The sequence below is a fragment of the Callorhinchus milii genome, unplaced genomic scaffold (assembly GCF_018977255.1).
Source record: "Callorhinchus milii isolate IMCB2004 unplaced genomic scaffold, IMCB_Cmil_1.0 Scaffold3, whole genome shotgun sequence".
NCBI classification, from domain to species: Eukaryota; Metazoa; Chordata; class Chondrichthyes; order Chimaeriformes; family Callorhinchidae; genus Callorhinchus; species Callorhinchus milii.
Window position 1 is genome coordinate 51,520,972 of NW_024704744.1, and position 224,788 is coordinate 51,745,759.

The 224,788-nt window shown below is 41.3% G+C and overlaps 4 protein-coding genes across 8 annotated transcripts; 3 read left to right on the forward strand and 1 right to left on the reverse strand.

Moving 5' to 3' along the window:
• Positions 1–16,967: 16,967 nt before the first annotated feature.
• foxo3b (forkhead box O3b) lies at positions 16,968–31,400 on the forward strand. Its single transcript, XM_042333784.1, has 3 exons — positions 16,968–17,196; positions 18,933–20,377; positions 28,115–31,400. The coding sequence occupies exons 1-2, from the start codon at positions 17,155–17,157 to the stop codon at positions 20,340–20,342; spliced, it is 1,452 nt and encodes a 483-aa protein (XP_042189718.1). The 5' UTR covers positions 16,968–17,154; the 3' UTR covers positions 20,343–20,377; positions 28,115–31,400.
• Positions 31,401–50,653: 19,253 nt separating this feature from the next.
• On the forward strand, positions 50,654–99,213 carry armc2 (armadillo repeat containing 2). The gene is made up of 18 exons (XM_007892890.2): positions 50,654–50,680; positions 52,687–52,964; positions 53,889–53,961; positions 58,361–58,526; positions 61,157–61,325; positions 66,181–66,257; positions 71,330–71,437; positions 72,910–73,085; positions 73,996–74,098; positions 75,844–76,067; positions 83,592–83,737; positions 88,913–89,012; positions 89,502–89,832; positions 91,231–91,353; positions 92,099–92,215; positions 94,963–95,095; positions 96,835–96,995; positions 98,556–99,213. Exons 2-18 carry the CDS (start codon positions 52,738–52,740, stop codon positions 98,720–98,722), a joined length of 2,601 nt encoding a protein of 866 aa, XP_007891081.2. The 5' UTR covers positions 50,654–50,680; positions 52,687–52,737; the 3' UTR covers positions 98,723–99,213.
• Positions 99,214–99,909: 696 nt separating this feature from the next.
• Positions 99,910–170,109, reverse strand: sesn1 (sestrin 1). 4 transcript variants are annotated; one of them, XM_042333753.1, is made up of 10 exons: positions 169,468–170,109; positions 108,043–108,108; positions 106,680–106,880; positions 105,535–105,717; positions 104,782–105,021; positions 104,194–104,341; positions 103,381–103,493; positions 101,867–102,057; positions 101,642–101,786; positions 99,910–101,191 (listed from the first exon to the last, which is right to left on the reverse strand). In XM_042333753.1, exons 1-10 carry the CDS (start codon positions 169,786–169,788, stop codon positions 101,105–101,107), a joined length of 1,695 nt encoding a protein of 564 aa, XP_042189687.1. In that variant the 5' UTR covers positions 169,789–170,109; the 3' UTR covers positions 99,910–101,104. The 4 variants fall into 4 exon arrangements, with proteins under 4 accessions (XP_042189687.1, XP_042189686.1, XP_007891075.1 ...); XM_042333752.1 differs by having other exon boundaries at positions 103,381–103,496; XM_007892884.2 differs by having other exon boundaries at positions 103,381–103,496; positions 169,675–169,819.
• Positions 170,110–195,014: 24,905 nt separating this feature from the next.
• Positions 195,015–218,708, forward strand: cep57l1 (centrosomal protein 57, like 1). 2 transcript variants are annotated; one of them, XM_007892883.2, is made up of 11 exons: positions 195,021–195,121; positions 196,593–196,773; positions 198,314–198,484; positions 199,449–199,570; positions 202,458–202,574; positions 203,901–203,978; positions 209,745–209,837; positions 211,680–211,757; positions 212,748–213,010; positions 215,249–215,393; positions 217,601–218,708. In XM_007892883.2, exons 2-11 carry the CDS (start codon positions 196,596–196,598, stop codon positions 217,835–217,837), a joined length of 1,482 nt encoding a protein of 493 aa, XP_007891074.2. In that variant the 5' UTR covers positions 195,021–195,121; positions 196,593–196,595; the 3' UTR covers positions 217,838–218,708. The 2 variants fall into 2 exon arrangements, with proteins under 2 accessions (XP_042189501.1, XP_007891074.2); XM_042333567.1 differs by lacking the exon at positions 215,249–215,393 and having other exon boundaries at positions 195,015–195,121; positions 217,601–217,669.
• The last annotated feature ends 6,080 nt before the right edge of the window (positions 218,709–224,788 follow it).

Consider the following 224,788-nt stretch of genomic DNA (forward strand, 5'->3'; position numbering starts at 1 on the left):
AAACTTCCAGTTGAACTTAGTTTCAGCCACAAGGACATAACCTTGAATAGTATGATACTTGTGTGCTCCCAAGCTGTACAAATGAAATGAGCTGGTATGTGACAGCACTTGTGTACTTCCAAGCTATAGCAAGTGCAACAGTAAGGGTAGAAGTATCTCATTACAAATGCAAACTCCCATAAACACACACGTATTAGTCATTTGCCCATATTCTTAAACTTTTTAAAAACAGAGTGATTTACCAGGCCTATTGGGTTAAACCTATTTGCATTTTGAGCAGATAAGTCCATTACTTCCAAGGTTTCTAGCAATAGTATTTATTGTTTCCCCACCACCACCACCACGTGGACCACAGGAATCTGTCCATGGATTAGAGATGAGGTCTGAACAGTAATGACTTTGTGCTTCTCCTTAATAGTTGCAAGTGGGATTATTTTTAAATCTCTCAGGGAAAGATCTTTTCAATAAGTATTCTGAGATCAAATTGGAAAGTTTTGGGAATCTTAAGAAAATGTAGTTGATCACTGGTTTGGCTACGTGGATATGCTTGCTTTGCTCAGATTTGGTTAGACCAAATATTTATATTTTGAGGTAATAATAATAATCCTAGCATTTGTTATAGCGCCTTATCATGCCTTCGAGAAGTCTCAAAGCGCTTCACAGAATATACTGTAAAGTGTAGTGACTGTATTTTGCGGGCAAAAGTTCTTGAAATCGATCCGTTTGATAATTGGGAGCCAATGGAGCCTGGCAGGGATGGTGTGATGGGGTTTCATGAAGGGCAACTCAGTGTTATGGTGTAAAGAACTTGATAACACGTCCACATTTGAAGTGATGTAATTGGTTAATGACTACTTATCTAAAGGCTGTATAATTAGGACATGTGGGTTCATTGTCCCATGCCCTTGCCTGGGTTGATGTTTGCTTGTGTTTGAGTTTGTGTCAGGAGTAGGATATAACGATGAATTCTGTTTTAAAGTACAATTTGGGAAAATAAAATGTGGTTGAACTTATTTTTAAAACTTTAGATTGTGGAGTATTTGCAATGTTGTGCGTTTCACAATCCAGTCTGGACGTTTTCTGATTACGTGTGCACATGAGAGTGCAGCACAGTGATTAACTTAACTGTTGCAAATCGTTGGTAATCTAGAACACCTAAACTATTAAACCATTGTTATAGCCTCGAGATGAAAAGATTGTAGGTTCAAGGCCCACATCAGGACTTTAGCTTGTAGTCTTGACTCTCCAGTGCTTGACTGGTGAAGTGTTGCATTGTTGGAGGTTCTGGTTCTTTGGATGAGACATTTAACCTCGGCCGCCTCTGCCACCACACCATTCTGAACGATGCTTATTCATGTAGCTTACCTCGCAGCCATTTTGCTGTCGCACCAATTGTGTGGTCAACTTGCAAATCTGGCCATTTTCTAGTATTCTTTTTCATTTCAACATGATGTACACTCAGTTAGGCAGCCAAGTCTTATCCTGGACAAACTTTCATTGATTTTCAGTCAACACTGCTGTTCATGACTTGCTAATCAGGTCAGAACAGTAGGCATGCAGGCTTTTGATACATGTGATTAAAATCTGAATTCTGATCGGATGAGGCACTGGACAAATGCTCGTACCAATGAGCTGGAAAAAAATAGATTTGACAATTTATAGTTCAGAACTGTAAAACAATTTAATCTAAAAACATGCCTCGAAAGTCTGGATGTGCAGCCAATAACTGTTCATGCATAGAACCTATAGACATGTTGGCATTAAACATGCCATATTTACAGTAGCTTTCCATAGTTTAAGTCATGACTCACTGGTGAGATCAACTGCCAATGTAGTCAGTCAGTTTGCTGACTTTTATCAGTTAATTTCCACCCTATCTTGCTGTCTTAATTGGCTGCCATATTTACCAACTGTTGGATCATAATTGCTGTAAAGCATTTTGAGACACTTCAACATAAGGTGCTGTCAAAAGTTTTTTTTTCCTTTTGCAATGTGTATAGTTAAGTAAAAATGGTTGGTTCCAGGAATTGAGGTCGCCATTCATGGTTTTGAAGAAAATACATTTTGAGCAAATTTTGTAATAGTGGTCTTGGTTTGGTCTGAAAAAATATATCGTTTCACAACTTATGAGTATTGATTTGTGTTAAGAGAATGCATAACCCAACCTTTATTTTACACAAGTACACTGGAATCCTGATATAACACACCATTATTACAGATTTTCTTCTAGCACAATTGGGGTTGCACCCTAACATTTACCTAATTTACTCAGCATTGAATTGGAGTGTCAACCAAGACCAGTACCAGCCAAACTATGACCTGTCAGGCAGGCGAGAAGCAGCCCCCCCCCACCCCCCACCGATTATTCACACTAGTGTAGGTAAGTCTCTGTTTGATCGCTAGGGTTTCCAGGTTTTCCTTGATTGAAAATTTCAAACAAAAAAATGTATTTTGTTGGCCACCACTGACCTAGACTATGACCTTTAAGTTCCAATGTGGCAATTCGCTCCACAGCCTTCTGACTCCAAGGCAAGAGTGCTATCAATTGGGTTAGGCTGATGCCAAGTAGAGCGGAAGGCTCTATATAGGGGAACTTGCAACCTTCTAGCTACCTTTATGATCTAGAGGTACAGCACCAATGTTGCAGCAGCCTTCCATGTTCCCAACTACTTAATCCAAGTTCTCCTTGAGGGACCCTGGTAAAGAGAAGTTCTGAACCAACCTCTGATGCTGAGCGACAAGTTGGAGGAGCCCTCCATACAGCTCCTTACCACAGATCCAGCTAGCAAATAGGCTTTAGGAATTCCATGTGTTGCATGTATTAAGAGCTCCAACATCAGCACCTGTGCAAATATTCTTAAATAACTCTTTGCAGGAACTCCATTCAAATCTAGAAGAATGTTAGGTTATCTACCTCATTCTGATAGACACTGAGGTGTCTTAGCTGGAGATGTTTCAAGCAGAGCATTTTAGGGGCTTGTTTTGAGTATCCATGTGTTGAAACGTCTGTAATCTTTAAGTGGAGAACTAATGAACTTCAAGGATTAATGGTTGATAAGTATCATCTTATTTGTCATCAAGTTTGTTTTATGAGAAGTGCCAAAGTAACCTGGTGTTATGCTACACTGTTGGAAGGGTCTAACTGAAATATCCACACACTCCAAGGGAACAAGGTGGTATCTTGGCATGTGAGGAACTGCTAGTGTTGATCCATTAGCTTAATACAGTTGACTGCTGCTGCATTTCGCCCACAAAATAGTCAATTCACTTTACAGTATATTTCGTGAAGCACTTTGAGACATCTTAAAGATGTGAGGCACTATATCAAATGCAAGGATTATTATTAAGTGCCACTGATCTAGATGAAATCTTTGGACTCTGCTGACTTTCTGTTATTATGCAGTTGCAATTTGCCTCCCCCACTACTCTGAGCTTTATGAAAGGCATTTTATTTTAGTGCTGTGGGTTGAGTAGCATTTTTATATTCATCTGTTGTTATTCCTAAAGCAATAGAATGAACATTACACAGAACCCTTGGGGTTTTTCTCACTAAAAGCACCTCTAGAGGATTTCTTCAACTTGGAAGTTAGTCAGGCTATGTTAGTAGGGTCATGTGTTTAAAAAAAAATCTAGTGTGCATGGTATCTTGGGACACTGTTGTAATTTTATGGGTGTTCGGCCACTTTCAAAGTAATCTGCTTTTTCTCTTGAGTATTTTCTGACCTTTTTGGAACTTCCCCAATTATTTATTCATCGTTGCCTTGATTTTTGTTTGTTTGATCGGCCTGTGCATCTGCTGTAGTAAATCAGATAAGCTCAGTAGGTGGTTTCTATGATTAGGATTGGCCCTGCCAAATGAACCATTTACTGTACTTGCTATTTTTTGTTACAGAAAGGAACAAAGTAGTACAATAGAGAGAAAATTTGAAAAGACCTTGCATTCAATTTTTTTAATATGTAACCGATAATTTAGAATCCTGGCAACTGTACAACAACTGTAGCAGTTTTATGACTAGTTTAAGCTGGATAAAATTAAAACATGTAGCACGTTAATGTAGAGGTTTCTGATATCCCATTCACTTTGCTTTTTTGTAGGTAATGACAATTAAGGGTCTTTTCCTGTTAAGCAATTGATTTATGAGCAGATGTTTTCATCGGGGTACGTGAGCAGATGTACTCTTAATACAAGTTTGACTTTTGGTGGCTGCGCTTTCATCCACTATGTCCCAAAGGTTTGGAATTCTCTCTTGCCTTTCTCCCATCTTCCCTAATTTTTGAACATGACTGAAGACCTTGAAGCGCTCTGAGACGCGGTCCGGCGTGGAGCGCGCTATATAAATCTAAGTTGTTGTTTTCGACTGTACTTACAGTCAACACCTCCTCCCTCCCCATGGCTCGGTGTCAGACTCTACCACTGTTAATCGCTGTGAGATACTGCCCTCATGAAGGGTGCTATATAAATGCTAGTTGTAGTGGTGACCTATAATTAGGTGCGTGTGTGAGAGAGTTGAAGCATCATGTATACACACAAATTGTATTTATCATTAAATTGTATTCCCACATAAAGATCTGTATTGGCTGTAACACTGAGCAGATCTGCAGCAGCTATACATCTATACATTTGCTGAAGAGGAGATAAGTGGCCACATTATCAAACAGTGTTTTTAAAATTTGCCACATTTTGCTCAAAAAACTTGATAAAACATTCTCCTCATTCTCTATGGAATGATGAAACTAGTCTACGGTGTCCACTTTTTTGAGAATGTTTTCAGCTTCTGCAAGCAGACTTGTGATGTATCTAAATTACTGACTTTTATGAGATCACTATAGATACGGTCTTTAAGATGATATTATCTTTAATGAATATGTTGTATATCCTTATCCAGCTTACTTAATAAAGCTGAAAACCTGCCTAATTAGATGGCTCAGAGGCCATTTGTAGCACCCTACCTGCTGCTCCAGCTCGCATCAACTAACAGCACTGAGATACAAACCTGCAGCTGTGGGCTGTACAGTTCAGTGTTGCACCTGGTTACCCAGACGACCACTAGGGAGTTTGAATTAGTGAGAGTAACTCACAATTGGCAAAACATTAAACCATTTTTTAAAAAAAAACTACAGCATGTTGCACTTTCCTTCCCACACCTTCACTCTTACAGATCCTAGCTTTGATGTGAAATTTTCCACTGTAAGCTGTGAAATGTTCAACCAACAGCAATAGCTATTCTTCTGTTACCTTTTGGATTTTCAGATTAATTTGTGAGGTTTTCATTAATTACTAACACATTTTGGCTATATGTATTATACAATGATTAAACCAAGGGAAATAATGTAGGGTTATTAAGAATTTTGTCTGCCTCTGATGCAAGACATTCTTGAGTTGCATGGCAGAAAGAGTTGAGAAATTTCACCTCCAGTGGATACTTCTGTGCATTTGTTTGAAGAAATCCTTTAATTTGTTAAAGCCAGTTGAAATCCACTAAGATTATGTACAAGTGGTGAATTCCCTCACATATGAATCAACCAATTTGTGGTAAAGGTAATAACCTTTAACAGAATTGCACCAGATATCCGTAATTTTTTAGTTCTGTGTAATCTGTCTGAATCTAATTTATGTTCAACTTAATTCTCTTGTACATAGTTGTGTGCACATTGTTAAGAGATGTAAGATATATTAATTGTTTTGCAGTCCAGTGACCTTGCTCATGTGTTTCTAGCAAATACGAAATAACATGAAATAAAACAACATTTAAAACTGGGGGAATTATAGAAACACGGGAAGACAGGTCTGGCAGGTCCATCAGCCATTCTGAGGGGTGAATGCCCTGACAAGCAGTCTGCCAGAACCTCTGTTGAGTTGGGATAGGGGCAAGCGGGCTCCTCAGAGGACTGGCTGAGATCCTCATTTGGTGCTTTTCCTTTCCATCCAGGACATGTTAAAGGGAAAAGACACTAAGGTAAATAGAATGGAAGCATATAATTTTTTTAAAAAAATAGATAATTTGACAAAATTTATATGCTGTCATTTTTTTCCCATCCCACCCCCATCTTGTGTGCAAACCATTGACTGTTCAATGCTTTAGGATGTCCTCCTGACATGAAAGGCGCTACATAAATGCAAGTTGTTGGTTGTAGTTGAATTCTGGATAGGGCAGAATAGGCCATCCGGCCCTCAGCAGCCAGGCCTCAGGTTCGACCACCCTGATCTAGTTATAATATTAATCCTTGCATTTAATATAGCGCCTTGAGACTTCTTGAGCGCTTCACAGGATATACTGTAAATTGGATTGACTGTATTTTGTGGGTGAAACATTTACGTACTATAGTGTCTCACAAACAGCCATAGAGGTAGTGACCAATTTTATTTGAGGGACTGTTGGCCAGGAGACTGGGAAGAACTCCATTTTTTTTGTTGAATAGTGCCATGAGATCTTTAACTTCCACCTGAACAGTCAGAAGGGACCTCAGTTTAACATTTGACGATGAGCCCAGCACTGCATTGGAATGTCAGCTTAGACTGGGATTCCAAGTACCGACAACCTTGAACCCACAAACGTCGGACTTGGAGGCATTTTCATTTCATTGTTCCATTTTTGTCTCTGTTTCCAAAAATTTGGAAAATGATACATTATTGAATGTAATGAATTGTGACATTTAGTTTTAGTTTATTGGGATTTGACTGCACTATCATTTTTTTCTCTTCATCTTGCTAAACTCTATGTTGAGTGATTGGCTTTCCTTGAATTCACAGACTGTTGCAAGAGACAACATGGCTGGTAGCAATGTTTGAGAGAGCAAGTGATGATAGTAAAATAAAATGTTGGATCCAGTGGTTCATGGAGTTTTTTTTTAAACTAACCAAAGAATCATTTAGTCTGAAATGGAAAGGAGTGTCAAAACATTAAAGTGTCCGTATCTGTACTTTCAGTTTAAAACTTCTGTTTTGCCTTAATAAGGATATGGAGTCCTGTAGCTCAGTGGTTAGAGCACTCGCTTTGCAAGTGAGAGACCTGAGTTCAATTCCAGGCAGAGGGCGAAACCTTGGGCAAGTTTCCTTACTCCACACGCCTAATAATAATCCCTCCAAAACCAAAAACAATAATAAATTGGTCATTTTCAATCTACGACTGTTTGTGGGACACTGCTGTGCGCAATTGGCTGCCGCGTTCGCCCACGAATATACAGTCAATTCACTTTACAGTGTGTTCTGTGAAGCGCTTTGGGACGTCCTCCCGACGTGAAAAGCGCTATATCAAATGCAAGGATTATTATTATTATTATTATTATTATTATTATTATTATTATTATATGTGTGATGAATTGTTTGTCACTGCTGTGTGGAATATCTTCAAGGTGTTTCAACTTGCCTGGTATCTTCCTGAACTGCTTATATGTTTCACTTCAATAGTTGTGTTTAGATCCTTTTTTAAACATGCTCTCACGTCATGGTAGCTTTCATAAGTGATGAGTGAGGAATATATATCAGAGGTTGAGTGCCTACAGTGGGGCTTTTATTTAATGATGAGCTCAAGTGCTGTTTAATGGTGAGTTCAAGTGTAGTAAGTGAGGATAAATCAAAGCAGTGAGTTGCAACATCCTAGCAAAAATTGCATATCGTGCAAGAGATATATCTTTGATAGGGTGAGCCAAAGCACATCGGAACTGAAGATTAAACTGCACTGTGCAGATTCAGAGCGGCTGGTGAATGCCTTTAAGTAGAACATATACTTTTCACTTATACCTCCTAAACTGATATTTCCACTGTTTCTACACCCATCCCCTCCACTCCACCAAGTTGCACCTGTCACACATTATCTGCCACATCCTGGCTACTGTGACTTGCATTCTCCTTCTGTTTCTAAAACGCTTCTTAAAAAGTTATTTCTTTAACCGCATTTTTGGTTATCTTCCCCCTTCCTCGTGTTTCCATTTGAGTGTCGAGGGCATTGAGATGGTCTGCATAAAAGGCACCATATAAGTTGTTTATATGGGGAGTACTGAATCTATGTATGACTCATCAGTTCATAGGTTTGGTTCTTCCAATATGGTTAAGTGAACCATAAACATTCTTGCTAAGGCTTTGTCATTCTGCATGGGCTGTTGCAGCCACTTTGTGGCTACTGTAAAAGTAATTTTTGAGAGTTTGGATTTAGCTATCAAACATGATTTTACAGTTCTATTTCTGTATTTAATTACAAAGTTTGATTATAAGAAAGTTCATATTTTATGGAAACCTCGAGGTCAGTGCATGAGCCAGTAGACTGGGCTGGCACTTCAATACAGCATTTGAGGACTGTTGCTTTTTCTGAAGTGCTGTGTTTTGGTTGAGATGTTAAATCTAAGTTACTATCTGTCAGCATTAAAGATCCAATGACATTATGTAATGAGAAGGAAGTTTCTCCCAGTGTCCTGGCCAACATTCCTCCAATTAAATTGGTCATTCGCTGTGTGGTTGGTTGTGGACTTTGCACTTTGTGCAAAATTGTTACCTCTTGTAAAGCACTTTTAAAAGTTTTTTTTTTGAAGATTGGAAGAGAACTTGTAAAGTGTTTTTTTTATTGAGTTCCAGACAAAAGAGCTTTTTCTTTTGGTCAGTCGGGTGTCAAAATAGCTCTAATAGCATGGTTAGCAAGAGAAGGATATTCACCTGCAGTGATTGGCTAATCTCTGGCACCTGCTGCTGTTCAAATAACTATTACACAAACTACCACAAGAACCACAGTTTCTAAATTCTCAACGTCTCACAACAACCGCTGTGCTGTTTGTATTAATTCAATGAATTGCCTTTGTAATTATCGGCTGACCAAGACAAATTGCACACCGGCCTTTACAAGTACTGGTTGTTGTGGAATGTCGAATTTACAACCTACGGTTCTTAGGGTAGGTGTCCCTGTTCACCGTTAGCATGCCGTATAGCACAAGTGGCATTCATTTATTTAGAAATGCTAATCGCATACATTTTCAAAATCTGTTCACAACCCTTTGGCACATTCTGGCAATACAATTTTGGGTCACGATTCACGGGTTGAGAAACCCTGCTCGACAGGGTGTTCAAAGTCTGGTTGCCCGCCATGCTTTTTTTTCCTTCAGTGTACTGACCAACAACTGAAACGTGTGGAAGAGTGCTGATATTTGTATTTAGAAGGACTTATTTGTACTCAGTACTACTGTTTAACTGGATCAGTGTGAGCATTGTCATTTTCATGGCAGATAATGATCTGTCACCGTATTTGGTGCGATATCTTCCGTAACATGGATGGAGTGATGAAGAAGTTACTGGTATCAGACATCCTTACACTTGACTCATCTGCAGCAAAAAATAAAAATTAATTGTAGAAAAAAAATAAGAAGGTAGCAGGACTTTGTGAACGCACCCACTAGATCTTGGTGAGGAAGTGTAATGGATGTCCGAAGCCTTGTATTAGAGAGCACTCCAGCTGTTGATGTCTGGCCATGTTGGAATTTATGGTAAATCAGTAATTGTGGCAGAGAGATAGAGTTGAGCATCATCAGTCTACATATTGAAGCTAACCCCATGTTCGTGCATGATATTGCCAAAGGCCATCATGCAGATGAGAAAAGGAAAATCTGCGTACACTAGAGGTGACCAGGTGAGCACAAGGCAAGAAACCATTGCAGGCGAATAGTGTTATAGAAATGGGACTATTTCATGGTGAGGGAAGTAACTAGGTTGCAACATATATTTTCATTCTACAAGCAGACAAGTTCTGAAGTATAACAGAACCCTGTCATCACATAAAGATTTTGGTCCACAGAATTCCAATTTGCCTTTTAATTACGTATTATCATCAGTAAACACATCTGCATTGACATCACTAATTGTGTATCTGACGTCATGGTACGGGAGTGCAGAAAATCAATTGCCTTTTCGTGAGCTAATGCGGGATAGACTTCAGACCATTGTTTCACTGCCAACATCACTTCCTGCAAGTGCAACACTTCTAAGTGATGTTGGCAATCTGAACTTGACCTCAACGTTGGCCTTTTTTTAGTATGCAGGGACTGGCTGTTGGTCCATAAGGCCTTGTAGGCATCTTACATTATAATTAAGGATGTTCAAACAGATTCTACTGTAATTGTATACAGTTTTTTGAGAATGACACTAGACAGCTTGGCTTTGGACAATCTCGACCCAATTCCTAGTATGTATTTCTGTGGTTGACCATTTAAGAATCTACTGCATTTTGACTTGAGTTATTCATCCTTCGTGCTGATACTGGGTGTACAAATGTCAATTTCCTTGGTTCCATGTTTCCCAAAAAGTTGTAAGAGGCAAAAAGATGTTCACAAATTTAAGTTTACCATTGTCTTGTATTGGGATGAAAATCAAATACTCCCACTGAAATCCAATGCAAACTGTTAAGAGTTTTAAATTGACACATTTAAATTTCAGGTTTATATGTATTGTATCAATATTAATTCTAAATCCTTTGATGTCTTTTTCACTAAATTACACACACACATAGCTCTCTCCCTTTCATATTTCCTGTTAATTCACATTTCCTGTTGCTATCAGCAAAGAGGGTGAATCTGGTTGCTTTTACAACCAGTGAGCTGCAGAATACGTTTATTTTCTGACCCGGTGTGTACCGAAGCAAGAACTCAATGGTGTGATGAAGGCATGCTGTCAAAAGTTGAGGTTATGGAACAAAAGTACAGAGTCTTCAAAAGTGAATCGGAAACGTACATTTGGTCATGTGGAATGGAATGTTCATTTTTGTCCAAATACATGAACACAACAGCTGGGATTGAAGCAACAGAGAGAGGTTATTGTGCTGGAATTTCACTAGTCCATAGGAACTTAGCAGTTTTGTTCATTTTGATTTGTGGTACTTTACAGAATTGTGAGGCGTGTCCTAATTTTAGTATATTAGACAGTTTTAATTTGCTGCAGATTGAATGAAAGTCTTACTCGTATTTTGTTTTGGTAATACAGTGTTACGACATAGAATACTGACTGATTTATTGTGCACATTTAAGCATGACTGGATGACATTTATTTGTTGACATTTAACTGGTTGATTCTTCAATGGATGAGGTTCACCATGTTTTAAGGAGAATTAGTTGCGTCTGAACTGAAATACAAGCCCTAAGTTGAATCCAGCTGATTTGAACAATGTTCTTAACTTCAGATCTGCTTTTTTTCTCCACAAACCAAATGCATTCCCATCTCTCTCTCTCTAAAGGTAACCACTGTCCTGTTTAATTAAGCTCTAATCTCACAGCATTTTGAAGCTGGAAATCTAAATCCAATATTTTGCTCTATTGCTGGAAGTATTGCCCAGTCCCTCTTGTAGTGTAAAAGAGGAATTAGATTTTTGTAAGCCGTATTCTCTTGTTGAGGGTGAAATGCTTTTTGTGCTGTCTAAATAAGTTTCTTAAATATTATGTCAGTGTTCTGACACTCCTACCCAAAATAGGCATGGTTGGCCCTTTTAGTGCGCAATAAGGAGGACTTGAGTTACATTAACCAAACTTGATTTTACTCCTCTTCATTGTATTTGTGAGCAATGTGAGCATTGTTACAAGTTTTTATAAATTTTCTACTGTCACCAAATTTAGTGAAGACAAATTGTTCCGAACCTTTTTTTTATATATGGGTTTAAGATCTCCTTGTGACCTCAGATAACTAATAAGGATTTATTATATGAAGGGCACCTGTCACATATGTTTATACATGGTGCATAATGCAACTCAATGTGTGGTTTATACATTTACTAGCTGTACCCATTTCAGCTTCGCTTGCAACCAAAGAATCCAATATGGAATGTAGATTGACACACAGACGGACTTTATCTTTACTCATCTTGGAGGATTCAGTGGGAGGACTCGCAGCTTTAAAAATGTCATTTTGTTGTTGCGGAACTGTGTTCTTTATTTTGTTCCCTCCGCTTGGCTACATGCGTGCTCTGTGAGTGAGCGTGTTATGGCTTTGGTCTGAGCTAATGCTCTTGTGTAAAATGTAGATCGGTGCTCATGTACTATAGTATCAGTATGTAGGTAGGTTGTATGAAAACAGTTGTTTCCCCTTGATTCAAAAATGTATTTTGTTACAATGTAGTAAATCATTTTGAACAAGGCTGACCCAAATGTAGAATGTACACCTGTTGCATTACAATAATTCAATCTTTCACACAAGTGAAATCTATGTCAAGTTGGTAGTAAAAGTCTTTTTTCCAAATTGCATTCCATTCAAGAGCTAGTATGTCAGTTACATCTGTCCTTTCATTCACAGATTGCAGAGTATTAACAGCTGGGTTATTACCCTTAACTCAGTGAACAGAACAAAATCTATAGTATAGAGAGACTGGTGAGTCTAATCTAATGGAGATGTTTATTAGAGCATTGTCTCTTCACTGAAAATACACAAAATATCTTTGATTTTAAAAATATAATAATGGATGAGTTTAAAAAACGCTTGCATTTTGAAATACTCCAGAAAAAACACATGACTATTATTGCTACTACTATAACTAATCCCAGCAGCATTCTTGTTTTGGAAAAGTTTATAATTCCCAGAAACTATAAAGCTTTGTGTTACACAACTTGCTTTATTTTTACAGTGAGTAGTTTCCTTGTTAAATTGCAAAATGATAAATTAATGCCATATGTTTTGTTCAGACAAAAAAGCTTCTGTTTCCAGTTGAAGCATTTGCAGCTGGTGTCTGCATTTAAGGTCTGTTCCTGCAATGTAAAGAACACTTTGGACTAGTCCCAAGTAGACAGAGCAAAAATTGTCTTTCAAATACAAACTCAAGAATCTGTCATCTAAACCCAATGTACACATTGCAGGAAAAACATCAATTTTGCCAGTTTTTTTGTATTTTTAATGGCGAGATTCTGGAATAGTTTTTTAAGGAAAGTTTTGTTTTGTCAACTTCTGTGTGGACTTTTAGTAAACCTGCCCAGGAAATGTATTTAAGGAACAAAATGCATCTCAAAAGTCCCCAAACTTGAGAGAATACCATTTCCTTTTAATAACTTGCATTTATATAGTACCATTCATGTGGGGTCGTTAAACGTCAGAATGTTCAAGCACTGGGTTTCAACAGCAACTTGCAGCTGTAGCATCTCTTGTAGAGAGAGGTGCTTTACAAAAACTGAGTGGGAACCTGAGATAGGAGGGATAGGGGGAAGTAGCAGAAGGTGTAGGCAGAGATGAATGTTAAGATGGGTTTTCAAAGCAAGGAGGGGATGAGGCTGAAGGATCTCACAAGCATTCTGGAGCGTTGGTGGCAGGTGGCTAACAACGTACCTGCCAATTGTGTGTGGGTGGAGGAGGAGGAGCACAGTGTTCAACAATGCGTCTTGTCAGTGGTTAGTAAGATGCCCAGTCCATCATTTAAACCAGTTCAATACCAACAGATTTCAGATTGGTCCTTAGATGACTGGACATTGGTTGGTAGGGAGGGTCAAAAAAGCCTGCCCCTCTGGAGTTGCTATCCTAATTATTTTATACATATAGCTACAACTCTTGAATGTACTAACTTCTCCAATGTAAAGCTACCAGCAGTTCATGGCCAATTGGAAGAGCTCTGTTGCACATACTCAGTTCAAGGAGGTGGTGGAAAGGGGCTAACTTTTATTAAATCCAGATTCCCCCACATAATGGAAATCAGCTCAGATTACAAAGAGTTCCTCTCTCAACTTTGTAGCTGCCAAACTGGACAGCTTTCTGTATTTTTGAGAGCTATGAAGGAAGTTCTAGGGAAACTTAAAAGTCAATTCAGACTGGTTTGTTGGGAGGCTTACAATATATTTTTGAGTCTATGCTTGTTAATTGCCAAAAAAATAAATGTTCAAATAGATGTGATATTACAAATCTTTGTCCCTGGGAGTTTGTCCAGGATGACCTAAAAATGCCCACTTCCATGTGGCAATATGCCCACAACATTAGAATTTTGAGGTCTCAAGTTAAGCAAACTAATTACCAGTAAAGATGTTTCCTTTTGGCTTTGTCTGCCACAAAATGATTCATGATGTGCATATCAATCACTGTGGTTATGTACTTCCTTATTTGACAGTTAACTTGTTAGAGAATCTTGTCAGTAGATTGTTCCCGTGCAGCAATTTAACAGGGCTCAACAGTTTAAAGGCTGCTGTTTCTTCATCAATTAAATTTGTTGAAACTAAGATCAGTCTTCCTGTTAATTGGAAGTTTCTGTGCTGCTCCAGAGTTTGGTGTTCAATCCCCAAACAACCCAACGTAGTGTATTTTGATGTGTGCCGCACTTACTGAATATTCTGACCAATAGTAGGTAGCCATTTTTATGACTAGTGCAATTTATAAGGTCTCTGGAAGTTAGATAATAATAGTAATCCTTGAATTTGATATAGCACCTTATATCACGTCTTTGAGATGTCTCAAAATGCTTCACAGAATATACTGTAAAGTGAAACTCCATATTCAATGGTCTTTAAATAGGAATCAACTTTGTATCCCCATTGTGCACTAAAATTGCATGTTCTCTCAGGTTCCAGTGTTCTCTATCATTTGACATTGACCGATTCATCCTTGACAAGTTGGAATACCCATATACAGGGCATTAGGGTTTAGACTTGAATTGAAATTTCATCTATTGCAATACAATTTACATTTATATAGCACACTTCACGTCGGGAGGATGTCTCAAAGCACTTCATATTGCTGGCTGGGCACACAAGGGGTGGAAGCAGAAGAGGGTGAAGATGACTGAAAGCATGGTCAGAGGTGAGTTTTGAGGCAGGCTTTTGATTGTAGGCAGGGAATGGAGGGACTTCAGGCGTTGGAGATAGCAGGGGTAGAATGGCTGAGAACTCACCTGCCAATGGTAGGGCAGTTGGGATGGGGGACATGACACAGGCAGGGTTTCGCTGAAGGGAATCACCAGGTAGGATTGTATGGTAAGTTATTTAGGTAGAGTGGGGTGGGGTGAGGCTGTGGAAGGATTTAAAGATGAGAATGAGGATCTTGAATTCATTCTGTTGCACAATAGGGAGCCAATGGAGTAGAGCAAGGAAGGGAATGATAGATTTGTGGAGCCTGTTAGAAGAGAGAGTAATGGCTAGAGTTCTGGATAGCCTGCAGCTTGTGTAGGAAGAGTTAGGGAATCTGACGAGCGTACTCGAGCGTGGAAGTGATGAAAGCCTACCTGGAGTCCCTTGGCACCCTGGGGGTGGGTGGGGGAAGTAATATTCTGCAGATAACCAAATATCAGCTCTGTAATTTAAGTTGGAAAATATTGTTTGTTGGTCAAGTGAAATCTGTCTTGGGATGTATAATGCCAGAGAATTGTAATAGAAGAGAGAGGATATACGTGAGAATATTGCCAGAATTTATGTGTAGTGGGAGAGCACACTATATTTCTCATCTTTCAGTGGCTTCTGCCCAGGACCTTGCTAAATAAAGCTTTGAAAGATCATTGACTAATAGGAAAATCTAAGGGAAGGGCATATGTGTAATGGCTCTTAAATATACAAAATATCTTGTAGGTAGCAATAGTGTTTATTAGTAAGTATTTACCAGCATGGCATAATTAGATTGGGCTGTTCTCCTCCCTTGATTGTTGTGTTTGGTAACATGCACCAGTGGATTGAGTGACTTGGTGACCTTATCTATAATGATCCTTGCATCTGGTATTGTGCTTTTCATGTCGAGAGGATATCCCAAAGTGTTTCACAGGGTTTACTGTGAAGTGTTGTGTCTGTATTTGTAAGTGAATGCGGCAGTCCAATAGCACACTATGATGTCCCACAAACAGGCATGAAACAAATGACCAATTGTATTTGGGGGTTGTTGACCATGAGACTGGGAGAAACTCCCTTCTCTTTGATTGGTGCCATGAGATCTGTAACATCCACCTGACTGAGCAGATGGGACCTAGGTTTAATGTCCTATTTTGGAGTTGTCACCTCCGACTATGCAACACTTCCCCAGCGCTGCATTGGAGTGTCAGTTTAGTCTGAGTTCAAGTCCTGATGAACCCACAACCCTTTAATTTAAAGGTAAAAGTGCTTCCAACTGAACAAGGCTGATGCATATATCTGTTTTACTTTAAAAGTGTTGAATATTTCAAATTGTTTAACCTGCTGCTTTACAACCCTGAATTAAAAATGGGAAAATTGCCAAAATAGGTCAGTATACATTTTAAGGAAACTTTCTGTGATCAAGGTTCAAATCTTAAATCGAATCCGACTAGCTTGCTGCCTCAGGCACTCTGGCAACCCTAGCAATCGCTGGATTGTCTTCAGTGGCTCTAAGATTCTCATTTCCATTACAGTACTATAATGCAAACAATTTACTCCACTCCTAACTCATACTTTACCTAACCTGAGAATGCTTGATACTGAACACTGAACACAAAAAGTGAGGAAATTGTGCAAATTTTCTAGCATTACCAAAATGTTTAAATGCAAAGAAAAAAATTGCTCCAAAACAACTTATTGTGCCAGAAATCTTCAGGGTGAGATTTGGGGAAGGAATCTTTGAGAAAGGAATGTAAAATTTAGAGTGGGGGGCGGAGAACAGAAGAGTAAAGGAAAATTCTATTCACTGGAAATAGATTCCTTCTTGTATTGATGATCCATTTAATACATCACCTATAACATCAACCATTTCAAAGCTCTTCAGAGTTTCTGTGAAGTGTAGTGGCTTTACAGATATAAAGGTGATTACGGTTGATGTCACAGAATAGTAGTAATAATATGTCACAGAATACAAATGAGTAAATGTTTAATGGATCACTCATTGAAACTATTCTAACACAGTATACATAATCCTTTGGTCAGAATTTAATCCTTGAATAACAGCATTAAATCATTTTTTTTTCATCCTTTCATTAACTATCAATGGGATAAATCCTCTTTTGAGTGGTCTATTTATGATCAATGTGTAGTGAATATTGTTTAGTTATATTTTTGGAGGAGTAGCTAAAGCTACCTAGTGTGTGCAAAACCAAGATTGTTTTGTTTGTTGTCAACTTTTGTCTCTACCTCCCTTCCTTTTTCTTCTCTAGACCATGCTCCCATTATACCCAAGAGCCTGCTCCCATGCCCTGCATGTCTTGCTGTTGAAACGATTTGCACAAGAACATCCCTCTTGATGAGGAATTCCTCAGATTCTCTTGGCCTCTCCACTTCTACTCCATCTACTTGATGTTCCAATGCACTGCACTGATCCAGAGTTTTCAATCTTGTGTAAAGAGTGATATTTTGCATTCTTTCCTTGCCAAATTGTTGAAAATCAAATGTGTTTAAAACTATAACTGGCCTTGTAGATTTACCTTTTTCTGCCACTACCATTGGTAGCACACATACTATAATCTATACAGTATATACTTTACCCTACCAACATTACTTTTAAATTAGCATGTAGATTGCTCTAAGGAAAAAACATTGGGATTTTTTTGTTTATTTTCTCTTTTTTGTACCTGCATATGCTTTAAGAGGTTTTATGTGTAACCACCTGCATGCTGTGGTAGCGGATGATATTATAACCACTGTATTTAGACATCTTGTCTGCATTAGAAATAAAACCATTTGCATAATGGTTTGTTTGGATTGGTGCCCATATTATTTTCAGCTTAATAAATTCTGTATAATTAAGAATTGAGATGAATTCGGATTGAATTCAAGTCTATAATGATTTTCAGAAGGCAATTATTTCACATTTCTAAATATATGATGTTTATTAATCTATGCATAACACCTGCTCTAGGAGCAGGTTTGAAATTAACATTTTATTGTGTGCGTAACCGTCTTCTGAAATATAAAAATAATCTTATTTTATAAATGACTGTATACCTAGAAAATTCAAGTTTTAAATATTGAGATGAAATAGCATTGAAGATTTTTAGATGGCTCAGTGGAAATTTGTATGAATAAAAACTGAGCTACTGTGGAGCTAGCATTGAACAGGGTATTAACTGTGCCAAATATCAACTGGTGAAGCAGTGGGGTTCAATAGTTAACTTTAAAAAGCTTGGAGTAGAAGGCAGGAAAAAGCTGTTATGAAAAAACTCTAGTGACTCCTACTGGAGGTGTGTATGTGTTGACAGATTCTCAACTATAATGAGATTGTTTTCTTTCCTCTATCCCTCCTCTCCCATTGCAGTTTAGATATGGGAAGAATGGCACTTGATCTGCTGTTGCCGGTGGAGATGTAGGAGTTGTAATATTGGCCTGCAAGTTGGATGCTATACAGCAGGACTGGCTGATGTCACGGGTAGTTGCTATCAAGAGCGGGTACATGGACTGGCCAATCAGTTTGAGGCACAGTGCCTCTAGTGGTTAGATTCCCTCACATGATTAACCTGGGAGAATGGATTGTGTGCGTGTGTATTACGAAGAACATTCACGAACACACACATATGCGCCAACAAGACGCCAAGTTGCGCACTCTCTGGGTCTCAAGATTGTAGGGCCCACCTAGACATAGGCCTCATGGTTAGCAAGGCAGTTAAAGATAACATGGTTAAGTATAGGCAGAGATTGGCAGAGGGCATGAATCCTGAACACTGGGATGTAAGAGATTACAGTTTTTTTTTGAAGGATTGTGGATCCCTGATCCAGATGCCTGCACCCCTCCAGGACTATTTGCAGCAGTTATATCACTATTGGGTTCACTTGAAGACTGCTGCATGGGTTGGGTGTGAGCTGTGGATGTGTGTGCGTGTCGTGTGTCAGTATCTGTCTGACTTAGTGCAACTAATGTGCTTCATTAGATATTTGTTAAGGTCACTTTTTTGAATACGCAATTTATATTTTAAATATAGTAATTAGGATGTTGGATTTGTTTAAGAAACTGTTTGATGCTATAATGGGAGGATATTAGGATGGGTATTTCTGGAAGTATGAGATCAAATGGGGTGAAAGGGCCTTCTTCCCATCTTATTGTATTCAAATAGAATAAATGTTTTTTTCTTTTCTTTCAGAATTCAATTCGGCACAACCTTTCACTACACAGTAGATTTGTCAGAGTACAGAATGAAGGTACAGGTAAAAGTTCATGGTGGATGATCAACCCTGATGGTGGAAAAGGTGGCAAGTCTCCAAGAAGACGTGCAGTTTCTATGGACAATAGTAACAAATATGCAAAAAGCAGGGGAAGGGCAGCCAAAAAAAAGGCTGCTTTGCAAGTTGCACAAGAAACTACTGCTGAAAGCCCTTTGCAACACACAAAATGGCCCGGGAGCCCAACATCCCGCAGTAGCGATGAATTTGATGCATGGACAGACTTCCGTTCTCGTACAAACTCCAATGCCAGCACTTTGAGTGGTCGGTTGTCTCCTATTTTAGCCAATCCTGAGTTAGACAATGTTCAGGATGATGACACTGCTCCGTTGTCTCCCATGTTGTACTCTAGTCCATCTAACATGTCCCCAACTGTAAGTAAACCAAGCGCTGTTGAACTGCCCAGGTTGACTGACATGGCTGGAACCATGAATCTGAATGACGGATTAGCAGATAATCTTATGGAAGACTTCCTGGACAATATTAACCTTCCATCTCCTTCCCAGCAGTCATCATCTGGAGGTCTCATGCAAAGAAGCTCAAGTTTTACGTATGGTTCAAAGAGTTCTGGTTTAGGTTCGCCATCCAGCAGTTTCAGCAATTCTATATTCGGGCAGCCTGCTTTGAATGGCTTGCGTCAAGCTCCCATGCAAACCATTCAAGAAAACAAACCAGCTACTTTTTCTTCAATTTCTCGTTTTGGCAACCAAACTTTACAAGATCTTCTTGCATCTGATTCACTAACCCACAGTGATGTCATGATGACTCAGACTGATCCTCTGATGTCTCAGGCGAGTGCAGCAGTCTCTCTACAGAATTCACATAGAAATCTGATGCTTCATAATGATCCAATGATGTCATCCATCACTGCCCAGTCTAATCTGGCAAACCATAATCTGCTACGTCGCCAGTCTCCACCTCAGAGTTCTGAACTTAGTGGTGATAGTGCCTTGTCAAACTCTTTGAATCACTTGGCATTACCAACAGACTCAAATAACACAACCTCCTCAAAGCACCAGCTTCACTCATCTGCCAATCAATCTATGCAAATAGGGTTGTCTGATTCACTGTCTGGCTCTTCCTTGTATACTGGAAGCATGACTCTTCCCACTATGGGCCAGGATAAATTCCCCAGTGATCTGGATTTGGATATGTTCAATGGGAGTTTGGACTGCGATGTGGAATCGATCATCCGCAGTGAACTTATGGATGCAGATGGGTTAGACTTCAACTTTGATTCACTCATTTCAGCTCAGAATGTTGTCAACTTGAATGTGGGACCCTTCACTGGTGCTAAACAAACCTCAACACAGAGCTGGGTTCCGGGTTGAAACCAGCTTTTCAGTGGTGGAAGCAGGCAAAGCAGGTCAGTTGAGTCTAGCACCAGTTTGGGGAAAATTCCATCCCAGGCATTCAGTAGTTTGGATCAGAAATGGTTCCATACCATAATGTGTGTATAAGAGCAATGCATACATTGTATTGTATTTACGTGCTATGCAGCAGACTAGATGTCAATAAAGAGCAGCCTTTATACCAGATAATGGTGAGGCTGAGATTGTTTCATCAAACTCTTTGAATCACATGGCATTACCAACAGACTTGAATTACACAACCTGTTGGTTTAGCCAAACAATTTTTGCTCAGCAACTGTCTCCTCTGTACCTCTGGACATGTTGATTCACTTTGCCATTCGATTTGTTTTTTGGTTAATTCTTTCTAAATATATGCTGGGATTAGGAACCAGTACAAGACTGCTTCTAAAATATATTGGCAGGAAACTAAACTTGTCTCCCTAGAGAGCCATTAAAACAGATGGTTTAGGTTAATTGAATGCTAATTTCCTTTGAAAGTCAGCTCAATAATTCTTCCAAACTCAATCATGTTCTAGTCAGCAATTGCTGAAAGATACAAAGGATGCAGTTTTTATCAATGCCTACAATTTCTAACATTTGTTAAAAAATAGACTTCAGGAACCCTGTGTGTTAGCATCCTGAACATTCACATCCTAGTGTTTTTTTGAGCAGGAAAGCATTAAGTGAAAGCTTTGGCAGTATCTCCAGTTTGAAAGCGAAGTCATACGTATAACAGTGACTTTGTCCTTTTGGTGATTGGTTACTGGGACACTGGGAAACATGCTGCAATACACCCCTCGGATCTATATATCCGGTTATACAGATGCTTAGAGAATAAAAAGAGAACTGGATAGATACAAGTTAATTTGTTTTTATAGTACATTGTTGTCACTTTTGCCTGATTCTATGGGGTATCCCATCTGTAAATATTTTAATTTCTAAGTACTATATATGGAAAGCAGAAATCCGTTATAGGTTTGTCAGATGACTGGATTTGGTTGGCATCTATTGATCCTGGACAATATTTAATATTTTCATAGTCTTAACGAACATCTGGTTGAACTGCCCTGATTGATACCTTTTGTTTGAATCCCATTTGTTGCTCGCATGCATTCTGGCTTTCTTCTAATACTCCTTTCTGAAATACTTCCAGGCCTCTCACTTATTTTGCTATTTTTAAAAAAAACACAAGTTTTGTAATTGAGAATGGACAATTGACCATATTCCATGGCCTTAGCCAATTTCACTCTATAATAATCCTTGCATTTGATATGGGTCTTTCAAGTCAGGATGTCTCAATGTGCTTCACAGGATCTGCTGTAAAGTGTTTAATGACCTGGACCAATAGAAAAGTGTGGAAATACTTGCAAAAGTTGTGAGGCATTTGCCTGATGCTGCGGATACATTTGTTGCATTTTGCAGGAAATTGCAGTGGGTTGATCGGTGGGATTAAGAGACACATTTTTTTAAACAACCCGGATTAAAACTATAGGCATATATTTCTTGAACTAACACCCCATCTCCAACCTCCCTTTCCTCTCCAAGGTCCTGGAACAAGTGATTGCTTTCCAGCTTTGCTCCTTCCACTCCCGCCACTCCCTTCACGAACCACCCCAAATCGGGTTTTGGTGCCGCCCACAGCATAAAAACAGCCCTGGTCAAAGTGACAAATGGCATTCTGTCCCTCTGCGACCAGGGCTCCCTCTGCCTCCTCATCCTCCTTGACCTCTCTGCTGCCTTCAACACCATCAACCACTCTATTCTCATCCACCGCCTCTCTCCTCACCTCAACTTTGAGTTCTGTCCTTGAATGGTTCAGATCGTACCTCTTACACTGCTTCTACTTCATCTCCACAGAAGGTTTCTCCTCCAGTCCCCGCACCATTTTGTGTGGCGTTCCTCTGTCCTTGGTCCCCTCCTCTTCAACATCTATATGCTCCCTCTTGGTGACATCATCCACAGACATGGGGTCAACTTCCACATGTATGCGGATGACACCCAACTCTATCTCTCTGCCTCCACCCTCGACTCCAGGACCACTGCTGTCCTGACAGAATGTCTGTCAGACATCAAGTCCTGGATGAGAGCTAACTTTCATCAGTTGAACGTCAACAAGACTGAGGCTCTCCTGATTGGTTCCCGACAGCGCCTCCACACCTCAGGCACTGATGGCATCACTATCCAAGGATGCACACTCCATCTTACTAAACCAGTCCGGAACCTTGGCGTCTCGTTTGACCCTCAACTATCTTTTCTACACCACATCCGTGCCATAACCCGCTCTGCCTTCTCCAACTTCCGCAACATCGCCCGGCTCTGCCACTGCCTCACACCACAGGCCACCGAAATCTTCATACACACATTCATAACACCGAGGTTTGACTATGCAAACTTCATAATAATAATCCTTGCATTTGATATAGCGCTTTTCACGTCTTCTAGACGTCCCAAAGCGCTTCACAGAATATACTGTAAAGTGAATTGACTGTATATTTGTGGGCGAACGCGGCAGCCAATTGCGCACAGCAATGTCCCACAAACAGTCGTAGATTGAAAATGACCAATTTATTATTGTTTTTTGTTTTGGAGGGATTATTATTAGGTGTGTGGAGTAAGGAAACTTGCCCAAGGTTTCACCCTCTGCCTGGAATTGAACTCAGGTCTCTCGCTTGCAAAGCGAGTGCTCTAACCACTGAGCTACAGGACTCTTCTTGCTGGTCGGCCTCCCCAACTCCTCCCTCTGTAGGTTGCAAATCATCCAGAACTCTGTAGGCGGTGTCTTCTCCCGCACCAGGCTCTGTGACCCTATCACCCCCATCCTTGCCCGAATCCACTGGCTTCCCATCCCACAGAGGATACAGTTTAAGATCCCGGTCCTCACCTTCAAAGCCCTCCATGGCCTTACTTCTCCCTACCTCTGCAACCCCCTACTGTCCTGCCCGCTCCCTCCGCTCAGTAGGCTCTGGCCTACTTCATCTCCCTCGCCTCACCCGCCCCACCATTGGCGGGCGGGCCTTCAGTCACTCTGCCCCACTCACTGAAACTCCATCCCGCAGTCCCTCCTCCTCGCCCCCTCCCTTGCTTCCTTCAAGACTCATCTTAGGCCCTCCTCTTCAACCATGCTTTTGATCATCCTGCTTCACCCCACCCCCCGCCCTCCACCCTCCGCAATCCCGACAGCCCCCCCAGCTTGGGTCTGAAACACTGACTGTCCAGCGCCTTAGGAAGTCCTCCTGACATGAAAGGCGCTATACAAATGTAATGTTGTTGTTGTACATGTAGATATGTTTAGAATACTAAACATGTTGGTTTGAATAGTAAAGTACTTATCAAGAATTGGTCGCAGTAGCTCAGTTTAGGCCGGGTGTCGGCCAAAGCCGATTTCCCGCTCGCGCCACTTCCACCATCCCAACCCATGCCGTGCGTCCACGACCAGAGCCGCTCCGCCCAAGGTAGCAGCGTCAAGCAAACAGCACGCATTGTGTGTACAGGTTTGTAGCGGAGGAGGGCACTTGTAGCGGATTCCGTGAAAAACGTCTGGCCGCACTTCTATTGGCCCAGGTAATGACAGTTTTGTCTGTGAACGCTAACCAGTTGCAGGAATGGTGCAATATTTTGTGATTTAAATATTCCAGTCTTATCTGTGATGGAACCTCTTGCCTCTCCTAAGTGAGGTAAACCTAGTCTTTCAGTATCTCAAATTACCTTCTAATGTACCCACCAACATTTGAAAAAAGTAGCTCAATTTAAACTTTCAATTTGAAATGTAAATTTGCTTTAACTTTTTTTGTAAATTATCAGCCCTATGATATGAATTCTTGTTTTACCAGCTCAAATTCTAAGATAGTACATTCTCACAACTTGATCTGAGTTATGTGCACAGTAGCCCGTTTGAGAACAGAAAAAGATTCTCGTGTTTTGGATAAAATCAAACAATCACACACTGCATGTATAACCTGGCTGAAAAATCTATAACAATGAAACACTGATCCTACTCAGAGGAAAGGTGAATACAGTTTAGATTTAATGACTATATAGTAAGTGGTAAACGTAGACAAAGTGATAAATGTGTGAAATGGACTACTCGTGGAGTTTATGATGATTTTGTCAGTAAATTCAAGAATGATAATCTATTGATTGAGAATTATAGTGTGGTTTTTTAAACTTTGAAGCCTGCCAGTTGGACCGCATAACCTTTGCTAGTACTGTACAATCCCTATGTGACTTGATATCCCTGGGAGACCTGTCAGAGAATGGGGGAAAAAAAACTATTAACCAATTAAAATGTGTGTACTAAAGGACACTGGTAATTCTGTTGAACTACGTATTTCATTTCTTTTAATGAACTAAAAGTTTATGGGGAGATGTTCGTCCTCTTTCTCCCCCTCCCCCCCCGTTCTTAGTGTGTAACATGCTTTCATTGCATAGTTTAATTGCAGCTTCCTATTTGAAACTAAATATAAATACTAAAATAATAATACTTGTATTTCATATAGTGCCTTATCACCTCCTTGAGACACCTCAAAGCGCTTCACACGATATACTGTAAAATGGATTGAGTAGTTTGTGTGCGAAACATGGCAGCCAGTTGCACACAGCAGCGTCACACAAACAGCCAAGGAGTGAATGACCAATTTAATTGGGGAACTATTGGCCAGGACACCAAGAGAAACTCCCTTCTCCTTTCGAATAGTGGCATGGATATTCAACTGAACAGGCAGATGGACTCTTGGTTTAACATCGCATTCAAAGTATAGCACATCCAACACTGCATTGGAGTCAATTTAGTCTATGTGATTCCAAGTCACGATGTGGGGCTTGAACCCACAACCTTCTAACTCGGAAGTCAGTGCTACCACTGCGCCAGATTAACACATAATCTCTCTCTCCTCCCTTCCCCAACCCCACACACACACTATGACTTTCAGCTAAAATACATAAGGGAATAGCTAATCATTAATCTAGATTTTTGACGATTGTTGGTTAAGTTCTGAAGTTAGAACAATTGGATGTGCCACAAAAGTGATTGAGTAAGAAACAATAAATTTATTCAATGCATTTCAACCAGGAAAGTTTTCAAGACGTAATTTGACACCAAACTGATTAGAAAGGGGAGGTAACTATAGGCACAGTAGAAGAGGAAACTCGTCAGGTGTGATTTGAAGACTGGCAAGAGGGGGCAAGGCGGAGGGATTGAGACAGGGAGTTCCAGAGGTTTGGGCTGTAATGACTGAAAGCATAGCCAATAATGGTGGAGCAGAGGGTTGAGGGACACACAGAAGGTAGAGAAGGTAGAAAAGGAGGGTGTGAGCAGGTTGGAGAGAAAGGGAGGATGCTAGGGCATGAAGTGATTTGTTGGTAACTAAGGATCTTGAAATTGTTCTATTCTGCGACGGGCCTCGTAAGGGCAAGGGTGTTAGAGTGTGGAGTTTGGTATGAGTGAGGATACCAGCAACAGAGTTTTGAATCAGTTAGACCTTCTGAAGGGTGGAGCTGGGGGAGACCGGAGAGGAGTGCATTGGAGTAATCGAGGCGGGAGGTGACGAAAGCATGAATCAGGGTTTTAGTAGCTTTGAATGTGAGGTATGAATGTGAGAAATGAAAACCCAGACTTGCACAATTGATATGACCAAATTCTACATTAAATCAGGTAAATATTTGACAACAATCGAGAATTCAATAGGAACCAGTAAACTTGAGTTATCCTCTACCTAAAATTTATCCCACATCAAGTATGTGAAGGGCACTGATTCTTTAGAATTAGCCCTTGCACCCGCAGCTAACATGCAAACGTACCTCAAATTTTAAAAGCAAATTTCCCCAACTCCCCACCGTCGGCGGTCAGTCCTTTAGCCTCTGTCCCCACTTTTTGGAACTCATCCTACATTCCCAATGTCTTGCCCCCTCCCTTGCCTTCTTCAAGGCCCGTCTCGACCTTTTTCAACCGTGCCTTCAGTCACCCTCCTATCTACTCTCCCAACCTCCAGTTTGAGTCCAAATCCTTAACTACCAAATGCCTTGGGACATTCCCTCGATGTGAAAGGTGCCATATGAATGTAATTTGTTGTTTTGCAGTAATAATGCTGTTTTAAGATATTCCAAGGATTTCCTAAACCATGCTGCCAAGCAATAATGGGATGTAGTGGTCTCTGATTTCAGAGGAAATTAGAAAAATGTTTTTACTATTTTTTAATGATATAAATGGGCTCTATAATATTAGCAGCTAAGTTTTTAAATTGTACATTGAATATATTCACATATTATACACTGCATAGTAACAGTTTGCATTGTTAAAACAAATGTATACACTGCATTTCTAATAGGTTGCATTCCATGTTCATACAGGTTGCATTTCCGGTTGGAAAGTAAAACCAACCAAAACTTAAAATAAAAAAAGTTAACTAGATAAGGTTGACCCACAAAATGCAGAGTCACTAGCTCATTGGATAAATGATCTGTATGTTGATTTGCTGACCCATATGGACCAGGATATTTCTACAGATTTCAAAATGGTGAAAATTGCATGTGGTTGAATATTTATTCTACAGTTTAGACATTAGTTCATGCTTGTGACTTTCTCACATGCTTCAGTTTATCTGTGGAAGGTAATGAATTGTTGCTTCACTATTTGGCAGCAAGAATAATCCATCAGCCAGGTCAGCAGTGTGTTCAAACAGCCTATCAGTTGTTTGCCTGTCTGAACTGAATCAGGTAATGTTATGGCACAATGGAAGCAAAAGATAGAAACAAATGAGTATAAAGTTGTAATCTAACAAGTCATTAAACTGTGAATTGATGCTAATGCTTGTAAATCTAGCTGTTACTTATGGTGATTTGTTTTAAAAGCTGATGCGTATCTGAAGAACTGCAAAGACTCTTTCAAAGTTGCATCTCTACAAGCTTTCAGAAGTCCTGAAGGAAGATGAATTGCTGTTTCCAATCTGATTATAACATGGGATTGTACTTTAGTAGAAAAGATATTACAATCCATCTGGCTGATCACAAAAGCAATGTGGTGCCAGAAGTAGATTATGGTGAAAGAATTGTTCAGTCCTGCTCATTTTCAGATGCACTAGGTACTATGATCAATTGTAAGACTGTATGATGGGTATTCTTGAAGAGTGAGATCAAATGCACCAAAGGGCCTTCTTCATCCGAACCGACCTTGTGAACAATGCAGCTTCAGCAGTTTATCACCTCCATGGTAGTATCTGTTGTCAAAGATTGCAGTCTTGTTGTTAGCAGAAAGAGCACAGCAGCTTGAACTGTATATTAGCAGCATTCTCAAACTATTTATATCTAAGTTTTATGTACCTTCAATGGTAAAATATTGCATTTTTTGTTTTCTACAATTCTATTTCTAGCTTTTATTCTGCAGTTTCATTTAATTTTACTAAGATGATATTTAGGTTCCAATGGCATAAATCATATAGAACAGGTTTTTGTGGTGCTTCAGGGTGTGTCCACTGGCTTGTTCTTATCATTTGTGTACATTCCTGATAAGCCATGATTTAAGTAATTTGGGAGAATGGGAGTTTCAAATAAGTACGTATCTGAGGATCCCTTAAGTATCTTAGGCAAAAACATGAATAGTAAGCCATCTGTCTAACCTTTGGGAAAATTGCTGGGTTCTGCTGGGGATCTTAAGGTCGGTTTGCACGCATGCATCTTTAAACATTGAAAGGGTTGGAAGAAGAAGGGGCTAAAGAGGATTTTTAAAAAGATGTTCTAACACTACTTATGTTTTTCAGGTCAGTGACTCAACATCTGACTCACCTTTGCCAAATCTGCTTTTGCCAAGAAACAATGAATTGGATTGTAGTCAGTTTATTTGACTGTTGTGAATCTGACACTTTCATCTGAAGGGCTGCAATGGGGACAGTCCTTGGAATTGCATTTCAACCTATGTGAAAGACATCAATGAAGTATACAAGCTGCATTTGAAATGGATCTTGAAGTATATTGTTAAACAAATCTCCAATTTGTAAGCTTCGTAGTATCCCCGTAGTTCATGTAAAACAGAATCTTTAGTCCTATATGAACCATTGGTTGATACGGGTAGGTGCAGATTTTAATTTTTAGTGTACATTCAATATCAGCATCTGCCCATGGACTCATTTTATAGCTGTTGTTGAAGTGTCAATGGAACGGGACTAATTGACTGTGCCACCAAAGGCATGAATTTTAATGTTGAAACAACTATACTGACCGAATGATGCAGGACACAGATTTGTGTCAGAATGCCAGGAAACTTATACATATGAAGGTTTTATTCTTTTTAATCTGCTAATATATGACTAATTAACTGGTATTTTAAGTAATTTGAAACTGCATGAACTTATTTACATAAGTTTTGAAGGGCAACTAGGAATGAACCTTTCCCGTTTATTTGGTCTTCTCTAATCAAGAGTTGTAGAGGTTGTCTGTTGGAGATGAATGGATGACTGCTTTGGCATGTTGATAAGTTGCATTGAGCTGGCAAGAACATTGCTTGCAAAAGCTTGCATAACTTTATCGATCACTTGTGAACAAATTTCATTATCTTGAGCCAAGCAGGAGGAGGGAACAGGAAAAAAAGTGTTCATGTGTGGGCAAATTAATATTTTATAGGAAACCCAGAGCCAAATCAAGTTACTCCTTTCTGAAAGTTTTTTTTCTGCATGAATTGAGATATAAATGTATTTAAAGGATTCCAGAATACTTCCTATGTATCCATTCATCATTTTAGTGAACAACCTTCCCAAAGTTTTCTTAAAAGAAAAAAAAACCTTTTTTGTTCCTTTTTTCTTCCCATATTAGTACAGGTTGTTGTAAAGATAATCATATCACCAGGTTTAAAAACAAACTGCCTCCCTTCTGAAGTGAATCATCATTAATCTGCTTTAATGTGGTGATCAACTTTCTGTAGGTACATTCATACATGGTAAATTGTTTTGCATACTGCTTTTCTGTATGACATTTGTACATTTATTGAAAGTTTTACTGTACTGTTTGTACCCTTACTAGCCACCTTTTGAAGTTTCTATATAAGGCTACCAGTGGTATGCCAGAAATCAATACAGAGCAGCTCAAATTGCAAAAAATTATGCATTTCTTCAAATTTAACACGTAAGCTTTCCTTTTTATACAATAGGGTAATGCACATTTATATTTTATTATGGGGCAGAGATGAATCATTATGCATGACTATTTAGTAACTCGAATAGTTTGTCCCAAAGTTCATCGCATGAAATTCCCTGCAGTCACACTCATTGATATAAGTGCTCCTGGGGGAACTAGCAGTGAAATAAAATGTGATGGAAAGTTGTTGTATAATTGACCTGTTTCATGCTTGTATATGGGGCCCTTGTCTTTTCATCATACATCAAAATTCATCACAAATTGTGAATTATGTGTTGTATTTGTGGAACGATAGCATATCAATTAAGGCAACTAAATTGTTTTTCATCAAAGCAAATGAAGGTTAAGGTGGTATAATCATCACTGCCATTCATTGATATTTTTGTTGAATTTTCCACCAAAATTGTATTTAAATGACTTGTAAGGATTCTGGGGCATTTCTGCACTCAGTTTTGTTAAAAGCAGCATGGTAGCATAGCAATTGACATTTATTTCACTGTGGTTTCTGGTCTGAGCATTATTGGTATAATTGATTGCATCATACAGTCACTTTTCAGCGAGGTCAGGACATAGGACAATCTCAGGCTAGAAGAAAAGGGGGGAAAGGGCTTTGTATTGAGCCAGAGCAAATGTACATTCAGGTGCCCTTATGAAGTCAGAAGTCTAATGAGGATTAAAAACCAAATATAAATAATCGTTTTTTCTCTAAAATTAGCTTAATTTACTCAACACTAACCCAATGAACTTGAAATGAAAAGTATCTTTTCATGCTATTTTATTGCTGTCCACTGTATGGCTTTTTGGTTTTACGACAAAATAAGTCATTCTCACGAAAAAGTTAACTGATGCCTGATCCTTGTAGGTCAGTCAAATATACTCGGTTTGATGATCACTAGGAAACATCTGGTTAGTTTGCAGAGCAAGCCATGTGATATTTGTTCACGCTCCACAGTACACTTTAGTGTATTGAAATCTTATTTTAACTTTCACACCTCACAAATGCTGTCACGAGTTAAACTGTGAGTGTGCTGTACTGTTTTTTAAATCAGTGCATCTTTTTAAAAACTGACATAAGTATCTCAAATCCCATGGGGTTCATGAGCCACAAGAAGCCACTTTATATTAAGGGAAACGATATTGTATGGCAAGACAGATGAATATGCTAGCTTTATTTACTGGAAATTTGTCAGATAACAATTTTAACAGGGGGTGCGGTCTGTTAAACTGCAGTAGATTTTTAATTACATAAGGAAGCTAATGGTATGTAAGTTCTGTGTATTTCATTTATCTGTGCTCTAGAAGAAAACACAGTGCGCATGTAAAATAAAGCTCGACAGTATATATTGAAGTGAATTTCTCCCTGTAGCATTCATTGCCACATGCATAAAAATGTACACATTTTCACAGGCAAGTTATGGTAGATTTTAAGCTTCTATAAAACTTTCTGAGATTTTGGTCTATTCTTTACATGACTATTATTAAAAAAAAGTCATTGTTGTGTTAAGATGAGGATTGGTTACTTAAAACTAAATGGGTTTAGTACAATAAAAGAACAATTAAGTACATGTCCATCAATTTACCTTTAGACTTTGGTGAAAATGTCGGTATTCAGAGAGATTGCTTCAGTTTACTTTTCTGGATGTCAGTGGAGGTGGGTGATTTATACATGTACTGTATCGGCAGCAAAAGCAATCTTATAACCACCTGTCTTAAACAACATTGCCATTTATTCTAATGCAAGTAGAGAGAGAATTCAAATTTTCAGCATATGCTATTTCACACATTTGTACATGGATATGGTTACAAACTATTATCTATTCTATATTGGAATAACTTGAAGTGGTTGTAACTATTGTTTACTGATGCATACCTTGGGACAAAATAAAATGTATTGCTTCTGACTGAAGTTAGTGTAAATAAATGCCCCATTCACTATTCTTTAAAAGTGTAATCACTCACATTTTTCAATATTCACATTTGAAAACATAATTTTGAAGTGGTGAATAATAATCCCAAACTGACTTACTGGTAGATATTAATTATAGAGCAAACGTCTAGTTGCTGAGTAAAGGGTTAAAAAGTTGAGAGCATTTAAAAAGTTACATTGATGCATTACACAACAACAACAACATTTATAGTGCCCTTCATGGCTGTGTTTGAGTGCTTAAAATCGGAATGATGTTTAACCAGCTAAAACTGCATAGCTTTCCATTGTCTGGCAACCTTTGCTTGTCTTGCCCTAAAGGGCTTTGGCTTGCAGAATTGACTGGACCTGAGTGGGAAGAATTCCTGCTTTAAGTATCTGCCCAAGTCCTACTGATGAGATAGGCTGTGCTGGCCTGCAGTACTTAAGACCTGACTGCATCAGGAATCAGACCTCAGATTTCAGTTTAATAGACTTCTGTTTAACAACCAATATCTGTTTTATGGACTACAATTTTCATTTAAAGTCATCCCATCTTTCACCTCTTCCCCCTTTGGGTTTGATACTGCATTTGGAATAGACTATGGGAATAAAATAATTTTAAAAACTAAAACCCTGGCGAGCTGGACTAATGGGGGGGAAGAAATTCAGTCTAGCAAGTTGGAATTTCTGGCCAAGTGTAATTGCAATGCTTGTACTGCCATTTTTCACTGAAGGCTTTTTTCAGTGCCAAAATGGTTTGAATCAGAAGATACCAAATATGGAATCTTCTGTTTGTGGGATTCAAACTGAGTCAAAGTTCGTCTCCTTGCCTGGCCACTGTGAAGACAACAACAAAACTAGATTTGTATAGCGCCTTTCTCGTCAGGAGGACATCCCAAGGCGTTGGACAATCACAGTGTTTCGGATCCAAGCTGGGGGTCGGGGATGGTGGAGGGCTAGCGGAGAGGGAGGGTGACCGAAGGCATGGCTGAAGGAGGGTCTTGAGATGGGTCTTGAAGCAGGCAAGCGAGGCAGCCAGGCAGAGCGACTGCAGCTTGCAGTTCCAGAAGGTGAGGTGAAGAGTGGCTGAAGGCCCGGCCACCAATGGTGGGGCAGGCGAGGTGGGGGATATGAAGCAGGCAGGAGCCCGCTGAGCGGAGGGAGCAGTCAGGTTGGTAGGGGGATAGGAGGTCACAGAGGTAGGTGGGGGCAAGACCATAGAGGGCTTTGAAAGTGAGGACCAGGATCTTGAACTGTATCCTCTGTGATGGAAAACCAGTGGAGTCGGGCGAGGATGGGGGTGATAGGGCCATGGAGCCTAGTGCGGGAGAGGACATGGGCTCAGAGTTCTCGATGATCTGCAACCTACGGAGGGAGGTGTTGGGGAGGCCGACAAGCAGGGAGTTTGCGTAGTCGAGTCTGGATGTTATGAATGTGTGTATGAGGGTCTCGGTGGCCTGTGGTGTGAGACAGTGGCAGAGCCGGGCGATATTGCGGAGGTGGGGGAAGGCAAAGCGGGTCATGGAATGGATGTGGGGAAGAAAGGACAGTTGAAGGTCGAACAAGACACCAGCAAGCACAGTGAGGCTACATGATACCAAGATAGTGCCAGGGCTAAAGACCCATAATTCCACACCCAGAGAAAGAAGCAATAGAAAAAGGTTATTTTTAAAGAAAAAACTTTTACCATGCAATTCATAATTATATAGTGTTTTTTCTCTAGATGACAAAACTCTGTACTTATACCTGGAGTTGTGGTTCATATCTCCAGGGCTTGAAATCCACTTCATCGTGCGCTAGCAACAGGAGTCTACACGCATACAAACCATGGACATTTTTATAATCTATTTATAATTGGAGTGGAGTCCTGCAGTTCAGTGGTTAGAGCACTCGCTTTGCAAGCGAGACACCTGGGTTCAATTCCAGGCACAGGGCGAAACCTTGGGCAAGTTTCCTTACTCCACACAGAGCCTAATAATAATCCCTCCAAAACCAAAAACAATAATAAATTGGTCGTTTTCAATCCACGGCTGTTTGTGGGACATTGCTGTGCGTAATTGGCTGCCGCGTTCGCTCACAAATATACAGTCAATTCACTTTACAGTATATTCTGTGAAGCGCTTTGGGACGTCTAGAAGACGTGAAAAGCGCTATATCAAATGCAAGGATTATTATTATAATTATCTATTTGGGCCTGTTCCAGCATTCTGGGTACCCGGGGTGGCAGGACTAACGTAAGCCCGAGGTTTACTGTATATCTATCTACCTGAACACCAGATATATATTCTCTTTGACTGAGCTTTCAATTATCTTTCCCTTTGCTGCCCCCCCTCAGCTGCCACCCCACCTCACCATCAGTACTTTGAACCATCCACCCAAAGTGAAAGGCACTATAAAAATGTATAATGTATTGTAAAAGTCTTTTATTAAAAGACCTTTTTACATTGCTTCCTTCTGTGGGTGTGGAATCAGAGAGTCTTTAGTCCTGGCACTATCCTGGTATCATGTTGTTTGGGAGATAATGAAGCTCCTCACAACCTGCTGCTATGCCAGGGTGTTGGGGCTGGTATGTTGCTGCTCACTGCAGCAGATATAAAAATTGCAGATTGTGCCACATATGACATCATCCCTGGCAGCTTCTTTGCAGCAAAGCCTTTAAAAGGAAGGCTGCAGCACCTGTTGATTTGGTCAAAGCCTGGTTTGGTGGTGACCCTAACAGTAAGCAGTGTGACACTATTAACCAGCCAGAAAAGGCTGCTGACTGTTTCTATCCTGCAGTGCAGTGCATCTCCCTGTAAGTGAAAAACATTCACTTTAAAAACATGCTGTCTGTCTTATGTGAAACTTTACGATCGTCATCCTCGTCTTCAAATGGCTGCACCGCCTAGGCCCAACCTACCCCTGTGCTACCCTATTTCCCTGCACATCCTTTGCTTCATTTTCCCACCCATTCAGACACTTCTCCACTTTCTAGCCTTCTCTTCCGAAATGGCTCCCTCCTCTGTTTTCAAACCCTGTCTCATTGACCATGGTTTTCAAAAACCTATCTTGATAACTGTGGGTTAAATTACCTCTCCCTCCTCCCTCCCTATTAACTTGTACCCCCACTCCACTTTTGCAAAAAGCTTTGGCACATTGTCCTGTGTGAAAGGTGTTCTACTGTATAAATACAAACTTGTCATTGATATGAATTAGCTCACTGCAAGAAAAAAATTTGGAACAAACATCCGAACTGTGAATTCAAAACAACATTTCTACATTGATGAAATGACGATTGTAATTGCAGTTGGATTATTTACAAATTAACCTTTCGTCTGCTCATGCTAAAATGGATTAACCTGACATTGACCCTCCTTGCTACTGGTTATGAAGCGGAAATTGATTAACAGAAGTCCTGGAAAATAATTAATCTGAACCGTGATACGATCGGGTAGTGCTCAAACTGCTTTTCCTGAATTTATTAAATTGTAGTTGCGTAATGGCCAAAATAAATCTAAAGCATAACTTCATACCTTGAGAGATAAAAATGGGTTGCAATAGTACAACATACACAAACCTTTGTTTGGTTTCTGACTGAGTGTTAAATACTAACTGGTTTGTAAAACAGAAAATAGAGAAAGTGGATGGTGTCCTATTTAAATATTCTGAGCATCCGGGATTTTTAAGAGGGAGCCGCGCCCTCAGAAACCCTTTTAAAAGCAGCTCCTTCTGCCAAGAATTCTGATTAAAATGAACATTTTCTTGCTTTGTCTGATTTTTTTCAAAGAACAATTGATAATCACATAATCGGGCTTACTGTTTTGTAGGGTTCTGGATCTGAGACTGATGGGGAAGTCATGTTTGATATTAATCATTGTGGGCCCTATTTTCAAGTGTTAATAATTATTTTACCAATTTACCTGTCTGCTCCCTCCTGCTTCCCCGCCCCGCCTCGCCCGCCCTACCATTGGCGGGAGGGCCTTCAGTCTCTCTGTCCCCACCCTCTGGAACTCCATCCCATAGTTTCACCCCCTCCCTTTGTTTCACCCCCTCCCTTGTCTTCTTCAACAACAAAATTACATTTGTAAAGCACCTTTCACGTCAGGAGGACATCCTAAAGGTGGTGAACAATCAAAGATCAGGACACGAGCATGTGGACCAGGGTTGGGATGAGGGAGGGCAGAGAGGGAGAAGGACGGCTGAAAGCACAGTCAAAAATAAGGGTCTTGAGTCTTCGGGAGTTTTTTGCCTTGAAGGAGGCAAGGGAGAGGACGAGGTGAAGGGTTTGCGGGATGGAGTTCTAAAGAGTGGGGGCAGAGAGGCTGAAAGCCCGACCGCTGATGGTTGGGCAGGTCGGGTGGAGACATGGAGCAGGCCAGACCCTGCTGAACGGCAGGAGCGGACAGGTTGATAGGGAGTCAGAGGGTCATAGATGTAGGAGGGGCCAAGTCCATGGGGGGCCTCGACAGTGAGAATGAGGATTTGAATTCTATCCTCTGAGGGATGGGGAGCCAGTGGAGCTGGGTGAGGGTGGGGTTGATGGGGTCACGGAGCTTGGTGCAGGAGAGGACACGAGCTGCAGAGTTCTGGATGATCTGCAGCTTGTGCAGGGAAGAGTTGGCCAGGCCAACGAGGAGGGAGTTTCCGTAGTCGAGCCTTGAGGTGCCATATGTGTGTATGAGGGTTTCGGCAGCCTGAAGGGTGAATGAGTGGTTGAGTCCAGCAATGTTGCAGAGGTGGGGGAAGGCAGAGCAGATCATGGCACAGATATATGAGGGAGAAAGGACACTTGAAGGTCGAACAAGACTCCCAGGTTCCTGACTGGCGTGTGCCAATCAGGAGAGACTCGATTTTGCTGACGTTCAACTAGAAAGTTGTCTCTCATCCAGGACTTGATTTCAGACAGACAGTCTGTCAGGTCGTCAGCTGTCCTGGAATCGAGGGTGGAGGCAGAGAGATAGAGTTGGGTATCATCCGCATACATGTGGAAGTTGACCCCACATCTGTGGATGATGTCACCAAGAGGGAGCATGTAGAGGTTGGAAAGGAGGGGTCCGAGGACAGAGCCCTGAGGTACACTGCACAAGTCTGTGAAGGGGCTGGAAGAGAAACCGTTGGCGTCTCAAAATCTATCTCAAGACCCTCCTCTTCAATCGTGCCTTCGGTCACCCTCCTACCCCTAGCCTTCCCACCCTCCACCCCTCCTGATCCCAACCACCACTCGGGTGCAGATTCCTAACTGTCCAGGGCCTTGGGACATCCTCCTAACATGAAAGTCACTATACAAATGTAATTTGTTGTTGTTTGTGTTTTGCCAATTTAGCGCCAGTCCAGAATACAGTGCTTGGCATTAATTAATGACCACTTAGGCAGGATTGTACTACATTTCAATTTCCAATATAAGTTTATCTGATTGTAAGCATTTACTATTTACTTCCAATCAACAAAAAGCAGCAACTGGGTCAATTATTAGGAAAATCCATTGACAATATCATTGAAACTAGGGTAATCCTGATCAGACCACAACATTTCTTTGGTTTAAGATATGTCACACACTGGCACACAAATAGTTTCATAATCATTGCCATTGATATAATACCTTATCATATTACTGGTATAATTCAAAACACTTTAGAGGATTTTACTGTAAAGTGTAATTAATGATTGGGTATTTGTAGACAATATGTGGAGTCCTGTAGCTCAGTGGTTAGACCACTCGCTTTGCAAGCGAGAGACCTGAGTTCAATTCCAGGCACAGGGCGAAACCTTGGGCAAGTTTCCTTACTCCACACAGAGCCTAATAATAATCCCTCCAAAACAAAAAACAATAATAAATTGGTCATTTTCAATCTACGACTGTTTGTGGGACATTGCTGTGCGCAATTGGCTGCCGCGTTCGCCCACAAATATACAGTCAATTCAATTCACAGTCTACTCTGTGAAGCGCTTTGGGACGTCCTCCCGACATGAAAAGCGCTATATCAAAATGCAAGGATTATTATTATTATTATTATTAATATGGCAGCAAATTTACACACAGCAATGTCCCAGAAACAGTCATGAAGAGAATAACCAATTTAATCTGGGGGATTGCCAGGGCACTGGGAGAAACTCCCTTATCTTTTCAAATCGTGGCATGGGATACTTAACATTCACCTGAACAGGCAGTCAGGGCCTCAGTGTAATGTATCCTTTGAAGGAATGGCATCTGACAATGCAGCGTTCCGCCCTGCGCTTCATTCAAGGGTCATCTTCGAACTGGACATCATTGAAGTTGAATACTTTGTAATACTGATGAGCACAGTTCTTTGAATCTGATCTTTCATATTGTGGAGCAACAACAACCTGCACTTTTATACTGCCATTCATGTCGTGCAGGATAATGTCTCGTTTGAGTCACTTGCCGCAGGCGAAAAGGGGAAAGTACTGTAACGTACCAGTTAGAGCACTCACTTCGCAAGCGAGAGCACCCAGGTTCAATTCCCAGGGTTTACTAAGGGCGAAACTTAGTAACGTTTCCTTACTCCTCGCGCCTCTGTTTACCTAGCAGTAAATAGGAACCCAGTTGTTAGTCGATTGGTGGATTGCTCTCCGGGGGTAATAATCCCTTCAAAAAATAATAATAATAATTTGGTCACTCAATCCATAACTGTTTGTGGGACACCTCTGTACATAATTGGCTGCCATGTCTCATCCACAAATTATACAGTCAATTCACTTTACAGAATATTCTGTGGAGTTCTATGAGATGTCAATAATATGATAAGACCACCTACATTGATGGCAAGGATTATTATTAAAGGGAAGAAAATTAGAAGTGAATAGAATTTAACCGTACAATTCAAAAGTGATTGTTAATGTTCATCTCTGTAAATAAACAAGATATACAAAATTTGCCTATGGTGCAGCAGTGAAAGAGAAATCGGAAATCCAGGATTCAGCAGGTCCAGTATATACAAGATTGACAGCAAAATATTTATTGTGAAACTGTAAAGCATAGAACTTATTTCCTCCTTTTTACTCTCTTGCTCACCTCAGGTCATGTATCATTCCCAAGCGCCTAGTAACCTGTTCCTCAATCTTTGTAAATGTCTAAACCACCGCGTGGAGGAGCTCCGAAAGCCCTTGATAGTCTTCTCTGTGATTTTATTGCCATTCTCCTATTCCTGTGAGGAATGTTCCTGATCCCTGCCTAGCACCCTCCAACAACAGGACAGCTGTAATCGGGAATCATGCCATGGTGAAGGAATTGAATGTCACAATGCATTAGAGAGGCAAAGGGTCACGTGACTACACCACCGCTTCGGGCTGGTTTTCTAATGCACTGGCAAATCCTCAGAACCATTTACAGAAAGCATAGCTGAAGGAAAGAGTGCTTTACTTACTTCATCTTCACTCCCACTCACAGCCATATTTACTTTCTTTTGTATCCAAGTCACGGTCTAGAGAATATTGCAGACAATGTAATTGCCACCTACAGAAGATAACGATGGCACATTTATCTTAGATAAATGGCAGCTATTCCATAACTTAACATGAGTATTCTCTTAACATTGTCAAACTGTACTAAAATTTATTTTGTTCTACAATCCATTGTTGTTGTGTAAACATCATTAAAGCACATACAATGCCATCTAGTGGATAGTTAATGGAATGGGAAAGGTCAAGGAATATTTGTCAAGGAGGAGTGGGTGGTTTAGCTTTTCTTTGACCCCCTCATTTTTGAGACTCTGATCACTAGTTCCACCCCTTTATTCTTTTGCCTATTTACCATTGTCCATGTTCGTTGAGGTCAGTCACCTCTATGTCATGTGCAATATAAATAACCTAAACAGATCAGGGGCTGTTCCTGTGCGCTCTCTTTCTCTCACACACATTATTGCAGGACGTACTATTTACAATACAATACACATATTCCTATAGGATATAAATTATGATTCTAGCTGTATCTTAATAATTTTGTATTTGAAAATGTTGTAGCCAGTGTTATCGAGGACAAGCTGGAGCTCTGTAGCACAGCCTGTTGATGTAGCTGTGCACTATGGTAGGAGGTGAGTTTGTATCCGTAATTTCCCATATGTTGAGTGCTCAATCCCTGTGAGCTTGTCAGGTGAAGGTACTTCCCCACAGGCAAAATTGGTGGGTGGCCAGATTCATGTATTTGCCAGCAACTAATTGGCACAGGCACAAAAGCTGAGTGTTGTGCCTTCTTCCCTTTGGATGCGTATGGGTCTGCTGTTAACAAAAGAGGCAAACACACTCAAAAATCTTTTTGCATGCAACAAAACAATTAAATTGAACAAACACTTGTAGTATTACTCACGCTATTGCTTGCTTGACTTTATGAGTAAAATAATTTTTGGCTGGTTCCTTTGAAAATAAAATGCTTTACTCATCTCATTTTGAACAAGCATTTTGAAACAGATCTCCCCGCAATCCCTCTCCGCTGCCCTGGAGTCCTCTGAACTCCTCCCCCTCGGCCCACCTCACGCACCAACCCATCCTCTGCGATTACTCTCCTCCACAGCACACTCTCCACCACACTCGACGCCCTTGCCCCCCTCACCTCTCGAACTGCCTCCTATTCCCAATGCTCACCCTGGTTCACCAGCCACTTCCGCTTGCTCAAGGGCCAGGTGTGGGCTGCCGAACGTACTTGGCTCAAATCCGGCCTAATGGTCCACCAGCACATCTAGCTGGACCTCATCAAAACCTACTCCACTCTTACTTCAGCTAAATGGTCCTTCTACTCCAGGTTAAGCCTGGAGACGAAGGGCAACCCCAGGCTCTTGTTCTCCACCACCAACCGGCACCTCCGCCCTCCCCGCCATGCCTCGCAGATTCTTTCCTCCAACTCCCACTGCGAATAAATGCTGGACTTACTTGACTCCAAAATCGAGGAAATCTGCTCAGCTGCCACTGCCCTCCCAACTTCAACCCCTCCCTACCACCCCCCACACTCCGAACACTACCCATCCCTCCTTCCACACCTTTGAACCTGTCACCCTCTTCTCTATCATCACCACTATATCCTCCTTGAAGCTCACCAATTGCTCCCTAGTCCCCAAACCCATCCCTCTCCTTAAATCCCAACTCCACCTCCTTGCCCCACTACTCGCTGACATCATCAACCTCACCCTGTTTCTGTGCTGTCTGGTCAAGGTCACAAGTGACATCCTGACCATGTGTGACCAGGGCTCCCTCTGCCTCCTCGTCCTCTCCGCCGCCTTTGACACTGTGGACCATTCAATCCTCCTCCACCGACTCTCCTCCCACCTCAACCTCCAAGGTTCTGTTCTTGACTGGTTCAGGTCCTACTTTTCACACCGCCTCCACTTGGTCTCTGCAAACAGCTTCTCCTCCAGCCCCCGCACAGTCTCATGCGGTGTTCCTCAGGGCTCTGTCCTCGGTCCCCTCCTCTTCACCCTCTACGTGCTCCCCCTTAGTGACATCATCCGCAGACATGGGGTAAATTTCCACACGTATGCGGATGACACCCAACTTTATCTCTCTGCCTCCATCCTCGACTCCAGGATCACTGGTGTCCTGACCGACTGCCTGTCCGATATCAAGTCCTGGACGAGGGACAACTTTCTCCAACTCAACGTCAGCAAGACCGAGGCCCTCCTGATTGGCTCTCACCAGCGCCTCCGCACCTTGCCTTGCCCCCTCCTACCTCTCTGACCTGCTGATTCCCTACCAACCTGCCCGCTCCCTCCGTTCAGCGGGCTTCAGACTGTTCCATGTCTCCTGCCCGACCTGCCCTACCTCACTTCCTCCCTTGCCTCCTTCAAGGACGGTCTCAAGACCCTCCTCTTCGGTCGCCCTCCCACCTCTCTGCCTTCCCTCACCTCTACCCCACCCCTCCCCCTGCTCAGGTCCTGACCCCTGACTGTCCAGCACCTTGGGACGTCCTCCCGACGTGGAAGCTGCTCTATAAATGTAATTTTCTTGTTGTTGTTGAATTGACCCTAACTGATGTATAACATTACCAGGTATGCACAGTAACACAAACTATTATGATGAAACCCAGAACTCGGTTCTAATAAAACACAGAATTGCTCATGAATCGTGCATTTTCTGGAGCTTGTTGGTTGCAGACGGTGTCTTAAAAAAAACAAATAATGTTTTTTATTTTGCAATGGCTGTCCCCCGCCTCGCTTGCCCCACTATTGGCAGGCGGGCCTTCTGTCACTCTGCCCCCACCCTCTGGAACTCCATCCTGCAGTCCCTCCGCCTCACCCCCTCCCTTACCTCCTTCAAGACCCATCTCAAGACCCTCCCCTTTGACCGCACTTTTCATCACCCTGCTTCCCCCCCGCCCTCCACCCTCCCCAATCCAGACCCCGAGCTTGGGTCAGAAACTTTGATGGTCCGGAACCTTGGGACGTCCTCCTGACATGAAAGCGCTATACAAATGTAATTTTGTTGCTGTTGTTAACATGTTAAAAAATCTGTGGACCCCACAGAAAACAGCACTCATAAGCACACTCATAATTTAAAACTTGGATGTACCATAAACTGGAACAATAGCCTTCACCTATAAATTCCTTCATGCTCGAGCACATCGTCTCTGTGATCTCCTACTCCACTGTTCTGCTCAGCTGACCTGCTCAGACCCTGCCCATTTTATCTCATCAGCTTATTATTAGAACAATATTTTAAATTGACTTTTTAAAACATCATTTCCAATTTTTGCACTAGAATTTTCTCTTAAATTAAAATAGATGCATCTGAAAACAGGAAGACATACATTTCTGGATGCCATCTGGAATCTTATTATTAATGTTCAATGCAATGTCATGAAGTGGAACAAATACGTGTATTTGTTATATGTTGGTCAGATAGTCTACTTTCCTTCTCCCAGCAACAGACAAGCTATTGGTTTCCTATAGTTGCTGCATGTCTTCATCAATTGGTTGAATTTAGATTGCCAATGCCAAATGTGGACAACAGGATACCAGTGTTATTGGCTGATAATACAGACCTCCACAACAAATCAGAAACCCTGTATCTAGGCGAATGAGTAGTGTGAAGCTATTTTTGCCTGCTCAGAATATAGGAAGTGCAATGCTTGCTTGAGCAGTATGTGAAACAGCTGAAGATGAATAATAATATCATCTAAAAGCACTGTGTCTGTCTGAATTATTCACAGCTCCATGAGCAACTGGAAGAGAAGACCAGAGGCTAACCACCACTGCTCCTGTGGTAATTCAAGGAGGCAAAGCCCTGTATTTAGCACAATGGATCAGTTGGATTAGTGCAACCAATTGCCCCTTTTCTTAATTGAACTACACTATCTACAACATTTGTAGAAACAGCACTCAAGGATAAAGCCTAAAAATGCTCTTATATGGTATACTGCATGAAAATGAAGTAGGATGAAATGCAATTGGCTGAAAGGCAGGCAGTGTGTGACAGGCCTCTTAATCGCGTAGTGATATAAAGCAAAATCCTTACATTAGTTTTGAAGCTTTATATAAGCCTCAGATAACAGCAGCAGTTATCATTAACCTACATAATGGAGATGTGATTTGGCTGATGAAAATCTTCACAGATTACTTTAAAAATAAAATCAGTAATCATATTTTCTGTCCTTACTTGTTTAGATTATTTTAAGCATTTATTACTTGCTATTTTTGTTGCTAACATGTTGGAGTCCTGTAGCTTACTGGTTGGAGGACTCGTCTCGCAAGCGAGAGATCTGGATTTGATTCTCGGCAGGGCGAAACATTGCACAAGTATTATTATTTATATTTGATGATAATAATAATAAATTAATCCTTTCATTTTGATATGAGTGTGAATTCATTTTTATCCTCCACAGATTGTTGCATTTACACTCAAATTCCCTCTTCCAATCTCTCATCTACTTTTTCTCATGACCACTGGTGACTATCCTCCTTGTGAGGAAGGGGAGGGGGAAGCACAGTCTCCTTGGAGTTGAGCTGGCTCAAAGGTAACATGTTTGGCATAGAATATTGGAATCAAGTCAACCTTCTGTGGTGGTCTCTGTAGCCCCAGTTCCTGAGCCAGACGAGTACACAGTACTCGTGGGCACTGCTGATGACAGCCTGGCTCAGCAGGCGGACTGGGCTCTTTCCAACCGTCATCTGATACTCAGCAGAATTAGGTAAGCAGAGTGTGTCCCTACAGAGTGAGTGTGCATTCTATTCCAGACACAGGGAAATTTCCATGTACTGTATATGCAAACATCCTCTTAGTCTAGTTTGGTTACTCTTAATAATAGGTGATGGGTTTTCGCATGTGACACCTTCAATATGCTGACAAGAGAAAAAAGGAATCAATGGGCCTTATTTTACAGTTTGTGAATCCAAATGCTCACTCCTGTTCTCACTAGGTCTGAAATTTCATCTAGAAACAATTTCATTACATTGTAACTTATAGTAGTGAACCAATTTAAACCACCAATGAGGTAGTCCAATACTTTTGCTGATTTTCAGTAACTTACATTTGCTTCATTTTGGTCAGTTTTCATTGAGATGAAAGTCAAAGTCATTTGCCTACATCTTTTCATCCCAGCATTTTAATGAATCCAGCTACATGACGATTTTATACATTAGACTAACATTTGTGGTTTGCTGCACATCGCCAGGCCAAACTATGGAGAATGACGTTTCTCTTTATGATAATATTGGGATTGCGTATAAGAAAAAGTAGATATTGTTCTACTAATGGATGCTTCAATCAGCCCAAAATAATCTGAGAATTCACAAGTGGATAGGACTCGGAGCTTGACAACAGAGTGCTTGACTGCTTCCCAACTCAATGTGCTGGTAGGATATGTATTTAATAATACATTTGCATTTGACATCATCGAAACATAATAATAATAATCCTTGCATCTGATATCACGTCTTCAAGATGTCTTGAAGCTCTTCACAGAATATACTGTAAAGTGTATTGACTGTACACTTTGTGGGCGAAATGCGGCAGCCGATTTCATACAGCAGTGTCCCACAAGCAGTCGTGAATTGAGTGACCAAATTATTATTGTTTAATTTTTTTTTTAAGGGATTATTACCCCTGGAAAAGCGACCAACAACCGGGTTCCTACTTACCTCTAGGTGAATTTTCCTACTAAGGAAATGTGCCTAAGGTTTTGCCCCACCTGAAAATCTGTTCGCTTGCGAGGCAAGTGCTCTAACCAATATGCTACAGGACTCCACAATCTTTGAGACGTTTCAAAGCACTTCACAGGATTTTACTGTAAAGTGTAATGGCTGTAATTGTAAGTGAATGTGGCAACCAATTTGCGCACAGCAATATCCCACAAATAGTCTTGAAGTGAGTGACCAATCTAGGGTATTGTTGGCCAGGGCACTGGGAAAAACTCCTTATTGGTTTGAAAAGTGCGATGGTATCTTTATGTCTCCACAAAGAAACAGAGGGCTTCTTAATTGAATATCTCATCCAAAGGATGGTAGCTCAGAGTTTCCCCAACACTGCAATGGCATATCAGTCGAGCCATAGCCAATGAGTTCAAAGTTCCAATGTGGGGCTTGAACCCACAACCATCTGAATCAAAGATGAGAGACTACCAAAGACGGCCAAGCGGACACATATCCTGGAAGGATGATATTAAATGGGATGAGGGACCTTCTTCATCCGAACCTCTTATGATCTTGTGATAATATTTCACTAGGCCCAAGGTAAGCTATAATTTTTATTGAGGGATAATAATCCCTCAAGNAAAAAAACAATAATAAATTGGTGACTTCATCCACAACTGTTTGTGAGACACCTGCTGTGCGCAATTAGCTGCCGTGTTTCGCCAACAAATGTACAGTCAATTCACTTTACAGTATATTCTATGAAGCGCTTTGAGACATCTAGACGATTTGAAAAGCGCTATATCAAATGCAAGGATTATTATTATTATTATTTTTTATTTGCAAAAGAAAAAGCAAGCTGTCATTTGTGTTTTATTTATCCTCCCAAGACTATAAAAATTTAATTTCCTAAAATAATTAAAAATGATATTCTGAAAAATAGATTACCATTTAACTAGATATATCTGATTTGCCTTTTTTTATAGAATAAGATCATTTTCTATTTTATGTTCAGGGTTAATAGCTACACCTTTACTTTGACGGAAGACATGCATTTCTGTTGCCTGATTGCACAAGATCTACACTATAGTGGGAACAGATAGTCAAGAGCTTTAATCAGCTCAAACTCCTTAGATTAGTAAAGTAACACAATCTGACTGGCTGCTGAGCGAGCCCTAATCCCCGACAGAGTTTACATTCTAACAACTCCATTTAAATATCCGCACTCCAAACATTTTTAAAGGGACTATGCTGTTAAGTACCTACTCATGCTCATAATGCCAGGCACTGTTTGTGCTATGCATTGAAATCCACCCCTTTCATATTGAGAAAAGCATCCGAGTATCAGAAGCAACACTCTTTAAGTATTGCAAATCAACTCTAATCCTATTCATTACATTATACTTATACTTTATGATTCAAGATCACAGACTGGGCTATAGAGACTGAAGATTCCAAAGGGCAGCCACATTTTAGGAAAAGTACAGCCGGGCAATATGATTGCATTCCAATGTAGTCATTACATTGAATTACTCATTCGGTAGTTACTCAATTAATTAATTAATGAATGTCGTAATTATTATTCAAAGTATTTTTTTCTTCCAGTATAAGGGACCAAATTAATGGAAAAAAAGGAACATGGGAAACTGTATGTGTGAAGTAAAATATGTGCTATCCAAAAGTTAATTGAAAATGGCTGCAGGTTCTCAAAAGATTACAGGGGAGGTTGAGATGAAGACGGTCATTCAGTCAATTTGATCTCACCCTTCAAGAATTCCAGCTTTACTGAGTTCCCATTTCAGCATCAAACGTAAATGAATCCAATGCCCCGGCCTCAACCATTCTTCTTGGAAACACAATTCAGCCATTAATTACTCGTTGCTTTCTGCATTACTGCCTCTGGAGCCTCCCTCCCCCTACCTCGTGGAGTGCTACAGCTCAGTGGTTAGAGCACTCACCTTGCAAGCGAGAGACCTGGGTTCATTCCCGGCAGGGCAAAATGTTGGGCAAATTTCCTTACTCCACACACCTCCTTTACCTACCAGTAAGTAGGAATCCGGTGATTAGTCGATTGGCGGATCGCTTTTCTAGGGGGAATAAACCCTTCAAAAAAAATAATAATTTGGTCACTCAATCCACGACTGTTTGTGGGACACTGCTGTGCACAATTGGCTGCTGTGTTTCGACCACAAAATATACAGTCAATTCTCTTTACATTATATTCTGTGAAGCGCTTTGAGACGTCTCGAAGATGTGATAAGGCGCTATATCAAATGCAAGGATTATTATTATTATATTGTGCTAACTGTATGCAAATCCTCCATATCCTTTGACGGGGGTAGGGACAGGAGATAAACTTGCTCCAAGGTGATATGCTTGGCAAGTGAATGTCGTAATTTTGTCAATCCTCTGTGGTGGTAATCAGTAATCCGGTTCATGAGCCAGGTGGATCTGCACTGCAGATGACAGACCAGCTGGCCTGGCTCTTCCGTAGAACTTGGAGGTGCAGGGATTCTTCCCATCTCCTGTTAACTCTAAGTACCAAAACCTCAAAGGGTAGGGTGCTCCTAGCTAGACAAGCAATGAGAAAGCTGCCAGATGGTGCTTTCAACGGCAAGCTATGCAGTTTTAACCGGCTAAATTCAAGCAGTACTCCAACGCAGACTCTGGAGTCCCCATGCCTTGGCTCTTGCCAAATTGCTCCTAATACTCTCCAGAATTAGGTAAGCCGGGTCCCTCCAGGGAAAGAGTGTACATTCGATTCCAGTCATGGAAATTTCCATGTTTACCTCATGCCTGAAATGCTGTACACTGTCCAGGGCCTTGGGACGTCCTCCATACGTGAAAGGTGCTATACAAATGTAATCTTGTTGCTGTTGTTACTTGTCACTGACTTGTCACCGACATCTTAGCCAGGACCACATAGCCTGCGGGCTGATGCTGTCCCGCTGATCGCTCGCTTCTGGTCTCTGCATGCGCGTATTGGCTGCCGCCCCGACCCGAGCCTCCCCCTCCACTCTAAATGTCTCTCCTCCCACCTCCCTCTATCCGCTACTCCCACACTGTCCTTCTCTCCCACCGCCCCCCCCTCCCTTGCCTTCTCTCTCTCCTGGACCCCATCACCACTTCTCTCTGCTCCAGCCTGGGCATCCTCCGCCGGGCATCCTCCACTGGGCCTATCATGGGTCCAGGCACTGGCTGTCCCAGAGCAACAACCCCAAGTGTCCAATCATTCACTCCCTCCGCACAAACCGCCTCCTTAAGGCAAACACAACTTCCCCCTTCCTCATACGTATCCTCCCCAACTCTCCACTCCCCCCACACTCCACAGCCATCTCTTCTGTACACCCAAAAATCATCTCTGTATCACTCTCTCCATCCTCTCCTCCCACCGCATTTCCCTTCAAAATGTCCATTCCCTCACAAACAAAGCCCTCACCATCCATGACCTCATCCTGGATGAGCATCTCGACATTGTTGGGCTTTCAGAATCCTGGCTCTCCCCCAATGACCCCGTCCCGCTAGTTGAAGCCTCCACTCCAGGCTATACCTTCCACCACACCCCCTGTCCAAACCAATGTGGGGGCGGGGTGGCCATCATCTCCAAAGCTTCCCTTGGTCTTTCCCCCCGTTACTCTGGCTGCTTCCCCTCTTTTGAGCACCTCACCCTCTTCCATCCCTCTCTCCCACTGAAAATCATTCTGGTCTACTGCCCCCCCAAGACCCTGGCTCCTTTCTCTCTGACATCTCTACTCTCCTCTCTTCCCTGTCCCTCTGCTCCGAACGCCTGCTCATAATGGGTGATTTCAACCTCCACCTAAACTCCTCTTGCACCGCATCTTCTGACTTCACTGCTCTCCTCTCCTGCCTAAACCTCACCCTTCACATAAATTCACCGACCCACAACCGTGGACATGTCCTCGACCTCGTCATCACCCCCGGCCTTGACATTTCCAACCTGAGCATAATGGACAAAGCCATCTCGGACCACTTCCTCATCTCCTTCTTCTCTCACATCCCTCCCTCCTCCACCAAGGAAAAGGCTACTCCCTGAGACCCTCACAAAGCCCCTCACATCCTCCGATATCCTATCCCTCTGGTCTTCCACCCACAGAGATCCTGAAGTAGCCGTCCAGCTGCTCCATGATCGCCTCTCCTCCACCTTCAACCCTCTCGTCCCCGTATTTCAAACTTGGCCTTCCTTGCCAAAGTCCTAGAACGCGTTGTTGCCCATCAACTCTGCGCACACCTCTCCTCCCACTCCCTCTTCAAACCCCACCAGTCCAGTTTCCACCCAGCCCACAGTACAGAGACTGCACTTGTGAAAGTCTCAAAAGACATCCTCTCTATTTGTGACCAGGGCTCCCTCTGCCTCCTTGTCCTCCTGGACCTCTCCGCCGCTTTCGACACAGTCGATCACATCATCCTCCTCCACCGCCTTTCCTCCGTCATCCACCTCAGTGGGACCGCACTCACCTGGCTCGAGTCCTACCTTACAAACCGCCAGCAATACATCTGCACAAACAGCTTTTCCTCCCGCTCTGACCCGGTTACCTGCAGGGTACCCCAAGGATCCATCCTTGGCCCCCTCCTCTTTCTGATCTATATGCTCCCTCTTGGGGATGACATCCGCAGACATGGGGTACACTTCCACATGTATGCGGACGACACCCAACTCTATTTTTCCACCTCACTTTGCAACCCCCAGGCCCCTGATGTTCTGTCAGCCTGCCTGTCAGACATCAGGAGCTGGATGAGCGTGAATTTCCTGCAGCTAAATGTTGACAAGATAGAAGGCATACTCTTTGGCTCTCGTCAACGTCTTCAATCGCACGGTTCTCACCTCCTCCACCTACCCAACCTGCCCCTAAAACTCTCCGAACCCGTAGGCAACCTAGGCGTCAGGTTCAAACCCCAATTATCCTCCCCCCCCCCCCCCACATCCGGTCCCTCACCAACACCGCTTTCTTCCACCTCCGACGCATCGCCCGTCTCCGTCAATCTCTCACCCTAATTGCCACCAAAACACTGGTCCATGCCTTTGTCACCTCGCAGCTGAACTATTCAAATGCCCTCCTCGCCGGTCTCCCCTCCACTACCATTCGTAAAAGGTCATACAGAATTCCTCCCCATTCTTACCCGCACCAAACCCCGCTCCCCGATCACCCCAGTCCTTGCCAGACTGCACTGGCTGCCCGTCCCAGAGAGGATCGACTTCAAGATCCTCACTTGTTTTCAAATCCCTCCACTCCTCTGCACCCCCCGACCTCTCTGACCTCCTCTCTCCTCACAACAGTGCCCGTTGCCTTCAGCCACTACGCCCCGAGGCTCTGGAACTCCCTCCCTCACTCCCTTCCCCTCGCCCCCTCTCTTTCTACATTCAGGTCTCGGCTGAAGACCTTTCTTTTCGACTGCACCGTTGGTCACGTTCCTTCCCCTCCCCCGACTCGGCCCCGGGATCCATTACTGTGAAGCGCTCTGAGACGCCGGCCGGCGTGGAGGGCGCTATATAAATCCAAGTTCTCGTCGTTGTTGTTGTTGCTTCCATCGAGATGTCTCAGAGTGGTGTCACTCTGTGTATTTTGTCGGCAATGTGGTTGAGGTATTTAAAAAAGCAGTAGGAAGAGACAGGTTAGATAGTGGACAACTTACTGCCTCTCCCTCTGGTAGGGAACTGCTTTAGAGGAGGATTGTGAAAAGGTACGGTTTCAAAAGCAGAACCCAGAACAGAACTTCCCTCGAGTACTGCGGAGATGTGAAACCAGAGGCAGAATCAACAGATGTTCAACTGAGAGATGAGACAGATACTTGGGCAGCAGATACACAACCGTACGGTCAAGTCACTTTACAGTCTATTCTGTGGAACGCTTTGAGACGTCGAGAAGACGTGAAAAGCGCTATATGAAATGCAAGGATTATTATTATTTACCTGTGGAGCAGATGAATTACGGGTTATGGCAAAAAAGCGGGGCATTCGGGTTGAAAGACCTGACAAGATATAATACACTCCTGGGCTGAACGGACTCCCCTGAGGCTCCGACACCTCCCTCCCTGTCAGAGGTGGCGGCAGATGAAGAGTGACTGCCCCCGAGTCCCTGTGACCTGACCTTTCTAGAACAGTCCTCGCAGCTCTCGCGCCCACTCCTCTCCTCCCCCCCACCCGCAGGCACTCTCACTACGCATGCGCCGCGGGGGACCGGCGAGCACCGTTTGGGGGCAGTGTCTGGTGGCGGGAGCGGGTGAGAGCCGCGCCGGGCCGGGCCGGGCCGGGCCGGGGGGGCCGGGGGGGGATCTGGTGACAGGCCTGGAGCGGGGGAGAGGGGGCCGTGTCCGAGCCTCTCCCACCCCCTCCTCTGGGGGGAAACTTGTGTGTAATTTCTGGATCTTTCACTGTCTCCTGTGTTTGTGTCCCGGGCTGTGTGTCCGTTACCATGGGAACCAGGCGACGCACTGTGGTGCTCACTCTCTGCTCTTATTACTGCCTCTCTCTATATATATATACACATTACTGCCTCTCTCTATATATATATACACATTACTGCCTCTCTCTCTATATATATTACTGCCTCTCTCTCTATATATACACATTACTGCCTCTCTATATACACATTACTGCCTCTCTCTATATATATACACATTACTGCCTCTCTCTATATACACATTACTGCCTCTCTCTCTATATATATATACACATTACTGCCTCTCTCTATATACACATTACTGCCTCTCTCTATATATATACACATTACTGCCTCTCTCTATATACACATTACTGCCTCTCTCTCTATATATATACACATTACTGCCTCTCTCTCTCTCTATATATATACACATTACTGCCTCTCTCTCTCTCTATATATATATACACATTACTGCCTCTCTCTCTCTATATATATATACACATTACTGCCTCTCTCTATATACACATTACTGCCTCTCTCTATATATATACACATTACTGCCTCTCTCTCTCTCTCTATATATATACACATTACTGCCTCTCTCTCTATATATATATACACATTACTGCCTCTCTCTCTATATATATATACACATTACTGCCTCTCTCTATATACACATTACTGCCTCTCTCTCTATATATATATACACATTACTGCCTCTCTCTATATATATATACACATTACTGCCTCTCTCTATATATACATTACTGCCTCTCTATATATATAAATATATATACATTGCCTCTATATATATTTATACATTTAAGCCCCCCTCTATATATATATATATTTTACTGCCTCTCTACATATATTACCGCCTCTATATATTACTGCCTCTCTCTATATATTACTGCTCTCTATATATTACTGCTTCTCTATATATTACTACTCTATGTATATATATTACTGCTGTATATATATTACTCCCCATATAGTACTGTCTATATATTATTGTATCTGCATAGTACTGTCTCTCTATGTTACTGTCTCTACATAGCTCTGTCTCTCCATATTTCACTCGATATTTTACTGGGTCTCTATACACTACTGTCGCTCTCTAAATTATTGTCTTTCTATTTATTACTCTACATAAATTGCTGTCTGTCTCTCTGTTACTTTCTTAATATATCTATTACTGTCTCTACATATTACTATCTCCATATATATTGTATATTATTGTTGCTCTTCCTCTATGTATTATTGTCTCTCCCCATTATTGTAGCTCAGTGGTGAGAGCACTCGCTTTGCAAGTGAGAGACCCGAGTTCAATTCCAGGCAGGTCAGGGCGAAACCTTGGGCAAGTTTCCTTACTCCACACGCCTAATAATAATCCCTCCAAAACCAAAAAAAACAATAATAAATTGGTCATTTTCAATCTATGACTGTTTGTGGGACATTGCTGTGCGCAATTGGCTGCCGCGTACGCCCACAAATATACAGTCAATTCACTTTATAGTGTGTTCTGTGAAGCGCTTTGGGACATCCTCCTGACGTGAAAAGCGCTATATCAAATGCAAGGATTATTATTATTATTATATTATTATACCGTCTTTTTATATTACTTTATCCATTTACTGTTTATTTCTATTACTCTGCTATAATTATAATTTGAGCAGAAGTCCATGTACCACGCTGTTGATAATTTTAGACAAACTCTGGATATTCTAAAAAACTTTCCTGCATTTTATTAAAATTATGTTCCAAAAATGATATAGAATGATCATTGTTGAACTTTTTTTGCTGTGAATTTATTTTTAATGGTATATATTTTTCTCTTTTAATAGTGTATGAGATGTTAAAAGTGCACAGAGAGCTTCCAGAACTACTTGTCTCTTATGGAAAGGATGCAGTCTTCAATGACCAAAAAGCCAATAAAAGCACAAAACGTATTTGGTGGCTCTACATCTCACAGGAAGACAAGTGCTGAGATTATAAGTGAGGCTCGTTCATCACTAAGAATATTAAAGACTCAAAGACCATTTACCCCAAAAGATGACCAGAGGAAACTTTTTGGACCTACTTCTTCTCGTACACCTGAAAATAGACCTCCATCTGCCTTCAGGTAGAACATGATACTATTAATGTTTTACTCTTTTCAATGTGTGTATCAGTCAATATATTTTTGGGGCCACCAGATGTCAGATGCATATGGAAACCCACTGTTAAGTCCTCCAAACCAAACTACTGAATGTTTCATATGAATGACTTCTCTGTCTGGTATGGTGTATACACTCTCTGCTTAGATGCAGCTTAGCTTGGGGTTAAGCACCAAGGGTTGGGGACCCCAAAATGTTACCAGTTAAAACTTCAGCAGAACCCCAATATTCATTATAAACAACAACTTTATGTAGCACCTTTTACATAAGATAATATCTTGATGCACTTCACAACAATGTTGAGGAAAGAGGGAAAGGGTGAGGTGACCATAAGCAAAAAGGTAGATTTTTAAGGCTGGATTTCAAGACAGATAGAGAGAGAACGAGATGGAGGGGTAGACGTTGGGATCATTTTAGATTATGCCTTGTCCACCAATGGTGATGTGAGATGGGTGAGGAATGTGCAGCAGCCCTGAGTGAGCAGAGCCGTGAGCGGGGTAGGAGAAGATAATGGAGATAATGAGGTACTGGGGCGTGAAGGAATTTATAGCTGGGTGAGATCCTTGAGTCAATCTGTTTTGGGAAACGGAGAAATAGTGCACTGGAGTCCTTACTGGACCTCCAGCACCCAAAATGAGATTGGCTACCTCAGATTACAGTGAGTCAACCTAGGACCTTTCTTGGTTCTGTGTTGTTTAGTGTCATGCCACAAATTACATATATGTAGAGAATAACTGAGGATTTCGACCCAGAGGTTTTTCACACTATGATAATATAGCGCAGTTCATTTTCTGATTATTATGTTACTTTATGTATTTAGTTTGAAACCAATACAGTAAAGAAGGTCAGTAGGCATTGTGCAAATAAATCGTATTCTGTTTTCTCTACAGTCTCCATGCTCGTAGTTTTGAAGGAAGTGATTCACGACCTTTATCAGTAACTCGCCTCACCCCACTTGGTCATGTGAGTGAACAATGAGATAAACTGATCATTAATATGCTTTTGGTTCAAATTATTTAAAATAGACACAGAATGAACATCTCAGTAGAAATGATAATGTAGTGGTTCTCACCTGTTGGCATACTTCATTTAATTTTATGTCAATCTATAAGAATTGATTCCGCTTGTGCTGACAGTAATACTTTTATATCCCAATGAGTCGTTAAACTGAGGCCTGTCTGCCTGTTCAGCTCGATGTTAAAGGTTTCATGGCACTATTCAAAAAGAGAAGGGAACTTCACCTAGTGTCCTGGCCAACAACCCACCCAAATAAATTTGGTCATTCACTTCATGGCTGTTTGTGAGATATGCTGTGCGGTCATCAGCTGCTGCATCCACATACAAAACACAGTCACTAAGCTTTACAGTGAATCCTGTGAAGCGCTTGCCCTGAAGGCGGGATTGAATGGAAGAAAAGCAATTTTCATCTCATGCTTTTCACCCCCCCTGCTGGATGGTTAACAGATGACAAAAGAGAAACCTGGGAGCAAACCTGGAATTTGTCACATGGAAAGGAAAACAATTTCAAGAAATGTATATCTATGATCTTACATATATTCGTAACAATTATTTATAAGTACAAATAAGAAGTACAAGACCATTGTTAAGTGCTCTGGGACACTGCCCAGCATGGAGGACACTATATAAATCAAAGTTGTTGTTTTAAATCAACTGGGATTTTTCAATTCTTATTGTGGAGTCCTGTAGCTCAGTGGTTAGAGCACTCACCTCGCAAACGAGAGACTTGGGTTCGATTCCTGGCAGAGCAAAATTTGGGGCAAGTTTCCTTACTCCACGTGCCTATGTTTACCTACCAGTAAGTAGGAACCCGGTTTTTAGACGGTTGGCAGATCACTTTTCCGGGGGTAATAATTCCTTGAAAAAAATAATAATAAATTTGTCATTTCAATCCACGACTGATTGTGGACACTGCTGTGTGCAATCGGATGCCGGATTTCATCCACAAAATATACAGTCAATTCATTTTACTCTGTATATTCTGTGAAGCACTTTGACACATCTCAAAGACGTGATAAGGCGCTATATCAAATGCAAAGGTTATTATTACAAAGTGAACATAGATGAAGAATGTTAATTTTTTCTGGCAGCAGAGAATTCAGTGATACAAAATGTTCTTATTGGTAGAGAAAGGGTTCAAAACCGAGGTAATCCCAATCATATGAGTATTGAATGAGAACAAACTAGAGTTGGAGACCATGGCACACAAGAAAGAAAAGCTGAAAGTCAAAGAACCTACGACACCAAGAAGCGCATGGAGTCTCTGACACCTGAAGCTGGCCATTTCATAAGGATATAAGAAAGCTATTACTCATTGAGTGGGGTAGTGGTTTAAATGTGGTTTCTCTGGTTCATGAGCACTTGCGAAGGGAGAGCAGAGTTGAGACTATTCTTTGGTAGATACCTGATGTTAGGGTTAAATAAATGTGGTGAAGTAAGGACCGACACAAATTCTTCAATCAATTAATATTTATTAATACAAATGAGTTAAATAATGCATATCAAAATTATACGTTTCATCAAATCAAATTAATGCTACCGACAGGAGGGTAAAGTTCACTGCAATGAATTGATCAGATCAAATAAAGTGGCTTTGATGAGGAATCACCTTGTTAATCATTATCGATTCTAGCATGTCCCTCTTTTTCTCGATATTATTTACTGTTAGGTACTCCATTTCCAAAACTCAGGCTTCGCACCTTTTCAAACTCAGCTCCACTCCTTTCCTTTAGACACATCGATCTTGCAAAAACATCAGGCCATCAGCTCCACAAAAACATCTTTTTGCCAATTGTCTCCTGTTACCAGAATCCAATAATCGTCAACATATCCTTGTCTTTATTAAGATTCCAGCAGTTTTAAGGAAGTCTGAAAAAGTCTGAGAAAGTCCATTTTGTAGCCAACAACAATGTCTTATCAACAATGATGAAACTTTGTGTTCTATAAATGTGCTTTCGTGGTTCACAGCTGCAGTTTTTCTGAAGAGAACAAGTCCATGAACCTTTGTGATTTTTTTTTGTTGGTCAACTCAAGGAACCAAGAATTCTGGATTGCTTACAGTCAGTCCCTCCTCTCGTGGGTCAAGCTAACAGCGTAGGCCCACTATCACCATTAGAATCTTCACAACTCCCATTCATATCAGCCACCACATTAATCTTTTCAATTAATTTTAGCATGTGTATTATTATCATAGAAATTTTCATGTTTACATCAGATTTCTTGAATTTTCTTTTAACCCAATGGATGATCTGACAATTAAAACAAAATATTAATTGTTTTTAATAATTTTGATTAAAATGTAATAAAAAATTAGCAAAGTTATACATAAATTGTAAGACCACAAAAATTTATTATTACTTCAGTGGATGATCCCTTTTTATTTTTAAAATTCCCAATGAATGTCTTCGTACTTGATTTGTTATATACATAGTTTTGAGTAAATAGTGGAACAGACAAAGTAAATGATACATAAAATACATCATGATATCCACAAATAATATTAGGTCAGTTGACATTATAACATTTATAAAAATACCTGTTCCAAATATTGTCCCCAATATTCCCCAACCATCAGCTAAAACTCATCTCATAGTAAAACTGTGAACATCTTCAATTTCTTATCTGTTAATAGGATTATCCCCTTGAAGTGAAACCTGATATTATTGATCAAGGTACCCTCCTCTTGTGGACCTGTCATTGACATCTTTAATAGTATCACTTCTCTTTCTTTAATTATGATGGTTGGTCAGTGTTTACTCTACCCCGCACCTCACGCTTGTGTCACATGTCCCGAATTACTTGACCTTATCTTTAATATTTATATTCTTTCTCCTTTAGCTTTTACCTTGCTATTATTCAATACATACAATCTTGGTAAGATCTGGTTTATAATCCGCATCCAGAGCAAAGTCAGACCTATTATGGTCCTTTTTTTATTTTAATACAAATATTGCATAAACACATAGACAAAATACATAAAACATAAAACTCATAACATTATTGGCGGTTTTGTCACTGCAAAATTTCTTTTATAACCCTTTTTTTTCAACAAATTCCCCCAGAAGCTTCTTATTTTTTTTGTGATTTTTTTAAATCAGGTACTGCACTCATCTTAATATTGTGTAACATACTTTCGAGGGTAATTCCTTGCAGTTCTGGTATGGACATTTCATCCAACCATAAGTGCTCAGGTATTCTCATGGGCGTTTAGTCACAACTTCATGTAGGGAAAAACTTTAGCTGAGGAGTATTGTGACTATTCGAGTTGCTCCTTCTCGAAAACAGTTAGGGAGGCATCTGAGTCGACCAATAATAAGCAGAGTGACCTCAGTCTCATGCTGTGAATGTTGGCCTTACCAAAATATCCATCCAAAGGGTTACAACATACCCCACAGAGGCCAGGGAATCTCATTGCAATCCGGGGAGGCCTTGGTGGCCGTCCGGTGCTTTAGTTCCCAGCTGTTAAATGCTAACTGTTAACCCAGCAATAACAACAATAAATTGGATTTATATAGGGCCTTTCATGTTCAGAGGGTGTCCCAAGGCTGCAATAGGTAGGATGGTCCCAGCTGAATAAGCAGCAGCAAAGCTTGCCAAATAGTTCCTGCTCCAGGAAAAGAGTGCTTTCCATTCCAATAAATATCAGGAATTTCCTTGTATAGGTGGATGCTTGGAACAAATTGTTTTAGATACTCTTAAACATGTCACAATGCAGGTGATACGTAAACACCCGGCTAGCCAAAAGAAACCCTTCCAGACTCTCTCACCATTAAGCTGTTTCTTAGGAGTTCAATGCTCTCAATGTAAGGAAATACAGTACACTTGCTTGTTCATCTTAAAATTACCTTCACATCTGTGACTTTTATGCAAAATTTTATGTAAACTTTGGAGCTATCACATTATCACAAAGGATCAATAAAATGGCTAAAATTGGCCTAAAGGTGAAACAGGAAACCATTGTAAAAAAGCCCACAGTACAAAATTGTATGAAAATTGTTATACAATTTATCAAACCCAGTGAGGCCAACCAGAATATGTAGAATGTGTAGGAAATGGACAATCTTAAAACTGGTGCTTTTGGCCTATTTTTCTGAGATTTTGAGATTCTGAGATTAGTTATGTTTACTTGAGCTGATGCTGAAATGGAGTATACAAAACTTTATGAGCACAGAAATATAAACATGTTATAAAACTATGCATGAATTAAGGTCATATTTTGTATTGACACAGTTCATCTAATGTAAAATGCTTTTACCTATTGTTTGTGTGCCAGACTATTTAGATCAGGGTAGGGATTTCATCTTATTAATTTATTGCAAGCTTGTTTTAAATTCTTTTTTAATAGAAATCAAAAATTCTGACACCTTTTCCCAAAGATGAAGGGCCTCCTCTTCCAAAACCACCTTTGGACCCACTGGAGATTAAGAGAGTAAGCAACGCTCGTGCACGATTATTTAAAGCAGCCTCTCAGGGAAGTCTTCCGCTTGATAAGGTGATTCATTCAAAGGAAAGTAAGTGGCTTGTTCCCTATATTTAAAAAAGTTCCTATTGTGAGAAGTATTTTTCAGTTAAATAGAATTATCCTCAGATCTTTATACAAGACTTAATCAGACTTGGTGCATGTGGAACCTCCATTCTGCATAACTGAGCTGAAGTGGCACTGTTACAATATTGTTTTAATTACTTTTACAAAATGAAGTATTTTAACATTAAAATCAATGAAGCACTGATAAGTCCCACTAATTGATGGTTGACTGAGAGTCTAAAAATTGCAGAAATAAGTTGTTGCACATTTTTCACATGTTCACTGGTGCAAATCTTATTCCGGCTTCATGCCAATGCATCTTCAAAGCTAAGCAGTTTTCAAACTAATATTAATGATAGATCAGACTGTGGGTAAAATAATAAATCATGTAAGAAGAATATTTTAAATGTTCTCTTTCCTCTTTTGCTTTGTTGCACAACATCACTCATCTAAAATGTGGGGAGACGATCTGCCCTAGTCTCGAATTACTAATGTGAGGGAAGAGTGCATCAAAATGGTCAACAATGACTCTTCCCCTTTTTGTCTAGAAATGCCTGTTTTTCCTATTTCACCTCCGTATGGCAATATAAATTAATTTGGAATTTTGCTGAATGGAAACATGCATCTTGCACATCTTGGCATCTTAATTTAAATGATTACTAATTCTAAACTGGGCCACTAATTCTAAACTGAGTTACTTTTGCAGTATTTGTTTTTGCTACATCGTCGCTACTGAATATACAAATTTTAATTTACTAGGAGCAATGTTGGTAAGATTAGGCTGGAGCAGAGTTTACCCACTGGACTAGATAAAATGGTTCAAAAATATTATTTCATCTGTATTAATATTTTTGAATGCAATTTTTAATTTATGTATGGAGACAAGTCAGATTACATGCTTATTGAAGCTACTGACTGACTGTCAAAGGCGTGACAATCCAGACCTTTGTCATAAATTAAGTGATAATTTCTGCATTTTGTGATTTCATCTAGGATGAATTGAGTGGGATAATAGTAACAGGATAAGGATACAGTATATATGTTCATTGTGTAAAGTGGAAGGAAAATAACAGAATAACAAAATGAATGTCTTACTATGATTTTTTTCGTCTTTGAAATTTCGAAATGCAGTCAGGTGTTACAGTTCCAAGTGAGTTTGGTGCACCACTGAGTAGGTCAGATTGGAGTGGAGATGGGTGCAACAGAATTGTATTGGAGAATAACTACCTTATAAAAACTGGAATCGGACAAGGTTATTTTCTCTTGACTTAAGAATCTCATATATTCTTTTAATGATCATGTCAGGATTTCTGCACTCTGACGATTGGCAGTGCAGCACAATGTGTTGGAGCTCCAAAGCTATGCAGGATCACACTGCAGAGATGAATTTTAAAATAAACTTATGATGGAAATCTCTAATCTTAAAAAAAGGTCACAACTGCAATAAAAAATAAATGTACTGCAGCGGCATTTCTAGTAGGGGAGAGCAATACTAGATAAGTTATTTATGGTTTGCAGCCTCTGTCCTATCCATGATGTCACCCAGGCACATTTTTTATGAATATTAATAATACAAGAGACTAATTCAACATGATTAATCTGTAGCTGATTTCAGCTAAAAGTAATTCAGCTCTTTGAATACCTATTCATCAACTATACTATGACTTAATCAAATAGGAAATTGAAATGCACTTGTCTGTTGGTTGAGAATCAAATCTACAGTAAAAGTGACGAGTATGTTTGTTAATGTTATAAAGCATTATAAAAGCGAGGGGTCACAAATTCCAGTCACAGTTAAAAATACAACAAAATTCAATAGAATATCCCATTAAAACTATTCAGCCTGCATCACATGACTTTTTTTTCCAGAATGTCATGTGGTGCAGGCTGAATGGTTTTAATGGGATCCTCCCATCCACCCCACCATTGGTGGGGCTATCAGCGAATCTTCTCCCTCTATCTGGAACTCCCATCCCACTCGCTCCATTCCTCACCTCGTTCAAGATCTGTGTCAACACGTACCTCTTTGACTGCACTTTTGGTACAGTCTTTCATCTTTCTCCTCCTCAACCCCTTTGACTTTCACCCCTAACTTGGGTATCCAGTCAGCAGTGTGGACATCCTTCCGATGTGAAAGACACTATGTGAATTTTAATTGTGTTGTATTATAGGAGCGAGTAAATATTACAGGAGGAAGGAAATATATTTATTTCTCAGATAAAGTCTACCAGTACATTTTTAACCCATCAGAATGACAGCAAAGGTTCCTAGATTATGTTTAATTTGTGAATTTTCCATTAACTCTAATACAATCTTTCCCTTTTCCCACCTTCATGGTCCAATATCAGAGAAGGAATTAGTTTAGTTTATTATAAGTGTTCCCAGAGATCAATGTCTGTTTTTACTTAGCAGAGCTGTACTGAGTGCTTCATTATTGTGATTTGCTTACTCTGAGCGTTTCCTTTCTGCATCTTGCACTCACTGAGAAATGAGCACAAATAAAATGGTTCTGTTGTCTTTAAAAATTTTCTCCTAGCAGGGCTCTGATGTAAATGTCTAAGCTTGTGGTGACACATTCCTAGATCAGTCAAATAACACAATATTCTTCATTTGTAGAGGTAAAGAGGTTGAATTCAGAGGTATCCTTGAACGATAAAGATTTTTCTGATGGTGCTGATAAAAACATCTTCGACAATGAGAATACACAATGCAGGGGAGCAGCAAAGATCTTATCTGACAGGATGATTAAGTCAGAGGGCTCACTTACGAGACCTGGCAGTGGAAGGTACATCCATGAACTAAAACATTTCAAGTCAAGTTTTTGGAAGATTTTTTTTCTGATGTTTGATGAGATATTTGAGGACATATTTGTGGGTGAATAAGTCAGAATAGATGGCAATGTTGCAAAGTTTACAGCTTTTGATGATTTAATAAAATCATTCCCTGTACTTTTTAGATCCCTATTTATTATCTATTATTGTTGTATTTCCTCTTTAACTCGTAAAGGTAGGATGATTCAGGCTAGGAGGTGCATTCCAAACATATACTTCTTTTCCATTTTCAAAACACATTCAATGGGGGTTTGAGGCATATGCAGCCTGCCTGGTGCAGTGTGAAAAAAATAATTGACTGGAACAGGAAGCACATGGCAGAGAGCCAATTTAAGTTGAAATTAATTATTGAACTTGGAAATTTGGGACTTTTAATAATTCGCTGCAGGTGATAAACTGCTGCAGCACATCTCTTGGTATTTATCTCATGACAATTTTGGGGAATTTGTTGTGCACAAAATGGCTGCAGTGGTTGCTTAAAAATACAACAATAATAATAGTCCCACAAACAGTCGTGGATTGAGTGACCAAATTATTATTTGAAAAATACAGTCACTACACTTGACAGTAATTAGTGTAAAGCATTTTTAGACATTTGGACACATATATGCTATAAACGTTCAAATTATTTCTCTCTCTGTAGCACTCACCCTTTTACCTGATCATCTTTAGTGATTGCTTTATAGCCAGAAAATTCTATAACAGACTTCAAATGAGATCAACTGTATTTAATTCACAATAGAGCAATGGCAGTGGAAAATAAAATGTGATCTTATTGCATTAAGATGTACTGGTATGTAATTGAAATAATTGCAGTGGTTGGCTGGCCAGCAGGCAATGATTTCACCTGAAGGTATTTGTTAAAGAAGCTATACACCATAATGTGAACTAGTTAACACTCTGGTAAATGAATGCATGTTCTGTGGTGCAATAGTGCACCTTAAGCTGATTGTAGCTCCTAGTTTATCACTACACCATAATCAATTCTCCTATTTTCAGCACAAAGCTTGCATGCTGCTGAGCTATAATCACAGTAGGGGTGCTTTGCTCAGCAATAAAATATTTACCAAATCTCTAATTATATTTTTATGCACTATGGCAATTTGTAATTTTTTTTAGCTAGCTGTTTAGTTAGTAGGATGGTTAATGGAAAACTACTTTAACTGAAACCTGTTTGGCTTCAAGTAACATGGTTAACATTCCACCTACACATTAAAACTATATGGGAACAGAATTTTTAGTTCTCATCAATATCAAATTTATGTCTGTTTACAAAATAGAAAATGAAGACATAGATTTTGCTCACAACAACTATAGTACTAGGAATAATGATTTAAGAAATCTGAATATAAAATATTGTAATAGTAAAATTAAATACTTGATAGTTGTATTGTTTTAACCTCAAAATTTATCCTTTTTTGTTGAATTCAATGAATATTTTTTTAAAATGATGCCTCACATTTTAAATTAAATTGTATTGATTTTCAATTGTATTGATTCTCAATACGATAATGGCAATATAACACCAAGAATAAGGGTGATATATTAAATCTGAATATAGATTTTCCCCACATCTGTGCCTTCTTCATGTCCAGGCTTCACTTTGTCAGTTTTCTGCTTCCTGGATCTCCCAACTCTTCCCTCCACAAGCTGCAGACCATCTAGAACTCTCCACATTAGGCCCCTATTATCTACATACTTGGCTCCACTGGTTCCCCATTTCCCTGAGGATCAGGTTCAAGATCCTCATCCTCACTTTTAAATTCTCTACTGCTGTGATCTTCTAAAACCCTAACAACCTGCCATCTCACTTCACACTGCTGCTGTGACCTTCTAAAACCCTAACAACCTACCATCTCCCTTTACATCACCCACCACCATTAATGGTTAGATTTTCAGCCTTTCTGACCCCGCACTCTGGAACTCCATCTTGGAGTCCCTTCGTCTCATCCCTTCCCTCGCCTCATTCAGGTCTGTCTCAAGACTTTCCTCTTTGACCACACTTTCAGTCATCTTCCCACCTCCCATTTTGCCCCCCCTCCTCCTTGGCCCCCACCTCCCATCTTGCCCCCCTCCTCCCTTGGTACCCACCCCTCATCTGTCCAGTGCACTGGGATGTCCTCCTGATATGAAAGGCTCCTTATAAATGCAATTTGTTGTTGAGTGAAGACCTCTATATAAATGGAAGTTGTTGCTGAAATCACTTCCTGCATTCTGCATAAGCACACTATGTGTAGAAAGCGCCGCTGATGCCACAAGTGCAGGGCACAGAAAATGACATCAGGTGATTTGATAATCAGGAAGTCAGCTATTTGTTTAACATGGGAAGTCAATCAGACAGTGTTGGTTGTGTGGTATACTGTGGTTCTAATGGAGAGCGGATCCACAGTAGGCCTGCATTCAACAAAGGAATGTTCTAACAGGACTGGACTGTATGAGATAACTACAGCGTCCTTATTTCAGATTATACTTGCAGGTTATACCTGCAGTTTTACATTTGTTTCATGGCTGTTTTGGGGACATTCCTGTGTGAAATTGTGTTGCCATATCTGCCTAATTAAAACACAAGTCATTCCATCTCACAGTAAATTCTGTACAGCTTTGAGACATCCGTCTGACGTGATAAGGGGCTATACCAAATACAAGGATTATTATTATTGTAAAATTAAATACTTGATAGTTGCATTGTTTTAACCTCAAAATGAATCCTTTTTTAAGAACGGGACATTCAATAATATCCATCTTGTGACCTAAATAAATAGATAATAAAAACAACTTTCATTTACTCTGACTGGCAGAGACCAACTTTCTCCCATAGTGCTGTGTAGAGGGAGCTCCCTAGAATAGTTTCTCAGCGCAGTGTATTGCGAATCACAATTTTGCTGTGGGAAAGTATGGAGTGAACACCAGTCACTTGCCTGAAGGGAAAAAGAGGAAGAGGAATTTCAGTGTTAAATCATTTCAAGCTGCTTTTGCATCTAATCGATGTGTATGGACAAGAGTTGATAAAAACCAAAGAGCAGATTTCCAGCCTGGTGTGATGTGCACAGTAATAAGGGGAGGCATATAGTGGGGTCGGGGGGTGAGGAAGCTTACCTCAGGAGTCAAAATACTGTAGCATATGTACGCAAATATGTGGTGAACTGTTCTTAATACTTCTACTCATAAGGCCTAAGCTTTTTAGGTTAAGGTTGTTCTGTTAGTTTGTGCCCTTCTAACATATCATTGTTATAGTCTCAAAGCTTTTTAGAAAATTTCAGCTACACTATTTTAATCCCAGATATGGGCATGTAATCATAAATTTAAGTGACAGATGCCCTAAGAATCTCTGCGGGATACCAGTTCAGCATGTTAGACAGAGCACTTCCTTTTTGTGCTGGTTTGATAATGGCATTTCTGCACGCACTTAGCAATAATTAGGCTCGTCGTCAATACATTGCATCAGTTTTATTACCCTGTCCAATATGTGATCCTGGCAATACTCATGATATTTGAAGACATGCCTTTTGTTGATTAAACAAAAAAAACTGTACAATACATTTTTATGAAATTGTCAAATATCTTTGACTTAATTTCTATATGCAATACTCTCACCCCATGTATATTTTGGAGTTTAGTTTCTAAATATTTTTGAACTCAGAAATGTATTTGGGTAATTTTTTATATGAAATTCATCCAATGAGCAAACAGTGTCATTTTTATTCAGTGTAGATGTAGATTATATAAATACTCTATCTTAATGATGAGTGATGTGTTCTGTTTATATTTCATGCCATGTTAACATCCATCATGTTTAGAAATTAAGTTATAAATCCTTGGAGGATTTGTAAAGCCCCAAGTCTATTTAATTTGTAATAGTTTAATTAGCTGAAAGATTGGATATTGCAATGGGTAAGCAAATTTTCCTTAATTTCTGGGACTTGAGTTTGAAATTAGCCACACTGAATGTAGGTTTTAATTCTATCCATAATTAGCTACTTTTGGTGTTGTCGGTCCAATTTCTAATGTTCGAATGACCTCACTGACCAGTGATTCCCCTGCAGTAAATGAGAGGTAGAGAAAGGTATTGGGTTTCTCTGTGATGCTTTCCATGGTCATATATCCTGTCACCAGTCAATATCATAGATAAAAAAATAATATTGGGAAGAGATATCAATGGATTACCAGAGCATGTGGAAGCAAGTGCCTTTAGGAGAATGCACACACATTTTTTTACCATGGAAAGCATCATAGTGAAACCTAATATCTGTTTATTTCTCACTTTGGCAGAAGTTACTGATAGTGATTGTGATGAAAGCCTTCCTGATGGAATTTGTAGTGTCCCTTCTTGTACTCTGGCCAAGGTGAGATAACTTACACCATGGATCAAACCTGAGACCACCCTGGCCTTTATGGTTCAATACAGAATGAAAGGTGTATTTATGAATTAAGAGAGTTATAAAGCAAGTTTTTTTTAGCATTTTTACTTTCTTGCTTTGATGTTGATTAGTTTTCATTTATTGATCAATCTATTCTATAATTTCAAAGTATTATTAATTCAGCACCACCATAGAATGGTAGAACATGTCTTGTTTTGTCATGTTCTTCATGGAGATTTTTCTCTTTATACAAAATGTGCTGTTTTTTGGTTCACTGTAAAGAGTATTTCCCTGCTTCAAAGGACATTATGTTTAATCTCAGAAACTTGTGCAGCACAAGTGTTGGTTATAAGTCACATGATAGATAATTGCCATTGGTGAGTCATATTGTGCACAGATCATATAGCCATCATTCTGCTTTGACTGAAATGCATTTCCTCATTTATTACAGTGAACAGATTGGTCAAAATAGTATGCCTTCCTCCAGCCCTTGCAGCACAGAACCAAGCAATTTGCAAAGCAGATCAGGTAAAGCCTTTTCTGATGATTATTTGTATCATTTTCTTTCTGAACAGCCAAAAATACAGTAGTATGTTTATACTGAATCTGTAACAAGTCTTTTTCTAAAAATATTCATTTTTGTTGAATGTTTGTACTCATTAAAATGTCCAAGTTGGAGATACGTCTGCCACCTTTTGTAATAAATCGGGCCATTCTGGAGGAAGGGAAAGAGCTGTGGCCAGCGGCATGTTCACCTCATAGCAACCACAATTCTTGCTCCTTTGACGATTGCTGGCTTCTTCCTCTTGTCATGCTTGTTAATCTCTTCCTTCCTTTGCTCACTGCAGGTGTTTTTTTTACCAACTAAACATCGAAAAACTGAAGCCACTCTGCTTCAGCCAGTGCCTTATATCTAGCTCTGATTGTATCAACCTCTCCAACTGCTCACCAGCTCATGGAGCTAATGCAAAATCTCAGCATATTGTTTGACTCTCACCGCTCCTTTAGTTGTCACAACCAGTTATTGACAAAGTCCACTTCCCACCATCTGTGCAACATATCTATCCAGATTCTTTCTCCAGTTTCTCCACTTCTGCTGTTACCCTATTTTCTCCCAATTATCTACCATCCTCTCCTACTGAGGCTTCTATCTCCTTTGGGCCACCCCCGATCTTTGTGCTCTTGACCAATTAATGTTTCACTAGATCGCTTCTCAAGAAGTAATTTTAGCTGGTCAGTCAGTCCCACCCTTAATTGTCTGGGAAACTAGTTTAGGCTGCAATGACAGTCCACCCACCAACTGGTTTGCAATGGGCTCAAACTAGGTTTATTTGAAGTTGCAGAGAAGGAAAAATGTGCACTCACCTGTTCCACCAGCCTGCCCGCTCCACTACCAGCAGTTGGATCTTCAGCCGTTTTGCCCCCACCCTCTGGAACTCCATCCCGGAGCCACTTTGCCTTGCACCCTCCCTTGCCTCTTTCAAGGCCCTTCTCTAGACCTTCCTCTGACTGTGTCCCCTTTACATCATCCTATGTCAAATACCATTGCCCAGTGGAAGGTAGCATGTCTCTGGTAACGTGACTCTGTAATAAGCTGCAAGAAATCCCTGAGAGTGGTCTAGATGCCTTGTTCTTTTGTTATGTTGGTCTCTTTTCCTTCGCACCTCCCATATACAGAAGTGCCTAGGAGTTGAACAGTGTCACCTAACTAATATTGCACTTTTATTGGAAGGGGTGGGTAAGGTGTAAATAGAGAATTTTGAGGCTTTGGTTAGTGATAAATTACTGCTGAAATTGAGCTATGATTTTGTTGTCCTCCCAAAGGCCTAGCTTTAAATCTCAAAATCATAAAGATGACTATTAATCTTTGCAATTTATAGGTTTTCAAACATTTCCTGTATAATAAATGGAAGTAGAGCATAAGATTAGTAAACACTGTAGTGGTTGGCTAATACAAATAAATTAGGAGATTAAATATTCAAGTAAAATGGCAACACTGCAGGTTCAGAAATGAAGTGTCCCCCAAAAAAACACATTAAAGAACTTGCCCAGTACCTTAAAGATGCATGACTAATCTGAATGCTTTTGAATGATTATTTCTGTGAAAGACTTGTTTATAATTTGGAGTTTATGTGCAACTATTATGAAATTAATGAGAATAGCTGCAGAATATTGAAACAGTGTTTCATCCTCGCAGGCCTCACTAAAATGAAGTTGGTTGTGGCTCGAGCTAAATGTTAATGCTATAAGATCACTCTTTCGTTTGTTAATTTTCTGTTACAAAAAAAATCTATGTTCAAAGTTCCCTTGGTAATCTTAATGATTAATTACAATTGCTTCAAAATAGAATCTTTCATGTAGCCTTTCAAGTGATGACTTTTTCATAAGATTTAAATGAACACTTCAGAAACCGGATGAAACTTGAAACAAATTCCACCCATTGAATGTTTATATAAATAATCATGTACCCGAGTATCGAGTATCGGAGTAAGGTACTTAAGATTTTCACAAAGAAAGCATGTAACTAGTTCCATGTGCAGCGCAGCCTGAATTGTTAGTGTTGCTAAGGCTCCAACAGTGATGTGCCAAAAAAAGCAGCCAATCAACCAAGACTGATTATTAACAAGCCATTTCCTGAATCAAACATGCAAAAGCAGTGCGAGCGTGAAATTCTGCAACGTCCTAGCAGTGTAGTTCACACCATTTGCCACCTAAATTTAAACTTTATTCTTGGTCAACTTCAAAGCCCTTCATTGTCTTGCTCCCCCCTACCTCTGCAAACTCCTAACCCCCTACATCCTGTTCGCTCCCTCTGCTCAGTGGGCTCCAGCCTGCTTCACGTCCCCCCGCCTCGCTTGCCCCACTATTGGCGGACGGGCCTTCCTCCACTCTGCCTCCACCCGCTGGAACTCCAAACCGCAGTCCCTCCGCCTCGCCACCTCCCTTGCCACCTTTAAGACCTATCTCAAGACCCTCCTCTTCGACCGTGCTTTCCATCTCCCTGCCTCCCCCCTGCCCTCCACCCTCCCCCACCCCAACCCCCAGCTCGGGTCCATAATTCTGTCCAGCGCCTTGGGTCATCCTCCCGACGTGAAAGGCATTTTACAAATATAATTTTATTGTTGTTGTTTATCATTGTGTAAATTTTCAGAAAGCTGTACCTTATTAGATTTTTTTAATTCTTGTGAAAAATTGTGAGTGTATCATAAACATACTACAAACTATTTTATTGCTGGAATCTCCAGTTTGTAAACTTCATAGGTGCTACTGATTCAGATTTACATAGAATGTTACATCACGCAATTGTGCTGGTCAGCCCAACTAATCCATTTATACTCCATATTAGCATCTACCATTCCAAATCCCTTTCCCCATACAACTTTATTCCCTACTCCTATTTACAATAAACAAGGTAAACAGGATGCTGGGCTATATTGCCAAATCAGTGGAGTTCAGATCCCTAAACATCAATAGTCTGGGCAGTCCGCAGTTCCTGTCTCCACGACATAACAGAGTTAAGACATGTGAGAGAGAGTTGGTGGGGTGTGGGGTGGGGGGGGACGGAGGTGCGAGTGAAGGTAGCGTTTCGTGGTTCACTGTCACGACAGACGATTGGAGCCTCCTCGGCCAGCGCAGGAGGTGCTGAGGACACATGCTGTGCAGTTTCCTCACAGAAAACTCCCTCTTTCCCCAGTGAGAAACTCCTCTATGGCCTTCATCTCCCTTCACCACTCTACCTCTGCGATCTCCTGACCCAGCATTCCCTTTGCCTAGCAAGCACCGGCTTGCTTCATATCCTGCCACTCCATCTGCCCTACTATCATCATTTTGTCTCCACTCTCTGGAGCTCCATTCCCGGAGTCCCTCCGACTCACTCCCTTCCTCATTTTTTTCAAGGTATGTCAAGACCTGACCTTTTGACCACATTTTTAGTCATTTTTCCCCCTCCCCACCTCCCTCAGTTCCCATCCCATTTTGGGTGCCCAGCTGGCAATGTCGAGCGCTTTGAGACATCCTTCCAACGTGAAAAAGGCGCTGTATCTATAATAATACTTGCATTTGATATAGCGCTTTTCACTTCTTCTAGACATCTCAAAGCGCTTCACAGAACATACTGTAAAGTGATTGACTGTATATTTGTGGGCAAAACGCGGCAGCCAATTGCGCCTCAGTGTCCCACAAACAGTTGCGGATTGAAAATGACCAATTTATTATTGTTTTGTAGGGATTATTATTAGGTATGTGGAGTAAGGAAACTTTCCCAAGGTTTCGCCCTGCCTGGAATTGAACCCAGGTGTCTCGTTTGCAAGGGGAGTGCTCTCACCACTGAGCTACAGGACTCCATATAGGAACCTGAGGGGCCATTCAGTCCCTTGAACCTGTTCCACCATTCTATAGGGTGACCAAAAAGTCGTGATACCCTATTATCCAAAAACAATTATAATTTCTTTAAGACTTATTAGACATTGTAATGGATCACAACTTTTTTGGCACCCTATAATGGATCATGGCTCAACTCCAACTTAAAATGTAAATAAACTGTAAATATTGCTATTTTTCTGGAAGTCAAACACGAAAATATTGCTAATGTGGTTTGTGGATGTTTCTCAAATAGAGCATCCGCCCCTCAGCAGCTAAAAGGTTGGACCATTCTGGTGTAAATCTTTGGATCTATTGAAATCTAAAAGTAGATCCTACTCCTAAAAAGTTTGTAGACCACTGATATACACTTTGTCTGTCAATGCATTTTGTGGTATAATACTTGTTACAATGTTTTGACATGATAGTGTATTTTGCATATCTCCTCTGAATGTGTAACTTCAATCTAACTTCAACAGCAAATTGCATATATAAAGCACCTTTCATGTCGGGAGGAGGTCCCAAAGCTCTGAAATTATTTTATTAATTATTTATTGAACTGTTATGGAAATCAAGTCAGAGGATACTAGATGGAAACAGAAGAAAATTTTGTGTCAAGCATGATTTTAGCCTCCGTTTATAAGCAGCAACATAGCAGGGAAGTTGGGTCTTCTTCACAGATGTGATAAACAAATGACCACTGTTACAATAAAGGGCACAAGTGGTTTTCCAAACCTGATTTTTTAACAATTTTTTTTTGTTGAAGATGCTTTCAAACAAATAGCAAACAAAAGCCACAGCCTGCAATTATATAGCAACCTTTATGCAAGATAGCATCTAGGAATGCTGTGTACAGTGATGGGGTTGGATGTTGAGCAAGAGAGAAGGGAAGGGGGAAGTGGATATAGGTACAATCGAAGAAGTACGTCTTGAACAAAACCATGAAGTATGTGAATAGTGAATTGCCTACTAATGTAGTGTACTGTGAGGGTGTAAAATAATCAGTTTTTATTGTGGAAAATATTTTCCAAAATATTTTCCCATGATTTGATTATTCATTTTAAACTGTATTTGCAAACTACTTGAAAGTCTTTGGAATGCAGTCAAATTGATGTGTGTTTTTTATTATTCATTATTTATTAATTTGCACTGAAAAGTGCTAAAGGTAAGATAAAATGGAAAATCTAAATTGAATGCTATGAATGAAATTAAATCCCCCTATTCATATGACTTTGGTGTAGGGTCAAGTAGTGGATCAAGGACATGTGAACGAGAAACTGAAGAAGAAACTCTTTACTGGGATACAAAGATTCAGCCTATACTTCGTGAACTCGAGCCATTAAGCAGTGGTGGGTAGATTTTATTTTATCCCTTCAGCTTTTTCATTCAAAGTACTGCATTTTTTATTTGTAAGTCATTAGTCAATGGCTATTAATAGAATAGTTCATGGAATAGTCAGATGCTGTCTCTCTCCAGTGATTTTGCCACATAGTGAATTTTTCTTTGCGTGGAGGCTTAAAATGATGCTCAAATACTTTCCAACAAGTTATTGGCTGCTCTTGCGCATTATACGTATCATGAAAAATAGACCAGTTTGATCGTGTGAGAGAGCCCAGCATTTCACTGTTTCTCTGGATCTGTGCTTCACTGTAAGCACTGTATTATAACAGCATGTATTTTAAGCATGTGGTAGAGGGCTGAGCAGGAACACCTGGAGGTACATGGATTATGTATGAGGTGATTGGGTGGTATATTGGGATGCTTAAAAATGGATTGAAGGTACTTTGGAGAGGCAGGAAAGGGGATTTTGAAGTGTGTGGGGTAAACAAAGGAGGCATAAGGAAAGGAGATCAGAAACATAGTGGATTGATACAATTTTGTCCCCAAAGAGTTCAAATACTGCCACTATACTTAGGAGGCTTCCTAAGAAAGAGATAAAGGAAGCTGCGTTTGAACTTTCAATTTTAATTAGGAAATATCTCAAAATATTGAGATTAATCTCTGTCCAATATTAATCTGGGATGTTAGGCACTTGTTAAGCAGGTGTCAGCCTAGCTCAGTTGGTATAACTCTTGTTTCTGAGTCAAAAGGTTGTGGGTTCAATCCCCATGTAATTGGAGCTTTGAAATCATAGTTTAGGCTGACACTTCAGTGTAGTGTTGTGCTTCTTTGTTGGAGGTGCCATCCTGGTAACTAAGGCACTATATCAAATGCATTGATTAATATTAAATTATTATTAGGATGTATGAAACTTATTCATATCTTGCATGAAAGACAAGTGTTCAAACAGTTAAACCCATGCTCAAGATGCATGTTTAAGGCTGTCAGGTGAGGATAGGATTGGACTTGGTTTTGAAGCTCTCTGCTGTCAGATCGCCTGCTTACACTCCATGTCAAGGCTCACACATGAATAATGACCACATGGCCAAGAGTACTGATTGCGTGTGGAATCATGCCCTAGTAGAAAGGGTAAAATGGGTAATTTATTTCATGAGAGGAGGAAGTAAATTAGGTGGACCAAAATTCATTATCACCTACAGTTGTGTGTTTTTTTTTAAATGTAAAAGTGTTTTAGGGAACCTCTTGTCTTAATTTATTTTATGGCTGCGAGCTTGCGGGATAGTCAATATTTAGTAATTGAATATAGGTGATATTGTCAAATTCACCATGCTAAGTAAAATGATTTTGATATAAAATACAGGTTGCTCTTTGGAATTAAATATTTTCCTTGATTAGCATCAAAACTATAAAGTATGAAGAGTGAAATGAAACAAGAATTGAACACGTGCAAAATGTCAATCGCTTATCTTATTTTGATTAGACATTGATGTAGAACAACTCTGCAAAACGTGCTACTTGCTCCATTGTACTCTGGAGGAGGGAAATATGCTGGGAAAGATGTGTAAGAGGAGAGGGATCCTTCTGAAAACTCTCTACAAACTGGTGGATATTGGCTCAGATCAACTCTCACTTCAACTAGCTAAACTCATACTATCTGTAAGTTGAAAAAGATAAACTGCAAACATGGTAAATCTGAATAGAATAAAAGGCTGGAAATTTCCAGTAGTTCAATTGGCTTCTGCTATAGAAAACTAAGCTAATGTTTTCGGTATGTCTCTTCTTGATGTAATTTTTTTCAGACATTCTGATTATATGGGGGATAAATCTTTCTAATCTTGAGTTTTTTTGGGTCTTGCTCATTTTAAATTTGTCCTTTGTTTAGGTGCTTTCTTATACCTTCATAATTGATACTGCTCAGCAATTGAAAGAACTGGATTATGTTTCACCCCATTTGCTCTTCTCCAGTTTAGCTGTCCAGCACCTTGGGATGTCCTCCCAACGTGAAAGGCGCTATACAAATGTAATCTTCTTGCTGTTGTAAATTTCTCATAATTTGTAGCCCTTACTCTCCGAAACATCCTTGTCACCCTTCTCTGAACCCTCTTCAACATATCATTGTCTTTAAAAACTCTCACAAAAATTGCCTCCTCTTTCCCCATATCTCCTAATTTCACTGTGCTTACATTCTGATGAGATTGAGTTGTGATCAAATTATAAATAAAAATGTTAAAGTTAAATTGCCCTTAAGCTAATAATGAGTGTTCACTCTTTGTTTATAAGGGTTTTGTTATGAACTGAGTTTTAGCAGTCTTAGCTCTGTGTATGCTGAACATGATCCAGGTCTTTAAAATGCTGAAAGACATGAATATTAAAGGAAATGTCGAAACAGGAGTTTAAAGTAGAAAGCTCCAGTTCGAAAAGCATGTATCAACCCTCACACAGTGGGTAAATGATCTCCTCCTGTGCCATAAATACTGATTGCATTAAAATGGTAGATCTGATATGTTATAGTTGGACAATAATGTCATTTTTGTATTATGTCTAATTTTGGTGGTTTGTTTTCTAGCTTAAAGTCAGTGGCAAAAATCTGCTTAATGTCTGTAAATTGATGTTCAAAGTTAGCAGGACTGAAAACAATGACTCGTTGTTCCAAAATGATGGTATTTTGGGTAAGTGGTATTCCTATTTGAATTCCAAAAGCAATCAAAATAGGTGTCTTGAATAACTACACAATATTATGTAATCTCCCAATACTATTACATGTTAGATTAGTAACACGTTTACAAAATCTTGGGTCCTGTTAATTGTGTTGGATTTTGCCTAACAATGTGGGTTCTGGTTTTCTATCCTCCATTTGATATAGCACTTTTCACGTCAGAAGGATGTCTCAAAGTACTTCATAGGATACACTGTAATGTGTAGTGACTGTACATTTTGCAGGCAAACACGGTAGACATTTTGTCCACTGCAGGTGTTAGCCTAGCTTAGTTCATAGCACTCTTGCCTCTGGATCAGAGAGTTGTGGGTTTAAGACCCACTAGGACCTTGTCTTAGTCTAGTCAAGCGAGTCTGGTCAATGCTGGGGCTGCCTGCATTGTCAGAGGTGCCATCTTCAGATAGATATTAAACCAAGCCCAGTCTGCTTGTTCAGGTGAACCTTAAAGATCCCACGACACCATTCAAAAATAGGTAGGTTTCTCCAATGCCTTGGCCAATAATTCCTCACCAACAATTGATTATTTTTGTCCTCGGTCCCCTCCTTGGTGACCTTGGTGACATGATCTGCAAACTTCCACATGTATGCGGATGACACCCAACTCTATCTCTCTGCCTCCACCCTTGATTCCAGGGCAACTGATATCCTGGCAGACTGTCTGTCAGACATCAAGCCCTGGATGAGAACCAACTTTCTACAACTGAATGTCAGCAAGGCCGAGGCTACAGAAACTCCTCGTCGCCCTCTTTTTCGACCGTGCCAACAACCGCTCCTACATCTCTGCTCTCCTTCAACCCAGCCCTGCCTCCCCACGCTTGGGTCCTGAACCCCGACTGTTCAGCACCTTAGGACGTCCTCCCAATGTGAAAGGCGCTTTACAAATTTAATTTTGTTGTTGTTATATTCACTTCATGGCTGTTTGTGTTCAAATTGGCTTCCAGGTTCACCTACAAATTCAGTCACTTCACTGTAACAGCAACTATTTGTACCTTGGCTCTTGAGACATTTCGAATGCAAGGATTATTCATATTAATTATATAATTCACAAGTGCAAAATAGTATTTTGCCATATTGCAATGCCATCTGCTGGTACTAAGAGCAATATGTATCTACGTGTTAAATAGAACACTCACCTAATAATGGATAATTTTCTTCATGTGAGAGATCTCTAACTCCCTCTTGCTTGCAATGGTCCATGTAATCAGTTAATAATATAATGAGATTCTGTGGACTATTACTGGTATTTTCTGTGGATATGTGATATGTATGCTAACAGTCTCATATCATAGAATTGGAGTAGAGGCTTAATTGAAGAGGACTGTGCCGACCAAACATACCACTAGTAGTTGGGGACTAAATTAATGCATCCACAATTGTTGGTTTGTAATCACTGGCAAGATGTTAAGTTCTAATTATAAAGTGGTGCTTTTTAAATGGTCTCACATGCAATATTTTTGTGAGTAGAAATTCTTATAATAAAAATTTTCAGAATAATAAATACATATATACACTTTTTCTAACTACAGAGGTTGCAGATTAGATAGATTTAGAAAATGCAGATACCTGTAGAATGTTTATTGAAACTTTGACAACAAATTAAATATGAATAGGAAGCAGGGATAAGTTATTAAATTCCTAAAATTTGATAATTTTGCTGTTTGAAGTAAATGTCTTTCTAAAAGAGTATATTGTTTGCAGATTGTTTGCTGGATGTCTTCAGTGGCCCAGACCCACTTGGCAACATTGATGCTCTTTTATATTGTATGGGAACAATTAAATTCCTTTCTGGGAATATGGCTTTGCTCAAGAACCTGCTCAATAAAGGTTTAGTTGAGACTTTGGTACAATTGACAAAGCAGATCAATGATGCCAACAAAGAAAGTGACACATATTTCTCCAGCTCAGGACATTTATTGGTCCAGGTTAGTATCATTGTAATAAGCTCATTATTTATATGTATTTTATAGCTAGTACCAATATATTTCATAATATAAATCCGCCACAATCTTTAGCACATGCTTCACACTTCATTTGTTTTATTAAAAATCATCAAAAATATTCCATATCCTCTTATGACATCTATGATCAGTTATTGTCTTAACATTGTCTACTTTCATTTTCTAGGTTGACCCTCTTTTACATTTGAACCATGATGAATGTGTAGTTACTTGTGTTCAAAGCTTTACTAACTTATGGGCATGTGGCACTCGTGAACGCTCGTTTTGTAATGCTTCTAGTAACGTACTGTTGTCTGTTTAACATATTTATGGGATGATTGGAAAAACTGGGTATGCTGCATTTGATAATGTTTAACTAAAGATCGAGACAAGTGTTTGGAATAGTACAGTAAACTACAGTAAAACTTTTCAAACCTGTTTCTTTTTCATATATAGTCAAACAACTCAAGGAACTTGGGCCAAAGTGGCCTTTATACAAGGCTGCCCTCTGAGTAAGGTTTCATTGGTGTTCGAGTAGGCTGTTCCAGTGTGATTATTAACAGGGTGGGGTGACCCGTAGCTGAACAGAGCTGATTACTTGAATAGGTTTGACTATAATTGCTACAAAGAGCATACTGCTAAATGTTCCAGAACAAACTGAGAACATGTTGCAAAGCTCTTGTATAACATTTTTTTTCACTCTTGAGAAAATTACATGAAGGGCCAAAGGAACCTTGAGATAGTGAATCTGCCTGCTAATAGCGTGGCAGTGTAAATGCAGGGAGTGCAAATTGATCACTAAAATCGAAACCCTCAAAAACTACAGTGGACTAGTTCTCTAATAACATTAAAAGAAACTAATGCGGGATTGACACTGGTTTTGCATATGTGCTTAGCTGTACAAACTTAGAACTCTGTTCAGCCCCTGTCACGTGCAGTTTTGGAGTGGGAATTATAAATGGTGTCCTCCAAATCGCTTTACTGTTTAAAACAATTTCAAGTTGCTTCCAGCTATATAATTGAGGCATAATTACATATACTATTAGAACCTTACCTATACTATAGGAGTCCTATAGCTCAGTGGTTAGAGCACTCACAAGTGAGATACCTGGGTTCAATTCCCTGCTGGGCGAAACCTTAGGCAAGTTTCCTTACTCCACATGCCAGATAATAATCCCTCAGGAAAAAAAAACAATAATAATTTGGTCACTCAATCCACGACTGTTTGTGGGACACTGCTGTGCACAATCAGCTGCCGCATTTCGCCCACAAAATATACTATCAATTATTTTACAGTATATTCTGTGAAGCGCTTTGAGAAGTCTAGGAGACGTGAAAAACACTGTATCAAATGCAAGGATTATTATTTTATTTATGTTATGCTATGGGAATTTTTCACATTGTGGCCAACACTGAAAACTGAAAATAGTGTCTGTTTGATTCAGCTATTTTGTTTAAAACAAACTCTTACGTTCAGTTTTCAATTTTGAGCAAGTACTTTTTTGTAGTATTTGACTAATGTCACTCAATCTAAAATTTCAATAAAGGTTAAACAATTACCTATTATTTGGTGCAAGAACATTTAGTTTTGATTCAAAGGTACCTTGGAGAGTTCAATAGTTTTATTATCCAAAATAGAGAAGTGCTGGACATTCACAGCATTGGAAAGAGAAACATAAAATTGGAAACATACTTTGTGGAGCTGGATAGAATTACTAAGAGAGATCATCACTCTATCAATTTGAAATGCTAGTGGTTGGACAGTTGAGGCAAGAATTCACATTCTTTCCATTAGTCCTAATGAATCATCTAAAGTTTACTCATAAGTTCAGTAAAAATTGGCAAAATAGTTTGGCGCTGATATTGCAACACTTACATGTTTCTTTCCAGGTGAGTGTATAGAAAATTATTGGATTTCTAGGTGTCCATTACAAGTCTGTATTTTGTGATGACGCCTCTGTCTTGCTGATTAAATGTTTTTAGTTTAGTACTGCTTGTACTGGTGATGATATTAGTTATTTTTAATGTCTAGGTGAATATGTTGTGTAATATGTTATTGAAATGTTGCTATACTCTTTGTTGTATGCATTCCAATTTTCTTTTTTAATCTTCTGAAACGAATCGGCCGATACCAGATATGAGTGATGTTGCAAATAGTTGATAGATTCATAGTTTCAGTTCATAGTGTCAGCCTAATTCTATTTTAGCTTGTTGGGATCAACAACATTTAAGATGGTCAAAGTAAAGTATTTCTCTTTTTTGCAATCAATAATGCATTGACACCAGTTGCTATTCAACAATATGATAAGGCGATATATCAAATACAAGGATTATTATTATTGTTGTTTACATTAGAATAGTGTTCATTTATACAGGATTTTAATTTGCAGTAAGCTTCTTCTGCCTAAAATGACAGGTTCTATCTTGTATGAAATTATTCCGCAGATTTGTCCTAAATTTACTCCCTTTCAATTGCACTTGTTCTCTTACGATTTCTGCTTCCCAAGTATCTGCTTCTTGAATTCCTTAAATTCTCATCCACATTTTTTTCTGGGGCAGTGCATTCCAAAATGTTATCACTCTGCTAAAATAAATGAATTCTTGCTCCTTCAGTCGAAATCCATAAGTAACTAATATTCACCTACTGAAAAAATACCCAAGAACTTCATCTTTAACAACAACAGCTCGCATTTATATAGCGCCCATCACAATGGGTAGTGTCTGGGAGCCCTATTATGTCCTATGAAACATTTTGAGACATCCTCCCAATGTGAAAGGTGCTGTATATCAAATGTAAGTATATTAAGATAATTAATAATAAACCATGATAATGGCTTCAATGTTATGGTCCAGCTTAGATAAATAAAGATGGTCGAAGAGTTTCAGTTTTGCTTGAAAAAAACAGCAGATGGTGCTCCTGCTGTGTAACAACTCGTTTAAAAACATTTTAAAGTAAAACCTTTGAATCGGCTGCTATAATCCTGCCAATTGCCACCTTTCTATGTGAACTTGCCTGTAACTGCATGTTAATTGCAATCCCATATAATGCTGTTCTTAAAAGGTGTTGATGTTCCGAGTGGGGGAAATGTCAGATGTAAACTTGTAGCATACCATTGTGTGGTGTACCATGTTTATATTTAGTGCAGTCTTTTGCATCTGCAGTCATGTAAACACTTTTCACGCTTTTCAAATGTCATACTTCAGTTTGCCTTTGTTTACTGCAAGTTTTTGGAACACTTTGACTGCGTCAACTGAACGTGGCATCAATTTAAATTTGAGTTTTTTTTTACTTTGGAATTTTTTTGTAAACTGTAATGATAGCCTTAAAAATAAGGACCTTAAAATAAAATCTATATATACACTGAAATAAATACTTGAGATGAGAAGGATTTAGTGTATTTAATAGATGCAATGGGGAGCACTAGGATACCCAGAACTAATATGTAAAACAAATTACCCTTATTTGAGTCAATATTCTTATGATTTCCTTTCCTGTAGAAAGTGCATGATCACAAGCTTGTTATGAATAAAATCACAGGTATAAACTTGTGTCCTGAGACTTAGGTATCACCTTGGTTCAGTTGTTAGCTCTCTTTCCATTGAGTTATAAGATTACATAACTCAATTATATAACCCAAAAGCCGCTGAAACCCTGGTCCATGCCTTTGTCACCTCTCGGCTGGACTATTCAAATGCCCTCCTCGCCGGTCTCCCATCCACTACCATCCATAAAATCCAAATCATTCAAAACTCTACCGCCCGCATTCTCACCCGCACCAAACTCCACTCCCCGATCACCCCAGTCCTCACCAGACTGCACTGACTGCCTGTCCCAGAGAGGATCGATTTCAAGATCCTCACCCTTGTATTCAAGTCCCTGCACTCCTCTGCACCCCCCTACCTCTCTGACCTCCTCTCCCCTCAAAACACTACCCGTTGCCTTTGTTCCTCCGGGTTTGGCCTCCTCCTCATCCCCCAAGTCCTCTGCTCCACCCTCGGTGGCCATGCCTTCAGCCACTATGCCCTGAGGCTCTGGAACTGCTTTCCTCACTCCCTTCATCTCACTCCCTCTCTTCCTATTTTCAGGTGTCTGCTGAAGACTTTTCTTTTCGACGATGCCTTTGATCACCTTCCTACCCCTGGCTCGGTCCTGGGATCCATTACTGTGAAGCGCTCTGAAACGCCATTCTAGAGCACATGTCCACTTATAACATAGTTGTCAACTGGACTCTGTTACCAATTTTGGCCTCCTGCGCAGAGTGGCCAGCTTCCTGTGCACAGCATTGCAGGAAGCCAGCTGGTCGGCCTTGACCGCTCTCGTAAGTGGTTTTAGTGCTAGAAACATTTTTGATAGCAGTTAAGGCTGTTCTGCTGGCTTCCTGCTTGCTGCACACACGCTGCACGCTGGAAGCCAGCCAGGCTACGCAGTGAAACGGAAATAACGTCAGCAGTGGCGTTACTCTCAGAATTAGAGAAACAATCATTTTTTTCACTGACTGTTTATATCAGTAATAATAATAATAATAATCCTTGCATTTGATATAGCGCTTTTCTCGTCGGGAGGAAGTCCCAAAGCGCTTCACAGAACACACTGTAAAGTGAATTGACGGTATATTTGTGGGCGAACGCGGCAGCCAATTGCGCACAGCAATGTCCCACAAACAGTCGTAGATTGAAAATGACCAATTTATTATTGTTTCGTTTTTGGAGGGATTATTATTAGGCTCTGTGTGGAGTAAGGAAACTTGCCCAAGGTTTCGCCCTGTGCCTGGAATTGAATTCAGGTCTCTCGCTTGCAAAGCGAGTGCTCTAACCACTGAGCTACAGGACTTCAAAACCTCTGCATAAACTTTTGCATGCACGCTCTCGCGCAGTCTCTCTCTTTCGCACACTGTCTCTTGCGAACATTCTCTCATGCAGTATTTCTATCTTCAGCGTACTCTCTCTCGAGCTCACACTCTCTCACATGCACACTTTCACGTATTCTCTCTCTTGCGCGCACTCTATCGCGCATAATCTCTCACGTGAACCCTCTAATGCACAGACTCTTGCAAGCACACTCTCGCGCAGTCTTTCTCTATTCGGGGTACACTCTTTCGAGTGTCTCGAGCACACTCTCTCGCAAAAAATCTCTTGTGCAGTCTTTGTCCCTTCGGCGTACTCTCTCTCGAGCTCACGCTCTCTCACGTACACTCTCTCTTCAGCACACTATGTCGCACACAATCTCTCGCACACACTCTCTCACCCAGTCTCTCCTTCTTTAGCGCACCCTCTCTCGCAGACTTTCTCTCTTCTGCACACGCTTTTTCGAGCTCACACTCTCTCATGCGCACACTCTTGTGTGCACCCTCACTCGAACGCTCACTCGGGCGCACACACTCCTGCATGCACAACACTCCTCTTCGGCGTACACACTCTCAAACTCACATTCTCTTGCGTGCACTCTTATCATACGCACTGGGTCACGAACACTGTCTTGTGTGCACACTGTCTTGCACGCTCACTCTCTTGTGCGCATTCTCTTGCACACAAAACTCTCATGCGCACACTCTCACGCAATGACTCATTTGTGCATTTTCTCTCTTGCACGCACATTCTCTTGCGTGCATACTGTTGCGCAGTCTCTCCTTGGGGCACTATTTGTCTCGCGCAGTCTCTTCGGCGCACGGTTTGTAACGCGCAATTTCTCACGTGCACTCTCTCATGCAAGCAATCTCCTACGCGCACACGTTCGCATATGTGCACACTCTCGCGCAGTCTTTTTCTGTTCAGCGTACAAGAGCTCACATTCTCTTGCGTGCACTGTCATGCGGGCACTCTTACACGCACACTCTCACACAGTCTCTGTTCAGCACACACTCTCATGCACACATTCTCACACAGTCTCTCGCGCACACACTCTCGTGAATACTCTCATGCATTCTCTCGCACAAACACTCTCACGCACACACTCTTTTGGCACCCACAAGGTGTCAAGTTGGCTCTCCCCGGCTCGGCATCGGGCTCCACCATTGTTAAGCGCTCTGGGACACCGCCTGGTATGGAGGGCACTGTATAAATACAAGTTGTCGTTGTTAATTGTATGAACCCCAAACACTGTTATATCAGCAATGTTCTGTATATGAAAAGAAAAGGGGATTCTCCCAATGTTCTCGCACACAATCCTCGAGACTTGATTATTCATTCATCTTGTAGATGTTTCACAAGATGGCAACATATTTGCCAACAAAAACAGTCACTGTTGCCATAACCAGTGTAATAATAATCCTGCATTTGCTATAGCACCTTATCACATTATTGAGACATCTCAAAGCTCTTCAGAGGATATATTGTAAAGTGGATTGACTGTATTTTGTGGACAAAACAGCATAAAGCACTTTGGGACAATATGCCATATAAGCTACTATAAAGATGCAATATCTCATTATAGTCTTTTGCTTTAAATAGCATTTTAATGTTACACAAGGAAACTGGTGTAACAACCGGAAAGTGTCTGAGTAATTACTCCTGCAGTTGAGAGAGAGGGTTAATCTGGGCAATGAAGCTTGTGGTGCCTACTGAAGGTGTTGCTTCTTGATCACCTAACACAAGGTTCTGTGTGACAAGTTACTTGTTTACAGTTGCTCACACTAACATGGAGCACTGAAGCTGATGGCATCACTAAAAGTGAGTGAAGTACACCCATTAGGGGCAGTCAGCTCAAGTTTAGTTGTGGTTAGACTTTACGTAGGAGGCAAATATTCAAATATGCATATTTGAAATGAGAAATGAGAATTGGATGGTTTGCAAAGGGCGAGTACTAATACTCTGACCTTATGCTAAACATTGAGAAAATCACTTCATTTCTATTGATCAAGAGAGCTCCAAGTTGATCGGTTTACTATGGAGCTAAATTACTTTCTGGATCGCAGGCTACTGGAACTGAGATGTTGTATTGGCATACTAGTTTGGTAGGTTCCTTAGCATCTTACTTTTGTGTTCTTGAAAAATTGCCTTTAATTTATTTTTAAGGGTTGCCAAAGTTTAAATTTCCTCAATAGTTTTGTGGTATGCTGTAGCCTATCTCCTAGAGATTGTTCTTTTTTTTGGAAGAGAATTATAAGGTATGATTAATCAGTATAAATTATAAAAAGGATAGAGATCATTGACATGAAAACAAATACTATTTTTTTTAAAAATGGTTACAGCAGAGTTTTAGTCTGTATAAGGCTCTATATAAAAGCATATTTCATTCATTAAATATGCCATGTTTAAAGAAAATGTATTGCATAACATACATTAAATGCATATAAATGCATTACACAGATGTATTTAAATGCGCTGCATAAATGCATTATATACTTATTAATAGCATATTTTACAGCATAGTTTTTTTAAATAGTCTACTGAAAATGTACCATTTAAAAAAATTTACAAAAATTTAAATTTGAAAGTATGGTATTTTTTGCAGCTTGACAATTTAGGAAATAATCATCATTTTTTGAATGGTTTGCATTTTCTTTCTTGAAGGTCACTGCTACCCTGCGGAACTTGGCAGATCTACCTCAGTCTCGATCCAGATTCTTGAGCACTGGAGCTTTGCTGGAATTATGTGTGGTACTGGAACAACACATAAATGACAAAGATGTCTGTACAAATGTAGCCAGAATATTCAGGTAAAAGGAAACGAGCAACTGGCAAAAATCTTCAAATAATCAAACTGAAGCATGAAATATTCGGTTCCATTTTCTTCAGTTTTCCTTTATAGTCCAAGGAAAACAGAGCTAACTGTTGTCTACATTAGTAACAACATATTTTATTCTGAGTACAAACATTTAAAAAAAAACGTTTGAGGAACATTCGTAAGCCTGAATCATATTTCAACTGGATCTGAATTGATACTTGAATCAATTTAATAGTATTTAATTTACTAAGGGCCTTGTTTAAAGTATAGAAACTTAATTCTAGCCTCCAAATGAAGTACTTTTCTGTAAAAGAGAATGATAGTTTTCAAATTCCCAAAGGTTTGTAATCTCAAGCATGCTGCTGCAGGGAGACCAGACACTCCAGTGTCTAAATCACCAGTCATTCTTATGGACTGTCACTGGGCATCTATGAAACAGCATTGATGAAAGCATGGTAGCTGGTTTACATCTAATCATTTTGGCCAGGGAACAAGCTGACGGTGTGGCATGGGAAGATTTGAGCAGAGGAAAAGAAAAATACAAAATATTATAAATACATTTTTAGCATAATGTGAGCTTTTACAAAAATGCATGTTGTAATGTTAAATTTGTATAATTTCAGAAAGGGGGTTGCTGAGCACTGTGTACTGTGAGAGTTTAAATCTGTCCCAATGATACTTTCTGCACATGTACTGGAGTAACCAAAATTTACATTCAACTTGGTATTTTTCTGTTTTTCCTTCTTCAGTTAAATGCAAAAATAGATATGTTTGAAATGACCATTCTTTAAACCTCTTCCTTTACAGATTTCAAGATCAATTATTTAGTGCTACTTTACAGTTTTTCTTTGTGAAGCAGAAAGGAAACAACTAACATAATTCAACAATGCTAAAAATTAAATAGTAATACTAAATAGTACTATAGATAAGATTAGAAGTGGGGAGTATAAAGCATGTGTCATGTCATCCTCTTATAAAAGGGAAACTGATATTACTTTAGCAAATCAAAAAAATTGTGTCCAGCTTTTTCAAGGTCTAAATTAGAAAGTCTGATTGTAGTCAGCCCAAAGTGTAGCATCCAGCACATGCAGTACTGTCTATATTCATATCATGATGGGCGTTTTGCCCACAAAATACAGTCAATCCACTTAAAGTATATCCTATGAAGCGCATTGAGGTGCCTCAATGACGTGATAAGATGCTATACCAAATACAAGGTTTCATTTTATGGGCCACTGGCACCAGTATTGGGGGAAAAGGGGTCTATTTCAAAAAGATGGGCTCCACTTAAATCAGGCTGGGACAAATGTCCTAGTAAACCGAATACATAGGGAGGTAAATAAAGCTTTAAACTAGTAAAGTGGGTGGGGGGGATACAACTAGAAATAATCGCAAGCCAGCAATATTAAAAAAACTAAAGGTGGCAGAACAGAATAGCGAGGGAGATAAACAGAATAGGTCAAAGAGGGGTAAGAAGCTCAGTAAAGAAGATAGGGCATCAGACAGTAGGGGAAATGGTAGGAAATTAAAATTGTTATATCTGAATGCACGAAGCATTCGGAATCAGATAGATGAATTAAAGGCACAGATAGATCTAGTAGCCATTACTGAGACATGGTTACATGGAGATCCAGGGTGAGAGTTAAATATTCCAGGGTTTTCAGCTTATAGGAAGGATAGACAATGTGGAAAACGAGGTGGGGGGGTAGCCTTGTTAATAAAGGGTGGAATAAAAACAGAAGAGAGGAAGGATTTCAAATCAGATAACCAAGATGTAGAGACGGTATGGGTAGAATTACGAAATAATAAGGAGCAGAAAACATTAGTGGGAGTAGTTTATAGACCCCCAAACAGTGATCACAGCATAGCGCAGGGTATTAATCAAGAAATTAGAGAAGCAAGTAGCAAAGGTAATACAGTAATAGTGGGTGATTTCAATCTTCACATAGATTGGGAAAACCAAATCGGCAAAAGTAGGGTAGAGGAGGAGTTTATAGAATGTATAAGAGATAGCTTTCTGGAGCAGTAGCTGAGGAACCAACTAGGGACAGGCGTAACGAAACAGGGCTAGTCGGTAATATAGATATTAAGGCTCTAGGGCAGAGTGATCATAACATGGTAGAATTTAGTATTAAGTTAGAGAGCGATGTAGTCAAATCCGAAGCAAGAGTCTTAAATTTAAATAAAGCTAACTTTGCAGGTATGAGCGATGAATTAGCTAAAATAGACCGGGGAATTAGATTAATGGATATGACAATAGACCAACAGTGGCAAACGTTTAAAGATGTAGTGCATAATTCTCAGCGGTCACATATTCCCTTGAGGAATAAGAGTACCACAGGGAAAACAGTTCATCCGAAGCTAACTAGAGCAGTTAGAGAAAGTATAAAACTAAAAACAAAGACCTATAAAACTGCCAAAAAGAGTAGCAAACCTGAGGACTGGGAGTGTTTTAGGGACCAAAAAAGGAAAACCAAAAAGCTCATTAAGAGTGAGAAAATGGATTATGAGGGCAAGCTAGGATCATTACGACAGATTGTAAGAGTTTTTATAAATACAATAAGAGGAATAGGCTAGCAAAAGTAAGTGTGGGTCCATTATAATAATAATAATAATAATAATAATCCTTGCATTTGATATAGCGCTTTTCACGTCGGGAGGACGTCCCAAAGCGCTTCACAGAACACACTGTAAAGTGAATTGACTGTATATTTGTGGGCGAACGCGGCAGCCAATTGCGCACAGCAATGTCCCACAAACAGTCGTAGATTGAAAAGAACCAATTTATTATTGTTTTTGGTTTTGGAGGGATTATTATTAGGCTCCGTGTGGAGTAAGGAAACTCCAAGGTTTCGCCCTCTGCCTGGAATTGAACTCAGGTCTCTCGCTTGCAAAGCGAGTGCTCTAACCACTGAGCTACAGGACTCCATTACAGGCAGAGACAGGAGGAATTATAATGGGGGATAAGGATATGGCAGAATCCCTAAGTAAATACTTTGCTTCTGTCTTCACGTTAGAAGACACAAGATGTTTACCAGAAATAGAGATGAACCAAGGAGCTAATGATAGGGAGCAACTTAGGGAAATTTACATTCGCAAAGAATTCGCGCTAGAGAAATTGTTGGCATTAAAAAGTGACAAGTCCCCTGGACCTGATGGTTTGTATCCTAGGGTTTTAAAAGAGGTAGCTCATGAGACAGTGGAGGCCTTGTGTTTGATCTTCCAAAATTCTTTGGAGTCTGGAACAGTTTCCATTGATTGGAAGATCGCAAACGTCACACCACTATTTAAGAAGGATGGGAGAGAAGCGATGGGGAACTATAGACCATCTGTCTGACATCGGTGGTAGGAAAAATTCTAGAATCCTTAATTAAGGATGTCGTAGTGGGATACTTAGAGGATCACAATATGATTAGACAGAGTCAACATGGCTTTACAAAAGGGAAGTCATGCTTAACAAATCTTTTAGATTTTTTTGAGGCAGGCTAACGGTATGTTGGCATTTGTTACAAAAGGGTTAGAATATAAGAGTAGGGAAGTCTTACTGCAACTGTATAGGGCCCTGGTGAGACCGCACCTAGAGTATTGTGTGCAGTTTTGGTCTTCTTATTTAAGAAAGGATGTACTCGCTTTGGAGGGGGTACAACGTAGATTCACTTGGTTGGTACCAGGGATGAGGGGGATGAATTATGAGGATAAGTTGAGCAATTTAAGCCTATATTCTTTAAAATATAGAAGAATGAGAGGTGATCTTATGGAAACCTATAAGATTATTAAGGGGCACGATAGAATAGATAGTGGGAGACTTTTTTCCCTGTTTGGAGAAACTATAACCAGGGGTCACAGTCGTAAAATTAGGGGTAAGCCCTTTCGCACTGAGTTAAGGAAAAACTTCTTCACTCAGAGGGTAGTGAATTTATGGAATTCTCTACCCCAAAGGGCTGTAGATGCTCAGTCCTTGAACATATTCAAGACTGAGATTGATAGATTTCTTGTAGATAAAGGGATTAAGGGATATGGGAATAAGGCGGGTAGGTGGAGTTAGAATAGATCAGCCATGATCTTAATAAATGGCAGGGCAGGCTAGAGGGGCCGAATGGCCTACTCCTGCTCCTAATTCTTATGTTCTTATGTTCTAAGGATTATTATTACTTTCACAAGAAACCTGAAAATCCACCCAGCCTTAATCTGCAAAACCATTTTGTCTCAAAATGTAAGATTGTACAAAATTGGGCAAAATTCTGAAATTCAGTCTTGATTTCAAAGCTGGTTCTTTTTAAGACCCACAGAAAGTTGGCTTCCAAATTAAGCATAAATTAAATCATTATAAATATGGGAATTTATGAGGGGCTCAGCAATTAAATCTTTAAAATTTCAGCTAGTTTCACAGTTTCTGATAAGATTATGGAATTTAATAATGCTGTGGAAATTAGGAGAACTACGATCCGGTAAGGGTGATTTTATTTTAAAGTAATGTGCTCTTACCTCATTTAAAAAGGTACAAAATACTTTCCCCCATAATTCTGCTGTAGGCCTCTTCACTTGAACCATTTGAGTCAAAAATAAATTAGGTGCAGTGAGACAAGATGTGAGTCACTGCATTACTGGAAATAATTGGTGATGGTTTAATTTTTGTTTTAACTGTTGCCTGCGCTATTTTTGTTTTTCCTCGGTAGATTTAAAGTAATAATTAACTTACATCAGCTATTTAGCAATTTACTGAACAACTGTATGTCCCCATATGGTTGTAACTTTAAGAGGTTTGGTTCTGGTAAGTCCAGTTGCTTTTATTTTGTTTCTGACTAATGAGGAATAAGCATTGAGGCGTTGTTAAGAGTTTGTTGTTGTCATAACAAAGGTTGTTTAGACAAAAGATCAAACCTTTCAAGAACTTGTTCTTTATACAATTCAACTTTTTAATTTTCCTCATTTTCTCTCTCACTGCTACTCTACCAAAGGATACACGTATTTTATTTCTAAATTATTTAGATTATTCTAACTTTTCTGTTAGATCTTCTATGAACAGCCTCGTAGACTTTTACTATCAATTAGGGTCTTTCACTCCGAAAAGATCTATTGTATGTGTAGAGTATTACAGAAAGTGGATGTGAGAAACTCATTGATGTTAGCATCTAAATAATTCACTTTATTTTTCTCTGATTTACAGCAAGCTGTCAGTTTACAATGACTGCTGCTGTGCATTGTCTGAATGCTCCAGCTGTTACCAGTTATTTTTGGTTATTCTTCAGAGGCACCGAAAGAAGCAGGTCAGTTTTACCTGAAAATACTAGAAAAAAAATTACATTTTAAAATGCCTGTTATTAGATTGTAGTAATTTTAAAGTCTTTGTTCAAAAATGGTCTCCTGCCTGCCATTGAACTGCCAGACCAGGAATTTCATGTTGTTACAAACAAAGGCCTTTTCTGTGCTGATGCATTCTATGACGCCATGTAAGCAAGTGATTACAAATTGAAAAGATGAAGTTCATTCTGAATGGATTTTTGAAAAAAGAGCCATTATGTAATTCAGCATATCGCTGAAACCCCAAGAATATTCTGCTGCCATCTTTTCTACTCATAGAAATCTATAATAATAATAAAGTAATAATCTTTACACTTGATATAGCTTCTGCTGCGTCATGTAGACGTCTACGGTTTCATTTAAGATATTTTTCAAAGAATTGTTTGTCAAATTTGAAAATGCTTTAATGCAATCAAAGTTCACAGTTCCACAATATTTTTTTTCTCCATTCTTAGGATATAGTTGTTCGTGTTGTTTTTACTTTGGGAAACATGACTGCAAAGAACAATGTAGCAAGAGAGGAATTTTACAAGCTGGAACACAGTGTGGACACTTTGTTGTCTGTGTTTCAAATATATCACGAGCTAGATATTAAAGCAAAAAGCACCTTACAGAAAATGCAGAGGAAACGTGAAATGGATGAATGCAAGAACCAGAAGCCCTCTGAAGTCGGTGATGTCTTAATAAAGCTGATGAGAGTAATTGCTAATTTATCCATACACACTGAAATAGGCTCTGCACTGGCTTTAAACCAAGACTGCATGGATCTGCTTATTAAAGTATTAGGTTAGTACAGTATGCACTATGCTTCTAACTGGATTAAATTCACAGTTCATTCACATTATGGACATAATGCACTATTTGTAAAAAAAAACAATGTGTGGTTATGTTATACTTTAAATACTTCTTCAAAATAACATTGTGGGATTAATTCTGGTGCACCCATTCCCTCTTGTGAAAGTGAGATGGTTTGTTATACAGTAGAAAGAACATAGTCTCTAATGAGTTACTCTTAAACACTGAGCTTCTGTTCCAAATTATCGTATGTTACAAGGAGAATGAACAATGGCTGCTCATGCATTACAAGGTTGTAACACGCTGAAAAGATTTGGAATGTGTTTACTTGAATGGCTTATAGTCACGTGAACCCTTGAGTTTGATCCAGCTTTGAATACAGCATTGTTAATTTTTATAACGTATACATTTTAGCTTTTGTTGCAATTTCTGAGCTTTCCCTTGGAGTTTGTCTGACTTGGTATCTTTCTTTATTTTCACTAGCCAGCACCATTTTAGTCACTAAGTGTTTCTTTGCAGTTCCATGTAATTTAATCAATAGAGGGGTTGTTCTGCAATAATAGCACAATAAACTAGGGGTACAATGAATCTGCTAGTACAGTTGTGGCAGTTGACTGGGGGGACTGGTTTTCAGAGAGAGCGTTGCTGTGTGTATTATAAACCATTTGTTAGTCATTTAACAAAGAAAATACAAAAAAAAACTATTTTTTCAGTTGCTTCTATTTTTGCCCCTCTAGAAGTTGTAATTTTCTTTCTTTTTAAATAATTCCCATATCATTTGGGCCATCAGGACATAACTTGTTTTAGTCAGGTCGGAGTTTGGCACACATGCTGATCCACTGCTATGCTTAAGAGTATCCTGTTCCAGTTTCTGTTTGGCAATCTGAAGTGTGCGTACCTGAGTGGTTCGGACAACAGAAGTGAGGATTGGCAGAATCCTCCTAGCAATAGGGACCACAAAGTGCCTATTAGGATAGGGCTGGAATTTAAACAGCTACATCTGAAAAACCTACCTATACTCTACAGCTGACTAATTTAAGCCACTGTACCGCTAATCAATGTAAGGCACTGCAGAGCATTAAAATATTATTCCTCATTCACTAACAAAAAGCCCACTTTAGATGCAAGAAGACTTCCTCTTTCCCCACTAAACAACAACAACTTGCATTTATATAGTGCTCTTCACGCAGGGTAGGGTCCCGGAGCGGTTAGACGTGTAAAAGCCCTTTACGCCCATATAGTATTCATCCAGTAGCCTCATTTGGAATAAGTGACATTGACTCAGTTGATATCAAGTGGGATGAGACTTGGTTTGCTTGCTATTAACTTGTCTGAATCTGAATGTCTGCGAAAGCGCATTTGACTTATTTTCTCTATTCATTGAACTAGAATGCACATCAGTCGATGAATGTGAAGAACTGATGATCAATGCTGCAGCAACCATTAACAACCTGTCCTACTATCAAGTGAAGAATTCTGCTGTCGGGGCCAAGCAACTGCATATTGCTGAATGTAAGCTGATTGTTTTCTCAACTGCCATTGTCCAAAGGATCCATATTTCACTCTTTCCTTGTGTGTCTGTCCCAATGCTTGATAAGGCCAGCCAGCATAATAATTGCAATAATCCTTACATTTGATATTGTGACTTTCAACGTTTTAGAAAATTTACGGTAAAGTGTAGTGTTTGTGTATTTTGGAGCGAATGAGGCAGCCGATTTGGGCATGGCAATGTCCCAGGCAGGATGTGAATGACCAATTTTATCTGGAGGATTGTTGATCAGGATAACAAAGGGGGGAAAACCAATAGAAACACTGAGAAATCTATTTTATAACTGTTGCATAGACTGTTGTAGCTATTTCTTTGCTCTATTTACTGAGATATCTGGTGCGATACGTTGAGAAATGGTAGAGCAAAGATTCATTTTTATCATTCCCATTCAGTGAATTTCCAAACATGCCACACTATCTAAGTATTAGAGAAAGCATTGTGCTCTATTTCCTATTTCTATTATTACTGCTAGTTAATCTGTTCAAGTGAGGCTTGTTCACCATTAGATCACGTTTCTTTATCAGATTTTTATCATAGCTTCTATTGTTTGCAGCCACTGATGGATTTATTGGAAATATTAACTAATGCTTGGCTAGGGTTAGCCTTAAAGCCTAAAAACCTTGTTTAATTTACTTTTGTGCTCCTGATATAATAACCAAATAATGGCACTTTTTCTGTTATAGCAAATCTGTATTTATTGTTCTGCAGTGATGATGAAAAAGCTTTTGCTGTGTAACAATATGGATGCGATCTTGGAGGCTGCCCGGGTCTTTGGGAATATTTCCCGGTCTAAGGAGATCCGTGATTTTATTGTACAAAAGAATGGTAATGTGCTTGTACACTACAATCAATATAGATAGCAATAATGTAAATTATTCGCAAAAGTTCATTCCCACTTACATCACAACAATTTCTGTTTGATTTATTTACTGTTTAATTTATTTGATTTATTTACTCATTCTCAACAATGTTTTTAACTATAAATATGGTTATTTCATTTGCCACATTGCTCATTATAGCCCCTCTGCGTTAGATTGTGAAAGTTTAATCCAAATGTGTTTTTTTTATAAAAAACAATGAAGTCTGTTAACACTTTGTAGAGTATTTGAAGTTTGCTTAATTCAGGAAGAGCCAAAGTGATTCGAGAGTACAATATACAATTTGCAAATCATTTCTATGGTGCAAGAGGTAGAGGACACACAACTAACACTGACATCAGGTCAGATATTCTAAACATTTTAAAGGGCCCACCACATCAGTTACCGAGTCGTATCCTCATCAAAGAGAATACAATTCAAGGTCACGATTTGAGCAAAAGTCACAAATGATTTACTTTCTCACTATAGAACAAATGTTGCAATCAAACCTATGTTATGTACTATCAATAGATCAGAACAATACTTTCAGATACACCAAGGTAGCAGACAAACAGGTCACAGATTCAGTGTTGTAAAAGCAATTTCAAACAGACACTAGGAATTATTACTTCAAACAGATATTAATGACTGGATCAGGTTACTGGGAGGGTGGATGAGGCCAGGATGCTGGACACATTTAAGAATCAGCTTGATGTTATCAGGGGTGGATGGCAGAGTAGGTATTTGGACGGATTAGATCAAATGGGCCAAAGGGCCTTCTTCATCCGAACCTCTCTTGTGATTTGCTGTTTTTATGCTCTAGTGTCGTAGTGTTTATTGAGTTCTTAGATCACATTTAATTACAATACAATTGTATTAAGAATACAATTTAAACTTGAATATAACTTTTTGAAAACCTCAGCAAGTACTCTAGTTCTTTAAGAGATTATGTAAAGGACCCACGTTTCAATAGTTTTGAAACACAATAAATAATCAAGCTATTTAACTGGATTTCCGAACACAAAATTCAAAATCAAAGCCACTAATATATTTAGACGTATTTTTCACGTCTAATGCACACAGAGAATGAGTGGCATTCTGTACTGGTTGTGTATTAATAATAATAATAATAATACTTGCATTTGATTTAGTGCCTTATCACGTCTTCAGGACATCTTAAAGCAATTCACAGAATATATAGTAAAGTGTTGAGATTGTCTATTTTGTTTCGGCAGCCAATTGCACACAGCAATGCTCCACTAACAGTCGTGGATTGAGTGACCAAATTATTATTATTTAATTTTATTACATTTTTGAAGGGTTTATTACCCCCCTGGAAAAGTGATCTACCAATCGACAAACAACTGGATTCCTACTTACTGATGGGTAAACAGAGGAAAAATACCTGAAGCAATATACTAATGTGGTTACAAATACGTGGCAGTCACCAGTAGAGCAGGGCTTTCTGTAGTCAATATATAAACTGATGCTAGCGGGAATTTAATAACAAATGTAAAGTTGCAACTTGTTACGACAGCAAGAGAAAGAAACATTTCTTACAAAAGGAAACAGTTGATAGAATTATCTCTTTCCTATAGTTCCTGCACGGTCAAACTCAGGGTTTCATGGTATGTACAGGGTAACCAGACTGTCATATCTATCCTATTATCTATTAAAACATCTATCATCATTTCTTTAAGACTTATTAGCCATGGTATCATGACTTTTTGGTCTCCCTGTATATTGCTTTCATACATCGAGGCTCAACTATGCAAACTCACTGCTTTTCGGCCTCCCCAACTCCTCCCTTCATAGGCTGTCGATCATCCAGAACTCTGCAGCCCATGTCCTCTCCCGCACTAGGCTCTGTGACCCTATCACCCCCATCCTCACCAAACTCCATTGGCTTCCCATCACACAGAGGATACAGTTCAAGATCCTGGTCCCCACCTTCAAAGCCCTCCATGGTCTTGCTCCCCCCTACCTGTGCAACCTCCTAAACCTCTACCATCCTGCTCGCTCCCTCCGCTCAGTGGGCTCCAGCCTGCTTCATGTCCCCGGCTCGCTCGCCCCACTATTGGCAAACGGGCCTTCTACCACTCTGCCACCACCCTCTGAAACTCCATCCCATAGTCCCTCCGCCTCGACCCCTCCCTCACCACCTTCAAGACCCATCTCAAGAGACGCCTCTTCTACCGTGCTTTTGATCTCCCTGCTTTCCCCCTGCCCTTCACCCTACCCAACCCCTACCCCCAGCTTGGGCCTGTAACTCTGTCTGTCCAGCGCCTTTGGATGTCCTCTCGACGTGAAAGGTGCTATACAAATGTAATTTTGTTGTTGTTGAGGAGAAATATAAATATAGTCTCAGTTACAGATGGGAAAGACAAATTTATTCTCAACAAGCAGAAGTATGTGTGTACATCTGTTTGAGGGCTCACTGACTACAGAACAACTTCAGTGCATAATTGCGCAAGTTGAGTCCAGGCCAGTGGTTAGCAAGATTCCGCTGGAAAACTGGTATGGTATTAAAATACACAGATTTTAGGCAGAGCCATCTGTTCAACTAGAAAACACACAATCTAAAAATTAGTGCTTTTCTGCTGCAGGGTGTGTTTTGCTTCACTCCCTCAATTGATTGAGATTTATAATTTTGGTTCAAGGAGGTTGGGGAGGAAGAATCCTCTACTAAAATGATCTTTATTGTGTGTAAATCAGTGGACAGGTTTATGATCACCTTATTGGACGCCAAGCACCAGGATGTCTGTTTCTCCGCCTGTGGAGTTCTTATAAATCTTACAGTTGATAAAAGCAAACGAACCATATTGAAACAGGATGGAGGGATTAAAAAGTAAGTATATAAACGCCTTGATTTTGAGTTCTGGTTAACTAAGAATCTTACTAAACAGCTGATTTCTTGCAGATGTTTTCTGCCATCCTTGATAGTGGACTTTTAATTTATTATTCAAATTGGTTTGAGGAACAAAGCAGAAAAATACTGGTAATTGTTTTGTTTCTTGCCTGTGAACTACTTTCTATACAGAAGATTTATCGTAGAGTTGACTTTTAAGATAGTAGATCTTTCTCTTTATGAGGCATTTGTTAATTGAAGGTGTTGAGAGTAAACTGCTTTGGTTACATATTTTAGGATTCTTTATCCATAGAGGACCTTGAATAAATGAATTGTTCACTTTATTTCTTAATATTAATATCACATCATATCTAGGCTCTACTACGCCAACTCCCTACTTATCACCCTTCCCAACTCTTCCCTCTACAAGCTGCAGATTATCCCGAACGCTGCAGCTTTTGTTCTCTCCTGCACCGGGCTCCGTGACCCCATCACTCCCACCCTCACCCAGCACCACATCCCCCACTGGATAGAGTTCAAAATCCTCATCCTCGCCTTCAAGACCCTCCACGGGCTTGACCCTCCTACCTCTGTGACGTGCTAACTCCTATCAACCTGTCCGCCCCCTCCACTCTGCAGGCTGGGGTCTGCTTCATGTCCCCCACCCGGCCCAACAATAACAATAACTTGGATTTATATAGCGCCCTCCACGCCGGACGGCGTCTCAGAGCACTTCACAGTAACGGATCCCGGGGCCGAGCCAGGGGGAGGGGGAAGAAGATGACCAAAGGCGCGGTCGAAAAGAAAGGTCTTTAGCCGAGACCTGAAAGTAGAAAGAGAGGGGGTGAGGCGAAGGGAGTGAGGAAGGGAGTTCCAGAGGCTTGGGGCGTAGTGACTGAAGGCACGGCCACAGAGGGAGGACCGGAGGATTCGGGGGACGAGGAGGAGGCCAGACCCGGTGGAGCAAAGGCAACAGGCACTGTTGTGAGGAGAGAGGAGGTCAGAGAGGTAGGAGTGTGCAGAGGAGTGCAGGGACTTGAACACAAGGGTGAGGATCTTGAAATCGATCCTCTCTGGGATAGGCAGCCAGTGCAGTCTGGCAAGGACGGGTGATCGGGGAGTGGAGATTCGTGCAGGTGAGAATGTGGGTGGCAGAGTTTTGAATGATTTAGATTTTATGGATGGTAGTGGAGGGGAGACCGGCGAGGAGGGCATATGAATAGTCCAGCCGAGAGGTAACAAAGGGGGTGAGATATTGCGGAGATGGATGATGCGTCGGAGGTGGAAGGAAACGGTGCTGGTGAGGGACCAGATGTGGGGGAGGAAGGATAATTGGGGGTCAAACCTGACGCCTAGGTTGGTACGGGTTCGGAGAGTTTTAGGGGCAGGTCAGGTAGGTGGAGGAGGTGAGAACCATTGGCAGTTAGGCCTTTTGTCCCCACCCTTTGGAACTCCATTCCAATGCCTTCTCCTTGCTCCCTCCCTTGCCTCCTTCAAAGCAGGTCTCAAAACTCTCCTCTTCAACTGCACCTTCAGCCACCCTCCTACCCTCCACGCTCCCTGATCCCAACACCCTGCTCAGATCCCAATCCCTGACTTTCCAGTGCCTTTGGGACATCCTCCCGATGGGAAAGGCATTATACAAATGTAATTTTGTATTATGATAGTGTAACTATTAGCCTAATTCATTAAACATCTTATTTGTTTTAATGTGTTAAAACGTTTCTGTTTGCTTCCAGGTTAATTGATTGCTTGAGAGACTTTGGACCCATAGACTGGCAACTTGCCAGTCTGGTCTGCAAAACACTTTGGAACTACAGTGAAAAAATCACTAGTGCTGTGTTGTGCTTTGGAGAGAAAGAGACCAATGAACTTCTAGAGCTCCTTTCTGCATATTTAGGTATGAAATGAAGCTCAGGTGTGGCACATCTTCTGTGAAAAAAAATTTCAGGACAATATCCTGGTCGCGTATGATGACTGGTTCTTTTACATACACCTGGTTTGCAGGGTCGATTGGATATCAGAACAGAATGAGCATTTCCTGGAATCCATTTTATTGAATAGATTGAGCAATAGTAGTGAGGGCCAGAAAGAAGTCTGACCAGCTACATTCAGTGTTCGTTCAAACATTTAAAAAACATACCCCTCTAGAGCAGGCATATAATAATCCTTGTCCTCCTAAGCCTCTACCAACCTGTCCACTCCCTCCACTCAGTGGGGTCCAGCTTGCTTCACATCCCCCGCCTTGCCTGATCCACCATTGGTGGGCAGACCTTCAGCTTATCTGCCCCCACCCTCTGGAACTCCAACTCCACTTCGCCCCCTCCCTTGCCTCCTTCAAGACTCATCTCAAGTCCCTCCTCTTCAACCGTACCTTTGGTCATCCTTTTAACCCTACCCTCCCCCCGTCCTGATCCCAACCACCAGCTCGGGTGCAGATTCCTGACTATCCAGGGGTTTGGGATGTCCTCCTTACATGAAAGGCACTATACAAATGTAATTATTTGTTGTGTTTGATATAGCACCTAAGTACTTCACAAGATTTACTCTAAAATGTAGTGATTGTGCATTTGTAGGTAAATGTAGCAACAAATTTCCACACAGCAATGTCCCACAAACAACCATGAATGACTCATCTAGGGATTTTTTGGCTAGGAGAAACTATCTCCCTTTTACGAATTGTACCATGAAATCTTTAACATCCCAAATAATAATAAATTGGATGCATCAATCCAAGACTGTTTGTGGGAAACTGCTGTATGCAATTGGCTGCCATGTTTCGCCTAGAAAATATAGACAAATTCACTTCAAGGAATATTCTGCGCAGCGCTTTGAGACGTCTCAAAGACGTGATAAGGCGTTATATCAAATGCAAGGATTATCATTATTATTATCTGACAGGCAGATGGGGCGTTGGTTTAGCTCCTTATCTGAAAGAGACGGCACTTCTGACAATGGAGTGCTCCCCCAACAATACATTGGAGGGCCACCCTAAACTGATTAAGCTCAAAGTCATAATGTGGGCCTTGAACCCACAACCTTTTGACTTAGGTGCAAGAGTGGTACCACTTGAGCCGAGCTGATATGTATATGATTGACATTCCAACTCTTCCAATAAACTGCATGTCAGATGTCAAGTTGTGGAAGAGTCCCAATTTTCTCCACTCAATGCCATCAAAACAGGACCTGCAGCTTAACTGCTTCAAAGGATTTTGCAGAGTGCTCTTGCAGTTCAAAGGGAAGCGCAATCATTTTATTATTCTTACTAATCACCAAAATATTGATTACCGAACTACTACAACAACTTGCATTTATATAGCGACATTCATACTGGATGGCTTGAACTGAATTGGCATCAACTGAATTGATATACAAAATATATCATTTTTATTTACATTCTTTATGCAGCTGCTGGTATTATCTTTGATTCAGATTCAGTATTTTTCTATTTTCTCCTCAGACGAAGAAATTGCACTGGACCCGGCCAAGAGTGGGACAGATGAAGGACTAGTGGAGTTCCACAGAGCATGTTGGGAATCTGAGTTTGTGCCTGTAGCCCAGCAACTACTGCACAGGATTCAGTGTCATCACACTCACCTGGAAGCTCTGCCCTTCCCCACACAGTAACATTCCTTCTCTTAGAAAGGTCTCCATTGTCTTCCTTGTGGATAGAAAAATTGGTACTATTAAATCCACTATTCCTGCAATACTTGTATACACAGACAGACATAGACCTCTATCCATCACAATCATCTGTAATGCTTAACCATAGAATATCACAGAACAATAAGTTATTTTTAAATATTAATAAGACACTGGTGTTTTGAAATGTTCTGCAATTTAAAATATTATTGCAGCTAATTTACGAACACACAATTGATACTGTTTAGAATTCACAAATTTGCAATGCAAAAGGTTTTCTTTGTATGTGTGGAGTGCAAAATACCGTGAGAGACAACTAATGATAATCCAATTTGGACAATTGTAAATATTTTCTTTGTACATTCTAAATATTTTCATTTTGAATTCGCACAAGGTTTCATGATGTGCGTATCTTTAACTGTTTTCTCCAGTTGATTATTTTATAGCAGAGTTTAATTAAAGTTTTATTTATTGCTGATTGTGCACAGCTTTGGAGTTCTGCTTCATCCCAAATGGAATTTCAAACTCCATCTCTCAATACTGCTATCTTCCAACTTCTGAAACATTACACAAATATTGCACCTTTCATGTTGGGAAAGTGTCCCAAGGCGCTGGGCAGTCCAGGGTTTGTACCCAAGCTTGCACTGGGCTGAAGGTGCGGTCAAAGAGAAAGGCCTTGAGACAGACATTCTCCACTTACACCTTCACTCTTACTCAGCTCAACTGCTGAACTCTTTATCCATAGTTACAGCACCAGATAGACAGTAAAAGTTCCATGACATCATTCAAGAAGAGAGGGGAGTTTCTCCTGCGGTTCTGATCAAAAATGCTCCAGATAAATTTTGTGATTTATAGCTGCAAGTTTGAGGGACATGGCTGTGCACCAATTGGTTATCATGTTCACCTACAAAATAGTCACTATGCTTTTACAGTAAATTCTATAAGGTGCAAGATATTGGTGCTATATTGAGTGCAGTTGGCTGAGACATCTTGAGACGCGATAAGGCACTATATCAAATGGAAGGATTATTATTATTTTTTATTTCGCACAACTGATTCAGCTTTTTACAAAATTTACTGATGAGAATTTAAGCTTGTTCAGTATCCATCTGTTAAATATGAACAGTTACATTTTGGTATTTTTGAATAGACATGTTGGAAACATCACAAAATGCAGCACATTCAAATTTTATTCATTTCAACATGTCAATACAGACAATTATTTTGACTAAAAAAAGTAACGTTTTACATTTTAAGAACTTCAAGAAGTTGATCAAAACCCTATAAAAACAAAAGGACATAATGCTGATATTTTAAATCAGGCTCTGTTATTCAGTAAACACAAACATTTTCAGCTGTTCCACATAAGCTGTCAATGGTTAAAAATCACATAAAAAGAGGGTTTGCACTGTAATTCTAGTACAGACAGTCAGTCACTTTTCCACTGAATACAGCTGATAAGTAGGAGAAATCCATTAGTGTACCAGAGGGCAGCTGACCAAACTTTCTTACACAACCAGCAAGTAAAAGGCTAACACATAGCCAAATACTGCAATACAATCGGTGTAAAACGTTACAGTGTGTAATCTGTAAGGAAGTCTAAATAACTCAAATCTACAGTGCTCTTCTTTCAAAAGGACACACACCACTTTGAGTACAACTGAAATTGAACCCAACACTAGGTTCCTCATTTTTAGAAAAAGAAACATACATTTCAAAGTTTGCACAGCATTGTTTTACAGCAGAAATACTCTTTACATTTGAACATCAGGTGTGCTAGAATTCTAAGATATAAAAATTAGAATGACTAAATATTGACTCGCAATATAGTCTGTGCCTTGCTGAAGTCACAGGACAGGCTCAAGCATCTGCAGTGTTCAATTTGATAGTCTTAGCTTAAATTGGGAAGCCAGTCATCACAGCAATTCACCATCAGGAGAAGCAGCTACTCTACTGTCTACAGCTTCAAACAAGGTCCTTGAGGCGCATACAGTTGTTTCCAATTGTCTTTAAATAATGCTCCAACTCCCATTACCTCCTGCATCAACCACGCATTACAACCGCACATGGCAATACTGTGGCTGGTTGCTGCAAGAAAATAAAAATGTTAGGAATTACTGTATGTTGTCAAAACACACAGATGATCAAATGCTGAGTTGCACATTGCTTCTTCACAGTCTTCCATACTTTTTCTTCTGTGCAGGATCCATAACTTGAACGCTTGCCACAGTTCACCAAAAAAACGTCTCTTCTCATGATGTATGGCACAATGAAATTTGAGTAATTTGCGTACTTTGAATCAAATGTGGTTCAAATGGAACAGGCAGGTTCGCCAATAAGAATTGGTGTTATAAATAAGCAGGCTCCTCATGTCCGATAGCGAGTAATGGCCGTCAGAGCATAAAGAAGTTCAGCCTGCATACGAGCTTCCATAAGAAGCAAATTCACATGAATCTGGGGAAGAAACATACATTTTGTAAGAAGTTTTTAAAATTCAAACCATGAAAAAAAAAGTCACTCCTATTTACTTATCAAAACTCTCAACAATGAAGTGCCATAAGTCAAAGAATATTTCACTGGGTTAGATCAAATCAAAGATTTAATGTATTACTTGAGCCTTACGTTTCATACTTCAGATGCTGATAGATATTGTATTAATTGTTTAATCTACTCAGGCTTTGAAGGAGCAGTTTTGAATCCTCAAATTGGTACTGGATATAATTATTTTCTCTTCCAGAGAAGTAGAATTTGGACCCAGTCGAGGCAAGCTGGATAAGGAATTTCCCATCATATTTAAGAATGATAGGTGATGTGTGTCTACCAAGAATGGAAGATATATATTTTCAAATCTCCTGCGCAGTATTTGTGTATGAGGGAATTTTCTCTCATGGAAAGTCTTCATACCTTCTCAGAGTGTTTGAATAGCCTCCAGAAGTTGTCATACATTCTTTTTGTAGTCTTCTCTGGAGAACAGACCACTGTCTTTATATAAACTTTAAAGCTATGTTCCAATAGCTGATTAATTTCACCGTAGTCATAGTCGTCATACCTGGCACAAATAAAATCCATGAGTTTTCTGCAGCCAATGTGCCACATGATCAGAAATATACACAACTGCTGTAAGCTCACCTTATTCCAAACATGCAATGGATGTAGTTCCAGATAGCTCGTCTCAACATTGAGGTATCCACATCCTTGTGCATTGCCATGGTGTTGTAAGTCAGGTTGTAAACGATCTGAAACTTCTCATCCAATAGCTGCCCAACATCTGGGTAAAGACGGTTCACAAGCGAGTACCCATGATCTTCCCAACTATAGTCCTGTGGCAAACGTTAAAGAAACTTGTAGTTGTAATTCTTGGATCAAGTGACAAATAAAAGCATAAATACATCAAGAAATTCAGGGAATCATCACATCCATCCAACTAGCTTAAGTCTTACTGGGTCCAACTCAATTTTATACAACACCAGTTTAGTTCACGTTCCCCTGGCAGTCATGAGGATTAGAATCATAGAATTATGCAGCACCAGAGGAGGCCATTCGGCCCATCGTGTCTGTGCCGGCTCTTTTAAAAGAGCTATCCAAACCAATCCCATTTCCCCGCTCTCTCCCCATAGCCCTGCAAACTTGTCCTCCCCAAATAATTATTTACTCTCTTAAAAGTTGTTATCAAATCGGCCTCCTCCAATCCAAGGCTATAAATATCATACAATGCTTTATTAGTTGTAAAATGTATTCCTTAAAATAAATACCACATTCTGTAGGTTTTTTGGGCACAAACACTTCAACATGGAGTAACAACCACAATTGGTTCATTAAATGCATGGGTTTCAGATCAGCAGCATTATTATATCCAAAAAATACAGTCACTGCACTTTACAGTATATCCTGTGAAGTGCTTTGAGACTGACAACACAATAACGTGCTAAATCAAATGCAAGGATTATTATTCAAATTATATAATTTGAAGCTTTTAACACCAGTACTAGCACAGGTCCAACTACTTGTGTCTTGGCATTAACAAGCTACAGGCTACCTCCGTTCAAGGAACCAACATGGATGGATCGGACAGCAGGTAGGATTGAGAATATTACTCTAAGTCAAACATTCTTTTATTTCAGCTGTTGATGCTTTGAGACAAAAATGTGTCTGCAATGTCTGTGTTGCTAGAAGCAGTTCCTCTCATCAGAGATTTACTTTCAAGATAGCACGGAGACTTCCACTGAGTGACAAACCTTTGCAACGTGGGCAGTACCACCTTGGAACCATGCTCCAAACAACAGCACTGCCCCCAACAAGAGCAGCTTTCAACAGTGGCCATTCAAATGGCTAACCTTCTGTCGAAGTGAGTACAGTAAATGAACAGGTTGGAAGTGGAGGAAGGCACCAGCCAGGATGCAGGAAGTTATGGTGTACAACATGGCATGAGCATTTCTCCTCTTTCTATGGAGTACTATGGGGTAGAAGAGGAGAAAAACCAAGGTTGCACACCTAGTCTGTGCTCAGCACTGCACCTGAATGACATGACTGCAATGCGAACAATGGGCCCAATGATGTACACTACAACTGACGCTTCACCGTGACAAGGCACCAGATCAAAGAAAGCAAAGATTAAGCTGTAGATAAACACTGAAGAATTTTACCTGAGCTCGGAATGTAGGTACACTTTGCTCTCCACATCTGGAAAAGTCTTTATATCCATAGCTTGGGTCTTCAAAATGACGAGCAACATCCCTTGTGTCCACAGATTCATCATCTTCTGGGGGTATAAACAAAAATCTGTAAGACTAGTGATTTTTTTTAGTATTATGGAATCTATCTGAAATGAATGTCACTTTCTCACCTAGTCTTTCACAGCTAGCCACCCACATGAACATTTCTTCAAATGTAGAGATCTTATCACTTGTATTTTCTACACACATTTCTTACAGCATTAATATTATTTGCATACTGCAGCAGTAACTTTCTGCAGTTTTTGTACAGTGGTATTTGTACTTAATCTGAAATGCTGCCTAAGATAAAATCTGAATACGGCATAATCTGAATTTTGTGTTTCAGCGAACAGACAATGGCCGTATTGGCCTTCCAATACGTCGGACATTTTTGTGGTTCTATATGCCTAAACTATGCATTTATAATTTAATTTCCAGAGTTACATTTGGTTTAAATTTCTAGAACAAGTGTAAAAACTATCTGGTAGCAAACTCAATTGGTACCCATTGGTATCTGTCTATCAATATTCTCAAAGCCACAGTGAAAAAAAATCTAAAGGGAATCTTTGTTGTCAAAATAATTCAATTCTAGAACACATTAAAATGTCAAGACAATGGGCTGGATTTCAATGGAATTTCATATCCACTATTTTAAAAACCCAAGGCTCTCTCCGTTTTGGAGGAAATCAAGGCTCCATTGTGCTGCTGACACCACATACAATTATACATGACTTTCACTCTCACCTACTGATGCTACATAAAGGCTCTCAGTCTTTTCTCTTTCAAATCGTGTTGCCATTTCCTCTTGGCTTGCCTCCTCTTCATCTCTGCACTCCTGCAACCATTTCATTTTTTCCATCAGTGCTTCCACCTCACATGAGGCATCTGTTACCTGTTAAAAATAAATAGACTATTGTCATCCTGGATTCTAAACATGTATCTGCAGCATAACATATTTGAACAATAAAGGGAAGTTCTATGCTGTACTACACTAACACACCTATCACCAGAACAATCAGTTTAATTGCTCCAAGTCTTGATTAGTGGAATTTGTACTTCACTTTCCTTTTGTTATTAATAACCTGAACTTACTACATTAAAAGGCACAACAATTTGACCAGTCCAGTGTGTTCTTTTATAACCATGAGAACATTAAATGCAGCATTTCATTTCTCACTCTTCCAAATACGTTTATAACAAGTTTTTAAAAAAAAAGTCTGAAGAAGTAGTTTATAAGGAGTGCCGATGATTTGCATTCAAAGTATATAAGTGATTTTTTAAATTTACGTGACAGCAATTTGAATGTGAGAAAATCAGTAGACATGCACTCACATCACTTCGTCCTTGGCCATTGAGTCCATCTTCCACACAATTATTGCCATTTGCTAAGTCACAAACGCAGTAATTATCCACTGAAGGGAGTCGAAATGTGTGTCCTCCATCACAATGCATCTCAGAATTGATCCCACAGCCGTACGTGAAAGAGGCCAGAGAATGATAGTGAGTGAGCAGGACAACAACATGCACCAATTCAGCCAGCGACCACCCATGCTCTTCAGCTTTCAGGAGTTTCTGTAAAAAGATAGAAAATATGGTTACCAGTGCTGTCACAAACTTTCATCAACGTCATCTCCCCTTTAAGGAATCTCAGATCATCTGACCCATCCATTATTTAATTTTCTTTGTATCCATTGGTCAATTTAAAGTTTTTCTTATAAGAGAAATTGGTTTCAGTTCCCTAAGAAATTATTTTTTTCACACTGGTAAAATTTATAAAAAGGAAAGCAGTTTAAAATCTTTACAATACATTAATAAATCATTTTGAGTTTGATAACATAAAATACACCCTGCTACATTTCTATCATACCCAGAATAGTTCAAAAGTTTAACTACACTAATGCTATTCCAACTTCTATTTGACAATTAACAAAACTGGGTCATAAAACAAGCTTGTTTTTTATGCCTTTACAACATCTTTAGTCTACAGGTTTCAGTACATGCTTAACACCACAGTGCAGGCAATCGTGTTAAATGGGTTTGGAAACCACACTGCACAATCACATCAAACAATTTAGAAAAGCACACCTCAATGTGATCTTTGGTAATAAGCCACGGCCTATGAGCGAGAATCTTGTTCAGTTCGCTCAGATTCTGGAGCTTTTGAGGGGCAGAATCCAATCCAGCCAACCACTTGGGATCTCCTCCAGCTTGGAGGAAATCATTCACATGGAGGTTGACAAGATAGGAACACTGGTGCCGAGCTGTCGCCTGCAGGAACAAAAACATAGGTATGATTTCAACTTTTTCTCAAAAAAAAAGCCCATTCTTTAATTTATCTCATAAACAATGACAAGTGCCCGGATGGTAGCATTCTCGCCTTTGAGTCACATGCTGTGTAAACCCATGTTTTGAATACAACAACAACTTGCACATGGAGTGCCCTCCACTCAGGGTAGCATCTCAGAGCGCTTAACAGTGGTGGAGCCTGACTCAGAGCCGGGGGGGAGGTGACCCATAAGCACAGTCAAAGAGGAAGGTTTTCAGGTGGGGCTTGAAAAAAGGGAGGGGACAAGGCGGAAGGATTGAGGGGGAGTGTTCCAGAGTTTCGGGGCGTAGTGGCTGAAAGCATGGCCTCCGATGGTGAGGGTATGAGGGATGAGTAGGAGGCCGGTGCCAGTCAAGTGGAGGCGCCAGATTGAGGAGCGAGGAGGTCGGAGAGATATGGAGCTGCCAGAGAGTGAAGGGATGTAGATACACAGTCCAGGCTGGCAGTGCAGTGCTGGGGGGTTGGAGAGTGCTACATTGTTGGAGGTGCTGTCATGAAATGTTAAACCTACTTTGCCCAGGTGGACATTAAAGATCTCATGGCATTATTCGAGAAGGGAGTTTCTCAGTGTCCTGGCCAACAATCCTCCAGAAACAAAAACTGGTGTAAATCCTTAACTTCCTGGCTGTTTGCAGGATAATTCTGTGTGCAAAATCAGCTGCCATATTCACCCACAGAACATACAGTCTTTGTACTTTACAGTGCATCCTGTGAAAGACTTTAAGACGTCCTCCTAACGTGAAAAGCATTGCATCAACTGCAACCATGATGCTGGTATACAAATATGAAAAATGCAAGTAATCTGAATACTATACAACAAAGAAAACTTTAAGATTTCAGAAGTGAAGCATTAAATTCCAAACTGCGTTTCATATAGATTTATACTTCTACAAATGAGACTCACCATTATTGCAATGTAGTGTCGGAAATGGTAAGGCAGTGGACCATCCATTTGCATCAGGTAGTGTTGAGTTTTCAGAAAACTGAAAAGATATTGTGGATGGAAGCCCATGACCAAGGTGATATTGTCCAGACGGCCCGTGGTGGTGAATGCTTCAACGAACAGCAAGTGTGTCCCTGCATCTTCTTGTCTCACTTGAACCGTCTGTTCAAAATAATTAACATTTAGCACACCACAGATCTGATATCTATATTTTACTTTGGCACTGGCCAGATGGACCACAAATCTTCTCTAGCCTTATCTGCATATTTCTATGTAAAATGCTAAAATTGGCCACAACACCAGGTCAGAGTGGGGGGGTGAGGAAGAAGCTAATCTATCAGAATTCCTGTTTTTAATCACCATTCAGTAACTTCTGCTACAAAATGTGGTGAACAAGATCGGAAATCTACACACCCAGCATGGACTACCTGTCTAGTCACTCGAAGAATGGGCATGTCCGCAAAGTCCTATAGGACTAGCAGGATTCATGAAAGCTAACGAGTAAAGGAAAAAAGTGAGAATTTCTAAGGTGAATACAAGACAACCCTATGCATATAGGAAGCGCTGCCGATGTCTGTGAAGAAAGGGACGTAAGCAGCACACTGGGAGAACCCAGGAGTCAGACAATTTTAATGCTTCACTTATAACATGGTCTAAGAGATATCAGATCTAGGTAACCGTATTACAACAGGCTGAAAACAATCCAGAGGGGAAAGTGAATCTACGAGAACTGTACATTTCCTAGCAGTCAGTCATAGAGTTACATTGCATAGGTCTGAAAGCTGGTCAGTTTCCTAGCTGGTCTTGTTCAAGGAAAATAATTACACTGACATTCAAATACTTGACATTGTTAATCCCCTACATTGCTTTGCGATCCATTTTGAGAAACAAGTCTACTTGAAATATTGTTTTGAAAGAACAAGGACATTTTAAAAATTGCTAGGCCGTGCAATTGGCAAGAATTAAACAAAAAAAATCACCACAGAAGCAGACATTGCCTTAACACACAACCTCTTCGGCTACGCCCTTTCTTTTCACAGGACAAAAATATTCTGAAGTGTGTCATCCGCAAATTTATATGGGATTCTTTACACAGCATTCTCCCACTTCTAATCCTAGGGAAACAATTTAAGTACCGTAGCTTTAAACAGACTTAAGACTTTTAGGGAAGAGTTCATTGGCATCCAGAATCTTGCCATCAGGCACTACTGCAGTAAACACTCCTCAAATATTTAGCACAGGGCTGCAAGCTGCCAGATTTGATAACTCACTGTAGACCAGAGATTAAAGTGTAAAACCAGACAAATAAGAAAAATACACATACTTCTTTTTCAGGGATGAATGCACTTGGTCCTTGTCCCAAAGGTCGGGGAATTCTCACTCCCATTTCCTGTAAAGAACAGAAGTTTTTTGTTAGGGAAGCACACATCCAAAATACAAAACAAAGCACTTATATTGTGTTCTGTCTTCATCTATTTAGCAAGGGTAGAGAATGGTCAGAATAAACCATGCTGAAATTTCGTGGGGTATCAATTTGTTTTTATCACTCCATAACCTCATTCAAGCAAACATTAATTACATCGGCTACATCCCTAGTCTTACCAAAACATTTGGCCTGCTGCCTGGAGCACATAGTCCAGTATAGCTTCCGAACACAAGGTTAAATTCTATGCAGTAAAGCACCTTTGCAACATTTATTTTCCACATTTCTATCACACACTGAGCCACTGGCAATGATGACAAATAAATCAATGAGACATGGTTAAGTTTATTTTGTATTATATTTCAGTCAGGTTGTGCAGGATTAAAATAAATTCCTCTTTTGACTGGTGAGATTTCACAATACCACTTGGCCCATTGCCCAGAACATATAGTTCAGTACGATCAACACAAAAATAAAGTTTGTTTTGATGTTTAGGTTTTGTTGCTTCTGTCCATCGTTTCAGGCATCTCATTGAGAGACACTGCAACCATTGGGAAATTCTAATAGGATCCAAAACCATACAACGGTTCTACACTCCTGTCAACTGAAAACTGCAGCAGGTAGCTTTGTGCAAATGTTCAATGCACCTGCCATCATTAAAGGAGTAATGTACTGGAAATAGAAGGCTTATAGTTTAGTAACAAACACGGCAATTATGCAATACCTTGTTCAGATTTCAAAGCAACAACGCAGCTGCACATTTACAAAATACTACTGTAACTCAGCTTCAAAACCCTCCATGGCCTCGGTCCCCCCACACCTCTCCAATCTCCAAACCCCCTTCCAACCTGCCCGCTCCCTCCACTAAGTGGGCTCCAGCCTGCCTCATGTCCCCCCGCCTCACCATTGGTGGGCGGACCTTCAGCCTCTGCCCCCACCCTCTGGAACTCCATTCCACAGTCCATCCACCTTGCCCTTCCCTTACCTCCTTCAAAACCCATCTCAAGACCCTCCTCTTCGACCGTGCTTTCAATCACCCTCCTTCCCTCCCTCCGTGCTGCCCATAGCACAGAAACTGCCCTGGTCAAGGTCACCAATGATATCCTGACCATCTGTGACCAGGGCTCCCTCTGCCTCCTCGTCCTCCTCGACCTATCGGCAGCATTCGATACGGTCGACCACGCTATCCTACTCCACCGCTTGTCCTCCCACCTCAACCTTCAAGGCACTGTCCTTGAGTGGTTTAGGTCGTACCTTTCTCACCGTCTTCACTTTGTCTCGACGAATGGCTTCTCCTCCACCCCCCGCACTGTCTCATGTGTGTCCCTCAGGGCTCTGTCCTCGGTCCCCTCCTCTTCACCCTCTATACGCTCCCCCTCGGTGACATCATCCGCAGACATGGAGTTAACTTCCACATGTATGCGGATGACACCCAACTCTACCTTTCCTCCTCTACTCTCAACTCCACGACCACCGATGTCCTGACAGCCGCCTGTCCGACATCGAGTCCTGGACGAGAGACAACTTTCTTCAGCTCAACGTGCGAAAAACCGAGGCCCTCCTGATTGGCTCACGTCAGCGCCTCCGCACCTCAGGCGCCGACACCATCAGCATCCAAGGCTGCACTCTCCACCTCTCAAAGCCAGTCAGGAACCTCGGCGTTTTGTTCGACCCTGAGCTGTCCTTTCTCCCTCACATCCGCACCACAACTGGCACCGCCTTCCATCACCTCCGGAACATCGCCAGACTACGGCACTACCTCACCCCTCACGCTGCTGAAACCCTGGTCCACGCCTTTGTCACCTCAAGGCTGGACTATGGGAACTCTCTCCTCGCCGGCCTTCCCGGCACCTCCCTCCACAAGCTGCAGGTCATTCAGAACTCTGCAGCTCGTGTACTGTCCCGCACCAGGCTTCGCGACCACATCACTCCCACCCTCGCTCGCCTCCACTGGCTCCCCATCCCCCAGAGGATTGATTTCAAGATCCTCATCCTCACCTACAAGGCCATTCACGGCCTTGCTCCCTCCTACCTCTCCAACCTACTATCCCCCTACCTACCTGCCCGTACCCTCCGTTCCTCCGGCTCCGGTCTGCTCCACATCCCCCGCCCCAACCGCCCTACCATCGGTGGTCGGGCCTTCAGCCTCTCAGCCCCCAGGCTCTGGAACTCCATCCCCCAGTGCCTTCGCCGCTTCCTCCCTTTCCTCCTTCAAGGCCGGTCTCAAAACCTTTCTCTTTGACCGTGCCTTCAGCTCCCCTCTCGACTCTCTTCCCCCTCCTCGCTCCCTCCCTTCCCTCCCCTCACCCTGACCATTTCCCCCCTCCTCGCTCCCTCCCTTCCCTCCCCTCACCCTGACCATTTCCCCCCTGCTCGGGTCATGACCCAACTGTGCAGCGCCTTGGGACGTCCTCCTGACGTGAAAGGCGCTTTATAAATGGAATCTTGTTGTTGTTGTTGTTGTTGCCCTCCACCCTCCCCAATCTTGACCCCCAGTTCGGGTCCAAAACACTGCGCTATACAAATGTAATTTTGTTGCTGTTGATTATCGCAGATTGGGGGTGGGGGGGAGGGAGGAGGAGAATCACTATCAACACTGTTTTTGCAAATATTGGAGTGGTGTCATGTGGTTAATAATTTCCCCTATAAAAAATATTTCTGATGGTAAGCGTTAGAAAGTAAAAACATTTTAATTTCACAGAATTAAACCTACAGCATTCCTTTAACACAATAGTAACCAGTTGATTCTTCTCCCACTGTTCAACATGTCATATTAACATCTGATGGGCAATGCACAAAACAGAAAACAAGAGTTTGATTCTTTAATAGAGAAAAACAGTGTTGTTGACAAAGAACACTCTGATGAAGTCATGACCACAGGTCAATTGAGCGTAATGTTTGGTTATATAGTTCTTCAACAGCACCTGGCATCGTAAACAGTATCATTACTGAACAAGCCAAGAAAATCATAGGATCATGGAAAAAACATTCTCAAACCCAACTGCTTGTATAGGACATACATACATACACAGTAACTCAAAGGCAAAATTAAGATACCTCTCCCAAACACTAGATTTGTTCTTTTAATCTGAATGATTGTATTACCAAACCTATACATTCTCTTGTTTTGACTAGTTTTTACATCCAAAAAACCCACATGCTCTATTCTGTTACCTTTCTTTCCTCTCAGCTCCTGAATATACTATAATAGGATTCCACAGGTACCAATATCCCCCCAGTTACTTCCCCAAGAAAATGGTCTCTGCATGTGAGCCTTGACGGGCAAAAAGTGACTATAAACTAAAGGTGCATACAGCTAAATTCAATCCTGATCTCATTCACTATCCATACAGGAGCACCTTCAAATAAACATCACTGAATAGTAACTCAGTAACCTGTCTGAATTTTCATATTGAAATGGATTGAGGCTATGATTAATGATATATTTTCAAAAAAAATTCAACAACAAGCCGTTCAAAGTACTACTAACTGCAAACACACCCAGTTACACAAATGGATATGCATTGCCATGCTTTAGGCTATCCAAATCAAACTACTGAGAGTTCCACATATCCATGAAATTTTGCTTCATCTGTAATAGAGTGCTCACTCTCTCCTACCTTGCTCGGGTAATGCTAGAATATAATAGGCAGAGGTTGGCAAAAGCCAAAGCATGGGAACATCAGAATGTGCAGTAAAGCTCTGCTGGAGTTTAAACATCTAAAACAGCATAGATTGCCATTGCAGAGTGTCTGGACAGATTCCCACTGCTTGTCCAGCTAGGACTATCCTAACAGTAAGGGCTTCGGCTGGTAGGACTAATAGGAACAGATGCTAAATGACCCCTTATCCTAGCAACTCGTCTGTCCTTTCCAAGTCTTGCCGACAAGCTGACTGCCTGGTCTGCTTCAACAGTGCCCTGGAAAACTGTGGTCCTGTTTGACTCAGGAACTGAAATATGTCATCTCCCACAGAGGATGGACCAAATTCAATATTCTATTTTCAGGCAAGTCCCCCGAGACCTTGCTTATCTCCCCCAAGGAGGATAGTAACTAGACGTCTGACAAGTATAGTTTTTTTTAAAAAAACAGGAAGTTATGATTTTGCATCACTCTAAATGGCGATACAGCTGTGTTATCTGCTGCTTCAATCTTATTCTGACCTTTATATAATAGTGTAAGAACTTTATTTAAAAAGGGAATAAATTAGGAACTATCTGAATACATTTGTGAGGTGACTCATGAGTATCACATACTTCATGCATTACTCAAAAGGCAGACTTATTATACCTGTTAACAATGAACTACAGAATATTTACCTTTAATACTAAACAATGACATTTCATTAGAACAAGTGCCAATTTGATGCAATCCTGAGCTCAACTCATTCCAGTCCATAGGCTGCATCAAGGATGCACAAATCTCCTAGGCTGGGGGAGGAAATGACTTAATACAAGAGATCCACAGCTGGTGTGCATCACAGTAACATTATGCTGACATCCAATAATGAGTTTCCTAAACACACTGCTCAGCCCAGCAATGGAAATAAACTTTTGGAACATTCAGGTTTCATAGTGCTGAGAGCTTTGTCAAAGTTCACAGCAGAAAGCTTTTCAAAGCCTTGCACACAACAGATGCGTTTGAGTTTGAGATCTGAATCCAGAGGAGGATCACTAGCAATTTATATTTTGGTTAATTTCATGCACATCTGCTTTATATGGTTATATTTTATCCTGGATAACTATATTTAACACAATTAACAGAACTGCTAAACACCAAAGCTTGTTATGAAATATCACTGAAATAAACTGACATTTTGAACTCACTAGGGAAATGGTTTTAAGCCACAGAAGTAGCAGTCTGAGTAAACCGTTACTTGCTATAACACAAAGCACAATCATACGTAGCAATGTATGTGTATAACACATTTATACTCAGCCACTGCATTTTCTATTTCAAGTGAATTTCTTAATGATAATTGCATTTGATATAGCTGTATCACGTCTTCTAGACATTTCAAAGCATTTCACAGAATACACTATAAAGTGAATTGACTGTATATTTTGTGGGCAATGTTCAAAAGCTGACAAATAACAGGGCAAGTTTGTGCTCTACTAAAACTCTCCATTAAATCCATTAAATATGGACAATGGACATCTTCATGATTACCATCAATGTCACTCAATAAAGACAGATCTCTAAACTATTCAGAACGTTACCGCATATTTTAATCCGTACATTTGAAAGAGAGCCTTTCACATTGCAAGTCAGTAACAAAGCATTTCACAGGTTTTAATAATAATGTGCAGTGACTGTATATTTTTTGCTTTCACCCTAAAATCTTGTGAAGTGTTCAATATGTCCTCCTGATGCAAAAGCACTATCAAATATGAGAATTATTATTAATTCTGAATGCTTAGACAAAACCACAGCTTTAACCCGTGTCCACAGACCAATTGCTGCTTATTTCATCCGTGGTCAGACAAAAATGACAGCTGGTACTACCAGAAACTTCAAGCAACCCTTATTTACTCTCTCTGGTGGGATGAATGGAACGTTCATCAAGGTGGTATTCAGTATCCAAACCGCCAGCTATTTAACAATAACTTAATGTTTTTCATCCCACCATCAAGGCATTGCCCCTTGTATATATACTTAGTGATTTGTCTGAGATATGACAACCAAAAGCCAAGTAAGAAGTCTGAAACTTGTAAGGCAAAAACATATTCTTTCTTTAAAAGATAAAATGCTAGGCTCATTACAATTAATGCTCAGCAAATAAGGACCAATATACTCATTGGCTAGTCCTACCCATTTCCAGCATTATACCAATATATTCTGCTAACATCATTCTCTGAACTACATACAATAGTGCAATTATAGACATTGTTGTTTTTGAATGGTGCAACCAGAAAAATTGCATTTCTGCAGAGAGGTGGGAAATGAAGATTGCGGCCTCGATCGCTTATTTTGATACGCACATCACATTAGCTGCACAGATATTGGTGCGAGCCCAGCTCTTGCCTCTGCTAGTAGTACTGATGGCAGTGGCAGCTCATCAAGTGAGCCACTGCTTCACCTCAAATTTCCATGTCTTGCAGTGAGCATTGCGAGACCGAAGTGGGAGTTGAGCGAATTGGTGCAGGAGGAAGGCCAGCGGGCGAGCAGGACCAACGCAGGAGCAAAGCCAACAGGAGAGAGGCCAAGATACTGCAAGAAGAGCCTGTTGCCATGGTAACAAGACAGTTTGGTTAGGCAAACCCATAGATTGCCCAAGGAAGTGTGCTTCAACTGTCAGAGGTTACACGCCGCCACCAACTGATGGGAATTTTCAATGCTGCATAATTCCTCACGTTTAAAATACACTTTAACAATGCATTATCAAACAAGTGTGTCTTATTGAAATCATTCCATTTGATTTTTTTTATAAATTACATTTGTTACAGTGTCAAAATGTCTCAAAGTGCTTCACAGGTAACTGCTGTTAAGGGTAGTGACCGAATTTGTAGGCAAAGGCAACAACCAATTTGCACATCACAGGCTCCATACAAACAGCCATGAATTGAATGAGTAATTTTACCTGGAGGATTGTTGGGTCCGGATACCCTACACTTTTACTTCGAGAAACTGTTTTGAAGAGTGTAATGGGATCTTTAACATCCACCCAATGAGGTACATGGGATGGCAGTTAATGTCTCATGTTAGGGGTGGCATCTCCAACAATGCAGCAGAAGTTTCCTTCAGCACTGCTCTGGAGTGTCAACTGAACTAAACAAACACCAGATATAAAAGATGAGCAGAATTCCTCAGATTGGCTCTGCTCCAAATCGAAGTATCTGGTTTAAAAGGCACTGAGCGCCACACAAGACTCACAGCTTCATACTGTACCTTTTTATTAAGCAGCTTCTCACAATTGCTGCAGAGGCGAAATTCCCTCATTGACATGCCGTTGGTTTTCGCTCCTGTGTACGTGTTTGCAACTGAAGACAGTCTCATTCTCACGTTACCGAATAGCTTATTACTTGGTTCTCGCAACGGTAAAAGCAGTTAGATTTCCGTTTGGCTGCTGATAGCCAGGAGCCTGTCACCACACTGCCGGCCTGCTGCCTGTCACCACACTGCCAGCCTGCTGCCTGTCACCCTGCTGCCTGTCACCACACTGCCAGCCTGCTGCCTGTCACCCTGCTGCCTGTCACCACACTGCCAGCCTGCTGCCTGTCACCCTGCTGCCTGTCACCACACTGCCAGCCTGCTGCCTGTCACCCTGCTGCCTGTCACCACACTGCCACCCTGCTGCCTGTCACCCTGCTGCCTGTCACCACACTGCCTGTCACTGCCCCGCTCTGCCGTCTGCAGCTGGTGATTAAGTACACGAGCTCTGACAGCAAAGCCGTCATAACCAGACCACACGCCCTGAGTGACAGCCACAATAGCCAATCAGCAGCTCAGTAACATTTGGCTCAGCCACTGGAACGCCATGGTGCTCTGTGATTGGCTCCCAGCCCCGCAGTGCGCGCGGGACAATAGGATGGATCGCGTTGATTAACTTCGCAAGTGACCAATCAGAACAGGCGACAGGCCCGGCTTCGGAGCGAGCCGCGAGCTGCTGCAGCTCAGCTCCTCCAGTGACAAACACAACAGCAACAACAAGTCTGACCTTTGGCAGCACCGCTTCCCAGCTCGCGAGCTCCAAACACAGCCTCGCCTTACTCCCTGTCACAACCAGCTAAACAATTCCCAAAGACCTGTAGTCTGTACCTGTCCACTGAACGACTTTCCTCCACTCTTTGTACATCATCCACCAATCGCAGTTCCAGGGAGAAATGAGAACCTAAAGGGACAACAAAAGGAGCAAAAACATCTTCCAAGTTTTCCCTCTCTCCCAAAAGTTTTACACTATTGTTGGTTCCAACAAAGGCGTAGATGCTGTCTTTCCTTGTGTGATATTGCTGTTTTGTGGATGAATTCCACATTCGTCCACAAAACAGTCACTCCGCTTTACAGTATATCATGTGAAGTGCTTTGAGACATCCTCTCGACTTGGAAGGCGCTATATCAAATACAAGCGTGATTATAATATTCAAGTCTACAGTGGCACCAGTGCTAGTTCTGCTTCATTTATGAGTTTCCTTGCTCAAAATTGCCAGAAATCATTCAGTCAGTGCATCTAACTAGTTGTTTCATTTGAGGGCAGCTTGGAATTAAAATACAACCATTCAAATTAACTGGTACAGAAGAACTTCTGGTCAGATCATCATTCAATTTTGAGAGGTTAAACAGACATTGCTGTTTCAATTACATTTCCTTCAAGTTTAAAAAAAATTAACACCGCCATAAACTCTAACCACAAACAACGATAAATTACTTTTCTTTTGCGCTTTTCATGTCGGGAAGACGTCCCAAGAAGCTGGACAGCAAGGGATTTGGACACGAGCAGGGGGTTGGAATTGGGAGGGTTGGAGGGGAGGGAGAGTAGGGGTAGGAGAGTGACTGAAGGCGAGGTCAAAGAGGAGGCTCTTGAGACATGCCTTGAAGAGGCAACAACAAGAACAACAAAATTACATTTATATAGCGCCTTTCACATTGGGAGGATGTCCCAAGGCACTGGACAGTCAGAATTAGGGACCCGAGCTGAGGGTTGGGTTGCGGGAGGGTGGAGGGCGGGGGGGAAGCAGGGAGATCGAAAGAAAGGTCAAAGAGGAGGGTCTTGAGGTGGGTCTTGAAGGTGGCGAGGGAGGGAGAGAGACTGAGGGACTGTGGGATGGAGTTCCAGAGGGTGGAAGCAGAATGGTAGAAGGCTCGCCCGCTGATAGTGTGGGAAGCACGGCGGGGGACGTGAAGCAGGCCGGAGCCCGCTGAGTGGAGGGAGTGAGCAGGATGGTAGAAGCTTAGGAGGTTGCACAGGTAGGGGGAGCAAGACCATTGAGGGCTTTGTAGGTGAGGACCAGGATCTTGAACTGTTTCCTCTGTGTGATGGGAAGCCAGTGGAGTTGGCAAGGTTGGGGGTGACAGAGTCACGATGCCTAGTGCGGGAGAGGACACGAGCTGCAGAGTTCTGGATGATCTGTAACCTGTGGAGGGAGGAGTTGGGGAGACCGACAAACAGTGAGTTTGCATAGTCAAGCCTCGATGTAGTGAAAGCATGTATGAGGGTTTCGGCAGCCTGCAGTGTGAGACAGTGTCGGAGCTGGGCGATGTTTGCGAGGTGGGGGAAGGCAGAGCAGGAACAAGGCAAAGGGAATGTGGGATGCAGTTCCAAAGGTTGGGGGTAGAGAAGCTGAAGGCTTGACCGTCAATGGTGGGGTGGGCCGGGTGGAAGAAATGGAGCCTGCTGAGCGGAGGGAGCGGACAGGTCGATACAGGTCACAGAGGTAGGAGAGCTTTGAAGGCGAGGACGATAAACAATATACAACTTATAAAAGGTGCCAACATTTTCAAGTCAATGCCTCTGGACTCGATCTCTGATCAAGCTGCTCAAACTTCATTCTCATTTCTGACATGGTTTTATTAAACTTATTTTTTCTAATTTTCTCTCCATTGACATATGCTTCTGCTGCTGGTGATAACTCCTAATATGATACAGAGGATGAGTGGTTTGGCCTATGAGGTAAGACTGAAGGAACTGAGACAACTTCTGTTGAAACAAAGATTGAGGAATGATATAGGGTGAGAAATTATTTCCACCAGTCAGTGAGTTAGTGACGAGAAGGCATCAATTTAAGATAGTTATCCAACAAGCAAATGAGAAGTTTAGGAGAATTTTTTTCACACTGAGTGGTTAGGATATGACCTGCTGGGACTGATGGTTGAAGCAGAATCCATATTACTTTTCTAAAGGTATCTAAAAAGGAATACGTTACAGGGGTATGGGGAAAGAGCTGGTACATGATATTGAAAGGATTGCTCATAAAAGAGCCAGTTTAGATACAATGGACCAAATGGCCTAAATTTCTATGATTCCTCATGCCAGGATGCTGTTCCATAGTTGCTCTGCAGTGCCTCATTGTCTTGAGTATCCATATGTTTTTTTCAAATGTATTGCAATTAGTGCATTTGATTTAAATGTTGAAATATTGAATAGTTGGCTAGGATGTTTACCAATACTTGAAAGATACACCAAAATATTAGCTGTATTTATATATAACAATAAACAGTACCTTTAGAAATCAGTTACAGTGTAATACTCGGATAGAGAAGTGAGAATTTATTTATCTTTCAGAGATACTTCTGATGCAATGAGTCATTACAAGTAGTTTAGCTTTGTGAAATTTCTGGAAGTACACAGAAGTGCCGCTGAAACCTATGGCATAAATATTAGAAGGAACCATTAAGTCAACATATGAAAACAGCAAAACATTACAACCATAAGATTTGCAAAATAAAATTATTTATTTGGAATTATCAGTTTGCAACTTCTGACACTCCAAAGCAGCATTGCGGTGTGCTGCATTATTAGAAGTGCCATCTCCCAGATGAAACATTAAAACAAAGTCCCATCTGCCTGTTTAGGTGGATAGTAAAGATCCCCTGGCACTGTTCCAAAAGATAAATGAGTTTCTCCTGATGTCCTGGCCATCAAACCTTAAAATAAAATTAGTTATTTCATGGCTGTTTGTGGGTCACCTCTGTACGCAAATTGGCTGGCACATTTGCCTACAAATAAACAGTCACTACTTAAGTGTTCGACATTCAACAATGCCAACAACAAGATTATATCCCCTTAAGGGTGGCCAACTTCTTTGGTTGGCCAACAAAATAAAATAAATGTTTCTTGATTGAATATTTCTTGATTTATGGCAAAAATCTATACGATTTTGTTAATCCTATGATTATTTTGTTGGCCAACCAAAAAGGAATATCCCAATCTTTTATTTAAGTACAAGTATAGTGCATTTCTTCACAAAGAACATTTTCTTTGGAGTACCAAAATCACTTGACATTTCCAACAATACACATCACTGAAACGCAATAAGATGCTTTCCGTTCCTCCACCATGCATCCAGAGATCCAGTATTGAACCAATAATAAGTATATTGTCTTAAACTTTGTATTTTCTCTGAAGGAACTATAAATAAACAAATTATATTTGAATTAGTTGCAATGTTTTTCATGTCCACTGGAAGGGGTGTTTTTGTTGCAAAATAGTTTACTGAGGGTTTATTCCAATTCTATATTTACATATGATCTTCCTCTGTTTTTAAAACAATAAGTTTCCAATTTTGCTTCTTTCATAATCAATATTATAAATCAGGGTGATAAACTGCATATCAAGACTCCTCCATAAACCTAATCTCCTGCAAGATTCAGATTTATCAAGTTAGTATTAAAACAGAATGTACTGCAACTTGTTGTTCTGGCAGGGATTGATCAAAAAAAACCTTCATTCTGCTTCTGACCTAAGTTCTGTGAAAACTGACCTTAGCTGCGAAACAGCTCAGTAGGGAAATGGGAGGATTTTCTGCCCCGCAACAGTGATTTGATTAATGTTTACAAAAGTAGGAAATGCTCAGCCAATAGCAAAAGCATCACTTCATACATTTCTGCAAAGACAGATGTGGTATAGTGCCTTACTTTCTGAGCAAACTGTTCCTGCAGTAATCTGTACTCTGCAAACCTCAGTAGGACAAGGAAGTAAAGATCAAGGCCACCTTTTCCTGTAACAGGCTTCGATTTAAAATACTTTTGACATATAAAGAACACAGCCACCTTTTCCTGTACAGATCTAGATTTTAAATACTGTACTTTTGCCACATCATTTAATTTCTGCTTGGATTGTAAAATTTTGTAAAATCAAAACTACAGCATTGTTGAGTGAAAGTCAAATTCCTACAAATGCAAGCATCAGCAATCTTTTCACAATTGCCCAATGAAATGTAACTATGTTCTCAACTCTTTATTTACTGTTAAGACTATTAATTACGATTATGAAGAAGAAAATGTAATATTAAACCATAAAATCAACGCGAACTAATTGAAATGATTCATTTTTGTAAACAGTTACAAATTTGATAATACATTAGCAATGAAAAATGTTTCAGAGATCGGTTATCTATTACTTACAGGACTGCTAATGGGCAAGATCAGTACATAGATAATGTGTACTGATGGGGGAAAAAAACAGGAAGTTGTCAATTCACATCATTGCGGATGTAAATCACCTATTCAATTTTATCATCTTTTATAGTCAAAAATCTATATTCATTAACATCTTGTAAAATATTACTGCTCAATTGGGTGGTTAAAAGAACGTTTAAAACATTCTGGATCAGCAAGATACTAATAGGTTTCAGTCATAAAAGGATTGATTGTGTATGATGCACCAGAAATATTAAATTTTATTAGAACCTGTGATAAGCTGATTATTGAACAGTACAAAGCTGGTTTTAGCATGTGATTCTCTACATAAACCACTAATCTCAGCTGAGTTATGGAGGAAAGATTAGGACATGAAAGGAATGCAATTCCCACACAAGGGTAAACTAATGGTGAGTGTCCTACAATACAGTAGTTAAGTTGAGGTGAAGGGGAAGAAGAAAATACGATTGAAAAACTTAGCAAGGACTGACAAAAAAAACTATGTTTTGTATACGTAACAATTTGTATGCTCTATCTCTGTCTCACAAACATAGATAGACAGAAGAAGTTCAAGGTTTCCAAAATGTTGCTACAGATGATTAGTATAGTTGTCACCCAGCAATCTGTGGGAGAGGTTTAACCATGTAGGCAACGTGCAACAAAGCACATCAACTGAACATTTGTACTTTCCTCTCCACATTCAAGCCACAATGACATCATTACAGCCTTCATTACATCCAGGTGCTAGATCAACTTGTTTTATTTAGTTCTCACAAGTTTACTATCATCTCAATTGAAGACTGGAAGCAGAAAAGACTCACCGTCAGTCCAAATTCTTCTACATAAATTCATCACAAATTCATATTAAACTAACATTTATATGTTGCCCCAATCCAAATTAGTGTCAACAACAATCTTTACACAGCATTTGCTTTACCCTACATTCATTCCTTTTCTTTGGTCAGCCGGATGTCGGACACATGCGAAAACCCATCACCATGTTTAAGAGTATGCAAACCAAACAAAATTCCATGCATCCCATCTACGCATGAAAATTCTAGAGATATTTTTTGGAATGGAATGAGCATTCACTCCCTGGAGGGACACATCCTGCTCACCTAATTCCGGAAAATATTAGGAGCAGGATGGCAAGAGCCAAGACTTGGGGATCCTGGAGGGTGTGTTGAGTTACTGCTGGAGTCTAACCAGCTAAAAATGCATAGCTTGCCATTGAGAGCAAGCTTTCCCGCTGTTTGTCCAGCTAGGACTACCCTACCTTTAGGGCTTTGGTTTGCAGGATCAACGGGAGTTGAGAGTCCCTGCCCTTAGTGACTGGTATGTCCTCCTAGGTCGTGTCAATGAGCCAGACTGGCTTGGCTGTCATCAGCAGTGTCCTGGAGTACTGCGGAAATCTAGTTCTGGCTCAAGAGCTAGTTACCAAGATCACAATATAGAGAAGGCTCAATTCTGACATTCCTTTGCCAAACATGTCACTTTGGAGCCAGGTCGACTCAAACATCCATTTACATGTATATATACAATAATACATTAATTGTGCCTAGAACTTAAAAAAAACTGAAATATTGCTCAAATCATACCACGTTCACTCAGATCTATATTAAATTATATAGCTATCACACCACCACTATCACACAGCTATCACACAGTCCTGTAGCTCAGTGGTTAGAGCACTCACTTTACAAGTGAGAGACCTGAGTTCAATTCCAGGCAGAGGGCGAAACCTTGGGCAAGTTTCCTTACTCCACACAGAGCCTAATAATAATCCCTCCAAAAAACAAAACAATAATGAATTGGTCATTTTCAATCCATGACTGTTTGTGGGACATTGCTGTGCGCAATTGGCTGCCGCGTTCGCCCACAAATATACAGTCAATTCACTTTACAGTATACTCTGTGAAGCGCTTTGGGACGTCTGGAAGACGTGAAAAGCGCTATATCAAATGCAAGGATTATTATTATTATTTCCCCCCCATAGCCACAGAACCATCAATATAAAGCAGCAGCACATTAACAATTAAAACCATGTTTGATTTGTCTGGTTAGGTTATTTCTTCACAGTATTTAGGACCAAGTATAGCGGAACCTGGTTGTTGGGATCCAGAAAACTCCAACCTGTCTTATTCGGGAATCAGATTACAAAATCCGTCACAGAGGCTGATTTTACTCTAAAGTGGCATGACTATTTTTATGGGCGAATACTTCATTCAAGGCAAAGGCCCAGAATCAGGTTTGATAATTGAGCAGATATGAAATGCCTGCAGTATTCAGCCATTACAACTTTAAATTTCAGAAAAGGGGCAACTTCAAAAAATTGAAAACAATGACATTGCAAATGTCACATCTCCCTTATCCAATTCACCAGATAAAGCAAGGCTCCCACACCAGCAGAAGATGAAAGTGTCAGAAAACACTGTTTTCCTCGACAGAAGCAAAATAAATAAAACTTGTGCAAGGATGGCCACAATATTCTCAGAAATAATCTGCTTTATTCCATGCTAAGTGCGGTTCCTGTTATATTATGATTTGGTCCGTGTATAAACCGGGTGCACTGTGGAACTGCAGCAAATCTGTACACTGACTTGCTTCTTCTGCAGAAGGCTTCCCCAAGTCAGCGGCTTCTCTACAACCACTTGAAATGTTTGCGAGAGTAGATAACACTGGGGTACATCAGCGATGTCAGTAACAACTTGATGCCATGTTGTCATCAAGTACTAATTGTTACCCTCTTCATAAAGCAGCCAGTTAGAATGTGGGTTTCATTTAATAATATAATAATAATAATCCTTGTATTTGATAGGGCACCTTATCACGTCTTCAAGACGTCCCAAAGCAATTCACAGAATATACCGTAAAGTGAATTGACTGTATATTTTGTGGGTGAAACACGGCAGCCAATTGCGCAGTGTCCCACAAACAGCTGTGGATTGAGTGACCAATTTTTTTTAAAAAGGAATTACTACCCCCGGAAAAGCGGTCCGCCACTCAACTAATAACCGGGTTCCTACGTATTGCTAGGTAAATAGAGGCGTGTAGAGTAAGGAAACTTGCCCAACGTTTTGTGCTGCTGGGAATCAAACCCAGGTCTCTTGCTTGCGAGTGCTCTGGCAACTGAGCTAAAATGTAATCTGACTACTGCTGAACACTATAGGGTTAAAATCAAAACTAGGTAGTTAGAAAGAATCAGGAAGACAAATACAGAGAATGTTAATGTGAGAGAGAATGATTCAGAGAGCATGGTAGAGAGAGAGAGAGAGAAGGGCTGGCACAATGTAAAAGTACAGCAACAGAAAGAAAATCCTCCAGCTGCCTACAGCTGGAATTCTGTTTTAAAAAACACATTTTCAACCCACATTCGCAAACAGATAAACTAAAAACATTTCCTGGTGATACAAGAAAGCAAGTATTGTGTTAAAAGATTTGAAATAAAAGGAACTTCAGATCCTGCCAACATACACACTTTTGGCTATCCTGGTGCCGAATCTTATCATCCTGCCTACGTCCTATCACAGAGCACTCCCACATCTACTATCCCGACACTTCAATGCTGTCGGCCAGCAGATGCACGTCTTCAGTTACAGTGTTTGCTAATCTCAACAAGAACATCGAAACACGCCATTGCAAATTCTACCTCAGTCAGCTTTTTTTCTTGGCAGCAAGCAGTGTAGAAATATTGCTTACAGTACCAACTATCCAAGGCTAACTTACTTGGAAGAGACATTGCTCCCCAATTTTCTCCATTCACAATGATAGACAAAGTTCAAATTGTGCACATTTCACTCCTCTGAGCATGAGAGGCTTATTGAAACCCACATGCCTATTGATTTTTCAGTGGCAAAAAAAGTTAAATGTAAGGGGAAGATGTTATTCTTTGTAATGCGTTTTACAGGATGTATATATAAACATATCTTTGTTATTCACATCTGATGTTACAAATTGTTTTAATTCTAGTTGGTTTTTATCAGCAGTTATAAATTGAATCTCTTGCAATAAATGCTTCCTGAAGCACCTCAACAAACCAGATTTGGGATGGTCAGCCATTTTGCACACAGATTGATTTAACTTGCCAATTACGAAAATACTTCCAGACACTTCCCTCCCTCCTGTGACCACAAAATGATAAATTAGCATTGGAATTCATTTTATTTCCAACATCAAATCATTGAAGGAAACAAAGCATTTCATTTCAACATTCCATTGCATCAGGTTGTTCTGCCTATACAGATTTTAGAACTTTAAAGTGCAACTAAACTTAATTGGTCTTCTGAGGCAGAACTACCCATTTATAAAATATAATAATCCTTGCATTTGATATAGCACTTTTCATATCTTCTAGACGTCTCAAAGCGCTTCACAGAATATGCTGTAAAGTAAATTGACTGTATACTTGTGGACGAAACGCAGCAGCCAATTGCGCGCACAGCAGTGTCCCACAAACAGCCGTGGATTGAGTGACCAAATTATTATTGGTTTTTTTCCTGAGGGATTATCATCAGGTGTGTGGAGTAAGGAAACTTGCCCAATGGTTTGCCCTGCTGGGAACTGAACCCAGGTCTCTCGCTTGCGAGGCGAGTGCTCTAACCACTGAGCTGCAGGACTCATTTATCCTGAAAGGCACAAACTGGTATTAGAGAAAAGGAAAGATTATAGGATTTTTCCCATTGTTATACAGTAAACACCTGATAACTTGACCCTGTCTTAACTACCATTAAAGTCATTGTGCTGTCAATATCCTGGCCACATTTATTTATGTATTTATAAAGATGCCTAACTTTCCACTCCTGATAACTCATCTCTTAACCCTTTTCTCTTGGATGGACAAGTTATCAGGAGTTTACTGCACTTCCTTTCCCTTAAGATCACCTCAACTTCTTCTTTCCGCCCCCTCACCAAACCTTAGCCAGAAAATCCACTCCCAGGCCATATGTAACCAAACAAACACAATGGACAGTTGAGGGTTTGCATCTGAGCAGGAAGTTGAATTCAGGAGGGGTGGGGGGTTAAGGGGATGGTCAAGCAGGACGGTCTTGAGACAGGCTTTGAAGGATGAGGTGAAGGGACTCTAGGTGGAGTTCCAAAGAGTGAGGAGAGTTAGGCTGATGGAGTGGGGTGGGGGGTGATTCCAAGGGCTGCCATCCACCCTCCTACATGACTCCTGTGTGAGCCTTGAAGGCGAGTATTTAACTATGTTTCGTGGGGGGGGGGGGGGGGGGGGTGAGGGGGGCTGAGGAGGGTAAAGTTGGGGTACCAGAACCCTGGCCTAATAGGCTTGCAGAGTGTAATGGAGAGAAACCAATTTCGAACAGGTCTAAGGACACCTTCCATTCAGCATTAGGTTCTGCATATCATTAAAAAATGCTCCCTCAAAGACTTTTCAACTTCATTGTTGTTTGTGGACATTGTTGTGTACAAATGTGCTGCTGTGTTCACCTATAAATTTGCAGCAACTACTCTTTAGAGTAAAAGTGCTTGAGATGTTTCGATGACATACTATCAGATGCAAGGATTATTAATACGTTTACCTTTAACCTTTTGCTTTGCAAATAAGTAGTGAGCTGATGAAATATTTGACTAATTTATATCAAGGGAAGTGAAGTCATTCATGGTGCTGTTATTTTTCATATAAGCAGCTCTGTAAACAAGAAATTCAGTATGATCTCTCCCAATTAGACATTTAATTGTTCTGATCTTTTTATGTTCAGTATTGTTCGCATTACTGAAATTAAAAAGGGCAAAATTAATTTTGTTCCACAAATTTAGGCAAGAATGATGTGTCATTTTATATGTCAAATTTTATTAAAATATCAAACAGAATGTGTGTTAGAGGCTACATAATATTAGTTCACACAATAATAATAATCCTTGCATTTGATATAGTGCCTTATCACATCAATCAGACATCTCAAAGTGCTTCACAGAATATATTGTAAAGTGAATTGACTGTATATTTTGTGGGCGAAACCTAGTGCGGGTGAAATCAATATAAAATACCGTATTATTATCGTTGCAAGTATAAGGTCTGGGTCAAAGTACAACTTAACAGTAAGAGGATTGTTTGAGTATATGGTTTTATACTTTACTGGTATTTGTCAACAGTTGCGCTCCAAAAAGGTCAAAGCCCAACTATAAAATTTCCATTCTAAATTCAAAACATTCAAGTTCAACTCCCAAACTGCTAAGTTAGCTGATTGCAGCCAGGATAGCATTAAAGGGTACCACTAGAATGTCATGCTCTGGGGGAGGGGAGGGGAGGGTGGACAAGTTTCTCACTCCCAATTACTATTTAACAATCCTATTGGAACGTTCACTGGTGTAGATATTGCGCAAGATCAGGCTTTGGCTACGACTCAGTCTGCCAACATTTGTTGATTAGGTTCACGCATCTAGAAATACCACTTGGGTGAAATACCAGATGGCAGCTAACAATCAAATCATATGCAAGTTGATGTCAATGCCTTCAAGAGAGGAAGGTACAAAATAGAGGGGAAAGGAAATTAGATTCAAAATACTAATTAGAATAATTAGAGAATTCTTAGAGGCTTTATAATTATTGCAAACTTTAAGTGTTAACTATAGCTCAGGATCATACTTCATACCGTTTTGCTTTGCCATATTTTGCAATTAAATATCTCTTTTGGTGACTGGGAGGGTCAGCCTGACCCTGTCAAAACTCAGATGCAGCACTAATGGATCAAACACACTGCTAGCAATTACTTATGAAGAATAGCCTCTTGGAGGATGTACCAAAATGTGCCTGTAGAATTATACCTTTGCATTTGAGTTAATTCAGGTTGGTGGGCATGGGAGAAAATCTCTCCAAACCACATAAAAGCCCTGCATTTTCTCATGAAGGAAATCAAGAAATTCTTATTTTAACAGGAAATAAGTGATTTCATCCGATTCATTCAATTTGTTGTTCCTAAACTGATGATTGGTGCTTGTTGAATCTATAGCACCTACAACACTGAAACATTGCAAAGCGTTTCACAGGAATAACTGTTATGTGTGGTGACTTTTTTTTAAGGCAAACACAGCAGCTATTCTGCAACAAAGACCTACAAACATCAATGAGAATATTGAACATTGTTGGCCAGGACACCAGGCAAAACTCCGTACTCTCCCCACCACACCCATGTAGTGCTTTAATCCCTTAAGATCCTGCACTACCTCTCTGACCTGCTCATACCAACTCCACTGTCCTCCCACATAACTCAGCAGACATAGACTTGCTGATCACTCCGTGCCACTATCGATTCAGGTGATGTTAAAGATCCCAAGACACTAATCAAAAAGGAAACGCAATTTCTCCATTGTCTTCGCCATCAATTCCCCAAATAAAATTGGTCATTCACATCATGGCTGATAATAATAATATTAATAATAATCTGATAATAATCAGAAAAAAACCACAATCATAATTTGGTCACTCAATCCACAACTGTTTGCGGGACACTGCCGTGTGCAATTGGCTGCCGCGTTTCGCCCACAAATATACAGTCAATTCACTTTACAGTATATTCTGTGAAGCACTTTGAGACGTCTAAAAGACGTGAAAAGCTCTATATCAAATGCAAGGATTATTATACTTATGCCCTCTTTTGGGACACTGCTATGAACAAATGTGCTACCATGTTTGCCTACACAAAGTCACTACACTTTACAGTAAATCCAGTGCAGTGCTTTGAGATTTTCTCTTAATGTGAAGGACACCGTGTCAAATGCAAAGATTATTATTATTTATATATTCTGGAGAGAGACTTCAGATTTTTCTATTAGACCAGTGTGAATTAGGATTGGGCAGTTTAAAAGGGAGATGCCTTAATCCCCATTATCATACAGTAGGTGGGATTCATAAAGTACCAAACAGCACTATAATGAGGGGACTTAAACAAAATTCACAGTTTCTGTATTCAAAAACATTGGCTAGTGCCCAAGAAATGTAGATGGCCAACTGATGACACAAAAGCTGACAACATAATTTTCTGTGCAATGTGCAATAATAATAATAATCCTTGCATTTGATATTATGCTTTTCGTGTCTTTCAGACGTCTCAAAGCGCTTCACAGAATATACTGTAAAGTGACTTGACTGTATATTTGTGGGCAACACGCGGCAGCCAATTGCACAGAGCAGTGTCCTAAAAACAGTTATCCATAATTATTATTTATTATTATCATTGTTTTTAATATAATAAATATAATAATCTGCCTTGACCTCATAAAATAGTGGAATATGCCCTAAACTGAAAGGCCATTCCTGATCCTTTGAGGATCATTTGTAGCAGATTCCATTTAACCCTTAATTTAGCCAATCTCATGAAGGTGTAGTGCAGTGGTCAGCCAACTAAATACATTTTCCTGATCGAATATTTCTTGATTTATAAATATCGCCACTCAGTAGCTACTGGAAACAAAACATTGATTCACCTAGACTAGTGCGCAGCCAGCTGTGCACAATAGTGTTCTATAAATAGTCAGGGATTGAGTGACCAAATTTGTTTTTTATATCTTTTGAAGGGATTATTACCCCCAGAAAAATGATCTGCCAATCGCCAATACAACCAGGTTCCTACCTGCTGTTAGGTAGACAGAAGTATGTGGAGTACAGAAACTTGCCTAACGTTTTGCCCTGCCTGGGAACTGAACCCAGATCTTCTCGCTTGGAAGACTATCCAATAAGCTCGTATCCACTCTGGTATGTTAGAGAGTTCTCTTATCACAGACCACAGGATTAGCATTTAGGGCCATCTGAACCCAGTTCTCAGAGTGAGCAAAATTCTGAAAATGCTTCAGAGAACACAAAACATTTACCAATCTTTCTTTTACACATTTTGACTGAACTGTTATGCATCTCAGGAAATTCTTTTTAGTTCAGATTTCCAACAAATAGAGGAGTTCACAACATAAGACAGACCATAATGCAGTCTTATGCAGGAACCCGACAGCGTTGCTTTACTGTGGAAGTGAAATACATTTTAAACTGATCACATGCAGTAGAGAATGCTTTTCTGAGGCAGAATTTCTCAGATAAGATTTTTTCTTTACAACAACAACAAAATTACATTTATAGAGCGCCTTTCACATTGGGAGGACGTCTTTAAAAATGGAGCTGCTAGGCCCCTTGATTGATGGATATCATTGACAAGTTAAGAGTGATTTCTGTGAACTGAAACAGTTTCCTTTCTTTCTAAGAATAGCATGGATGAAAAAGTAATTTTCTGAACAGCTTTGGCAGGAGCCTGAAAAAAAGACTGTCATTGGCCCACTCTTTCACCAGCAAGTGTGGGGCCCAGAAAGGCAAAAAATTAGATGCATTGCATTAAATATGATAGAATAGAAGATTGATACGATCAAAAAAGTACGTTTCTCTGCCCTACAAAGGTTAAGAATCAAAAAGCAAAAACACACAATACGCTGCATCTCTGTACGCCTGTATATGTAAATGCATTATGTATACAGACAGCACTGAAACCACAGACCACAGACTGTTGGAGAAGATAAGAAAGTCCTTATTGGGCTTAACCAGCTTGAAACTGACTTGTGAAAAACAACCAGCCTAGCAACAGCTGTAACCTATCATAACCTGCGCCAATCAGGACTGAGGTAGTAACTGCTAAATGTATTCAAGGATCTGATGAAAGCTAAATTTATACCAAGAAAAAAAAAGCAAAAACCTGTATTCAGCAATTGTGTTAGTGATATGCCTTTCTACAATATAAAGAAATACTTGAGTTAAAGAAGTGAACAAAAAAACTAAAAGCACAGCATTTAAAAAAAAGGTTTGTTTTTTTAGATTTAATCTTCATTCCTCCCCTCATTCAAGTCACGTCTCAAAACATACCTCTTTCAATCACCTTTCCCCTCTCCACCCCCAGTTCCCATCCAGAATTGTCAATGCTTTGAGACATCCTCCTGACGTGAAATGCTTTATAAAATGTATAGTGTATTGTATTATTCAGCATTGTTTGTTGGTGTACAGGTAATATCAGATATTGTTCTGGTTTATAAACGCAGACTGTTACAGTAATCAGGATAAAACTATATGCAAGGATTATTATAATATTATGCTGATGTACAGTATGCTGTTCTTGGTCGTATGCTAATCTTTGTTATTCCTGGTTATAACAATATTGTAAAATTGTTCTTATATGAAAGATCTGCTTTGTCCATTAAATAATAGTTTTGCTCATTTATATTTTTGCTCTGCTCCTGAGTTTATTTTCTTTGTTAGCCTGTCTCAGTGGTAGCACTCTCACCTCAGAGTCAGCAGGTTGTGGGTTCAAGCCTGACATCAGGACTTTGAAACCGGTCTAGGCTAAATCGTCCTTCTATTCCAGGCTCCTGTTCTCCACCACCAATTGACTCCTCCACTGTAGGCCTGTGTATTACTGTACATTAAGAATCTGATTTTACACATGGTTCATCTTTAATGCTCACTGGCTTGTTAAGGAGAACCGTTCCTCCGGCTCCGGTCTGCTCCACGTCCCCCGCCCCAATCGCCCTACCATTGGTGGTCGGGCCTTCAGCCTCTCAGCCCCGAGGCTCTGGAACTCCAACCCCCAGTGCCTTTGCTTTGCTTCCTCCCTTTCCTCCTTCAAGGCCGGTCTCAAAACCTTTCTCTTTGACCGAGCCTTCAGCTCCCCTCTCGACTCTCTTCCCCCTCCTCGCTCCCTCCCTTCCCTCCCCTCACCCTGACCATTTCCCCCCCTGCTCGGGTCATGACCCAACTGTGCAGCGCCTTGGGACGTCCTCCCGACGTGAAAGGCGCTTTATAAATGGAATCTTGTTGTTGTTGTAAGAAGTGGCCTGGGCCTCTGCACTCATTTGGAAGGGAAAAGAATAAAGATGTGGGTGAGTGACTGAGACTTCACTACTATGGCGACCTACTTGAATTACAAAGTACTACTTTTTTGTTGGCTGTTATTTAATGAATAATAGAAATGAATAACTGAAACGCTGTACACTGTCCAGCACCTTGGGACGTCCTCCCGACGTGAAAGGCGCTATACAAATGTAATCATGTTGTTGTTGAATGTGTAGAGTGTGAATGACCTGAGAAAAGGAAGAGACTACGATACAGAGGGTGGGTGTGTACTCACACACACACACATACAGACAAACACAACATACCTCTTTCAATCACCTTCAGGAGGCTTTAGATTTCCCCCCCACGCTGCCCCAATAATTATACATATTGGAATTTCCAGCTCTTCCCCACCCTAAGTTTGTGGAGAATTCCGCAAAACATAGCTGTTTAGACGGTTGTATCAAACATAAGCACAATACATGACCAAGCACATCCATCAACAAGAATATTAAATTCACTCCTCCTGCAAAACATTTCACAATTGTATAAGAGAATATGCCTACTCTGCAGTTATGTTGATATCATTTGGCATGTTTTTACTGAAACCCCCATCCTATGCCCAAATTATCGAAAAGAGGAGGCATTGTGCTGTTCATTTTACTTCACTTGCATTTGAAGAATAAGCTTTAACTGAAAATTTTAAAAATAACTCTCCTACTTCCAAAATAGACAAGGGGTACAGACGGACCAGAAAAAGTCAAGCTTAAAGTTGAAGTTGTGAGTGAGTGGGTGAGTGAGTTGTAAATGTGCAGAGCCCGTTGATCCACAGTAACTCCACAGTCTGAAGGAAATCAAAAATACTGTATACTGTAATGTCCAGCCTGATGGGCACAATTGACTGGATATTGCATGTGATATTTATGTAATTTATCAGTTCTGAGTATTGGATCGACATGGATGTTTGCTCATACAAATACAATCCACCACCACAAAAGTTGTTATATTACAAAGCAAAATGTAATGGTTGCTTGAACACTTTGCCCTCATTAGCATTCCATTGGCTGTTACAAGTCTCTGATCACTACTGCTCTGACCATAACGGAAGTCCCCAGCACCACAAAAATATTCTAACTTATCTTTAAGAAAGTATTTTTCTAATAAAAAAGAGTATTTCAGTTCCCTGAATGGACTTGTGGATAAAAGCACTAGACAAGACATTTTGATAGGTAACAAGATTGAATACTACGCTGAATAAGATGATTTCTGCCAGGGCAGCAATTGACCACATTGCTCTTGAATTAAGCAAGGGATATTCAACAATAACTTGGATTTATGTAACACGCTTCATGTATTCATGTAGATAATGTCTCTGAGCCCTGCAGTGTCAGGACCAAGTAAGGAAGAAGTGGGAGGGGGAGAGGACCATAGGTGCATTTGAAAAGATAGATTTTCAGGTGAGATTTAAAGACAGAGGGAATGAGGCAGAGATTGAGGCCAGGAAATTCGAAGGATTAGGGGCTGAATACATGGCCATCTATGGTGGCTCAAGAGTGTTGGGGAATTTGCAACTGGCAAAAATTCTGGCTCCTGTTCTGCTGGAAGTTGCTTGTGTGGAGATTGAGGGAGGACACAATCAGCTATTTCCCAACACTAAGTAGTTGCTATTACAACTAGTCCACAAAAACAAACAATATATTCTCAATAATTTTCCTCCACCCTAAACACACACAAAAATACAACATCCAAGATTGATCAATCAGCAGCTTTCACTGTTGCTGGTAGGATGCCAACCAGAAAGTCTTAAAGTGACTGCATATTTCTAGGCAAATGTGACAGCCAATTTGCACACAGCAATGCCCCCAAAATGCATTGTTTTTTCAGATCAGATTGATTGACATGCTTTTGGATATGCAAATACAATACTTATTTAAATATTAATTTATGTTATGAAGCCACTTCACAGAATCATAGCAATTTACAGCGCAGAAAGAGACCATCAATTCTGCAATGGCTATCAAAGCAAGCTTTTATTTCAATCCCTACCCTCAAATTCGTTTAAAGCTCTCATTTTCATACATGTGTACTTCCCTCTTGAAACCCACACAAAAGGCCTCTACAACCTCACTTGGTAAGGCGTTCCGCATTCCAACAACTCTGTGTGAAAAATAGTCTCTTAATCTCTTTTCACACTTCTTGTGATTATTTTATATCCATGTCCCCTACTCTCCAACTCCCTTTCCAATGGAAATAGCTTCTCTCCATTTGTTTGTCAAACCTCCACACCATTTGTACACCTCTATCATGTTCCCTCTCAAGCTTCTCTATAAATGGAATCTTGTTGTTGTTGTTGTTCTCCATTTCAATGAAAACAGACTCAACATCTCCAATCTCTCCTCAAATATTGACCCTCAAACCTAGTTTGTTTGTTTGTTTGTTTGTCATATATATTAGTGACTTGGATTCACAGTGTAAGAAACTTAAATTTGCAGTTGACACCAAGTTTGGGGGTGGAAACTGTGGAGTCAAAGGCGTCACTAAAGATCCTACAAAGAGAGCCCTCAATAAGGTATGCATAGGGTATGGGTTTGAACTTGCCAAGGAAGAAGCTGAAAGAGATCTAGGAGTGTAACAACACACAACAAATTACATTTTGATAGCATCTTTCACGTCAAGGAAGACATTGGTTGACTCGTCTCTCACTACATCACTATGTCAAAACAATGTGGGGCAGCAATAAACTAGGCAAACAGGTTGCTGGATTATATTGCTAATCAGTTGAGTTTAGATCCCTAGATGTCATTCTCAGGCTGTACAGTGCTCTGCTCAGACCATAACTTGAATACTGCATATAGTCAGGTCACCGTGATACAAGGGTCCAGGCCTGAGAACAACAAGGATGATCCCCAATGTTAAGAGAAATGAGCTATGAATGACAAGACAAGCTAGGGCTCTTCAGTCTTGAGAGAAGCCGGGGGTGGGGTGGAGGGGGGGGGGTAGAGTGGCTGTTCTACAGAAATGAGATCAGATGGGCTAAAGTGCGTCTTCATCCAGACCGATCTTGTGATCATTCTTATGAATCTCCTCTGCTCTCCATAACCATAAGACCATAAGATGTAGGAGCAGGAGTAGGTCGTTCGGCCCCTCGAGCCTGCCTCGTCATTTAATAAGATCATGGCTGATCTTCTAACCTAATTCCATTTACCTGCCCTAACCCCATATCCCTTAATCCCTCTATCTTTTAGAAATCTATCAACCTCAGTCTTGAATATGTCTCTCAATAATGACATTTGAATAGCAGTGCAGCAAAATACTCACTTGCAAATCTATTAGAAAAATCCTCAAACCAGCTTAATCTAGGCTGTCTGCAGAAGAAATTTCTGGCTGCAAATGAATTATTGTAGATCTATTCATCAGCAGAGAAAACCCAAGCATGTCTTTTTAGTACTTTTTCAGTCCAAGTCATTTAATTTAAAAGCTATAGAGGGAAATTACTGGGCAGTTGAAGCACAATAATGGAAGCTTGTGTGAAGTCCTTTTGTTCTACAATGATATCTGGAATGAAATCAATCTGTAAAAATGATAAACATTAGTCACATGGTTCATCCCTGGTTTCAAAGATCAAATCAGAGACTGAACAACAGTATTCTGCTTCACTGAAGAGACTCCTAACGTATCACTGATCGTGAATTCTAACTCAAAAATAATCGCATTTGCAAAGTGCATTTGATATAGTGCATATAGCTTTAAAACATCATGGAATTGCTATCAAGAATAGCAACTTGAGGTACTTGTAAGAAAATGTGACACCCAGTTTCCACAAATAGCCATGAAATGAAAGAACAAGGTATCTGGAGCATTGGTGACCAGAACAAACTCCCTTTTCTTTTCAATTAAGGTCATTGTATCATTAAACAGGACTTCAACTTAACATCTTATCCAAACAACTGGGTGAGGCCGAAAATCAAGTAATGAACCTGTATGCCTGCCACCACAACAGACCTGGCCTTGTTTTCACTCAAAAGTTAAATCAATCTTCCGGAAAGATCTGGCTTAGATTTGACCAATCACCCCTTTGGCAAACATTTTCTAAGATTGTGGATTTTAAAGTAAATTAATGTAGTTATTTTAACTAAATACTTTTTTTTGGGGGGCAGGGGGTAAGAACAGTTTTACAAAAAAAAACTATTAAATTGTTCCTGCTTAAAATGATTCTTTTTCTTCAGCAGGTCATGATCAGTCATTAATCTTTTAGTTTGATTTATATGAATTTCATGATTAGAAGCTCAATACAAACAAACCATAGCACAATAATAGTACACTCAAATTCCAAGTGAACAAACCCTACTAGGTCCCCAAGGCTGAGCAATGTTTTTCATGTCAGCTCTTTCAATACTTAGTCAGTGAGCCAAGAACAAGAGTCAGGTTTCCAAGATAAAACGTTATCAACACTTTGTACCAAGGACATTTATTGTTTTGTAAGATTGTACTGTCATTTATGTAGTGCAAAAGTTTCATAAAATGTACACATAGCCCCTCTCATGGTTCTGCTTTGTTACATAATCGTTTACTGCTGAGCTTGTTGAGAAAAATAAATGAAACAATCAATTTTGTTTTAGTTCTGCCAAATAAATGCCCATGAATTTAGCATATTCATCAGCATTCCAATTTATTTACAGTGATAGTCTGACAATCCGATTTAAAAACAGATCAAAATGAAACTGTCAAGACTGATGGGACAAAAAGATGATTTTTTTTTGCCAGTTTCCTAATGCGAACGTGATATGACAAAGAGTAGCACTGAATTCATATACAAACATCAAAATGACCAATGATTTAAATATCCAGTCAGAATTCAAATATTTTGCATGTTGCCACAATTGTTCTTCAAGCACTTACTCAAAGATGAGTAGGTAAAAACTAACATTAATAGCTACCTGGCAAATGGTACAAATCGTTCTACTGTCATTTAATAGTCAATTGGTGGCCTCCCTTTAGCCCTCATCTAAAGAAAACAAGACCTATTTGGGAAAATGTTCTAAAGTACTAGATACACCCAAGTTGTGGCAAATGCTGGATAGCCTATTGACCATCCCAAATGAGTTTAATCTTGCTCTATCTGTATGCACACTCTCAGCCAGGGTGTCACCAGAGCACGATTAGAAGCCAAAGCATATCTTGAGTTGGATAGGGGAAATTGGAGGAGCCTGGATGAGAACAGCTCAGCGTGGTCTGAACCTAGAATCTTCCTGATCAGTGAAAAATCCCTGCCATTTTAGCGATCCTCTTGTTCAAATGGTAAAATAATTAATTGCAGGGAAAACATGTTAAATATCAGTCAGGGACATTTCTGAACTCCTTTATACCAGTTATCTAACTGTGCTCATCACAGCACAGAATTAAAATAGCAAGTTGGGTCAAAACATTAATGTATTCATTTTCCTTGAGCGATACCAAGATCCAGAAAAGGGCAGGAAACCTTGAAACAGTAGACAAAGGAAAAGGTCATGCGCTTGACAGGATCAGCACTGGTTCCTTACAAGCTTACACATGTGCAGTTTATCTGTTGCTATGAACTCCACCTTACAATATAAACAGGCTGACTTCTGGAGCATTGACAACCTTAGGATATATTGCAAATTTGCTTAAAAATTGATCTATTATGCAAAGGCACAAGACGCATTAAAAAGGACAACTACATAATGCCAGTTGTTTTGCAGAGTTGTATGAAAGGATTTAGAAGAATCACGATCAACAATACTGTGATGCTTATATTGTGGAAGCGTATATTTTGCCCATAAAACACACAGTCCCTACACTTCATAGCATATTATGTGAAGTGCTTTGAGATGCCTCGACGACGTGATAAGGTGCTATATCAATTGCAAGCATTATTATTATTACGACAAGAAGCATCATGAACCCTTTAAGCGTATCAAAAAATGTGAAATTCACCCCAAGTATTTCCTCTCTACCCAATTCGCTCTACTGCTCACATCCAAGTTTCATGTGAAACATAACAAATAGAACTAAAGAGGGAAGAAATAAAATAAAACTTGGATATAACTAATTAGGTTGTTCATTTGTATTACATATACTGTATATGGATTGTACTGTACAGTACAATAAAAAAGTAAATATTTATATAGTTTCAAGTAGTTAGTTAAAATATTTTATGTTGCTAAGCAGCAGTTTTGTTTTGCAATGCACCAACAAAAAGTCAACCAAGCAAAGGCACTTTGAATTCACGAGTGTAACTTAAATTTAAATTTCCAAACAATTATTAAATAATCCATCAGTGACACTTTCTCAATTGCTACTAAAATAGAGAACCATCACCTTTGCATTAAACTAAGAAGTCTATCATAAAGTCCGTCCTAGACCTTTTCATAATAGAACAATTCTTGAAGCTAATGTTGCCAATATTTTTCAAAATGCAGTTTGAGAAGTTTTATATTTTTATAAATTTGATTGCATAACAGGATGAGGTTACAAAACCACAGAAATAAAGTTGTCTCATAAAACTGACCCTGCTGAAGGCTTGCATTGGAAAATCACTATGGATTTCTTATGTTATCAAAGATGCTGGAAACCATTTTTTCCTCATCTTGCTTCAAGACATAGAACTTCTGCTGAAACACAGTTGCACATGTACCATTATTCTTGTGCGCAATTGGCTGCCACGTTTCGTCCACAAAATATACAGGCAATTCATGTTACAACAACAAAATTACATTTGTATAGTGCCTTTCCGGAGGACATCCCAAGGTGCTGGACAATCAGTGTTTACAGTATATTCTGTGAAGCACTTTCAGATGTCTCAAAGACGTGATATCATGTCTCAAAGACGTGATAAGGTGCTGTATCAAACGCAAAGATTATTATTATTATTATTCAAGTACCTAACTTGAGTCGCTGTTCTCATACCATTTATGTATTACACAATTATCTGAGGTGGAAGATCACCTCTGTATGAATATCAATGAAAGTCACTACATTTTCCAGTGGCTGTGCTTACCTGAAACCTTCTTGGAGTCCAAACTGCATTGCCTCCATAATGGGTTGGTTCGGTTTTCAGAAAGAAGATGCAACATCACACCACACATACATGACAACTTAGACATCAGAGATGTTATTCTCACNAAAAATGTATAATTTATTTTCATAATTGTTATTACTAAGATAATAGTAGCAAAACAGAATATATATGACCTCCTAACCCCCTACTAACCTGTCCACTCCTTCCGCTCAGCAAACTCCGGCCTATCCAGGGCCTTGGGACGTCCTCCTGACGTGAAAGGCGCTATACAAATGTAATTGCTGTTTCCACACAAGAGCAGAATGACACAATCCCTCACTTTGAGAAATGGTAGGGAGGAAACAAAGTCTACAACTCTAAAAGGAGTGGGCAAAGGAAAACAGATGCTTGGAATGTCAATAACTCCACTTTGCAGTCGCAGTCTACGCTATATGAATCGGTGTAAAAGCAGAATTAATACTAAGGGTGCTGGCAGACAATAACACAACAATTTGCTCTTATACAACTCCTTTCATATAGGACAACAACTTTTACTATATATATATATAGCACATTTCATATCGGATGGTTGTATCAAAGCACTTCACATGGAATGGAGCCCAAGAGAAGTGTGGGTGTGTTGGGAGGAAGGTGATCAAAAGTGCAGTCAAAAAAAGGAGTCTTAAGGAGGGTTCGAGGTAAGGCAGAGGGATTCGGAGGGATGGAGTTCCAGAGAGTGGTGGCAGAATGGCTGAAAGCTTGCCTATCAATAATGGGGCAGATCAGGTAGATGATACAAAGTTGGCTGGTGTTTGCTGACAGGGGTAGTAAGCTGCAGAGATAGGGTGGGATGAAGCCATGGGGGGAATCCGAAAGCAAGGTCAAGCATCTTGAATTCAATTCACTGAGCAATGGGGAGTCATTACAGCCATAAAGAGACATAGACGGAGTTGGAATCCGAGCTTGAGGGAGGAAGAAATATGAAGAAGTCTGAACGTGCAGCCAAAATGTTATTATGGAAGGTTTTGAAGTAAAGGGGAAAAGTATGAGATGGAAGGAACTGGTCATCCAATGTTTGTCCACATTTGAATAAAAGCACACTCTCCAGCAGAGATCACTTGATAGCAATGAAGACTAACTAGGCCCTTCTTGACTTATATGGCTCAATGCCACATAGGTGCATTTACCCACTAGAAATGCTTTGGCGAATTCACGTTGCGCTACAATGTACAGTCATGGCCTGTCTTCTGGTACCACATCTTCAGATTCACAGTACAGGCAATAATCAATATAGGAGTCCTGGCCATCAATGGTCCTGATAAAATTGGTCATTCACTTCTTGATTGTTTGTGCGACGATGCTGATTCAAATTACCTGCTGCATTTGTCTGCAAGTTATACAGTCACTCCACTCCACAATAAATCCTGTAAGGATCTTTGAGACGCTTCCCAACATGAAAGGCAACATATTAAATGTAAGTAGTATTATTATGAGTGGTTGGGTATTTTTATATTCTACTGTAACAAGAAGGTAGGATACCATTACAAGGCTGTGACAAGCTCAAAATATCACTAATTAGTTTTATTTATGGCCTCCACATTGACTTTGTATAAGCTGTTCCAGCATAAATAGTCTCCTCCAGTATATACCCAACCACCCTCCATTATTACCATGAACTTCCAATTACCTTCTGTCCAAATGCAGACTATATAAATAGTGCAAAAACAGGAAAGCCGTATCAACTGTCAATGACCTTCTGTAAATGTGGGTTCTTGTGACCAGCTTAAAATGTCACTAATCAATGTTTATTACTTAATTAGTAGCCTAAAGGAAATAAAACTAGATTGAAACCAAACCAATAGACCACAGGAAATGCATTATTGTCCAGATGTTTCGGTTGAAATTTTAGACTTTTGTATGTAATTAAATTGCATTGGAATCAATATTTTAACCATGTGATTAATTCTTGATAGGATAGGACTGTTTAAAGTTGATTTTAATCCACAAAATAAAAACATGGGCATTTTTCTGGTCTAATTTTTCTGTCCAAATTCAAGGGTGGAACAAAGTGATTAAAAAAAGTAAATTCAATGAATATCCATTATAAGGCAGTTGAAATCCATAAAATTGTGTGGAGTCCTGTAGCTCAGTGATTAGAGCACTCATTTCACAGGCAAGAGATCTGGGTTTGATTCCCGTCAGGGTGAAATGTTGGGCAAGTTTTCTTATTCCACACGCCTCTGTTTATCTAGCAGTAAGTAGGAACCCGGTTGTTAGTCTGCTTTACCGGGGGTAATAATCCCTTCAAAAAATAAATAAATTGGTCACTTCAATCTACGACAGAAAGTGAATTGATTGTATATTTTGTGGGCAAAATGCAGGACCCAATTGCTACAAACAATCATGGATTTTTTTTTATTACCCCTGGAAAAGTAATCCGCCAATCAAGTAACAACCGGGTGGCTTCCTTCTTACTGCTCGGTAAACAGAGGCAGGTGGAGCAAGGAAATTTGTCTAAGGTTTCACCTTGCCCGGGAATCAAACCCGGGACCTTTCGTTTGCGAGGCGAGTGCTCTAACCAATATGCTATAGGGGAGACAAGCAGGACTCCTTACCAACTGCAGTCACCCAACCGCTGGCTCCTGACGCTGTCACCTAATGAGCCAACTGACACATGAAGCTGAGAGGGCGGCTGTTATTGTTGCCAGATAATGAGCTGCGAGGCATGCGCAAGTAGGCAGAGGGAAAGTGAGGGCAGCTATTCAAGACTTATCATCAGGACAGACGATGGGAGCCTCGCTCGGCCGCCTCACGGGAGGGACACAGGACAGACAGCGAGCGATATGCTGTGCTGTTTCCTCACAGCAAGCTCGTTTCCAGTGAGAAACTCCTCTACGATCTGCATCCCCCTTCCCCACCTTATCTCTGTGATCTCCTGATCCAGCCATTCCCTTTGCCCAGCAAACATTGGCTTGCTTCATGTCCTATTACCCCATTTAACCCACCATTGCCGTTTTGCCCCCACTTCCCTGTGTTCCATTCCCAGAGTCCCTCTGACTCGCTCCCTCCCTCATTCCATCGCTTACTCTCTCCGCAGCAACCACCTCCAAAAGGCAAACATCCCTTCCCCCTCCCTCAGCTATACCCTCACCAACACTCCTTGCTACTCAAACTATACGGTCATTTCTCCCCCACGATCCTAAATCTCTCCATACCACTCTCTCCTTCGTTCCCCCCCCCCCCCCACCATTAAACCCATCCACGTTTCCCTACAAAATGTCCGTTCCCTCTCCAATAAAGCCCTCACTATCCATGACCTCATTCTCGATGAGCACATGGATATTCTTGGGCTTATGGAAACCCTGCTCTCCCCGTGACTCCGTCCTCCTAGTTGAAGCCTACCCTTCCTGGCTACACCATCCACCACACCCCCCACCCTAACCAACGTGGCGGTGGGGTGGCCCTCATCTCCCAAGCTTCCCTTGGTTGATCCCCTTACTCCTCTAGCTGCTTCTCCTCATTTGAGCACCTCACCGTCTACCATCCCTCCTCTCTCTCACTCAAAATTCTCCTGGTTTACCACCCCCCAAAACCCCCTGGCTCCTTCCTCTGATATCTCAGCTCTTCTTTTCTCCCTGTCCCTCTGCTCAAAACGCCTGCTCATAATGGGCAACTTCAACCTCCACCTAAACTCCCCTTGCACCACCTCCTCGAATTTCACTGCCCTCCTCTCCTCCCTAAACCTCACCCTCCACATCAACTCACCGACCCAAAACCATGGCCACCCCCTGACCTCGTCATCACACATGGCCTCGACATTTCCAACCTGTGCATCACAGACAAGGCTATCTTGGACAACTTCCTCATCTCCTTCTCCTCTTGCATCACTCTCACTTCCATCAAGACCTCAACCATACTTTTCAGCCCATGGAAAAGGTTTCCCTCCGAGACCCTCACAAAGGCCCTCTCATCCTCAGACCTCCTACCCACAGCGACCCTGAAGCAGCCGTCAAGCTGCTCCATGATCGTCTCTCCTCCACCTTCAACTCCCTCGTCCCCCTGAAATCCAGGACCGTCTCCAAAGCTACCCCTTCCCCTGGTAAAACAGCCATCTCCACTCCCTAAAATCCAAAACCCGGTTGTTTGAGCACAGGTGGCAGAAAACCAGCCTCACGGTTCACCACCAGCTGTGGCTTGAGCATCTTCACACCTACCACCATTCCCTGTCGCAAGCAAAAACTGCGCACTACTCAAACATCATACTGGAGGCCAACAATAACTCCCAAATCCTATTCTCCACCACCCACCACCTCCTCCATGCATCCCCTCAAGCACCCTCAATCATCACATCTAACAAGTGTGAAGAGGTCATGGACTTCCTTCCTTACCTCTAAAATTGAAAACATCCGCCTGGCAGCTTCATCCCTCTGTCCCATGCTGCCTACCACCAAACCCATTCCTTCTCCCTCACCCACCCCACCCTCAGCTCCTACCATGGCCCCTATCCTTCATTCATTTGCCCATCTGTCCTTCCTCCCTCTCTTCCACCATCCTACCCCTCCTCTGTCCACTGCTGACAGACACTATTAACCAGTATCTCCTCGGGATCAGTCCCACTCGCCCTCAAAACCGCGGTCATCACCCCACTCCTTAAAAAATCTACCCTCATCCTTCCAACTTTGGCCACTATTGCCCTGTCTCAAACCTACCCTTCCTTGCCAAAGCTCCGGGGGAAGCCAACAAACTTTGCGTGCACCTCTCGCTCCACACCCTACTCGAACCCCTCCAGTCCGGTTTCCGTCCTGCCCACAGTACTGAGACAGCCCTCGTGAAGGTCACAAACGATATCCTCTCTATCTGTGACCAGGGCTCCCTCTGCCTCCTCATCCTCCTGAACCTCTCCGCCGCATTCGGCAGTCGATCACGCCATCCTCCTCCACCGCCTGTCCTCCATCATCCAGCTCAGTGGCACCGCATTCGCTTGGTTCAACTCCTACCTTACAAACCGCCAGCACTACATTTCTGCAAATGTCTTTTCTTCGTGCTTCCACCCAGTCACCTGCGGGGTATCCCAAGGATCCATCCTTGGCTCCTTTCTCTTCCTCATCTATGTGCTCCTTCTCGGTGATGTCATCTGCAAACATGGGGTTAACGTCCACATGAATGCGGATGACACTCAACTCTATTTTTCCATCTCCAGCTGCGACCCTCAGTCCCCTCATGTTCTGTCAGCTTGTCTGTCGGACATCAGGAGCTGGATGAGCACAGATTTCCTGCAACTAAACGTCAACAAGACGCTCGGTCATTTGCGGGGTACCCCAAAGCTCCATCCTTGGTCCCCTTCTTTTCCTTATCTACATGCTTTCTCTCAGCGATGTCATCCACAGACGTGGGGTCAGGTTCAATCCCCAGTTATCCTTCCTCCCCCACATCCAGTCCTTGACCACACTGCTTTCTTCCACCTCCACCACATTGCCCGTCTCTGAAAAAACCTCACCCCAAAAGCTGTCAAAACCCTTGTTCATGCCTTTGCCTGGACTACTCTAACACCCTCCTCGCTGATCTCCCTTCTCCACTATTCACAAAATCCAGCTCATTCAAAACTCTGCCGCTCGCATTCTCACCCACACCAAACTTCATACCCCGATTACTCCAGTCCTTGCCAAACTCCACTGAATCCCTGTCACAGAGCGATCAACTTCAAGATCCTCATGCTAGTGTTTAAATCCTTCCTTTCCTTGGCAACCCCTAGCTCTCTAACCTCCTCTCTCCTCACAGCAGTACTCAGCTGATCACTCACAGAGACAATCACAGAGGGCTAGCTCGATTCTGATACTTCATTGCCAAACACATCATCTTGGAGCCAGTTCAGCTCCAAGGAGACCCCTTGACGGTCGAGGTCCAAGTCCAATGCTGCATACAAAGCTTATTCAGCAACAGCTGCTTCATCCAGATCCTCATGCGAGAGGCCTTGGCAAATAGACATGCTTGTCAATATACTGTAAGAGGCAAACCAAATATCGTCTAAATATTGGAATGTAACTCGATTTTTTTAAAAAAAGTACAAAGCAGAGAAAACGCAATTCATGTTGTGTGAATGTGCGTACAGTTCAATATTAGTAGCATCAATGTCATGGAACATTGATGTTAGCAGATCACTGCATAATAAAAGAACACATCCATTTCCTAATCAGATGGAAATATACAAACTGTAGAAAACAAAATTCATAGTAAGTCAACTCTATATAAACAGATACAAGTACAATTGCATATCAAACTTCTGCATGAGTCCTTATTAAGATAACTATTGATCCAAGTACATTTTAAAAGGCTCAACCTCTAAATATAGTCAAATTCACAGCCATATTTTCCCCCAAATCTGGACACATAGGAAGTCTACACCCTTTATAAATTATGAATAATCTTAACTTGAAAACTGGGGAAGGGCCATTTTCATTCCCCTAAAATGTTGAACAGAGACTCTGGACAGAAGGGTACGTAAACGAGAAAAGTGCACTGAAGGTTAAAAGACTGTTTTAGAAACTTCATGCAGTAAACAAACTTTCTGCTGAGTTGGAGGGAGAGTCGCTGAGTTGGAGCTCCAATTTCCTGTCCGGACAGAAAAAAAAAAGAACTACTTTTGCAAAACAGTTCCTAAGTCAGAAGAAAAACAATGGAGCCAGCTCAACTCCAAAGAGACCCCACTTACCTCTCCCCCCAGATCCCAGGGCTCAGTCCTCTTTTATAAACTAGGTGCTCCCTCCATTCCCATCCTCACCAGGTCCACTGGCACCTCATCTCTCAGAAGAATGACTTCAAGATCCTCATCCTCACTTTAATCCCTTACCAGTCTTACCCCACCCTACCTATGCAACCTTCTAAAACCCTACAAATCCACCTGCACCCTCCGCTTGGCAGCACTGGCCTGTTTCATGTTCCAACAGTATTGGCAGTTGGGCTTTCAGCCTAACTTCTGCCACTCTCTGGATCTCCATCCCAGAAACCGTTCACTTTGCCCCTTGCCTCGCTGCCTTCAATGTCAGTGTCAAGACCTTCTTCTTTGGCCACACCTTTGTTCATTTTTTCCACCCACCCGCTTAGCCACCAGCCCTCTCAAATCCAAACCCCAGCTCGGGTACAAACCCTTGATTGTCCAGCGTCTTGGGACATCCTCCCAACATGAAATAAATGCAATTTTGTAGTTTTATAGATTCATAGATTCATAGAATGTTACGGCACAGAAGGAGGCCATTCGGCCCATCGAGTCTGTGCGGCTCTTTGACAGAGCAGTCACTTTCACTAAACCCCAATCACCAGCTTTCTCCCCATAACCCTGCAAACCCGTCTTCCCCAGATACCTATCCAGTTCTCTCTTAAAAGCTGTTATTGAATCGGACTTCACTACCCTTTCAGGCAGATCATTCCAAATTCAAACAACTCGCTGAGTGAAAAAAAATCTAACCTCCCCTCTGCTTCTTTTGGTAGATATCTTAAGACTGTGACCATGGTTCACAGACACACCTACCAGCGGAAACAGCTTTTCCCTATCTCGCTTGTCTAAACCTTTCATGATCTTGAAGACCTCTATCAGGTCCTCGCGTAACCTTCTCTGCTCTAATGGGAAAAGTCCTAACTTCTCCAGCCTCTCCTCATAGCTAAGGTTCCCCATTCCTGGTATCATTCTTGTGAATCTTCTCTGCACCCTTTCCAGTGCCTTAATGTCCTTCCTGAAGTAAGGTGCCCAGAACTGGACGCAGTACTCCAGCTGAGGCCTAACCAATGTTTTGTATAGATTAACCATAACCTCCCTACTCTTATACTCTATGCCCCTACTAATAAAGCTCAGTACACCAAATGCCTTTTTTACTGCCTTATCTACCTGCCCCGCTACCTTTAATGATTCGCTTACTTGAACACCCAGATCTCTCTGTACATTCACCCCCCTTAAGATTGAGCTACCAAGTCTATATTGCCTCCTATCATTTTTCCTACCTAAGTGTATCACCTCACACTTATCCACATTGAAATCCATCTGCCACATGTCAGCCCATTCCACCATTCTGTGTATGTCTGCTTGCAGTTGGTTACAGTCCTCCTCACTATTTACTACCCTACCTAACCTTGTATCATCTGCAAACTTGGAAATAGTGCTCTCTTTGCCCAAGTCCAGATCATTAATATATATTAGAAAGAGCAGTGGTCCCAACACCGATCCCTGGGGGACACCACTGCACACCTCATTCCATTTGGAGAAACACCCATTAACCACCACCCTCTGCTTTCTGTCACTCAGCCAGTTCTTAATCCAAAATGCCATTGTCCCAATACTGTGGGCCTCTAATTTTTTTATTAATCTCTTATGCGGTACTGTGTCAAAAACCTTTTTGAAATCCATGTAAATAATGTCCACCGCATTTCCCTCATCAACCCTCAGTCACCTCTTCAAAAAATTCTATTAGATTTGTTAGGCAAGATTTGCCTTTAACAAATCCATGTTGGCTGTCTCTGATTAACTCATGTTCCTCTAAGAAGAGACTTATTCTGTCCCGGATTATGGTTTCCAGTAGTTTTCCTATTACCGAAGTTAGGCTGACTGGCCTGTAATTTCCGGGTTTGTCTTTCTGCCCCTTTTTGTAGAGGGGGGTAACATCTCCAGTCTCTTGGCAGCACTCCTGTGTCCAATGAAGATTGAAATATAACGGCCAAAGCCTCCGCTATTTGAACCCGTATTTCCCACAGCAACCTTGGGTGAAACCCATCTGGTCCTGGTGACTTATCAATTTTGAGCCCAGTGAATCTTTTCAGATGACATCACCTGCAGGAATGGGGTCTACTTTCATAAGAACTACCCAACTCTTCTTTTCTGCCTCTCCCCTAGAGTCCAGGAACACCCCTGTTCTGACAGAATCAAATTCTGGATAAGCCATAACTTTAGCTCAACGGTGACTTGAGGCTATCTGAGGGAAGGAAGACCATAAAATGTCAACCAGCTCTATAACATGGTCCATTCTTCAGCATCCACTGTGCGTGACTCAATCCCTCCACCTTGCCACCTCCTTCCCAGTCTTCAGATGGCACCTGAAGACCTTACTACAACTGTGCCTAGTCACCTCCCCACTCCCCTGGCTCGGCATCAAGCTGCGGCATCACTGTTAAGTGTTCCAATATGCTACCGCTGCCTGAAAGGGTGGTGGAAGCCGTTTCGATAACAACTTTTAAGAGAAGTAGATAATTATTTGTGGAGGACAAGTTTGCAGGGCTATGGGGAGAGCGGGGTGGGTTGGGGGGGGCGCGGTGGTATTGATTTGGATAGCTCTTTTCAAAGACACGATGGGCCGAATGGATTCCTTCTGTGCTGTATAACTCTATAACTCTATAACTATATGATTCTATAAGCAAACCTGCATGATAATGATATTCTACATCAGGCAGGTTATTACTTCGAATTTTATCCACCTACTCCTGCTGCAGTACACATATTGGGATATGAACTCACATTTATATAGTTTCATTTGCATAAAGGAATGCCAAAAAGAGAGCAATGATGACTGACGTTGTTGTGAATAATTGCCTTCTGATGCTTACTGTCCAGACTCTCACAAAATATATAATAATCCTTGCATTTGATATAGTGCCTTATCATGAAATACTGGTACTGGAGAGGCTGCAACATTTCTGCTAGTAAAACCTATAGCTCCATTTGAGTCAATATTTGGGATTTCCATGTGTAGGTGGGATGCATGAAATCTCAGCTTGATTTGGATACTCTTATGAATGGAGATGGATTTCTGCATGTGTCAGACACCTGTCTGACCAAAAAAAAAAATTTTGCACAAGGTGAGAGGAAGTATCGTATAATAAAAATAATAATAATCTTTGCATTTAATATAGCAGCTTTCATATCAAGAAGATGCCGCAAATCGGTTCATAGCTGGAGTCCTGTAGCGCAGTGGTTAGAGCACTCGCCTTTCCATTCGATTCCCAGCAGGGCGAAACCTTGAGCAAGTTTCCTTACTCCACATGCCTGATAATAATCCCTCAAGAAAAATAAATAAAAATAATAATTTAGTCACTCAATTCACGACTGTTTGTGGGACACTACTGTGCGCAATTGGCTGCCGTGTTTCGCCCACAAAATATACAGTCAATTCACTTTACAGTATATTCTGTGAAGTGCTTTGAGATGCCTAGAAGAAGCGAAAAGCGCTACATCAAATGCAAGGAATATTATTATTATTAAGTGCAAATTATTGTGACTATTTTGTAGGCAAATACAGCAGCCAATTTGCACAGAGCAATGCCCCGCAAACAGCCAATAAACAAATGCCACTTTTATCTTGAGGATTGTTGGTCGGGACACCAGCCAACAGTAGGGTGCTTTATTGGGAAGTAATTCAATATAGCTCCTCCAGGTCTCATCATCAAAACAGTTAAATCATATTCTACTTTAACTTACACACATTGATATGTATTTAATTGAAATACAAATTCCTAGAAAGTAACCTTTTATATATACTGTATTCCTAACTCTGTTCAGTCAGAAGGTTGTGGCTTTAAGCCACATAGGCTGACATTCCAATGCAGCACTGGGAAAGTACCTCATTACTAATGCGTTTTTCTTTGGAAGAGACATTAAACTGAGGTCCCATCTGTCGGTTCAGATGGACATTAAAGATTCCATGGTATTATTCGAAAAGAGAAGGGAGTTTCTCCTGATGTCGGGCTAACAATCCCCAGGTAAAATTGATCATTCACTTCATGGCTGTCTGGGGCACACTGCTATGTGCAAATTGGCTTCTGCGTTTGCCCACAAAATATACAATTTTACCTTTATATACTGCTTTGCATGCCAAGGACATTCCAAAGGGCTTCACTCTCCTGCCTTGGCACCAGAACTGGGCGAGGGGTGGAGATAACCAAAAGTATAATCAAGGAGCTAGGTCTCAAGATGGACCTTGAATGAGGTAAAGGGGAGAGCGAGTTGGATGGGGCTTAAGGATATATACAACCAAAATCTCTACACTTTGAGTAAATCCTGTGAAGCACTTTGCGGCTCTCCCCTGATGTGAAAGCTGCTTTTCTAGCACCTCCCCACACAACAAATTTATTCTGTCTCAAATTTAAAATACCCAAGATTGAAAACACATATGGTATTTTATGAATGCTGTGTTTGTTTTCAGCTCAAGGAATCCAAAAAATAACACCCATTGCCAAAGGAACATTATGTGCAAAGTGAACACAAGAAAAACAGTCTGCTCAACAAACATGAGCAAGCAACATGACACAAATAAAATACGATCGCCACTATAGTTGTTAAAAGAAACAGAGGGAAGGTGAGGAGAAATTTTTTCACACAGCAAGTTGTTCGGATCTGGAATGCATTACCTGAAAGGGTGGTGGAAGCTGATTCGATGACAACTTTTAAGAGAGAAGTAGATAATTATCAGCGGAGGACACGTTTGAAGGGCTATGGGGAGAGAGCTTTGGATAGCTCTTTTCAAAGACACTATGGGCCGAATGGCCTCCTCCTGTGCTGTATGATTCTGTGATAGCTTGGTGCTACTTAACTGGTCAAACATGAACTGGGACTTTCAAATTACCTGAAATAATTTTTTTATCTTTTGGCTGAGACATTAAACCTCGGCCTCTTGTCATGAAAGGCACTATTTATACCAAAAGTAAGGATTATTATTATATGATGACAAATAAAAAGTTCATGGTCTAAAAACCAAGAACTGGCTAGGATTATGCTTGGTTAAAAAATTATTTCAGGGAGTTTGAAAGATTGACCTATTTGATTTGGCCCACAAAATATAAAGTCAATTGAATTTACAGTATATTCTGTGAAGCACTTTAAAACGTCTCGAAGACGTGATAAAGCGCGATATCAATATTATTATAGTATTATAATTAAGATAATATTATGCTACTGGCAAATCTGTTGATAATATGAATTTTCAACCATGCAAACCATACAAAATTATAGAAATATTAGAGAAGTTTAACTTTGGAGAAATGACAATCTGTACTTGGAGTTAAACTTATTTGGAATAATATTCTTCACCCCATTATTACTTTGAGAGATCTTTTGGCTTTGAATCGATAACGTAATTCTCAGGAAGCAAATACATTCCAGGGGTGTGTGTGTACGATCAGCCAATAGCAAGGTTACTTTCTGCCTGTTCCATATGTAACCCAATTCAGAGGCAGTATTATGTGCGTCTGGTTGTTTTCTCTTAGTGAAATACCAATGATTGATAGCTGCTTTGAGAAAAGCATGTGGAGCCTACTGGGATCCAATCCAGGAATATCGGTTCTTACCCAGAACTTCTGCACATATTATACTAATGTTCTAAGTGTAAAATGGCCAACAACACAGACCATCATTGTTAAATTTCAATAGTGATTTCCTAAAAGTAAAGGAGGTGCAGTCATGTAGACTTAGTTATTTACGGCTGTTACTTATGGTCTAAACTGAGCCGGTGAACAGAGAAACAGAATGTGACTTACGCAAATTTAAATTAAAATATAATGGAATTCAGGTCTATATAGTTTCTGTCTGATTGTACAAATGGAGTAATATTCCCAAATAATTAGTCTCTTATTAAATAAAAAATAGTGAAAGCAAAAAGAACATATTGTACAGAAACAAGGTGAAATATAAACCAATGAAGTTTATTACTATGATTTGACATTTACAGTGAATAGCAAAATAAATGCATTTAGCATTTTGGTGATTAATGAAGTTTACTACTCAGATTTGAATTATTTGAAAGTGCTACTCTGGTAATTACAGTCATATGTAGAGTTACTGATTATTTTTAGGTGAATGTAGCACTTCCACCTCTGGTTTGAAGGTTGTGGGGAAGAAGAGAAAGCTATGGCAGTAGTAAAATAATCAGTGACTCTACATATGACTACAATCCCTGAGTGTCCAGCACCTTGGGCGTCCCCCTGACATGAAAGGCACTATACAAATGTAATTTTGTATTTTGCTGTTTGGTAGAAAACACACGCGAGGATAAATCATGTAGTACTCGGAAAACTAAGCATTTCCAAGTAATGGTGCTGCAGATGTGTTTTAGGAATAGCTGGCACATTAAGCAGCTATAAATCAAATGTGGTAATCTGTTTGAACATTTTGTCAAAAGTACTCCATTCCATTTACAATTAGAAATTTGAATGTATTTGGGTATTTCTGAAATCTACCAAAAGACCATTAAGTATCCAAAAGTGAGACTGAAGACCGTTCAAGAGTGACCCGAACAACTGAGTTGAGGTTATGAATAATTGGAAATTTGGCTTTACAGAAATTCCCAAGGGGATGAATTAGCCTAGTGGTGTCCAACTAGAGTTGCAGATTGTCAGCACAGTCTAATTTTCTGTCAATTTGCTAGAAATATTTGCTTGCATTTGTAAACGGTGTCAACGTGGCTCAGCTGGTAGCATTCTTGTCCCTGAGTCAGAAGGTTGTGGTTTTAAACCCCACACCAGGACTTAGAACTCATAATCTAGGCTGACTCTTGAAAGCAGAGCTCGGGGTGGTGCTTCGTTGTTGAAGGTATCACCCTTTATATGAGACTTTGATCAAAGGTCTAGTCTGGCTTTTCAGGTGGGCATTAATGGCACTATTCAAGAGAAGTGAGGCCAACAATCATAAATAAAATTGTACTCACTTTATGGCTGTTTGTGAGGATTATTATTATCAAATCACACACATATATTATATATATATGTAATAGGAAAAAAAAAGTTGAATAGTGTATGCATTGCGGAGTTATCCTGAAAGGCAAGTTCATTACATCTTTCTTTCAAGTTCTCCAAATTGTAATGGTTGCCACCAATACTAAAAATGGCTTACAAGACAGGCAAGACAAATAAAATCTTGTCAAATGCTTTTACAGTTCTTTCATTAAAAATGTAACCATAGATAATCCTACACAGAATACCAGCATGGTTATCTATTTTTTATTCAATTTCATGATCAGGGTCAACTGAAAATTGCAGAAAAATTTACCAAACATTGGGGGAAATTTGGTGGAACATTGTGGAGAGTTAATTGATTCTAGTCAGTGGCACATTTTATTACTAAGCTACATTTTTTTCACATTATTGGTAAAAACTAAACATTAAGATATAACACATCATAAATTGTTACAAACAAAAAAGCCAGTGCCCCACTTGGGAGGAAAAGCGCAGGCACAAAGGGTCTGTATCCACCCCGCACTACATTTGAAGGGCTGGAGATCTGCCGAACACCAGCATTGCTCGCCAGCGTCCCAGGGGGTCACCATCTCCTGCCTCTCAGGACCCACCACAGTACACAGACACCCAGAGAGAGAGAGAAACACACACACACGCACACAGATACACACACTTAGACAGACAGTGTTGCCTGTGAACAATTTCAACAGCGGTGCATTGGGGCTTAGTGCAGGACCTGTGCCAAGAAGCAGGCTGTCGGCCGTGTCTCAGTCACCAGCAAGCAAAGCCTATTTCCAGTCCACAGTGCTGCTGCGACCCCAACACCACCCGTGCCGTACACAGGATCCAAAGGCCGGGGTTGTTTGCTTTTGCAGATTCTGTAAAAAAAAATTGTAGGCGCGATTTTCTAAGCTCCCGAATCATGAAAACTGAGCAAAACTTCCAACTCTGAAAGCAGGATAAACAAGGTGTTTACTCACAAGTAGCTACTGTGCAATTAATAATAAAGAAATGTCAATACACAACATTGGTTTCGTATTTTGACACATCATTCAGCTAAACTGAATCCAATCAAGGGACTCTTTAGTTGCAGAACTGGCACTTGATATTCACAGTTTATGAACAGAAGTTATGTACACTTCAAAATCATGACACACAGGTGAATTGGTTTTGGTGAATTTTCTATTGTAACATTAGGAAAGTGATCTCCCCCGACTCAGCTGTGTACCCAAGGTTTGCAGCAACATGCAGTATCATGAGTTTATATTGTCTTCCACTAGAAGACAAAATGTCTCATTCTGGGGGTATATTTTTTCTAAACATCGAGAAGTTCAAATAAAATCCTCCTAATGCTAGATTGGACCTCTTAAGTAGCTATATAACCACCAACAGCTTATAATTATATAGTGGCTTTCACGTCAGGACGACGTCCCAAGGTGCTGGACAGTCAAGGATCTGCACCCGAGCTGGTGGTTGGGATCCGGAGGGGTGGAGGGCGAGGAGGGTAGGAGTAGGAGGGTGATTGAAGACACTGTCGAAGAAGAGGCACTAATAGAGAAGTATAGTACTGATCAACACTTCACGAAATTTAATGCATAATGGAATAATCTAGATAGGTCCAATTACTAAATGACACAAATCATTAATTTTTTACCAATTAAATCATAGCCCTTTTAAGGCACTTTTTTTTCTCAATTTCATAGTTTGTTCCCACATATAAATTGGTGTGTAGTGGGAGGGAGGAAACTGAATTAAAAACAAGCAGTGGCTGCCAAAAACAGTTATACTGGCTTCCTGAATTGGGAATATGAACTTTTGGCCCACACTCTTGACTTAAGACTTTTTTCTTGGGGGGAGTAGAGAATTCTTTTCAGGAAAAACAAACCTATTTAAAGGTCTCTCAATTTCCAAAAAAGCATGTCACAATCCATGAATATTTTGAACATACCCTATGGTTCATTTCAAGGTTGTCATTCATACTCTGTTTACTGTACCGTAAGCCGTGTCAAAGAACATTCTGTTCAAAATCAAGCAACTGCCCCCCGTCCGACACCCCCCACCACACTCAAAACATTTAATTTGCTGTTCATAACAAGTAACCACAAAGCTTTTCAATATGTTGAAGCCAAATTAGATCCGCCACAGCATTGCAGCGCTAAATCACCACGGAAAAGGGTAGACAAGCATGTAGTTATATTATAGTACAGTAGAGCAAATAAGCCCACTGAAACTACTTTTCAAATCTGCTAACATTGCAGAATAGCTTCCTAATATGCACTGAAATATATACTCGGATAGAAAAACCGAGAGATCAGAGAACAATGCACGAAGCAAGATCGTTGGCACTTTCAGGAGTAAATAAGTGACAGACCACATAATTATAAATTATTTATTTTGAAAAGTGGAAGAAAAGGGAAAGTTAGTTATTTGATATTTTATTTATGTGTTTCAATCTGTGCTCTGCCCATCCAAGACAGCCGGCAATCAGTTCCCAGGTGTTTGTCAATGGTGAACTGTAACTGGGTTGTTACAAGTTTGCAGATTGGAATAATGTATCTATCCATTCTCTCCTCTAAAGGAAGGCACTTTAACTCTATCCTGCACTTCCCTATATAAAATTAATGAGATTGAGAACTTACTACAGGTATCGAGAGAACATGATCAGTTTCCCTCTAGTCAGTGGTACAATAGGTGGAAGTTCAATTTATTCTCACATATTTGGAATAGTTGTAGAATATGCACAATACATATAATCACTGTAATGAAAGTTAGTCTTGGAATAGAAAATAGATGATCTCAAGTTGGAAAGCAACAAAGTGCACAAGTGGCTTTTGCATAAGGACCTGGTACATAATTTAACACAATTTTGTAAAATAAGTTCATTTCTATTCTGACAAAAGATCAGTCCTGTAGCTCAGTGGTTAGAGCACTCGCTTTGCAAGCGAGAGACCTGAGTACAATTCCAGGCCGAGGGCGAAACCTTGGGCAAGTTTCCTTACTCCACACAGAGCCTAATAATAATAATCCCTCCAAAAACCAAAAACAATAATAAATTGGTCATTTTCAATCCACGACTGTTTGTGGGACATTGCTGTGCGCAATTGGCTGCTGCGTTCGCCCACAAATATACAGTCGATTCACTTTACGGTGTGTTCTGTGAAGCGCTTTGGGACGTCCTCCCGACGTGAAAAGCGCTATATCAAATGCGAGGATTATTATTATTATTATCATCGAACTGAAACATTAACTCACTTTCCTCTCTCCATAGATGCTGTCTGACCTGCTGAATATTCCCAGCGACTTCTGCTTTTATTTCAGTTTCCAGCATCTGCATTTTGCCTTAAGGATTATTATTATTAAGTTAATTTCTCTCTTTGCCTCAAGACATACGCAAGACCTGATAGATATTATAGGTCAGTGGGCTGCTAGTGATGTAAGGTCTAAAATTTTTAAATTTAGAATAAATCAAACAAATTCAAGAAGTCATTGGAAGAGTATCAGTCATGCATAATATAATGCTCCTCAAAAAAACTCACAGATAGGAATGTTAGTCACAGATCAGGAATGTTAAGTGTAGTGACTGTATTGTAGGCAAACACTCAGCTGTTTGTGCCAGCAAGGTCCCATAAGTAATCATGAGGTGCATGCCCAATTTATCTGAAAAATTGATTATAATAATCCTTGCATTTGATATAGAGCTTTTCACGTCTTCTCAACGTCTCAAAGCGCTTCACAGAATAGACTGCAAAGTGAAATTGACCGTGTATTTGTGGGCGAAACACGGCTGCCAATTGCGCACAGCAGTGTCGCACAAACAATCGTGAATTGAAAATGACCAATTTATTATTGTTTAGTTTTGGAGGGATTATTATTAGGCGTGTGGAGTAAGGAAACTTGCCCAAGGTTTCGCCCTGCCTGGAATTGAACCCAGGTGTCTCACTTGCAAGGCAAGTGCTCTAACCACTGAGATACAGGACTCCTGATGTCCAGGACAATGGGAGAAATTCCCTTCTCTTTTTGATTATCATGGAATCTTACATGTTCACGTAAATACACCTACAGCCGCTCCTCCTGCCCCCTCTCCCTTGCCCTACATCCAACTCTCTCTATAAAAAGTTCTGAGATGTTACTCTATCTGCTGGTCACTATATTAAACAATTCATCGTATTACGTTAAAGTATCAGGCAAGATTATGAACCCAAGCTTGAACCGATAACCTTCTGACCGAGGGATAAAAGCACTAATGATGTCGAGCTAACATACTTAGATGATTATCATACAAAAGAACATTAGTTTGATATTTAGTCCCTCCATGATTTCCTTTGATCCTTTCTCTTTCTTCCCGGTTCAGTCTCATCTGGCTAGACATCTCCTGCAGCTGTCTTTCTCCTGATCCTGAGCTAATATATTGCTCTTCAGAGGACTAATTGGAGATGTGCAAAACTAATAACTAGCATTTCAATTTACCATTTATTTGTGGGTAGATGCTGCGTAAAAGACTCATCTGCTTAGTGGAACAAGAAAGATCAGAAACTTGTGAAACATTCTCATACAAAGGGGTAGCTGTGTGAATACATGAGAACTTCAGAACTGTGTAATTTACTGATCTTAAACAGCTAAGGATGGCGATATTCTTTATAGGTACATTCAGAGCACACAAAGAAGATCTTTGAAGTGAAAGGAAAGCTAAACTTTACTTTTGTTAACGTTATATACAAAAATACTATCATGTACTGCTGTTGTAAAGTGACAGTTTCACACTTCAACATCCCATCTTCTTCAGTCACTGTGGCTTTTAAATTTATAAGTCAGATCAGATAACCCAGATTGATAGCTTCAAAAAGCAAAATAAAATACTTATAATTAAATAGAGAACAAAACACAATTACAGATTCAAGAACACCATGGCCATCTTATCTACCAATGACCTTATTCTGTTTTACACAAACATTTTGCCTAGATCAATCTGACCTATAATTCCCTATTGATGAACTAAGTGGTGTTGTAATACTGCATAAGTATTAATACTTGTGCAGTAAGACTTAATACAATACTTACAAGGGTAGGGTAGGAGTTCTGTAGAACAAAAAGCAAACTATAATTTTATCAATCCCCAACGAAAAAAAATCCTTGCCCATATATGTCTCCACCACGAGCTATTTTTAAATTGAACGTCTTTAAAGTATCACGAATAGAATGGTGTCTAACCTCTTATCACTATTTCAGCAAGTGCATCTGTGGTTATTGCAAAGGCCGTTAAAATGTTGCTCAAGCCATACAGACATGTGGTTGCTAACCGTTTAAAGTCTGGTTTACATAGGAAGCTGGTGATTCAAGTGGGTATTGCAAAAAAAAAGGAAATGGAGATTAAAGAATTTTTTCGTTTTCCTATACAGGGTTGCAAATAATATGGAACATGCGAGCCAGATAGATGAATCGGGATGACATGTGGCATTTAATGGGAACAAATGTGAAGCGAAAAGGGCATTTGAAAAGTCCAGTCGGAAGCTGACAAACGCATGGATGAGCATTTTGGCTGCGTCTGGGGTAGGGTACGGTCGGAGGTGGGCAATGTGGCGGTAGAAAGCAGTTCTGGTCAGGGACTGGATGTGGGGAAGAAGAACAGCTGTAGGTTACACACCAGTTCGGTAAATCTGAGGGATAGGCCGGAGAGGTTAAGGAGGTCAGAGCCACAGGAAAGAAGACGTTGCCTGGAGCCAAGGAGTATGGCTTCTGTTTTGTCAACATTTAGTTTTAAGAAGTTTGCGCTCATCCAGGCCGATGTCTGCCAGACAAGCTGACAGAACATTGGCGGACCTGGAGTCAATACTGGAGAAGTAGATTTGTGTGTCATACGCATACATATGGAAGTTTACCCCGTGATGACATCGCCAAGAGTGAGCATATAGCTGAGGAAGAGGATGGAGCCCTGAGGAACCCTGTAAATAACTAGGCAGGAGCAGGAGGAGAAACCGTTTGAAGAGACAAGTGAAGGCTGTTTGTTAGGTACAACTCGAACCATGCAAGTGCAGCCCCACTAAGGTGGATGAGGGAGGAGAGGGTTGAAGGAGGATGGAGTGGTCGACTGTGTCGAACACAGCTGAGAGGTCCAGGAGGCAGAGGGAACCCTGGTCAGAGAGAGAGGATGTTGTTTGTGATCTTGGTAAGTGCCGACTCTGTGCTACAGGGAGGGCGGAAGCCAGATTTCAGGGGCTCGAGGAGGGAGAGGTGTCAGCAAACCTGGTTAGCGACAGTGGGTTCCAGAGCTTTGGCAAAGAATGGAAGGTTGGAATGGGATGATAATTTGTAAAGTCTCAGGGGCTAAGGGTGGATTTTTTGAGGTGGTAGGAACAGAACCTGAAGAGGGCGAATGGTTGACTGTGTCGGCCAGCAGCGGGGAGATGAGAGTTCGCTGACCAGCAACTGGGTGGGGAAGGGATCGAGACAACAGGGGGTGGGCTTCATCTGGGAGATGGTAGTTGAGAGGGAAGGGGCAGTAATCGGTGCAAAGGAGTTCATGGATGGGAGTGGTAGGGGCCGTGACGGAAGGAGGGGATGGCCTTGACAAGCACTCTCTGTGCTTGGTATTATTTAAGTAATGCAGCAAACAACAATTAGATTGATGGCCATTCTTTGCTCCGAAAGTTGTTTGGGGGAAGGGGTAGGGAAGCTTAAGGCAGCTTGGAGAATAATACAACTGCCAGAGATGCAAGAAAGTGAGCATCAAATGGTCAGAGCAGAGATGTTGGGTGAGCTAGCAATTAGTGACCAGTGTGGGGGCGAGAGATCTAGAACAGAGATCGGAAAGACATGCACCAACTACCTTCATAGATGTCAATTGGTTTCCTCAAGGTAGTTTTGGCAGCTGGTAGTGCTGTGAGGAGAGAGGAGGTTGGAGAAATGCTGTATCAAAAGCATGGATTAATTATTATGCAGTCAAACGTACTCCATATCTCAGACACCATGCTGTAAGAAAAAATGGCTGACTTCCAGGTTGCCATCAACGTCACATCTTGCAGGCTGAGCATGCGTGCTATGTACCAGAAGCTCTACAGATCAGCAGTATCCCATAAACAGCAAGAATATCCAATCGAAGGTTTTGGTCAGGACAGTATTGAATCCCAAGACTGAGCAGAGACAATAATATTTTTTTTTGTATTTAAGTGCCTTTCGTATCAGGAGGACATCTGAGTACGTCCTCCTTCTGATATGGAGGACGTACTCATATCAGGAGGACGTACAACATTTTGTACATGGCAGCCAATTTGCGCACAATGGTGTCCCACAAACAGCTATGAAGGAAATAGCCAATTTTATTTGGGTGATTGTTGGCCAGCAGAATGGGAGAAACTCCCTTCTCTTTTTGTCAGCCTAGACTGATTTCAAAGTCCTGATGTCAGGCTTGAACCCACAACCTGCTGACTCTGTGGTGAGAGTGCTACCACTGAGACAGGCTAACAAAGAAAATAAACTCAGGAGCAGAGCAAAAATATAAATGAGCAGAACTATTATTTAATGGACAAAGCAGATCTTTCACATAAGAACAATTTTACAATATCGTCAGGAAGAACAAAGATTAGCATAAGACCAAGAACAGCATACTGTACATCAGCATAATATTATAATCCTTGCATGTAACTTTATCCTGATTACTGTAACAGTCTGCGTTTATAAACCAGAACAATATCTGATATTACATGTACACCAACAAACAATGCTGAATAATACAATACACTATACATTTTATAAAGTACTTACACGTCAGGAGGATGTCTCAAAGCATTGACAATTCTGGATGGGTACTGAAAGTGGAGAGGGGAAAGGTGATTGAAAGAGGTATGTTTTGAGATGTGACTTGAATGAGGGGAGTAATGAAGATTAAATCTAAAAAAACGTGTATTATCAACATATGCTTAGTGTTGTATTTTGTTACAATTTTTGATCCACTGATTCATTTTATGCCTGTTGGAAAGTTATTTCATAAACAAAAAGGTTTTTTCATCGTTTCTGAACAAGCTTTGACATTTTTTAAATGTTGTGCTTTTTAGTTTTTTTTGTTCACTGTTCTTTAACTGCAACGGTTTCTTTATATTGTAGAAAGGCATATCACTGACACAATTGCTGAATACAGGTTTTTGCTTTGTCTCGTTATAAATTTAGTTTTCATCGGATCCTTGAATCGTCCTCCCGACGTGAAAGGCGCTCTATGAATGTAATTTTGTTTTTGTTGTTGTTGGAATACATTTAGCAAATGGTACCTCGGTCCTGATTGGTGCAGGTTGTGGTAGACTATGCTAATTGTCTTTGGGACGTCCTCCTGACATGAAAGGCGCTATACAAATGTAATTTTGTTGTTGTACACGTACAATAAATATTGGTTTGGGCATCAAGTTTCAAAGCTTCTACTCTTAGCTTAGAATGGAAAAATAATCCTTATATTTGATAGAGCATCTTATGTCGTCATAATTTCGCAAAGCACTTCACAGGATACCCTCTAAAGTGATGTGACTATGTGTACTTTATGGGCCTACAAAAACAAAGTCAATTCACTTTACAGTATATTCTGTGAAGCACTTTGAGATGTCGCGAAGACTTGATAAGGTGCTGTATCAAATGCAACAATTATTATTATTATTTATAGGCTGTAGCCAATTTGCATATTGCAATGTCCCACAAATAGCCATGGAGTAAGTGACCAATTTTACTTGGGGGATTGTCGGCCTGAATATCAGTAGAATCTTCCTTCTCTTTTCAAATTGTCCATCTGCGCAAGCATACAGGACCTCAATTTAACATCTCATCTGAAGGATAGTGCCTCCAACAATGCAGCATATGCCCAGATTATAAGTGATCTTTAAACTATGGATTCCAAGTCCTGATGTAGTGTTTGAAACCACTACCTTTACGCAGAGATGAGAGTGCAATCAACTGAAAACTCGGCTGACTGTTATTTTATAACCTACATTATCGCCTCACGTTGCAATCTGTGGCCTGTCACCATATATGTTTAACAAGATGACAAGCATTAAACCATAAAATAAAAACAGATGGAAAGCTGCAAATTATACAAACAATGTCTAACGAGTTACTGTGGCGTTGCCCCCTCAAGTGTTTTTAAACGGTACTGCAAAACGAACATCAGTTCAAGAGTATACATAGAATACACAAGTTTGTTTCTTTCAAATTGGATTTTCCTTTTGCAAAGAGTCAAATCCCAGAATTTGATTGCCTCACAGATTCCTGCCTTTCCATTTTTTTTTATTACCTTTAAATCTTTTTTCCTCATTTGTTTTCTTTAGCTATGACAGACAGAAGTTTTCTAAACATTTCAATTCACAAAACGTTGGTTTAGTTTACATTCTTTGTTGATCAAATCTTTAAAATTTTCAATTTGGTTACACTGTTGACCATCGTCTTTCTCCAGTCTTTCCTCCCTGTTCCACCTATGGACACCACATCTTTATACATCCCAATAATGTCACTATGTCTCTTCTAATAGCTTCTCTTACTACTCTCAGTCATTCGTATTGTTTCTTGGGATTCTATCTATGTCCCCTCCTTTCCTCATTTATATACTTCTCCCTTGGTGATACATTTCACAGGCATAGAGTCGACTGCCACATGTATGCAGATAACACCCAACTAACTGCCTCCAATCTCGACTTCAAGGACACCCACTGTTCTGACATACATGTACTGTCACTTTCATACATGTCTTAACTTTCTTCAAATGAACATCAAGAAAACCAAAGCCATCTCACATCAGGCTATAACTGCATCAACTTCTCTGGTTGCTTAATCCAGCTCTCAGAGCTGGGTAACATTGCCATTTTGTTCAACCATCAGTTCTCTTTTCGAATACCGCCATGGGATTGTTAACAACCACCAACTGATCGTGTTTAACATTTCATCCAAAATATGACACCAAGGATACATTAAATGGCTGACTGGCATTTGTTTTTATTATCAAGACAGTCGAGACCGATCTCAGTGGCATTTCTAATGATAGTAATGGTCAAAAATAAACATGAATTTATTCGCACTCCTATATAATTTACAAACTGAATTCTAGAGTTTTTTTAAAAATGGGGTTGAAGGGGTGAAGAGGACATTCTTTTGCTTTATGACCCTAGGCCTCACAAAGATGTGAATGCCAGGCCCATAGGCAGCCCCCACAGGCAAGTCTCCTTTTTTTCCCGAAAGCATGAAAGGAACATTCTAAATACTAGATCTGGAGTATTATGTGACAGGCCTCATAAAGATGTCAGTTCAATAGTTTTTTTTTATTAATCAGAGTTTTTGAAGATGGTCCTTCAAAGCTTTTGCTTAAATTCTCTTGAATTCTCCAAAGTCATACTGGAATTCTCAAAGAAATACCTAAGACAAAGTTAATTGTTTAAAGAGTTTCTGCTGTGAATCAGCTGACCAAGGAACTCCAGAACAGATCAGCCACTGGGATGCAGAGAAACTCCAAATGTAGGAGCAGATTGCTCCTGGTATTTTGTAAATCTCAGTGCAAAGTTCAATCAACTATTTACTTCTTCATAGTTGTATTAACACTCTTTTAAAATAAGTTATAATGTGTTCAATCAGTATTACTCTACTGCTGTGATTATGTGTTGTCAGTTATTGTAAGTTGCTACCTCCTAACTAAATCAATTTGTGGTTCATTGCTTTTTTTGCCTGTGATACTAAATTAACACTAACTACTTTTAGATGAAGCAATTCATAGCTATACTTTGTCTTATTAATTCACGAACAGTTGACAGTTTAGCCTGGAAAAATTAATAGAGGAGGATTCAAAAACATGGGATATTTGATTGGTGAACTTATGGCAGCACAACACAGAGGCAGACAGAAAGAGACAGACAGACAGACATATGGCCCAGGCAGACGTGTGCCCATGCGTGCACAGACGCGGGTGGGCATGAGCGCAGGTGGACGCAGGTCCGGTTGGGCACAGACACAGGCAAGCACAGGCGGGCACAGGCACGGGGGGCACAGGCGGGCACAGAACTGACAGACACAGACAGACAGACAACAAATTACATTTATAGAGTGCCTTTCACGTCGGGAGGATGTCCCAAAGCACTGGACAGTCAGGGGTCAGGACCCGAACATGGATGAGGGTTGGGGTAGGGGTGAGGGAAGGCAGAGAGGTGGGAGGGCGACTGAAGGGACTATCGAAAAGAAGGGTCTTGAGACAAGCCTTCAAGGAGGCACAGGGAGGAAGTGAGGCGAAGGGACTGTGGGATGGCACTACGGGGGGCACAGGCACAGGTAGGCACAGAACGCACACGCACGCGGGCACAGGCAGGCGCGCGGGCACAGGCAGGCGCGCGGGCACAGGCAGGCGCGCGGGCACACACACAGGCAGGCGCGCGGGCACACACACAGGCAGGCGCGCGGGCACACACACAGGCAGGCGCGCGGGCACAGGCAGGCGCGCGGGCACAGGCAGGCAGACGCGCGGGCGCACACACACAGGCAGACGCGCGCGCGCACACACACAGGCAGACGCGCGCGCGCACTCACACAGGCAGACGCGCGCGCGCACACAGACAAACAGACCGACACGCAGACACAGACTGACCGGCACGCAGACCGACGCGCAGGCGGGCACACCAACGCAGACAGGCAGACAGACGGACGCAGACAGACACAGGCGGACAGACGCACAGACCGACCGACGCACAGGCAGGCAGACAGACAGGCACATGGGCGCAGGCGGGCGGGCACGGGCACAGGCGGGCACGGGCGGTTAATCGATTGGCAGAGCGCTTTCCAGAGGCAATAATTAAAAAATTTGGGTCACTCAATCCACGGATGTTTGTGGGACACTACTGTGCAGAATTGGCTGCCACGTTTCGTCCACAAAATACACACTTTACAATATATTCTGTGAAGTGCTTTGAGACATCTCAACGATGTAATATGTCAAATGGAACGATTATTATTATAAATAACTCAGATCAGGACTTGTAAAAAATAATTTGTCACTTTCTTTGAATACCCTACCTCCACTGTGGATTACATATATTTTCCCGCCTATCATGCACTCCTATATCCACCACCAACAATTGACCAAGCATATTAAAAATACCTATATTTGTTGGAATAATACCCGAAATGGCCAGATTTACTGTAGGTATAGAAGCAATCTATTGAAAGATAAAAAGGAAAACTGTACAGCAGCCAGCAGTTCCAGTCTTTTAAAGGACACTACAGGACAATCTCGTTATGATTTGGTGTTTCAGACCCAAAGAAATTAGGCATTATGTTGATTTGCAAAAAACATCTCTCAGCCCTGCTTCCAGGTTACCAAATCACCACTGGCATCACGAGCTGTATATTACAAGAATGCACACATTGTATCGGAAGTGACATCTCCAGCAACCCAACATCCCAGAAGGCAGCCATTTTTAAGCACAGGAAGCCAGCTGCTCGGCACATCTGATATATATTCTGGTCTATGCAGTAAACCGCTGGGCACGAAATGGAAATACTGAAAAAAAAATTCTGCGGTGCCACATGTAGCCTCCCATCTCACTGTGCTTGTTGGCTTTCAGTGTCCAGGGATACTCATTTGAATCCCACAAGTAGAAGACAGCTTATTCTCCATCTTCTGCTCATGGGATTCAAACAATTACAATGCAAGTAACGGCATTTACTGAAATGTTTTGGCACTGAAGAAAGCTGGCGACGAAAGAAGCCATTAAAGGCTGTTACCGGCATTGTCGGAAACTTACCTGGAAATTCCGGCTTACTGGACCAAATCCCCCCCACCCCCCATTAGTCCAGCTAGCTGGGGTTTTAGTATATACAGTATAGTCCTCAGAAGCCCTAAAGCAACCCCATACTTGACCAAGGCACATTCTAATGGGGTCATCTTACATTACCACACTTTTCACCAGAAGAGCACATGGAAGCATGATAGTTTAAAAAAAAGGAAAATGAGGAGAAGATTGTGCCTCCTATTATCTTACAGTGGAGCAGAATTGGCAGCACATTCAGAGAATAACGTTCTAGACTGTCTCAATGTTATTATATGTAAAGAGAACAGTTTTCACAAGTCTGAACTTTCACACAAATCCTTTGTTTTAGAAGTTTATCCTGTACATCATGTTTTAGTTATTACAATATTGGTCTGATTTGTTTAGTACGCCTTTAAACACCAATGCCTCACTTTTTATAGGCTGCAAGAGCACTCTAAAAAAAATGTTTAAAAACATGAAGCCATTCTTATCTTTAAGTTGTTAAGATGTTAGTACATCTCTAAACATATTCATTACTTTGAGTGCAACTTCTATAGTTCACATTTCTTAACCTCCTAAAGAACAAAAAAGAGGGAAAGATGGAAAATGAATACAGTATCAAAGCATGGTTTTGACCAACCATAAAGAAAAGGCATCTCCCTTCCTGAACAATCCAAAAATGAGGATACAACTAGTCTAATCTCGTCCTTCGAATGGGAAACCAAGATCCCACCTGCTATAGTTTAGGTGAACATGCTACCATTTGAAAGCGAAGGGTTTCTAGTCAGCAATCCCCCAAATAAAATTGGTCATGGCTATTTGTTGGACAGTGCTGTGTGCAAAGTAGCTGCCACATTTTTTTATAAGTTTCAGTCATTACACTTTACACTACATCTTGTGAAGAGATTTGAGATGGCCTACAAACATGAAAAGCGATAAGGATTATTATTATCTATGCTAGAAACGATCTTCTCAAATACCAAAGTTAAATGTGACGAGGCTCTAAGTGCTGCTGCAGAATGGATTGGCTGAAACCCTATTTCCCCCAAACCAGATGTGTGGTGGTTTCACTTGGACTTCAGTACTCTGGGGATCACTAGAATAGAACCTAGCAGTTAAGCTAGACCTCTGCAACAGAAGAGCTCCTGCATTTTGATTTCAATGAAAATCTGACTTTTTGCTCAAAATTCTAACACAAATTTCAAAATCTTTAAGTCGTCCAGTAATTTCTTGCATTTAATTCCAAGTACATTCATCTTTTTTCTAGTGGCTTGTCAAAATTATGATATCAAATATAGAAAACAAGTGGGGAAAAAAGGCATAAAAGTATAAAATGTTACTGCTCATAAAGTTTATAAAAAGTTGTTTACAAAGAGCACAGGTTACAGACAAGCTATACCATTCAATTCAAATTCAGGCACAGCAGCTATGGAGCCAAAAACAAGTTTTATTGTAAGAATAATAATCCTTGCATTAGATATAGCGCTTTTCACGTCTTCTAGACGTCTCAAAGTGTTTCACAGAATAGACTGAAAAGTGAATTGACTGTATCTTTGTGGGCGAAATGTGGCAGCCAATTACGCACAGAGGCGTCCCACAGTCGTGGATTGAAAATGACCAATTTATTATTGTTTTGTTTTTGGAGGGATTATTATTAGACATGTGGAGTAAGGAAACTTGGCCAAGGTTTTGCCCTGTGCCTGGAATTGAATCCAGGTCTCTCACTTGCAAGGCGAGTGCTCTAACCACTGAGCTACAGGACTACACAATATTGAGGAACTGCACAGGATGTCTGTTCAAGCACACTGGGAATACAACTAAGCAAAGCACATTTACATTGCTCAAGATTTAATGAGATATTCATACCTAACAATAACAACAACAACAAAATTACATTTATATAGTGCCTTTCACATCAGGAGGATGTCCCATGGCACTGGACAGTTTCAGACTCGAGCAGGGGGTCAGAATCGGGGAGGGTGGAGGTGGGGAAGCAGCGAGATCAAAAGAACAGTCGAAGAGGAGGGTCTTGAGATGGGTCTTGAAGAAGGCAAGGGAGGGGGTGAGGCAGAGGGACTGCGAGATGGAGTTTCAGAGGGTGGGGCAGAGTGGCAGAAGGCTCGCCCGCCAATAGTGGGGCGAGCGAGGCGGGGGACGTGAAGCAGGCTGAGTGGAGGGAGTGAGCAGGATGGTAGAGGCTTAAGAGGTTGCAGAGGTAAGGGGAGCAAGACCATGGAGGGCTTTGAAGTGAGGACCAGGATTTGAATTGTATCCACTGTGTGATGGGAAGCCAATGGAGTTGGGTAAGAATGGGGTAATAGCCTAGTGAGGGAGAGGACACGGCCTGCAGATTTCTGCATGATCTGCAGCCTGTAAAGGGAGGAGTAGAGGAGGCCACAAGCAGTGAGTTTGCATAGTTGAGCCTCAATGTAATGAAGGCAGAGCGGGTAATGGCACAGATGTGGGGTAAAAATAGTTGAGGGTCAAAGAAGACCCCAAGATTCCGGACTGGCTCAGTGAGGTGGAGTGTGCGACTGTGGATGGTGATGCTATCAGCACCTGAGATGTGGAGGCGCTGACGGGAGCCAATCAGGAGAGCCTCGGTCTTGTTGACGTTCAACTGAAGAAAATTATCTCTCATCCAGGACTTGATGTCTGACAGACATTCTTTCAGGACAGCAGTGGTCCTGGAGTCAAGGGTGGAGGCAGAGAGATACAGTTGGGTGTCATCCGCATACATGTGGAAGTTGATCCCATGTCTGCGGGTGATGTCACGAAAAGGAGGGGACCAAGGACAGAGGCCTGAGGAACGCTGCACGAGACGGTGCAGGAGCTGGAGGAGAAACCATTTGTGGAGATGAAGTGGAGGCGGTGTGAGAGGTACTATCTGAACCAGTCAAGGACAAAGCCGTGAAGGTTGAGGTGAGAGGAGAGGCAGTGGATGAGCATAGAGTGGTCGACGGTGTCGAAGGCAGCAGAGAGGTCAAGGAGGATGAGGAGGCAGAGGGAGCCCTGGTTGCAGATGGACAAAATGTAATTTGTCATTTTGATACTTAAGACAGCTGACCACTGATTAGAATCAAACCTCTGGTCCGGGAAGTACTTGGTACAAGTTGTGATACCAATAACAATGTCAATATAGTTAACTAGAAAGCCTGTTCAATGACAGGAAGAGATGGCATTGCATCAGACCAGAGCAACTGCAGTGAACCATAAATAACTCCATCAACACCTAATGTTTATGACAAATTGCACATTTAATTGAGAATAACTGTCATACTTTAATTCGAATCTGAAATAAATGAATAGAATTGATAAGATTTTCTTTCCTCCATAGGAATGCTTGAAAACCACTGCTCTAGTGGCATAAGTAATAATAATCCAAATAGCAAACCTCCATCCACCACCAAAAAAAAGGCTAATTGTATTCCATGAGCAGCGCAGACCCACATCTTCCGATTTGATGTTTTAGGTTATTTATAGTGCAGAATTTTGTAACCAGAGGAGCAATGGTGGCTCAGTAAACAGATACTTTATTCCCATCTTAACTATTTAAAACTTCACTATTCTAATCATTCTCTGTACTGTATTGTGGTAGTTTCTTTCATACTTACCAGTACGAACTTCTCTTTACCCTACTAGAAACATGAGGGAAGAAAAAAAGCTTTTTTTTAATGTATGCAGCTTGCTTACACATTGGCACATTTGGGCCTGGAGGCTGAAAGCTGAGTTTCAACCAGCCAAACTGGCAGCAGCCAGAACTGTGTTTGCTTTCAGTAATGGAAAAGCAATGCACAGATTGTACAAAACTGTGCCACTGATACTGAGTAAAACTGATATTGATTAATGATACCATTTTTACTAAAGAGCACCCTATATTAACAAATATATTGGTGCACTAGATTCGTGGCCCATGAATACACTCAAAAATTAGTCTCATTATTTATTCTTCACAAAGCACTAAATGCTCTTCAGCTACAATTCAAGGTTTCCCAGGTAACAATCATTACAAATACCAAATATACATTCTCTATCAAATTACTGTATATTACACTAGACATTAGTGAATCATATACTGGAACCAACACTTCAACACTATCAACTCTGAGATCACAAGTACTAATAACACTAAGAATCACAAGTAAATCCTTTTTTTTCAGATCTTCCACAATGAATGGGCCCTATTTAGTTGTACTCGAATAACATATTAGTAGCTAATGAGATGAAGAGGTACCTGGGAGGAGAAAAATACTAAGCTAACCTTCATTAACCATTCATTACGCATAAAAGTCACTCCCAAATCCCAATGAAGTAGAAGTGAGCTCTGGATGTCTGCAGCATTTGAAATCTGAAGATTCACCAAAAGACCTGAAAACACAAAATCTAAGCTTGGATGCTGCAGTTGAACACATACTATTACTCCGCTCAGCAGGTGCTGGCCTGCTCCACGTCCCCCACCCTGCCCGCTCCACCATTGGAGGTCAAGCCTTTAGTGATTCTGCCTCCACCGTCTGGAACTCCATCCCGGAGCCCTTCCCTTGCCTCCTTCAAGGCCTGTCTCAAGATCTTCCTCTTTAACTGCGCCTTCGGGCATCTTCCCATCACCACCACCACCACCACCATTGCCCTCTACCCCTCGACTCCCAGCCCTGCAGCTCGGGTGCACACCTTTGACGGTCCAGCAACTGGGGGGCGTCCTCCCGACATGAGAGGATAAATGCAATTGTTGTTGCTATTGTATACGTAACAGAAATCATAGGGGTCGCAATGATTTGACGAAAAGTGCGGTAATGATTTGATGGGACAAAGATTTGAAGGAAAGTTGGCAGCACTGATTTCGCAAAGGAACAAGAATTTCGGGGGGTGGGGTGGGGGGGTGGGGGATGGAAAGCAATAATCTGCGGGTGGTGGATGGTGAAGGGCAACGATTTGGGGATGAGAGAGGTTTCTTACCTGCACACCCTGCAGGATGGCCAGACACTTATCCCGCACGTCGCTGAAGGGGCATCTCCTGGACAACACGAGGAGTCTCACCAGGTACGTGTTCAAACAGTCCAGAGAGGCGAGAGGAGCGGGCGAGGGGCGGCAGGAGCAGGAGGAGGAGGAGGAGGAGGAGAGGGGGGCAGTAGGAGGCGTCGGTTTACCGTTTCTAAAACCCACCTTCTCCGTCAAGCTCATGACCGCCTGCCTGACGCTCTCCATGGCCACTTCCCGCTGGCTCGCCTCCCTGCTGCACAGCCCGTCCCACCTGCCGGCGCCGTCGCGCTCCTCCATGGCCGCGTACCGGGCGGGGATGGACGGCACCGCTCGCTGCGCCGGTCCACTCTCCCTCCTCCGCCTCCGCCGCCGCTCGAGCTGTTGCGAGGCTCCGGTCTAGTCAACAACTGGAGACAACGGCCACCTCCTCCTCCTCCTCCTCCAACAACATGTAGTCGCCGCTGTCGTTCGGAGAATACGGTTATTAAACTTTTCTTTTCTTATAAAAAAATCTTTTCTTTTTTTCCCTCTGAGGATAAACCGTCAGAATAAATGACCAACGGCCGCTCCGCAGAACCTTCCAGTTCGCTCTCGAGGACACGGTTTGAATGATCTGCTCCCGAGTAACCTAACCTGACTACGGCCCGCCCCCAACCGGGTGGCGAATGATTGGCGTGAGGTACCAGCCAATGAACGGCCTTCTCCTCTCGGCCCACCTCCCGTTGCTCGGCTCACGATGCGGTGATTGGTCCCCTCGGTGGGGTCGGCGGCGACAGCTGGGAACTGTCAAGTTTGGTTTCGCCTCGTTGGTCCGACTCAGCAACAAGTTGTTGGCGGGGGAGAGACAGGGAAGAGGGGAGGGGGAAAGTGGAGGGGTGAAGAGAGGGAAAGTGGAGAAGGGGAAAGAGAGGAAGGGAAGTGGGGGGGGAGTCGGAAAGAGGGGGAAAGACGGAGGGAGAGAAAGGGAAGAGGGGAAGGGAGAAAGGGGGGAGAAAGGAGGGGAGAAAGGGAAGAGGGGAAAGGAGGAGAGAAAGGGAAGAGGGGAAAGGAGGAGAGAAAGGGAAGAGGGGAAAGGAGGAGAGAAAGGGAAGATGGGAACGGTCGGAGGGGGAGAAAGAGAAGATGGAAAAGGGGAGGGGGAGAAAGGGAAGAGGGGAAAGGAGAGAAAGGGAAGACGGGAACGGTCGGAGGGGGAGAAAGGGAAGAGGGGGAGAAAGGAAGATGGAAAAGGGGGGAGGGGGAGAAAGGGAAGAGGGGAAAGGAGAGAAAGGGAAGATGGGAAAGGAGGAGAGAAAGGGAAGATGGGAACGGTTGGAGGGGGAGAAAGGGAAGAGGGGAAATGAGAGAAAGGGAAGATGGGAAAGGAGGAGAGAAAGGGAAGATGGGAACGGTTGGAGGGGGAGAAAGGGGAGAGAAAGGGAAGAGGGGGAGAAAGAGAAGTTGGAAAAGGGGGGAGGGGGAGAAAGGGAAGAGGGGAAAGAAGGTGTGGAGAGAAAAGGGAAGAGGGGAAAGAAGGTGGGGAGAGAAAGGGAATCATAGAATTGTATAGCACAGAAGGAGGCCACTCGGCCCACCCTGCCGGCTTTTTGAAAAGAACTATCCAATTCAATCCCACTTCCCCGCTCTCTCCCCATAGCCCTGCAAACGTGTCCTCCCCAAATAATTATTTACTTCTCTCTTAAAAGTTGTTATTGAATCGGTTTCCACCACCCCTTCAGGCAATGCATTCCAGATCTGAAAAACTCGCTGTGTGGAAAAATTAACTATTTTAAATCGGTGCCCTTGGGTTACCGAACCACCCGTCAGTGGAAATAGTTTCTCCTTGTTCACCCTATCGAATCCCCTCATAACCTTGAAAACTTCTATTAAGTCTCCTCTTAACCTCTGCTCCAATGAGAATAATCCTCGCTTCTCTAACCTCTCCTGATAACTGAAGTCCCTCATTCCTGGTACCATCCGGTAAATCTCCTTTGCACCCTCCCCAATGCCTTGACATCCTTCCTAAAGTGTGGTGTCCAGAACTGAACACAGTCTCTAACCAGTGTTTTATAAAGGTTCATCGTAACTTCCTGATTTTTGTATTCTGTGCCCCTATTTATAAAGCCCAGTATCCCGTATGTTTTTTAACAGCTTTATCTACCTGTACTGCCACCTTCAAAGATTTACTTATATGAACCCCAGGTCTCTCAGTTCCTTCAACCCCTTAAGATTGTACCATCAGCTTATATTGCATCTCCTCATTCTTCCTGCCAAAATGCATCACTTCACATTTATCCATATTAAACTTCATCTGCCACATGTCTGCCCATTTTACCAGTCGGATTATGACCTCTTGCAGGCTGCTTCTATCCTCCTCACTGTCTACTGTTTTTCTTAGCTTAGCATCATCTGCAAACTTGGAAATTATACTCCCTATACCCAAGTCCAGGTCATTTATATAGATCAAAAACAGCAGTGTTCCCAATACCGATCCTTCTGGGGCACCACTGCACACTTACCTCCAGTCAAAAAAAAACGTTTACCACCACTCTCTGCTTTCTGTCTTCCTGCCAGTTCTGTATCCATGCTGCCACTGTCCTTTAATACTGTGGGCTTCTATTTTGCTTATGTCTCTTATGTGGCAATTCATCAAATGTCTTTTGAAAATCCATATAGACTACATCAACTGCACTATCTTCATCCACTCTCTCCATTACTTCATCAAAAAACTCTCTCAGGTTTGTTAGACATGATTTGCCTTTAACAAATCCGTGTTGACTGTCCTTTATTAACCTATATTTTTTGAAGTGAAAATTTATTTTGTCCTGGCTTATAGTCTCCAGAAGTTTCCCCACTACTGACATTAGGCTGATTGGCCTGTAGTTCCCGAGTTTATCCTTCAGCCCCTATTTGTACAGGGGACCAACATTTGCAACCCTCCAGTCCTCTGGCACCACCCCATTGTCCAAGGAGGATTGAAAGATTGTGGCCAGAGCCTCCGTTATGTCCACCCTTACTTTCCTCAGTAACCTAGGATGCATTCCGTCCGGACCAGGTGACGTATCTACCTTGAGCACAGACAACCTTTTTAGTATCTCCTCTTGGTTTATTCTTATCTTATCCAATTTCTCTACCTTCTCCTCCGATACTGTGGCATTGGTTACATCCTCTTCTTTTTCGAAGACAGATGTAAAGTACTCATTCAGTACGCCAGCCATGCCCTCTGCCTTCACAAGAAGATTTCCACTTTGATCCCTAATTGGACCCATCCTACCTTTGACTTACTTTTTCTTTATGTGCTTATAAAATACCTTAAGGTTTCCTTTTATGTTACCCACTAATCTTTTCTCATACAATCTCTTTGCCCCTCTTATTTCCTTTTTCAGTCTGTACTTTCTATATTCTATTTGATTATCTTCTGTATTTTGGACCTGACATTTATCATAAGCCTCCTTCTTTTATTTTATCTTAATCCCAATTTCCTTATCCATCCAGGGAGGTTTGGACTCCCTACCTTTCTCCTTTGTGGAAATGGGAGGGGAAGAGGGGGAATGGGGAAGAGGGGGAATGGAGAAGAGGGGGAATGGGGAAGAGGTGGGAAGAGATGGGAAGAGGGGAAAGGGCAGGGGAGGGGAAAGGTGGGTGAAGTAGGGAAAGGTGGGTGAAGAGGGGAAAGGTGGGTGAAGAGGGGAAAGGTGGGTGAAAATGGGAAAGTGGGGGAAGAGGGGAAAGTGGGGGAAGAGGGGAAAGTGGGGGAAGAGGGGAAAGTGGGGGAAGGGGGGAGGGGGAAGTGGGGGGAAAGAGAAACGGTAAGCAGGGTCTACTCGGTAATGAGCTCTCTGGAACTCCATTCCCAAATCCCTCCAATTCCATCCCCACCACTCCCTTCTTTCAAGTTCCATCTCAAAATGTACCTGGGCTTTCGGTCCCCCAGATCCGGTGTCCAGTCAGAACTGTCAAGCGCTTTTGGATGTCCTCCTGATGACGTGAAAGGTGCTCCATACATTGTATTGTATGAGCTGGCTCCAAGACATGCTTTGCACTGCAAATGTCGAAATCTGGTCAACCCTCTGTGTTGGTTTTGGTAGTCCAGTTCCTGAGCCAGTTGGGTCACCAGTTCCAGACACTGCTGATGACAGACTAGGTTAGTCAACAGGTGGAGCAAACTGGTGAAACAATGGGGACAGAGATTCTTTCCGATTAGTACCTATTAACAAATCGAGTTGAGTCCTACTTTAAAAAATCGCCAATGATACATCTTGACAAATAGTTTTTCCTCCCGACCCTGCTCAGTCACTTGCGGGGTACGCCAAAGCTCCAGCCTTGGTCCCCTTCTTTTCCTTATCTACATGCTTTCTCTCAGCGATGTCATCAACAGACATGGGGTCAACTTCCACATGTATTTCACACGAGCACAAATTTCCTGCAGTTAAACAGCAACAAGATGGAAGCCATACTGTTTGGTTCCCATCGATATCTTCTGTCTCACGGTTCCGACTTCCTCAACCTACCCGACCTGTCCTTAAAACTCTCTGAACCCATGCGTAACTTAGGCGTCAAGTTCGATCCACAGTTATCCTTCCTCCCCCACATCCGCTCCCTGACCACACCGCTTCCTTCCACCTCCGCCACATTGCCCGTCTCCGACAATACCTCACCCCAAAAGCTGCCGATACCCTTGTCCATGCCTTTGTCACCTCTCGGCTGGACGACTCTAACGCTCTCCTCGCTGGTCTCCCCATTCTTCACTATTCACAATATTCAGCTCATTCAAAACTCTGCCGCCCGCATTCTCACCCGTACCAAACTTCATAACCTGATTACCCCAGTCCTTGCCAAACTCCACTGACTCCCTGTCACAGAACGGATCAATTTCAAGATCCTCACTCTAGTGTTTAAATCCCTCCATTCCTTAGCACCCCACTATCTCTCTAACCTCTTCTATCATCTCAGTATTCCCGCTGCCTCTGCTCTACTGGGTCCAACCTCCTCTGTGTCCCCTGAATCCTCCACTCAACCATCGGTGACCGTGCCTTCAGCCACTATGCCCTGAAACTTTGGAACTCCCTCCCTCGATCCCTTCGCCTTGCCGCCGACCTTCCCCATTTTCAGGTCGCACCTGAAGACCTTCCACTTCGACTGTGCTTACAGTCACCTCCCCGTTCCCCTTGGCTTGGCCTTGGGCTCCACCATTGTTAAGTGCTCTGAGACGCCGCCTGGGGTGGAGGGTGCTATACAAATGCAAGTTGTTGTTGTTGTATTTGGATGACACCCAAATCTACTTCTCCTCCTCCAGCTGTGACTCCCAATCTGCTGATGTCCTGTCAGCTTGTTTGACTGACAATATTATTATTATTTTTATGGTCTGGATAATCTGGATATGGTCTGGATAATCGCAAATTTTTTGCAGCTGAATGTTGGCAAGACGGAAGCCATGCTCTTTGGCTCCCATCAACGTTTTCACTCATGCAGGTCTACTCTCCTCAACCTCCCTCAGAATCGCTGAACCCGTGTGCAACTAAGGCATCAAGTTCGATCACCAGCTTTCCTTTACGCCACATCCGTTCCCTGACCAGGAATGCTTTTTTCCATCCCAGTCACATTGCCCGACGCTGGCCGTACCTCACAACCAAAGCAGCCGAAATCCTCGGCCACACCTTTATCACTTCCTGGTTGGACTATTCCAATGCCCTCCTCGCAGGTCTTCCCAGATCCCAATATACAGAAAATTCAACTAATTCAAAACTCCGCTGCCCAGATACTCACCTGCACAAAATTCCGTACCCCCATCAAACCAGTCCTTGCCAGACTCCACTGGCTCCCAATTACCGAACGGATTTCAATATCCTCTCCTCATTTTGAAATCCCTTCATACCCTTTCACCTCCCTACCTATCCGATTTCCTTCCCATCCTGTCCATCACTCACTGCCTCCGCTCAGCTGGCTCAGGCCTCCTGTTCATCCCTTATCCTCTCCACCATTCGTGGCCTTGCCTTCAGCCACTATGCCCTGAAGCTCTGGAACTCTCTTCCTCAATCCTCAATCCCTCCTCCCTCCCCACTTTTGAATCCCACCTAAAGACCTTACTTTTTGATCATACTTATGATCACCTCCCCGCTCCCTCTTCCCCTGGCTTGGGCTCGGACTCCGCCACTGTCAAGCGCTCCAGGATGCCACCCCGCGTGAAGAGCGCTATATAAATGCAACTTGCTGTAGTTATCAGATAATTTCCCAAAGTGCTGTAATTACCTTAACTAAAAAGTCTTTATTCAAGTAAAAGTACTTGTGACATAAATAAATAGTACATAAAATAGTACAATGAACAAGAAAAGAATGCATATGTTTTGATGGACTGATTTCTAAAGTTGTGAGATAGAAGACAATTTTATTGTCATTTGGAGAACCTGCTGCATTCTCTTTGAGAGCTCATCAACTTGCTAACCTATTTATTGAATTTTTATATCAACCTTTTGCACTGCCCCTTTACCGAAAAACACTGCCCCTTTGTTTTCCAAATAGTGTATATATTCAGTTTTGATTCAATAGAAAGCACAATTCTTTTCCAATTTGAAGCAGTAGTCTTTCCAGCTCTTGACAGAATCTATTTCAGCGGGAAAAATACAGAACACATGGTACTGTAATGATCCTGCACAAACTGAATGTTCTATAACAGTCACACATTGAACCATCACACCCACATGTGTGAAAGACAGAAGCATCACTTCTGTCAAGGCATCTGGAATGCCAATGAAGGATGTTGTTTACCTGTACATTACTCTAAACATTTTACTAACATTGAAAGCTCCGGTCTATGACTAACCATTTGGAGGTGTACAAGATCAGCCTGAGATATCTCTCCTTCCAACATTCTTTTGGATCATGAGAATGTGCCACCTCACTATATACCATCCATTTTAGATTTTCATATGATGTGCCATCCAGCCGATAAGCATAATAGGCTTATAGCAATTCTGAAAATATAATAATCAGTGAGGCATAGGAACAGGATGGAAAGTAACCATTGGTTATCTTGGTTTACTTTTTGTACCTATTCTCCATCCTTTCTTGTGAAAATAGTTCGATGTCAACTGAGTACATCAGCCTAAATGCCAAGATGGAAAACTAACCTAATTTGGCCAAAAAGAGAAAAATATGTAGGGATAAGACTACTTCACAGTGTCTGAAATTATTGCAAAATGTGATCCAAGGAACATTTACAAATAATTTTTTTCCCCCAACCATCTATTCGTTCAATAGTTCAACTCCTCTTCGGCCATGCCATCAGTCACCCCCCTTCCCCTCCCCTCCCTTCTCCCTCCCTGACCCCAGGTCAGGTCTGAAATGCTATACGCTGTCCAGTGTCTCCGAACGTGAAAGGCGCTATACAAATGTAATCTTGTTGTTGTTGTTGCTTAGCTTTATTTTCATGGGTTCAGTCAATGCAATAATCCTCAGCAGGAACGCTGGTTGGGATAGCACATGAAAAGCAGGCATTCTGAGTTAAACTTCTCAAACTAATTGGCTCCCCTCAATTTGGGTTGGTTTCCTTTCCTATTGCACATGTCATTGTAAATAATGAAAGTACAAGACAATTTTATTTGGACTATATGTACTATATTTAAAAAAAACTAATGCTGCACGTGTAATTTTCCTGAGAGAAATAGGCTGGTTTCCAGCTTTAATTTCTACAGCTATGCCACATGAATGGCAGAGAGCCATTCCAGCTTCGCATGAACCACGCTTTCTATTGGCTGAGAACAGAGAGAGGTTGATAGCAGTTGTGCAAAAATCTGTGCAGATTGTCTCACCTTCGGTCGCAATAGAAATAATCTGAGGGAAAGCCATTTTTAAATAAATAACTCAGCTAAGCACTTCCATACAAAAGCAGAAAAATAGGTAGCAGAGTTATGCTTGGCCATGCTCTGATATTGGCTAGCAATCAGTTACAGAATAATGGTGGCAAAACTCTAGGACCCCCATTCCTTAGCCAGGGAATAATGCAAGACATGGAGGTATTTACGAGCAGAGAAAATGAATACAAAATTAAAACATGTTTTTAGTTGATTAACTTATTTTTATGTACCCTTTTAGCCTTCTTCATTCCTGCTAAGAAATAATAATTCTCTCCACCCCCTTCTATCAAAACCGTGCAATAGTCTGCAGGTAAATATTCATATTTCTGAGAAGAGGAATGAATGCAGATTGAAAGCCAGCAGAGCAGACATTCACACCTCGAAACACAACTTACCCTAATTTGCCAGCGACATCAAATAATAGTGATTGTAATACAGAATCTACTGGTGACTGGGGTTACTTAAAGATTCAAAACAACAATTGAACAGTTTTTACAGCAGTTTTGTTCAATCAGGTTTGAAAGTGTTTAAATCTGAAAGTGTTTATGCAGTTGTGGCCCACGAAACATTTGTACTGGTCTAGGTGAATCTGCTTAAATCAATGTTTTGTTCCCAGAAGCTACTGAGTGGCAATGTTGATGATGTAGCCATAAATCAAGAAATATTCAATCAAGAAAATGTATTTGGTTGGCCACCACTGGGTTAAAGTGTTGTAACCAAACAATAACAACTTGCGCTCATGATTAAGTAAGCTTTAATGCAACAATTATATTCAAATTTTAAACACTATTTATAAATATCAATAAAGGGGAAAGCATTTGAAGCATAGGTTTGAAATTACTCTTTAAAAAGCATCTAATTTACAAAACAAAAACATTTTGAAAATATACTTCAACATTGCCACATTTGCCTAAAATAATAAACAATAATTTGTAGATATTGTAGTTACACTGTAACCAGAAATATTTCTATCACGCAATGATCCAGAATGATGTCTGTGTGCTGGGGTGTGCATTAGCTTCACACAGTGTAGGGAAGATTGAAATGGCTATTTTATTCCCACTTGTAATCATTTGCAAAAGTGAATCACAACTTGCATTTATATGCGCCTTTCACGTAAAGGAAATGTCTTAAAGAGCTTTACCAAATGAAGTTAATTAGAAATTTAGTAAATAAATGTTACCATATTGTGGAGGCAAACACAGCAGCTAATTTGCATTAGAAACATCCTATAAGCAGCAATGAGATGAGTAGCCAATTAATTAGAATTTTTTGGATTAATTTTGACTAGGAGGGAATATGTAACAGGATACATAGGACGAAATTGCAGTATTATAGTTAATGTCACAACTTGGTATTTCAGGCAAAATTAGTGGCAGAGCTGTTTCTGGAGTACTATTTCGTGCCTCTGACTGATTGAACAATATTGACAGAGGCCTGGGAGTACCTGCCAGCTACCACTCAACTATAAGACCTGCATACATGTGCAGGGAGATAAAACGGCTCACCCGGGACATCAAAGGAAAAAAAACAATCCTTTCAACTTCTCCATACCAGTTTACTGAACATCGTGTGTAAAATCTATTGGAAGGAGAGGAATGTGTCTGAGTGATACATTCATTCAGGCTGTGGACTATTGCACAAAGACAGCTCTGTGCCACTAAAATGATAACTATATAAGGAGCAGTGATGTAATAAGTGCGTCTTTTTACAAAAGAATAAACCATGATATCTATAAAAAGTTTAAAATATTGTAAAAGTTTTCATTACTCCTGCAGCCTAACACTTTACTGACAATTAACTTGTAGCATTTCAGTGAAGTTTTCAGTGAAGGTTGTTGCAGTGACAGTCTGACTGAAAACGCCCTTGTATAATATATAATAAATCCTATAAAATCACGTGTGTGATAGAAAACAAGAAATGAATTGACCTGGTGAAGTGCATTGAAGATCCAGTGAACATGCATCTAAGTCCGGGGTGGGCAAAATATGGCCCACGGTTCTCCTTGGAGGGACGTATCCTGCTTACCTAATTTCGGAAAGTATTAGGTAATTCCATGTGAACTGAATTGTTTATGTGACACTGACAGGTTTGTACATGTGACTGAATACACTACGCAAAGTGCTTAACTCTAAACTCTATAATCATAGTGTTGCCAGTTTATGTAAAGAGGCTATTAGCAACAATGCAAGATACCGGAGCTTTAAGGCTAGAGGTTATACAACAAGCTTACTCTATGTTGCTCTATGTACCTTGTTAATTCTTTATGCTCCTACTGAACTAGCAATGTTATAAACAAAACAGATAACCATTTTAAAAAGTAAAAGTACAGGTACTCATTTGTCAACACACTTTTATTTTACCCATGATCCATGTGATATAATGTACTTGTACAACTCATTAATTTAACTTTATACATGCAGACATGTCATTAATCGATATATGCAACTTGATTTACTGTTTCTGTAAATTTATTGTACCAGCAATCATACAGCCTCTATATATTAGAATACATTAGAATATACAGCACAGAAACAGACTATTCGCCCCAACTGGTCTATGCCAGCGTTTATGCTCCATATGAACCTCCTCCTGCCTTTCCTCAACTAAGCCTTCAAACATAACCTTGTATTCCTTTCTCCCTCATGTACCTATCTAGCTTTCCCTTAAATACATCTGTGCTATTTGCCTCAACAACTCCTTATGGTAGCACGTTCCACATTCCCACTACTCTCTGTGTGAAGAACTGTCTTCTAACTTCCCTATTTGATCTATTTGTGACTATTTTATATTGATGGCCCCTGGTTTTGGTCTCCCACACAAGTGAAAACATCTTCCCTATGTCTACCCTATAAAAACCTTTCATCATTTTAAAGACCTCTATCAGGTTGCCCCTTACCCTCCTCTTTTCAAGAGAAAAGAGTCCAAGCATGTTCAGCCTTTCCTGATAGGTATAACCTCTCAGTTCTGTGATCATCCTTTGAATCTCCTTTGCACGCTCTCCAGTGCCTCTACATCCCTTCTATAATGTGGGGACCAGAACTGCACACAGTAGTCTAAGTGTGGTCTAACCAAGGTTCTATAGAAGTTTACCATAATTTCCCTGCTTTTCATTTCTATCCTTCTAGAAATGAACCCCAATGCCTGGTTCACTTTTTTATGGCCTTATTAACCTGCGTTGCTACTTTTAGTGAATTGTGTATGTATACCCCTAGGTCACTTTGCTCCTCTGCCGCACTTAGGTTTTTATTTTCCAATATGGATGTGCCTTCTTTATTCCTTACACCAAAATGTACCACCTCACACTTTTCTACATTGAAATGCATTTTCCATTTAAATGCCCACTCAGCAAGTTTATTAGTGTCTTGGTGTAATTTGTTGCAGTCCTTCTCTGTATTAACTATGCCCCACAATTTGGTGTTATCTGCAAATTTTGAAATTGTACTGCTAATTCCCAAATCCAAATCATTAATGTGATGTTATGTTTCTCTTCGTCCCTATGTTTGCAACATCATGACACTTAAAAACAGATAGATTCTACTCTGAAATAAAAATTGAAACAAATAAAATTTACAAAAAAATGGACTGGGACCCAACTGAGCCAGGCTGAAACCTTTATGGGACACCCTATGATGTGCCTGCCATTTTGACATTGTAAGTGTCCCATCACAAGATTGAATGAAGACTCAGAGCACATCTCTCGGGACAGAATGTGCATCCCATTGCAGACACATGAAAATTTCCATGTCTAAGTGGCATACATATGTGGAACTTTCGGACTGGTTTGGATACTCTTAAGCATGGTGATGGGTTTCCTCATGTGCCAGACACTCAGCTAACTTAAAAAAAGTAGTATTTGGATGGGGAGTAGGAGAATTGAACAGTGCTGCAATTAATAACAACATAAGGTTTTTAAGCTTTCAGATATTCTGCCACCTCTGTCTGGAATTCCATCCCAGAATCTCTCTGACTCACTCCCTCCCTCACCTCTTCAAGGTCTGGCTCAAGACATATCTCTTTGACTGATCTTTCGATCTTCTTTCCCCTCTCCAACCCCTCATCCCCTTACTACCCCCAGCTCGGCGACCCTTCAGCAATATCAAGCATTTTGAGACATCCTCCTAACATGAAAGGAGCCATAAGAATGTAAATTGTATTACATATTACTTTTTAACAGTCATGATGTTACCACTTTATTCAGCCATCCGAGTGAAAAAAGAATATTTTTTGCAGGGTCTGCTGTTTTTCAAGAACTGGCTACTTTATTATTTTTCAAAACAGGTCCAACTGATCTGTTATTTTTCAGGGTCTTGCTGGTCTATTTTTCAAGGGAGGTCTGGGTACTGATGAGTCTTATTTATTGGACAGCTGGCTTGTCAGTTATTCAAGAGATGGTTGGTCTTTTCTTTAATGGACAGCTGTCTTGTTTGTTATCCAGTGGAGGGCTGGCTGGTCTGGTATTCAAGTGAAAGCTGGCAGGTTTGACACTCTCAAATATCTCGCCACTGTTCCCTTTGCCAAGGAGAATGCAGTAAGTAATATTTTCCACTTCTGCGTTCTTAAAACTGGGAGTTGGTTCTTCCCCATAAAGCTAACCATGCCTTAGATGTAAAACAAAATTATATTGATGTCAGGTTCCAGAGTTTTTTAATGCCCTCAAAAATGCATTTTTGTGCCAAAGACTTTATAGAGATTTCTCATAATATAAGTACTTTTTGGTATAAGTGTGTGCTGGCTTGTTGCATTGATTGCTTTCTAGGATCATCAAGCCCTAGGTTTGAGGTCTCACTCGCTCTCACTTTGTATTATATCTGAATATTCTCCAGCCCTGGTGTAAAATGGAAAAAAATACCCACTTGCAGTAAAATCTTCACCTCATTCAAAAGTGAAACAGTGACGGCAACACGTACATTCCTGGTTGTGCAAGAAGAGATCAAATATGTTGGGAGCCCAGATATTTTTAATCCCAGTGACAGATGGTTGAGCCAGATTTCTATGTAATTATTAAATCTCCAATCTAATACCACATTGTACAACAATGATGGGTTTAATGGAGGTCATAGGCTATGCACAAGGCACCTTAGTGAGTCAGTTTCCCCAAACCATCTCCTATCTGTGAAGTGCATCATGGATTGCCAAAGATTTCCACGTTTCCAAGATTTCCAAATTCCCTCTCAATAATGTTCAACTTTTGTACAGTTAATTACTCTAATATATTTTCAGAGTGTACATATAGTTTTCTGATTGCTAGCAGCTATCCTTCTGTCCTTTTAGAGACCAGACCTTAGGGGCAAAAAAGAGCGAAGGAATGAGAATGTTCTCCAGCTTTAGAGGGGTGTGTTATAGGAGTAATCACCAGATACGTTAGAGCTCTTCAGCCTTGAAAAAGAGAAACTGCAAAAGAGACCTTAGGGAGGTAAATAAAATGGTAAACGAGATAGAGAAAGTAAACTCTAACGTTACTTTTATGTACCACAGGCCAGTAGATCAAAAGGACACAGATTCAAAGTTCTGAAGGGCAAATTTAGTGCAGATACCAGGAAGTATTCATTTACACTCAGGGTAGCAACAGCTGGAATATGTTAGAGGGAATATGAGTGGGTATTGAGGAGTGGGAGAGAGCAACTCCCTTCTCTTTTTCAAAATCTTTCCATGGGATCTTTAACATCCACCTGAACAGATAGATAAGACCTAGGTTTAATGTCTCATAGAAAGGACGGCACTTTCGATAATGCAAACGCAGCCCCCCTTACCCCACTAATACTGAATTAGAATCTCAGCCCGGACTGTGAACAATAATAGGAATGCCCAGTTATCGCATCATCAGATTAACAAAATGCATCACTATGGGCAGTGATTCTCCAGCATAGACTAATTGAAAAATAATATTTGTATTTAAATTGGTGACAGTTATCCAATAGATCGGGCCTGGAATCTGGTCAGCTTTGTTGATGACTCCCAAATGAGACTATCAGAACCTTTTTTCTTTGAGACACGAAGATCATATGAGAATGTCCACAGTTGTAAGAAGCACTGGGAGGAACGTCAATCACGTATGTACAACAAGTTGCATTTATATGGCGCCTTTCATGTGGGGTAGCTTCCCGAAGCACTTAAACTATGTGTTGCATATTATTATGTTTTCCCCCACACCAAAGCAGCAAGTACACAAGAAAATGGTGAGAATACTACCAAACATCAAATGGAAGTACTTAAAATGGTTCAGTTAAATAGTATGCACAGAATATCCAATGCGGGCAACTGTTTAGAAAAAGTGTTTGTCACACCAGAAAACAGTTATGGCAGTTTGTATAATTCATTGATTTGTTTTCCATAAATCAGAGGTATAATCAAAATGTTTAGGTGTTTTTAGGAGTTTACTTTTTATTGTTTTTTTTTGTGTATTAGAACAAAACAACAATTTGCATTGCTAGGGGTAGGAACATAGGAACACTGGCCAATCAACCCCTCGAACCTGTTCTGCCATTCTATTAGATCACGGCTGATCTGTAGCTGAACTCCATTTACCCGTCTTTGCTCCATATCTATATCCTTTGATACCCTTACCTAACAAAAATCTATTGACGTCAGTCTTGAAAATTCCAGTTGATCCAGCATTCACAGCCTTTTGGGGCAGAGAGTTCCCGATTTCTACTACCCTTTGTGTAAAAGAAGTGCTTCCTGATTTCACTCCTAAGTGGCCCAGCTCTAATTTTAAGACTATGTCTTTGTTCTGGATCCCTCACCAGAGGAAATGGTTTCTCTGCATCTACCCTATCAAATCCCTTTACCATTTTAATCACTTCAACTAGATCATCCCTCAATCTTCTAAACCCAAGGGAATACAGACCAAGTTGATGCAACCTGTTCTTGTAATTTAACCCTTTAAGCCCTGGTTAATTCTGGTGAATCTGCGCTGTACCCTTTCTGAAGTGCAGTGCCTCAAACTGAATGCAGTACTTCAGATGGGGCCTGACTAAGCTGCTATACAACTGAAGTATATTTCCTCTCATTTATATTGCAGCTCCGTTGAGATAAAGGCCAACATTCCATTAGCCTTTTTGATTACTTTTGGTACTTGGAACTCTGAATAATGGCATAGTTTGATGCTGAGCCACGGAGAAAAAGGAAGCGACTGTAGGCACGGTCAAAGTAGAAAGTCTTCAGGTGCGATCTGAAGATGGGCAAAGAAGGGACAAGTTGAAGGGGCTGAAGCAGGGAGTTCTAGAGATGTAGCCTGAAGCACAGCTGCCAAGGGTAGAGCGGAGGAGTTGAGGAATGTGCAGAAGGCCTGAGCTGGCCTAGTGAAGGGGACACGCAGAGGAGTGGGATGTGAGCAGGTTGAGGTGATAGGAAGGTGCTGGATGATTTGTAGATGAGTGTGAGGATCTTGAAATCGATCTGTTCTGCAATTGGGAGCCAGTAGAGCCAGGCAATTACTGGGCAAAGAAGGGACAAGTTGAAGGGACTGAAGCAGGAAGTTCTAGAGATGTAGCCTGAAGCACAGCTGTGTGGAGTCTGATACAAGCAGCAACATTTTTAATCAATCAGACTTTGAATAAAAGGCAAAGTACTGCAGATGCTGGAAATCTGAAATAAAAACAGAAGTTGCTGGGAACACTCTGCAGGTCAGGCAGCATCTATGGAGAGAGGAAAGTGAGTTAACGTTTCAGGTCGATGACCTTTCGTCAAAATTCTGTGAATGGTGGAGATAATATAATAATAATCCTTGCATTTGATATAATGCTTTTTATGTCTTCTAGACATCTCAAAGCGCTTCACAGAATACACTGTAAAGTAAACTGACTGTATATTTGTCGGCAAAATGGAAGATGAGCAGACCGGCAAGGAATGCATTTGAGAAATTGGTGTGGGAAGTGATGAAAACGTAGATAATATTATTGACTATTGCATAGAACCATGGAAGATGAATGAAAACAATTTCCTCTTGTACAGATGATAAACATTTACAGGATTTAATAATAATAATAATAATAATCCTTGCATTTGATATAGCGCTTTTCACGTCGGGAGGACGTCCCAAAGCGCTTCACAGAACACACTGTAAAGTGAATTGACTGTATATTTGTGGGCGAACGCGGCAGCCAATTGCGCACAGCAATGTCCCACAAACAGTCGTAGATTGAAAATGACCAATTTAATTATTGTTTTTGGTTTTTGGAGGGATTATTATTAGGTGTGTGGAGTAAGGAAACTTGCCCAAGGTTTCGCCCTCTGCCTGGAATTGAACTCAGGTCTCTCACCTGCAAAGCGAGTGCTCTAACCACTGAGCTACAGGACTCCATTTACTGTAATTAGTGTAGGGACTGTGTATTTGTAGGCAGATATGGCAGCGAATTTCGTGTCAGCAGGACATCTCAAAGCACTTCACAAGATTTACTATAACATATAGTGACTATTTAGTAGCCAATTTGTGCACAGCAATGTCCCACTAATAGCCATGAAGTGAATGACCAATTTTATCTGGGGAATTGTTGACCACGAAACTTGAAGAATCTCCCTTCACTTTTTGAATATTGCAAGGGTTTTAATGCCCACTTGAACAAGCAGACGTGAGACCTTGGTTTAACGTTGGGAGTGCTACCAACTGAGCTAGGCTGACACATAGTGGAGGTGCAAGTGGAAGGGTGAGAGGTGGGAAAATAACACTGCATCAATGTTAAGTTAGCAGGCAGTTTTGTTGAAGGGATATATTGATGTTCCCTGGAGCTGAGCTGTATGATTCAATTGGAGGTCTGATTAACAATATCCATTGTGTGGGTGAGGGGACACTGACCAAAAAAGAGATGAATTGAATCAGCAAGCCGAGTGAGCTAATCTGCATCGCTGTTTGTTCCAGTTGATATTTTTGCACATCTGTTTCCAGTCACTAGATTTACCACTGTACTGAAAGTGATACATATCACATACCACTTTGAAGTGACTGGTCAAATTACCAACAGATTTATTGTCATTACAACTACTTGTGATTACAGAGAAGAACATTTCAGTCAACATGCAGTATAAGAGCGTTTTTTTTTATTTGATGTAACAAAAAACAGTTAAGTCCATAAAAATATCTGCTCCAAGGATAGAATAAACATTTTTATTAATGTGAAAGTCCTGATCCAAACATAATTGTTTCCAGTATGGCACTTTATAATTGTTTAGTTCAGCTGAAGAGACACTGCCAACATAACTGCATTGGATCCGTCTTGAGGTTGATTCTAATTAGCCAGAGATATTTTTAAATCTTAAATGAGAATTTGATTTAATCAGATTACAGTTATTATTAATCAATGCTTTTATTTCCACAGACATACAATTAGATTTGATGCTTCTTGTTGATGGACTGATCAGGAATCCTTCTGTGTGGAAAGATTTGAATTATTGTATCTTGCCTTTACTAGGGCAACATACAATGGTTGAAAAAGCAATCAAATGGCAAACTACTGGGAAAAATACCCCTGTGAAAAGCAGCAAACTGATTTTTCTTTCTCTGAATATCACTCTTCCTCACAAGAGTTTGATTATGGTTTTAAGGATGAAAGTTAAATTCTCATGAGTCGACATGATAAAAAAGTGATTCTGTTTATAAAACGCAGGTTACATTGTGAACGTTTATTCTGAAATCATGTCGTTCAAGTTCTTTTTCAATGACTAACAAATGAAACTAGTGGTGCTTTCAATAGCGTGTGTTTTTATCTTGTTAGACTCCAGTAGTACTCCAATGTGAACTCTGAGGTCCCCAAGCCTTAGGTTTCGCCAACCTGCACCTAACACTCTCTGGGATTAGGTAAGAGGATGCATCCCTCCAGGGAGAGAGTGTGGATTCCATTCCAATAAATATCTCAGGAATTTCTCTGATTAGGTGGGATGCATCTCTCGGTTTGGTTTCCATACTTTTAAGCTCGGTGATGGGGTTCCTCAGGTGTCAGACACCCGGCTGACCCCATAAAATAGTGGTGCATTGAATTGGACAGTTCCTGCCTAAACATCTGGTAGACCAAATACATATTTTAGTTTATTACGAATGTTAAATTACAGCAATGCCAATCTTGAAAGCTGAAACCTTAGTTGACCTCCTTGGCCAGTTGAATCTCTTCATCCTGGCTAAGTCAGCCAACAAAGTTGTGATTTAGTGGGGAAAAAAAATGACAGAAATATAGTCAAAAAATGAGGTTTATTCAGAATTCTGATACTAACGAAATATAATTTAATTTTTTAGACTATGGCCTTTTCATCTAATCTTCACTTGTTCAATGCAACCCAACCAAATAGTTGGATAGGAAATTTCTGCCAGCTTCCAAGCTTCAAGAATATTTCAGAATCTACTGTTGGTGTCCACCAAAGACCTGTATCTCATCCTGTGAGTGTTACTGAGTCCAAAGCATTGGTGCCAGATTCAGCAGCAACTAACAGAGGTATGTCACACATAGGAAGAATGCAATTTTTATTTCCTATGGATTATTGCTTCATGACTATATGTTTGCTAGGTTAAACAGAGGTGTGTGGAGTAAGGAAACTTGGCCAACATTTCGCCTGCCCGGGAATCAAACCCATGTCTCTTGCTTGCGAGGCGAGTGCTCTAATTACTGAACTGCAGGACTCCATGCATTTCATGCATTTATTTTCTCCTCCAAGGCTATTTCTCCTCCAAGTCCAAGGCTTGAATACTATTTCAAACCGCAGCACAGATTAGCCTTTGGGTGTGTTAAAATTGTCATACCTCTGCATGACAACTGTTAATGCTGGACTAACATACAGGACTATTGTTCTACAGATCAACACATTACAGACAGTTTAACATATAGATTGTATATATAAGCGCCACTCATAGTTGAACCCCTGAGTTATATGACATTGTGTAGGCTTCAGTAAATATTTAACAGTTCATGCAATCATATAATTAATTACTGTACTCATTAACATGGAAAGAGATACCATACTAATGGTTGATGCAGTCTGCTTGTCATTCTGTTCATTTTGTCAAAGGACACCTTTGTTTCTAAGCTTCAGTTATGCTCATTTGTGATTTTAAAAATAAAAGTCAGACACCACCAATTTACGGTTTAGAAGACCCGCTGACCTTGTATTAATAACCCTATCTGAAAATAATAAAATTGAAATCCTGTGCAACGTTTCTTGAGTGAAGTAACTCTTTTCAAGAATATAAGGATTAGTTTATGTAGTTGGCATCATCTGAAATTATTGTTTAAAAATACGCTATAGAGATATTAACCAAGCCAAATAGATAGAAAGCAAAACTGCTACAGTGAAATCTCAATTTTTCTCTCACCAAATTCAAATTGGTGAATAATTGGGAGTCCACTATATGGAACAGTTGAATCTTGAAACATGGAGGTGGGCAGCAGATGTGATTGGGAGGCAAGATTGAGAAGTCAGAGATGAGTGGATTTTCCATCTTCCCAACACAAAATATACAGTCAATTCACTTTACAGTATATTCTGTGAAGCTCTTTCAGATGTCTCGAAGACGTGATAAGACGCTATATCAAAATGCAAGCATTACTATTATTTTAGATAGGTGAATAATCAAGTTCCATTGGTTTTAAAAATAATGAAATAAAGTGAGGACATTTATTTTCAAATATGTTGGCTTCTGAATAAGAAAAGGTTTTTGAGCAAGTGTCTTTGTGACATCCAGCAGTCCTGACAGCTTTGAACAACCTTCAGAGGAAGATTAAGCAATTGGAGGTAGAGCGAGTACAGGCTGAACAAAACATATTCCGCCTATGTCATGAACCTGTTCTATGGAGAGGGATATTGGACCAAGAAAACAATCAGACCAGCAATGAAGTTGCTAATGGTGAATATAACTGAGTTTACTGTACACGGTGTGCTTTCAATTGAGCTTTTATGTTTGAGTGAAATAAGACTCTACAGAAGCCAGGCTAACTACTATTCCTTTAAAATTCACCCAATGTGAAATCTGTTACATCCAGTGCATGTATTACAGGATTATAAAATGGTGGTCTTTTTGCTAGACATTTATAACAGGATTTCCAATTATACATTTATACAAGATTGGTATATTCTCCAAAATGATTTTCTATAAATCCCTCTCAACCACTCACAATTAATAATTTAGTAAAATAAAAACAGTAATCCAAACTCAGTGTTCAGGTCAAGAACTACTGAAACATTACTCTAATGGATTATGATGTCCTCTGAACCCTCTCCCATCCATCTATCACTTTCCCTCTTGTTTACTTCATAGTTGTTTGTAGGACATTTTTGTGTGCCAATTGGCTACTGTGTTCGCTTACAAAATTCACAGTCACTACACTTTACAATAAATCCTGTGAAGTGTTTTGAGATCTCCTCCTGACATGAAAGGTACTATAAATGCAATGATTGGGGTTAGTTTTCATCTATTATCCTCAAATCAAACAGGTAAGAATGACAGTATTATTATAATTCAATTGTTATTTATTAAATTTAATGCATCGCTTGAATATTAATAGTTTTATTAGCATTATTTAAATGCATCAATTATAAATTCACGATGTGGTACTACTACACAGATACTCTGTGGCACTGCAAACTGCTCATGCAGCAGTCAGTGGGAAACATGAAGTCAATCAACATGTAAAAGAGAAAACAGTGAGAATTGGGATTAATTCCTGTTTGTCAACAGGGATTAATTAATTAGCTTTGAAGCCCTGATTTCTCACATTTGTTTAGGTCTGTCTGCTCAACTGTCAACTACCGAGGTCCATTGTGCACTGCTGGAAGACTGCATGAAGAAGGCATTCAAAAACAAAGCGACTGAAACTGTAGTGACTGTGCTGGAGAAACAGGTGAGGAATGTGGATTTGTCGAGTCCCATAGGCCACACTATTCCCTACTTCCAAGAAATTTGAAGCGATTGTTGGTATGTCACACTGTACAAATCCTCAAATGTCACACTGTACGGCATCAAATGGAAAAATGTGCTTATTAAGAAACTGCTTTCGAAACACACGCGCGCACAACACTAATGTTACACTTTCATTGTTCAAACACTGAATCTCTGGAATGCCCTCCCTGTCCCTCCAACTCATCCGCTCTGTATCTGATTCTAAAATCCACCTTACAAAAAAGACCTATTTGACCATCTCTACGGTCATCCTCCCCCCACCCCCCCCTTTTCTTGCCCAGTGTCTGACTGATCGTGAAGTGCTCCGAGACATTATCCTGTGTGAAGGCCCTACAGTATATACATTTTAGATGTAGTTTTTACTTGAACTCTTAGGTGTACAAACAGGACAAACCACGTCAGCGCCAACATTGGGACAGTATGGGACACAGAGCCCTGGAGCTGAAACTTGCTGTATCATAGAATGATTGGATCCAACAGTAGTCACCCAGGGTTTGCTGAGCAAGAGAGACGTCACCGGGAGGGCAACACCTTGGGCTGCTTTCATGTACTTCCTGTGGGTTTGGCTGTACAGAATTACTGGAAATGGGGTTCAATTTAACCGCTCACCTTCGGGAAGTCACATAGAACTGAGAACGAATCAACAGGGAGAGGAGTGGGGGGAGAGCAGGGGGAGGAGGGGAGGGGAAGAGCGGGGGAGGAGGGGAGGGGAAGAGCGGGGGAGGAGGGGAGGGGAAGAGCGGGGGAGGAGGGGAGGGGAAGAGCGGGGGAGGAGGGGAGGGGAAGAGCGGGGGAGGAGGGGAGGGGAAGAGCGGGGGAGGAGGGGGAAGAGCAGGGGAGGAGGAGGGAAGAGCGGGGGAGGAGGGGGGGAAGAGCAGGGAGGGAGCAGGGGGAGGGAAGAGCAGAGGAGGGGAAAAGCGGGGGGGGGGGGGGGAGGGAAGAGCAGGGGGAGGAGAGCAGAGGGAGGAGGGAAGAGCAGGGGGAGAGGAGGAGGGGGAGCGGAAGAGCAGAGGAGGGAAGAGCGGGGGGGGGGGAGGAGGGAAGAGCAGAGGAGGGAAGAGCGGGGGGGGAGGAGGGAAGAGCAGGGGGGGAGAGCAGGGGGAGGAGGAAGAGCAGGGGGAGAGGAGGAGGGGGAGCGAAGAGCAGAGGAGGGAAGAGCGGGGGGGGGGGAGGAGGGAAGAGCAGAGGAGGGAAGAGCGGGGGGGGGGAGGGAAGAGCAGGGGGGAGGAGAGCAGAGGGAGGAGAGAGAGGAGGGAAGAGGGGGCGGGGGGGGGGGGGGGAGAGGGAAGAGCAGAGGAGGGAAGAAGCGGGGGGGGGGGGGGAGGAGGGAAGAGCGGGGAAGAGCCTTCCCGGTTACCAGCGGCGTCTGTGGAAACGGTACACACTCCGACTCCGTGACCCCCCCCACCCCCCCCCCCCCCCCCGGGCCCTCAGTGAGTATACTGTACGGTACACACTCTCACACTCTCACACACTCACACACATATATATATATATATATATATAGTCAGGTGGAAGGCCTCTGTGTCTCTGTGTAGCCCTCAGTTTATGAAGGTTTCTAATTTTCAAAGTAAGTTCGTCTTTTCGGGGTCTGTAGTAAATTGAGATGTTTTCAACCATTCGCCAATTACACACAAACACACACACACACACACACACACTGCCCCCAATTACACACACACACACACACACACTGCCCCCAATTACACACACACACACACACTGCCCCCAATTACACACACACACACACACACCCCCCCCCCACACACACACACACACTGCCCCCAATTACACACACACACACAACACACTGCCCCCAATTACACACACCACCACTGCCCCCAATTACACACACACACACACACTGCCCCCAATTACACACCACACACACACACACACTGCCCCCAATTACACACACACACACACACACACACTGCCCCCAATTACACACACACACACACCACACACACACACACACTGCCCCCAATTACCACACACACACCACACTGCCCCCAATTACACACACACACACACCACACTGCCCCCAATTACACACACACACACACACACACACACACTGCCCCCAATTACACACACACACACCACACTGCCCCCAATTACACACACACACCACTGCCCCCAATTACACACCACACACACACACACTGCCCCCAATTACACACACACACACACACTGCCCCCAATTACACACACACACACACTGCCCCCAATTACACACACACACACACACTGCCCCCAATTACACACACACCACACTGCCCCCAATTACACACACACACACACTGCCCCCAATACACAACACACACTGCCCCAATTACACACACACACACACTGCCCCCAATTACACACACCACACACACCACACACTGCCCCCAATTACACACACACACACACTGCCCCCATTACCACACCCCCCAATTACACACACACACACTGCCCCCAATTACACACACACACACACTGCCCCCAATTACACACACACACACACTGCCCCCAATTACACACACACACACACACACTGCCCCCAATTACACACACACACACACTGCCCCCAATTACACACACACACACACAGCCCCCAATTACACACACACACAGCCCCCAATTACACACACACACACACTGCCCCCAATTACACACACACACACACACTGCCCCCAATTACACACACACACACCACACTGCCCCCAATTACACCACACACACACTGCCCCCAATTACACACACACACACTGCCCCCAATTACACACACACACACTGCCCCCAATTACACACACACACACATACACACTGCCCCCAATTACACACACACACTGCCCCCAATTACACACACACACACACACACACACTGCCCCCAATTACACACACACACTGCCCCCAATTACACACACACACACACACACTGCCCCCAATTACACACACACACACACTGCCCCCATACACACACACACACACACTGCCCCCAATTACACACACACACACTGCCCCCAATTACACACACACACACTGCCCCCAATTACACACACCACACACTGCCCCCAATTACACACACACACACTGCCCCCAATTACACACACACACACACTGCCCCCAATTACAACACACACACACACCACTGCCCCCAATTACACACACACACCACTGCCCCCAATTACACACCACACACACACACACACTGCCCCCAATTACACACACACACACACTGCCCCCAATTACACACACACACACACTGCCCCCAATTACACACACACACACACTGCCCCCAATTACCACACCACACACACCTGCCCCCAATTACACACACACACACTGCCCCCAATTACACACACACACACCTGCCCCCAATTACACCACACACACACTGCCCCCAATTACACACACACACACTGCCCCCAATTACACACACACACACTGCCCCCAATTACACACACACACCACACTGCCCCCAATTACACACACACACACAACACACACACACACTGCCCCCAATTACACACCACACACACACACACCACACTGCCCCCAATTACACACACACCACACTGCCCCCACACACACACACACACTGCCCCCAATTACCACACACACACACTGCCCCCAATCACACACACACACACTGCCCCCAATTACACACACACACACACTGCCCCCAATTACACACACACACACACACACACTGCCCCCAATTACACACACACACACTGCCCCCAATTACACACACACACACACAGGCCCCCAATTACACACACACACACAGGCCCCCAAACACACACACACACACTGCCCCCAGTTACACACACACACACACACTGCCCCCAATTACACACACACACACACACACACACTGCCCCCAATTACACACACACACACACACTGCCCCCAATTACACACACACACACACTGCCCCCAATTACACACACACACACACACTGCCCCCAATTACACACACACTGCCCCCAATTACACACACACACACACTGCCCCCAATTACACACACACACACTGCCCCCAATTACACACACACACACTGCCCCCAATTACACACACACACACACACTGCCCCCAATTACACACACACACACACACACACTGCCCCCAATTACACACACACACACACTGCCCCCAATTACACACACACACTGCCCCCAATTACACACACACACACACTGCCCCCAATTACACACACACACACACACACTGCCCCCAATTACACACACACACACACACTGCCCCCAATTACACACACACACACTGCCCCCAATTACACACACACACACTGCCCCCAATTACACACACACACACACACACTGCCCCCAATTACACACACACACACACACTGCCCCCAATTACACACACACAACACACTGCCCCCAATTACACACACACACACACACTGCCCCCAATTACACACACACACACACACACTGCCCCCAGTTACACACACACACACTGCCCCCCAGTTACACACACACACACACTGCCCCCAATTACACACACACACTGCCCCCAATTACACACACACACACACACTGCCCCCAATTACACACACACACACACTGCCCCCAGTTACACACACACACACACTGCCCCCAGTTACACACACACACACTGCCCCCAATTACACACACACACACACACTGCCCCCAATTACACACACACACACTGCCCCCAGTTACACACACACACACACTGCCCCCAATTACACACACACACACTGCCCCCCAGTTACACACAGACACTGCTGCTCGGACTGATCTCTTTTTGAAATGGCTATTTATTTAGGTGGTCCTCCCTGACTGGTGACGGTGTTTTGTGGCAAACTGTAAATGATGGAATCAAGATATTATGTTGGCCTCATCTGGGACTCTGGATTTGGGGGGGGATTCATTTCAAGGTCATGTTAATCTTCTTTTGAGACTATTTATATCCGATTTACATAAAACGAACTTTATTTTAATATTGCAACCCCCGGGGTGAATGGTGTAGAGAATTACAATTTACATCTGCCACTCTGGTGTATATATATATATATATCTTGTCTGAATTGAACTTGATTGTTATCATTATCCTGCTCTTTAGGTATAAAGTTGTGTTGTGTTTCAGGGCTGGGATATAATCCTCATCAAATGATGAAGAGATAAAAAATCAGCTTTAACTTGCAAACAATTTTGGGGGGGGCTGAATAAAACCAAAATCATTATCTAGCTGGTATTTACTTTAGATTCAATAGCCTCAAGGACTTTAAAGAGATGATTTGATGATCTTGTTAGCTTAGCAACCTGAGGCTTGGTTCTCATTCTGGTCTAATTTATGTTTTCATTTGGCACCGGGTGTAGAATGACCATAGAGAGGTTCATTTCCTATGTTGTGTAATTGTAGCTATGGATAGTTGATGCTGCCATTTTTTGTTGTTGCTATTTTCCCCTTCTTGAGCATACAATACAAAATACAATATAAAATTGCATTTGTATAGCGCCTTTCACTTCTGGAGGATTTGGACCCCTGAGGGGGTGGGGGTGAATCAGGGAGGGTGGATGGCAGGGATGGTAGGTGGATGGTCAAAGAGGAGGGTCTTGAGACGTGGAGGGAGCAGACAGGTTGATATGGGGCGAGCAGGTCACAGAGCTAGGATAGGGCAAGGCCGTGGAGCCCCTTAAAGGGGTTGGGATGCCAGTGGAGCCGGGTGAGGGTGGAGGCGATGGGGTCACTGATCCTGGTGCGGGAGAGTATACCAGGAAAGGAAAGGCCCATTCCGCCTCTCAGTAAACATTCTTAAGTACACTTATCTCTTGGTGCCCTCCTGAAGGTGCTGACTCAAGGTTGGATACATTTCCAAAGGTGCCCTCCGGCACCTAGCTCAAATACCAATCCCCATGAACAAGCCTGGACAGTGAGTGTAGACAGGCCATCATATCACAACTAGGCACAAATCTGTCATTACTGGCACACACGTGCACAGCGAGAGTGGGTAGGGGATGGAATTAACCACAACAATTAAACTATACATGTGAACGTTTTATTTTGCAGATTGACTTGCCTTCTCAACTGAGAAATAGGCATGCCAGGCCTGCCACATGCCCCCTATTAAGTATTTCATTTTAGCTTAAAAGTATAACATACTTAACATATTACTTTGCGAAAATAAGTGCAGGTGCATATTTATAAGGGGATTTGAATTTGTCACTTTTTCTGTTTTTAAATCTCATTCCTAGTATTTCCAATATGTTGAGAGGGTCGGCATGATGATATTGGTGGGAATGTAAAAACAAATAAATTTCACTACCACTAGATTTGGAACATTTCTCACAAATGTCTATGATTTATTTATTAATGTGTTCATTCTAAAGATTTTTTCACCTTCTTAGAGTATGGACTCTCCATTCAAACATAGCTTTACAGGAAGTTACTGTCAGCCGCCAAGCCTGGAGAAAATTTCAGTGCCCACTGCTGGTGTTGAACAAAGGCCAGTCTCTAATCAAGTGGACCTCGCCATGGAGAGAACATCTGAAAGCATTGGTGTGATCGATTTAGGTCTAAATAGCAAAGGTACATGTTGTTTGTGGGGAAAGGGATTTTGATTTGTAAAATAAATGCTTTACAATTGTTTACAATTCAAAGTTTGTTTACCATTAAGACTAGTGTGGCTTTTTTTGCGAATGCAAATGGGACTTTTTGGAGCGTGAACAGAAAGAGGCTCATTTTCGTTGTATAATATGCTCGTTCCTAGTTCCACCTCTGATCAATTGAATGGGGGAAGGGGGAGAAAATTCATGGAAATTTAACATTGGACAAACTATACTCATTTGTGGATAACCTGCAGAAAATTGCGGTCATTTAGAACAGGACTTGTCTTTTTAATTATTTTAATTTTTACACGCAACACTATCTTTTTATACAATCATTTACAAAATATATTGCACAGCTTTTAAACATCTGGAATTAATGTTTGAAGCATTACATTGTCTGGATTTATGATGACTGTATTAATACCACCCAGACAATTCAGACAAGGAATATTATTTTAAAGTAACAAATTGAACTGTTTTGAGCTTTGCAGTAGTTTATAACCCTAACCTTTGAAATATGGGTTTGAATGCAGCCTGGACTGTTTGGGTAAAAGCCCCTTTAACAGCAATAAGGATCTTACATGAAAATGTCTGAAACTCGTTGTCTATTGGCTATAGTCCAACGAGGCAAAATTGCCAGTGCAAATTTCGCACTAAATTATGAACTTCAATCGGGATGCACTTCTGAGTTTAGGTTACTCCATGAGCGAAGACTGGTGATGTTCTACTTTGCTGATTGTGTTATACCTGACTGGCAATTCATGTGTAGTATAGGCTGAATGCAGACTAAAGAAACAAAAATTGTTTGACTTTTAATCAGCTGGGAACACATGGGAACCCATCACCATGCTTAAGAGTACCCAAAGCAACTGAGAGTTCAATGCATGTATGCCACCGACACATGGATTCCTTGTGTCTGGAATAGAATGCACTCTCTCCCTGGAGGGACACACCCTGCTTACTTAATTCTGGAGAGTCTTAGGTACATGTAGAAAAGAGCCAAGGCTGGGAGTTTAACCAACTAAAACTACATAGCTGGCACTGAAAGCAAACTTCCCACTGTGTGTCTAGCTGTACCACCCTACATGTTAGGGCTTTGGTTTGAGAGTTAACATGAGCTGAGTGGGAAGAGTCCCCCAGTAACTAGTTTACCCTTCCATGCCCTCCCAAGGATCAAGATGGGCTGGTCTGTCATTGGCAGCTCCCTGGAGTACTGTGGACCCAAGTGGCTCAGGACCTGGAATACTGAGACTGCCACAGATGGAGGGTTCACATAATTCTGACAAGAATGTCACCCTTGCAAACAGGAGACTCCCTTTACCCCTCCCTCACCTCCACTGAGGAATAATAAACACTACAAAACAAAGACCGGGGAATGTTCTATCTGATCAATTCTGGATGGATTCAGATCCCAAGTGTCAGAGGTGAAAGGCTGCGTCTTTACTGGATCACCCCCTTCTTTTGTTGCCCCCTATCATAACCTAATTATCCTTGTTGTTTTGTTTCTTGCGAATAACCAGCAGTGGCATCTGCTTTGAAAAGCCTTCAGGAAAAGATTTGGTGCATGGAAGTGGAGCGAACAAAAGCTGAACAAAACCTAAAGCGTTTGGGTCTTGAGGCCAGTCAATATAAAAACGCTTTGGAGCAAGAAAAGAAGGAGGTCGTTAATGTCAAGAGTCAAGTAACTAATGGTGAACATGACTTGCATTATTACTATTGTTTTATGTACTTTTAAGTCGATTTTCAAAAAATTCTACAATATTAATGTTTTTGCTCAGTTTTTAGTATGTTATTGTGTTCATGCTGTGAATGTGGCAAGATACTGAATCAGCGCAATGATTTCTCTTGAGCTTGATTGAAGAATTTAACCCTTTGTCCAAACCTTCTTGTTCAGCTGTTTGTGGGACATTGCTGTACGCAGGTTGGCTGCCGCATTTGCTTACAAATATCCAGTTGCTACACTTCACTGAAAAATTCTGTTAAGTGCTTTGAAATGTCTTGACGGCGTGATAAGACACAATTTCAAATGCAAGAATTATTATTGTGGGATGGCATGGTTAGGTAAATTAGTGCACTTATTATTTACTGCATTCTGTATTCACCCTGATGTCAATCTGGCTCAGTTGGTAGAGCATTGTAGCAGTCTGTGTGTGTGTCTTTTTGAGGGTGTTAGGAAAGAGATATAAACAGTTAGGGTCAACCTTGTTCCACAGAGGCACACAGATATTAAGTGTGACGTAACAACAACAACAACAATAAATGACATTTGATTGGCGCCTTTCACACTCCAAGGAGCTGGACAGTCTGCACCCGAGCTGGTGGTTGGGATCAGGAGGGGTGGAGGGTGGGGAGGGTAGGGTTAGAAAGGTGACCAAAGGCATAGTCGACGAGGAGGGTCTTGAGACGGGTTTTGAAGGAGGCAAGGGAGGGGGCATTCTTACTTTGCCTAAGTAACCTCGATAGCTGCCTTAGAGAAGTGTGGTCTTAAGTTTGTAACCTACCAGGCCAAAGAAGAGAGAGTAAAATCATTTTGAACTTAGTGAACTTAGTGGGACAGGAAGGGTAGAGGTTAGAAGCCAAATGCTGCTCTTCAAGGCAACCAATATGTCGTTACTGAACTAGTTGTGGAACTCTGATTGTTAATATTCTGTTCAGAAATTTGTGCTCAACTGGCAACTGTTGAAGGTCGGTGCTCACTGCTCGAGAAACAGCTTGACTATATGAGGAATATGGTGGTACAAGCAGAAACTGAAAAGAATATTTTACTGGAAAAGCAGGTAAGAATGTAGAATGTTATTACAGTTGATATTACAGGGTGCGGTATCTGTGGTTCTGTTTCACTGCTTAGTTAATGAGCAAAAAATGCATATTTTACTTTCTATTGGTTGGTGTACAGTTCTAATTGATGCCATCTGCCGTCTGGTGCTTACTTAAGTGACCTTTCTTCGCCTGTGAGCCCAATAGCAGGTGCATCAGCAGGATATTTGACTATAAGGTGATTTTAGTCAGCCGATTCCTTCTTTGCCCAAGATTAGCCCACAAAATATGCAGTCAACTTACTTTACAGTATATTCTGTATGGAGGTTTGAGACGTCTCGAAAATGTGAAAGGTGCTATATCAAATGCAAGGATTATTATTCACTCACTCACAGGAATGGTAGGAAGACAATAGTCCTAGGCTTCGTTTCTCCCATTCTCCCTACTCAAGGGGTACTAAATCTAATTATAATGCTCCCATTGGTGGCCAAAAGGAGATCAAGATTGAACATAATACTACAGATAAGGTTTGCCCATCACTCCATAATAATAATAATAATAATCCTTGCATTTGATATAGCGCTTTTCACGTCGGGAGGACGTCCCAAAGCGCTTCACAGAACACACTGTAAAGTGAATTGACTGTATATTTGTGGGCGAACGCGGCAGCCAATTGCGCACAGCAATGTCCCACAAACAGTTATATGGATTGAAAATGACCAATTTATTATTGTTTTTGGTTTTGGAGGGATTATTATTAGGCTCTGTGTGAAGTAAGGAAACTTGCCCAAGGTTTCGCCCTCTGACCTGGAATTGAACTCAGGTCTCTCACTTGCAAAGCGAGTGCTTAACCACTGAGCTACAGGACTCCATAATTAGTAACAATTACCTGTTTCCATATTCTGTGATAATTTCCCATATCCATTAGCCTCTTTGATTACTGTATAACTAATCTTCGCTGTCTGTTAAAATCAATGTATGATTTTATAGTATGATCTGGGAAACCCCGTCTTATAACCTTTATTAAAATGGTCATTCACTTTATGACTCTTTCTGGGGCATTGCTGTGCACAAATTGTTTGCCCACAAAACCACACAGTTACCTCACTTTATAGTATGTCCTCTGAAGCTCTTTGGGACATCCTCCCAACGTGAAAGGCGCAATATCAAATGTAAGATTTTTGTAATAATATTCCCAATGAAATTCGTATGTCGATATCAGCTTGGCTCAGTTGACAGTTTTTTGTTGGTCAGCTGCATGCATGGATACATTTATCACCATGCTTAAGAGTACCCAAACCAAACTGGGATTCTACTGATTTGACAGCAGTCCTGTCGAGGTCAGACGGTTGTGATCTCCAAGCCCCTTGTTACGACTTTGAGCTCATAGTTGAGGCTGATATTCCAGTGCAGTACTGGTGAATGCTAGATTATCTGAGGTGCCGTCTTTAAAATGAAATATTAAAGCTGAAGTCTCGTCTGCTTGGTCATGGAAGTTGAAGATTCCAACCAGAGCAAATGATCATCTAGATTAATATTATTCACCTCATGGGATATGGCTGGACTGTATTTGCTGACTAAAACAGTCATAGTACTTGGTAATAATTATTTGTGAAGCTTTTTGATACACTTTAATCTGATAATGTGTTACAAAAATGCAACTACTCTCTTTCTATTTTACCTCATTCTATTCTGAAGAAATTAAAGAATACAATATCAATTACTTTTGCATATCTACTGCTATGTGTCTGTGACGTTTATTTTCCAATCTGTAATTTTGCTTGGCTAGCTGATTTTAAAATCACTCCTTTAGTTTACACTTACAGTAAAAGATACTCAGAACTAAATTGAATCAAATGTATCTTGAACTGTTGTTTCTAATAATTCTTGTCTTTTCTGTCTAACAAATTTACCCTCAGATTTGGGATGAATGGGGCAATTTTGTGCTGTAAACTGGATTGAAGCTGCTTTGAGTTTATTTTGCTAATAATCGATATTTAACTCCGGTGAGAACAACAACAACAACAACAAGATTTCATTTATAGAGCGCCTTTCACGTCGGGAGGACGTCCCAAGGCACTGGACAGTTGGGTCAGGACCCGAGCAGGGGGGGAATGGTCAGGGTGAGGGGAGGAAGGGAGGGAGCGAGGAGGGGGAAATGGTCAGGGTGAGGGAGGGAAGGGAGGGAGTGAGGAGGGGGAAGAGAGTCGAGAGGGGAGCTGAAGGCTCGATCAAAGAGAAAGGTCTTGAGACCGGCCTTGAAGGAGGAAAGGGAGGAAGCGGCGAAGGCACTGGGGGATGGAGTTCCAGAGCCTGGGGGCTGAGAGGCTGAAGGCCCGGCCACCGATGGTAGGGCGGTTAGGGGCGGGGGATGTGGAGCAGATCGGAGCCAGAGGAACGGAGGGTACGGGCAGGTAGGTAGGGGGATAGTAGGTCAGAGAGATAGGAGGGAGTAAGGCCGTGAATGGCCTTGTAGGTGAGGATGAGGATCTTGAATTGGATCCTCTGGGGGATGGGGAGCCAGTGGAGGCGAGCGAGGGTGGGAGTGATGTGGTCCCGAAGCCTGGTGCGGGACAGTACACGAGCTGCAGAGTTCTGAATGACCTGCAGTGTGGAGGGAGGTGGCGGGAAGGCCGACGAGGAGAGAGTTCCCATAGTCCAACCTTGAGGTGATAAAGGCGTGGACCAGAGTTTCAGCAGCGTGAGGGGTGAGGTAGTGCCGTAGTCTGGCAATGTTTTGGAGGTGATGGAAGGCTGTGCCAGTCGTGGCGCGGATATGAGGAAGAGAACAAGGCATCACCCCTTCTGTATAGTGTGAATTAATCGTTTCTGAACATACTGTACTGATTATTACCCAGTTTTAATGGTCCGTCATTAAACATTATGTGCTATAATCTTGACCTTTAGGCCTCATTGCAGTTGGAAAGGTACTGGGATAATGCAGAACTGCAATCAAAGCTAGAAAAGCTGGAAATCCTAGAACAAGACTGTTTCAAAGTTAATGCAACACAGGACAGAGCCGAGGCAAGTAAAAGCCTTTTATTTTAAAGTCCGTGAATTGACCAAGAGAGCATAAAGCTGTACATTTTCCTGTTCCCCCTGCCCTGGGCTGTTAAGTCTTCAAATTCATGCTCATCACATTTTTCTTTGTGTGCTGCACTGCTCAGATTTGTATTTACTGTGTAAGTACAGAATACTGGTTTGTTAACAAAAATCTCAAACCATCAGAAAAGTTCATAAAAAGATTGTTCTGTGTGTTTTATAGACACGCTTATAATAATCCCTCCAAAAAACAATAATAATAATAAATTGGTTATTTTCAATCTACGACTGTCTGTGGGACACTGCTGTGCGCAATTGACTGCCACGTTTCGCCCACAAATATACAGTCAATTCACTTTACAGCATATTCTGTAAAGCGTTTTGAGACACCTAGAAGACGTGAAAAGCGCTATATCAAATGCAAGGATTGTTAATATTATTTTAGTGTGTAACCTTTCCGATAATATCCATGTTGCAACTTACAACTTACAAGCCTACCCCACCACCCCCAACATTGGAAGATTTGCAGGATATCTCTGGCTTCCTTGTACGTTGATACAGTTTTCCTCAGCTATAAGTGTTCTCAACAGCTCCTAGGGTCAAATTCACTTCACAGTAGTCCTTATTTCTCTGAACTTGCTCTGTAAGCCAACTAAAAAGGGATTCAACACTGGAATAAAACCTTGTACTATTTTAGAGCCTTGTTTGTGGGGCACTGCTGTGCGCAATTGGCTGCCACGTTTCGCCCACAAATGTACGGTCAATTCACCTTGCAGTCTATTCTGTGAAGCGCTTTGAGACGTCGAAGACGTGAAAAGCGCTATATCAAATGCAAGGATTATTATTATTATTGTAACCTTGTACTATTTGTCCAGTTCATGCTATCATATGGGAAGGCTTTTCACATTTGAGATCCAGTGACCTCTCTTCTATCATAATAATTCATAAGTGAGATGTGAGTTGTGAAATTGTGAGCTGGTGGTGGGCAGGGCAAGGGAGGAGAGAGAATGTTTCAGTATTCAGCCATAAATAGGAGCCAACCAAGCTGTCAAAACATAGACTAAATGTTGTAATTTTCATCTTCTGGTTTGTTCGCTGACAGGTGACAGTATATTCAAGTGGTTTTGTTCACTATTATTACACTGAACAAGATTTAAGAGCCCATATTCACATTTCTTTTGTGTCAAATCTAACTAAAATTCCAAAGCACTCCAAATTAAATTAAAGATGACTCAATATTTTTGGGCATATCCTTTTCTAAGTTAAAGATGCTGTCACATTAATGAAGTTACATTTTCTTCAATTCAGAATAAGATTCATGAACTAGAGCTGAAACTTCAAGAGGAAGAACATCAACGTAAACTAATACAAGATAAAGCAGCTCAGGTTGGTAAAACAGTTGGATCTTCTTTCTCAATTTAAGGGCAGAATAATGTTAATGGTCTTAATGTGATTAATATATACATACTGTTGATGTTCAGTCACTCCTTGTTATAGTTCAGAACTGCGAACAGACTGTAACTCCTGGTGTATAGAAGGCAGTCTTCATCTACCCATGATGATAATTCCCATATCTGATATAGGGCCGGGGGGGGGGGGGGTTTGGAGGTTGGCGTCAGGGGGGAGGTTGGAGGTTGGGATCGGGGGGGTTGGAGTCGGGGGGGGTTTGGAGGTTGGGGTCGGTGGGGGGTTGGAGGTTGGAGGTCGGGGGGGGTTGGAGGTTGGGGTCGGGGGGTTTGGAGGTTGGGGTCGGGGGGGGGGGTTGGGGTCGGGGGATTTATAACATTAAAACGTCTCAAAGCGTCTTGCTTTCAAGAAGTGGCTGTTCATTTGTAGATGAACACAGTAGCCAATTTGCACACAGCAAGTAGATCTGAAGTGAATGACAACAACAACAACAAGATTAGATTTGTATAGCGCCTTTCACGTCGGGAGGACGTCCCAAGGCGCTGGATATTTCAGAACTGAGCTGTGGGGGGGGGGTAGAAGGGAGGGGAGGGAAAGGGGGGTGGCCGATGGCATGGTCGAAGAGGAGAGTCTTGAGGCGGGACTTGAAGAAGACTAAGGAGGGGGTGAGGCGGAGTGATTACGGGATGGAATTCCAGAGGTTGGGGGCAGAGTGGCTGAAGGCTCTCCCACCAATGGTGGGGTGGGTGGGGTGGAGGACGTGGAGCAGGCCGGAGCCGGCTGAGGGGAGGGAGCGGGCAGGCTGGTAGGGGTTTCGGAGGTCGCAGTGCGGGAGGTCGAGTTTGGTGCAGGAGAGGACATGGGCTTCAGAGTTCTGGATTATCTGCAGCCTGTGGAGGGAGGAGTTGGGAAGGCCGACAAGCAGGGAGTTTGCATAGTCGAGCCTGGAGGTGATGAAGGTATGAACAAGAGTTTCAGCGGCCTGAGGGGTGAGGTAGTGGTGGAGTCGGGCGATGTTACAGAGGTGAGAGAAGGCAGAGCGGGTCATGGCTTGGATGTGGGGAAGAAAAGACAGTTGAGGGTCGAACAAGACACCAAGGTTCCTGACTGGTTTGGTGAGCTGAAGTGTGCAACCATGGAGGTTGATGCTGCCGGAGCCTGAGGTGCTGAGGCACTGGGTGAGCCAATCAGGAGGGCCTCAGTCTTGTTCACATTCAACTGTAGGAAATTTGCCCTCATCCAGGACTTGATGTCCGACAGGCAGTCTGTCAGGACAGCAGTGATCCTGGAGTTGAGGGTGGAGCAGAAAGATAGAGTTGGGTGTTATCCGCATACATATGGAAGTTGACCCCATGTCTGCGGATGATGTCACCAAGGGGAGCATGTAGATATTAAAGAGGAGAGGGCCAAGGACAGAGCCCTGGGGGACGCCAGATGTGACAGTGCGGGGGCTGGAGGAGAAACCGTTAGAAGCAACAAAGTGGAAACAGTGAGAGAGATAAGAATCGAACCAGGCAAGGGCAGGTCTGTGAAGATCAAGTGAACAGGAGTTTATGACCAATATACCTGGAGAGCTGTTAGCCAGGACATTGGAAGGAACACTTTTGGAACACCATGAACACAGTGTCATGGGATCTTTAACACCTACCCAAACAGGCAGATAAGATAGCTTAATGCTTCATCCAAAAGATGGCACATCCAACGCCGTAGCACTCCCATAGTATTGCACTGGAATGTCATCCTAGACTACGACTAGACCATGAACTTAAGTCCTGAATTTAGGCGCTTGAAGTCACAACGTTCGGACCCAAAACTGAGAGCCCTAGATGACATCTCTAAAAATGCATGATCTATATTTTGTACAGAATCTCTACCCTCTCACTCCCTACCTTGTAAAATTAATTGCAAGAGTTGACAATAGTTATTTCTATTCCAAACTGTTTCTGTAAAACTGCAGGTGAGCCAGCCTGTGAGCAGCCTTTTTGTTTGCACTTTGCCACCATGGCTGTCACCAGCCCATTGCTCCCATTGATGCTGCACTGGAGTGGAATGTATATTTTGCTTCGGGGCATTCCATACAATGTTTTTTCCTAGGTTGCCTCGAAGATACTTGAGCATAAAACATTCTCAGTGGGCAACTGAGAGATACGGTGGCAGAACTGATATCCCCCTTAGCACCAATTTCTAGGAATGCACAGAAGTGGAAAATACTTTAGCGGCAATCTGGTTGATCCCAATAGTAGAATGTGGTATATGTTCTACTACTATTAATAGTTAACTACTATGAGCATGGAGTCCTGTAGCTCAATGGTTAGAGTACTTGCCTCGCAAGCGAGAGACTTGTGTTCAATTCCCGGCAGGGCAAAACCTTGGGCAAGTTTCCTTACTCCACATGCCTGATAATAATCCCTCAAGAAAATAAACGATAATAATTTGGTCACTCAATCCATGACTGTTTGTGGGACACTCCTGTGCGCAATTGGCTGCCGTGTTTTGCCCACAAATATACAGTCAATTCACTTTACTTGTATATTATGTGAAGCTCTTTGAGACGTCTAGAGATGTGAACAGCGCTGTACCAAATGCAAGGATTATTATTATTATTATAACATAAGTTATTCGTGGCTCTCATATTCCTCACACAATTCAATAGGACACATTGACCCTCTTAATTAATTCACTTGAACACCTTTTGTCTGCGTCCAAGTGATACTTCCCACATATCAGACTCAAACATTCAGAATAAAGTTACTAATAATTTTGTCCACACAGCATCACATTTATTTTGTTTGACAATAGCCATCAGCAGCAATTTTGAAGTGGTAAAGATTTGCTTAAGTCGCCAGATTTATGAGACTGTGTGTGGAATAGTCAGTTGAGCTCCTCCTCTAACTTTAGTGTTTTGACAAAGGCTGCCATTCTTTCAAAGTGCAAATAATTGAGGATACCAACTAAAAAATGCTGAACGGAAATGCCCAGGACCCAGTATCCACTCCACATTGTTTTAGCAGGAGCTGCAGATTTAATTACCAGAGAGGCCCTCTTGTATCACAAAAGCAGATAGAAGACTCTCCCCTCTTCTCCCTATGCCAAAGACTTTCTCACCTTTCCTGCACCACATCTACCATTTAAACATTTAAACACATTTAAACATTTAAACACATTTAAACCTGTTTGGTAAGGCAAACCTTTGACTGTGCCATACAGCTGTGAATTGTCCTCCACCCAATTTCTTTTCAAATTCTTAACATTCAAACTATATCCTATACTTTCAAAGGATTATTACTGCTCTTTTATCATTGGCTTCTTTCTTCTTATGCTAGGTTTACAATTTGGTTACTAACTGGAAATACAAAGCATTTTTTCCACTTGTTTCATAATTACCAGTTTACTAATTAACTTCACTAACTATTTTTTTCATTAAGTTACATTTTTATCCAAATGCATGCTTGATTTCCTTCTTACTCCCATTGTCTCCATCAGGCATTTAAAACAATGTGAGGATGAAAGGGTGAATTCATAACTGAATCCATCAAGTTTTTTTTGTAAAATTGAGGTGCCCACTCATTCTTTCTATTATTATTTGAGGGTGAATGAATACAGTAAATCCTGTGAAGTGCTTTGAGAAGTCCTCCTAATATGAAAGGCACTTACTTTATCAAATGCAAAGTTTTGTTATTAAGTTTGCTGTGCTCCATTTGGTCCAATATTACCAGGCAGATAATTATCCTCCCATAGTATTTTTGTCCCAAATCAGTTCTGAGCTTAAGTCTAAGCTGTCACTTCAGTGTAGTACCTGAATGCTACATTCATTGTTAGAGGTGACGTCCCTCGGATGACGCATAAACCAAGATCCTATCTGTCTTGTTAGGTGAACGTGAAAAACTTCCTGACTATTTAAAACAAGAAGATAGTTTCCTCCAATGTGCTGGCCAACAATCCTCCAGATTGAATGGTCATTCAGCTCATTGGTTGTTGTGGGACCTTGCAAATTGCTGGCACATTTGCCTGCAAAAACATTTGAGGTATTTCAGTGTGAGTAGGTACCTTAAAAATGATTTAATGTATCTTAATAATAGTTTGCAAAATCTCCACTTTTGGCTTCAGCACTAGTTATTTTTGTTTAATAATGCCCCTATAATGGCCTAAGCTACTCTCCTAAATGAAAGTGTGTTTGGGTGTGTCATGGGTGAAAACAGAGAAAATTATACCTGGAGTAGTTTCTTCAAACAAAGAGTGTTGAATAAAGCTGGAACAGTAACAGAAAGCAGAAACGTAGCACAACTGTAGTATGGAAGGAGGGGAGGTGGAACGTTAGTCAAGTTTGTGACAATTTCACTGTGACTTTACAATGAGATTTCCCATTCATAGATTCATAGAATGTTACGGCACAGAAGGAGGCCATTCGGCCCATCGAGTCTGTGCGGCTCTTTGACAGAGCAGTCACTTTCACTAACCCCAATCACCAGCTTTCTCCCCATAACCCTGCAAACCCATCGTCCCCAGATACCTATCCAGTTCTCTCTTAAAAGCTGTTATCGAATCAGACTTCACTCCCTTTCAGGCAGATCATTCCAAATTCGAACAACTCGCTGAGTGAAAAAAATTCTTCTAATCTCCCCTCTGCTTCTTTTGGCAGATATCTTAAGACTGTGACCACGGGTCACAGACACACCTACCAGCAGACACAGCTTTTCCATATCTAGCTTGTCGAAACCTTTCATGAGCTTGAAGACCTCTATCAGGTCAACAATACTAAACAATACTTCCTAAATTCAAAGTTCCTAATTTACAAAGTGTTAAATGATTCCCTCGCTCTAAATAAAATGTGCAGTACTGGAATGTTTTTTATTGCCACGTGTCCTTGAGAATATATTTGAATTAAATTTAAATTAAGTTCTCCATTGAACTTAATATCCTAGGCTTTGACTTAAGTGGGAATGTCAAACTTTTAAATTATATTATGTGTGATATCCCATTTAGCAGGATCTTTTGAATTTGGTTATTGATTATCTGTAAAGAATGCTTGCAATGAATTATAAAAAGACGGTCTTTAGAGGTTAGCTGTTAGTTAAATCCTGTTGTAAATAACATTGGTTTTGCAGTTTGTACGTAAATAAACACTGTCAAATTGTTTAGGATTTTAGCAGTAAATTTAGGCAGTATTGTGCCATGCTTCACCAATTTGATAAGTAACTTCTCCAATTCTGTACTCTTCTATTATTCCATATATTGGCTTGTCTTGGTTGGTAGCACTCCCATCTCTGAGTCAGAAGGTTGTGGATTTAAGCCCCACGTTAGGACTTAGAGCTCATATAGTTTATGTTAACACACCAGTGCAGTGCTGGACGTGTGCTGCCTTTTTGGAGGTGCTGTCCTTCGGATGAGACGTTAAACTGAGGCCCCATTTGTCTGTTCAGGTGATGTTAAAGATCCTAAGGTACTATTTGAAAAGAGAAGGGAGTTTCTCCCAGTGTCCAGGCCAACATTCCCCCAAATACAATTGATCATTCAGTTCATGGCTGCTTCTGGGATGTTGCTCTGCGCATATTGGCTGCCTCCTTCGCCCGCAAAACATAGTCACTGAACTTTACAGTATTATCCTGTGAAGTGCGTTGGGACATTCTTCTGAAGTGAAAGATGGTATACCAAATATAAGGATTATTATTATTGAAGCTACCAATCCTGAAACACTTGTTTAGAGAAAGTTTATTTTTTAACCCTTTTTTCTGTTTTTGTTCTTAGCTGCAGACCGGACTTGTAATGAATCAAATACTCATGGAGTCAACCTCTGCAAGAATGAAAAAGAAAAAGAAGAAAAAGCAAGGAAGTGGGAAGGTTTGTTTGTTATGTTGGGGAAAGGTGGAGATGGTTTCAATAACCGTATAAAATGATCTCTAATTTCATACGCCCACAAAATATACAGTCAATTCCCTTTACAGTATTTTCTGTGAAGCGCTTTGAGACGTCTCATAGACGTGATAAGGCGCTATGTCAAATGTAAGCATTATTATTGTTATTATAAATGAACAGACGATTATTGTAGTTTACTATCAATTTATTAAATATTTGTTTTAATTTCTTTAAATTTATCAAACTACAAATGTCTATAATTTTCGATTTGGTCTTAAATCTAGGTGCAGTATAGGTGGGAAGCGAGGATGCTTCATTCTTTGTTTTAGGATATGGAATGCTATCCATAATGTTTTTTTTCTTTCAGAGCACCACATGTTACAGAATATGTGTTGCTTTGTTCAATTTCTGGATATTATTATACATCCAGAAATGTTCATGAAATAGGTTCATGAAATATATCCTGATCTGATCTGTCAAGAGATAGCATTGAATTTCTACAGAGTGGTGTGAATCACCATGCTGAGGAAATTCAGCAGTGAGCGATTTGTAGCGTGAACTAAATGTCCTAGATAAACAAGTGATTCAGTAATGTGATCAACTGCATTGGAAACTGCATTTTAGATGAGAAATGGGACATCCACCAAAGATTGTGTTTGTGTGTTCACAGCTCAAAGAGAAAGTTAGTTATCCAGGATGTTACCTGGCTAGATAGCTCTGAGACCCAACCCTGAGTGAAGGGTGCTATATAAATACACGTTATTGCTGTTAATTTATTATCTACAGGAAGCCTTTTGATGCCATGCTCATATTGTGACATACTATGAAGCCTTTTGTTCCCTGCGGCTGCTCCTGCTGTGGATTTGCTTTTTTGTGATGAAAACAAGCTGATCATTCAGAAACTCATCCCTGTGATCCTCAGTGCTATTTTTTAGCAATGTCATTGGGCTGTATTGTTTAGGCAGAGAAGCCATAACCAGAAAAAAAATTAAAACGTCTTAGACGTCCAGTGTGTTGCATTTAGCAATTCTGCATCCAGAGGCAGGACAACTACCCCTGAACATTATGTGTCAGCCTGGCTCAGTGGTAGCACTCTCGCCTCTGGGTCAGAAGGTTATAGGATCAAGCCCCACATCTGGACTTGAACTCACGTAAGCTAAACCGACAATGGAGTGCTGGGGGTGCATTGCATTGTCAGAGGTGCAATCCTTCGGTTGAGACGTTAAACCGAGGTCCTGTCTGCTTGTTCAGGTAGACATTAAGGATTCCATGGCACTACTTAAAATTAGATGGGAATTTCTCCTAGTGTCCTGACCAACAATCCCCAAATAAAATTGGTTATTCATTTCATGGCTGTTTATGGGACTTTGTGGTGCGCAATTGGGCTGTCACATTTGCCTACAAACACGTCACTCCACTTTACAGTAAATGCTGTGAAGCACTTTGGGATGTCCTCCCAACGTGAAAGGAGTTATATCAAATGCAAGGAATATTATTATTATGGGGTATTATTTTTTAGTATAAAATATTATTATGGTAGTGCTGCCTCATTTGCATTGCCATAATGTTTCTGAAAGCAGGGCATTATACTCATAGTGTGACAATTCCTTTAGTACCACAACACAAGCTCCTTTCATCCACAGTTGTCAAATAGGTGAGACATTGATGTGGATTTATATCTCAATCCTATGCGAACTACATGCATGCGTTTTAGAGACTGGTCACAGTTCATAATGCAAAACTGAAAGTAGGTTTTGGACAACAGTGATCAATGAAACGTTCTAGTCGTAAATGTGCTCATATTGAACCTTTTCAATTATTTTCCAGATCAGTACAGGGCAAGAATACATTCGACCGCCTAGTGCATGGCCTAAACTTGCAGACTTTCCATTTGTTGCTGGGAAGGTAATTTTGCAGAGGCTTTTAATTTTAAGTCTTAAGAGACCAGACATATGGAGTTGAGATTTGTCTATTGATGTTCTGTTGCAGAGGGTGTCATGCTTTGAAACTAAAATACAGTAGGATATGGGGTTGTGCTTGCTTTTGCTCAACACAGAATTTTTGTGAAGGCAGTCTCTTTCTCTCAGGAGAGAAAATAAAACCTAGTTTTCTGTACTTACTTTCTGTACTTTTCCTAACCCTGACCCTGTAACATCAATAATACAGCAACATTTGAGGAGCCTTTGGAACTGCCCCCAGCCCCTCCCTCTCCTCAGGTGGGGAAGGCATACAGAGATTTAAAGAGAATTTGTTTAGGAAAATAGAGATTTTTATACAAAGTACACAATAAATCATGCAGATACATACATTGATGGTCTTAGAGTTCTGTATATTAAGACAATATTGTTGTGCAGGGGTGGGGTGTTTGGGGGCTCATTGAATAATTAGTTTGGGCAGGTTTGGGTTGATTCTGCATGAAGATCAAGATGTTGAGTATAATGAGCCAGTGGAAAAGAGGTGACTGACACATGCGGAAACCAATCCAGATAGCCTTAAATACAGGTTGGCAAGAGCCAAGGCTTGGGGACCCAGGGTGTGCCTTGTGGTGCTGCTGGAGATTAATCAGCTAAAATTGCCATTGTCAATGACTGACTGCCTGGCAAGCTTTCCCGCTGCTTGTCCAGCTAGAACCACGTACCCATTAGGGCTTGGTTTGCATGGATAACAGACGCTCAGTGGGAAGAATCCCTGCCCCATTGTTTGGTCTGTCCTTCCCAAGTCCTGCTGGTGAGCCAGGCTGTCTGTGCTGTTATCAGCATTGCCTTGGAATACTGCAGACCCGCTTGGCCTTATCTCCCACCCATAAGGACAGTCACTGGTTAGTCAAAAAGTTGTGGGGGGCCTATTCCATTGAATAATCTTTTAAATCTACAATTTAGTTTTGTTTTTGGTTAGTCCACCAGTCACAGTCACTCTGTCACAGCAAATGTGCAGAATGTTTTCCATTTGATGAAATACCATAATACAAAGATTAACGATGGAAACCAGAGGCCCCCTGAGCGAAGAACTTTTACGAATTCAGGGGAGAGAAGTTACGACAGCAATACTTTGAAGAATGAAGCACCGAGATCTGTGTCATCTTGTTCCTCCTGCACACCATCTGAAGGGTTATCTGAACTCCTCCTCGCATTACAGGATGAGCTGGGTCAAATGAGCTTGTAAGTCAGAAATCGTATTTTATTTTCTTATTTACTGTCTATTAAATCTACTTATTTTTGAATAGTCCATTAAGTTATTGTATGGTGTTTGCACAAAGGGCTATGAAAAGTGACTGTAAATGAAACTGATGAGTTATTCAACCTTTTAATAAAATTTCAACTTTTATGGAATAAGTTACACGGAACAGCCAGGTCTTAACCTGGCTAAGTTGGTACCACTATCCCCTCTGAGTTAGAAGGCTGGATTGTGAACTTACATATGCCCCCTTTGAAGTGCTGGGAGAGCGCTGCAGTGTTGGAGATGCCATCCTTTGGATAAAAGATTAAACCGATGTCCCGTATGCCTGTTCAGGTGGACGTTAAGGATCCCATTAGCTCTATTTAAAAATAGAAAGCAGTTTCTCTTGGTGTTCTGGTCAACAATGCCCCAGATAAAATTGGTCATTCACTTCAAGTCTGGTTGTGGGATATTGCTGTGAGGAATTGGTTGCTTTGTTTGGCAAGAAAATACATTCCACTTTACAAGCGCTTTGAGATGTCCTCCCGATTCGAAAAATACTATGTCAAATGCAAGGCTTATTATTATTGGAATAGACAAGAATGGAAAAAACTATTACTAGTGAGGGAAAAAAAGAGTAACTTGGATCTAAGGCGATATTGTGCCATTTTTCCCCTCTTGATGTTATCTAGTTATAATTCTAGGTGAAATGTGCCTTCCTGGGTCAAGGGTAGTAAATACTAGAACTATTTGAATAGATTCAAGGGTAATATCATAGAAAGAAGATAGGGGAAGGTCAGTCTGACTCGTCAAGCCTATGCTCCTCTTTAACAATAGGAGCATAGTTGCTGTTTAATTATTTTGTGAGCACAAGACATGATGTTTAATCAAGTGAAATTATGCAAAAAGCTAAATACTGCAATGTGCACAAGCGAACTTTGTGTTCAGTGCTTCCCATTATAAATAGAATGGAGAGTTTACGAGGATAAGGAAACGGCTCATTATTTGTTTAATAAATAAACATTTGTGTGGTGTGAACAAACTAAATAATAATTATAATACCAATTGCTAACATTTCAGAAACATTTGTCCCACTTAATTTGATTTTAAAGAAGAAAATCTAAAAGTATGCTGTTGTTGAAATGGGGGTGGGGGTTGGAACAAGATTTCTAATACAAGTGCAAGACTTCACTACTGACTGCTGAGTGCTGATGCTATTGTATTGGCATACATTGTGAAGCATTGCAGCAATTAGCTTAAAAATAAATTGGCTGTCTTCAATCTACATAGGTACGTACATCTGATAATATAACATTTGACGATGACAACGTGCCATACAGTGAATATTAATAATATTCATAGGGTTCTAAGTCTATAGGGTGATCATCTTAAGGAAAGACAGATGAATTCTGAAATGATCCACAATTGGAAAAAAAACGGAATGCAATAGATGGGTATCCATTTGGCAAAAAAATTACATTCAAAATTTCATTAAATTTAATCAAAACCATCTATTTTAACCCAGTATAAGTCGTTGGTAATATTAGTGTTTAATGTTGACCATATTCCCATCCTTCCCAGATGACAGCCTGGCGCTATACTCCTTTTCAGAAGCTCTTGGGTTCAAGGCCCATGTCAGGACTTTGAGCTCACAGTCTAGGCTGCAATTCCAATGTATTGCTGGGGGAGGACTGCATTGTCGGAGGTGTTGTCCTTTGGATCAGGCATTAAACCCAGTTCTGTCTGCTTGTTCAGGTGGATGTTAAAATCCAATGGCACTGTTAAAAAAAGAGAAGGGAATTTTTCCTGGTGACCAACAATTCTCCAGTTAAATTGTTCCTTCATGTCATGGCTGTCGGTGGAACATTACTGTGCGCAAAATATCACAAAATGTGTTCTACAAAACATCCATTCTATTTCTTTATCTGGAGGAATGAGGAAAGGGAGGTCTTAAAAATGCGTGATTATCATTTGCAGCAGAGAAAGGAGAAAATGAAGAGAATGAAAGGTGGGAGTTAGAACTGGGGTAGTTATTATTAAAATAATAGATAACAATTATTTCATTTGAGATAGTGTCGCATCATATCGTAGAGATATCTCAAAAGTGTTTTAAAGAATTTACTGTAAACTACTGTGATTGTATTTGTAGACCAATGGGTGGGAGAGATTATTTTCAGTACTAATTGCCTAACATCATTTTATCTCATATTTAAAAATGCTTCCAACCACTGTATTTCCAGTGAGCATCAAGACCTCCTAAAACAGATACAGGAGACCAAAAATACTAACGTTCGGGAAGACTTGGAACGGGAACTGGACTCTCTAGTAAAACGGATGGAAAGGAAAGGGGACCAGATTTGTAAACTTAAAAAACACCAAAACAATGTAAGTGATGGTATTATTCTACATAGAAATAAACAATGGGAGCACAATACGCTTGAGAGTGATTTTTAGATGGGTAGTAATTTTAAGTGATCTTGATGGATCATGAGCTTTAAGTGGCTTCAACAGCCCACGATGAGATTTTTATATGGAAATTGTACCCGAAAATCCACTATTTTTAATGAAAATCATGCATAAGTAAGTACATACATCTTTTTAGAGTTTTAAAATTCCTTCTTTCTCTTCTGCACTTACTGCTCTTTGGCAGCGGGTGGCCTGGCTGACCACAGACAGGTTATTCCATTCAGCATAGAATGACCACAAAATCACTGCAAAATTGCGGAATTATAAAGTTACTGGGAAATAACACTGCTCTTTCTGTAATAAATGACTGCTCCAATTCATATTGGAGTATTGCCAACTATTGATATAAAGGTTTAGCTGTGCCCTAATTAGGATTCAAATAGATCATCTCTGTATCAGTCAGTTTTTACCTTATTGTAAATAAGGTCTAATACTGTTGTGCAGCTCAGTAACATTCATTGGCTTCATTACAGCCATATTGCAGCATCACAGAGTCTATAGCTCTGCTCTCCGGTTCAGAATGGAGACTGCAATAATTATTGTACAAGATATTATCAGACCTGACAACCCCACTATAGTACATAGAATTGGGCTACATGAATTGTACCATGGGGTTTGCACAACTAAAACAGCCCTCACTGCAAGTGACAACCTTGAGGCTGATTATTAAGTAACATGACATTACTGATAACACTTAATAGCATTTGCTTTTTAACAGTATTTGTCCTTCGCTCCATTAAGAACCTTAAAAGAAGACTTAACTGGGGTAGACTTACTCTTGTTAGAGTTTTATAAAGTATTGTTGTATTTTATATGGAAGTTAACAGTTTTAAACTAAAGTGTCTACCTTTCTGAGAGAAGGAATGGCTTATTTACCAGCTTCATGGTGATAGTATGACACCTAGAGGACAAGTGAGCAATGGTTTGCTTAAACTAAAATTATGCTTTTTTATTTTGAACAGTGAACCCCTATATTTAAAAAAAAACTTGCATTCGGTATATAGCACCTTATCGCGTAGGAAGGATGTCTCAAAGCGCTTCAGGAATCACTGCGAAAATTTTGAACAGTGAAGCCCCTATATTTAAAAAAAATCCTTGCATTCGGTATAAGCACCTTATCACGTAGGAAGGATGTCTCAAAGCGCTTCAGGAATCACTGCGAAATGGAGTGACAATAGATTGGTGTTAGCCTGGCTCATGTTGCAGCACAACACTAACAAGTTGCTTTTATATAGCGCTATTCAAGTGGGGTAGCGTCCCGGACCACTTGACAGTGGCGAAGTCTGACACCGAGCCAGTGGGAGAGGGAGGGGCACATGACCATAAGCACCATCAAAAAGAAAGGTCTTTCAGCGGGATTTGAAATTGGGGAGAGGGGGCAAGGTGGAGGGATTGAGGGAGAGAGTTCCAGAGTTTCGAGGCCTGCCTATTCAGGAGAATGTTAACGATTTCATGGCCAACAATTCACCAGGTAAAATTGGTCATTCACTTCATGGCTGTTTGTGGGTCATTGCTGTGAAAAAATTGACTCCTTCATTCACCTTCAAAATCCTGTGATGTGCTTTCAGTTGTCCTCTTGATGTGACAGACACAATATCAAATGTAAACATTACTATAGATTGAATAGATATAGAAAGTTATAAGGTGACAGGATGCAGGTTATTTCAATGGGTTTCCTTATAATTAGGGAGGCCTTTCATAGAACACGACAAAACAAGAACAGAAGGAAACTGTCCAGTTGATCCAGTCTTTCCAGTTTATTAGATCTTCTGAAATATGATAATGTATACAATATTAATATACAATTATGTATATTAAACAATGTGGGTGTGCATATGTTTAAGTAACTTTAAGGTGAAATAATAGTAAGGTGAGTGAGGGTGAATATGATGCTTCATTTTCTTGGCATTGTTTTAAGTCTTTAAATAGTTTACTATTTGACGTACAGTTTCCAGAGAAAGCTTTCTCTCCAAGATCTAACGTTTGTGTGTTTGGACTTATTTTGCCATTTGTGAAATTAAATTCGTCTGAACTTTTGGCAAGAAAGTGTTCGTAGGATACATTTTACTTCAATGGTGACCTTTTCTTTAATATATAATTTCTTTGGCAATGATTTTTTTTGTTAGGTTGAGAAATTGAGACAAAAGGCAAGAAAACTGAAGCGGCAGGCAGCCAGCGTGAAGAAGAGAGCAAAAGATTTAGATGGAATGAATGAGCTGCCAGTTATCCCCAGGGGAACAGAATTTTCAGCCAAAACAACTTCTGCTCTTGGGCAGAAAGGAAAAGAAAGCCTTCAGCTGCTTAAGAATGCACAGAAACTGCAGATGACCTTGAAGAAAGATGACATTGTGTGGGACCAATGAGGGCTGTTGTACAAAAAGTACAGGCTATAAATTGGATTTAGGATTTAAGTCACCAACAATACTGAGAAGCACTTAAAAATTGTAGATATTTTGGTCTAGTTTTTGCATATTTCCTTTTATTCATTGTTTCATAAAGGATCTGTTCATGTTTTAAAATAGACTTTTCCTACTGCGGTGAATTGCTTTTAAATTTAAGGGCTAATCTGTTCAGGTTTTGTCTGTCTTTCTATACTCATACATTATTAATCTGTTTTATGTAAATGACTTGCAATATGCACTTGGGGTAACTTATCTGCTGGAATATTCTTGTTGAGTTAGATTACTGATTTTCAATTTTTGAAGTGCATGAATTGTTGCTTATGAATGCAAAAATACTAATAAAAATCAATTTTGCATAACATCGCCATGTCTAATTCTCATTGCTTTCTTGAATATATACATTTTACAAAAATGTATTACTATGCATTGTTTTCTTTCCCCGAGGATAGCCAGTGACCTACTTCCCATTTTGTGTATGGGGCTCTTATACAGAATTTGCTAGTAGTACGTTATCGCGAGCTGGTGACCAAAGGCTTTTCATTTCACTGTTGTGCTGTTTCTTGCTCAAAGCTACCTATGTCGATGCAGGAATACTCTTCTTGCTGTTCATTTCTCGCAGTTCTTGCTGATCGTTCCTCACACACTTACTCTGTTGGCTATTTCTTATCTTTGCTAGCTTTTAGAAGGATGACATTTAAGACCTTAGACCTACATTACCTGGCCCAAGATATTCTGGGAGCAGATTAAAATTAAATTGTTTTGATCCTCCTCACTCATTGGGTAAAATACTATTCTGCAATAACTAAGCATTAAATATTATTTTCATACTCCACGAGTTAGTAAAATATTATTTTAAGATATAGTTTTGAAAATTATTTATAGTCCAACGTTATCTGTTTTATTTAACTGCGAAAAGTTAAATTTTGTTCCTAGATAGAATCTTTCTTACAAGGATGCTGATTTGTAGCTCACTATTCACCTGGTTAAAAACATGGTAACATGGATCACAATATAATGATATAGGATACAAATACACAAAGGGGACAATTTATAAGATGTAGCTTTACAAATAAGAGTGCCTTTCCTTCGTTCTGGAACCACAAGTCTTGTGACAGCAAGAGCCCTGTGGAGGTAAGTATGATATGACATTTTTAGAAATTGGCTGGGAGAAGATCTAGGTGTTTTGGCATGGGAACTGAATGTCCCTTGCTGACAAAGCATGCTCCAACCATCTGTCTGTTTTCTTGGTGTCTTTAGATTGGATGGGCATGTCATGATGATTCACAAAACATTACCATGGCTGGCAACAATGGCTCCTTAACTTGCACTTATTCAAAGTGTTGTGTCTGCAATTCATTTTTTCCTAGTCCACAAATGAGCAATTTTAGACTTTTTTTTCATTGTGATTCTGCAATTACTTACAGAATAATTTCTGTATCTCATTGAGTATGCAATTTCATGTTCAAATCCAATCCTGGCACCTCCCTACCTCTCCAACCTCCTCACTCCCCAATCCACCACTCGGCACCTCCGCTCGACTGACACCGGCCTCCTGCTCATCCCTCGCGTCCTCTGCCCCACCATCGGAGGTCATAATTTCAGCCTCTATGTCCCAAAACTCTGGAACACTCTCCCTCAATACCTCCGCCTTGCCCCCTGCAAGTTGTTGTTGTAGGCAGTTTATTGTTTTTTTGTTGAAGATATAAACTGAAGAATAAATTAACCTCTCAGCTGCTGTGTAATTCCCCATTACTTGCTGTCATCCACAAGTTAATAGGTTTGAAAATGCAAAACAACAAATGAATTTAAAATTAATATATTTTGAGGCAACACAGAGATATAACACCTCGGTGCTTTCCCAAAGGAACTGAAAATTAAGAGGGTAATTAGCCTAGACATGCATTTCCTGTCTTCCGACTCCATAGTGACACTGATGGATGCCTAAGAATTGCTTTCTTTTCAGCCAGAGATGGTGAATGGCACAAGAGACTTCATTAAGGAAAAAAATGAGAAAATCATATACAAAATCAAAATCCCCACAAAATGCTATGCTAGTGTTTTTTGGGGAATTTGTTGGGTTTGTCTTGGTTCTCTTCCGATTCCACCTTCATATCTTATGTAAATAACAAAAAGAGCATTGAGGGTTTTGAAGGCGAGGACAAGGATTTTGAACTGTATCCTCTGGGGCTGCGGAGCCAGTGCGAGAGAGACATGAGAGAACATGAGGTTGCAGAGTTCTGGATGATGTGCAGCTTATTGAGGGAAGAGTAGGGAAGGCTGACAAACAGGGAGTTGGCGTAGTCGAGCCTAGAGGGGATGAATGCATGGATGAGGGTTTTGGCGGCCTGAGGGTTGAGGCAGTGGTGGAGATGGGCAATGTTGCGGAGGTGGAGGAAGGCAGAGCGGGTCATGGCATGGATGTGGGGTAGAAAGGATCGTTGAGGGTCAAACAAGCCGCCAAGGTTCCGGACTGGCTCAGTGAGGTGGAGTGTGCGACCATGGATGGTGATGCTGTCAGCGCCTGAGGTGAGGAGGCGCTGACGGGAACCCATCAGGAGAGCCTTGGTCTTGCTGACGTTCAACTGAAGAAAGTTGGTTCTCATCCAGGACTTGATGTCTGATAGACATCAGGTCCTGGAGTCCTGGTGGAGGCAGAAATGTACAGTTGGGTATCATCCGCATACATGTGGAAGCTGACCCCATGTCTGCGAATGATGTCACCAAGAGGGAGCATGTACAAGTTGAAGATATGGATTCTGTCCATATACCGCCCTCAAATCTTCACTTCAGATAGTCAAGGCAAAGGTTCTGATAAAGTATCCCAAACAATCATTAACCTATTATTCTGCTTTAGATGTTGCTGTGCGGAGTTACCTCCCCATATCAACCTGCCCAATCCCTCTTCTCAGCAGGCTCTGGCCTACTCCTCTGCCCAGCCCACCACACCATCGACGGTCAGGCCTTCAGCTTCTCTGCCCCCACCTGTTGGAACACATTCCGTTGCCTCGATTCCCCCCTTGCCTGTTTCAAGGTACATCTTCGTTGGACACAGGGATGGTGCCAGAGTACTGGAGAGTGACGAATGTTACTCCCCTATACGAAAAGGGACAGAAGGACAAACCTGGGAGCTACAGGCCAGTCAGCCTAATATCAGTAGTGAAGAAACTCCTGGAGACTATAATCCGGGACAGAATAAATCTTCATTTAGAAGAATATGGGTTAATTAGGGACAGCCAGCACGGATTTGTTAAAGGCAAATCTTGTCTAACAAATCTAATAGGATTTTTCGATGAGGTAACGGAGAGGGTGGTTAAAGGTAGTGCAGTTGACTTTCAAAAGGCATTTGACAAAGTGCCACATGAAAGATTTGTAAGAAAGATAGAAGCCCATGGTATAAAGGGATAGTGGCAGCATGGATCCAGAACTGGCTGGGAGACAGAAAGCAGAGAGTTGTGGTGAACGGCTGCTTTTCTGACTGGAGGGAAGTGTACAGTGGCGCCCCCAGGGATTGGTATTAGGACCACTGTTCTTCTTAATATACATAAATGACCTGGACTTGGGTATAGCAAGTACCATTTCCAAGTTTGCGGATGACACAAAGTTAGGTAGAGTGGTAAACAGTGAGAAGGATAGTAGCCAACTGCAGGAAGACATAGACAGAATGGTAAAAAGGGCAGACACATAGACTATGTGTAACTTCTGAATATATCAAATTTGCTGCTGTGTTTGTTTATAAACTGCAGCAGGCAATTTACTGTAAAGTATAGTGACTGTGTGTTTACAAACAGCATAGTCACTATACAGTTCAAGATCCTGGTCCTCACCTACAAAGCCCTCCATGGCCTTGCCCCACCCTACCTCTGCGACCTCCTAACACCCTATCAACCCGCCAGCTCCCTCCGCTCAGCCGGCTCTGACCTGCTCCACATCCCCCGACCCACCCACCCCACCATTGGCGGGAGAGCCTTCAGCCACTCTGCACCCAACCTCTGGAATTCCATCCCCCAATCACTCCACATCACCCCTTCCTTAGCCTCCTTCAAGTCCCGCCTCAAGACCCTCCTTGTCGACCATGCCATCGGCCACCCCCTTTCCCTCCCCTCCCTTCTCCCCCACTGACCCCTGTTCAGGTCTGAAATGTTGTACACTGTCCAGCACCTTGGTACGTCCTCCCGACGTGAAAGGCGCTATACAATCTTGTTGTTGTTGTTGTAAAGCGCCTCTCCGCTTTACTCAATCTTCACGGACCTGCCCTTGCCTGGATCGATTCCTATCTCTCTCACTGTCTCCACTACGTTGCCTCTAACGGTTTCTCCTCCAGCCCCCGCACTGTCACATCTGCCGTCCCCCAGGGCTCTGTCCTTGGCCCTCTCCTCTTTAATATCTACACGCTCCCACTTGGTGACATCATCCGCAGAACTGGGGCCAACTGCCATATGTATGCGGATGACACCCAAATATTTCTGCCTCCACCCTCAACTCCAGGACCACTGCTGTCCTGACAGACTGCCTGTCGGACATCAAGTCCTGGATGAGGGCAAATTTCCTACAGTTGAATGTGAACAAGACTGAGGCCCTCCTGATTGGCTCACCCAGTGCCTCAGCACCTCAGGCTCCGGCAGCATCAACCTCCATGGTTGCACACTACAACTCACCAAACCAGTCAGGAACCTTGGTGTCTTGTTCCACCCTCAACTGTCTTTTCTCCCCCACATCCAAGCCATGACCCACTCTGCCTTCCCTCACCTCCGTAACTTCGCCCGACTCCGCCATTACCTCACCCCTCAGGCCGCTGAAACTCTTGTTCATACCTTCATCACCTCCAGGCTCGACTATGCAAACACTCTGCTTGTCGGCCTTCCCAACTCCTCCCTCCACAGGCTGCAGATAATCAGAACTCTGCAGCCCGTGTCCTCTCCCGCATCAAACTCCATGACCCCATCGCCCCCATTCTCACCCGACTCCATTGGCTGCCTATCCTTCAGAGGATCCAGTTCAAGATCCTGGTCCTCACCTACAAAGCCCTCCATGGCCTCACCCCACCCTACCTCTGTGACCTCCTAACCCCCTACCAACCCGCCCGTTCCCTCCGCTCAGACGGCTCTGACCTGCTCCGGGTCCCCCGACCCACCCGCCCCACCATTGGTGGGAGAGCCTTCAGCCACTCTGCCCCCAACCTCTGGAATTCCATCCCTCAATCACTCCGCCTCACCCCCTCCTTGTCCTCCTTCAAGTCCCGGCTCAAAACCCTCCTCTTCGACCGTGCCATCGACCACCCCCTTCCCCTCCCCTCCCTTCTCCCCCCCTGACCCCAGCCCGGGTCTGAAATGCTGTACACTGTCCAGCGCCTCGGGACGTCCTCCCGACGTGAAAGGCGCTGTACATATCCCAAGAATCATTTAGAAGTGCGGCTGTGTGTGTGTGTGTGTGTGTGAAGTGCGGGGATTATTGCTCTTTTCTATCTGCAGGAGAAGGTGGAGGTTTGGGAGGCGGGTCCTCTCACCGGGATTCCCAGCATTGTCAGAGGGGCACAACCGCTGAGCCACACGGCATCGCACTGCACTGCACTGTAAAATGAAAGCCTCAATGTCTGATCCCCGTATCCCAGACGCGGCTCCGCGTTGCTACAGCTACAAGTGGACGAGTCTCTGTGCTGCGGGGGGGGGGAGGGGGGGGGGGGGGGACCATTCACTTACAATCCTCAGGGCAGTGCCTGACAGTGTATGACCCCGGAATTAACAGTTCATATGGATAATCAGTCAAATGCACTGAAAAAATCCATATCGGTTATGTATGACTTGTGCCTCTTGACACTGCTCCTCCTGGTCACCCCCACACCCCCCCACCACCACCACCAGGTGGTTCAGTCGAAGCGTCGAAGCGTCGGACTTGTTGGTGGAACCTTTACCTGCGGCACAACAGGAGAACTCCTCAACCCCTCCTCACCCCCTCCTCAACCCCAACCCCTCCTCACCCCCTCCTCAACCCCAACCCCTCCTCAACCCCTCCTCAACCCCAACCCCTCCTCAACCCAACCCCTCCTCAACCCCAACCCCTCCTCAACTCAACCCCAACCCCAACCCCTCCCCAACCCCTCCTCACCCCCAACCCCTCCTCAACCCCAACCCCTCCTCACCCCCAACCCCTCCTCACCCCCAACCCCTCCTCAACCCCAACCCCTCCTCAACCCCAACCCCAACCCCAACCCCTCCTCAACCCCTCCTCAACCCCAACCCCTCCTCAACCCCAACCCCTCCTCAACCCCAACCCCTCCTCAACCCCAACCCCTCCTCAACTCCCTCCTCAACCCCCTCCTCAACCCCTCCTCAACCCCAACCCCAACCCCTCCTCAACCCCAACCCCTCCTCAACCCCAACCCCAACCCCTCCTCAACCCCAACCCCTCCTCAACCCCAACCCCTCCTCAACCCCAACCCCAACCCCTCCTCAACCCCAACCCCTCCTCAACCCCAACCCCTCCTCAACCCCAACCCTCCCAACCCCCCCTCCTCAACCCCACCCCAACCCCTCCTCAACCCCTCCTCAACCCCTCCTCAACCCCTCCTCAACCTCAACCCCAACCCCAACCCCTCCTCAACCCCTCCTCAACCTCAACCCCAACCCCAACCCCTCCTCAACCCCTCCTCAACCCCAACCCCTCCTCAACCCCAACCCCAACCCCTCCTCAACCCCAACCCTCCTCAACCCCAACCCCAACCCCTCCTCAACCCCAACCCCAACCCCTCCTCAACCCCTCCTCAACCCCAACCCCAACCCTCCTCAACCCCTCCTCAACCCCAACCCCTCCTCAACCCCTCCTCAACCCCAACCCCTCCTCAACCCCAACCCCTCCTCAACCCCAACCCCTCCTCAACCCCAACCCCTCCTCAACCCCAACCCCTCCTCAACCCCA

Coding starts and splice junctions, on each gene's coding strand:
- cep57l1 (XM_007892883.2), top strand. CDS start 196,596: ATGGACTCTCCATTCAAACATAGCTTTACAGGAAGTTACTGTCAGCCG. Junction 198,485..199,448: donor CAAGAGTCAAGTAACTAATG/GTGAACATGACT, acceptor TATTCTGTTCAG/AAATTTGTGCTCAACTGGCA. Junction 215,394..217,600: donor TTAAAAAACACCAAAACAAT/GTAAGTGATGGT, acceptor TTTTTTTGTTAG/GTTGAGAAATTGAGACAAAA.
- armc2 (XM_007892890.2), top strand. CDS start 52,738: ATGGAAAGGATGCAGTCTTCAATGACCAAAAAGCCAATAAAAGCACAA. Junction 66,258..71,329: donor CAATTTGCAAAGCAGATCAG/GTAAAGCCTTTT, acceptor ACTTTGGTGTAG/GGTCAAGTAGTGGATCAAGG. Junction 91,354..92,098: donor GCAACTGCATATTGCTGAAT/GTAAGCTGATTG, acceptor ATTGTTCTGCAG/TGATGATGAAAAAGCTTTTG.
- sesn1 (XM_042333752.1), bottom strand. CDS start 169,788: ATGGAGGAGCGCGACGGCGCCGGCAGGTGGGACGGGCTGTGCAGCAGG. Junction 108,109..169,467: donor CCATCCTGCAGGGTGTGCAG/GTAAGAAACCTC, acceptor TGTTCTTTACAG/GAAATGGGAGTGAGAATTCC. Junction 103,497..104,193: donor CCTTTATGTAGCATCAGTAG/GTGAGAGTGAAA, acceptor TTATACCCCCAG/AAGATGATGAATCTGTGGAC.
- foxo3b (XM_042333784.1), top strand. CDS start 17,155: ATGTTCCAATGCACTGCACTGATCCAGAGTTTTCAATCTTGT. Junction 17,197..18,932: donor TCCAGAGTTTTCAATCTTGT/GTAAAGAGTGAT, acceptor CTTTTCTTTCAG/AATTCAATTCGGCACAACCT.